General features: G+C 38.8%; 2 protein-coding genes across 9 annotated transcripts; both read left to right on the top strand.

Annotated features, from left to right (window-relative positions):
* Positions 1–38,503: 38,503 nt before the first annotated feature.
* Positions 38,504–194,628, top strand: CHD6 (chromodomain helicase DNA binding protein 6). Of its 7 annotated transcripts, none has more exons than XM_060689691.2 (40): positions 38,504–38,753; positions 84,203–84,665; positions 101,305–101,432; positions 109,129–109,184; positions 118,661–119,178; positions 128,483–128,630; positions 131,693–131,842; positions 133,360–133,425; positions 135,003–135,061; positions 135,557–135,674; positions 138,945–139,031; positions 141,157–141,291; positions 143,599–143,720; positions 144,991–145,234; positions 147,249–147,425; positions 148,028–148,171; positions 148,957–149,212; positions 149,975–150,185; positions 152,809–153,004; positions 154,326–154,490; positions 154,644–154,823; positions 155,940–156,050; positions 160,234–160,436; positions 160,830–161,029; positions 164,876–165,035; positions 167,858–167,947; positions 169,657–169,760; positions 171,364–171,493; positions 172,393–172,453; positions 172,853–172,907; positions 173,829–174,048; positions 178,031–178,239; positions 179,039–180,625; positions 182,034–182,179; positions 183,350–183,556; positions 184,135–184,578; positions 187,145–187,327; positions 187,415–187,534; positions 189,089–189,193; positions 190,677–194,628. In XM_060689691.2, exons 4-40 carry the CDS (start codon positions 109,152–109,154, stop codon positions 191,568–191,570), a joined length of 8,238 nt encoding a protein of 2,745 aa, XP_060545674.2. In that variant the 5' UTR covers positions 38,504–38,753; positions 84,203–84,665; positions 101,305–101,432; positions 109,129–109,151; the 3' UTR covers positions 191,571–194,628. The 7 variants fall into 7 exon arrangements, with proteins under 7 accessions (XP_060545674.2, XP_087745400.1, XP_034269976.2 ...); XM_087889274.1 differs by lacking the exon at positions 38,504–38,753 and adding an exon at positions 39,044–39,250 and having other exon boundaries at positions 84,203–84,522; positions 154,650–154,823; XM_034414085.3 differs by lacking the exon at positions 38,504–38,753 and adding an exon at positions 39,044–39,250 and having other exon boundaries at positions 84,203–84,522.
* A 6,139-nt stretch (positions 194,629–200,767) lies between these two features.
* RBL1 (RB transcriptional corepressor like 1) lies at positions 200,768–230,805 on the top strand. 2 transcript variants are annotated; one of them, XM_034414090.2, is made up of 22 exons: positions 200,768–201,048; positions 204,081–204,214; positions 205,787–205,987; positions 206,372–206,436; positions 206,527–206,655; positions 206,760–206,920; positions 208,213–208,262; positions 208,793–208,970; positions 209,642–209,808; positions 210,132–210,244; positions 211,558–211,661; positions 214,326–214,463; positions 214,698–214,862; positions 215,055–215,190; positions 217,209–217,445; positions 217,870–218,078; positions 220,195–220,371; positions 221,366–221,437; positions 221,563–221,638; positions 223,428–223,564; positions 225,905–226,069; positions 226,969–230,805. In XM_034414090.2, exons 1-22 carry the CDS (start codon positions 200,899–200,901, stop codon positions 227,137–227,139), a joined length of 3,135 nt encoding a protein of 1,044 aa, XP_034269981.1. In that variant the 5' UTR covers positions 200,768–200,898; the 3' UTR covers positions 227,140–230,805. The 2 variants fall into 2 exon arrangements, with proteins under 2 accessions (XP_034269981.1, XP_087745399.1); XM_087889273.1 differs by having other exon boundaries at positions 200,851–201,048; positions 205,930–205,987; positions 226,969–229,503.
* Positions 230,806–232,761: the final 1,956 nt, after the last annotated feature.

Genomic DNA, 232,761 nt, shown 5'->3' with positions numbered 1-232,761 from the left:
GGTTTGTGACAGCTGTGGTATTCTCAGTTGTGTCTGGAATAAACATCTGATCGTAGCATAAGCCACTGCCATCAGTAAAAGTCTTGCAGAATCTAATTACTGCATATTTGTAAAAATGACATGATAATTTACTAACAGTTTCAGATACTAATCAGCCAAAATATTGAAAATGAAGTATTAATTTTCCAGCTGATCAAGTTATATCCCCAAAATATGCTACAATGCCACAAATATGATTATATATTACAAAAATACTTGTAATTTGGGTATCTAAATCTGATACGACTGGTAGTAAATATAAAATCATCATCAGTAGCCATTGCTATCCCTTCTCCTTTTGCTGCATGGGGAAATGTATGGGTAACTCTGTAGAGCAGAAGGAACATTAACTCTAAACATCGCAATCTTCTTCTTGGATCCCATATCATCATGGTCCAAGTCTGCAGAAACCAGCCCAAATCAGTGGCCAGCACTTTTCCTTTCTAATTTAGAGCTAATTTGAATACGAAGATAGCCGGTTTTTAAAGAAATGATTCTGTTCCCTATTCTCCTGATTTTTTTGTTTTGTTTTGTTTTTGCATTCATTGCATGCCGCATCACTGCCTTTTTTTTTTTCTCAGAGAGCCAGCGGCAAAGTGGAATACACATGCTGAGCACATGGATATCAAGGGAGTCGTTTCCATGGCAATAGAAATCATGTGACAGGAACACATAGAGACCCGAGAAAGCTGTCGCTTAGCAACCTTAATCAGATAAAAAGATCTCTGAACTTCTCTTGCTTGTTTGTGTTTGTTGCTGCTCTGCTTTTAAAAAGAATACTGATGATACTTTAGAAGAAATCCTTTTTTTTTTTTTGCAGTGAAGTTGCTGATTTATTCTTTAAAAAAAGAGACCATCCTCAAAATTATGGTCTGTATTATTTCCTGTTGAATGGAAACAGGATTGGAATGGCAAGACTTTTGCCTTGAAGGCTTATCTAATGGAGTCAGGCGTGAAGCTTTCGTGCTGTTTGGAACCAGAGCAGCCTTCCTGTTACGATATTTCGTAGCCAGGTTGAAATATCAGGCTAAGGTTTTAAAAACATCGTTTCTATTTTGCAAGGATGTATTAATAGCTGATTAAAAAAAAAACTCAGGCAATTCTTTTGAAACAGAATTTTGGAACTAAAAGACTCCACAGCACAAGAGGAAAAAACAGGAATAATCAACAACATACAGTGCAAGGACTATAATACCCACTAGGGAGGACAGACAGATAGAGGACTAGTGGAGCCCATCCATGAACGCCAACTAGTAACCAGTAGAGAGGATGAAAACTCCTTTATCTTGCCACTGATGGACAGACTGTCCAGCCTAGCCCAAGTTAAATCCTGGAAACTTGGCATTCAGACAAATTAGCCATCAATATATACGAGATCGCCTTCTGCCACTGATAGCCTCCCACTGGCCAATACACTCCCACAGAGAAGGACTCATCAGGGTGCTGTCAGCCAAACAATGTTGACTGGCGACACCCAGGGGGAGAGCCTTCTCTGTGGGGGCACCTGCCCTCTGGAATGAGCTGCCCCTAGAGGTTCGTATGATCCCTGACCTGTGTACCTTCCGCCACGCCCTTAAGACTCTTTTGTTCCAACAAGCCGGGCTGGCTTAATATGAATTTTAAATCAGGTGTTTGTTAGCTTTTAACCTTGTGGGCCAAATTTTATATATTCGTTTTAAATTGTTTTTAAATTTTGTGAATTTATATGTGTTTTAATATGGCTGTACACCGCCCTGAGTCCTTTGGGAGAAGGGCAGTATAGAAGTTTAATAAATTCAATTCAATTCGATTCAATTCGATTCGATTCAATTCAATTCAATTCAATTCAATTCAATAGACACATAGAGATGAACCACATTTATACATCATTCAAAAGAGACAATAAAAAAGCTACGAAAGAAACAAAAAGACCAGAATACATCCTCTTCAGCAACTAACACTCAGATAAGCAGAGATTAATATGTGGTAAACAATCAAGCATAACATAATAATACCCTATGGAGGGAATTACCAAGAGGAAAGCCACATTCCCATCAATACTGACAGGGCAAGTCCTATATAAACAGGGAGGAAACCAGTGGTGGGTGCTTCCGGTTCGGTCCGGTTCTATAGAACTGGTAGTAAAACTGGTGGGAGGCTCCACAACATCATCAGCCCATCCACCACAACATCATCATGGGAGATCTGCGCATGCGCAGAAGCTTCTGTGCATGCGTGCACGCTCCCATTATGAACCGGTAGTAAAAGGTAAGCGGAACCCACCCCTGGAGGAAACCTTACACTCACTCGCACTGATAATGTCAGGTAATGAAACATCTGAAAACAACCAACTAAGCTTAGAGGATCCTAAGTTTCCACAATTTGAAATTAATGTCAGAATTAGAACTGGCTTTTTCCCCCCAGTCTGGAACCTTAACCACTAGATCAAAGTAGCTCTTTGATATTTGCATATTTGCATATCAATGTAATGCAAAAAAGAACAAACTGTTTTATGGACCAGAAATATAGTTTTTAGAAATCAAAGTCAGCATGACTAATGTAAGATGAACCCTCAGGGGGCAGGTTTATGTGCCTAAGGAAGAAGAAAGAAAAAGAAGAAAAACTTTGACCAATTCTCTAAATGACATCCTATCATGAGATAAATGTATTTATATATTTATTAGTAATGGATGCACCCTCTTTTTTTAAAAGGATGCAAGATGACCAGTATGAAACTATGAACAAATAGAACTAGTAATGTAAGAAAAAACCTACTTTTAGGATTTTATTTTTCTTTGTATTAATTTTTTATAAAGCAATAAACATAACTGCATGATAAAGCAGATAGCATCATTCTGAATGACTGCCCTCTTTTAATCTTAAGTATTTATCAATCCCACTTAATGCAGCACACATGAGAAAGGGATGATATGCAAAGCAGTCATTAAGTGAAATTGCAACTGTGCTTATGAGTTTACTTCAGCTTTGTTTTGCTTTACAAACCTCTGAAGCAGCGGTGAAATGCTCCCTGTTCGGACCGGATAGCCCAATCCAGTAGCGATGGAAGCAGGTGCTTCGGAGAACCGGTAGCAAAAATCCCTGCATTTTTTTCTACAACCTCTTTGGCTGAAAAAATGCTTTTAAAAGTAAAAAGAAAAACCTCTGATGATCATGCGGCTCAGCTGGGATCGTCAGAGGCTTTTAATAGCATTTTTTCTACAACCTCTTCAGCCAAAGAGGTTGTAGAAAAAATGCTTTTAAAAGCCTCTGACGATCCCAGCTGAGTTGTCTGATCGGCAGAGGCAGAGGCTTTTTTTCTTTTAAAAGCCTCTGCCGATCAGGCAACTCAGCTGGGATCGTCAGAGGCTTTTAAAAGAAAAAAAGCCTCTGCCGATCAGGCAATTCAGCTGGGATCGTCAGAGGCTTTTAAAAGCATTTTTTTAACAACCTCTTCAGCCGAAGAGGTTGTAGAAAAAATGGTTTTAAACGTTTTTTTTTAAAAAAGTTGGCCACGCCCACCCAGTCACATTACCCCCCCACCAAGCCATGCCCACAGAACCAGTAGTAACAAATTTTAGATTTCACTACTGCTATGAAAGTCATAAATACAAGGAGTTGTTCTAAAGTTTCTCTTTCATTACCTTTCTAACTGCAAACAGTCACTAAATGAGGTAGTTGCTAAATGAGGATTATTTGTAACAACCTTCACTACATCATATCTGAGAGTATAGGAATTCCATGTGTTTTCTACATTAATGCTGTCCCTGAACATCCATTGTGTTACATCATAATGTAATAGCTCCCATTGTGATGAGGGCCCCATAATCAAATTTAGGTTTATTAAATGTGATTTACAAAAGCTAAAATAAAATACACTCAGAATAATCATTGAATTGATTCACTATATTAAGTGAAGATTAGGATAAATTGGCATGAACTAAGGATCTTAAGAGTGACATCTGCTGTGGGGTAGTGCAAAAAAAGTCATGAGGGTAGCTACGTGAACGTGACTGAAACTTTGCTAATCAAATCAAATCAAATCAAATCAAATCAAATCATTTATTTACAGTTCCAGCCCACAAGAAATCCAGAATTCCAGAATTCAACATACAGAAAAACCAAACCTGAAATTAATAACGAGAACAAGATATTAATGGCCAGTCATGGTTATTGCGACAAAATTGGCAACTTTTATAATGGTTGTCAAAATTAGTTGTTGCAGGAAGAAGATAATACTCTCTTGATCAGGAAGACCTCACAATTCTGACAATTAGGTTTATCAGATGCCACGAATGCTACAATAGGCAGTGTAACAACATATGGATTACTGACTCATCTTTTGCATCCAAGCAAACATACCAATAGCTACTGTAAATATAGACTACTCCATTTACTGTGCAAATCCTTTAAAAATGGCTTCAGAACATCCATATGAAAGATCACTTTTCAGATCCCCAAAGCAGCTGCATCTTTTCCCAGACTCATGCGGCTCTGCTCTTGGCTGTCTCTACATTCTTCGCCACAGAGCAGCTGTGCATAGATATGTGGGGACCGCCAGGAGGAGTATCCAGAGCTGCCACATAACCTGGAAAAAAAAATCTCCCACTAGTTTATTTGAAAAGAGATGCTTTGTCTGAACTGCTCATTTCCAAACAGCTCTTCTGAAGGCTTTGCGCATCCCTGCCCACTTGGCTTCATCAAAATCTAGATGACAAAAGCCCAGTATATGAGGATCTTTTGTTACTCAAATTTATATCAAAGAAATGAAAGAACAAATTTGGCAGATGTTCAATCTTGGATTGGCAACATGTTCAGAACTTTTGCATCAATGGAATTTGATGGTATATTCTATTGATCACTGCCATTTTTTAAAAATTAGCCTTGCTTGTGAAAGTGGTGAAATATAAAAGAAAAGAACCTACATTAAATAATAGCTATACTAAAAAAACACACCTCTAAATATATTATGGTAATTACAATGAACTAAACTGCACCCTCACCCCAATTATCAGAAATCAAGATCTAGATAATAAATGTGCATAGCAATGTAAGCTTAATTTAACTGTTAGGTTAATAATTAAATCTAGACAATTCTGTGTCATCTCATTATTTTTAGAACACAGAGGCCTTTATAAATTAAACAACAAACACATATCCTGGATTCATTTTTTAAAATCTGGATAATGACTTTCTGTCCAATTACATAGAATTATCCTCTTTGCCATGCCCCAGGTTCAATAGAGCCAAAGCTTTTCATGAGATGACAAATTCCATGTTTCAGAAATATAGTTCAACATCATGTTGAGATCCATAACGATAATTTTTCTTTCCAAAAATTAAATTAATGTAAGTATTGATTTGAAACAAAAGTAACAGAACAGAATCAAATCATGTGAGTTAAAGAACTGTCAAATTTCTTACATTACCACAAGAAAATGTATGGTAATTCCTTTTTAAACATTCTTTGAAGGGTCCAATAGATCCACATAACAATTTTTGATTATTTAATTTCATTTTTAAATGATACAAAGTATATTTCACATTTTTAAACACCTGAATCTATTGGTTTTTCCATTTTTGCTTCCACATGTCAAATGTATAATTTATATTAACTTGCATTTCATATTTGAATACTTCATAAAACTCAATGGATGGTTTCTCTTCAAATGTAATATACGGTATCTTAGACAAGTTGAAATTGCAACTAACTCAAAGACAGCTAAAGCATAGGCCATGGGTTTTTCCTTAATAACTTTATTTCTTCTCTACTTTCTTTTTTCTTGCTTGTTTAATTTTTCATGTTTAATTTTTCATTTGTAAACTGCCCAGAGTCATGCAGGTGAGATGAGCAGTGTAGAAATTTGATAAATAAATAAATGTAAATAAATATAAAATAAATAAATATTTCCAAAAGTCAGTTGTACTTAGTGTTAATTTCTCAATGTGATTTGGGATTAATATGTAAACACCTATTGATAACAAAATATACCTGACAGCTTTCAAACAAGGATCCTTGTTTACGGTTTTACAACCCTAAAACTTGCCAAGATTTCTTATAAGCTACCCTTATAAGATAGATGCAATTTTTGGCAAATATATTTTAGGAGCTTATTTACTTATTTATGTGAAATATCTAATAGGAATTAACACTGGAAACTTTCTTAAAACGTGCATTAATCTCAATGCATTGTATATTTCAGTAACATTAATCTAATTCCAAAGACTTAGTGGGCGTTTTAACCATTAAGTTCTACCTACTAAAATTGCATGTATACATTTGGAAATATTGAATTCAAAATATTATAAAATGCATTAAAAAGATGTTTACCCAGAAAAGTCATTCTAGAATCTATATATATTCAATGTTGAGTATCACTATGTCTTTAATATCCTGACACTATCTAAAAGAAAAAGCCAATAGTTCAAGAAACATACTGAAAATTAGAGGGAATCAGAGACTTCCTTGCCAAGTACCATAATGTAAGTTAACAGTTTGAGAGACAAATCTACTGGTGATAATTTTAACCATGGGATGAAGATAATTGAATTGTAATCCAGTGAACAAAGGTAACAGAAACTCATATCTTTTTAAAATCCACTTCAAAATTCCGCTGCACTATAGAGAGTATTTTATGAGGGTTAACATCATTGCCCAGAGGATCATTGGTTGCCCACTCCCCTGGGTTGCCAGGTGTCCACTATTTGAGTGGACAGTCCACTTTTTTCACATTATGTTCACTATTTTTTTTCACAAAATAGTGGACATTTTTTTTATTCAAAAGCTTTATGATGAAATGGTACGTAATCTAAAGTGTACAGTCTAAGAGAATAAGGATAGGAGAATCACATTTTGTCTTTTTTTTCATAAGTTAGAATGAGACAAAGATCGAATGCTCATTGCAATAATCACATTTTACACAACAGCGCAAAAAATGCATTAAAGCAGTTATCTTTTGATATTGAAAATGTAGTGCTGAAGGTTTTTGCCGAATTTTCAAATTCTGTGAAGAAACGAGAAGAGTTGAAATCATTTTTTGAGTTTTGCGAGTCAGAATTCCATGAAGTTTTGCACCATGTTCCAACACGTTGGTTAAGTTTGTTTAAAGCGGTCGAAAGACTTCTTTTAAACTGGATACCTCTAAAATCGTATTTTATTTCTCTTGGATCTGATGAGTGCCATAAGGTTATCTGGAACCTTATTTCGGATCAGGAAAATGAACTCGCAAAGGACGATGAACCAACAATTTCAGAATTGTATTTATATTTCACATACTTCTTCATGTCAATAATGCAAGTCACCCTACTGAAGCTGGAAAGCAAGAAAATTCTTGCATGTGATCTTCACATTATCATGTGTAAGTTGCGTGATTCTTTGCAAAAAAAATACGATGAGCAGTTTTTTGGAATGAAAGCTTTATTTGCCTTACGTAAAAAACATTTGCCTTAGAATGCCGTGCAAAAGTTCAAGAAGAAGCCATCAACGTGTATCAAAGAGCCATTCCGTACCTAGAAAAGTGTTATAATTTCACCGATTCAGTATATGAGACGCTAAGTTGTTTCAATCTAATTGATCGCAATAATCCTCCAACTTTAGAAGAAATGACGAACATCTGGTTATTATCACCATGGCGGGAAGAACTTCCACCCAACACTCTCTTCGATGAAATTTCTGCCTTAGAAGAAGTTTATGTTCATCTGCAGGGCGATTCATCCCTTGATAAGTGGACGTACTTTTTCAAGAAAGAGCCAGCTCCGAGTTTACTGAAACTGTTCCAGTATTGTGCATCAATTCCGGTATCAAATGCAAATGTTGAACGAATTTTCAGCGTCATGGGAAATTTGTGGACTGACGAACGTAACCGACTGCTTGTATCAGTTCGAAGTGAACTTTGTATATTTTTTAATATTTCTCAATGTTGAACTAAAATTAAAGAATTATTCCTTAAACACAAAGAATTGATCAAAGCTGCGCAGTCAAATAAAAAATACACACGACAGCAAAGTAAAATGTAATTTAATATTTTACATATTATTATAATATATTTGATGTTTTGAATTTTAAGTAAAGTTTTGAAGTGATTATTTTAATACGTGTTAAAATATTTGTAAGAAAATATATAATTTAATTGTAATTTTTTTTTATTTTTACTACTTAAACACCCCCCCCCCCGCTTGTCCGCTATTTTTTGGAAGCAGACCTGGCAACCCTACTCCCCTCCTTGGAAGAGCTTTATAGCTCCTGCTACCTTAAGAAAGTTCAAAACATTCTTAAAAATCCATCTCATCCTAGCACCCTTTTTTTGAACTATTACTATCTGGCAGATGGTACCAGACAATAAAAACTAGGACAAATAGTCTGAAAAACAGCTTCTATCCTAGAGCAGTAACTATATTGAATTGTACTGTATAGTGTAATATTAATGCAGTTTCAGGGGTTTTCAATTCAATTGTATAGAACCGCAGTAGAAGGTCACCAGCAATTTTTCATTCAGTTGTTGTTTCCTGAGAACTCTCAGGTAGTATAATCTCTGCTGGGCCCTTTTGACCAGTGCTGCAATGTGAGGTTTCATCATAACACCCAAAAACTTAAAACTGGCCACTTGCTCCACTTAGTCTCCATTGATAACCAAGGGCTGGGGAAAATGTACTTCATGCGATATATACTATAGTAAACTCAGTGTTATACAATAACCAGGGGGAAAGGATATCAGGTTGTCTAGAAAATTGCATCCATAAATGGTAGATAAGCGAATTGACCTCCCACATGGTCAATTCTGCAAGAAAACATCCAAAGACTATTCTGTAATAATAAGGATATAACCTATTAACAAGTGGCAAATTTATCCTCTCATGGTGGTTTTTCAAACTAATCTATTAAAGTTACAAACAGAAATAACAGTTCCTTTCTTTAAAAAATTGTTTTTTTTATCAACAATCATAATGAAATAAATTAATGAAATTTGGAGGCAACATAGCTCAGACTACCTACAGTGAACAAGCAATAGAAGCATGTTAAGTGCCCTTTTTAGAAAAAAAAATTATTAAATGGATTTTGATCTGATTCATATTGGTATAATTCTATTTATAACCCTAGAGATTTCGCCTACACTCATTGTATTTGTTAAATTTGACAGGCAGCGCTTGTTTGTATCATTGCCTGTATCCATCAGTCTCAGCATCAAGGTACAGTATAAAGTGATAAATTCTTATCCTTCCATCACTGGAAGAAAAGTTTGCAATTCAGTGTCTACAGCCTGAATCATAAAAGGAATATGTCAATGAAGTTAGGAAGCATCCAATGATCTTGGGGGTGGGAATTGGGGGGCTACAGAAGGAACAAAGTGTATTTTTGAATAGCCAAATTGCCCTATGCCAGTGATGGCGAACCTTTTCGGCACTGAGTGCCCAAACGGAAACGTGTGCGCCGGAGTCCCGGAAACCAGAAGACCAGCTGGCCGGTGTGCATGTACACTGGCCAGCTGGTCTTCGGGTTTCCAGGGCTCCGGCACATGCAAAAATCAGCTGGCTGGTGCGTGCTGGAAACCAGAAGTACAGTTGGCGATGGCGTGCATGCCCACAGAGAGGGCTTGCATGCCACCTCTGGCACATGTGCCATAGGTTCGCCATCACGGCCCTATGCATTTACTATGGTATTTGAAACAGTTATAAAAGTTCAAATAAAGATTTCTCTGAGTCAAGTTCAAATCTTGATAACTTGGATTCCCTATGGAATTTTTTTTTGGAACAATATGAAATGATGCCCACTGATTTCTTCTAAGGTGTGCATTTCATACTAATTTCACATAAACTGAAGATAGGAAGGGACTTGTCTCAGGAGGTGCTGGAACTCAATGGGAATTGTGTATTGGAAACAGTACTACTTTTTCCATTATTACATTTGTCTCATATACCACCCCTAGGAATAGTTCTAAATTCCTACAGTGTTTAAGTAAAGATGGTACAATGCTTCCTACAACCATTGCCACGAGTATCACAGAAAAGAAACTTCATTTTCATGGCTGACATTTATTTGGTAATATTGCTAAATCATGCAGTTAATTTTATTTAAAGTGCTTACTATATATGTGAGCCCGATTCAATATTATTATCTAATAAAAATTATATGACTGGCTTTCATGTTTTTCCCCCAATTACATATTCAGATTGTTACCACTATGACCTCGCAGCTGTTGGATATTCTAAAATTAGCCATAATGATGCATTTCACTACAATAATTAATTATCTAAACTGTGGAAATTGAGTAGTAGAGCTGGTGCACATGCTGCTAATTATCTTTTATTATGTTATTTTTCTCTATGCAAATAAAGAAATATTATGATAGTCTTAAATATGGTTTTTATTAGTGAATGTTCTTGTTAAACATCTTTCTTTGCTTTTAAAACAAAACAAGGGCTTTTGAAAATCTTATTTATTCATTAATAAATGATGATTAATCCTAATTAACTTGCTTTACAAAACTGAAAATATATAACTCAGCTGGATACTTCTCTAACATGAAAGATAGAGTAATTAATACATTTGTCATGGCACAGAAAAATTATATTTACTCTTTCTATTACTCTGTTTGCTCTGCATTTATCTGTTTTTGTTTATTTTGACAGCACGGTTTGCTGAAGATCTGTAGAAACAAACATGGGTTTATGCCTTTTTCATAAATATTTGGAAGAAAGAAGAGTTCATTCTAACTGCATGAATCTGTTCTCAACCTGCAGGCAAAAAGCATGGATACTATCACTATTTTCATAACCATGAATTATTATCTAATATAACCTTTTTATTGATGAGACCTACAGTAAATAGTTGGCTTTTTAGAAGGGCTGTTAACATAGCCTAGATACAATTTAATTGCATTTCTTTCTATGTATATATTTCTCTTTGTACTTCTAGGAGCTCATACTGATTTAATCTAATTTTTGGTTTTGGCAAATTATATTATTAGGTTCATCATAACAATCAGCCAGATTTTTAGACTGGCTTTGGCATTTTAATCTACCAACCGAGTCCATTCCAAGGACCTTGGAATAGATAGATATTGTTGTTTCATGGTATTAAAGGTATCATCACAGGATATAAACCGTCCCAAATAGTAATTGACTGATGGTAATTTTGTTAATGCTAATGATGTTCAAATAGTGCTCCAAAGGTCCAAATGGAGCACTATCATCAATAATAATAGAGACTTAAGGTCCCTATCACTATTGGTACTATCTTTGCTTTCTTTAGCCACAGTCATTCTACTTCTATTTGTCGGTCTTTATATTTGGTAATTTTCTCTACTTCTTTCTCTCCTCTACTTCTGTCTCCAGGTACTGCAACATCCACTATCTAAATGTTTTTATTTTTCTTACCTATAAACATGAAGTCTGGAGTGCTGTGAACCTGACACTTGTCTGTTTGAATTTTGAAGTCTCAGAGCACTTTAGCTTCTTTATTTTCTATTACTTTCTTTATGTTGTGGTCCCACCAGTTCTTGCTTGCAGACAAATGGAACTTCTTGCAGGTATTCCAATGCCTGCTTTGTCATGCCATTATCTGTGGTTAGTCTGTGTGAACTTGTTGCAGTAACCAACAAGGTGATCCATTCTGCTTCTGCTTTTTTGTAGGAGCAGCTCTTTGCTCTCTGCTGCTGATTCAAATGAACTTGAACATTCTGCCTATAGTGTGCAACTTGTTCCTTGTATCTGCTAATCTTTGTTATAGCTGTTATTTACTGCTTTATTATTATTTATGTGATCTGATTCTTTTTAGTAACAGGGATTAGGAATACCATTCAAAAAAGGCCATCTTCTTGTAGACACACCAATATCTATTCTGCATCAATACCCTTCCCACTGAAGCCCTCAATGTTATCCTCACTATTTAAAATGCAGTGTTCAATTCTGCAAAAAACCTGCTTCACAATCTATAAGCTCTTCCTTGCAAGAAGCTGCTTGAATATAGGGCTGCTTTCAATCTGAAATGCTCATTCTGCCGTCCCCTACCCACTCTGCACATTGCTGGTTCTTTAGCTCAACTAAGAACAAGAATTATTCCAAGAAAGCTAGTTTCTCATGGCTACATTTCCACTGCATCTGTGGTCCTGTCTTCCAAATGAAAGATACAGTATTTCTAGACTGAAGTAGTACTTTCCAGGTTTCAGAAGATATGTGATTATTATTGGTGAATTGCAAAGAACAATTTCTTGCAAACAGATACAAAGATGTGTAGGAAGGAAGAAGTTCAAAATTTTAATTAGATATGAATCTTTCATGGCAGGGTGCTAACATTAATTGATGGACAGGTTCATACTCATATTAGCTGATGCTACATTCATGGTTCCCCTCATACTTTTGGATGTTCTGAAGTCAGATGCAGACTTTCTATCTCATTTCCTTTTTCTGCCTAAATAGTTTTGATAATCAGGGATAGTTTTATTTATTTATTTTCTTTATTTTATTAAATTTTTATATAATGTTTTATAAAAATTATTTATAATTTTTAATCAATCTCTTCTGAAGAAGATAATGTTATTTATTTATATAATAATGTATTAATTATATTATAGACTAATTTATCATGACTCTGGATGTCTTACCAAAAGAAAAATTGGGACCTCTACCTAAAGCAGGAGACCCTGGCAATGTTAAAACATATCCTCATCGCCACTAGATTGGACTACTACAATGAAGCCTTTGAAGGCCATTCACAATCCGCAAGTCATGCAAACTGCAGCAGCCAGTGAGTGGGCCAATGAGAAGAATCAATTATCTTTGCCATCTTCATTTTTTTACCCTTCCCCGTAGATATTCCTGCCTGGATAAACAAATGTTCTTTCCCAAGCACACTCACCCTACCCTGCCGCATCACGTATTAAGGAGAGCAACTGCTGTTTCACTCACCAAGAGAGGATGCCTAGTGCGAGAGGAAAGAAAACCATGCGAAATGAAGGCTTGACAGCTTCGCCAGTGAAATTTAGGTAAGCATATTTTCTGCTAATTCAACTGGATGGTTGGATGATCTGCTAAACTGACTGGATATGAGGGTGCTGATGTGGCTGGCTGGCTGTGTCCTTTAAATAACAGAAACATACTAGTTATGGCTGGAGCTGCCATTTTAATTTCCCATAAGGCCCTGAAATTCCACTCCTGGAGTTAGTCAAGGACTGAAATGGAGTCTTGCAGAGGCAGCTACCTGATATCCCTGCAAATGCCTAAGCATGCCAGATGCTAATGTCACGCCTGTCTACCTTTCTCTCAGTGGTCCTCAGATTTACAACTTTTTCATCCCAAAACTACCCTTTGCCCTAAGCATCATGAATGGAAAGGCAGAAGAAAAAGGTGATCAAAAAATGAACATGCTTTTCATAAAAGGAGGCAGTACACAGTATCAGATTTATTAGAGCATAAACTTTTGTGGATTAGAGCTCACATCTTCAGCTGAATTAAAACGATATGGTATAATATAAAAGGGGGTGATAAATTCTGTATTTGCCTAGTATCATTTGACCAGCAATGTGTGTGTTTTTTTTAAATCCATTCATATATGAAATAGTTTCTTTGTTCTCAAAGCACTCTGTTAAAACTATTTATTTATTTGAATGGGTGGTCTTTCAGCCAATCATTAATGATCTACCTAATTGTATTACAAAGCATCCTTTAACAAAGCCACTCTGTTGCTTGGTGTTAGCTATTTAGTTTGCTGTGAGAATAATTTTATCCATGTCTTCAATTCATATTTAATAGCTGGACTTGTTCCTGCTCAGTAATTTAATTCCTTATAATTAAGTAGTAGTTCAATTACACCATATAAATAATACCAGTTCAGTCATTCACAGCCTGTTTATTTTAACCCAGTTTTCGTTGACAAGGAAATTATATTTAGAAACCTCTCCTATATCATTAAGCTTTCCTTGCTGTTGTTTATTTTGCTTGAAATACCATAGCCATTCCTTTTTTTAATAATAGTTTAATTTGTCATAGCATGCATAAAGAAAAAAATAAAACCAGAAGACAAGAAAAAACAACCAAACAGGGTGAGGTATATGTATGCACACCCACACATACAAATATAAGAAAATAAGTCAAATTGTAGACACATTGTCATGTTGTCATTTTCAAATATTAGAAAAACTGCCACAAACACAGAAGAAAACATTTATTTTCTGCTGCAGAAATGACAGGTTTCAGAAACCAGAAACTGTTTAACAGTGGAAAAAACTGCTTCAAAAAATGATGGGCCTTTCATTGTGAAATGGACGTTGAATGATTACTGATTAGCCATAAAGTAGTGGCAATTTTTTTTTGTCTCAGCAGTTCAATAATGGGCCACCATTTATTTATTTTATTTTTTTTTGTAATCCTTATAATTGCACTACTGATTTTTCTTTCTTGTTTTTAAGGTAAGAAAAGCCAAAATCCCAGGAAAAACATATTTTTGTATCCCTTTACATCACTGTCTTCCCAATCTCGACTCTCATTTCCCAGAGGATTATTATATGCAGACTCCAGGTATAAAAAGCTTGCCAGGCTTGCCCTAGATGAATTTTGAAGTTAGAAATTATTAGGAATTATAAGAATATATTAAGAATAATAAGAAAAACAAGTGAATATACAATGGATCTAATCCAGATGCCTTTCTATAGATCTATAGTATGGTTACATTTGGAAAAACAAGTTCTGACTATCCTAGCTCACAAATGATATTACGGGTATTTAAAGCACTTCCTCTCCAAAACCTTGCTATGTCATAAAAATATATAAAAAGTAAAGTACTGGAAAGAGCTTGCAATATTATGTATTATATGATGTTTAGCAACATCCCCTTTCCTCCAAATACCATTGATACAGCAACTGGAATTGAATGGCAGCAAATTCAGTTCTGAAAACACCTCAGGGCTGCTGGATTTTTTTCCCTAACACCTTAATAGCAGTTTTGGCTTGGGTCACAGGACCAGGAGATGACGACGGGGACTTTAAAATGGAGCAGTCAGCAGCATCCTTAGCCACTGCCTCCTCAACCAGCAGCTGAGTTCATTTATTTTATTTATTTGTATTTCATTTTTGTAAGCTGCCTTTCTACCTCAAAGAGAGACTCTACTCATTGGTATATTTCTGTTAATTTGGGGAGACTTATTCTGCTGACAGACAATTGGAGTCCTGAGTCCTTTCTAACAATCTGTTGGTTTGTAAAGAATGGAAAGGTCTTTCTTTAAAATTGTAATTAATACTTTTAGTACCTCAAAATATGGTGAAGAAGATTGTTTTTGATGGCTTTCTTGGCTTCTTTAAAATACTTGCATACTATCTGTTGTAGTGCATCCTCAGTTGTTATACTAAGTTGTTATAGCATTTAATTCAGTCAAAATACAGTTATATAAAAACAATACAGCACAACAAATCAACACATACATGAGAATCTCAGTGAGCAAAACCGTGGGGCATTCCTTGCTGCAGTTGTTCACCCTTGAAAATAATAGCAGCTGAGACTCTGATTCATTCCTAGAGTTGTTGCCCAGTGTTAGGGGACTGGAAAGAACATTTCTGTTTTTTCCCAAACTGTCTTTTTGTCCTGACGTAAGACAAGTATTACAGTACTTCGTTCTAGTATGTAGCACCTGTCTAAGTACAAGAAAATAACCAGCATAGGCTGGAAGATGGCTACACCATGAGGGGTAGATGCTCAACAGGTTAGGTCTTGGGAAGTTCCAGAGAATATCAGGATTGGAGGTTAAACTGGTAGTTGACACAGCAATCTGAAGAAAGCAGTAGAAAGTCACTTCTACGTATATTGTTGCCAAGAAAACCACCCAGACATATCGATGAAGTTATGAAGAATCATATTACTAATCTGTAGGATTTTCAATCTAAAACTGGTTCTACACTGATGAATAAGTGTGAATTCCCAGTGACTTGATCCCTCAAACTTCATCATTGTTTGTCACCCCAGGATTTGGTGTCTCTGTTTTTCTGTGAGAAGTGTACATTTTTTGATTTGAAGTATACACTGTAGAAGAATACCTCCAGAGGTATACTGCATATGCAACTAGTTCTATGTTTTTAAAGTATGATTTTGATGACAGCGATAACATATTGGCAGAATAGGTGGATCTGTCCCAGTTTAGCATTCAATAGTTCTAATCTTTTCAAAGCAAAATGTTCTATATTTCTTTTTACTGGACTTTTAATAACCTCTTAAAATATTATTCTGGCTATCATTTTGCAAAAGAAGTTAAAATAGTACTAACCAAAAGAATGTTACAGTGCCACAACGCTATTTTTAAGAAACTAAGTTCTAGACATGAACCTTGTAGTAACATCTTTTTATCATAATTTGGACAGTTCCAGTCCAAAACAAAAAGAAGGTGCTTAAACCAAGGAAGAAGGGAATTTATATTACTTTGAATGGATCTGTCTAAAATGAATGGCTGCATTTTCTGAGCTCTGATACAATCATTTATTTATAAAAACAAAATGATGGACTTGCTGAAAGAGAAATCCAGAAGGAAAGATCTTATCTCCAGGACACCAAGTGCTGTTTCCTCTAAGCCAGTGGTTCTCAACCTGTGGGTCGGGACCCCTTTGGGGGTCGAATGACCCTTTCACAGGGGTCGCCTAAGACCATCGGAAAACACATATTTTCAATGGTCTTAGGAATAATTTTATGGTTGGGGGTCACCACAACATGAGGAACTGTATTAAAGGGTCGCAGCATTAGGAAGGTTGAGAACCACTGCTCTAAGCTATCACTAAAGCACGTAGATACTGCATTCAATTTAGAAAGTTCTGCTTTGGGGAAGTTATCAAAAATAGAAAATTGTGGACAGAATGACACTAGGATGTTACCTGCACAAGTGCATGTGTCGGATGTTTACTTTGTAAGAATTATTCTTGGTTTAATCGGGTAAGCTGCTGCAGAAACAAAATAAAAGAAATAAAAACAGCACATGCTGGAGGCAGATATGATGAAATAGCTGGAGCTCCAATGAATCAACATGGGTATACTAGTGATGACTGCTTCTATAAATAGCATGAGGAAATAGCACATCACAATGCCTAACATTTCTTATTCTCTTATATGGAGATATGCAGATATAAGACGCTGGGCATTCCTGTGAGCTTCCCAGTATATTTGAACTATATTTAAGGGGTCTTAGGCAACCTAATGTTTATGCTTCTGTATTCTGATCTGATGGTACCATTTTAGCAAATCAGGGTCCTTTCATGTGGGGAAGTTTTTTTTAAAAAAGCACTCCCCTCTCCAGGATAGATATATTTCTTAAAACAATCAGATTCAATGAATCAATGTTTTGCAATTAAATTAATACATAAAAGTATAATTACTTCAGGTTTTGGACATTCCCATTTCCTGGACTGCTGGTTCTAGACAAAAAAAAAAGAAAAGGAAGAAAAGAAAAACCTCCACAGATATGATAGAGAAGAGGGGCTAAAATAAAGGTTTGAGATGTGGATCTCTTGGACTATTAAAACTGACTTGTTTGCCCAGAAATATTCAGGAAGAAATGTGGTTCCCATCATCTCTCTCTTTTTTCAGAGGAAGTCAGTGGGTCTTTCAGTCACAACAAATGCATTGTGGTGAAACATGAAGGAAAATTTGCATCAGATAGAAATGTCTTCTGGAACACTCCATTTAGACCATTTGGTCAGTCTGAAAAATGCATCGTAATATGGCTTGGCCAATTAATATTTTTCTACTCTAGGTGGAAGTGTCCTGACGTACTGTCTATCTTTCCTAGAGAGATAATGAGAGACAATACTGGTGGCAACACCATAATCAGAGTGCAAAATCTCTATTTAATGCAGTATTGAGCATTGCCAGTAGATAGCACCACAGTTTTTGTGAATACATTTTTGAGAAAATGAAAGGGGAAAAGGAACTTGCTTTGTCTACTAGCTATACTTCAGATTCAGAAATCACATGCTGTTAAAATAAATGTTACAGTTTTAAATTTGACAAATTATAGTGATCAAACCCTGAGGGTAAGATTGCCATTTGGGGGTTATAATTATAGTGAAAATGATTCAGATGTACTGTAAATCCCCCTTTGACCTTTGATTTCTTGGAGTGATTTTGGCTCGTCACTTTCTTTTACTTCAACCCTCAGTTTTGTTATGAGGCTAAAACGAGCAGATGATATCATTATAGAAAAGATGGGGCTCACATTTAATAACTGATAAATGCATTGCTTCCCTCCACTCCAGTGGTGGGTTGCCCCCAGATCGGACCGGTTCGCAAGAACCGGTAGTACAACCAGCAGAAGGCTCCACCCACTGACCCGGACATCATGAAAGTTGATCTGCACATGTGCAGAAGCAGGCACAATATGAGCCGGTAGTAAAGGTAAGTAGAACCCACCCCTGCCCCACTCCCTTTGGTATGTGTGCATACAGTATTACTAGCAACTTCCAATCAAAGAATGGTAAAAAGTTAAACAAAAACAAAAACCCCATCCAACAATGATAGGACAATGACTGATGAGAGAAATCAGCCTGCCATTGATTTGATATCTTTCCTGATTATTCGGCAAGCCAGCTTGGGATTTGAACAACGACTGAAGGACATAATTTGTTCCAATATAAAACGCCACATGGCTGTAATACTAAGAGACAACTCTATTGTCATGGCACCATCTCTACAGAAAACTCTCCTCAGAGAAGCCTAAATAAACTTGCCATTTATTTTAATTATTTTATGACAACATGAAAAGACTTTGAGTAGATCATCTTTACATTCCAAGTAGATTTTACTTCTATTTCTCCCCTATTCCAAACAACTGTACTTTCTGGTAGGTTGTAGCTTTTTAATGAAATTTGGTTTCTTGATTTTAAAAATATGCAGTGTATTTTAAAATCAGTGAGTTGGATCCAAAAATTTCCTCCTGAATATGAAAGGTTTTCTTTTTTTTTCCTTTCAGAAAGATTATATCTATATACAGTATACATTAGGCCCTTGGACATTAAAGATAAAATTCGGTTCAAAAATGGTCTGTCATTTGGATTAGTACAAGAGTAAACAGAAGCACAAGAAGGATATATGTTCTATTTTACTTGTCCAGAACTTTACTAGTAGCTGTTTTCCTTCATTTATGGATTCTGGAATCTAACCCATTGTTTCTCTGTATTCAATTCAAATTCAAAGCCTGAAGAGTTTGTATCCATAGTGATAAAATGGACCCTTTCCCATTCCAATAGAGGTTCCTTCCAATTGTTTTCACAGCAATAGTGGCCCTACCGATTCTCTGATTAGCAGTGTTGGCTGCTATTTAAAGTTTAGAAAATGTACTTACATTATCTCACTGTATAATTAGAATACTGTGGGAAAATACTGTACAGTATTTATATACAGCGTTCAATACAGTTGAATCTTATAATTTGTTTAAAATTGGCCCAATTCATCTGTTGCTCAGAAATCTCACATTTTCATTTCAATTCACTGAGATTTGTATGTTGGTTTAATAAAAAATAGAAAAATAAATAAGTTAATGTTCAAGATTGACATAATTATAATACCAACCCTAATACACATTCATTTTTTATTAATATTTTCAAGTATCTCAGAATATCCATCAGCAAATGCTTTTCCTCTCTTTTGCCTTTCTCTAATAACAGAAACGCAACCTCAATAAATTACAACAAACAATTCTAATATAGAAATTAAATACTTCCTATAAAGCCTGTATCTTTGAAAACAGGTTTTTAAAAACCTCAACATTTTATGACACACTATGTTCAGCAAACAATTTATAATCCAGATGGCCATCAGGAAAGTTTTTGCTTCAACACCTGCTGGTTGAAACCAGTATGGTAGTTTATCCAATCAGGCTCATCACCAGGTTGATACAGCATCTAGGCAGCCAATTAAATGCAAATGACCAAACAGTAGGTCTCCTTGTTCCAGCACCTGCTTCTCGTATTCAGCTCCAAGCATCTTCAATCAGTTTCACTGCCAGGTATTTTTTTTCCATCAGCAGTGAAATCATGTCTGTATCACAACCAACACCTTGTGGCTGGTATGCGTTCCAGATATTCACAGATAATCAACTTTCAGTTTGAATCAGAATATCAATCTTATTATCAAAACTGTTATAACAGATGTTTTGGAAAACTGAGATAATACTTCTTACAAATTTAGGCCATAGATTCCCTTATAACCAAATAGGCTTACTTTTTAGGCAATTTGTCTTATTACACACTCCAGACAACTTGCTAAAATCTCTTAGACCAGTTTCTCAAGTTTAGCAACCTGGGGATGTGTAGACTTCAACATAACTTGTGGCCGAGGAATTCTGGGAGTTGAACTCTGCACATCTTAAAACTCCTGTTATTAAGAAATACTGTTTTTGACAATCTCTACTGAAGAGCCTCAAAATGTGCAGAGCCATCCTATCAGAAACATATATCTGAATGACAACAAGCCATATCCAAGTGTGTCATACCACAACAGAAATGATTTAGCACTGTTATCTAATATTTAACTGTGCTGAGATTCAGAATTGCAACTCAGATAGGATCAGTTTCAGTGGTGGGTTGCCCCCAGTTCAGACCGGTTTGCAAGAACCGGTAGTAAAACCGGCAGGAGGCTCCGTCCACTGACCCAGACGTCATGAAAGTTGATCTGCGCATGCTGATCATTGCGCGGGCACGATGCGAACCGGTAGTAAAGGTAAGTAGAACCCATCCCTGATCAGTTTCTTTTCTTTTTTTCCCCCCAATTTTTATTTATAAGTACAAACTAAACAGAACAATGAAATGTACAAAACATAAAAACATTTAAACATCCATTTCAATAAATGTCCAGTTTGTCGCAACTGTAATATACATTTCTCTTTGCATTTTGACTTTTCCTTATTTGGTCATTCCCTTTTGTCTATCTACTATTGATCTTTGTTGACCTATGTCTGTTCTTTATTTCCATCATATTATATTTGGTCATTTTGTTTACTTCCTATTGCTTCATCTCTTTCCTATCTTTCAACCAACTATACCATTTTTGCCATACTAAGTAAAAGTCATGTTCTTCCCTATTTTGTAATTCCTTTGTGAGTCTATCTAATTCCGCACATTCCATAATTTTATTGATTACTTTATCTGGTTTATCCAGTGTTGCGCGTATAGTATTCGTGCTGCTGTTATCATATGTATAATTAAATATGTTGTTTCTTTTTCGTAGTATCTATTCACTATGCCTAGTAAGAAGCTTTCTGGTCTTAGTTCTATCTTTTGGTGTGTTATTTCCTCTATTTGTATTTTGATCCTTTGCCCTGATCAGTTTCAATGATTTGTTACTAGGGAACCTGTGGTTCTTCAAAGGTTGCAGGTCTGCAACATTCATTAGACTTAAGCAAAATGGCCAATAACTAGAAGTAATTAAGAATTGCAATGCAACAACCTCTGAAGGCTTCAACTCCGTATTTACAGACTATTTAGTTAGTAGTTCCTCAATTTCTGTTCTTGCTTTTCATCAGGAGAAAGTCCAATTATTAAAATAAAAAATACACTGAACAGTTTGTTTTGTAAAAGCCAGCCATTTTTCATGGCTGGTTAGTACCCTCCAGAAGTATTGGTCTTCAACTTCCACACAATTAGCACAGTCTATTACCATCTTTCATTTTTGGCACTCACAAGTTAGGAATGGGAAAAAACACAGACTGAACTTCTTTATTTAGAAAGAAACATGGTATAAGAAAATCCAGTATTAGCATCATTTTATTATATGAAGAAGCACACTTATTGCACACCAGTCTGAAGCTGTACATTGGTTCCTTGTTAGCGTGCCTGAAATATGGAACTAATCTATGATTTATACTCATTAAAGTACAGTCTTGCTAATCCACTCTAAAGAATGGTCTCTGTTCCCCAGTCTTGGACAAGTATCCTTGGGCAACTGAATGTCTATTCCACACAATATGTTGGTGAAGTTCAGGCATGAAGAGAGCAAATTAGCTTGGAACAAAATCCACATTTTTGAAGGTTAAAATTTAAATTGATTCAAAATATGTGAGAATTATTTATGCACACTTAAGAATATAAATAAAAATATTGCAGCTAGAAGTAGATGTTGTATACAAGAAAAAAAGAGGTTTCCCTAAGTAATGCAGCCAACACAGCAAATAACTATTTTAGTTGGAAATAGTTCAGGGATAAAAGCTCCAATTTTAGTGCTTTTATGGTGCTTATAAGTATCCTGTTAATGATTAGCAAATGAGGCTATCGCAAGGAGTTTGTGCACAAAAAAGTTAAAGGAAATTTATACTGGAATTGTCAATCAAATCTGAATTGTCCATCAGGCAAATGGATAAAGATATCCAAAGCCCGGGAAAATGAACTTCAATCAAAATCAAAAGTGATCCTTTAAAGAACAGAAGACTAATTTTATTTTGCTTTTTCAGAAGCAATGAAAGCATTTTTCCCTGGGATTGGCTAAATTCCAGATATAAAAAGAAATTTGTATACTTGAACTTTGGGTTGGAAGAGTTATGAGCCAATGGAGCTAGATGGAATATACATTTTGTTTATTTCATATATCATAGATTGATCTGAGCTATTCAGATTTTGTTAGATGGGTCTCATATATGTGTAGGAGAGCAGATTATGTATTGGTAACTCTCATTCAGGAACAAATGTAAGACTCTTCCTTCTTGGTTAAGCTAAAGAAGGAAACCAGATAAAAAGGCTGTCGTATTGTCTTCTCCAGCCTCAGGGAATATTTCTCTGTATACAAATAGTGGCATCTTTACCAAATAGGTTCTCACCAGAGTGGTGGGAAGGTGCAGTAGAGATTCAGGGTGGGGGAGAATTTAGACATCCTTGGTGAGTTTCAAAGCGATTATTCTGCTACCTTCCAGATATGTGTACTCAACCCTATCCCATTACATCTTTCTTTTATGTTCCATTTTTTAACAAAAAAACTTTGGCACAAATTCTTTAATTCAACAGCAAAATACACTCAATGGGTATAAAAGTGTAAGGTTTTCTAATTCTAGGTCCTTCTAGCTGACTCTTTATTGATGCCATACATATTGTTGCCCATAGTGACTTTATCGTCTTTCCTTCCATTTCTCTAGGTAATATTGCTGGTTTGCCAAAAGATAACCTGAAAATTCTGTGCCTGTGTATGCCTTGGATTCTGGTTTTGCATCCTAATCTCTAAAAGAGGCTCCATCTAATTCAAGGTGAGAAACATAATTATAGTTCTATTTTTCAGTCTAAAAGTCCCCTTTTGAAACCTAGTCAGAAGGTGAACAAGACAAGTTTGCTTTCTCTATATTAGCCCTGTGTTCAGCAACAAGCAGGTACTAATTGATACCCTTGTGATTTTGGTTTTGTCCTTTTTAGGAGAAATTGCTTAATGAATTCTTGGGGTATAAAGGTGTCTGCCTGTTTCTAACAAAGGAACATCTGGACTCTTAAATCAGCAGAGAATAAAAATGGGAGTTAGTTTTTTTTTTTCCTTCTCTTCCCTCCTACTTTTCATCAAATTCTTCTGTCTGGCAGGGAAGATTGCGTGGCAGCTGCTGTTGTTAGCTGCTTGGGAAATGTCACAATATACATGCAGTTTTGTACTTCAAAGACAACTACAAGAGCTAGAAACCTCTGTCTAAAAAACAGCTAATTGCATAAATCAGTGTGGTTATAATAAATGTTCCAAACATTGCATTAAATGACCTCAAGCTTAATTAAACTTTTTTTTTACAAAGTAAGAACTTATACAGAATAACATACCATTTGTTTTTACGATTTTATTGTTTAAGTCTGTCAGTCTTCTCTAATACTGTGATATCCAGCTATTTTGCATCACATTTCCTATTATTTCCAATCAAAATAGAAAGAATGGCCACAAGAATGCATTTCTTCCAAGAATGCTTTTGTATTTCCTTACCTTTAAAATTAGAATTATTAATATTAATAATATCACTCACGCCCTCGTCACCTCTCGCCTTGACTATTGCAACGCTCTCTACATGGGGCTCCCCTTGAGGAGCACCCGGAGGCTCCAGCTGGTCCAGAACGCAGCAGCGCGGGTAGTGACGGGAGCAGCATGGCGCTCCCATGTAACACCGCTCCTGCGCGAGCTGCACTGGCTCCCAGTTGTCTTCCGGGTGCGCTTCAAGGTGTTGGTTATCATCTTTAAAGTGCTCCATGGCATAGGGCCTAGCTATCTTCGAGACCGCCTGCTGCTACCAACGACCTCCCATCGACCCGTGCGCTCCCACAGAGAGGGCCTCCTCGGGGTGCCATCAGCCAGACAATGTAGGCTGGTGACCCCCAGGGGGAGAGCCTTCTCTGTGGGAGCTCCCACCCTCTGGAATCAGCTCCCCCCAGAGATAAGGAGAATCCAAGACCTCAGTGCCTTCCGTCGCGCCCTTAAAACCCATTTATTTAAACAAGCCGGGCTGGCTTAAGATGAAATTTTTAACTGTTTTTAAATGTTTTAAACGTTTTTAATTGGTAAATGAGTTTTAATTGGGCCAAATTTATATATCTTTTAATTGTTTTTAATATTTGTTCTGCATGTTTTTTAATCTGGCTGTACACCGCCCTGAGTCCTCAGGGAGAAGGGCGGTATAGAAATCCAATATAAAAAATAAAAAATAAAATATTGTCATATGAATCCTGCCTATATATATACTTTATTTCTTTCTTGAATAAACTTTATAAAAATGTAAATGTAAAGGATAATGTAACAAAAGAATAACAGTAACAACTTCAAACTGTACCCAGAAAAGATAAACAATGAAATCTAATGGGAAAAGAACATTGAAATGCTTTTTGCCATGACAAATGAGGAATTAGTTGGCTTACATGTGAATGCAATTTAGCTAATGTGTTTTTCTCAAAACTAAACATAAACAAAAATTTTCCTAAATTTTGCAGTGCAGTTGTAAATTCGAGCCTTGTATCCAGTGCAAAGTAGAAACATTCCAAGCAATTAAATACTTGATTAAATAGTTAACAGTGATAAACCTATACAGATGCAACCTATACAGAAGCTCCATATTAAGAGGCAGTCATGGGACAGCCATATTACCACCAGCCCTGGCAGCTTCTGAAAATTGCTTTGTGGGTCATTAAAAAAAGAAACATCCCAGAGTAACAGATTTATACTGTGAGAAAATTTGTTTATGATTTTTTATTAAAATAAATTCAAATTCAAATTATAATTGAAAATTATATTAATTTTTAGAAAATTAGTAAGACCCTGTCTTATATTTTTTTGAACAGTGAAATATGCGCTTGGCCTTATTGCCATGCACTCAAAAGCCCGATTGGGCTTATTATCAAGGGATGTCTTATTTTGGGGGAAACAGAGTAGTTGTCTGCTCAAAAAGGTATTATATTTTGTTAAAAATGTTTTTTTTAATTTGGATTACAGTCTACTGTATGAAAGTAGATAGTCTAATGTAGGTAAAGTGGAATTCAATAGAATTTGCTTCTACGTAAATCTGCACTGGATCGAGCCATATTTATCAAAAAGGAAAGTTACTTGAATTTAAGATGATTGTCTCTGAAAAGGAGTAATAAATAAAGTACTCCATCTCTATATTTTAAATTAATCAAGCTGACACTCTTGCAAAGATAAACTGCTTGGAGTAACAAAAAACTTCATTTTATTAAGCACGGTATTAGCAAATAATTGGAACAGAGAAAACATTTGGAAGCTTTATGATTTACTTTATATAAAGTTATATCTGGATAGAACATTTTGCTCATTACAGAAATTCAACTTTTTTCATTGTACAAAAATATTTTTCCACTTATCTTTGCTTGTTATGCAGCTCTAAAAGCTTTAAAGAAAAATACACTTTTATAATTATGCAGAGGTATTTTGAAGAATTCTTTGGCCCAACATTCCAGAAGGTTCAGTTATATCAGTTCAGTGGAACGAAAGATTCCTAAACCCAAATTTTCTAATGCAAAGACAGACACGATTAGTATGAAAAGATAGTTAAGGAGAACAACAGTAAAACATGCAGTTGTTGGAAGGAATATCCATCTGGTTCAGTTCCAAGCTGGGAGAAAGGCACTGGAGATAAAATGGAGGCTGGAGGCTGATTGGAAAGCAAGGTTTATTGATGAAGCAGAACCACCAAGCACATGTGATTCTGGGCAGCTGACAAAATGGAGTTGAGAGTGTGGGGAGGTTTATATCTTCTTTGGGCTTTGTATCTGAACTTCTGTGCAAGAACATGTTCTTTAATATTTTATTGGCTGCTGTCAGATTCGTATGGGGTCATGTAGGAGTCATAGCTGGCTCTATAGGCAAAAGAGGAAATGCAAATCCTAGGTGCTTGTCTGAGCTAATTTGGTCAATCTCTGGCTTATTGTTTATTTATTTGTTCAATTTGTATGCTGCCTTTCTCCAAAGACTTTATTTGAGCTCCCAGGTGAAGTTTGGACTGCTCTGGGATAGTGCAATGAAGGGGCTTTGGTCTGCTTTGGGCTGCTTCTAATCCTACCATTCTGCCTTTGTTTCAAAATATCCTGTCTTGAATAGATTACCAAATCTTCATTTCTAAAAGGTGGCCTCTTCAGTTTCTGCTTAGGGTAGGGAGTCTGGGGCTGCTTCCTGCCCTCTAAAAAAAACATGTTTCTCTATTTCTCATTTAGGGAAATATAATATTCTGCCCTTTTTAAATATTCCTCAAAATATTTCATTCTTCTAGGAGAGGGGGACTTCCCACACAGTGAAAGAATCAAATGAAATCTATCTATAGATAAGAAGGTATACTTCTTTTTTTTGTGTCAGGCAAATTTATCTATTTCATTACTCTGCCTTCTAATTTTTATAGACACTGAACAGTATACCATCCTACCTCGGGTCTCTTGAACTTTAGCACTGATCGTAGGCAGCCTACTTTTGCACTTTCACATTGAGTACATACATTGTGTCATGCCATAATACATTGTTGGGTTTGTTTTATAAATATATAAATACCGTGTTTTCCCGAAAATAAGACAGGGTCCTATTTTCTTTGGACCCCCCCAAATGCTTTTGCTTTTTTTTTTTTTTTTGCTTTTTTAATTTATATGCCGCCCTTCTCCGGAGACTCAGGGCGGGTTACAATGCGTTAAGCAATAGCCTTCATACTTTTGTATATTTATACAAAGTCAGCTTATTGCCCCCACAATCTGGGTCCTCATTTTATCTACCTTTGAAAGGATGGAAGGCTGAGTCAACCTTGAGCCTGGTGGGATTTGAACTTGCAGTAATTGCAAGCAGCAGATGTAAGGGCTTGGCCTTATTTTCGGGAAGGTGTTATTATTTTTGAGGTGCAGGAGGCAGCAAGGCCACCGGCCCCACCCTCTCCATCCCACCATCTGCTTGCCTGCGGCCGCAATGACCTAAATTCTCCTCACGAACCAGAAATTCAGACCTTCCAACTTCCCACCCAAAAAAAAAAAAATCTCGCGAAGTTGGAAGTAGTCCCACAGACTATTTTTCTTGCCCTGCACGTGGAGTGGAGAATGGAACAGGAAAGCAGGTTTGTGGAGGGTTGTGGCTGCCTTGGGAGGGATGGGGGGCAGATCTCTCTCTCTCACACACACCGTCTTTTCCTTCAGAACAGGATGAGAGGCAGGAAAATCCCCCACTCCCCATTTTCAAGCAGTTTGCAAAAACGCCTCATTCCGAGCCTTCAATGTGAATATGCAGGTGCGAAGCGACCTCCCATAAAGGAAGGCATGGAAATCCATACACCTGGGACATTGGAAAAAGCCCTGCGAGGAGACGCCACTGCTGATGTGCAGGAAATATGCAGGAGATTTCCTGCACATCAGCAGCGGCATCTCCTCGCAGGGCTTCTTCCGATGTCCCAGGTGTATGGATTTCCATGCCTTCCTTTCCTGTTCTGTGGATGGAATTGCCTGCTGTGTCTGTCACCGTTAGTTAAGGAGGGTGAGAGGCGTGTGGCGTGCGTCACTTGGCTTCCAGCTTCTTTTGCAGACGCAATTGGCAGCAAAAGCGGACGTGCTTGCTGGAGGTGGGGGCCTGAGCAGCACTCACGAATCAGCTGTTTCTTGAATGGCGGCCAGAGTGCCTCAGCTGATCCCATTAAGAGGCCAAGAAGCCCTGAGATGATGGGGGAAGAGAAGGGCTGTCTTCTGTGCTGGCCATGCCCACCCATTCACTAGAGCTTATTTCCGGGGGAGGGTGTATATTTATGCCCAGCCCAAAAATCAGGCTTGGCCTTATTTTCGGACATGTCATATTTGGGGGGAAACATGGTAGTATAGCATGTGAATCTAATAGTTGTGATTTATCCACTAAGCCATGCTTAAACTACGGCTCAGTACAAGATGAGCCTCTTGATGCATCAGGTCTGGGTGAAAAATTTGTAAATAAGCTAAAATAATGGTTATTATAACTCAAACAATATCCTTCCTTCAAAGACTGGGGGGGAGGAACTCCCCACCAGTGTAATCTAACCCCATCCACTGTCTCCTTCAGAAATGTAGATTGCAGCTTCTAGTTATCAATTTCTGGCTTACTAGGATATATAAACCAGGATTAAGCATAGTTGATTCTTATATCATTAACACATAGGGGTTCCTTATTTGTTTGTTTTTATTTTTTTTAATCACAAAACAAGTAGTAGTTATGGAGAAGAAATTTGAATTTTTGGCCGATATATCACAATATGCCTGAACTACTTGGAGATCAGAATCTCCAATTAACCAATTTTATCTTGGTTAATTAGAACCAAAGCTGAATATATCAAGTAATTTATCAATAGAATGGATTAATTACTTGCTTTCAAATTTTATTTTTAATTGCAAGCACATATGCTCGCAATTAAAATGTATGGAGGATGTATTATCCTCCAGAACAATTGAGTATTGCATGGATTTCTGGAAGTTAAAGCAAAAGGAACCAAAGTAGTTTTCTGGATAGCCAATGCCCAATTCTTCATCAGCTAGAATGACAAAATGAACTTCATTTAGTTATCTTAAGTATGTATGTGTGGAATGCAACACAGGGTATTTAGATGAAATAATAAAATTAAGCTGAGATACATACAGTATTTGTATTAAATTTTTCAGTAATTTTTACTTATTATAGAGAAACATATACTGAATACAGTATCTCAAATTGACAGGTCTCTAAATGTAACTTACATTTGTATTTTCAGTCGCCTTTTATTAAGGGATAAATTCTGCAAATCAAATATTCTAGTAGTAGACATTCTTCAGGACAGATATATAAATTTAACTGATTAACTGAATATTTGAAGCAATATCATTCCAAATCTTAGCCCAAACTCTGGTTGTGCCCGGTGTTATGCATTTATGCATGCCTATCATATAAGATGCGATCTTGCTTTTTTTCTAAAGTAATGTTAAATCCCAAAGAGGAATAACTTCAGTGATTGTCTAAGATTTATTTTGAGGCTCCAAGCTGTCTGCCTCTATTCACATGATGCACTGAGTAGCCAACCATATTTCAGCCAAGCATCTTATGTAAACTCAAGCCATGTAGCCATTTATGTTTCAGTATTATGCAAACCCAGAAAATTGATTTATTGAGTAAACCATGATTCAGTTGACCATGGGAAAGCATTTTGTGCAAATATAGCTTTTCAGGGCAACCTTTGGCATAGTTGTTTGCCTTCTGGCCAAACCATCCTAATGCATGATGTGGGGCTGCAAATGACTTTAGGTTGTGTCATACAGTAAAATGTGTCATACAGTAAAACCAACTCTTAGAGATCCACACACACCTGTTTCACTCTATTCCCATACCCCATAGTAGGTACTACTATATTTGGTTTATTTAAAATATGATTCTAAGAACTTACATTTCTTAAGTGTTGATTACATTACTTGTTCAACCAGCAGTTAACAGTTGAATATCATCACCATATGAGTAAAACCTAATTTCATATTGATGGATGACATCATCCAGTACTTTTATGTTTAGCATGTACTTGATACAAATTTGTAGTTCTGGGTTTTCTGCGAATATAGCTAGTGACTATCATTCTTCTTCTTGTGCCATATCCGTCATCGGACGTTGGCGATCATGTTGGCAATCCTATTTTTGTCAACAGCCGCATGAAAAAGTGCTGCTGAGTTTTGTCCAAACCAGTCCCTTAGGTTTTGAAGCCATGATATTCTTCTTCTGCCTGGCACCTCGTTTGCCTTCAATCTTTCCCTGGAGGATTAAGTGAAGGATGCCGTATTTTTCTGGGTGTTGCATCACATATCCAAAATATTCTAACTTTTGCTTTTTAATGGTTTTGATGATTTCCCTTTGCTTTCCCAGGTGGCTTATCACCTCCTCATTTGTGATATTGTTAGCCCAGCTTATACGTAACAGCCATCTGTAAATTCACATTTCAAATGCTTCTAGTTTCTTCAAGTGGTTTTCTGTCAGAGACCAACTCTCTATTCCATAGAGCAGGATAAAAAAGATGTACCATCTGACAAGCCTGATTTTCAGTCTTAGGCTTATGTCATGACTGCAGAAGACCTTTTTCATTTTGAAGAATGCTGTTCGAGCTTTCTCTATCCTTGTCTTCGCTTCACTGATTATGTCCCAGCTTTCATGTAAATTAAAACCAAGGTACGGTTGACTATCATTAGGCTGGGAAATGGAGAATTAACAAAAATCATTTTGACTGTGACAGATGGTCGGTATAGTCCATCAAGTTTAGAGAGTCCCATTTGGGAAGATTGCCTTATATTCCACAACTGCCATCTTGAAGAGGAGGCTGGTAGAAAAATGGCAGGCACCTGTGCTGCCTTCCTCCCTTCGTATCTGACCTTTTCCCCAGGGTCAGTACAGCAGAGTTGCTAATAAATCTGCAATATTGAAAAAGGTGTGAGAGGATAATGGAGGAGATAGACATGTTTTGGGAGCTCTGCTGCCATCAACCAAATAAAAGAAGGGAGTTTTTTTTCCCTTTAAAGAGTGTCGGTGGTCCAAAGGGGGGTGAGGTGGGAAGCTGCAAGTACCTCATGTGCTGGTCATTAACGGAGAAGTAAAAAAAATAGAAGAAATCCCATAGAGCAGAGGTCTTCAAACTTGGCAGCTTTAAGACTTCTGGACTTCAACTCCCAGAATTCTCCAGCCAGCTATGCTGTCAGAGGAATAGCATAGAGGAATTAAAGACAGAACTGGCTACGTAAGAGGAAAACATTGCTCTATAATAGTCTAGAAATAATAGTAATAGAATATAGTATAGAGAACATTGTAAATGTATGATAGTAATAGAATTTGAGTATAGTACAAGATAGAGGCAATAGGAAGCACTCATAGATAATCCTTGACTTACGACCACAGTTGGACGGGAATGTCCATCGCTAAGCAATGCCATTAAGTGAGTCACCATGAAATCACACTTCATTTTACAATTATTTTTGCCATGATCATTAAGAGAATTGCCTGGTCATTAAGTGAATGCAACTTCCTCCATTGACTTTGCTTGTCAGAAAGTAGCTGGGAAGGTTGCAAATGGGGATCCCATGATCCTGGGACACTACAACCAACACAAATACACGCCAGGTAATAAGTGCCCAAATTGTGATAATCTGATCACAGGGATGCTACAATGGTTGTAAGTAGAAGAACTGATCATAAATCATTTTTTTCAAAGGCGTCATAACTTCAAATGGTTACTAAACTAATGGTCATAAGTTGAGCACTATCTGCATAGATTTGTAAAATATCCATCCAACCTTTATAGGAAGTATGTATATAAAAGTCAACCTATCCAGAATCCAATGCTTTCATGGCTCTTTTGGGTCTAGATCAGTGATGGCTAACCTTTTTGCCATTGCGTGCCAGGAGAGGGGGGGGCGGGGGAGGGTCACACACGCGCGTGCCCACACCGATAATTCTATGCACCCTGCCCTGCGTGCGCAACCCCCCTCCCCCCCCTTGCTCCTGGCACACGATAACCTGGTAGGCCCGTTTTTCTTTCTTACCTGGTTCCAGATCATCTATTTATCTGTGAAGGGCGAAAACAGCCTTTCTCAATCCCTTGGAGGCCCTCTGGAGGCCTGAAACGGCCCATTTCCCAACTCCCGGTGGGACAGGAAGTGACTTTTTTGCTGTCCCCAGCCTCTCTAGGAGTCTCTGGAGGCTGGGGACAGCAAAAAACATCACTTCCTGTCCCATTGGGAGTTGGGAAATGGGCTGTTTCAGGCCTCCGGAGGGCCTCCAAGGGAGTGGGAAAGGCTGTTTTCACCCTTCACAGATGCATAGAGAGAGGATCTGGAGCCAGGTAAAAAAGAAAAACCGGCCTTCCCCAGCCCCTCCGGAGGCCGGAAACAGCCTGTTTCCCTACTTCTGGTGGGCCCAGAAGGCCCAAAAATCAGCTGGCCGGTGCGTGCATGCGTGCCAGAACTCAGCTGGCGTACCCACTGATATAGCTACGCGTGCCACCTATGGCACATGTGCCATAGGTTCACCATCACAGGTCTAGATTAACCAAATCAGGTACAGTTTTAAAAAAAGCCTGACACATCAGATAAAAAGCACATCCTATACCAGTGATGGTTAACCTTTTTGGTGCCGAGTGCCCAAAGCACATGTGCACAAGCATGAATGCACATGCGCGTGCCACAATCCCCAAAATGCAATGTGAGCATCCCCGCGCATGCGCCCCGCACATGCATGCACATTCCCTGCGCTTGCGCCCCCCCATGCATGCACCCCAGGCCCGCTTTGGCTTCCAGGCTGGAGCAGGAGGCTTTTCAGACCTAAAATGGGGCGCAGGGGGGTTCACGATCTCCACAGTTTCTCACCTTATCGAGTCCTAGCTTTCTCCTGCCTTCCTGCCATGGAGAGGCACCTGCAGAGGGTGGAACCTGCAGAGATTGGGAAGGCCCCACCCCCGTGCATGCCTCGGCAGAGGCCCGAAGACCAGCTGCTTACGGGAGGTGCGCGCATGTGCAGTGAAGCTTGGCTGGGGTGACAGCTGGCGTGCCCACAGAAAGGGCTCTGCGTGCCATCTGTGGCACATGTGCCATAGGTTTGCCGTCATGGTCCTATACAAAAAAGGCCATTAATTTCTCACTTGAACAGAAAATAATTAAAATTCAGATGAATTGGAGTAACCTAAGTATACAGGCAGTAACCTATTGAATAGGAAGAAATGGAAGAATCTGTTTTAGAAGAAAGTTGCAAGGAGAAATTAATTAATTTCTATTAATTGCATAGAGAAATAGGGAGGGCAGACTGTGGAAATTTCAAGGGGCATATGACATTTATTAATTATAGCAAGTCAAAAACAAAGCAATGCAATAATGCCTAAGTGGTAAAATCTCTCAATTCTCTTTGGGTCTATCTGCTATCTGCTATATCCTAGGCCCTTCATCTTGATGGAGCCAAATTCTGGGCTGGACTAAGATATTTAGGATTATATAATGTATATAGACTGCTATGATGTATCTCATCCCAAATTGATATTCTTGAGTGTCTTCATACTCTACCTTGCAAATGTAGCCTAGCCAAAATAAAAATAAAAACATCCAAAATATTTGGAAACATCTGGTTTTGGTAAAAACATTAGAATGTTTATAAAAAAAATAAAGCAATAGAAGAAGAATTGGTGGTGTGAAATGAAAAATATGTGCTTGTCAACATTAGGATTAGTCATTATCAACCTTATGACATGTAGCCGCCCTGAGCCTTTGGAGCGGGGCGGCATATAAATTGAATTAATTAAATTAAATTAAATTAAATTAGTCCTCAACTTACAACAACTGAGCCCAAAATTTTGGTTGCAGGTCACTGCCATTTTTTCAATTAAGTTATTAAGTAAGTCACTGTGATTGTTAAGCAAATCACATGGTCATAAGTTCAAATCCAAATCTTATCAAATGGGTATTTTTTGCCATTTTGTGCTCACAAAACACAATCACATGACTACAGGATGTTGCAACCTGTCATAAATGTGAGCTGGTTGCCAAGCACCTGAAATGCAATCATGTGATTGCAGAAGTGGTACGGCAGTCATAACTTTGAGGACAGGATGTAAGTAATTTTTTTTAAGTCCATCATAATTTTGGTCATTAAGCAACTGGTCCAAGTCAAGGATTACCTATATCTGTCATTGCTAAGATCCAACTTTTATTGATTTTAAAGCAAACAAATCATGGCTATCCAACAGTAAAAACTGCTAATAAAATAACACATCTGCTTTATATAGATGATCTGAAAGCTTATGGAAAATCAGAAATTGAAATCCTATTCAGTGGCAAATACTGTACGTATTTTAGCACAGGTATAGCAATGAAATTAGTCCTACAGAAATATACTACAGTAGCAATAAATGTGAAGTGAATAGTAATGGAATTGAAATGCCTAATGGCCAAAGCACCAGGGGATATCGGCATGAAGCCTACAAGTATTTGAGCATTTTGCAGTTAGATAACATCAAGCATGGACAAGTTAAAAATATGATTAGTTAAGAATAGATCCAAATAGTAAGAAAATTGGTAAAGACAATATTGGATGGGGGAAACATCATCAAAGCCATCAATACCTGAGCCATACCTGTGACATGATACACTGATGGAATTATTAACTGGTTACAACCTGAACTGAACAGTTTACAGTGAAAAACAATAAAACCTATCAGTATTCACTATGCATTACATCCCTGTAGTGATATTGATAGATTACACCTGCACTGCAGAAATGGAGGCAGAGATTTACTTCAAGTCAAACAAACTGTCAAAGAAAAGAAGTATGCATTGACTGATTAGCCAGGAATAACCATTGATGCAAATGAAAATTGGAAACTTATGGAAGGTAGGGGAAACAAAACATAAATATTTATTTATTTATTAAATTTGTTTGCTGCCCATCTCACCATGACTTTGGATATCTTGAAATTATATTGAAATAAAGTAATAAGACCATGAACAGAATGCTGGCAAGGAAAAGCATTACATGGTCAATTTCGGCTAAAAACTCACTGCTGTGATTTCACATATTAGTGTACAGAAAAGCTTACATCCTGCAAGATATATGTAACATCATAAAACATTCACATCTGTCTGAACATCTGGCTGACTGCGAGATGGACCCAGCGGTGAAATCCAGCCGGATCTATCTGGCTCACGCGAACCAGTAGCATCGGTGGCGGGAGGCTCCGCCCACCCACCGGGACGTCATTATGTCCCATTTTTGACCCTCTGTGCATGCGCAGAACTCTCTGCGCATGCACAAAAAAGGCACACGTCCTCACAAGTGCTGGATGGACCATAATAATTGGTTAGCTAGTCATACAGTCAGCCAGATGTTTAGATTGGATGTGGCATTTTTATCATTTCACATTGTTGTTTATAATAATAGTAATATATTAAAAGTTGTATGCTGCCCAAGTCTCAATGATTCTGGGCAATCACAACGCTCAAAGAAATTGCAGTAAAATCAATAAAAAATAAAGATAAAAGATGGCAATGATGTGAGGGGTTTAATTCTCCTGGATAATGATCCAAGTTTTCATGGCTGTTCTAAATAAGAACAGAGTGGGCCCATATGGATTTCAGGGATGAACATTACCAGAAGTCAGGTGATGATATAGGAAAATGTCTTCTGGGCTTCTGAGAAATGGCCTGTAGACTTCAATACAGTGATTAGGAAGTCACACAGTAATTTGAAATAGTTATTTACTTAGAGAAAGTATAAAAATATTTGCAGGAAAAATACAGAATATCTTTCTTCATGAAAACCATCCTGCATGGACAAAAGGAACCCACAAGAAAAATTTAGGCACCATCCATATGTAATACAGGTAGTCCTTGACTTAAAATCATCCATCTCATGACCGTTTGAAGTGACAATGGCACTGAAAAAGTGACTTATAACCATTTTTCACACTTATGACCATTGGAGCATCCCGATGGTCACATGATCAAAATTTGGATGCTTGGCAACTGGCATGTATTTATGGCAGGGTTATATGTTCATCTTTTGCAAACTTTTGCCAAGCAAAATAAATGTGGGAGCCAGATTCACTTAACAACCATGTTACTAACTTAATAATTGCAATGATTCACTTAACAACTGTGGCAAGAAAAGTCACAAAATGGAGCAAAACTCACTTAACTGTCTTGTTTAGCAAATGTTGGGCTCAGTTGTGGTCATAAATCGAGGATTACCTGTAACAAAATGGACCTGAGCACTTTTATCTATTTAGGAAGCCTACACCAATTAGAACAATTGTTCAAACAAAATTTTCCAGGAAAATTCATTAAAATTAGTACAAAATCTTTTTTCATTTTTGATACTTGCTGAAATCATTTTTCATTCCCTGAATGTTTGATATTTCATGCTGCTGTATGTTATAGGTACAAAACACTGAGCAATATTTAGGTAATATAATAACTCTCCTAGAGCAATACAAAGATTAACCTATATTAAAACACGGAACGTTTACATGTTTTAATATAGGTTAATCTTTGTATTGCTCTAGGAGTGTTATTATATTAACTAAATATTGTTCAGTACTTTGTACCTATAGCATAGAAAAGTTAAAATAAGTAACAAAACCTCTTTCTATTCTTTGCAACTTTCTTGCCTTAAATTTCTACAGTGAGACTACATCAACATTAGCCATTAAGCAATAGGTAGGATTAAAAATTTCTCCCTTTTCAGCATCAAATTAGCATCTCTCTAGAGTTGAATAAAATTTATATTCACAAGAGTAGCCTGCAAGAATTGTTAAACTATTTCCAAAAATAAATTACAATCATTTAAAAAAAAAAAAGGAATTTCAAAGGAATCCAGACCATGCTAATCCTACAGGTGCAAGTGACTATTTGATAACTGTAAAAGAAGAAAAATTAATTATTGCAATAGAATATCAGCATGGCCTGATCTTATCTCATGAATAAGACAATACTGTTAAAATGAATGAAAAACTTCCATTTTTAATGTTTCAAATTTTCTGTCATCTTTTTGCCAAGCGTAGTACTGTACCTTGTTCTGAGATGTTACTGTATTTTTCATTTGTATAGTGGATTATGATAAAGAATTTTAGTTAGGAGAACACAAAGAATGCACTGCAGGATTCATGTAGAACTTTGATCCACTGATAATTATATAAATAATACATATTAGGTACAGATAATACATATTAGCATATTAAAATGATAGTTTAATAAAACTTTGCAGAAAGCTAACTTGATCATTTAATTAATCTTGTTTTACTGCTGATATTTTGCCTGCTGGTTTAGCTTACCTGCTATCATTATCCTCTATACATGAATGTTTCTGTTTGTGTGGAACGGGGATGAATACTGCTTTTCCCCAACATCTTGATTAATTGGCAAAGCTATATCCAAAATCCACTCTCCACTCTGTTAAGGCTCAAATGGTTCTCAAATGCACTTCTCTGCTCTAGAAATTAGTCATTGTACTTCTTCTACCCATCTCTTCACACCAAAACTTCAGCTTTCAAAGCTTACACTCTAACTAGCCTGGTATTAGTGATGCTATAATTCATGAAAAACAAGAGTTGGGTTACAGTTAGTTTATTATAATCTCCCTCAGTGTGATGTAATCCAGATTTTTGAAAATGTCAGTTCTTTGAATTCGCAGCCAGTATGGGTGTCATTAGACCAAGCCTTACCACCAAGTCATCAAAGTATAACCGTCTTTGTTCAGGCAGCATTTGCACAATGTGTAACTGTACTTAATATGATTTACTCACTCACTCACTCATTCAGATTTATGACTCATCAAATTATACATTAGCTACATGGCATTGATTCATATAACACACTAGGTTAACAGTATAGCTCAGTAGCTTATCATTCAGTCTGTTGTGTAAATGAATATGTATGTCAACTTTTGCTAACCTGACAAACTCCAGAGATATGTTCGATTGACACATCTCAACATTGTTTATAAAACAGACGATGGTTGGAAAGCTGAAAGTGTATCAGTTTAAAGGAGGTTGGTTTAGCAAAACAAAAACCAACAACAAAAAAACACTTTTATGGAGTCCTTTCACCCTATAAATCTGCCCAAATTTGTAATGCTACATCACTGTTCCATTGAACAGCATATAGTAAATGTGATGCAAACTGGGCTCTAGCATATAGTGGAGCATATGTATATGTATGGTTCTCTATATACAGATGTTTGAGATGAATCTATTCAACTAGTGCCACAAGCAATTTGATCTTACGTATTTCCCAAGGAGTAATACCAGAATCATAGTTGGAGTATGGAGAAAAAAAAATAATCGATAGAAGGTATATAATCTAGTTCAAATTTTCCAGAAATTAATATATTTTATAGAATGATTAAAATAGTATTTTAATTGTAGGGTTTAGTTGATCACTGAAAAAATTGATCTTAAATTACTTTAGGAAAAAAAGGATTTAGTGGTGCTTCGCGATGTATTTTATACATTTCCACTGCAGCCATAATTACTCAACATAATTTTTAGTGGAGGTGGGGAGGAGAGAGAGCAGCTCTGCGGATGAACAGCTTGTAAGGACAGTCGTGATCAGCGGCTCTTTAAACCAAGGCAACTTGACATCCTCGGAGTACCACGCCGGATTCATACTTCCCAGGCATCAAAGAAAGATCTGCAGCGTCCAGTTCGGAGGTTGCACGTCCCACCTCCAGACGGTGTTTTAAATGCAGGAAATTTCACATCCGGGAAACGAAAAGCGAGCAAAGACGTGGAATGCAAAAGGGGGAGAGGTTCCCCCCCTTCTTCTCCCTCCCTTCTTCTCTAATGCTATTTGAAGTAAGTAAACCCCCCCACCCCCATCCCTTGACTGGAGGTGAGGGAGGGGGGACTCTCTCTTGCCCTTCCGAGCTTTGAGAAAGTTGCATCCACAGTTGCCTCAGGTGCCAGAGAGGCAGAGATGGAAGGGGAGAGAAACACCGGGACTGCGGATCCGGGAAGCACCAGGAATTGTTGGGGAGGTGTTGGGGAGGGAGGGGGGGGGGAGAAAGGAAATTGCACGGCTTCTGCCACAGCCAATCCCGGCAGCGATCACATCAATGCAAATAGGAGCACAATGGAGCTGGCAATAAGCACACTGCAGCCAAGCTTGGAGCGGGTTGCGTTTGGCTGACGGGCCGCCGCTCCAATGGCAGGAGCTGGGGGTCTACGGGTAACCAGTGGCGGCGATGTGGGGGCGTGCCGGTGTCAGGCTAGGCTGTCCTTGCAGGGTGTCTGGGCTAAACTTCACCAAATAATAGCTGTTTGTATTTTGGCTGCTGCAGGAGCCATTTTAGGTAAGTTGTGCTCTGAACTTTTTATTGGCGCGCTGTGCGCTCGCCAGGAGCGCTCGGGGTGCACCAGCCCGGCCCGGGGACTGGCTATGAATGAACTCGGGTTGCTCGGCCAAAGCCGGCAAGGCGCTAAGAGACGGCGGTCGGTCGGTCAGTCGGCCAGCCGGCCGGCCAGCCAGGCGGCCCGAGCTCGGCGTGGAGGGGGCATGCCGAGCGCTTCATTCTCCTCTCGGGCACTGTCATGGCGTTGGGGAGGCTCTGCCCTTGGGAGCGGACCTTCGGGCCCTGGGCGTCAGGGAGGGGATGGCTCATGTGATGCCCTCTGCGCAGATTTGCTCAGCGGGAGAAGAGGAGGAGGAGGAGGAGGAGGAGGATGCCCGGCTGGACGCAGCGAGCGGCGATGCCCCTTGCAGCCACAGCCTCCTCTCTTAAAAGAACGGGGCTTCGGAGGTGGGGAGGGGGAGGGAAGACGACCCGCAGCTCCTCCCTTGATCGTTCTCCGGGCAGGCAGGCGGGCGGAGGGCTACGGCTGCGATGGCTCCCCATGACCCTCTCACCCCCAGAAGTTCTCTGCGCCTGCCCACTGTTTTGCATGGGTGGCGATAAGGAGGATGCGCCGTCCAAGCCCAGCTGCGCCTCCCTTGAGTCTGGTCCCACGCACTGCAGTTTGCTTTCCCTTCCCCCCCCCCACTCCTCCCCCCCCCTTTCAAGGCGCTCTTGGCACACTCGCGCTCACACAGACACACAAACACAAGAGTCCTGCCCACCTGCCTCGGTTGCAGCTCCATCCACAGTACGTCCATGAGTCATGTGCATTCCTGCAACCATGACCAAGTTTGGTGCAATTTGGGGGCTCGAGAGAGAAAGAGAAAGAGAGATTCAGCATCGATAGAGAGTTGGAAACCCCCCCCCCCGTCCGCTCCTCTCTGCATTGTTTGGTGTGCTTTCCAGCAGCATCTTGCCATCTTCTGCATTATGATAAGGAGAGCTGGTGTTATTTTGTAATACGGCTTGCAAATATTTGCACATTTTGAAAAGCAAAGTGGAGATGCTAGTACTCCTGAGACTTTCAGGGCAAAAGAGCAAATCTGGATCTTGGGTGTTCTTGTATAAACTACTGTAGTGCAGTGGTGGATTATGAGACATTCCATGATAACCTCTTGTCTGGTATCCTCCAGACATGGGAGATCCCAGAATCCCCAGCCAGTGCAGCTGTTGCCCATGCTGGTTGGAAATTTTTAGAGTTCTAGCCTCAGAATATCTATTGAGGACCATGTTCATTAAGCATCCCAGAATTTATGGACATTCCGCGCAATACACAGGAGCCTTTGTATAGCTTTGCGTAGAAAAAAACACCCATAGACTTGGAAAAGTGACCTTGGGAACTAGTAGTTTATATAGTATGGATGTAACGTGATGGAGGGTATATTGAAGTAGAGCCTTTAGTTGAGTTTAAAATATTTCCCAATCCCCTTTTTTTTGAATCCACGAAGTGAGTATTCCAAATAATGATTTGGGAAATACTGCTGATATAACACCCCCCCCCCAAATTAACAGATATTAATTGTGTATAATAAAAGCTGTGATTTTAGGATATTTTATACTTTTACAGTTTTATATTGTAACATTGCAGCCAGCAACACAATTTAAAATCTACAAAATCATCTCTCTCAGGGATTCTTTATACACAGAGCAAGCAAGGACATTTTCTAATCCTGAAATGATTAGAAAACAGAAACCAAGCTGCTAATGAAAGCAATTAATGAGTAGGGCTTTCTGTACTGCAATAGCAGCTGTGGACAAAACTATCATCATTGCCAGATCATATGTTCCTCTTCTTTTGCAAATCAGACATAGATTGTTTGTGACTCTGCAGTGATACAGAAAGCATGACAAGTCTCATTAAAGTAACTTCTCATTCATTCTATTGCTGCTGTTTCCTAGTGAACCTGTAGTTGGATTACAAAGCTTTAATCATCATGTTGATGATTTCTTTTGAAATTCTTTATTTCTTATTCTAGGTGCTTTTTCTGATAGAGTAGTATTGATCAATAAGTTGGTTGGCTTAAACAGTATAGGAAGTTAGAGGTAAACCTGCATGCTAATAATATAGTTATTTACAGTTACAGTTTGTGAAATCATTTTCATGTAAACCGAAACATTTTCTCTGCACTGATTTGACTTTCTGACAATTGTTTGATACCTTAAAATTTTATACCTTAAAAGCTAGGAAACTGATGAGGCAGTTTATATTTATGAGGTTCCTGGTTGGCTTATTGGGCAAAATAAAGCTGTTATAGTGCGTTGAATAGACTGGATATACCACAATATTTGATCTTTAACCTACTGATCTGTTGGAAGGCTAAAATGGGACTCTTATAATCATGTATGCTACTGTGAATGCTTTGGAGAACATTTACTTTACATTTTTAAATTAATATGGGATAAAATCAATCAGTATCCTGGTAGCCTATAATTTTTCTGAACAATTACTAAAAGATTGAACCAAATGATGTTCTAATCCTTAGTATCTCACTATTTATGTTGTCTCCTTTCCTATTTAGAGGCATTGTAACGTTAATCTTTAAGCAGCCCAGTTCACATATAGATTCTTCAGAATGTTTTATGACTTTCCAGGCAAAACTTTAGAAATGCAATTTCCTGGTGGTCTCCTGTCTTAAGTACAACCAGGTTTGGCCCTGCTTAGCTTTTGGGGATCACTCAGAATTTGCTAATAACTGGATAAGAATATTAACTATTGTTTTGTTGATGGTGCTCTAGTGATATTCTGGTGATAGTATTTTAATATTGCAGGCAGATATATTGAAATAATTTCTGGGGTTATATCAATTATAGATTTAATTATTTTTGTAGTACCTTGCTATTAAGATCATCCTTTCATTAATATGATTTGTCTTTATTAATCGTATTTCTATACTACCTTTAGGACTCTAGAAGGAATTCATTAATATAAGAAAGAATCATCTCACATTAGCAACTTCCTTGTCCTATCCCCACTGATACGATGTCACGTGCAACCTCAAAAATTGCCCCATAGGACTGGAGCCTTGCTAAAATAGAATTTGTATATACTTAAATGGTGGGAAATCCTCTTCCTATTGATAAATGCAAATTTTTGACAGAAACGTGCTATTGGATACCACACATAGTCTTTGGATTAATTCTCTGACATGTAAAGTAGCCATGGCATATTTGCTTGGAAACCAAAACAAAAAATAATGTTTACTGTGGTTGTGCCTTTTGTACGATCAGTGGATATAAAAATGCAAATCTAATTTTCATGGTTTTGCCAGTATTTTAAGTATTTATTATTATGTTGTCATTTTTAATAGATTAAAGCCAGAAATGAAACTATGCATTGATTGAGTTTATTTCAATATCATAGAATTTATAGGATTATAGAGTTTCAAGGGACCATGAGAATAATCTAGTCCAGCCTTCTGTAACATACAGAAAAACCACTTAATTCATAAGAGGTGGCTGGCTTCTTCCTAAACATTTCCAGAGATGAACCCTTTAATAGAGTATTCCATAGTTGTATAGATTTTAACTATCAGGAAGTTTTCCTTTATATTTAAATCAAATCTAGATAGCTCCAACTCATACCTGTTATTTCTGTTTCTGGTTTCTGTTGCCATAGAAAACAGTTCATGATACCTTTCCTGGAACTTCCTTTTATGTACTTTAACACAGCTAACATTTCTCCTTTGTCATCTTAATGAACATTCAAGGTCCTTCAGCTGGCCATCAGAGAGCAGATCCTGGAGTATTTGTGTCATCTTTTTTGTCCTCCTTTTGAATCATCTCCCACTTGTCAATATTCTGTAAGTGGGATACCTGAAGTTGTATGCCAGCTGTGGTCTCACCAATGCCAACTGGAAAGAAATGATGATTTCCAGTGGTCCTTTTGATGCTTCCCAGAGCTGCATTAGCCCTTCTAGCAGCTGTCTGATACTACTAGGTCACGTTTAGCTTGTTGTCAATAACCTCATCAAAGTCTGTTTTAGAATAGGCTTTTCAAGCCATGAATGTACATATGTCCCTCATTTTTTCACCCCCAAATGTAATACCTGACATATTTCCCTCTTAAGAAACATCTTGTTTCTCTCTGCCTAGTCTTCTAACCTGCCCAGATTAGGCTACAATGTTGTTTTGTCATCCTGAGTATTCTAGACTTTCTAATGTTATATCATTCATAAATTGGCAAACAGTCCATCAGTGCCAGCAGTCAAGTAACTAATAAAAATGTTGAATAATACTGCCCCCAAAATTTATCCCTGTGAAATCTCACTAATTCCTACTTCACTTAACTGCACTTGTTAGTGAGAATGCCTGTAGAACTTTGTCAGAAGCTTTGCTGAAATCAAGATTGATTATATCCACAGTATTCGCCTTGTCCACTAGAATAATTACTAAATCAAAGAAGGAGACAATGTTTGTATTACCTGATTTATCTTTTACAAAGCCATGTTGGTTCTTAGTAATCATGGCATGACTTTCAAAGTTCTTACAAATGGCTTGCTTTTTTACTGGCCCTAACATTTTTACACATTTTATGTTAGGGTCATTGGTCAATAATACATGAATCCTGTTTTTTTTCTGTTTCCTGCAGAAAGTCACATTTGCTCCTCTTAAATCCATCACCACTTCCCAATTCTCAGGATCAGTCAAAATAATTGACAGAAATCCTGATAAACAGTTCCTTTATATAGACTGAATGTCATTAGAACCTAGAAACGTGGGCATTTAAATTAGCTAGAAGTTATTTTCCTATATTTTTATGGACAGGCACTCTCCTTCAATATCTTTTCAAAATGCAACTACTTAGATGTCATATTACCTCATTACAGTAATATATCCATGATTTTCCAGATGAAACTCAGTATATGATAGCTTTATAGGACATTTGATGAATAAGTAAATCTCTATGTAATTACTTCATTGATAGCTTTAAAGTGGGGCTCCTGTTTGATCGGTGATAAAAGAATACAATACAAACTGGTATGGAATTTTGCTAAAAAAACTTGTTACCTCTATTTCAACATTTTTATTCAACATTTTTATTTAAAAGTCCTATAGAAGCTATCCTTGGCAAAATTATTTAACTTTATATTTTACTTTAGAGATTTTATTTAATTCCATATTTTACTTTAGAGATTAGTCTTGCTCTGTTCCAGCTTAATTAGACAGTTGCCAGTTTCATACATATATGAATCAGTACAAGTTGTCTACAGCATTTTCACAGCTTGGGTTTGGAAACCTCTATTTAAAAATGCTATAGAAAAGAGGAGAGGGAAAATTTGGACGAAGTAGAGTTTGTACAATGAGGCAGATCAGGGAATAGGTTTGAGCCTATTTGCTCCAGATTTAATTTGGCATAGAGGATGAGAGGTCTTGCCATTGCAAAGAAACCTGAAGTCCAGTAATTCAGAATCAAGAGGCATCCCCCCCCCCAATTATAAATATATAGTTTACAAATAGAGGAACTGTATTTTCTCTCACAAAAATGAACTAAAAAAATCTTAAAACATAATAAAGCACAGAGGAATGGAACTTGCTTCTGGGTAGAAATGCACATTTAAATATTGTAATGCGAGTTTTATATATCAACTAAATAGTTTTGGAAATTTAGCTGAAATTATTTCAAAGATATTGTCATGGTTTCTCAATGGCTTTCTTGTCTTTTTTTTTTGCTACTCCTAAGGTTTTACGCTCGTTTGTTTCTTAAAGTGTGTATGTAACCGCCCATCTTTCAACCAACTGGGAGGCTCCCAATCAAAGTGTATGAAATATGTATTTTAAGATGTATTTGTGCAAGATCAGTAATGAGAGTCGAACTACTAATTCAATGTGATTTGGAAATCATCAACTGCTAATTAAGCTCTCGCTTTTTACATACTACAAAGTTACTGCCAGATTATTGGCATTAAGGTAAATGGGAATTGCACATCTGTACATTTGATTGTGTGCAGTCTTTATTTGGGCACATCTCATTTGTCTCAATAAAATTTGCATTGGAAATATTCCAGATAAACTGTGATTTTATTGTATCTCTTAATTTACAATAAAAGAGAATATATGTAGTTCAGGGTTGAACTGTGGAGTCCTTGATGCTCCCTGAACAGTTGTTTCCATGCAGACATTTCATTACCTGACTAGGTGACAGCATCAATGCACTGATTAGCTATGCACTACACTATTACCGTAGTTTACATAAGAATTGCAGAGACTGTGTTTTTCTCTAGTTATGTTAGCAATGTGAGCCAGTTGTTTCTATCTTATATGAACGTCATGCTGTACCTAACATTCTTAACATTTCCTACCAATTCTGATAGTAGCTTTACAATTAGCTGTTAAGGTCAGGATCTGAAAAAAAAAATTGTTTATTTGTTAGTAATGGTTTTTTCCTTGCCTTATTAGTCAATTCTACAATTTTCTATTGGGTAGGAAGTTCACCTTTGAATAGTTCTGAATCATTTCAAAATACAAGTGGGTCATTGTTTACAATGCTCATCAATGCAAAAATACAATTCTTTACTTATAGAAAACTATCATATCAGGAGTAAACTAAATTTCATCTTTCCTTTCAATATATTGTTTATTTATTTAGTTTCATTTTCTGTGTCACATTTATATGGGCACTTACCTCACACAAAGTGATTCTGGGCAGATAAAAAAAATATCTGTAGTATTAAAAAACATACTACAAAACCAATTAAACACAAAACAGTAAACAAAAATAAAAATAAAACCCAAGTGAGAGATTATTACACATAATACAGCCAGAGTAATTTGCCAGGTAAGTAGTCAGAATAGATTGGATTGAATTTAGAATCTGTTTCATACGTTCATATTTTAGATAAAGCATTCTCAAGTGTTGCAAATCAAGAACATCTTTAAATCCAGAATAAAACCCAGCAGGCATTTTTCCTGTCTGCACTGAATTTCTTTTAGTCCAAAAGAAAACTGAAGAGGCAGGACTTTATGCTGTTTTAACAATCCTAATGGAAAGATGCTAAATAACCTTCATCTTTAGCCCCTGTTAAAATGAGAAAATTAGTTAAAAATCCGTAAGCTGCACTCAGTTACATTTTCAGACATTTATTTGGTTTAACTAGTTTTCAGAATATCAGACTTTCAAAAATTCCTTATCAGCATGAGGACTAGAAGCTTATTATTTCAGAATAGCTACTGACTTTTGCAGGTGTTCAATGGCATAAGTTGTGTATATCTATATATATAAAAGCGAAAACCACTCACGCTGTAATCATGAAATCTCCAGAACCGTAAAGCCTACAGACTTGAAATTTGCCACCTATGTTCCTCTTGGTTTCTAGGTGGTCACTAAGAAAGGATTTTTCAAAATGACCATCGGAGCATTAGTATTTCCTATATTATGATTAACATGCTCTGATGCTAAGGAGTTCTGCTTCCCCTCTCCACCTGAAAAGAAACCTGTTCCAAATGCAAAACAAGCAGAGGAGAGGAGTTTCACTTTCATTTTTACTTTCACAGCAGGAAGCAGCTTTAATACAGAACAGTTGAGCTAAGCCACGGCCAGGCTCCTTCCTGTCTCCTTGCACACACAGCAAATACTGTTTCACTTTCCAAACAGCCCTCTGATGCTAAGGAGTTCTACTCCCCTTCCCCACCTGAAAAGAATTCTGTTCCAAATGCAAAACACAAGCAGAGGAGTTTCACTTTCAGTTTTACTTTCACAGCAGCAACCAAGGGATAGGATAGGGGAGGCTTCTGTGGGGCAACGCTGAGGGAGCGAAGGGGATAGGAGAGGAGAGGCTTCTGTGGGGCAAGCCTGAGGGAGAGAAGGGGATAGGATAGGGGAGGCTTCTGTGGGGCAAGCCTGAGGGAGAGAAGGGGAGAGGATAGGGGAGGCTTCTGTGGGGCAAGCCTGAGGGAGAGAAGTGGAGAGGAGAGGCCGATCATAACTACTCATTAATTTTCAAGCTGTAAGTGTCGATTTATCAAGCCCGATCACAGTTTCATAGCGAAGCACGGGTATCCAGCTAATAAAATATATGTTTATAACAAAGTGCACTCCAAATACATTGGACCTGTTCTCACCTAGACTTCCTGATTCATTAAAACACATGAGTAGTCCCAAAAACCCCTTTTATTGCAACAGCTGTGAATCCTGTTTGTTCACAGTTGAGTCCCAATTAGTTATAAAGAATCCTTTGGGAAACGTCCTTCGGAATAATCACCCACCTTTATCTCCCTTGACACGCTGCCAAAGACCTAATTGGCAAAGCCACACGGAGTCCAGAATCAGAGTTTCAGGCTTTAAGCTGAACCAAATGAACAAACGTTGCTTCCTGCAAAGGCCCATGTACCTTTGCTCCTCTTTTAAGTCTTATGGAAGGAACCAATCATCTCCCAGCCCTACTCCCGAGTTGTCCCTTTTGTTTTAGCTGTTCCTGCCTTCTGGCAGCTCTGCGCATGCGTGCACTGGGAACAGACTCCTCCTGTTCCTCTGCCTCGCTGAGGTCTGACTCTGGAGGCTCTGGAGGCAGCATGTATCTCCCTGATGGCCCTTTCTACTAGAGCATGGGCCCAGCAGTCAGGAATGGGTTAACTGTCATCTGTCCCGGACTGAGACTGCAATTTGTGAAGCTCCTCCTCTTCCTCTTGCTTCCCAGATTTCAGACTCAGTCAATCTGTTTAGACAGACTTCGTTGAGCTCTCCATTTCTGACTGCTTTGGCAAAGTTTTTTTGCTCCAATCTATTACTAATTACTTGATTTTTCAGCTTGTCTGCTTCAGAAGGGCTCCCAGGGATCTGGTTGAGCTCCTCTTTCCAGCGCGAAGGGCTCACGCCTGATCCCGCTGAGGACCACCTGGGCGGTGTTAGCAGGTGCCTCCTGACCATCCAGTTGAGGTCCTGCGCTCCAGCGCGAATGACTTCGGCCGGAGCCCACTGAAGACCGCTCCCGTGGGGTGGTGACTCTGCCAGCCAGCAGAGTCTTGGATCGGCATCCGTGGGCCTGGCCCACATGCGTCTCACAAAGGTTCTAATTGCCAGTTTCGCTTTCGGTGCTGTGCCGTGGAGCCCAGCGATCCCGCAAACGGCCATCCAATTTCCTGGGACTCATCCTCAGCCGGTAAGACCATTCTGGTCCCGAGGCTAGTGACTGGCGGCGGACGGGTTTTCCCACCCTCCTTGGAGGCCTTATTTTGGCCGTTTTTGTCGCCCGGTGGCCATTTTGTTGGCCTTCTTTTCGGGCTTTGCCTGCCTGGCCGCCATTTTGGGTCAACCTTGTGTTGCTTTGAGGCCCACATCTTTGATTTTCAAAATGGCCTTCACCTCCAGGCATTCCAAGAGGGGTTCCTCAGGCCTTGCCTCAGGGGTTCTTGCTCCCTCTAAATGGAGAAAGGCATCTACATCTCAGCCATCCAGGTCATCAAAATCCTCCAAGGCCTGGCAAAAGGAGGAATTGAAAAGGCACAAAGCCCTGGAGAAAGTGATAGAGAAGGCAATTAAAGAGGCCTCTATGAGGGAGTTTCATCCCTCCCCTGTAATTCCTCCCTCGGACCCAAAGCCATCGGATGATCAAGGAGGCCCTGTCACCCCAGTTACTCAGGCCCCGCCTCCAGCCTGGTCCCCTGTATCTGCCGGTCCAGGGCAGGCAGAGGATAGTGCAAGGCTCTTTGGGCCCCTTCAGTCCTCACCAGTCCAATCTACCCAGGGGGCCATTGAGGCCCAGGGGGCCCAAGTCATCCAACCGGTTCAGGCGGCACAGGTTATTTCTCAAGACCCGGTTGTCTCCCAGCCGCCTTCAGTAGCCCCCATTCCACTAACAGGGCTCTCACCACAGGGGGCTGGGATCCCCCCCCACGACTCCTGACTTGGCTGCCCTTATTCAGGCAGCTGTCCAGCGTGGCATTGCAGAGGAGATCAACACAGAACTAACTCATGGGTGACTGAGCAGTCCAAGGTGCAAGGGGAACTTCTACTTTCGCAGGGTTCGGTGGACCTGGATCGCTCCCAGGATCAGGACTATGCTAGAGCTTCTTCTAGTCAGGGTTCTGCTGCTGCTGGACATGACCTCAGGGAACCAGGGTTGTCGGATGATGAGGATCTGGCCCCAGGTCAGCCATCATTTTTCGGTCTGTTTAAGTCTCAGGTCTTCAGATCTCTCCTGCACAAGGCCAAGCTCACCACCTGCCTGGGCCTTCCTCATCCTAAACAGGGTTTGCCCGAGTTAACCCTCCAAATGAAAGTAGAACAACTGTGGCAAAAGAACACAAAAGTAGTACCAATAGCAATAGGCACCTTGGATGCAATCCCAAAGTTACTAGAGCATCATCTGAACACCATTAGTATTGACAAAATCACCATCAGTCAAATGCAGCTTTACTTGGAACAGCTTATATCTTGCAATGATATCTTTAACACGATGAAACTACAAAAACTACATCTGCCTATCCCTGGGAAGGGCTCAATAGGTTGATAACAATGTGAAATCTAGTTTGAATATCTCGTGTTAAATCTCATGTATTTTGTGCCAAGACTTTTATCAATTTGTATTCAGAAATCCCACAATATTTTAAGCTGCTCATTTTCAACTACTATTTCAACTGTATGTTCCCACCAAATTTTCATTACTGGCACATGCTATTTTTTACAGATATTCCAGTAAATTATTCTGGCAACTGTGTTACGTTATAGTCAGTCTGTACGATTTTAAGCTGAATATATGATCTACTGTTTCTTCTGTTTCTTTGCACAACCTGCACATTGAATCATTTGATGATTTTTCAATTCTGACCTTGATTTCATTAATTCATATACCAGTAGCTTATTCTTGAACAACCACATTCAAACCTTTAGTTTCTTTTTTTAATGTTCCAGTTATAAACCATTGCCAGGTTTTATCTTTATCTTCTTTTTCTCAATCTTTTGTAGAAATTGACCATGTAAGATTTTTCATTTCCAGCATTCTGTTTGTGCTTTATTACATTGTTATTATTAAAGTTTCTACACTGCCCAACTCCAGAATAACTCTGGGTATTTTTACAAAATTAAAATACCTTTTAGTAAAAAGACAACATTTATCTGAGGGAACAACAATTTCCAAATATGTCATCACTTCTATTTTCCATTTGTCTGAACACTTTCCAGTTCATTATGTCCTTTTGGAAATTTGATGACTGGAACTGCAGTGTATTTGTCATCTAGTCACTTCAACAAGTTTGTGTAAGGATCTCATTCAAACTTTTCAGTGTAAGAATTTTCAGGCATAATCCTTTTTTGCTGTTTTTAGAATCCCGCTGTCCCTATAAACATAACAGTTATAAAACCAAATGAGATGTGTTATATATCTATTTGCTTCAGTGTGCATAATTTTTGTTTTTAAATGATTGTGCAAGGTTCACTGAGTGATTACTATGTAAATAAGCTTGCATAAAAATGAAATGTGTGGTCATTTTTTCTTTTCAGTTTCCCAGTAACTTCTAAGTTTTCCCTATCTCCCTCTTATTATATTTGTTTGAGAATGCTGATTTCCTGAGGGGGATTCTTGTTGGGACTATAGCAAATAAGAACTAGCTAAACTCCCATATTTTATCTGGAATTAATTATGAGTCAATGTCAAAGTTCTTTAGCTTTCTCTAGCCTAGTGTGTTGCATGGATGTTGGACTGTAACTCCTAGAAGTAGGATCCTGCTGTTATGTACAATTAAAATACAGTATTCTGTAATTAAATCGCTGGCTTTCTGATATACTTGATTGTAAGCTAAAATATGCTCCACATATTTAAATTTCCTTTCTTCCTGTTGAGCTGCAACAAATACATTTTTGAAATTTCTTTGTTGAAGATGGAAATTAAAATATATGGAGGACTGGATCACCTGAGACCAAGAGTCATTGTCTAGAGCAGGGGTGTCAAACTCGATTTTATTGAGGGCCGCATCAGGATTGTGTTTGTCCTCAGGGGGGTGAGGAGCATGGCTGGGGTGGGCATGGCCAGCTCAATGTCACTCGTGTTGGTGCCTGTGGGGGCCCAAGTGCTCTGATAGCAAAAATGGGCTCCTGAGCTCCGTTTTTGGTTGCGACACGGCCCTCCCGAGCTGTTTTTGCTGGCAGAGACACTGCAGGCCAGTCCTTCTATGTTTCTAGGGCGGCCCTGTGGGCCAGATCTAAGCACCCTGCAGGCTGGATCTGGCTCCCGGGCCTTGAGTTTGACAACCCTGGTCTCTCATGGATCTCTGCTAAATGATAAAGCAGCAGAGTTCAGTTCAGTTAATGGGAAGATTGCTGACTATATTTTTATACAGGTAGTCCTCGACTTACAACCACAAATGGGCCTGGAACTTCTGTCCCTAAACAAGTGATCATTAAGTGAAGATTTTATAGTCTTTTTTGCTTCATTCATTAATCATGCAGTTGTTAAGTGAATCTAGCTTCCCCCATTGACTTTGCTTGTCAGAAGCCATCTGAGACGGTCCCAAATGGCAATCACGTGATCTTGGCTGCTGTAACTGTCGTAAATACATGCCAGTTGCCCAGCAACTGGATTTTGATCACATGACTGCACGGATGCTGTAATGGTTGTAAATGGAAGAACCCGTCAAAACTCATTTTTCCAGCACCATTATAACTTCAAACAGTTGTTAAATGAATGGTGAGAAGTCAAAGATTACCTGTACCTGACTATATTTGACTGTTTTACTGTACAAATGGAGTTGGGAAAAGGAATGGAAGAAATGTTATTACTGGAAGAAAACCTGAAAAAAATGAAAATGTGCTAAGGAAATACCTTAGAAATACTCTCAGTTTGAGGTAGATTATCTTTTGTATAGAAAAGGTCAAAGTTATGTATGGACATGTTCATGTACTATACATATCATCATTGATATTTACAGTATGTATTTTGTGTATCATCCATTGTGGTCCTAGTTCATTGCTGGTTGTCTCGTGAGAAGTGTGTTATTATAAAAGTAATATAGTAGGAATTTTAAACTGTGTTTGCGAGATACTACTGCTTTTCCACATCTAACAACAGTTTATTATCGTGCTACATAATAGAATACAGTTAGTGCTTGATCATTTTGTGATCATTTAACAGTGATTAAAATTTACTATGGCCTTGGAAAAAGTGACTTCAAAGTTATGGCTGTTGCATCACCCACACAGTCACGCATTGCAATTTGAGTGCTTGGCAACCAGCTCACATTTACATAGTTGCAGCATCTTATCGTCACATGATCATTTGTGACTTTCCCAGCTAGCTTCTGAGAAGCGAAGTTAATGAGAGAAGCTGGATTTGCTTAATGACCATGTGATTTGCTTAACAACTGTGTTGATTTACTTAACAATCATGGTAAAAATGACTATAAAATTTGGTCTAGTCATTGAGGACTCATTTAACAACTGCATCATTTTAATGCCCAAAATTCCAGAATCCAATTGTGATCATAAATCAAGGATTACCGGCATATTGAAGGAAATGTCAGATTTTTCCACTTGAATTATTAGAATGACTAAAATTGTTGATAGCGCAAATTTATTTATGTAATTTATCCAGATTGAAATGGGCCATTAAATATGGACAAATTGCATAATGTAGCTTCTTCAGCTGGACCAGCAATATCCCTGAAATAGATTTCCTGAAATATACAAGGGAATATCTTCAAAGACATAAAGATAATTAAGTCAAAAGAAAACGTAATTTAGTATGATTAAGCTAATTAAGCAGATGGGATGTAAATGAAAACTACGGTCAGGTATGACTGTAAAAGATAGTATGAAAACAAAGACTTCTGTTAAGTAATCATGTGAGATTGAAAAATGTAGAAAAATGTGGAAGAGTCTCAGCATTTATTTTTTTTTATTTTTTTTTATTATTTTTTTTATTGAAAAGGTTTTCAAATACAAATTTTTCCCCCTTTTTCCCCCCCCTCCCCCCCCTCCCTAACCCCCCTCCCCACCCTTCCCCCCCTGTGACTTCTTCGTAACAAAAAAAAACCCTAATTCATAACAGATTACTTACTCCCTCCTCAAAATACTGACCTTTACTTACTAAAAGTATTATAAATCCCCCTTTATCCATACATTTCAGAAAAGAAGAAGAGAAAAAAAAAAACAAAAAAAAACAAACACATTATACTATAACTATTATAAAATAACTCTAATTTAGCATAATAGTGTTTTATATCTATGCATTATTGCAACAATTCAAAACCACCTTCCACTTTAAAACTATACAATAAGTCCTACTTTAATAACATTTCAAAGCGGGCTCCCCATAAAATCTAATTTAACATTTATTCCACTCTATCCATTTCCTCCACTCCCCTAAATGTATCACTTAAAAATCCCTTTTCTTAAACTAATCAGTCTGTAGCTAGCTTATTCACCCACTGTCTTACAAATTTACCATACACAACAATTCTTGATATCTTTAATTCACTGCCCACACTACTTAAAAATATATATATATATATATTCCATTATATCTAAATAAAAAAAGAAAAGACAATAACTTTAAATTTATAGTCCATATAATATCTTCTTGAAGTCTTTCCACTGGATTGTTAAAACCAACATCCATAATAGGGTGACATAGCTTGCGGATGCAACAGTTTATTCAAGATCTCCAATCATATCTGCCCCCATCAGTAGTAAACATCTTCTTATATATATAAAAGTAAAAACAACCACCCGAGTGACATTATAATTGTATTCCATATAATAATAATTGTGGGTTTCATCAGGATTATTAATTTCCATCATCGTATTGGGTAACAACCCGATCTTCTGCATGTCCCAATGTGATTCTCTTGCCTTATAATTCAAGATAATTATAATATATTTATCAACACAAAAAGAAGTTTCAAAGTAGATAATTCAAAACCATCAATTTGAGGCTCTTTCCATGTCCCAAAATTACGGCAATGCAGAGATCTGCCACTATCCTCAGGATGATATTGACCAATATGTCGCCTCCTCTATGTTTTCACATAATCATTCATATTTTAAAATCACTGGCTTCACTGTTGCTTGGGTTAGAAATTTCTATTTTTGTACAACCTATTTCTTTTTTTGTTTTCTTTTTGTGGGTTTGACCTCCATCCTAATTTTTTGTGTCTCGCATTTCTTTTTTATCCCTTGTATATCCTCTAATTGGTTTCCATGCTTGTCCTTGCCTTGATAAGTCATCACATTAAAATCAGATGGCACTTCTCTCAAATTTGTAGATAATCCAGCTGGGGTATCCGATAAATCCAAAGGCAATTTATCTGGTACAGTCTCTGTCTTTAGTTCCAGCTCCTTCTGCTTATCCTGTATTATATCTGAAGACGTTAAATTCATTTTCAACCTATTTTGATAAAATTCTTCCGCCCTTTCAACAGTATTTAACTGGTATCTTTCTCCTTGATATCTCAATATAATACCAACTGGGACGTCCCACCGGAATTGAATATTTCTCCTTTTTAACTCAGACACCAGAAAGCCAAATTTCTTCCTTTCCATTAGTATCTTAGGTGGGAGTTCCTTGTAAATCCAAATCTTTCTTCCATACAATTGCAAATTAGAATTGAAGGAATTTTGCACAATTTTATTCCTAATTTCTTTATCTGAAAAATAGATTACCACATCTCTAGGCAATTGCCTTTGCTTGGCAGTCCAGGAGTTTATTCGATAAGCTCTGTCAATCCTACAAAACACTTCCTCAGGTTGAATCTTTAAAATCCCAGCTAGAAATTCAGAAGATATTTTCCTTAAGTCATCTCTGTTATTTTCCTGCAAACCTCTAAGTCTTATTGCATATTCTGTGAAATTATATTGTATCTTTAGAACCTCTTTTTGAATCCTCTGTTCCAGATATTCTACATTACCAGACTTTTGGTCAGCATCCATTTTAAATTTTTCTTCTGAACTATAATCCTGAATATTTAACAAATCATTTTCAATTTTTTGAATTCTATTGTCCAATTTATCTTGAATTTCATCCATTTTTGACTCTAGTAAATTAGTATTTGTATCCAACCGAATCATGAATTCTGACAATTTTAAAATTTTTTGCTGCAAAAAGTCAAACTTGGATTTCACCAATTCCTTAGTTTCCTGCTTAAATTTTTCAAGTTGCTGATTCACAATCTCATCCCTTCTTTCAATCTCCTCTAAGAGAAATTCTATTATATTAAAATCAGGTTTCTGGGACTGAAGAGTTAAAACTTGTTCCTTTAAATTCTTAGTGGGGGAATCCCCCCCACCTATTTGTTTGTCTGACTTCACAAGCCTCAGTGCCATGTTTCCGCCTAAGCAGGCTTTGTTAGAAGAAGAAAAAAAAAAAAACAAGACAAAAGACTTCCAGCCAGCAACACTCAAGCCTCCAGGGAAAAAAGAGAAAAACAAAAACAGGAGCGGAGTTTTGTCTACAAATGTAGCCAGTGGTATTTATTCCGCTACATTGTAATAATAAAAAACGGAAGAACTTTCCCTCTCAAACTCTTCTCCAGCCGCGGCAGACGCCATTTTAAAAAGAAACTTTTTTCCTCTTTCTCTTCCTCTATTCTCTTAAGTAATTTTTAAAAGATAAGTAAAATACTTGCGCTTCAGTATTACAGGTCCAGCTCACATTTTCTTTGAGTAATCTGTCAAATTCGCAGGCTTGCTTTTGACGCCTGGCTCTGCATTAGCAGAGGTCTCCCAAAGCCCGGAGCAGCGGCTGGGGATATGGGGCATCTCATCCGCTCCATCCCAAAAGTAAAAGAAAAACTTTTGGGACTCTGCAGAGAGTTCTACCCACCCCTGCCGGCTCTATCTCCGTTTCCTCATGGGAACGGAGTTTTTTCGAGCCGCCGTTCCGTTGTGAAGGCGGCTCTGACAGGCAGTGGAAGCTGACGATCCCAAAGGAACGTCTGGCGGCGGCCAGCAGCAAACAGGAAGTCCCAGCATTTATTTTTTTTAATGTTTTATTTTTTTAAAAACTTACGATACCTTTGAAAAACAATTTTAAACAGAACTGATTAGTATGATTTTATCCAGTTTTCAATGTCATTAACTGAATCTTGAATGATGGGAAAGCTGTAGTCCATTCCTGCCTTGGAATCCTGAGAAAGCAAAATACTGGGCCAATTTTCTTTAGTCCTCCATGTTTTTGTACCCACATTATAAAACATGGTGGAACTTTCTTCCATTTATGCAACAAGATCTTACCAGTTTTTTAAAAAATGTCATTGAAACAGTGGTTGTTGATACATTTAAAATTTTCCTGGGCTATTAGTTTTCCACAAACTTCCTTTTTTTTTTTTTTTTTTGTCTTTATACAGCTTCTCTTTAGAACGACAACTTTTAAGAAGAAATACACTATTTTAATCCTATGAGGGAAGCATGATTATTTATTAGTTTACTGTATAATAATTTTTCAGATGAGAAATACAGTAAAGTACTGCCCTTTAGCTGAAATTTTAATGGCAAATATATGTATTAGAAATGTACAAATCTATTTCATTGATTTTGGTCCTGCATTTAAAATACTGACTGCCATGGTTCAAAATCAAATTTTGTAAGCTTTCCTTGCCTCTAGACCACGGGTGTCAAACTCGATCGCATCCAGTCCGTGGGCTGCCAGTTTGAACAGCTAAGAGATCAGTATCCTTAATTATTGAAGGAAATATGCACGACAATGTCATGCTGGTGTAAAAAACAAGTTATGCTTCTAATGAAGAAATTGAAAACTAAACATGTTTATATAAATTCAAAATTAAGAGACAATAGGATTTTATTTTCTATTTTCTAAATTATACACCTGTAACTTTCAGAATAACAATAAACTGATGTGTGATGTATATCATTAACATATAAAAAATAGGTAGTATTGTCAATATACCAGGCCACGTGTATTGGTTAGAAAGCACATGCTGCTAATGTACTTTTCCTCTTCATATTTAATTATGGTATATGACTTCTTGCAGACTAGGTGGGTTTGAAACAAGCAAGGCTTCCATTTCTAATTGTTCCTAATTGGAATTTGAAAACATAATCAGCATAATATTTCTTAGTACAGACTTAGTATATTAATACAAGTGTCTTACATTTAAAAATCTGTGGAAGACTGCAGACTCTGTTTCTGAATCTTTACTGTAGTTTTAATATGTCTGTCCTTGTTCAGAAATCTTGTCCTAATTCAATGCATATATGCAGACTTAAGAGCTTAGGAAGATAGAAAGCCATAGCTCTGCAAATAATGGTTCCCAAAATCAATCTGTTAACTAATACTGTATGCAGTTTTATTCTGTATATTTATTGTTGGTGAAGATAGCAAGAACTCTTTTTAAAAAAAAGCAGGATAGTCTAGAATAAATTGATTTATTCAAGAATTGAAATATCTTTTTATGTTGGTGCTGATAAGTAGTTTATTATAGCCAGAAATGTAAGAACCATACTGATTAGGTTACATATTTTGTACATGTTACGAAATGGCTATGTGTGATCTTACTTTAATCATCATGATTTTTTAATTAGTAAGTTATTGACTACATTTATATCAATAGTTGAATGGTTCTTCAATAGTTGTATGTACAGATAGTCCTTGAGCAATGACCATTTGGTCAGCTGAATAAATTATAGTAACAACCAGTCCTTGGAGTTCCTACCAACCCAACAGCCCCACAATCATGTGATTGTGATTGGGGTGCTTGGCAGCCTATTCACACAGATGACCGGTTGTCAAATGCTCCATAAGGTTATAATATATATAATAAATAACACTTTCAGAGCAGGTGTGGGTTCTAAATTTTTTTACTACTGGTTCTGTGGGCGTGGTTTATTTTGTGGGTGTGGCTTAGAGGTCATGTGACTGGGTGGGTGTGGCTAGCTGGTCACATGACCGGGTGGCCATGGCTATGTGTATAGGGACTACTCAGAGGGCTGAAAAAAGTCATTTCTGACAGGTCCTCGCACTTTTGACTGGTCCTCACACTTATGATCATCCTCACATTTATGCCCATGCAGGATTCTTAACAACCATGTCACTCATTTCACAACTGGTTCTCTTCACCATGGTGATAAGATAGGGCAAAAAACGTAAAATGTGAGGATAATCGTCAGTTTGAGGACTGGTCTAAAGTGCGAGGACCAGTCAAAAATAACTTTTTCAGCCCTCTGAGTAGTCCATATGCACAAAAGGACTACCCAGAGGGCTGAAAAAAATGATTTCTGACAGGTCCTCACACTTATGACCATCCTCACATTTATGCCCGTGCAGCATTTTTAACAACCATGTCACAGCTCATTTCACAGCTGCAATTCCCATTGCCCTTCCCATTGTCATCTATTTTTATATCCATCCTCACATTGGTTAATTATGTAATTATGTAATACAGGTGCTTAATACAAATTCAACATTTTAATATAAATCAATTAGTTATATAACTATCTTTTTTGTATCTTAATCAATATGAACATGAATATTCCAATTATTTCCATGCAATCCAATTTCTTACAAATCAATTAATTATATTTACCAATAATAATAAACCAAATAATTTCCCCCATATATTCCTCCAAACCACAACTTAACCATTTCTGCTTTCAACACAATATATTATTATTATTATTATTATTATTATTATTATTATTATTATTATTATTATTATTATTTGTTTATTTGTTTATTTGTTTATTTGTTTATTTGTTTATTTATTACATTTATATACCGCCCTACTCCCGAAGGACTCAGGACGGTGAACAGCCAAGATAAAATACACATAATACAAATGTTAAAAACCATTTAAAATATATTAAATACCATGGCCCGAAAACAAATTTAAAACACCCCAATATATAAGACAAATTTAAAATTTAAAACGATTTAAAAAAGGTTAGGCCAGGCCAGCCTGCTGGAAAAGGAAAGTTTTAAGGGCACGGCGGAAAGCACACAGATCCGGGTTCCGCCATATCTCCGGGGGGAGCTCGTTCCAGATGGCAGGTGCCCCCACAGAGAAGGCTCTCCCCCTGGGGGCCGCCAGTCGACACTGTTTGACTGACGGCACCCTGAGGAGCCCCTCTCTGTGGCAGTGTACTGGTCTGTGAGAGGCTACTGGTGGCAGAAGGCGGTCTCGTAGATACCCTGGTCCTAAGCCATGGAGCGCTGTAAAGGTGGTAACCGAAATCTTGAAGTGCACCCGGAAGACCACCGGGAGCCAGTGCAGCTCGCACAGGAGGGACGACACATGGGAGCACCACGTCGCTCCCATAACCACCCACGAAGCCGCATTCTGGACCAGCTGGAGCCTCCGGGTGCTCCTCAAGGGGAGCCCCATGTAGAGAGCATTGCAGTAGTCAAGGCGGGAAGTGACGAGGGCATGAGTGACTGTACTTAATGAGTCCCTATCCAGAAAGGGCCGCAACTGGCGAATCAGGCGGACCTGATAAAAAGTCCTCCCGGCCACAGCCGTCAAATGCTCTTCTAAAGACAGCTGTGAGTCCAGGAGGACACCCAAGTTGCGAGCCCTCTCTGTGGGGGCCAACGACTTGCCCCCAATAGTCAGTGATGGCACCAACTGACTATACCGGGACGTCGGAAATCACAGCCACTCGGTCTTGGATGGGTTGAGCCTGAGTCTGTTTCTCCCCATCCAGATCCGCACAGCCTCCAGGCACTGGGACATAACTTCAAGGGCATCATTGGGGTGATCCGGGGTAGAGATGTACAGCTGGGTGTCATCAGCGTACTGATGGTACTTCACCCCAAAACCACGGATGATCTCACCCAGCGGCTTTACATAAATGTTGAACAGAAGGGGCGAGAGGACCGACCCCAGTGGCACCCCACATACAAGGGGCCTCGGGTCGACCTCTGCCCCCCTGCCAACACAGACTGCAACCGGTCGGAGAGAAAGGAGGAGAACCACCACAACACGGTGCCCCCCACCCCTAACTCTTCCAGCCGGTGCAGCATGATACCATGGTCGATGGTATCAAAAGCCGCTGAGAGTCTAATAGGACCAGGACAGAGGAGCAACCCCGTCCCGAGCCCTCCAGAGATCATCGACCAATGCGACCAATGTCGTTTCCGTGCTGTACCCAGGCCTGAAGCCTGACTGGAACGGATCCAGATAAGCCGATTCATCCAGGTACTGAGGGAGCTGTCGCGCTACCACACTCTCAACAACCTTCGCAACAAAGCAAAGGTTGGAGACTGGATGATAATTAGCCAACACTGCCAGGTCCAGGGAAGGCTTCTTGAGGAGAGGTCTCACCACCGCCTCTTTCAAGGTGGCGGGGAAGACACCCTCACTCAAGGAAGCATTTATAATCCCCTGGAGCCAGCCTCGTGTAACATCCCAAGAGGCCAGCACCAACCAGGACGGACACGGGTCCAATAAACATGTGGCAGCGCTCAGTCTGCCCAGTATCCTGTCCACGTCTTCGGGAGTCACTGAATCAAACTCTTCCAGATAATGTTCTCAAGACCTGCCTCCATCCTCTCCCCTGAATCTACCCAGTCAGAGTCCAGATGTTCCCGAATCTGAGCGATTTTGTCATACAGATACTGTACAAAGTCCTTGGCTCTACCCTCCAAGGGGTCCTCCCGCGCTTCCTGGTGGAGCAGGGAGTGGGTCACCCTAAACAGGGCGGCCGGGTGGTTATCTGATGATGCAATAAGAGCGGAAAAATAATTACATTTTGCCGCTTTTATCGCCACCAGGTAGGTCTTAATATGAGACCTTACCAGTGTTCAGTCAGATTCAGAACGGCTGGCCCTCCAACCGCTCTCCAGGCGTCTTTTTCGGCACTTCATTTCCCTCAGCTCCTCGGTAAACCAAGGAGCCAAGCAAGATTGGCGCTGAGTCAGAGGCCGCAAAGGCACGACCCAATCCAAAGCTCCAGCGGCCGCCCTATCCCAGGCGGCCACCAGGTCTTCAGTCGAGCCGTGAGCCAGAGCCTCAGGAAATGACCCAAGCTCTGTCTGGAACCGATCTGGGTCCATCAGGCACCTGGGGCGGAACCACCTCATCGATTCCGCCTCCCTGCAGCAGGGTGTAGCAGTTCAGAGGTCAAAGTGAAGGAGAGAATGATCCGACCATGACAAGGGTTCAGTTACTATATCCCCTATATCAAGATCATTCAGCCACTGACCAGAGACAAAAACCAAGTCCAGAGTGTTTCCCCCCGTGTGAGTAGGGCCATGCACTAACTGGGTCAGGTCCATAGCCATCATGGAAGCCATGAAGTCCCGCGCTGTCTCAGATGCTTCACCGATGGATGGCAGGTTAAAATCCCCCATGACCATAAGCCTAGGGGTATCAACCGCCACCTCGGCTATAACGTTGAGCAGTTCGGGCAGGGCCACTGCCATGTGGCAGGGAACCAGGTACGTGATCAGCAAGCCCATCTGCACCCCATGACCCCACTTCAGCAGGAGGGACTCACAGCCAACAATCTGAGGAACAGTGGTCTCCCTCGGACCAAGACCTTCTTTTATAACAACCGCCACCCACCCCGCCCCTACCCTGTGACCTCAGCTGATGAAATGCGCGGAAACCAGGTGGGCACATTTCAACGAGGGGGACCCCCCCTCCTCTTGGCCCAACCAGGTCTCCATAATACCTGCCAGATCCGCTCCCACAACCCTCCTGAACAAGATTACAAATGAGGGGGGCTTTATTTACTACGGATCTGGTGTTACATAACATCAGCCGAAGGTCCGGGCCCTGAGAGTCTGAACTACCTGGGGGACGAGAGGAGCCTTGGGGGCCGGAGCGCGTCACTGCTTGAAGACAGTGGGCGTGCACTCCCACAACCAGGTTTGGCCCCCTGCTCCCGCCATATCTGCCCCTCCCACTCACAGTACTGATGTACTGGCTCTCATCATTACAAACTCTAACCCCCTCCTTAACCCGGAGCCCCGTGCCTCCCATGCCGTGACCCCTAACCAGGCCAGGCCCCACTCTCAGTGGGTTATCCCCCAAACCCACAACCCTAGTTCCAATCCAACCCTCCCCCCTCTAGAATCCCTTAAAAATTTAATTAAAAATTTGTAAAAAAAACTCTTCAAACTCCCTTTCACTGTATGTCACCTCTCGGGGTTCCAAACCCGTCATCAAGGTAGGCCCTTGATAGAGTGGAGGGCCAAACCCGCGAGAGGGGGGAATCTCGCAGTGCACGGAGCTCAGTCGCCGAATACATCTGGTCATTGGGGATGAAAAATAGTCTATGGTCAGGGGACCACTTTGGTGATTTAAAGTCCAGAGAAGAGAAAATGCCAGTCTTGGGTACAAATAAACCGGACTCCACTGCCCTCTCACAGCAGCGGGAGGAGATAAGTGCCTTTCGACATCCGGGAATAGTTGACCGAATCACCCTCTCACAATGACTGGTCGACAAGGGTAGTCCAAGGTCATGGTAAAGTCGGTAGCGAAAAGGCAATCATAAACCGACTCCCTCAGAATTTGTATCCCAAGCTGTGGCTCTCCATGCAGATTAAGAAGAAAGATGGAATTCACCAGATCTCAGGCTCAGCAAACAAGGGTCCGTCTACGGGAACGCGCAGCGGCACCGTCCAGAGAGGCCACGATGAAACAAAAAGGGAAGTACCATTCAGCAGGCCGGGAATAGGCAGGGGTGACAGTGACCATGATAAGGCCTGAGCTAGGCTAAAAGAGGGGGAGGGGGGGCACAGGCAACAAAGCGCCAGGGGCAAAAAGCCCCCACAGTCATCTTCCGCCCCCCCAACCCACCCTGAGGTCTTCTAACAGTCAATAATGTTCCCAACTCCGCCTCCTCCAGCTCACAATGGAGGACTCTGGGTCCATCTGCGGGGTGGCCCTCCAAGGGGGGCCAGACACCCTTCAGTCGCCCAGGCATTCCAGGTGGAAACACACCGCCAAAAATATCTCCTGCCATCTCGCTCCAAGCCCTCTGGCTGCTGCCCCAGGCTCCGACCTCCGTCCCAGCGGCTGCCATTGTGACCACTGCCGCTGCCATTGCCACCGTCGCTGCCAGCCTCCTCGTCGTTGTCCTCGTGTTCGTCCCAGCCCCAAACAATACACGGGGACTCCAGGATCACGCAGAGTCCCGATGAGGACGCTGTAGCGACGCCACTGCCAACACCGTCATCGACGCTCCGGCAGCCATTATTACAATTCCCTAGTTAAATAGAGCTTTTTTTCTTTTGTGTTTTAAAATCTTGAACTCTCCTTTTTTGCCCTAAATTTCCCATTGTTTGCAGTTTTGCACCTACCTTTTTTGATGAGGAAAAAGAAAAAGAAATCTCTCTCTGCCTCATTTTGTCACGTTGCAGCAAAGACCCTGCTTTACTTACAGTTTTGTTTTTTCAGCATAGCTAGGGGGAAAAAAATCTCCAGCACACTGCAGCTAGCAACAGAGCTGAGCAAATCAGCTGAGAGTCGGGAGGTCGATCTAATCAACTTGTGCTAATTAACCTATGCTGAAGCTGTAAGGGGCTGTTTTTTCTATTTTTGCAGGCACCGGTCTACTCATTTGTTTTCTTTTAACACTGATCAGCTGTAGGGCAGCCCTTTGAAGCCCCACGGCAAGAGTTTAAAAAGTTTTTTTTCCCTCTAGCCATCAACTGGGACTCAGGAGGCAGCAATAGATTGGGAGTGGGTGGGGTAAGCGACCGGCGACCAGGCCGGGAACCGGTTCGGGGGCGTGGCCAGCCAATCTTATTACCGGTTCTCCAAACTATTAAATTTTTTTACTACCGGTTCTTGCGATCCGGTGCGAACCGGGAGCAACCCACCACTGTTTCAGAGTGAAGTTATTAGTTTTATTATCATTTGATCTGGCTGCGCAATTCAGGTACTTGTTTTAAGTCAATTGTTAGAAAGAATATACTGTCAGTATATATAGACTATAATATACTAAATAGGAAGAACTGTTGATATATTGCACTGGGATTCAGACAAAAGGATGATATATTCATGAAATAGTACTTGTAACCAGGCTCTTAAGTATTGTCTAAATTAAATTTGTTAACTTTCAGCTTTTGAATTAGCTAAGAAGCTACACCAAGCAGTATGATTCAGTATGGTCTAGATTGAATTCATCATTTAAAAATTGAATTGCAACATTGGAAAAATTGAATAAATGTTTGATATCTTTGATAGTAAATTGGACTGCATAAATGGGTAGACACAACAGACACAAAGTATGTGTTCTAGTTCATGTTTTTTTCTGTATTTCTTGTTTTCCCCCTCTTGGTATAATTTGTATAGTTTCATATCGGTTTTTTCTGTAGGGATCATGATGCTCTTTGAGTCCTGGTTGTTTTTTTCAGATGTTTCATTACCCAACTATATAACATCATCAGTGCTAGCAATTCAACTCTGATCTACACATATTCTCCATTGTGGTGGAGTTAGCATCCAGGAATGGGTTGACCTCGTCTGCTAGCTGATTGGACTGAATCTGTCAGAGCTGGGAAACACGCCTCCTTCACCAACGGTCCCCAGCTTTTGACTCAGTCCTTCAGCTAGGACAGACGTGTCAAAAATGACTCCATTCCTTTGAGGTTAGATTCTTTGATTTCATCTTCTGCACTTTTCATCTACCTGGCTCCCGATCTCACTGGTGGAGCAATAGATGTTCCAGCATGAAGAGCTTCGGCTTGAGCCCTCTGAAGGCCGATGGATCGGCAGTGGTGAAATGTAAAATTTGTTATTACCGGTTCTGTGGGAGTGGCTTGGTGGTGGTGGGTAATGTGACTTGAGTGGGCGTGGCCAACTTTTTTTTTTACTTTTAAAACCATTTTTTCTATAACCTCTTCGGCTGAAGAGGTTGTAAAAAAATGCTTTTAAAAGCCTTTGACGATCCCAGCTGAGTTGCCTGATCGTCAGAGGCTTTTTTTCTTTTAAAAGCCTCTGACGATCCCAGCTGAGTTGCCTGATCATCAGAGGCTTGTTTTTTTTTTGAAGACAATTTTTTCTACAACCTCTTCGACCTCTGATGATCGCACGGCTCAGCTGGGACTGTCAGAGGATTTTAAAAGAATTTTTTCTACAACCTCTTCGGATCATCAGAGGATTTTAAAATAATTTTTTCTACAACCTCCTCGGCTGAAGAGGTTGTAGAAAAAATGCTTTTAAAGGCCTCTGACAATCCCAGCTGAGCTGCGTGATCATCAGAGGCTTTTTTTTAACTTTTAAAAGCATTTTTTCGGCCAAAGAGGTGGTAAAAAAAATGCTTTTAAAAATAAAAAAAAAAGCCTCTGATGATTGCGCAACTCAGCTGAGCGTGGGGGGGGGGCAGGGATTTTTGCTACTGGTTCTCTGAACCATCCGCCGCCATCACTACCGAATCAGGCGATCCGGTCCGAACCGGGAGCATTTCACCCCTGATCGGCAGGCACTTGGAGGTATCATGCCAGCGGTAGCGAGAATGAGTCTAGCTCCATGCTACTATTCGCTTCGGTCACAATGGGACTAAAGAAGCCAGATTCTCCTTTTACAAATTGCCCAGCGTGAAGGGCTTTGCCACTGGAAGGTGCAGGAGCCGGCGTGGTCAGGAAAGCTGAGCCCATTTAAAAAGGGCGTGAAAGTGGCAGTCAGACTTTCGCGTGCAGGGGCGTTTACCAGCAAGGCCCCCTGCCTCCTCCAATGAAGTAAAGCCCCTGCCCGTTTCCCAGGCATACTCTGACACTCTGAGACTGGGAAAGCAGCAGAGCTCTTTGATGAGCGAATCTGCCTGAAATATTTCTAGAAAAATGGCGGATGTGACAGCAGCTAGTGACTGCGGCGGGAAGGCCATGGAGACCAGGGACTCACCGGCCGTTGCTCGCAGCACCAGATCGACTCCAGGGACCACATTGGCGAGGCAGAGTGCATCGCGCAGTACAGCAGGGGCCAAAGGGCTCCAAAATGGCTGAGGGATGCGCGCAGGAGGGACAAGGCCCTGGAAAAACTGTGTGCCAAGGGGCAGAAGGAGGCTGCCCAAAGAAACCTGCAGACATCCTCCCAGGGTAGCAGAGTTAGTTCCCGCCACAATGGTGATCAATCATTGGAATTTCAAGGTGAGCCAAGCCAAGCTTACAGACTGCACTTAAAAGAATTACCACCAGGGGGAACTGGAGAGCAGATTTCCCCTAATGACACCCAAATGCCTGTCAGCAATGCAGGCTTCTGGAGTTCCCTTCCAAATCTGCCTGCGGCTGCAGGAGTTGGGAAACAAGCCTCTAAGAAGGCCAGACCTGTTGCTGAAGCAACATTCACACCCACAGCAGCGTGGTTACGCCCAGCGGAGGCACCAGCGCCTGAGCTTTCAGTCAGTATGCAACTGATCATTACAGATGCCATCAGGCAGGACATAGCTGCTGGAATGCAGCAAACCAGGCGGGCACCCTCCATAACATCTGGGTTCTCGTTAGACCCAGGCCTGGACCAGGTGGACTAATTGCCAAGGGAGCTCCCAGCCTTTCCAGAGCCCTACTCCCCCACTACCTCCCAGAGAAGCCAGTCATCGCTCTCCAGGGAGGAAGGACAGAGGGACATGGAGCTCTCTGAAAATGAAGCGCTGATACCAGGCCATCCAGTTTTTACAGGGCTGTTCCGCCCTGTCCTTTTCAAGTCCCTTCTCTTTAAGGTCCGGAATTCAACCCGTCTGGGGATGGGTCATTCTGGCCCTACTCACATGGGGGGACACACTCTGGACTTAGTTTTTGTCTCTGGTCAGTGGTTGAGTGGCCTTGATATAGGGGATATAGATACTGAACCCTTGTCATGGTCTGACCACTCGCTCCTTCGATTTGACTTTCTGACCGCCGCACCCCGTCGCAGGGAGGCGGAGCCGACCAGGTGGTTCCGCCCCAGGCGCCTGATGGATCCTGATAGGTTCCAGATGGAGCTTGGGCCATTTCCTGAAACTCTAGCTCACGACTCGGCTGATGACCTGGTGGCCGCCTGGGATAGTGCGGCTGCCGGGGCTTTGGACCGGGTCGTGCCTTTGCGGCCTCTGACCCGGCACCGAACTCACTTAGCTCCTTGGTTCTCCGAGGAGCTGAGAGAGATGAAGCGCCGGAAAAGACGCCTAGAGAGCGGTTGGAGGGCCAGTCGTTCCGAATCCGACTTGACACTGGTAAGGTCTCATATTAAGACCTACCTAGTGGCGATAAAAGCGGCGAAATCTAGCTATTTTGCCGCTCTTATCGCGTCATCAGATAACCGTCCAGCCGCCCTGTTCAGGGTGACCCGCTCCCTTCTCCATCTGGGAGCGCGGGAGGACCCCTTGCAGGGCCGAGCTGAGGATTTTGTACAGTATCTGGATGATAAAATAACTCAGATTCGGGAAAACTTGGCCACTGACTGGGTTAGTTCAGACGAGATGACTGAGGCAGGCCTTGAGAATGTTATCTGGGAGGAGTTCGATCCTGTGGCTCCCGAGGACGTGGACAGGATCTTGGGACGGCTGAACGCCACCACATGTTTATTGGACCCGTGTCCCTCCTGCTTGGTGCTGGCTTCCCGGGAGGTTACACGAGGCTGGCTCCAGGGAATTATCAACGCTTCTTTGAGTGAGGGTGTCCTGCCGGCCGCCTTAAAAGAGGCGGTGGTGAGGCCTCTCCTCAAGAAGCCATCCCTGGATCCGGCTGTTTTGGCTAACTATCGTCCAGTCTCCAACCTTCGCTTTATTGCGAAGGTTGTTGAGAGTGTGGTGGCGCGACAGCTTCCACAGTACCTGGATGAAGCTGTCTATTTGGATCCGCTCCAGTCCGGTTTCAGACCTGGGTACAGCACGGAAACGGCATTGGTCGCGTTGGTGGATGATCTCTGGAGGGCTCGGGATAGGGGTTACTCCTCTATCCTGGTCCTGTTAGACCTCTCAGCGGCTTTTGATACCATCGACCATGGTATCATGTTGCACCGGCTGGAGGGACTGGGAGTGGGGGGCACCGTTTTGCGGTGGTTCTCCTCCTATCTCTCCGACCGGTCGCAATCCGTGTTGACAGGGGGGCAGCGGTCGACCCCGAGGCACCTTGTTTGTGGGGTACCACAAGGGTCGGTCCTCTCGCCCCTCCTGTTTAACATTTATATGAAGCCGCTGGGTGAGATCATCCGTGGTTTTGGGGTGGAGTTCCATCAGTACGCTGATGATACTCAGCTGTACATCTCCACCCCAGACCATCCCAACGATGCCTTGGAAGTGATGTCCCAGTGCCTGGAGGCCGTGCGGGTCTGGATGGGGAGAAACAGGCTTCGACTCAACCCTTCCAAGACCGAGTGGCTGTGGCTGCCGGCGTCCCGGTATAGCCAGCTGACACCATCGCTGGTTATTGGGGGTGAATCATTGGCCCCCACGGAAAGGGCCCGCAACTTGGGCGTCCTCCTGGATGCACGGCTGTCCTTAGAAGGGCATCTGACGGCCGTGGCCAGGGGGGCTTTTTATCAGGTTCGCCTGATACGCCAGTTGCGCCCCTTTCTGGATCGGGACTCCCTACGCACAGTCACTCAAGCACTCGTCACTTCTCGTCTGGACTATTGTAACGCTCTCTACATGGGGCTCCCCTTGGGGTACACCCGGAGGCTCCAACTGGTGCAGAATGCGGCCGCGCGGGGGATTATGGGAGCGACTGGGCGCTCCCATGTGACTCCTCTCCTGCGCGAGCTGCATTGGCTTCCGGTGGACTTCCGGGTGCGCTTCAAGGTGTTGGTGACCACCTTTAAAGCGCTCCATGGCTTAGGGCCGGGGTACTTACGGGACCGCCTTCTGCCACCAATTGCCTCCCACCGGCCAGTTCGCTCCCACAGAGAGGGCCTCCTCAGGGTGCCGTCAGCTAGACAATGCCGGCTGGCGACCCCCAGGAGGAGAGCCTTCTCTGTGGTGGCACCTACCCTTTGGAACAATCTACCCCCAGAGATACGAGTGATCTCGGACCTCCGGACCTTTCGTCGGGCCCTAAAAACTCATCTCTTTCAGTTAGCCGGTCTCTCTTGATTTTATGATTTTATGGTTGGTTTTAAATTTTGATATGGATTTTAAATTGATAAATTTTAAACTATGGGCCAAAGTTAATTATTTTAAATCTATTTTTAATCGTATTTATGTATAAATGTTTTTATTTTGGCTGTTCACCGCCCTGAGTCCGAAAGGAGAAGGGCGGTATAGAAATTCGAATAATAATAATAATAATAATAATAATAATAATACAGCTGTGGCTTCAATGGACACCACTGAACCCCTCTTCTCTGAACAGACCACGAAGGCTGAGGTCATTCCCTCACCACAAATGTTTATTGATGTGGTCCAGAGACAGTGGGCTTCAGCTGGCCTAGGCCCCAATCCTTCCTCCTGTGACAGGAGATTTTACAATGTGGGCCCAGAGCTCACTAGGGCTCTCCAGATCCCAGCAGTGGATGCTCCTGTGGGTGTTCCGCAATCCTCTTCAGCCATACCTGGCGATCCCGAGGAGTCCTTGAAGGCAGAGGATAAGAGAGCAGAACAGACATGCCAAAGACCACATCAGGCTGCGGCCTGGGCAATCAAAGCATCAACGGCAGCCTCATTTTTCAAGTGGGCATCATTGATTTGGCTTTGCCAGCTGCAGGGGAGGATCCCACCTGGCAACATGAGAATGCACCACGACATTAACAAACCCGTGGCTGCCGCAGAGTTCTCTGCAGATGCCACACTCAACACGGCGAAGTTCGCCTCCAGGGCCATGGGTGGCATCGCGCAGGCTGCTCTGGCTTCGCCAATGGCAGGTAGACACCAGACATAAATGGAGGCTGGCCTCAGCCCTTTTCAGAGGGAATAAGCTCTTTGGCGATTCTCTGGATACCATCTTAGTAGAGTCAAGAGACAAAAGGAAGATCGTGCCATCCTCCTCTAGACAAAGAGAATTCCGCTCTACACCATATTTTCACCGCCCATCTTTTCGGGCGATGGATGCAGGGATGGGGATCCCATGTGCCCAGAGGCCCTACATCCCCAGACAAGAACTGCAGCAGGACTGGTTAGGTAGAAACAGGCAATTTCAGGCCAACTGGCCCTTTTGTGGGGGAGGAAGTTGTTCATTTAGATGCCTAAAGTAACTGCATCACCAACCCTCCCATGGGGGGATATCTGGCTAATTTTGCAAAGCATTGGGAGGATGTTACCACAGATTCCTGGGTCCTAGAGATGGTCCGGTTGGGCCTATCCCTGGAATTCTTTTCCAGACCCCTGAGGTTTTTCATTTGTTGTCCCATTTCAAGGGACAAGTCGAAGAGGGTCCTCATGGAAACAGCTATTTAACTTCTGTTAGATATTCACACAATCCAACCGGTTCCAGAGGACCAACAAGGGATGGGTTCTATTCCATCCTCTTTGTGATTCCAAAGGGCTCGGGGAGTGGGGGGGTAGAGGGCAATTCTGGATCTGAAACGGCTGGATCGCCTTCTAATTCACAGGCGGTTCAAGATGCAGTCACTACAGTCCATCTTGGACGGCGTCAGAGAGGGCGACTTCCTCACTTCCATTGACTTGACAGAAGCCTACCTGCATGTCCTCATTTTACTGGTGCATAGACAATATCTCTGTTTTCATTGTGCTGGTCGACACTTCCAGTATAGGGCACTGCCCTTCGGCCTATCATTGGTGCCCAGAGCATTCACGAAGCTGTTAGCTGTATTAGTGGCACATCTCCAGGCTCTTCCCATGTGTGTCCAGTGTTACCTGGACAACATCCTGATACAGTCCTCCTCTGGCCGCCAGGCGAGAGAGGACTTGAAGATCACTATCCAGGTGCTCCAGGACCACGGGTTTTCCATAAATGTAACTGAGAGCCATTTGTCACCAACAAACCGTTTGCTCCATTTAGGTGCAGTAATAGACACCATAGCATGCAAGGTCTACCTCTTCCAGGAGCGCCAGACGAGTCTAAGGGAATTAGTAAGTCATGTCAGAAGGGAACGTGCAGTACCCCTTGCCCGTCTCTCGCAGTTCCTGGGCAAGATGGTTTCATGTATTTCCATTGTGCCTTGGGCACGCCTCCAAGCCAGGTCTCTTCAGTGTTTCCTCCTGCCTTACCAAAGGAAAGGCAGGAGCAATTCCCCAGCCAAGGTCAGAGTTCTGTTGGAAGTGATCCGCTCCTGAGATTCTTCGCAAGGTTTGCGGTACTTGGGGCGGAGGAGATCAATGCTCTTCGCAGTCCTTGGCCCCAGGAGCTTCTCTACATCTTTCCCCCTCTTCCCCTCATCCCAAAGGTGATCCAGAAGGTGTTGGTGGAAAGGGTGGAGGTGCTGCTCCTTGTACCCCACTGGGCCAGGTGACCATGGTTTGCCGACCTGGTCAACCTGTCGGTGGCCAGACCTTGGAGGATACTGCCAGACAGAATCTCCCTCAGCCAGGGAGCCTTGGTCCACCCAGACCCACAGTGGCTCCAACTGACCACCTGGTGTTTGAGCGGAGATCTCTGAGCCAGGACAGTTACTCCTCCAAGGTGATTGAGATGATACAGACCTCCAGGAGGCCGTCCACTAATCTATTGGCCCAGCCTTCCCGCTTGGATGAGCTTGGCACTGATGAACCCCTGCAGTCCTGAGTGAGCTGTACACTGTACTAAGGCAGCTCAGAGCAAGTAGGAAAGAAAGGAACATCTTAAAATTCTGTCTCATCTGATAGCTTAAAAGCCTTGTCATATCAATGTGAAAAAAATAATCACCCCAAAAAACTTAGCAAAAAAGAAATGCAGAAGCAAGAATGTGTACTTCAGTGGTATCAAAGACCAAAAACAGGGCTGTGAAAGATATCACGCTGCTTTCTTAGGTTGTAGTATGTTAACTGAGGGGAAAAAAAATATTCAGCAACTGAGTAAAACAAAACATTGGAGGCCCAGTCCTTCAAGGAAATCCACATATTCTTATCGGGACAGCCCTGATTTTCAAGGCAGTACTGTAGTTTCATGAAAGGGAGAGGTTTCCTTGTACTTTATGTAATGTAGAGCAGATAAGGTATTAACATAATTTATACTGGATCAGTTTTGTAGGGATCCTGGCTTTATTTTCTGCATTTGTTTTACTTGTAACTTCTAAATTTTTGTATTCCTTCAAACAATAAAAACATTAGAAGCTCCTTTTTCCCCTCCCCTAAAATTCCAGATTAGAGGCTCTGTATTGAATTTTTATTTATTTAAAAGAGGCACGTGGAAACCTCATTTTTCATTGGGGCAAGAGTCAGTGCCTTATACAACATGTTTTGCTGTTTAGCTGGTGGTTTGTTTTCTAGTTGATAGAAATCACTGCATCCCTTTAAAAGAAGGTGACATATAGAGGAAGAGATTGTGGAGAATACAAGGCTTATCAGCTTTGTAGGGGGTATGGACCACATCTTCCTGCTGATTCTTGCTTTGTGATTCTGAGGCAGTGAAGTAAGAACATAACAAACTGAGTTTTTGCTCTGCCACACAGGCATTTCAGCTTGAATTCCTACATTACTGTCAGTGCACCTCATTTCTCCCCCCCCCACCTCCACACACACCTTCTGCTCCACGGCTGCATTGTAGACATACACAGAACTTGCTGCAGGATTTGTGGAGCAGGCTGCTTCTTTCATATTTGAAGGCAATGGATTCTCTCTCTTAACATTGTAAAATGCACCTGCCCCCTCTCCTTTCAAACATTTTGGTGAATTCCAGGGAAGGGAAGGAGACATTTCTCAACTGAATTGCTTCATATGGCTGGCTGCATCTTTCACAGCAAATCTCTCCCTCCCACTCCTCTTTAGACCACAGGAATGTTGTTGTTTGAGTTCCCTCTGGATTGCACCACAGATATTTTTGCTTTAATGTTGCAGCCCTTTTTGCTAGCCAAGATGTATCTGACTAAGCAGCCATAGCTGTGAATAAAAGCTGATAAGGTTGGCTTTTCTTTTAGGCTGCCAGTGCTTTATCTGTGCATCTTTGCTTACTTCAGGGAATTATAGAAGGGCACTTGATAAAAGGAACAAGACAGGTGGCAATGCTTCTAGGCATATATATTAATTAACAATCTGATTACATCTCCAGAACATCTTCTGTCACAGCCTGCAGGCTTCCATTAAACTACTAACCTGACCCAATTTTTGTTTCACCTGTAGCCTGAGACTGGGCGTATTGTATAATATAATGGGCTGAATAGCGGTTCCTGTACATCAGCGGCTCCCAATCTTTTATGTGCCAGGGATCGATTCCACGAAGGACGTTTTTTCCATGGAACGGGTGTGTGGTTTCGCACATTGTCAGATGCCATGCATACTCGGATGGGGCTTTGCTTGCTTGTACAGATTAGTCCTTAGCAGGCTGCAGACTGGTGCCCAGTCTGCGGCCCAGGGATTCGGGCCCTCTGCTGTACATAGTTCATAAGGAATAAAACCCAGTTATTATGAGTAAGCAAACAATTTATTGTTCTGGGAAATTATATCAATTCTTTTGCAAGCAGAACACATTAATGCATTGTAGTTTACTTAAAAAAAAATTTCTTTCTCAGAAAGTGTAATGAAGCCAATAGTAGTTTTTTTTATTTTAAATTTAAATTTTTTTAAAGTATAAACATGTTTTATGACAAGATTAAAACCTTAAAAGAGAAAGATCATCATAATTTAGTTTTAATAGTAATATCATAGATCCCACTTCTTCCCGTATGCATCTTGCTCCCTTCCTCCCCATCTTTTAATTGAAAGTTATTATTATTGCTATTTATTGTTATTGTTTTAATGTTTACTGGCTTTTAATGATTGTAAGCTGCCCAGAGTCACTTCTAGGCAAGATAGGTGGCTCACAAGTGTAATAAATAAAAAATAAATCGTAATTCCAAGGGTTATAAAAATATCTCTGCCATTACCAGAGCAATAATCGAATTTGGTTATTAATAACTCTACTAACAGAGTAAAAGAAACCTACCTTTATTATCATCTAAGGGCCATTCACTGTGGCAGTTGTTCTTAACCTTTTTTGAGGATCTTGTGAAACTGTCAGACTTGTTCTCAGTAAAACGTGTTTAAATGCATAAAACAGCATACATAAATTGCATTGCAAAGGAAATCAATTGTGTTTGAACTGCTAAATAACAAATACATAATATAGTAAGATGTGCTTCTTTATTAATCCATTAATTGAATAACAATACTCTTTTATGGTATAATAATTATATCATAAACAGTTAGTGGAGTTAACAAACTATTAACTTCACTAAACTTTAGTGAAGTTAACAAACATTTTTGGAGTCTAGAGACCATAAATTTCATTGTTGCCATATACATAATTGAAAGAAAAGCTACATTTAATTAGAGGCTACTGAAAATAAAGCTACAATTTTTCCCTGCCAAATTCATATGCCCTTCGGGTTTCTGTACCTCAGGTTAGGAATTCTGTTGTATGATATCCAATAAAATGGCAATATTTGAGAGGGAAAGCTTTTATTTCTGTTATTCTGTTATAAGATAGGTGAGTCTTTCTGTAGCTAATGGGAAAACTCTTGTGGAACAAGCTGAACGAATTTTAAAGCTTGTTGAGTCCCAGTTAACCTTGATGAATGGAAAGATTTAAATGAAATGTTTCATAGTCCCAAGTTGTAGATATTTTTTAAAAAAGCCTAATTCTTTGGCTAGTTCTTTGAATTATGCCAACAATCTTAGAAGTCAGAATAAGAAGGAATTCGTGTTCTCAATAAGCATTGTTGGTGTACAGATTACAATTCCATACTTTTCTTGAACAAAAATACCAAATAGTGGACAATATAACACAAGTGATATAGCTAACCTTATGCCTCCAGAGCTAGATGTTTAGTCCCCAGAAAAGGCAGATAGTGACTGCCATATTAAATTAAACTGATCAAAGATTCATCTGGCCTCAGTAACTCTTGAGTATGCTGGAATAAAGTTAGATTTCAGAGCTCTCTCAGACTACAAACTAGCATATTATGTCTTCCAATAGATGGATTTGTATTTTAAGTCAATACTATCTAGAAAGAACTACTTTCTGTCTTGTCTTGATTAAACTTCAGTTCATTAGTCTACCTCCTGCCCATAATCACCTCCAGACAGCCTGGTTACATGGCAACAAATTAAAGAAAATTGAAAATAAAAAACAAAGAAAAAATTAAACCAATGTAACAGAGATAGTAGCACAGGGTAACAACAACAAAGACTACAGAAGACAAATCAATAAAAAGAGTAGTAGAGAAAGCAGTAGTGCTATGAATAATAAATCAGACCTGATCAAGGTCTATCCAGAAAGCCAAGTTTCTCTTCTCACATAACAAAAGTATATCTTTGAGGGAAATGGTACTCAATAAGGGATTTCTGAGCACTTTGGTGAACAGGAATTTGGAACAAAGCCAACTTGTATTGAATGGACACTATGGAAAGGATGATACAAATAGAATACTTCATAAGTTTTCCAATTCCTGATCCATTTAGGTAAGAACCAGCACTTTGAATTAAATCTGGAATTGATCCCATAGCAAACAACAACAACAACCCAACCCTCACAACACATTTGGACTTAAGTGTTTCAGCCCTCTTGTCCTAACCAATAATGTAGTTGATACCACTTCAGTTTCAATTTTTGCATCAATGAACGTGCAATCATGTATATAGCATTTTTCTCTTCAGTTTTTTTTTCTCAGAATAATACCGTTTCCCCCAAAATAAGACATCCCCTGATAATAAACTCAATTAGGCTTTTGAGCACATGGCAATAAGGCCAAGCGCTTATTTAAGGATTCAAAAAAATATAAGACAGGGTCATGTGAATAAAACAAATTATAGTGAAGAGGTAATATTTGGTCAAGAGTCACTCCCTGACTTGAATCTGGATTTCTCTGATCATAATCCAGCACTTTAATAATTATACATTGCTGGTTGTTTTAAAATAAGAGTGTAACTACATGAATGCTGCTATCAGATTTAAGATGGCAGAATAAAAAAATGAAGCACTTGTTTTACTGTTAAAGTCTTTACATTCATTGAAATACACTTAAGTATCCAAGGACTAGTACTATGATATTGGAAGCAATTATTGGAATTTTTCCAATATATATACTGAATTGTCTTGTGTGTTACTTGTATTATTACATTCAGCTTCCTGGTGTAAGTCCTTCTGTTATTATTTTTATCAGATATGTAATTGAATGCATTTTGAAAAGTGTTGAATCTAGAATCAATTTCAGTTTTTAGCCACTATAGCTTTCTACAATAATACATAAGGTATCATACAAAGCAAGTGTCCACCCAGTGATCCATATAGGGATTATAAATGTTCCATGGTGACCTGATTAGTTTTGAAAATAGGACAATATGGCAAAAAAAGTAAGAAATATTGGCTGAGGAAGCATGTAATGAACAAATTAAAAAGTAGAAAAGAGGTAGACGTAAAACAAAGTGTCTGTTTCCAAGAGAAATAGAAATGTTGGTCTGGATATGTAAAGCATGTTAATTAAGAAACTTTTTTTGAGGGAGGGATTATCATGTGATGTGAATCTAGCCATTGTATTTGCAAAACATGGTTTATTATTTGTATTATGCAAACTACCGTATTTTCCGGCGTATAAGACGACTTTTTAACCCAGGAAAATCATCTCAAAAGTCGGGGGTCGTCTTATACGCCGGGTACCCGAATCTGAGTTGCTGGCGCTGACCGATGACACTTTGGGAGCGCCGGCAACATTGAGGGGAAGCTGTACTCTGAATTAGTTCCAACCTACAAGAGGTGCCAGGCAGTGCGCAGCCCACGAGAAAGGAACGCGTCCCCACTCTACCCCGGAATTCGGGTCACCTTCCTTCCTTTCCCAGCAGTCCACGGTGAAAGCGGCGGCGCGGTCGACCTGGGCCAGCGCCTTGCACACCTGGCTCTGCGTCTCCATTATGAGAAGCTCCATGCGACTTCGCATGTCTCCGCCCCAGTCGCGCAGCTCTCGCAATCCGCTCACCGGAGGAGCCATGAAGTGCTCGCACCGCCTTGCCAGATCTTCCTCGTCCTCCTTTCCCCACGGCTTTTCCCGTTGTAATTGCTGCTGCTGCTGCCGCCGAGGCTGCTCCTTCATCTCCGCCCACCGCACCAGACCCAGCCCGGCCAGCACCGCCGTGGCTCCCGCAGTCCAAGAAGATCGGCACCTGGGCTCGCAGGCGAAGGGTGGGAGTGCGCAGCGATCGACGCTGATCGCAGCCACCCACCATCGCCCCAACGGGAAGAACCGCCCGGCAGCGATTCCAAGGAGCCCGAAGCGAACATCCTGGAGCAGCACGGGCTGGCCCAGAGGCTTAAACCCCGGGAGCCCAGGTGCCGAACCCTGCACAGCAGAAAAGACATGACAGCCGGTGCCCAGTTCCTTCTGCAGCCATCCGGATCAGCGTCCGGGCTCGCAGGCAAAGGGTGGGAGTGCGCAGCGCATTTTCCTGGCTTGGCGCCGATCCGGACGGCTGCAGAACGAACTGGGCACCGGCTGTCATGTCTTTTCTGCTGTGCGGGGTTCGGCACCTATGCTCCCGGGGTTTAAGCCTCCGGGCCAGCCCGTGCTGCTCCAGGATGTTAGCTTCAGGCTCCTTGGAATCGCTGCCGGGTGGTTCTTCCCGTTGGGGCGATGGTGGGTGGCTGCGAGCCTGGAAGAGGTGGTGAAATGCAGAGCAATACCTCGTGGGGAAGGAGTCCGCCGTGGCTCCCGCAGTCCAAGCGACGCCGATCGCTGCCACCCACCATCGCCCCAACGGGAAGAACTGCCCGGCAGCGATTCCAAGGAGCCCGAAGTGAACATCCTGGAGCAGCACGGGCTGGCCCAGAGGCTTAAACCCCGGGAGCCCAGGTGCCGAACCCCGCACAGCAGAAAAGACATGACAGCCGGTGCCCAGTTCGTTCTGCAGCCGTCCGGATCAGCGTCCGGGCTCGCAGGCAAAGGGTGGGAGTGCGCAGCGCATTTTCCTGGCTTGCTTACCTTAGCTCAGTGGTTGGGGGGGTCAAACAACCCTTTCACAGGGGTTTTGATGGTGGTGCAATACAGAAAAACGAGCGCAGCCCTCGCCATCCGGAATGAATGGTGCTGTTGTGGCGGTGGGGGAGGGGGCGGCAGAAGCGGGAAGAAGCGGCGTTTGCGATGGCTGGAAGCTGTGGGAGTGAAGCACAACTTTCATTTGTACGGCAGCAGCATTCCGCCTTGGTATATTTGTGTCAGGAGTGGCGCAAGGCAGCCTTTGTTTCCTGCTGCCTGGGATTCAGAGTGGTAAATGGCGTCTGATCCGGAGAGCTGCTGGATTTTGCTCTCTAATCCGGATGCCAAATCGGCCCCCTGCAAACTCTCGTCTCTCGAGGAGCGCTCCCTGAAGCGGGGCTGGAAACTTTGGTTGGACTGCTTGAGAGAGGAGAGCTTGCAGGGGGGCGATCTGATGTCTGCAATGGAGAGCGGCATCCGGCTTTTTCTCTCCGCTGTAAGAGCGCTGTAAGAGTGGCAGCCCTCATCTCCTAATCCTTGGGACTACAAAATCCAGCTGCTCCCTGGACCAGTCACCATTTACCGCTCCGAGTCCCAAACATTAGGAGATGAGGGCTGCCGTTCTTACAGCGCTCTTACAGCGGAGAGAAAAAACCGGATGCCGCTCTCCATTGCAGACACCAGATCGCCCCCCTGCAAGCTCTCCTCTCAAGCAGTCCAACCAAAGTTTCCAGCCCCGCTTCAGGGAGCGCTCCTCGAGAGACGAGAGTTTGCAGGGGGCCGATTTGGCATCCGGATTAGAGAGCAAAATCCAGCAGCTCTCCGGATCAGACGCTATTTACCGCTCTGAGTCCCAAGCAGCAGGAAACAAAGGCTGCCTTGCGCCGCAAATATAGCAAGGCAGAATCCTGATGCTGCACTTTCAGCAGACAGATGAGGGCTGCCTTGGCCATCGGCTGGCGCAAATATACCAAGGCGAATGCTCATGCCGCACAAGTTCAAGTAGTGCTTCGCTCCCACACTTCTTCCGGCCCTCAGTCTCTCAGGGAGATGCTTGACTTCCTCTCAGCCCCAAGACACTGGCTGGCCCATGAGATGAGAGAGAGAGAGAATGAGAGAGAAAGAGAGAATCAGAATAAGACAGAGAGAGAAAGAGACAAAGAATGAAAGAGAGAGAAAGACAGAATGAAAGAGAATGAGAGAAAGAGACAGAGAGAATCAGAGAGAGAGAGTGAGAGAGAGAGAATGAGAGACAGAGAAAGAGACAGAATCAAAGAGAACCAAAGAATCAGAGAGAGAATGAGAGAGAGGGAGAGAAAATGAAAGAGAATCAGAGTGAGAGAATCAGAATGAGAGGGAGAGAGTGGGGAGAGAGAGAAAGAGGGGGAGAGAGAAAGAGAATGAGAGAGAAAGAGTGGGAGAGAGAGAAAGAGAAAGAGCGGGAGGGAGAAAGAGAAAGGGGGGGAGAGAAAGGGGGACAGAGAGAAAGAGAGAATGAGAGAGAGTGGGGGGGAGAGAAAGAGAGTGGGAGAAAGAGAGAGAGAAAGGGGGGAGAAAGAGAATGAGAGAGAAAGAGTGGGAGAGAGAGAGAAAGAATGAGAAAGAGGGGAGAGAAAGGGAAAGAGTGGGGGAAAGAAAGAATGAGAAAGAGAGGGGGAGAGAAAGAGAATGAGAGAGCGGGAGAGAGAAAGAATGAGAAAGAGTGGGAGAGAAAGAAAGAGAGGGAGAGAGAGAGAAAGCGAAAATGAGAGAGAGAGAAAGAGAGAATGAGAGAGAAAGAGTGGGAGACAGAGAGAGAGAGAGACAGAGAGGATGGAGAGTGCCTGAAGGACCCCATCCCGTACTGGGAGTCCAGGTGCTTCAGCAAGCGGGGCACTGGATTCGTATTAGTGGTCTGCGAAATTTAAAATTATGAAGTTGGTGGTCCCTGAGGTCCAAAAGGTTGGGGACCCCTGGCCTAAGACCATCGGAAAACACATATTTTTGATGGTTTTAGGAATAACTTTATCGTTGGGGGTCACCACAACATGAGGAACTGTATTAAAGGGTCGCGGCATTAGGAAGGTTGAGAACCACTGCCTTAGCTGCTTGCCTTGCTTCGCTTGCCTGAATCCATTCCATCAGCAAGCAACTCCCTGCCTACAACCAAGCAGGCAGGGAGTTGTGGACTTCAACTCCCAGAATTCCTCAGCCAGCAAAACAAAGCTGGCTGAGGAATTGTGGGAGTTGAAGTCTACAAGTCTTAAAGTTGCCAAGGTTGGAGACCCCTGTTCTATTGGGTACGTAAGTTTTTTTCCCCTTTGGGATCTTTAAAAAAAAATAGTTAATTGGGTTTTTTTTAAGTTCTTTTTTAGACCTAGCCATTTAAAGTTTAGGAAGTTTTAAATTTAGCTTTCATATAAAAATAAAATAAAATAAAATAAAATAATATTTGTGCAGCTTTCTGAGATTTAGTGTGTTTCTGTAGTGTTTCACTCTAACTACACAAACACACAAAATCTCACAAAGCTGTATGTGGAATTTTGTGTGTGTAAAGTGTGAAAGTTGGGTTTTGGGGCTTTTTGTGGCTGTGTGAAGTTCCTGCTTGTTGCAGGGGCCATTTTGGGTCTAGCACAGCTACTTTTACATTGTGGATGAGCCAGTTGTGTTGTGTTGTGTTGTGTTGTGTGTGTGTAAAGCGTGAAAGTTGTTTTTTGGGGCTTTTTGGGGCTGTGTGAGGTTCCTGCTTGTTTCAGGGGCCATTTTGGGTCTAGCACAGCTGCTTTTACATTGTGGGTGAGCCAGTTGATGTTTTTTTAATTTTTATTTGGTGTGCGTTGGAAGAGGGATAGTCTTATACGGCGAGTATAGCCCAAACCCTATATTTTAACAGGAAAAGTAGGGGGTCGTCTTATACGCCCAGTCGTCTTATACGCCGGAAAATACGGTAAATCAACTAAGTTGATTTAAACAAATTATCATCTTAGTATGCTGTGTGTATCCAGGAATTGGTATTGTGATACTACTTTATTCATAAGATTTTGTAAAGGTCCAGAAAAATTCTGGAGGTAATACGGTAATGAAGATAAAGAAATACTGGCTACATTATTGCATAATTCTAACCCAGAATTTTTTCAGTAATGACTTAGTTCACAATTATTGTCAGGTATAATTGGTGGCTTCATATAATGATAATGTGCCATCAAGTTGGTATTGACTCTCAACAACCATATAGATTTTATTGAGAATTATTTGTCCCCAACCTGTTCCTTCAAGTCTTCCAGTAGTGCACCCATTATGCTGTTACTTGAAGCCATCATCCTCTCCTCTCCTCTCCTCCCCTCCCCTCCCCTCCCCTCCCCTTTAAGGCCATTTCTCTGTTCCTCTATGGATACCACCTGGGAAACATTGGGCTGAAGATTAGATTGGGAAATTAACATAACATAACATCTCCTAATGGAAATGACCATAAAGTCATTAGGAAGTTATTTATTTATTAGCTTTCTTTACAATTACAACTGCAATTATAAGACCCTAGTTCAGGGGTCGGCAACCTGCGGCTCCAGAGCCACAAGCGGCTCTTTGGGCCCTCTGCCGTGGCTTCCTGTCTCATCACTGGTTTGCCCTGCCCCTCTTATTTCTTTTTTGGACTCCAGCCCGAAGCGGCAGGAAACAAAGTCTGCCTTACACACAAATGTGGTGTGACAGGTACAGGGCAGCTTCGCTCCTGCACTCTCCTCCCCCCTCCTCCTCCTCTTGTAATCCCCTGGCCGGCTGTGGCTGAGCTGGGAGTGTGCACACACGTAAAGAGACCCTCCTTAAGTGAGCTGCTGCCCGCCCCCTGTGTGCCTTTCCTGAGCTTTGGCACTTGCTTGAGGAGCGTCTCCCCACGTGTGTGCACACTCCAGGCTCAGTTAGGGCATCCTGAGAGGAGGAGGGGGAAGAGGGTCGCTGGAGGGTGCAGGAGCGAAGCTGCCTTGTACCTGCCTTGGTGCCACATTTGCACATAAGGCAGCCTTCACTTCCTGTCACTTCAGGCTGGAGTCCAAAAAAGAAATAAGAGGGGAGGGGCCAACCAGTGATGGGACAGGAATGGAAACTCTTCACTTTGAAATGGCAATACAAATCCCCAAGGTAATTACTATTTATGTTGTATAAAAGAGAGAGTAACATATTGCTTTGGCAATATGTAGTACAGTGGTACTACAGCCTGTAGTGCAGTAGACTAAAGCACTGTTATTAACTTCTGCTGCTTGCAATTACTGCAAGTTCAAATCTCACCAGGCTCAAGGTTGACTCAGCCTTCCATCCTTTCAAAGGTAGGTGAAATGAGGACCCAGATTGTGGGGGCAATAAGCTGACTTTGTATAAATATACAAAAGTATGAAGGCTATTGCTTAACGCATTGTAAGCCGCCCTGAATCTCTGGAGAAGGGTGGCATATAAATTAAAGCAAAAATAAAAAATAAAAATTCACATGACTTCCTAATATGCAACTATTACACATCCACATGAACTTTTCAATTGCCTCAACAGAGTTAAAATTACATCCTCGGGAAAGACACATGCATGTTCTCTCTCTCTCCTTCTGCGCTCGGCCGAAGAGCTTCCAGGGGTGGGCGATGACACGGCAAGGCGATGGCCGGAGCATTAGTACAGGAGAGAAGCCGCGTCCTGTTAAGACCCTCCTAAGCGAGAGGCCGCCCACCCCGCGCACGTCTTTGCTGTGCTTTGGTGGTCGCTTGAAGAGGGTCTCACTGTGCTTGCGAACACTCCCGGCTCAGCCATAGCTGGCCAGGGAGTTTTGAGAGAGGGGGAAGAAGAGTACAGTTGCCCGAAGGGAGGGGGTGAGAGAGAGAGACACACACACACACACATATACAGAGAGAGAGAGAGAGAGAGAGAGAGAGAGAGAGAGAGAGAGAGAGAGAGAGAGAGAGGGAGGGAGTGAGAGAGAGATAGAGAGGGAGAAATATAGAGGGAGAGAGGGAGAGTGGGAGAGAGACAGAATAGTTTTGTGGCTGGGTAGGCATGGCTAGGAAGTCATGTGACTGGGTGGGAGTGAGTGACATCAAATTGGCCACGCCCACCCAGGTTTTGTGGCTCCTGGTATGTTTTTTGTCTGTAGGAAACGGGTCAAAGTGGCTCTTTGAGTCTTTAAGATTGCCAACCCCTGCCCTAGTTTGTACACAAAAAGAATATAAAATATTCAAGGTACAATTACAGTACATAGGTTATCTATTGTACAAACAGAAACAATCACCATTAAATCTAAAACTGAAGCAATATCTAAAAATGTCATAGGGTGATATTAAAAGCTCTCTAGAAGAGTGCCATTTGTCTTAACTCAGGGATGTCAAACTGGCGGCCCACGGGCCAGATGTGTCACATGCAGGCCATGCCCACCCCAGCTCCATGAAGGGGAAAAACGTTGCAATATGTCATGTGATGGCAATGTAATGCCACAAGTTTGACAACTGTGTCTTAACTTGTTTCTGGATGTTAGATAAATTTGACTTCCAAAGAAAGAGTGTTCAGTAACATGAGGGTTTCTTGTCTCCTGATCTCAATCCCCCTTATTTCATGGAATCAGCGACTATTTTTCATAGAATTTTCATATCACACTTTGAGAGAAGCAATTTTGTGGGTACCACAATGTCATACAGAATAAAAATGCACTTTAAATTGCTCTCAGAAATCTCATTGCAATCAATGCAAGGGACATAATATAACAAAAATGAGCTCTTGGCCCAGTTAGTAGATGGGCCTCTATGTTTTGTACCAGCTGCAGTTTCAGGCAGTCTTTAAAGCAGTCTTACGCAGACCATATTGCAGTAATCCAGCCAAGTGTTAATTAGATGAGTTTCTCTTGCAATCTAAGTGTTGCAGCATTTGAAACTGGACAGAGGTTCTTCTGGCCACAGCCACTTGCCCATCCAACAATAGCTGTGAGTGTCCACTGGTTGGAGAGTAGTACACAGAAGTAGTGCCTTTCTTTCAAGAGACAGTACTAGAGATGACAAAGAACTTCTATGAACAACCAGCAACTCCATCTTACTCAGTTTCAACTTCAACCTGTTTCTTCCCATCTAGATCCTAACAGCTTCCAGACATCAGGACAAGACTTTGCATCACTTCTGTGATCCGGGTGGCCATGTACAACTGGGAATCATCAATAGATTGATGTTGCTACACTCTGAACTGATGGATGACTTCTCTGAATGGCTTCATGTAGATATAAAAATTAGGAAGGAGAAAACCAAGTTTTGTTGCATTGGATCAGTTTTTCCTTCTCTACAGCCATTGACTAGAACTGTTCATTGAGGAAGGAGTGGAATCATTGGACACAGTGCCTTGCATATGGTCTGAAAGGATACCATAGTTGATGGTATTGAAGACTACTGAGTGATCTGGTAGGACCAGAAGGTTTATCTTTCCCCATTGAGGTTCCAGTAAAGGTCATGGATCAACAAGCCTTAATCCTGACTGAAAGTGACCCATACACCCTCCCCTAAAAGAAAAGGGTTGGAGACAGGGTGATAGCTGTCCCATAAGAGTTAAGTTTATCTAAATTTTAATACTTTTAAAAATACTTCTGCATATGTACCCTGTTTCCCCCCAAATAAGACATCCCCTGATAATAAGCCCAATCGGGCTTTTGAGCGCATGGCAATAAGGCCAAGAGCTTATTTCAGGTTTCAAAAAAAAAAAAAAAAAAGAAAAAAGACAGGGTCTTATTTTTGGGGAAACATGGTATTAATTCACCATCAAATTTTCTTTAATGTTAGTGCCAATTTTGCAAGGCAGCTGCTGGGCATGCGAGGCCATCTTCCCATGGTTTGTGAGGAAACGCCATGTATCATTTGGGGAAGAAAGTATCGTGTGCTCAGAAGCTGCCTTGCACAGGACCAGGCCAGGCATGCTTGGTCAGCTGCGGAAGCAAGAAGATGGTGAAAGTCAACTAGTATAGTAAGGGTTACGGAGTGCAGGGAGGTAAAAGGACAGCCACAACGTAACTTAATTGGTTGTAAGTCCATTCAGTGATGCTGTAACTTTGGTCACTGAACAAATGTAAGTCAAGGACTACCTGTAGACATAACTTGTATGATTTCAAATATCAGAAGTCCATGTACATCCATAGAATGACAGCTTTTTTTAGAGGACAATATCCCTCTCCTCATAAACTAATTGTCTCTCATCATAAACTAATTATCTCTTTTAATTCTTAAGAAAGGTAGGGTCTTTCTTGCCCTACCTACTACAAAATTTTCTTAATTTTCTGCCCCTCCTTTCTTATAAGAAAGTATCCAAGTAACTACTTATTTTAGTAGAATGCAAGTAATGTACCAATTTATTCTAAAGCAAACCATGGTTTAGCACAAAATGTGCTAAGTTTGCTTTTAGCCCAGAGCACTAGCTGAGGTGCCACTAATTTACTCAACTTTGGAAGGATGAATGTATGTCTCATTCAGTTTTCTTTTATGTGCAAATGTAGCTTGCACTCTTAGCATTTTTAAATTTCTTTCTCTATTGCTATTTTAGGAGAAGTTATTTTTCAAGGTCCCTTTCACTGCTCGTCACTTCTTCTACCTGCATTTTTGCCTAATGAAATGCTAGAGAGCAGAGTATTTTCTTGGCTGGTATGAATGTTTGTGTACCCATTAGCTCTGAATCTGCTTAAATTAGCACTTCTATTTTTCAAGGACACATATGCTGGAATGTTTGATAATCTCATTATCTGCTTTTTATTTGGCCTTCTGTTTCTGAATCTTTCACTGGCTATGTTATCATAATATACAGTACTTACCTTGGTTAACTGAATCATAGTTTATTTATTTTTACTATTTTGACCCAGTGTTTTGGATTCACATAAACCAACTACACAGGCTACATCGGGTTTATGGAATATGGTATCAGGACTAATACACGTACCCAAAGGTATTTTCATGCTAGTATGCTTGGGTTATTTCAAACAGTTTGATAAACTGTTAATAAAGTTTTTATGGGAAAAAAGGGTACAATTCTAGATTTTCTTTATCCAAATTATGGCTATTTTGTGATTGTGGTTTTGATTTTTAATCTGGTATCTGTTTTGACCTCTGTTTCCAAATGATCAAGGCCTAAAATTATATGGGCATAGTTAAAAATGTATTATGTGATTCTTCTGATATCTTCAGAGAGGCAAGTTTATTTTTATTCAAAATTCAGCTATGTTTTCATAACTAAAGGCTGAAAAACATATTTGTAAACTATGGGAAGTAAAGTATAATTTTAACATTTATTCACATGATAAATTTATATAGGAATAATCTCAATTTGAAAACTGCATACATTTTTATTTTGGAATTCATCAGGGATACTCTTTTTTATAATAATTTTACTAAACATTACAATTATAAAGATAAAAACTAATACAAACTACCAAATAAAAGAAGAAAAAAATGCAGAAAAGAAGAAAAAAATTGAAAAAAGAAAGAAAAGATATATAAAGAAATGACTTCCCCCTTTACCACAAGTATAAACAATTGTAGTAAGTTATCAACTTCTCTTAAAATATAACTAATGATCTCTTCAGGGATATTCATTCTTTAGGACAACTTACTGCAGTTAACATTTTAAACCATTTAGGCTCTTGCAAAAGGAATTTGGATTGTCTAAAGCAGGGGTCCTCAAACTTTTTAAACGGGGCCAGTTCACGGTCCCTCAGACTGTTGGGGGGGCTGGATCGGCTAGGTGGCCATGGCTGTGGTCATGTGACTGCGTGGGTGTGGCCAATTTAGCAGTCCATTTTGCCAATTTAGCAGTCCATTAAACAATACACACTTTAATTAAACTTTAATTTGTTTTGCTCCTGGGGGTGTTTTATTTGTTTGCATGTTGCTTTTTTGGTTGACTTTTCTTTTTACTAGATCGTTTTTTAAGTTGTTTAGGAGTCTAGTGGTCCACTTCAGAAAACTCAGTTTTGCAGCAATTCTCAGCCACAAGATTGTTTCTGAATCAGGATAAGGGTCTGCCTCACAAATGCCTCTGATTCAATATGTTAAATTTAGAATTTTTATAGTAATATCTGATTCCCATGCTCAAAAATGTTTTTTATGGGCATCGTTGACATCTACAGTTGTCCATGGATGGAAAAATCCAGAATTGGAATTTGCTCCTACAAATTAGCATCAGGCAAGGACCAGAGTGCCATCATAGGAAAATGAAAAAGCTCCAGTATGGGACTGGGAAGACTGGAGAACCTCAGAAGATTGTGGCAGGCAGGATCGGATCGGGCAGACATCGCTCGGAGCGGATCTGACAAGGAAGTCCCAAGGCGGGGGCCCAGCGGCACTGATCTGCCAGCCACCCAGCCCTTCCCGCTCCCTCTCCAGGGGCAGAGACGGCCATCCTCCTTCAGGGGCAGGCAGCATTGCTGGCCACTGCCCCGGAACTGCCAAGTGGGAGAAGGATGAGCAGCCAAGCGGCGACAGAGGGAAGAAGCCGGTGGGGGTGGCTGTTGTTGTGGCTGCTCCCTAGCTTGCTCGTGTCTCACCAGCCCCGCTTCGCCAACAGGCACCTGCCGGCTTCCAGGAGCCTCTTTCAGGCCAGGTCAGGCCAGGAGCTCTGACAATCTGCTGCGAATACTTGCCTGCTTGGAGTGCGCTGGTTGATCCCCGCCCTGAATCCTTGGATGGACGGATGGAGGAAGCCCGAGATAAGCAGTGGAGGCGGAGGGCACTGTTTTCTCCGGAGCTACCTGGGAGGCTCCGTTAGCTGCTGGCGGACACAGAAGAGAACTTTGTGATCTCGGAGAATCCCTCAGCTCCTTCTTTTTTTCCCAAAGTTTGGGAAAAAAAGTGTGGCCAGGAAGGCTTTAGTTTACTTCTAGAGGCAGGCCCGAAAGGCAACTGAGTCTCGCTGTGTCCACCCCAACCTAGGCGGCCCTTCGGCTGAGCGCAGTGAGTCCGGGACGGATTTCCTCCCTCACCGTTGGCCTTACCTTCCAGTTCCAGCCCATGGACCTGCACTCGGCAAAGGGTGGGAGCTGGTGGGTGGGCGGGATGATGTGGGTGGGGCAGTCTCGTCCCATGCAAGTCAGATTAATGGCTTTAGTGGGCCATATCTGGCCCACGGGCTATAGTTACAAACCCCTGGCCTAAAGTCTAAACTGCAATAGGAGTATACTTAAACAAAATATCTTTTCATTTTGAATTTGGCCTGGATACTTCTACAACATTGAAATTATTAACAGCATTGAGATGTTTTGGGAACATTTATTTATTTAGTTACAATATTTATATTATATTTAAGCATGTCTATAGCACTCCTGTGTCTATAGCGTTTTCTGATGGAGAAAATCTGGGACCAATGTGGATAGTATCTATTCTAAAGTAAATTGAAATAGATTTTACAGATTCAGAATTATTTTTCTCTATACTATATGTGATGCGTCTCTGAAGATTCCCTGGAGAATGGAGACTGAAATGTTGCTAGAGAAAGAAGCAATAGTGGAGGATTATAAAAAGAAACTAAAATAATTTTTCAGAAATAATTTAAGTAAAGACACTGATTTAAGAATGGTTCCTCTAGCTGGTAAAATAATGGTTTGGGACGCAGGTAAATTTTCTATTAGAAGTTGTTTTATACAAAATAATAGTGAACTTAAAAAGAAATCAAGAGAAAAACAAGCTGCTTTAAATTAAATAGAGAGAAAAGAAGAACTAATAAATTCTCCAGAGAAAATACACATTTCTCAACAAATTAAGCTTTTACTACAGTAATTATCTATGTTAACAGCAAGAGAAATGGAAATAGAACTGAATTATGCAAATAAATTTTTTTTGAATGTGTAAATAAACTAGGAAAATGGTTAGCATACAAATTATGAAAAGAATAAGAAAAGAAAATGATACTGAAATTATAAGAAAGAGCTATTGTATTAATGGACAGTACGGGCATTAAAAAACATTTCATCAATATTATTTTGATTTGTATAAAGGAAGTAACATCTCTTTAGAGAAAATAGATGAATATCTAAAGAAACACAATTTACCAAGCATTGCAGAGGGACAGTGACATATTATGAATGGATCTATAATAAAAAGGGAAGTTTCTGAAGCTATAAAAAAAGATAAACTAGGAAACGTTCCTGGAACCGATGGATTATCAAGTTGTTATTATAAATATTTTGAGAATCATTATCATCATCATACCAATAAGACGGGTGGTAAAGAAGATGATGATGATGATGATGATGATGATGATGATATAATAATAATACTTCAAACATACAACATGGGTAAATATACTTAGACATGACAAGGTATTGTGCGAATTAGGTGTTCAATAGAATGATGATACTCGTTCTGTTCAGGAAATATTGAATGCTCATGAAATGCTGAATAGAGATTTTGAAATGAGAGTATTATAGTAATAAAGATTAAAAACTAAATTTAGAATTTAAGGCTCCTTGCAGTTGATTTGGTGTTTGTTCTGGAAGATCCTTTAAAGGGAATTGAACTATTAATGGGCTAATTACTATGTTTCGAGAGTAATAAACAAGACAAATATGAAATAGAAGACCAACAGAATTGATAAAGGTAAAATAGTTGGGTACCAAGACAAATAAGAGTCAGTTTCATCTAGTACTTCAGGCACCAGGCTAGAAACCAGGAATCTTTCAGTTCTAGTCCTGTCTCAGGCATGAAAGTTGGATACGTGACTTTGGGCCAGGCACTTTCAGTCTACCATGTCAGGCTCACGTGACAAACCAGTTAGTCAATTTCTTGGTTGATCTAAAATAAGTAGCCCAGACCCCGCATTTGCAGGAAAAGTACTAGGAAGAAAAAGAAAAAAAAATATGACAAGTGTGAATTGTATATTACTTCAAAATTATCATGTTATCATCATTTCATGGAATGAAATTTAAAAAGATACTTTACAATTGGAGAAATTACAATTGTCATTGTTGGGGAGAATTTCAGTGGTAAAAATGAAGTCTTACCAGAATGATGTTTTTGTTTCAAAAAATACCTGTTGTGACAACTGATGCACCATTTAAACAATGGCAAAAGAAAAAAAATGAGCTAAATATAAAGTGCTACAAAATGCAGAGGACTGGGTTTACTTGATTTGACATTGCATTTCAGTTTGCTGTTCGGGTTGGATGAAGGAGTGAGTGCTGCTGAGAAACAGAAGGTTTTTGGAGTTAGAAAAACATGATCTGAGACTTGGTAGCATGAATATTTGTGGTATGACAAAGTTCAAGGTCAATGTGGATTTTAAAAACCATTATGTTAGATTTGACATGTTAAGAATATATAGACGCAAACCCAAGTTGCACTCAAAAATATCTCTGTGGCTCTCACCACAAGGAGCATGTTCTGGATGAGAAATAATAAGCAAGCATAAATTGTTAACTTATTGTGAAATATTAGAATTTTGTCAAAGGGAATGTAAAATAAGGGCCTGGTGGCTCAGAAGACTGATAGCATTGTGATTAACACCAGCTGTCTGCAATTACTGTAAGTTTGAATCTCACCAGGCTCAAGGTTGACTCAGCCGTCCATCCTTTCTAAGGTAGGTAAATTGAGGACCCAGTTTGTGGGGGCAATAACCTGAATTTGTATAAATATACAAAAGTATGAAGGCTATTGCTTAACGCATTGTAAGCCGCCCTGAGTCTCTGGAGAAGGGCGGCATATAAATCAAATTTTTTAAAAAATAAATAAATAAAATTAAGAGAACAACTGATGGCAAAGAGATAATTGTCAATGGTTTTCTTACAATTCTTAGAAAAATTTAAAGTAGGCAAAAGAACTTATGTTTGAAATAGAATTGTGAACAAATAATGAACATGTTATTGTTAAAATGTATAAACTTTTATTGAAAGTTGAAACAAGAATAAGTGAAAAACTCTGAGATCCTTGATGCTCTCTAAGCTTACAGATATTTCATTACCCAACTAGATAACATACTAGTCCTAGCATAGTCCTAGCACTTTTATTGCCCATTGAATAATAAAATATCTGCAAGAAAACAGCCAAGCTCAGAGAGCACCAACGTTGAACCCCATAGTTCAATTCTGAACTACAAATATTCTCTTCTATAAATAGAAAAACTATATGATAAAGTGTGCTAAAATTTTTCATTATATAATATAAATGGAACAATGGGGAAAATATGTGGCTGAAAAGGTTGAAATTCACATTATACATCAGTGTATAAAAACTCTTTAAAATTATAATATAAGCTTTGTTCAAGAATGTGTCATGCTTAGGAAATGACAATTAATAAAGGAGACTGTATAACAGGCAAATGATTTTCAGCAATAGTAATGAAGAAGGACTACCTAGGATAGATTCAATTGATTATTACACTTGTTTGGAAACATTTTTGTTCATGTGGGAGCAGGGTGGATTTGATTTAAATCGAGTTGATTTAAATCACAATTTAAATCATGATTTAAATCACTAGTAAAAAGGCTTGATTTAAATCAACTCGATTTAAATCATAATTTTTAAAGAGCAACTGTCATCTCTGCTACTCCTTTGACCCACTGTTGACTCACCGATAGTCCCAGTGTTGCAGAATATACAGCCTCATGCTACATAACTAAGCTCCGTTTCATGCTGAATAAACTAAATTATTTATGTATCTTAAATAGAAAACTATTTTACGATAGATTTTTACCCCAAAAGTTTTTATTAAAATAAATTCAATAAAAATCAAAAAAATCCGATTTAAATCAAAAAAATCCGATTTAAATAAAAAAAATCTGATTTTTTTTATTTTTTAAAAAAAATCATTGATTTTTATCCACCCTGTGTGGGAGGTAGCTTTCTGCCTGAATTACTGCTTGCAAGAAGAGTTTGTTGTTTGTTTTATAAAATGCTTAGCCAATTTTTAAGAAATATCTATATAAAAATATCTTTGAGAGAAGGATAAAACCATTTCCAAGCAAGTAATCAATCAATCAATCAACCAACCAACCAATGAACCAGCCAGCCAGCCAGCCAGCCAGCCAATCAGTCAAAGCTTGTGTGAGAACCTTCTGATGTTCATAAGGTAACCATTTAGAAAGTTGGGCAGCCTCATTTGAGATTAAACAGAGAAATTTTATTATTTGGATACTTAAAAGTCAGAGAAAGAATTTCAGCACATCTATTTGTAAAAGCACAGAGATGATCAGATGCATGAAATTGGTATGCTGGAAAGTTCTGCAGGCAAGAATAGGGCAGGATAGTAAAGTTATAGATAATAAGAAATTCTTCACTCCTTATTGTTACTACTTTGCAGATATATTTTAGCTACTTTTATTAGTAGCTATAATCTGAAAAATGACCATTGGTCATTCAGATTAATTGACTGCCGGTTATGTAGTAGGAATTATGAATTACATGGTACAATGTATATACAGTATTTCTAGTCATGATAATCTAGATGAGTAAATTTTCAGAGGCGATGCCATTGCAGCAGACACATGATGGATTCCTTGATATTTATTTATAGTACAACATTTCTGTACTGTTTTGCAGTTCAGAGAAGGGTTTCCCAAACAATTTACGGTAAATTAAAAAAATACATAAAATAATTTAAAATGTTATAAGCATGTAATTGTAAGCTGCTCAGGGTCACTTGGTTGAGATGGACAGCTATAAAAATTGAATAAATAAATAAATATTGAGAACAAACATTCAAGGCAAAGAATATAGGGAACTATATGCCTGAAAACCACGTGAAGTAAAGTCTCTAGAAATTTGACTAATCTGAAAGGAATATCTGGATTCTTTCTTTGAGAAAGGCCTGTCTTGAGTTGGTATATTAAAAAACAGGACCTCCTTTTGCTCAATGAATTAATAAATAATTAATATTCTTTCACAAGTTAACAATTCCAAAAAATGAAGTTGGGAGAATGAGTATAAGGTGATTGGGGAGATACCAGTTATGTGGAAAAAATAGAGCAAGAAAACTGATTATAATAAGAAAGGAGTTTAAATGTTAGATTGTGCTTCCAGGTTATAGGAGGAAAAAGATGATTAGCCATTTAATGAAAGGTAATTCTATTTAGTCGCATTGGCTGATAATACAGTATATCTAGTATGTCTCTGATTACAGTTTTTAGGAATATTCACGGTAGAATGCTCCTGTTTGTGGGCCTGTTATAGGCATCTCATTGGCCATCGGGGGACAGACTGTTGAACAAAAGCATTATTCAAGTGGTGTACATTGATCTTTGCAAATGAATATATTTTTTTATAAACCTAGAATTGAGTTCAGGGAAAACCAGTTTTGTGAGTTTGTAGCAGAAACCGGCTATACACAGTGCTGATTAGTTAGGACTCTGAACAAATAGCTCCTTCTTGTTGCAATTTTGCAGCTTTTAAAAATCTGTGTCTGTTCTTTCTTTCTTTTTCTTTTTTAAATAAGTTGATGCATTAGAATTTAACTGCATAAGTGTTCACTAATACTTTTTTTTTTTAAAAAAATCACTGAATAGTAGGAGCAATACTTAAAGCTGAAGCCAAGTTTTACGTTTCTCTTAAAGTTTTCTGCCAATTGTTTGGAAGAGTTTTGAGATAGTTAAGTTCGCCTCGTGGTGGGGTTGCCACTTTTTATTATCGATTAGCATACAGCTTGAATACCTTTGTTTTCATATTAAAGCTACCTATCCTTTATAGTCATTCATTTGAAGCTTCATGTTATAATTTTGAATGGATTCAAATAGGTTACTTGCAGCTTAATAGAAGACCACATGCTTTGTATGCAGAAAGTCCTGAATTCAAATCCAGAAATTGCTAGTTGAAAAAGCTGTGGAACAGAAGGGCACCAGCCTAAGTCATTTTGATGTCTGTGGTAGAACAGTAAATTCCACTCATTTATCTAACTCTGTAAATCAAATTGCGTAGTACCTAAAATCAGCCTTGCTCTTTGGGTACATTTATTAAAAATCCCTATTTCAGCTTTCCATGTTCAGTGTAAGAATAAAAGCAGCTTTCTACCTCCAGCTATTCAGTGTGTTCTTCATGAGCCACAATTTTGCACTTGCCCTTTTTGAACAAATAAAATGCCAATTAAATTTTCTATTTTGGGCATTATTGAACTTTTAAATTATCTGCATAAACATGATAGTTCCGCATTTCCAACAGATACTGCTTTAAAAGAAAGAAGCCCAGAATAGTAATCATGCAGATTTTTTTAGAGTAAAATATAATTTATGTAGTCAAAAGAGATTTTAATTATTTTGCTCAGTGAATTTGCAAACTGTTCTCTTATTCATTGCACATGTTTCAGAAATAGCTGATAATCAACTGATTGTTATGCTATTTTTGTTTTCTACATTGTAGGACTTCTATGTATATTTTGCTTTGCTTTTGTAACAATTGTAAACATTTGTATACATGGGTATATTTTTTACATGGACTTTAAAAAAAAGATGTACCCTGGATCTCATTTACGATCAAATTATTTTATCCAATTGACTCCATTAGGTCTTTGGTAGTAGTGAAAAAAAAAACACATCTGCTTGAGCCAATAAAAGGTAAATGAGTGGCAGAATTTTCTTATATCTTGAGATTAGTAAGGGGTACTTGAATGGTTTACAATGGCTCTTGGTCCAAGTTTGCTTTTTACCTAATGGAGCCATTACATTGGCGTCTCTAAAATAAGATGCCAGACCTCTGTATAATGCTAAATTACCTTTCTTGATCTTCAAGTGTTTCTGAGTTCATGCTGTTCTGTGAATATTGTAACCTTGCTTCAGCTTGATTTTCAAGAGAGAATAGTTTTAAGAGAGATTTTTATTCCAGGAAACTGAGAAAATAACGTTCCTGTTCTACAAAGGTTCTTCCTAAATTTGGTGTCTCCACCTTTCTTTAGTTTTTTTGAGATATTAGTTCCATTGTTAGTTGCCCATTCTCAAATTAAAATGGCAGTAACAAAGCCCAAATTATGTATGCATGGTGGAATTTGACCTGTGCAAAAGCACCATTAATTAGTTGTCATACTATCCTTGTGAAGTTGTTTGTTGTATGGCTTTTGCCACAATAGTAAATCACTATGAATCAAGAAAGCACAAGACACAAAACATGTTTTCAGTGCTCATGGAAAAAACCCAACCCAACCCAACCAATCTGGAGGACAAAACACTGGGAAGGCAAGCACTGCATCTCTGTCTAGGCAATGGCCTGATTTTAGAGGATTTGTGATGTTTTTTCAGAAGCAGTAATCACTTGCAAATAATAATAGTTTACTATTTATTACTAATTAATTACTACTAATACTAATAATTTTTACTAATAAATTGGCACAATGGGTAGAGTTCAGTACTGCAGGCTACTTCTGCTACTGCCAGCTGCCTGCAATTTAGCAATTCAAATCTCACCAGGCTCAAGGTTGACTCAGTCTTCCATCCTTCCGAGGTGGGTAAAATGAGGACCCAGATTGTTGGGGGCAATATACTGACTCTGTAAACCACTTAGAGAGGGCTGTAAAAGCACTGTGAAGCGGTATATAAGTCTAAGTGCTATTGCTATTGCTACTTAGGGATTATCTACGCAGATTTTCAAGCTGGTTAAAAAAAAAATTAACAGGCTAAAAATATAGGGCATAATATAGATTTAGATGATTGGGAAACCATTTGGAACAAAAATTACACATTAACAAAATTGGTTGCCTATAAGGAAAATCAGTATAAAATGCTCTACCGTTGGCACTTAGCCCCAGCAAGGCTGGCTAAAATGTACCCAAACCTAAGCCAAAAGTGCTGGAAATGTAATCAGCACCAAGGTACCTTCTTTCATGCCTGGTGGCTATGTCCTGAAGTGAAAAAGTACTGGACCAAGATACAAGGTTGGCTACAAGACCTAATAAATTGTCAAATTGAGCTAAATCTGGAAACATTTTTCCTGGGAATATTAAAAACTAAATTTGATAAAAAAATACAATATCTAATCCTACATACATTAACAGCGGGAAGAATTGCGTTCACACTGGAAGGATTGGAAGGAACACAATTTACCACCAGAGGGACTGATCATCCAGAAAATATATGAATGTGCCGAAATGAAGATGGAGGCTCGTAGGTGAAGCTCCGATGCCTCGGGGGAGAAGTAGGGCCTGTTGAGGACTCTCGGGGGGCCGAATATCAGCTGTTGGCCCCGGCCCAGCAAGAGGAATGTGTGGGCGGCCTGTTGTGAGCTTTTGAGCTCCCCTGGACGATCGGCGTGGGCGGCTGGAGCCGAAAAACGCCGCGAGGCTATGGCAGCGGCGAACGGGAGGCTGGAGCAAGGTCGGGGCGCCGCCAGTTTGCCTTGGCGCCCCCCCAGCGGCGGCTGGAGCAGGGAGGGGTGTGGAGAGACAGCGGCTCGTTGGAGCGTTGCTGGACACACACCCCCGGAAAAGCACCCGAAATGGTTCCCGGCTGTCAGCGGCTGCGACGGTTGGAGCGGCGGCTGCGGCGGCTGGGGATGAAACGACGGCCGCTGGGGCGGTGCTGGGTGGAACGGCGCTACCCTGGCTGTTTTCAGACCGACTTTAGACCTTTCTACCAGGGTCGGTTATTTACTGCGGAGGGGAGGAAGGGAAGAACGCAGTCTGACCGGTTGCTGACTCCTGAAGACCCCTGAAGACTGGGGACTTAAAGGGGATTAGAAGACCTAATGGAGACTGGGGGTTTGGCAAAGTTGGGTGACTGGCCTGCCTCCCCCTGGCCTGTATCCATTTTCCCTTTCCCGCCTCGGCCTGGTTATGGGCGTGGTTGGGGCTGTGGCCATTTGATCTGGATCTTATCTGCACCGGCACTGGACTGCATTGGACTTATTGGACCCCTGACCTGACCTGACTATAATTGACCCCCGGTTTCCGGCTATATCATCAGTCCCAGTCACATTTATAATGCCTTGCTGTGAGGAGAGGTTTAAGCCTGGATGTGGTCACCGAGGGAGTCACCTTGCTGTTACTGCCACCGAATCAGACCTGTCGATACCAGCCGCCGTAAGAGGGTGGCTTGGTCATTGCTTTTCGGGGCATCAGCTTGAGACTCCTCTCCACTGCCGTGAGAGGACAGTGGAGCCCCGGTTTTGATCCGCGCCAAAATGGTGAACTGTCTCTCCTGGACCTTTAAATGCACCATCATTGAATCCTTAGCCTTATTCCATTTCCCCAGGCGGACTTGCAGGAATGTATTCACCGGCTGAGCTCTTTGCCTTGCGAGACTCCCCCCTCTCGCAAGCCTGGCCTTCCACGTTATCGAAGGCCTACCTCGATGAAGGGCTTTGGAACCCAGAGAGGTGGCATGTCGCGAAGAGGGGGTTGAGGGGTTTTTTATATAAAGTTTTAGTGAATGTCTTAAGGGGTTCCAGGGGGGGAAGTGTTGGATCAGAAGTAAGGCCGTGGGTATGGGGGATAACCCACTAAGGGGAGGGCCAGGTATGGCTGTGGAGCACCGCACGGGGGGTGGGGGGCCTGGGGTCGAGGGGGGGGCTAAAGTTCATCCAGATAAAGTTTTTACCATCAGTACTGTGGGTGGGAGGGGTAGATATGGCGGGAGCAGGGGGCCATATCGTGTTAGGGGAGCGCGCGCCCGCTGTCTTCGAGCGGTGGCGCGCTCCAGCCCCAAAGCTCCACTCGTTCTCCAGGTGGTGCAGATCCTCAGGGCCCTGGCCTCCGTCTGATGTTATGCAATGCCAGGTCTGTAGTAAATAAAGCCCCCCTCATTTGTGATCTTGTTCAGGAGGGGGGAGCGAACCTGGCAGGTATTACGGAAACCTGGTTGGGCCAAGAGGGGGGGTCCCTCTCGTTGAAATGTGCCCACCAGGTTTCCGCGCATTCCATCGGCCGAGGTTGCAGGGTAGGGGCGGAGGGGGGGTAGCGGTTATTATTAACAAATGTCTGAGACTGAGGGAGGCCCTGTTCCTCAGACGGCTGGCTGTGAATCCCTCCTTGTGAAATGGGGTCACGGGGTTCAGATGGGTTTGCTGATCACGTACCTGGCTCCCTGCCATGTGGCAGCAGCCCTGCCCGAGCTACTCAGCGTCATTGCCGCAGTGGCGGTTGAGACCCTTAGGCTTATGGTCATGGGGGATTTCAACTTGCCATCCGTGGGTGAGGCATCTGAGGTGGCTCGGAAGTTCATGGCTTCCATGACAGCCATGGACCTGACCCAGTTAATTCATGGCCCTACCCACATGGGGGGAAACACGCTGGATCTGGTTTTTGTCTCTGGACAGTGGTTGAGTGATCTTGATATAGGGGATATAGTTACCGAGCCCTTGTCATGGTCAGATCACTCTCTCCTTCGTCTTGACCTCCGAACCGCTGCACCCCACCGCAGGGAGGCGGAGCCAGTAAGATGGTTCCGCCCCAGGTGCCTGATGGAACTTGATAGGTTCCAGATGGAGCTTGGGCCATTTCCTGAGGCTCTGGCACACGCCTCGGCTGGAGACCTAGTGGCTGCCTGGGATAGGGCGGCCGCTGGAGCTCTGGACCGGGTCGTGCCTTTGTGGCCTCTGACCCGGCGCCGATCTCATTTGGCTCCTTGGTTTACTGAGGAGCTAAGGGAGTTGAAGCGCTGGAAAAGACGCCTGGAGAGTAGTTGGAAGGCCAGTCTTTCAGAATCGGACCGGACACTGGTAAGATTTCATATTAGGAATTACCTAGTGGCGATAAAAGCAGCAAAATGTAGCTATTTTGCTGCTCTTATTGCGTCATCAGATAACCGCCCAGCCGCCCTATTTAGGGTGACCCGCTCCCTGCTCCACCAGGAAGCGCGGGAGGACCTCTTGGAAGGTAGAGCCGAGGATTTTGTTCAGTATCTGCATGACAAAATCACTCAGATCCGAGAAGATTTGGACTCCGACTGGGTAGTCTCAGGGGGAGGGACTGGGGCAGGTCTTGAGAATGTTATCTGGGATGAGTTTGATCCTGTGACCCCTGAGGACGTGGACAGGATTCTGGGTAGACTGAACGCAACCACTTGTTTATTGGACCCGTGCCCCTCCTGGTTAGTGCTGGCTTCCCGGGAGGTGATGTGAGGCTGGCTCCAGGGGATTATAAATGCTTCGTTGGGTGAGGGTGACTTCCCTGCCGCCTTGAAAGAGGCGGTGGTGAGGTCTCTCCTCAAGAAGCCTTCCCTGGACCCAGCAGTGTTGGCTAATTATCATCCGGTCTCCAACCTTCGTTTTGTGGCGAAGGTTGTTGAGAGTGTGGTTGCGCGACAGCTCCCCCAGTACCTGGATGAAACGACGTATCTGGATCCGTTCCAGTCAGGCTTCAGGCCTGGGTACAGCACGGAAACGGCATTGGTCGCGTTGATTGGAGGGCTCGGGACAGGGGCTGCTCCTCTGTCCTGGTCCTATTAGATCTCTCAGCGGCTTTTGATACCATCGACCATGGTATCATGGTGCACCGGCTGGAAGAGTTAGGGGTGGGGGGCACTGTTCTACGGTGGTTCTCCTCCTTTCTCTCTGACCGATTGCAGTCTGTGTTGGCAGGGGGGCAGAGGTCGTCCCCGAGGCCCCTCGTATGTGGGGTGCCACAAGAGTCGGTCCTCTCGCCCCTTCTGTTCAACATTTATGTAAAGCCGCTGGGCGAGATCATCCGTGGTTTCGGGGTGAAGTTCCATCAGTACGCTGATGATACTCAGTGGTACATCTACACCCCAGACCACCCCAACGATGCCCTTGAAGTGATGTCCCGGTGTCTGGAGGCCGTGCGGATCTGGATGGGGAGGAACAGGCTCAGGCTCAACCCATCCAAGACCGAGTGGCTGTGGTTTCCGCCGTCCCGATATAGTCAGTTGACGCCATCGCTGACTATTGGGGGCGAATCACTGGCCCCCATGGAGAGGGCTCGCAACTTGGGTGTCCTCCTGGATTCACGGCTGTCTTTAGAAGAGCACTTGACGGCCGTGACCGGGAGGATTTTTCATCAGGTTCGCCTGATCCGCCAGTTGCGTCCCTTTCTGGATCGGGACTCCCTACACACAGTCACTCATGCCCTCATCACCTCCCGCCTGGACTATTGTAATGCTCTCTACATGGGGCTCCCCTTGAGGAGCACGCGGAGGCTCCAACTGGCGCAGAGTGCGGCCGCGCGGGTGGTTATGGGAGCAACATGGCGCTCCCGTGTAACACCTCTCCTGCGCGAGCTGCACTGGCTCCCGGTGGTCTTCCGTGTGCGCTTCAAGGTTTTGGTTACCACCTTTAAAGCACTCCATGGCTTAGGACCTGGTTGATTACGGGATCGCCTACTACCACAAATAGCCTCCCACCGGCCGGTACGCTCCCATAGAGAGGGTCTCCTCCGGGTGCCGTCAGCCAAGCAGTGTCGACTGGTGGCCCCCAGGGGGAGGGCCTTCTCTGGGGGTCACCCACTATCTGGAACGAGCTCCCCCCGGAGATACGGAGGATCCCGGATCTGCGCACCTTCCGCCGTGCTCTTAAGACCCTCTTATTCCAGCAAGCCGGCCTGGCCTAATTTTTCTCCCCTTTCTTTTAAATTTTAAATTGAAATTTTAATTTGTTTTAAATTTATTGGGATTTTAATTGTCGTGGACCAATATTATTTAATTTGGTTTTAAATTGTTTTTAACTTTTGTATTTCTGTATTTTATCTTGTGCCTGTTCACCGCCCTGAGTCCTTCGGGAGTAGAGCGGTATACAAATTTAATAAAACTAAACAAACTAAACTGAATAAACTTACCCTAGAATTAAAAGAAAAAGATGATTCGAAATACTATGAGGTTTGGGAAAAATGGTATAGGTGGATAGACAATAGAAATAAAAATAGGTAATATACACAAGTTGAGGATTTTACATTAAATGTATAAATATGTATATAATGTATATATTACATGAAGTGTTAATCCAAAGTATACAAAAACGACACTGTGTTTGACTATACTAGAGTTATGGAAAAGAAAAACTACAATAAAAATTATTTAAAAAGAAATAAATAAAAAGAAATAAAATTAGAATAAAACTAAGAAATCATTTGCAGTGTCTAGGCTCTTTTTTTTGTCAGCTGTGATGAAACATTCTGTCTTTGGAATAAGACAGATTTGATTTGTCACTGATTTGAACATCATTTCACATGTAAATGTCCTGTTTTGTTTTTATATTTAGAGATGCTGCTGTGATAACACTCCTTCTCTCTCTTGTATTGTCTTTCTTGTAATAGGAAAGAAATAATAATATTTTTTATGTCTCTTATAGGTTACTGAAAGAAAAATGGAGGAGATTTTACTTTGAAGTGTTCATATTCTTTGGTTTCCAATTTTTGAACTGAACAAGTTCCTTCATTCCTCTCCTCAAAAAAAGGCAATGTATTGCTCCTGGAAAAGGCAAGTGCATTTTCTTTTTGTGCTGCTAGGGTGGATGGAAAATAGTCTCTTGCTGTGCTTTGATTGGGTTTTGTCTTCATATTTTCTAATTCTTTTTCCAAATTAAAAGCTATCCACTTGACTAATTTCGCTGTTTGGGAGTAGCAGTCAGCATGGATTATTATCAAACCACTGTCTTGTTTGTTGATTTATGGACTCAGCAGCTCAAGGCTGTCAGAGTTTCTTGCAAAAACCAAATCCAGAAGCACACACAGATAACTGATTCAGCTGGATTCATTAACTTCTTTATATGCATAATAATACATGAAGGAAATTTACAATACCAATAGCAGATTCACAGTTTCATTTCAGCTCAAATCAGCACACACACTGATTTCAGTTTCGCTTCTCTGCACAGACTCAGAAGCTGCAGACTAAGACATGCCCTGGCTCCAGTCTGTCTCAGCTCCCAATTGGCTGACTTAGTTTCTATGTCAATTCATTGGCTGACCTTGTTACCATGTCTTCCCAGTCATGAATATTCTAACAAAGGCAGAGTACAAGTGTTCCCTTTTCCCCACAATAGTACTATCAAGTAGATTGGGAAAAAACAATCGTGCTATGGATGAGCATATATTTAAATATGTTTCTCCCAAGTGCTGGTCCAATACTTAACCATTATACCACACTGAAGCAACAGTTTCAGCAACTTGATTTTTGGGAGTCCACTTGTCTGATCTGTGCAAACATAGGAAAAAGCCATGCATTCTTATTTTCTCTGCTGGACCTGAGTGCCTGTATTGTGCCTGTAATACTTGTATTAGGGGTGTTTCCTGCTGCTTAATCTTTATATGAATAATCTTAATGTTACAACCATAAAAATAAAAATACTACACTGCAAATATGAGGCTCTACAAACTAGAAAATTCTGCACTTAAAAGTATTCTGAAAACTCAAATTCTCCTGTGTGCTGCTTGGAGAGTTCAAGCATGGGATTCAATTCATCTCATTGGCTAGAGACTGAGTTGTAAAATCTTTGGCCACGCCTCTTCTGCCCGGCTGAGCCTCAGTTTTTTCAACTTAGTCGGCCTAGAGAGACACCAAAAGAGTTGATCCTTGCAAAGAAGAGTTATTTGGAGATCGAAGTTTATTTGTATTAGTAGAATTGCCGGAGCGCTGCGGAAGCGCGGCTCCTGTTTTAGCGCCGAGATAGGCACAGCAATAGCCGCCATTACTGTGCAGTTGGTAACCACCATTGCCCCGTGGCGAGAAGATCGGAAAGCCACAGCTGATTGTTCCATGCAGGCTGGAGGGCCAAGAGGGGAGCACCAGCGGTTTAAAAAGGCCTCAGAAGACCGGGGATTCAGTCGAATGTGAGAACAGGCAGCCAAACTAAGCGCAAGTAAACCATGTTGCCAGTTTTCGCTCTATTTTACTTTGGGCAGCACTTGTGACCGTTTTGCCAGTTTCGTACCTTTATTGCCTCTGCCACTTCTGCTGCTGCTGATTAGTGTTCTTACATGCTGTGTTGCCGGTTTGGCGCCAAATTATTGCGGCCTGCACTTCTCAGTGAGTACTATAGCTCTATAGGTCAGCTTCAAGACCTTAATTTCAAGGGGAAATTACTTCAGGGCTAGTATTGCCTCGCAGTACAAATAACAGCAGAGGTTGCAGCTTTAAAATGACTGACCGTATGGATTCCAACAGCAGCAATTCAGCTGACTCTTCTCCCAGACAACAGAGGGCAGAGGCTTCTGAGCCTAAAAGGGCGAGATCAGTGTCCAAAGGGCCTTCTACTAGATCTAAAGCCATACACTCGAGACCCACCTTTTCAGCATCTGAGAAAGATGCCAAGAGAAGACAGAAGGCCTTGGAAAAGCACTTTGCAAAGGCCCAAAAACAGCCAGAAGCAGCTAGAGCTCCAGGGATCCCTTTGACTGCAATGCAAGCTGACAGTTCTTTGGGAAAGGAGTTACCTTCTCAAACTCTGCAGGAAGACCAGTTAAACTGGTCTCCTAATGTGATAATGGGGCTGCAGGAATCTCAGACAGTATCTTATGAGGAGGATTGTGATCCTACCTCCTGCCTGTCTTTTGCTGGATTGGCACGTGTTTCTCGCAACAGGTCTTCTGTCTCTTCCGCCACATTTAAGCCTAACTGAGGAGAATCAAGATCAGGGTTTGTCTGTTGAACTGCGTAGCATCGTAGCTCAAACCATCTCACGGTATTGATGCAGCCCTACAACAAAGGGGATTGATGGGCCCATTGTCATCGGGCCCTTCCAGGCCAGGGGCTCTGCATTCTAATTTGCAAACCAATTTTGGCTAAATTAGGGAAGCTCATTCCCCACTCCCTTCAATGCAGCGAGGCTTTGCTGGTGGGGGAGGAAGAAATGGGAGATTACAACTTATCAGAGAACGAAGGTATCTTCCCAGACAAGCCCACGTATACCGGGCTGTTCCAGCCTAATTTATTTAACACCTTATTGTTTAAGACCAAAATGGGGATGACTGGGGGCACGGGGCTGTTAACTGATACTCCCACTGAACCCCAGGATCCCTGCGCCAGCCTTTTTATGGAATAGGTTATGGCATAGGAAGTGATTCCTTTGCCCAAGTTCTTTATGGATGTCATACAATGACAGTGGGATCAGCTGGGATCCATCCCTGCCCCTAGTGGGATGGATAAGAGAATGTACACGGCAGAGCAAGAGCTAGATGAGCTCCTATAGATTCCAATGGTGGATGCCCTGCTGGCCACCCTGGCTTCAGCGGCCATTCTCCCTTCTGACACCACAGAAGGATTAACAATAAAGGACAGGAAAGTAGAGCTGTCTGCCTGTAAAACCCACCAGGCAGCCGCTTGGGCAATTTGATCGGCCACAGCTGCTTCCTTCTTCTCTAGCACATCACTATTATGGCTGCATCAAATGCAGGCCAGAATATCCCCAGAGGATATCAGTAAATTAATAGCAGCAGCTGAGTATTCGGCGGATGCAACTCTCAATGCAGCTAAGTTTGCCTCGAGGGCCCTGGCGTCTAATGTCACCTCCAGACGTCTCTTATGGCTTTGCCAGTGGCAAGCCGACATGAAATCAGAATGGAGATTAGCATCCACTCCATTCAAGGGATACCAGCTCTTTGGGGACGTGTTAGATCCCATCCTAGTTGAAGAGAAAGATAAGAGGAAGGCCCTCCCTCATCTTTATTGGCGAGCGAAGGACTACCTCCTTTTACAGAAGGCAGTCCTTTCTTGGCCCTGAGGTGGGATTTTCTGCCCCAAGCTACCAGAGAGCATACCCCCAAGGTATGGAGTGGTCAAGGACAGATCATCATTCCGAGACAGGGCTATACAATCACAATTCAGGTGGCCCTTTCGGGGAGTCAGTAACGACCCTTACCGCCGCACAAAGTGACTCTCAGTCACAAATCCCCATTGGTAGCCGGTTAAAGATGTTTGCAAGCCAGTGGCATGCCAGTGGATATCACTACTGATGCTTGGGCATTGCAAACAGTGAGGCTCGGGCTCACTCTAGAATTTTGCTCCAATCCACCAAGAAGGTTTATTCAGTGTCCCGTTCCCAGGGATGCCATCAAGAGGGCTCTAGTAGAGTCCGAAATCCAGCACCTGCAGGACATCAAGGCCATCGAGCTGTGCCAGTGGGACAGAGGGGTCTCGGGTTTTATTCGATCCTCTTTCTGGTTCCCAAGAATCCGGGGGGGAGGAGGGACAGAGAGTCATTTTGAATCTGAAGGAACTCAGTGTACACATAAAGTACAAAAGGTTCAAAATGCAATCCCTACATACCATTCTGGGTTGCATCAGATCTTTTGACATCAATAGATCTCAAGGAGGCATATCTCCATGTACCCATCAGACTGTCACACAGTATGTTCCTCAGATTCTCATATGCAGGTCACCATTGGCCATACAAGTGTCAGCTCCAGTGTGCTGTCAGCATGGTGCTGCCATTTGTGGGGGGAGGAATGCACAAATCTCGTTTCAGCCCAGCATCTGCTTCGTTGAGCCTCCCAGAAACTGATAGGATTGACGGGAGGGAATAGCTGGGGGATGACATCATCATGGCAAACCGGAAATAACAAGGGGATTAACTGTTTAGACACTGGTTGCAAATACTCAAGTGGATTAACTGTTTAGATGCTGGTTGTAAATACTCAAGTGAATTAACTGTTTAAATGCTGGTTGTAAATACTCAAGAATTAAACATAAACCAACTTCTGGGTCACATGGGAGGGAGCAGCGCACGTGATTGGTTGAGTGGTGATAACTAATGGATAAATGGTGGTGGGAAGCAGAGGGCAGTAGCCCTAACAAGATTTTCATCTGTGATTGTCAGTGAGTGCCAAGAAGTGATTAAATTAAGATAGCAGCCATCCAGGTTTGTCTCCTTTTATTTCCTTCTGTTTGGAACCTGACAACAAGGCCCTTCCTTTTGGCCTTTCATCGGCCCCACAAACTTTCACTAAATTACTAGATGTTGTAGCACTCATCTGCGGGCAAGGCCCATAAGACTGCAATTTTATCTGGACAACATATTAATCCAGTCGTCGTCCACATTGTAGGTGGAACAGGACCTTCAGATCATGGTCCAAACTCTTCAGGACCACGGGTTAGGGTTAGCGCATATGGCGCTACACCATTTTCAAACTGCATTGTCAGGTCAGCACGTACTTCTGCTGACAGACAATGTAACAAAAGCGCATGTGAACCAACAGGACGGCACCCGTTCCAACGCTCTGATGAGTGAGGAGACAGACTAATGTCTTTGGGCGGAGAAGCACCTGCTTTCATTGCAAGTGGAACACATCTCCGGAGTTTCCAACACTCAAGCGGACTGGTTGAGCAGGACAACCATTGATCAGTCCGAATGGCAACTCCACCCAGACCTATTTCACCAAATAACAGAGAAGTTCGCACTCCCAGCGGTAGATTTATTTGCCAGTCCAATGAACACTCAACTTCCGAGATTTTTCTCCAGGTTGGGACACAAGCAGCCAAGGGCACCAATGCCTTCTGCTGCCCATGGCCTCCTGACCTGTTATATGCCTTCCCTCCAACCCCTCCTCATACCAAGGGTCATCAGAAAGATCTTGGAGGAAGAGGCGGAAGTACTACTGGTCACGGCACGTGTGGTTTGCAGACCTAATGATGCTTTTCATCTCTCGTCCATGGAAGATATCACTTCACAGGATCTCCCTCAGCCAGGGGGCAGTGCAATACCCAGACAGGATAAATGAGGCCACATGGACGTCCTTTTGTTGCTGGTGTGCTTAGGAGAACTTGACTTCCACAGCTGTGACAGTTCCAAGGGTGTTAGACTTATTGCAAGTGGGACTTGATAAGGGTTTATCCACAAACACTCCGCAGGCAGGTGGCAGCCTTGGCCACAATCCTACCAGGCGAGGGAACAGCCCCTCTTTCATGGCAGCCTAGGGTGCATAGTTTTTTGAAAGGGGTTTCCAACCTGTTACCCCCAATCGTCCCTCGATACCCAACTTGGGACCTGCCCATCGTTTTGCAGGTGCTCACATCTCTTCTGTTTGAGCCCTTGGGGTCCGTCAGCATTGACCGACTGTTTACCTTCAAAGTTGCCTTTCTGGTAGTGATCACATCAGCATGCAGAATCTCGGAACTGGCGGCCCTGTCTGTACAACAAGACTTGTGCGTTTTTCATCCAAATAGGGTTGTAGTTTGATTGGATCTGACATTTCTACCTAAAATTAACACCTGGTTTCACAGGGCGCAAGAGATGCTGGCATACCTTAGACATCCACAGAGCTCTTAGCAAGTACTTAAAACATACGGCCACTTTCCGGCGGACGGAGTCTCTGTTCATTTCATTTCAATCCAGGTCTATGGCCAAAAAGGTATCACCATCTACAATTGGACGCTGGCTGAAGGCCTGTATTGCGTTGGCCTATGAACATCAGGCCAGACTCCACCAGGCCGCATCACGGCCACTCGACCAGAAGTGTAGCCACTACAGCAACCTGGGCTACACCGGCCTCGATCCTGGAGATTTGCAGGGCGGCCATCTGGGCTTCCCCTTCACCATTTGTCAGGAATTACAAATTGGACATGTTTGCCTCGGCTGAGGCGGCGTTCAGAAGACTGGTGTTACAGAAGGTTCTGCTGACCAAGGGGACCCTGGACCAATCTGTTTCCTGCCTTACGACGATTTAGCTTGGGTATATCCCATGCTTAGACTCTCCAAGCAGCGCATAGGAGAAGGAACGTTGGACTTAACTGAACGTTTTTTCTATGTGCGCTGCAGGAGAGTCCAATCCCACCCTGGTTCTGGAACGGTCCGGGGTCCAAGAATGGTCGATTTCATCAGTTTGGCTACGTCCTCTCCAGATCCATGTCTTCATTGAAAAAACTGAGGCTCGGCTGGGTGGAAGAAGTGTGGCCAAAGATTTTACAACTCAGTTTCTGGCCAATCAGATGAATTGAATCCCATGCTTGGACTCTCCTGCAGCGCACATAGAAAGAATGTTCAGGTAAGTCCAATGTTCCATCTAGAAGACGTGAGTATACACATCAAAGCTGAGCAAATGAATCAGAGCAACAGGAAAGTTTCTGAATTTTAAAATGCAAGCCAAAATTTATCATAATCGCCAGCAGTGCATAATAACTAAAGCTAAACAAAATAATCAAAACCAACATTGGTTGATGTGTATATGAGCTCTGTGTATGATCTTGTATTTTGTTGATATTTAGCTTCCGTATACATTCAAAAATGTAAACAATTTAACCATCATGAAATTTCTTAATTACTTGGGGGATAGGAGCTCTGTACATTTCCTCCCAGTACATAACAGATTCTGATTGGGGAAAGGGCTCCTCGGGGAAAGCAGAAGCTAACCTTTGTATGACTTTTATATTTAGCCCTTTCTTTTAAGATAATCATCTTTCATCTGAGTTTCCTCCAATGTAGTGAATTTTAACATCCAGATCTGCATTCCAGCTCATCAGTCATAATAGAGGAATTAGGAATTCTGTACATGCTTATTTATTTTTCTGTCTCATTTCCATAGAAGAGCACTAGAGGTGACATATCCTTATGGGTAACAGTGTTTTCATCAGGAATAATAAATTATGGTAATTTGAATACCTTAGCAACTGAAAAGGTATTGAATTTATTTATAAACTGGAGCTGTTTGTCAATATCTTTGACACTGTACAGTAGTGTTATCTTGTATTCAGCAACTTATTTATAATGCATTCCCAATTATATCTGTTCAGCAGTAAGCATTTCTACATTTAATAGGGCTTGTTGCCCAACAAATGTCGTTAGGACATAGTTGTATTTATGTTTGTTTGTTTGTTTTTAAAAAACCACAATTCTGCTTTTACTCTTCTTTAGTGCATAAAGTATTCCTTCTCTTTCTCCAGATGAACCTGTCCCATCAGTGAAAGGAATAAATTGGATTTCTATCACCACAAAAAAACAATATTGTCCTTTGATATTTTAAAAGCTAATAAATACTTTGAAAGGTTATGTCATATTAAACCAGCAAATCTTTTAAGGTGTCACAGGAACTTTGTTATTTATGTTCTAGAAGCTCATCTTTCACGGATAACATTTTTATTAAGTGAACAGTAGAACTTTTGAAAGAGCATTATATTAAAGGACTTCCCAGACTGATCTTCTGTGTTTGAATTTGTGGAATGAATTTTGTTTTATGTTTTGCAGAAGTAATATATACCCCAAAATTGATGATAATGAAAATACAGAAGAAAGAAAAACAGGTTGGTAAATTTCACTTTTTGCAAAAATTGATATGTGTAACATTCCTTGGTATATTATGGTTCAGCAATTAGTTCCATAATTTCTACTTGTATAGGAGAGAAAAAGAAATACAGGTAGTCCTTGAATTATGACTATTCACTTAATGGTGTTTCTAATTACGACGACATATGCTCATACATATAGCCATCACACACCATCCCCAGGGTCACTTGATTGCAGTTTGGGTGCTTAGCATCCAGCTTACATTTTTAGTTGGTTGCATCATCCTGCAGTCCCATGATGACAATTTGAAACATTTTTTTGCTAATTTCTGGCCAAAAAATGTCCATTAGGGAAGTTGCATTCACTTAATGAACATGTGATTTACTTAACGACCACCGTCAAAGTTGTCGTAAAATTAGGTGTGACTTATGATAACAATGACTTCATGATGGAACTTCCAGTCCCATAAGTAAGTTGTACCTGTACCTCTTTATTTGTTTGAATAAAAAAAATCAAAAGTGTGGCTTGATTATGTGATTCTTGCTCTTGGAAACTGTAAGATGTCTAACTGAACCTGAGCTTCTTGTGAATAGAAGTTATATGATTATTTTTCCTAAAATAGAATTTGAGGAGTTTGGAATGTGCCTTTGAGCTTCAGAGGAGCATCAAGTCAACCCATGATTTGCTGCTACTAATCTTCAAAGCTCAATGTAGGACACAGGATGACTGCATTCCTTGTTAAGTAGGATGGAAAGATGTGTACCTTCTTCCCAAATGCATGATGTGGGGATGTTTATTTGTCGATTAGCAGGATACTAGTGAATGCTATGGGAAAATTTTTTCCTTAAATCTCCTTTCTCAGTGATGTTGCTTTTATTCTTTGGCAGCCAACCATTGAGTTGGTTTCCAAGATAAAGGCAGCAGTGGCTGTAAGAAATAGAAGGGAAAGAGGAAGCGAAATGTTCCATAAAGGCCACAGATTAACTCCCTATGTTCTTTCTCTACTTTGTTTAATAAATTGCCAAGCAATCCGAATAATAGCAGAGAAACTGCTTTATGTCATGTAGCAGATTGTAGCAAATGTATTTTGAAGGAGAATCTGTATTGCTGTCCTTTGTGAGTGTTTCCTTTTATGAATTAGAGCAGTTGTACTAAGATTTATGCTTTACCTTGGAAGTCTATTTTTCCTGTAAAATATTGAAACCTTGGATAGAACTGTATTTATATCACCTCCTTTTCTTTGGTAATAATTTCTAGTGAAGTGACTTGGAGCATACATTGATGAGCTGTGAAATACATCTTCTCCAAACTGCATTATTATGGAAGGAGAGAGGAAGCATGTTAAAAATGCTACCACAGATGGGAAATTTACCATGTACAATAGTCAAAATTACTTTCCAACCCTTTGACTTTTCTTGTCCCTTTTTAACTTTGTAAATGTCCTTTGGGTACCTTTTTCATCAGAGGTTTAGGTGAATGGGCCTAGAGATAGAGTTCACCTTGTCATACAAATTTGTAGATTATGAATTTTAATAATTTTTAATTTAGTGCTTTTATTTAATCTGTTTTTACGTATTGAGAGTTAACTTGATAGAACTCGTGGTGGTGGCATATTGGATTATAAAACAACATTGGGCTCTCTGGTTTGATTCTGAAAAATCAAAATAGCTTTGATGCCTTGTTAACTCTTCCTTATATAGATTGGTACTTACAGTGTTTAATACACTTGAGAAGGATATCAAAAAGTGGCAAGTAAATATATTTACTTGTCTGCTATCAATGTCTGTCCTAGCAAGGGCTAGTTTTAAACATTTGTTGTTTTCTTTCATTTCTTTCTCCTTTTTCTAGTAGTGGATGAAAGAAGGGATGGGTTAAAGAAACTTAGGGTAAGAAGTTCCATATTAATAACATATTAACTTAAAAATATTGAATTAGCTCTCTTGGACTACATTATAAATCTCTAAATAAATAAATAAACAAATTCCTTATATGGTTAAGATCTCAAACTTGTTTCCCCAGAAATATAGAAATCGAAGCTGGTGACTATAGACATCTTGACAAATCTACATCTATTTTGGATATTTTATTCTAATTTGCAAACATGACAACCGCATTCAGATTCATGTTGTGTTACTACACTGCCCAATATTTAGATAAGGCAGGAGACATTTCCTGAAAGAGCAGTGGAAGCAAATATAAGACAATAAGGTTGATTTGAATAGCTTATATTAGCATTTGAAGATGCAAACTGCTTTTTAAATCAAGAACAGTTTCTTACTTTAAAACTTAAGTAAATAAAATAAAAAGCAAAGCTCTACCTGCTTTTGGGTTGGTTGTCTTTTTCATATGCATTTTCTTCTTTTTCCAAGTTAGCTATACAAATTGCTGTTGGTGAAAGACATGTAGAAAAAAAGCTGAATGATAGACTCAGCATCCTTTCTCCCTTGATATGTGCAGTGTTAAACCTACAAGTTAAATATCTGTTGGGATTGCATGGTGCTCTGTGGCCTGTGGTAAGCCAGTCATATTTCTTTTATGGATGGTGATTAATTACATTTTAGTGACCTCTTTTGAAGTGCTTTTCAAAACTGCCTAAGGAGCTCTATCTACTTTGCAAATACACAGGCAAATGGTTAAAGAAGTAGGTCACATTTTTGAAGTCTACTTATCTTGACAGTTTGTCTTTAAAGTGCAGTACTCGCATAGTGTTTACACAGTTTCTGGTGGGAAGCACAGGTCTTCAGTCCTATACGGATGCTCTTGAATTCCTGATAACATTCTCTACAAACTATTGTATATATTTTGCATCAGTAATGGCACATAGGTTCTTTGCTTAAACAGAACATTGTTTCAGAATATTCTAAACTGACAATCCCCTTATTAACATGTTAATTTGAAATAATAGCTTGTTCGACAAATATAGTATTATATGAAGACCTGTTCTTATAGCTAAGTTGGAATATTTATAATAGTGCCCATAAGAAAGAGAAAGGAAAAAGGAGAAGGAAAAAAGAAGAAAAAATATGCTAGTTAATCATTAATAACATTAGCTTATCATATTCTGACTGAGTGCTTTGGGCTAGTTAGTCTCTCTCAGCCCCATCCATCTTACAGGGGTGCTGTTGTGGGGGAAGTAGTAGGAGGAAGGAGTATTATGTATGTTCACCACCTTGAATTACCTATAAAGAAATAAAGGCAGAATACAAAAAATCCAATCAATCAATAAATATCCCATAGATAAATTGCATACTGCATTTGAAGAGACATTTAGATGTTATTGGAATCGGAAAGCACTAATAATTTTAGTGGCTTCTAACTACATTAGGTAGTATTAACTACATGGTAAGAAGAATAGTAGTTCGGCATTTATAGTTCTATTCCTGGCATCTTTAATTTTTCTTTCCTGAAGGAAGTCTGAAATACTTTGGAATGTGAGTCAATTTTATAGAATCTGATTGTTAAATCTCTGTAGTGATATAATATAAATGTGAGCAGATCTGCCACAATTTTTTTGTTTGTACAAACAAATTTACAAAAAAATTCACATGCTGCTTGTGTAGAAAAGTATTTTATATAACACAAGAGCCATAGTAGCACAGTGGTTAGAATGCAGTATTGCAGGCTACTTCTGCTGCCTACCAGCTGCCTGCAATTTGACAGTTCAAATCTCACCAGACTCAAGGTTGACTCAGCCTTCCATCCTTCTGAGGTCAGTTAAACGAGGACCCAGATTGTTAGGGGCAATATGCTGACTCTGTAAACAGAGAGGGCTGTAAAAGCACTGTGACATAGTATATAAGTCTAAGTGGTATTGCTATTGCTATATCTAGAACAGAAAATGAACAAGCATAAAAACAGTAAAACAGAGAAAGAACTGCAGTAGTATATAAAACAGAACTTTTAATTTCACGTTTTATTAACTTTTAATCATTTTTATATTCATAAGATCTTAAGGAAAATATTTAAAGGGCTATAATTTTTAGATATGGGCATAACCTTATTATTAAACTTTGATGATGTTCTACTCTGTCATGACTCTAAACAGCAAACAGTATGAGACTGAGCCATACAAAAGCAATTTATGCATGCAATCATGGATTGATTGATTATATGCCATCAAGTTGTTTTCGACTCTTAGTGTCCACATAGATTTTTCTCCATGGTGAATAATTATGTATACTGCTATAGAAATAAGTTTAACTAAATAAAATTTATTTCTCAATAGCATTGTGCTGTTTCAAATTAATTCAGCCATTAATTTGTCTTTTAGATTACTGATGACCATATACAATCATGTAAAATTAACCAAAAATAGCTTTTCCTAAATCAAGGAGAATTAATAATGCAACAGGAACAGAGTAATTGTGACTTGGTAAGAATTATACAAATACATATTCATAGGGTAACCTATAAGCACAGAAGTAACTTTTATTATGAACATGTGCAGTAATACTCTTACTCTGACTTCTAATAGAAATAAGGTGAACAGTCTTGCAATATGTTAGATTGTTGGCTCATTTGCTCCAATAATGCAGCAACTGAATGGAAGTAGCTTTCAAAGTTACAAATAAGAATTCTGATAATGTTGTTTTGTAGGTACACAGGAATATACAGGATACAACAGTATCCTGCTGCATTGGACTCCTAGTCCATTAAATTCAACATTATGTTCTGACAGAGGCCAACCAACAATACAAGGAAGCCCACTAGTCTCCAACAAGTGGCCTTCAGTCACACTGCTATCAAGGCCTATAGCTGTTATTTTCGTAAGAGCACACAAACTCTACAACAATGTCAAGATAGTTCCTCACTGGGGATTATTATTATTATTATGGTTTGTGGCAAAATAAGCAAAATGTTCAGACTAGATTTGGAATTTTTATTCACTTATCGAGATCGAGTCCTTCCCAGGGATAGGCAGATGTTGATATTTGATAGTGTTATAGGTATTATTGCAGGATGTAAGCTGCCTTTTGCAATTGACTGATGGTGAATTTGTCAATGCCAACGGTGTTCATTGGCTCCAGTTGTTTTGGGATTGCACCCAGGATCCTCTTACTATTGGTACTACCTTTGCTTTCTTTTGCCACAGTTGTTCTATTTCTATTTACAGGTCTTTGTTGTTTTGTTTATCTTCTCCATTCTTTCTCTTCAATTCTGCTGTCTCCAGGTACGGCCACATCCTCTATCCAGACTTTTTTTGCCTTTCTTATCAACAGTAATTAAGTCTGGGGTGTTATGTGGCAGGTGTCTTGTCAGTTTGAATTTTGAATTTTTGAAAAGTCCCAGAGCATTTAAGCTTCTTCATTGTTTATAACTTTCTGTATTATATGGTCATACCAGTTCTTGCTTGCAGGCAAATGATACTTCTTGCAGATCTTCCAGTTTTGCTACTTTGTCGTTCTGTTGTTTGTAGTCATTCTGTGCGATCTTGTAGCACAGTGGTTCTCAACCTTCCTAATGCCGCGACCCTTTAATACAGTTCCTCATGTTGTGGTGACCCCCAGCCATAAAATTATTCCTAAGACCATTGAAAATATGTGTTTTCCGATGGTCTTAGGCGACCCCTGTGAAAGGGTCATTCGACCCCCAAAGGGGTCCTGACCCACAGGTTGAGAACCACTGTTGTAGCAGCTAACCAGGTCCACTGTTTCTTCAGCTTCCTCGCAGAGGCGGCACATGCTGTGGTTGCTATCTTCTTAATTCTGGCTTTGTATGCATTTGTTTCTAAGGCTTGGTTTTCTGCAGCCAGAATTAGCCCTTCTGCTTTTCCCCCCCCCAACATTTCCGCTGTTAGACATTGCCAAGCCTTGTTATTATTTGTTTTGCCTGCTATGTTTTTTAATGTACTGGTCATGTAATGCTTTGTCTTCCTATGTCTCTTTTCTCCATTTGGTTTTTCTTGTAGACCAGTTTGGCCTTTCCAGTACTCAATAAGCTTTCCTGGTATACTAGCTTCAGGGCATCTTCTTAACTATTCTTCAGATATTCTTCTAATGCCCTTTTTTCATAAAAAAAGGAAAGTGTGTGTGTGTGTAAGTAAGTGTATATATATGTGTGTAATATGTATGTATATATGTGTGTATATTATCACAATTATATATATATACACACACATATTACACACACACACACACACACACACACACACAGAGTATATGCTTGTCACACACTGCATTCCTTTTAGTATTGTCATGAAAGGGAATAAAATGTGATCTTCCTGTTTGCTGTGTCATTTAATATTGTTAAACTTCTTATTCACAGTGACTGTCATCCTTCTGGATGCCAAGATCTCACCTGGGCCGTAACTTTGACCCAGCAGAAGTTATAGGCAGCATGTACAGAAATGATTTTTTCCATCGTAGTATTCTATAGCAGACTGTTATAGCTATTTTAATGTTTATTGAATTTATCCTTTGTCAAGGATAATTTATCCTTTACCCAGTAACTGGGTGAAAGTTGAGGGGTATACTATAAAAGCAGTTATCATATCTGACCACCCAAAATATTGCTAAACAGGAGGCATGTTGGCTTAGCAGTTAAAGACACTGAGTTTATCAGCTGGAAAGCTGACAGTTCAGATTTTAGATCCGAGTACCTGCCTTGCGGGGGGGGGGGGGGCTCCCTTTACTTACCCCAGCTCCTGCCTATCTAGCAGTCGAAAGCAAACAATTGCAGGTAGATAAATAGAGGGGGAGGTAACAGCATTCTGTGCACCTTGATATATAGTCATGCTGGCCATACGATCATGAAAATGTCTTTGGATAATTCTGGCTCCCTTGGCTATGAAACAGAGATGAGCTCTGCCCTCTATACAGGTAATCCTTGATTTACAACAGTTCTGAAAAAAGTTACAACAGCACTGAAAAAAGTGACATGAGTGTTTTTCACATTTATGACTGTTGCAGCATCCTCATGGTCACATGATTTACATTTGGATACTTGAAAACTGACTTACATTTATGACGATTGCAGTGTCCCGGAGTTATGTAATTCTATTTTGCAACCTTAAAAGTCAATAGGGAAACTAGTTTCACTTAATTTCTAATTTAAGAACTGCAGTGATTCACTTAACCAGGGTGGTGGGAAAAGTAGTAAAATGGGGCAAAACTCACTTAACAAATTGGAAATGACTTGAGAGGTGATATAGGACTTTAATATGACTAAATACATTCAAGAACAGCATTACTTATTTTTGACTTAGCCCTGATTTTGAAATTCATTTTCGTGATTTTCTGGGATATTATTTGCATAACTATTTTTTAAAATTAAATTGCAATTAAAGGGTTTACATACCACACTAAGCCATAAACCATGACTTACAAATCATTGTGGGTGGGCTCACCTGAACCTTAAAGTCAGAAGCAAACCAGTCTTCTCACAGTTTAGCACAGCAAAAAAGTGTGAAAAGTGTGTGTTTTTCTATGGATAGTCCTCACTTGGTGAGCAGAATTGGGACCAGCAACTGCATTGTTAAGCATCACGGTTGCCACATAGAAAATCATCTGACTGTAACAAGCTTACAACATCACTTTCTGTCTGGCTGTTAAATGAATCACTTAACATGTATAATTTTACTTCTGCATTCTCCATTAACTGCTTTTTGGGAGCTGATTGTAAAGCACACAGTGATCTCATGCAGCAGGATGCTATGCTGCTCATAAATGCAAGGATTGGTCACAAAGTTGATTTTTTTTTACAACATTGTAACTGAATGATTGCTAAATGAATGGTTGCTAAATAGGGGAGTAAGTGAGGATATGGAATATCAGAGTTGGAAGGGACCTTGGAGGTCTTCTAGACCAATTCCCTGCTCAAGCAGGAGACTATGAAATTCTGGAAAAATGGCTGTTCAATCTCTTCTTAAAAACGTTCAGCGATGGAGAACCCACAACTTCTAGAGGCAAGCCATTCTACTGGTTAATTGTCCTCACTGTCAGGAAACTTCTCCTTAGTTCTAGGTTGGATCTCTCCTTGCTAAGTTTCCACCCGTTATTTTTTGTCCTGCCCACAGGTACTTGTCCTAAACCCATCTTGAGGGAACTTCTCTCTAACCCAGATTATCAGAATAATCTTGATTTCAATGAAATTTTTCTTCACATTTTGTTTAAAATTAAATTCTTTAGTTGAAAGCCAACATTTTCCAGCACTTATATAAACAAAGGAGTAGATTACATTCTCCGCAGAATGTGTGTCAAAACTGATACATTCAGTTTCCAAATAAAAGCAAAGGTGCTAACTACAAAACTGATAACCACATATGCTGAAAGAGACACAGAAATCTGCTAAATACAATATGATGTCTTCACAAAACAAATATATTGCTTTAAAGTGGCTCTTAATTTAACTACACTGAGATAATACTTTATCTTCTTTTTCTTATGCAAGATTACAACCACCAAGACTGACCACTTTGACTAGATTGTTAAAGGTTTTATGGATTCAGGTCATACAGTTCCTTAACACAGCTTACGAAAGCAATACAGCAATTGGGAAAAGATTTCAATGATCACAAGTATGAATAAATGATGAAATTTTCCTGAAATGTAGTATTAAAGGTTAAAATGTAAGGTACTGCATTTTAAGGTATTGATAGCGGTTGAGCCATGTCTTTTACCAAATACACCAAAATTATGTTTTAGGATTTTTCTTAATACTTCTTACACTTCTTACACTTATTACTAATGGATTTTTGAAGTTCTTGCTAATATCAAAGCAGGGGGAAGGATGGAAATAGGTTAACAACAGATTTGCACAAATAGTCCTTGTTTAGCATTGTCTATTTAGTGACTGTTTGCAGTCACGACAATGATGAAAAAGTAATTATATGAGAAATCATCGCATTTACGACCTTTGCAAGTCTATAAAGCAAAGGAAAGTTGAAGTAAAATTATAAGCCCAGTTGCAATTTCACCTGGTGACTACTTCGCTTAACTGCCAGTTCCAATTGTGGTTGCTAAACAAGGACTTTGTTTATGGGCATAACTTGTAGTCGTTCATTAAATTCTAGATGTTATTTCTCTATCATTGTAAATGGACAAGAAGCTACATCATATATAATATGATATTATGTGATCCAGTGTTTAATTAGAATCCTGAATTGGGCAGTTCATAAACTTTTTAATATGCAAGTAACCCCGATTCTTTTTCAGGAGAATCTGGCAAACATGTTTGTTAGTTACTGCTGTGAAGCAGTTAAAGCTGATGAGAAATGGATCTTATTCTCATACATCCTCATTTCACACAAATTTTAGGATTAGAAAAAGTAGTGAGCTAAGTAGTCTGACATTGGGACGTATATTCCGGAGTTAAGATAGAGTACTGACTGAAGCGTTCCATTGCCATATTTCAAAATCATATTTGTGAAACAGAAAAATAATATATTTCCTTTACTTCATTATATGCTCCCTTAAAGAATGTCTCTTCGTAAACTGCTAAATAATTCTATTTAAAATGATATTTCTTTCTCTCCTTTTTTAAAATATACATATAGCTGCCAAATTTTAAAGTATTGACTCATTCCCCAATGTCTGATGCCTCCATCACCTTTGAATGCAAGCCACAGTCTCCTTTTGATGGAAGTCCAGATCAGGAAGATTTGAGTGACTTGGTGACAATCTCTGACTTGGCCAGTGTGAGCCTGGCCCATAAGGACCATCAAAATGTGCTGTCTGTGGAGGTACCCAGTGAGATTGTGCAGAATATGATAACCTGCCATAACGGGATGCAGGACGATGGGGTTGGGGGTACTGGGGTAAAAAAGAAACGAAAGAAAAAAGAGCTGGGGCAGCAAGAGCTGGGCAATGAGAGAGAAGTAAAACCAAAGAGGAAAAGAGAACCTAAGGAACCAAAAGATCCCCAAAAGCCCAAGGAGCCCAAAAAGCCCAAGGAGCCCAAGCAGGAAGGGGCCAAGAAACCCAGGAAGCCTCGGGAGCCTAAAGCCCCAAAGGAGTCCAAAGAGAAGAAGAACATCTTAGAGACTTCTTCCAAAGCCAAGCCCAAGAAATCCAGGTTGGTATGGTTCTGCATGCTTTTATGTGTCAAATTGCTCATTTGATCTGCTTATCTGGCAGTAGTTTTCTATTAGTGGACTTTGAACGTGGTGAGTCTTTACTGCTACAGCTGAGTTTATCCTAGAAGAACATTAATGCAACATCCTTGAATTAAGCTTGTTGAAATTATATTGGTGCATTTTTCTTTTCCTTTGGGAGAGTTTCCAGAATTCCAGTGCTTGGGGAAATTCTTCCAGAGGATAATTGAATAGAGAAACTCTTCCATTGTACATACATATGCACATATAAATGGGAACCTTTTGAAATACAGTAGATATGAGTTATAATGCAAAGTTACAAAGTTATTTCATGCATTTTCATATTATATTGCTATACTGCTAGAATATATATTAGCAGTGCATGTTGCAGGATCTGAATATTAGAAACATTTGAGAACTGTTCACAAAATTCATAGATGCTACTACAATTACATTAATTGTTGTTAATTTTGAATCAAATTACTGCCCTTTTGATATAGCTGTTAAAGCTCCTTTTATGTTTTTCTCCCTGTGAGGGGGATTAAATGGAATTTTAATAGAATTATGGTACTTGTTTTCAACTTCATTTCCTCTAAGTTGCTCATTTAGTTAGTCACGGTGCTATGGAAATTGCTTGTGATGATGGCTTGTTGATTGTCAGTTGGGAAAAAAATCTGATTGGTTCTGCCCATAGATGTCCATGGGAGGCAAGGGGTATAATCATGTGTGTGGTGATGTTAGCATGCAAATGCCATGATTTAATTGTACAAGATTGCAACACTCCCAGTACATAAAAATACACATGCATGATGATATCATTGCATGTGTGTGATCATTTTTGCATCATCATGGATATCTGTGGTTGTGCCTTAAATTGTAAGATTGTCCATGCATAGTATCTTCTACTAGAGAATAGATCCTAAACTCTGTACATATGAAAGTGATCTAATTCTATTTTGGTTGACTTGGCAATAATATCTTGTGTTGAATGCTATGTACAAGGGTTTGAACAGAATAAATAAATACAATTGTATTTGTGATCAGTAACTTGCTAAAGCTTGCTTTTCTGTGAGATTCTTTTGCATAATGACCTGAAAGTCTAAGTGGGACACAAAAGGTAGTCTATTTGTCCAACATTATCAAATTTGGTAAAAATTGAATAAGATAGATTGTTGTCCTATAGTTACTTGATGACAGAATCAGAGATAAAACCCAGTTTCCCAATGTAGATGTGATGCAGTTTCTTTTAGAATGAGTGCCTCACAAACTTCCAAAATGATATGCACCTCCTTTATCTTTTTAGTGGTATTAAGCCATGATAGAGAAAAGTTTATGCTTTTATATTACATTTCTGGATATGTAAACTAATTATTTATTTATGAAAGACTTGCTGATTTTGAGAGAAATTCATATAACTCATAGTTGTCTCTAACCTTTGCTGCTTGGCTTCCCTTTTACTGACTGTAGGTATTCAGAGAGCTGTTAACTTGTTGCATTTATGTTATTTGTATGATTAAAATTAAAATATAATGCTGGATTTGACAAGGTTTACTAATTTGTGCTGTGTAAAATTTTAAGCCTCATAAGCATGTATACAGGGATTTCTTGTAACAATATTAGGGTGTATCACTTAAGTGAAAAAATGTTATCTATTGTTCTGCAGTAGCCAGAAGCTGATAATAGTTACTTCTATAGCAGTGCCCCCCCCCCAACCTTTTGGGCACCAGGGACCGGTTCCATGAAGAAAGGTTTTTTTGTGGACCAGAGGGGACGTGGTTTCATGTGCTGCCTGCCTCCTGCAGGTGGCTTCGCTTGTTTGCATGTTCCAGTTGCTGGCATGCCGTGGCCCGTTGCTGGTCCATGAACGGGGGGTGGGGGACCCCTGTTCTATGGAAATTCAGCATGTATTATATAAAAGAAAAATCATGCTATTGTGGGAGTGAAATTGAAAGAGATATGAAAGCACACAGTGTAGGTTTAAGTATGAAACTAAACCATAGCAACTATGTAATATTCCTGAAATCAAAGAGTTGTCACGAGTCTCATCTTGAACGACGTTCAGCCCAACTCAGTTGGAGAAGCCAGCTAGATCAGTTGGGCCAGGAAATATTAAGCTGTCCTTAGCAGGCTCTACATACATCCCTGTGCTGAACCAATTGATACTGGCATCAATTTGGAGAAATTTAACTGAGCACCAATTCAGACCAACCTTCAGAAAACCTGACAAGGACAGTATTTTCAAATCTTGGGGAAGGGGCAGAACTGAGAAAAAGTAAATGGTTCTGGAAGAGGCAAAATATTGGAAATTGTTTGTATCTTTATTACAGCATTTTCTTCACAGAACTCTCCAGGTTGCTGCATCAGTGGCCTTTTCTTGCTGTGAGGCCCTCTGGCCTTCTTACTAAGATCAGACCTGCACATTATAAATATCATCTGAAGTCTATGGAAAACAAAGTGAATTTAGTTAATCTTGAAGAAGCTCTGTGGAAGAAATATGCTCAGCCACATATATTTTTAATGGTTTCTCTTCTAACCATATGAAAAGATACTAAGAATGTTTTAAAAAATCTTATTGTATTACCCAATTAAATGCTTGTCAATGAGCCTTAAGAATGCTGCAAACCGTGTTCCTGATGTCTGTGGGCAACTTGTTGGTGACAAACTGATCACTGTTGCTGTTTCAGGATTGGGGAACCTGGATTCATGTCCACTGATTCCTTCACAAAAAAGTTCAAAAGTACATAGTTGAGGAATGTTGCTTCCAAAATGTCAGAATAAAGTATATGCAAATAGAGCCATAGCTGCAAACTCTATAAGCATCTGGTAATTGTGGCATAATCTCCTCTAAATCATTTCTAATCATAGTGAGCTTCAACATCTATCAATGGAATGGTTGCTAATTGTAACTACAGAACCAATGTCTGGGGACTTATTACAAAATTGAAAGCACCAGCAGCACGGCACTTCCACAGCTTCTAATGCAATTAGAAGCATGACATCTGCTCACACCTGCCCTAGAAAGTTACATTATGAGAGTTATTCTTTACATATTTGCAGCAAATAGCAATGTTCTATAAAACTGCAGTATAAAGATCTGATGTAAAAATAATATCAAAACAGATAAATTGCTTTTTATGAAACAAGATGCAAAAGTATACCTCAGGTTAAAAATGCAGGATACGAAAGTTCAATTTTCTGCAGTACTTGTGAGTATTTTATTGTTGATTTCTTCATCAGTCGGTGCTGACTCTTCTGTTTCTTGTTTGATATAAATGCTGGTATTGGATACCTGAAACCAAACAAATGTAAATATGCCTACTACGTAGCTGTGATTTGCAGATATTGATGCACTAGCACAATCATCATTATTAAGCAAAGGATATTAGACTTTTATTTTCTTCTATTTAATATGAAAGTGAACTATATTTTAGGTGATGTTGAAGATGACACACATTCAAAACTAGACATTCATCTGAGAAGCACTGTAGAAAACTGAATTGACATGATTATGTACTCAAGTTGTATGTACAGAAGATCCCTAAAGATATTTCTTTAATTAAAGTTTTATGAATGAAATACTGTCAATGAACTGTCATCCAGAAGTTTATGTACTTGCAGTTGATCTCTGATCAGGAGGAGATGAAAGTTTCGCCAGTTGAAGATAATATTAAGCTTGCAAGAGAAATTGATTTGACTAACATAAAGACTGAGTATCAAGAAGGGAATATTGTCACATACAAGACGGTTACTGGAAAACTGATTGTTCAAGCCATAGAGGATGAAAGGATGAAATGCCTAATGGTTGAGGCACTTGGTATAAATTCACATTGAACACTGTGAATGTTCTCTGGAATGGAACATAGTCTTGGATGGTGAGATAAAATATTGAACCAAAGATGCTTTTTCAAAAGGCAACTGGACTTTGTTTTTTTGCTTGAAGAACTGAAGAAGGTTCTTGGATGAGAATTGAAACGTCTTCAAGCAAAAAACAAACAAACCAAAATCTAATTGCCTTTCGAAAAATCACCTTTGGGACAACCATAGTTGAGAATCTCCATAGACATAAAATATTGAACCTTTTTTACAATTAGGAAGGATTCTTGCATTTCTGTTTTCTGAAGATTTAAATTACACATTATGCTTCCAATCTGTAATTTTTTTTGCATATATGCAGAGCTTATTTGTAAATGTGTAAGTATATACCCCAGAGAATCAGTATGGACTCGGGCTTCTCACAGCAGTTAATATGTGGCTGCTGTAGTATATGAAGCCCCTACAAGGTTTTCATTTTTAACTTGCTAAATCTACATCCATGTAAATTATAACTAAATCAGTCAGTTTTCATACCACTGATGAGTTTTTAGCTTCCACAACTCTGGGCCTGACTTTCTGAGAAAAACAACAAGGGGCTCATTCAGTATGGCTACAAAATAGCAGACTGTTGGCAGCAGTTTACAAGTAACCTCTTCCCAGACCATCATCCATTGTATTCAGAATGTGCGAAAACTAATACTTTTCCCATTTTTTTCCCCAAGGAACATCAAATATAACAACAAATAGATATAGAGCAACCATGATTCTTTTGTAGAAATGGTGCACGTCAGTGATAAAAAAACAAATTGCAATTTACAGGTGATATGCACAATATCAGTGATAAATATTGGGTATGGAATATTTAGATTATTTCAATTAGATTTATTCTAGCTACCTTTTTTACAATATGCACAACTGCTAGACATTTTTTTCAGAAACAAAATAGAAAAGAACTCCATAGTTAAACGTCCTTGTTCCCTCCCCACTGGATTTTTTTTTTTTTTTTGCATCTTGAACGAAATATTGTAACTAACTTTTAATTCCATTTATGAAGATGGATAATGGAATTTCACTGTTAACATCAGATACTTTGTAATCCAATTAGCATAGCTCTTGCTCAATCCTAATTCTCTTTGAAAAACAGCCAAGTGAGTTAAATCACTTGTCTATTATATTCATAATTTCCCAGTCACCTTTCCCCAAACCCTCTTTGTTTCTTTAAACTATCCCATTTTTTATTACACAGTTAACTTTACAGCATGTCATCTTTTCTGAGTAATTTACTTCTACATGGAATTTAAGAAGATTCATGAATTTGGCCGCTGCTACTGTAGCTTCTGTACCCTCATTTTGTTTTTAAATAGTTGGGTAAAAACAAAAATATCTTCCCTAATATTAGTTTAGAAGAAAATGTTTATTTTCACGTGTAGTTATTTGTTGAATTTACTTATTTTCTATTCATACTTATTTGTTACATTTATATTCTGCCTTTCTTTTTTTCTTTTTTTTTAAATTTTAAAGTTTTTTTATTTTAAACACATTAAAAACACATTAAAAATCAAACATATACATATAACAAAAAGTAACACAAAAAAGAAAAACATCACTTTTCTTTCAGCTATACACATTTCAACTTATTAAATAGATTAACTACAAAATTTATTTGGCAAGGAAAGAAGCCTAGAATTAGGTTAAAAGTATTACAAGATACCAGAGAGAGAGGAGGAGCCGCCCTCCCAGACTGGGAGACCTACTATCAAGCAGCAGGATTAGTTTGGATAAAGGAGTGGATGGAATTGGAAAATAGAAGGCTGCTAACATTAGAAGGACATGAACTAACTGTAGGGTGGCAATCGTATTTGTGGGGAGGAAAACAAAATATATATTCTGCCTTTCATTCGGAAACTCAGGGATGAGCAAGTATGGGGTATGTGTCATAATTAAATAATATGAGGATGTAGGCAAAGCTTCCTCTAGAAATGGTCACACAAGAAAGCAAAATGGTATGATACTATATATGTGAAATATCGATGAGTTTGGTTTATGCATTAGATAGGATTTTTTAAATGGCTTGTTTAATAAGCCATAGTGTTTTAGTTACACATATTGCTAAATCGTAATAGAAAGGCTTTTACTTGATGCTAAGCCAAAAAACAAACAGCTATATTATGGCATAATATAGTCCTTGGTATTCTCTGAGCTTGGTTGTTTATTTGATGATATTTCATTACCCAGCTAGGTAACATCATCAGTACTAGAATGAAATGAGGTTTGCTTTTTATTAGGATTATAGGAAGCTAAATAAAACATTGACTTGATTTCACTTTGGCTAAAAGATGAATTCAGCTATGGCATTGCCATAGTAGCTGCCAATCTAGAACTTCACACTGGTGTGTTCACAGCTATACTTGTCTGCATGTGATACTGAAATCTGCATTAGATTTCATAACTTAAATGGCTAGAATTACTTAACCATATAAACATCCATTTATATAATCACTTCCAATATTTTCTTATATGACTTTCTCATTTTTATGTTGTAGATGAAAGTTACTTTCTTTGTATTTTGACTTTTTTGTTCTTTTTTATTTTATATAAAAAGGGGGTTATATGCTCTTGTAAGAGAACATTCCTATTTTATTATTGTAACATTCTTTTGTTATTTATGATAAGATTATAACTAAATTATGTTTTGGTAAAGAGATGGAGAACTAGACATATCTGAAAGAGTAGATCGTATAATGGTGAAGATTGGCAGCCAGACGCTGGATCTTGGACTTTGTAGATTAGAACAAGAAAAAACTAAAAATTACAATTAATGGGAAAGAACACTTAATTTCAGCTTGCTAATACAGAATGTAGCAAAATATTTTAACATATGGACATTTTGAAAGATATTTGGGAACAGTGGATCAAAAGTTAATTTTAAGAATGTTTGCTATAATAGATAGTGTGTAAATGATATTATGGAAGAGGAACAAGTTTTACTATACAAGACATAAATTATTATAAAGACTGAATATAATATAATATAAAATGTAAAAATATATTTCATAAAAATGACAGGTTGCAAGAATGATCTTTACAAAAGATGATATACTGGATTTACAAATGAAACCAGTTGGTGTTGTAATACAGGTAGTCTTTGACTTACCATCACTTTTTAAGCAACTGTTTAAAGTTATGGTGGTGCTGAAAAAAGTGATTTTCAATCGGTTCTTGCACTTAAATTGTTGCAGTGTCCTCATCGTCACGTGATCAAAATTTGGGTGCTGGACAACTGGTATGTATTTTCAACTGTTGCAGTGTCCCAGGCTCATATAATCACAGTTTGTGATTTTGCCAGGCAGCTTCCGACAAAGTCAATGGAAAGAGTTGGCTAGGATTCACTTAAAGACCACACGATTCATTTAATAACTGTGGTAATTCACTTAAGGATAGTGGCAAAAAGGTTGTAAAATCAGGTATGATTCAATTAACAGCTGCATCATTTAGCAGTGGAATTTCTGGTCCAATTGTCAGTAAAAGTCAAGAACTACCTATAATTAAAAGGGATATATTAAACAACAGATCAGTAGAGTGACTTTCCTACAGTATATTAGATTTACAAAGGTGACCTATTAAAATTTGGTAGGCTTGCGTGAGAAGAAACAAAAAAAGGGAAAAGGAGCCCTGGTAGTGCAGCAGACTAAAGCACTGTTATTAACATCAGCTGCCTGCAATTACTGCAAGTTCAAATCTCACCAGGCTCAAGGTTGACTCAGCCTTCCATCCTTTCTAAGGTAGGTAAAATGAGGACCCAGATTGTGGGGGCAGTAAACTGACTTTGTATAAATATACAAAAGTATGAAGGCTATTGCTTAACGCATTGTAAGCCGCCCTGAGTCTTCAGAGAAGGGCGGCATATAAATCAAATAAAAAAAAATCAAGTTCTAGGACATTCAGGACAATAAATTTGAAGATTTTTAAAAGGGTAGAAATATAAAGTTGATTTACTTGGTCAAGGTTAAAGTATATGTGTTGCTATCTCCAATATCCTTTAATGGATTTTGCTGACCAAGACTGAATAAAGAGATTTTAAAGTTTTGTTTATAGGTAAGAGATTATATATGAAAAGAAGAGAACATTTTTTGTATTTTAGGAGAAGGTGATTAGTTACTTAAATTGTTTATACTTGTTCTGATGGAAGGAGAATTTAGTTCTTTATTTCTTTTCTTTTTCTTTATTATACAGTATTCTTATTTTTTCTTCTATTTTTTTTCCCATTCTTTCCCCCCCCCCACTTTCTATTTTTTTCTTTCGCTGTTTCATTTGGTTTGTGTTACCTTTTAGCTTTTTAATTGCAACATTTAATAAAAATATTGGAAAAATATGACTAAATACTTATTTGAAAGATAAAGCTGCAATTCTTTAGTATTTCACATCTTAAATATACTACTATAGTTGCTGTTATCTATTAGTCTTATTATTATATACAGATAATATTACTATACAGAAAGGGATGATTTGCATCAGAAATATATAAAAAAGAGGTCCCAGGGCTGTATGCTTCTTCTGGAAACCTTGGGTGGCTACTCCAAAATCCTTCAAAACCATTAGTTAACTATTAGTTAATTTTAATATAAAGTAAGTGTAATTGAAACAAAATCAAATTTAATTTTGCCTTGGCCCTACATATTACTTTTTGGAATGTAGCCCATGGTACACTATTCAAAGACCAAATGTGGCCTTCAGCCAAGAAAAAGTTACCCATCTCTACTTTATATCATTTAAGAAGACATCTGCCTTCCCTGATGAGCTGTAGAATTGGACTCATTACAGGTGAGAATCAGAAAAAGAAAAAGATTCTCAATTATAGTTCACATGATTTCATTAATAATGTGGTACTCATAACAATTATTTTTAGTTTGCCTGGTTACTTATAAGTGGAAATTTTTTCAATTAAATGGAAGAAGGGGACAGTGTAAATAAAGAAGCTTGCATACAAATGCAATACTTTAACAGGACCTGAATTTTGCTGAATGTCTTAGGTTAAAAACCAATTTCTGTAGTCAGAATAGTTTTAGTTGTGAACTTGTCATATCTTTATATGTGTTTTGTTCGCAGAGGCTCAGAAATAATAGTTATGTGAAATAATTTCCTCAAAAGAAAGTTAGCTGGAAATTGAATTTTCAGACTAAAATTGTATATATTTGAATATGTATTGCTCAGTGTTGGAGAGAGTAATCCCTTTGCCTTTAAAATGGTGTTTGGGTACTGCAGAAAAGAGTGCAGTAGAAAAAGAACCCTCACAAAGATATTGCTTCTCTGTGGTATTTTGAATTTGGCTATTGACTGCAAAAGGTATGACACTTTCTGAAAAACCAGAAAAAAAGATGGTCATGGGTAGTTTTTGGGTAAAACATGAATGACGGATACTGAGTTCAATGATACTTACTGTAATACTATAATGCTATTCATTTGTACCTGCAGTATGGAGCAAGGACCAACTCCTGTTGAAAAGAAGAAGAAAGGAAAAAGGAAAAATGACATGTCACTTGATAGTTTAGAATTGGATCAAGGCCTCCTTTCATTATCTGGACAAAACCTTGAGGAATCTGTTGAATCAATTGACAGTCAGGTATACTTGAATCTTGAATCTTGAATCTTTATGGATGTGAAACAATCCAGTATTGCTACAATTTTCTCATGATACAACCAGTTTATGTTTCGTTAATTCCTATTATTCTTTGGTTATGATTGTTAGGATCCTACCATGATGTACCTGTATATTAGCTTGTGCACAGAACTGAAAGTGTGGAAAGTTGTCAAATTGTAGTCATTCTTACAAAATGTAAGATCGTTTCTAGACACAGTTTAGCGCTTCTACCACATCCATACACTAATTTACACATTAGCAATAGCAACAGCACTTAGACTTAGATGCTTCACAATGCTTTAGAGCCCTCTCTAAACATTTTACAGAATCAGAATATTACCCTCAACAATATGGATTCTCATTTTACCAGCCTCGGAAGGATGGAAGGCTGAGTCAACCTTGAGCCGGTCAGGATCGAACTGCTGGCAGTCGGCAGAGTCAGTCTGCAATACTGCATTCTAACCATTGCGTTACCATGGCTCTAATTGCCTTTAGTTGCTTAAACTTTTTACCACAGGTTGGCGAGAGTTATTCAACCATAACTTTCTTGACGTGTTTTCTTTCTTTCCTCTCTCACTGTTAAATCTTCCATCCTATATTTGTTTTGCAATTCTGTCTTCATTTCTTCTCTTCAATTTTGATTTGAACTGCAAGATGAGCAGCATATAATAAATAATAATAATTAACTTAGTCCTTGATACAATAATTTTCATATGCTTGTTGCATTATTGAGCTTTGCAGCACATCATTCGGTTTAATGTGTGCACATTTTCATGTTCCCAATGAACATACCTCTGTTGGCCACAAGCATTCCATAAATTCACAAAACAATCAAAGGAACATCACACATCTTTTGTAGGAGTTATGGTCACCATATGCTCACTGTATTATCCAGACTTGCAATCATGTGAATGGGCCTTCATAGATATAGTATAACAAAGACATCCCTTCACATTGCTTTAGTTCACCTATCACTTTAAGGTACATTGTTGCTTTAGCATCATATATAGCTTAGCATCATATATGAACCTAGCCCAAAGTGATTAATAACTTTAGCATTTTATTTGACTTAGGCCCGTGATGGCAAACCTATGCGTGCCACAGGTGGCACATGTAGCCATATCAATGGGCATGCAAGTTCAGCTCCGGCATGCATGTGCACAGCAGCCAGCTGATTTTTGGGCCTTCTGGGCCCACCAGAAGTACGGAAATAGGTTGTTTCCTGCCTCCAGAGGGCCTTGGGGGGGGTGTTTGTGGGAAAGGTCTGTTTTTCTCTCTCACCTGGCTCCAGAGCCTTTCTAGGAGTCTGGGGAGGGTGAAAACGGCCTTCCCCACCTTCCTGGAGGCCCTCCAGAGGCCAGAAAGGGCCCATTTGCCAACTTCTGGTGGGACGGAAGGCCTGTTTTTTGCTGTCCCCAGCCTCCAGAGCCTCTCTAGGAGTCTGGGGAGGGTGAAAACGGCCTTCCCCACCCCCTGGAGGTTCTCTGGAGGCCGAAAAGCCCGTTTGCCAACTTCTGGTCCCACCGTAAGTTGGTAAATGGGCTGTTTCTGGCCTCGGGGGGGTGGGGGGGTGGCGGAGGCTGTTTTCGCCCTCCCCAGACTCCTAGAAAGGCTTTGGAGCCAGGTGAGAGAGAAAAATGGGCCTACCGGGCCATCGCGTGCTAGGAGCAGGGGTAGCGGGTGGGGGTGTCATATGCACGTGCATGGGGGCGGGGCGCATAGAATTATGGGTGTGGGCACCCGTGCGATACCCCCCCGCTACACCCCCCCCCCCCCCCCCCGGCTACATGATGGCAAAAAGGTTAGCTATCACTGACTTAGGCCATTGACTCAGATGCAGAGCATTTCAGTTCACATATTCAGTGGTGATTTCTCAAGGGCTGAATCATGAAGTAATCAACAGACAAGGGAGAACTATCAGATTCACTGGTATTGATCAGAAAGAGCTGAAGTTAAGCAGGAGAAGCACTCCAGAGGGAATTTTCTGAAAGTGTTATATTAAAAAGATCAGTTGATGTAAAGAGAACCGTCTGAAAATGATTTCTGAATTGAGCAATGTATTTATTTAAAGAATATATGCAATGTGTAGGAGCAGCGAGTGGTTCAAATATGACTCCAGGAAAGACAGAAAGTAGGCAAAAACAAATTTCTTCTCTTTCAGAATTTAGATAAATTGGCAGGCAATTTTTAGGATTGGCAGTTTTCTCCCTTGCTTTCTTTGCTATCCAGAACTGCCTAGGGGGTTGGTGAAGTATTCTAGGACCAGGTGGTGATGGAATAGAAATGTAATTTATTATGAAAAAGAAAGGATCAAACAAAGTAGGAACACACACACACACACACAGAGAGAAAGAGAGGGAGGGAGAGAGAGAGAGAAAAAGAGAACTGAGATTTGTATTCATTTCCTGCTTTATGTCTTAACTTGTCTATGCTTTGGCTTACATTGGTATATTGTTTGGGGCTTTTCAGCAGGCATGAAACCAGTACATAGCAGGTTGCTCTCTCCATTGTTTGAAAGACTGACTTCATTGATTTGGCATCATATTTATTTTTGGGATGGGATGTTCAAACTTTTGAAGTGAGAACCTAAATCATATGTCTATGTCTTACAACATTTTGTTTAGTACAAGCCTCTGATGCCCTAATTTTTCATTAGCTGGCAACATATTGGCCAAATCTAAGCATTGTGTATTTATTTGTATAACCTGGACAAGGGCTGGATTTCAGTTAAGCAGTAGCAATAGCAATAGCACTTAGACTTATATACCGCTTCACAGTGCTTTATAGCCCTCTGTAAGAGGTTTACATATTGCAAGTCAGCATATTGCCTCCAACAATCTGGGTCCTCATTTTACCGACCTCGGAAGGACGGAAGGCTGAGTCAACCTTGAACTTGGTGAGATTTGATCTGCCATACTGCTGGCAGCCGGTGATCAATAGAAGTAGCCTGCAGTACTGCACTCTAACCACTGCGCCACCGCGGCTCTTTATCTAGTATTGTATATATCTCTTCTACCATATTTGAGTCTGTGTTTGCTGTGCAGAAGCGCCGTTCTGGACGCCAGGTGAAGCGTAGGAAGTACAATGAAGACTTGGATTTCAAGGTGGTTGATGATGATGGTGAAACAATAGCTGTATTGGGTGCTGGCCGAGCTTCTGCACTTTCTGCATCTACCTTGGCTTGGCAAGCAGAGGTATGGCTGGGACAATTGGGAAACAAAACTTAGTTCCATTTAGAAAATCCATTTGTCCGTGAACTCATGGCACAGTAGACATGTGAGATCATGTTTGCAGCAATTTGAAACGAATTACATATCTTGAGTAAAATCCATGGGTTTTTTTCCTAAACTGAATTCTTATAGAGTGCGTTCATTTGTAACAAATTCCCAATCGAGGATATCATGTGGGGTGATAAACCAGAAAAATGCATCATTAACCTTTTTCTGTAATTTTAAATTATCCTAAATAAGTGAATCATTTAACTGATTATTTTCTGTCACTTGAAATGTAATAATATGTACATACCCAGAAGCAATTCTTATTTAATTTACCACCAAGTAAGTATTTCCCAAATTAAATTCTAATCTGATTTTGATTTCTCCGTATTTGTTCCTTTTTAAAACATTTCTTAAAGTCATTCTTTATATTTAATTATAAGCAAAGATTGATAATTATGATAAGCTTCTATTATAATTAAAACAACATAAAAATGACTTAAGAATCAGTTCGATGTAGTGGTTAAGGCATCCCCCTGGGAACTCGGATACTCTTAAGTAGTGGTCTCACCTTAGGCACAAAGTTAACTGGGTAACTTTAGACCAATCTTTCTCTTAGGAAGCAGGCAATGGCAAACCATTCCAAAATTTTGCCAAGAAAACTGTAGGAACTTGTCCAAGTACTCGCCAGGACTCAACACTGACACAATGGCACCCCTCCTCCTAATACCTTATTTATTTATTTATTTATTTATTAGATTTTATCCTGTCTTTATTACTGGATAGGTAACTCAAGGAGGTGAACATATATACTGTAAAACTCTGTCCTCCTCCTAATTCTCCCCACAAGAATAATCCTGTCAGGTCTGGGAGAGATGCAGAGAAAGTGTGCAAGTAACAGAAATACATATGTAAACTAAATTCAGTTCTTAAATTGATAGTTTGTTTTCAATGATTGCCTTTAATAATCTTCGGGCACTCTCACCCACTTTATCTGCCACTTTCTTTTTATATGAGAATAAATATATGATCATTAGAATAGACAAGACCAGAATAGAATTGCACATCATATATAAGAAATCAGCATGATCTACCATTAATGACCGTTAGTTCAGTGTCTGTTTAAAGTTATGACGGTACCGAACAAGGAGATTTACAGCCGATCCTCAATGTTGTGGCCGTCACAATATCCTGGTGGTGATGTGATTGTGATTTGGGTACTTCACAACCAGCTCACAATTACGATGATCACAACATCCTGCAGTTACATGACTGAACCTAACAACCTTCCATCAAAGTCAGTGGGGAAACTATCAAGAGGTTACAAATTGCAACCATGTGATTTTACATGACAAGAAGTACCCTGTCTATATTAATTCCAAGAGATGTCTTGAAATATGGAAAGTCAAACTTTTAATGTACATTGCTTTAAAACACTAAATGCCACGATCACATCTGGGCAGCTAAACTTCCTTCTTCCTGTCTCTGCTCCATAGGAACCTCCTGAGGACGATGCCAACATCATTGAGAAAATTCTTGCTTCCAGGATGGTGCAGAAAGAGGTGAGAGCCTCCCTTGTCCTTGGAGCCCTTTCAGTTCCTTTATGAGTTATTTATTCTATTGAAAGGAAAGAATATGATCGATTGTGTTAAATTATAGTAATTGGTATTATAAGAAGATGCGGTAAATTATTTACTTTATCATAATTTGTTTCCTACGGTAATATGATAATGAATAGTAGGACTATTATGTTTGGAGCTTAGCTTCTTCATGCAGTGAATGAATAGTCTGGAGTTTGGAAGTCTTGTTGGAAGCAGGGGCAAGTATTCAGTTTGAAGCTCAAGGCAGAGGGATATTGTTCTCTATGTGTCTAGAGTGGGTATTTACATTCAGAATGCAACTGATGGCAAAATTGTGCCTCAAAAGTTGCCTTCCCCACTCACCAATTTCAGTATGTAAGTGAATGTTCAGATCTGAAACATATTCTCTGCTGCCATGGTTTATTCCCTAACACCACTTGCTCATGAAGCAATTATTTATATTTAGGACTGCAAGCTCTGGGATAAAAGAGCTTTTTTGAGAGAAAAATTCTGTATCAATTGGCTGTATTATATTAATAAATAGAGTGAAAATTGGATAAAAATAAGTTTGATATAATAAAGTTTGTGCGTGGGTGTGAGTGTATCACCAATTTTGATTGAAGCCTGGGTAGAATCAAACCGCACCTAATAAAAGCCAATTGATAGATCTGCTGTCTTTTCCCATATGCCACTTAAGTTTGTAACTAATGCAGCCACAATGAAGTAGCTTTCACACTTTTCTGTATTTTATTTTAATCTGTTTTGCTTTATGAAAGGGTCTAGAAGGTCAGATGTTTGCCCATTATTTTGTAATCTTGAATGAGCCAATAATATTATTTCAAAATGGATTTGGAGCTTTTTCTCATGGTCAGTTCAGCTTTTCTTGTAATTAAGGTACGCAGTCATATAACTGCAGAAGAAGCATATGGAAAAAAATTATTATAGGAACATCTCAGGTATTGCTTTGCTATTTCTTATTCCTGAGAGATTTGAATGACTTGGCTTAATATCAGTAAGGAATGGGATTGTCCTTTATTTTTCCTATTCACTTCTGCTTTTCTTGCCAACTGGATTTTAATATTATTCCAGTCATATTTGAACATTGTACCTGTGGAATCTTATATTTGGTTACATTACAAAGTAGTTTATTCAAGTAAGCTACCATTGGCTGTGGTCCTTGCCTAGTCTCAGTTTTGTCCAAATGATGCTGACTAAGCATTAATGGCTATAATGGATACTAATGAATGGATATATTCATATTGCATGGATGGTTTTTTGTTTTTGTTATTTTAAAATGTTTTCAGTATTTTTAATTGTAAAGTATTTTTTTTATTTCTAATCTGCCAAGAATTATTGAGTGAGATGGGCAGCTATTGAAATTGATTGATTGATTGAATGGATGGATGGATAAATAAATAAATAAATAGAGAAACTGAGAAATATATAAATAAAAATAGATAAATAAATAATTAATATATAATGGATGCTAAGCATTAATGGGTATAATATATCTATATAATTAAACAAACAAACAAACAAACAAATAATTGTTGTTCCAGATTTATCCTGGAGGAGCAACTTATGAACAGGAAGAGTTCTATGTAAAGTACCGCAATTTGTACGTATAGCATGTGTTTGTCTTATCAATGTGCTACGTACTGTTCAGTTTTGGATGTCCAAAACATATAAAGTAGCATCTATTTCTTCATATTAGAATTGACTGATTTGTCAAATTTGATTTTGCTCAATTTCATATTTTTCCAACTTTAAATTCCTTATAGCTGATTTCTGCAACACTTTTCCTAATATTTGAATTTTTGTATTTTTTTCTCCTCAATTTATATCTTTAGAGAAACACTAGTAATCTAATACATTGCATTTTTATGCATACATCCGCCAAAATATGCTTATTTGATTGCATTTTTCTTAACATTTTAAACATGATATTAGCTGTAAATTACAATTCAGCTTTTGGAAAGATATAGATATTGTGATGCAATTACATACTTGAAGGAAGTGAGATTTGGACAAGTTTGTGTTAAAATGCCAATCATGTGCACGTCTTCCTGGTTCCTTCTTAATAATCTGAATGATACTCTTCATTAATTCATAGTTCTTATTTGCACTGTAAATGGGCCACCATGGAGGAGTTAGAAAAAGATCCACGGATCTCCCAGAAGATTAAACGCTTTCGCAATAAACAGGCCCAAATGAAGCACATTTTCACTGAGGTCAGTAATGAATTTTCCTGGTTGATTTTGTTACTTTCTCAGAATATTTTTAAAGGTCTGTTAACTGGGGCTATTTTTTGTGGTATTGTCAATGTACGCAGTTAGCAATGTGTACACATATAAGCAGCACCATTGCTGTAAACTAAAGCAAAAATATGATTAAAGAGCGTTTCTTTTACCCTCCTTTACTAGCCTCCCTGCACTTACGCATAGGGACTTGCACCCTCTTTTCCCAAATTGCCCAAATTCAATCTGCATTGCAGCAACACCCAAGCAATCTGTGCCAGATTTCCCAGAGCCTCTCCCCCATGGCATCCCTATTGTTCTTAACTGGGACTCCCTCTACTTTCCGCTTAATGACCCACATGTCTTGAGGTTAGGACTACAACCAGGAATTCCTGGATGGCTATTGCTAAGCATGCAGTCATATAATGTTGCACTTTATAACCAAATTGCTTAGCTATGGCAATCGTGTTCCCAATTGCCATTGTAACTCATTCAACTTTTTAAAAATTGATTTTAACTCCCTTTGGGTTTTATAAACTGTTCTGAGTCTATAGGAATTGGTGGGGATAGTAAATTTAAATTAATAGATTATGATGATGGCCTAGATCAGGGGTATCAAACTTGATTTCATTGAGGGCCGCATCAGGTTGTGTTTGACCTCGGGGTCAGGGTATGTGGCTGGGGCGTGGCCAGGGTAGGCGTGGCCAGTTCAATGTCACTCATCAAGGCTCCGCTTTTTGCCACGACGGCCTCCTGCAGTTCCCTGCCAGGGGAAAACGGAGCTTGGGGAGGCCGCACGTGGCCCACACGAGCTCTATTTTCGTTGGCAGAGTGCTTCAGGAGACCCTCGGAGCCTGGGTGGGCTGCCCATGGCCCTCCTGACCTCCTTTTTCGCTAGCAGAGGCACCGCGGGCTGGTCCTTCGCTGTTTCCAGAACGGGCCTCTGGGCCAGATCTAAGCACCCTGCGGGCCGGATCTGGCCCCCGGGCCTTGAGTTTGATACCCTTGGCCTAGCTGGATAAAAGTACAAAATTATTGTACCTCTGCCAGGTACAGAAATAGAAAGTTTTCTATGATGGCATGTTACCAGTCAATAGATACCTGAGAATCTTGTTTTTAGAGTGCTCTCTTTCTAACTATCATGTCGTTACATGTGATGCTATTGTGGATGTATTGTGGAATTGGAATGGAAGAGGTTGAGTAGAGATAAATAATTGATGTCCTGTTCATTCAGTATGGTAATTTCAAGCTTATCATTATAGATATTTATATTTCTGACAGCTCAGGATTAATACTCAGTTAGAATATTGGTTGATTTACTGTTGCTGTTTTTGTTTGGTAATTGCTTCCAACCAGCATCTTGAAAAAGAAATAACTGTTGGCATAGAACTCACGCTTTCCATACAGGTAGTCCTTGGCTCATGTCCATTTATTCAGCAACCATTCAGAATTATGGTGGCACTGAAAGAATGGATATACGACTGGTTCCCAAAGTTGTAGCAATTGTAGCACCCCATCACGTGATCACATTCCAGGAGCTTGGTTGCTCAGCTTGCGATTATGATGATGCAGGTAGCTGTGGCCACTATTTGTGACTTTCCTTCCCAGCTGCCCACATGTTCAATGTTCTGACCTAGGCTCCCTTAAAAAGCAGGAAGCAGGAATTGGTCCCGGCAAAACCTCTTTTATTTTCACAACTGTGAATTACTTTCATTCACAGTCAGCAAGGTTTGTCCAAATAGTTTTTCAAAGGAATATGTTCCTCCCCAATCTCCTCACTGTCTGACTCTACTGCCAGCTCTGCTCTGTGGGCCACAACACACAAACAAAGTCAATGTGGAAGCTGGCAGCAAAGGTCTCAAGTTGTTCCCGTAAGTTGTTCTAGCCTGTTCTAGCCTCCCTACCTGCTTGCAGCCTCCACCAGCCCTCCCAGGCCCTCCTTGGCTTCCCCCAAATCACATGCAACCTGTACTGGACCTCCCCAACCTTCCCTGGCCTCCCCCATTTCTCTGTGACACCCCCGTATTTCTTACCTGGGATTCCAGGACTGCCAGGATTTCCATAGCTCTGCTATCCAGTTACATGATGTAGTGCTTTACAACCGTATCACTTAGTGACAGCAATCCTGGTCCCAATTGCCATCATAACTCAAGAACTAACTGTAGGAAATTGTAATTTCATTCTCCAAAATTAAGCATTTTTCTAGTTGCAGGGGAACTAGTTAGGAAAAGGTTAGAAGTGGAAATAAGTTGCAAACTCTGCTTGAAGAAAAGAGATAAAGTCTTCTCAGCTGCACTCTTTGAATGCTATCCATTCTTATATTCTTCAGGGATCCCAACACAGCTCCAGATTCCAAAGAATGTTCTTTTGTGTTATGTAACTATCATCCCACTATCTTTTTTCTTATATTTAGTTTTACTTATTTTTGGTGGGAAGCAGTGGAGCATTTGGGAGAGTTGAGTTTCTGCTCTGAACCTTTACACTGTTATTCTAGATGAGCAGAGTTCACAGTTTTACAAGTGAAAATAAGGAGGTTTGGGTGGAATTGTTTTTCTAATATTTCTTGGTGTTCACACATCTATTTGGGGCTTATATTTCAAAGATTGCAACTGAGGTATGTAAGGAAAAAAGCTGCCAAAGCTTTTATTTCTACAAGAAAGTCCAAGGAAGAACCTGCTAAAGAGCTGTTTTGCCTGCAACTCTATTAAAAATAAAATAAAATTATTTGACAGTAGAAATTGCTTCCTTCCTGCTAGTTCAGGAGGTCCAAACTCTTGCTTACCGTATTTTTTGGAGTATAAGATGCACCGGAGTATAAGACACAGCTTAGTTTTTGGGGAGGAAAATAGGAAAAAAAAAATCTGCCTACCAGGTATTCATCTGGCTAGCATCCTTAGTCTGGTCAACTTCAGCACGTTAGTTTGCTGGTTTTGAGCGTGCACACACTTTTTATCCCCTGCTTGGGGATAAAAAACAGCTTCTAAAGCACAGCTGAGAGGGAGCAGCAATGAGAAAAGCAGGCAAAGCAGGGAGATTGCTTCACTTGCTAGCGCCTTGTTAGGGCTGAAAAAAAGCTTCAAAAAAGCTACATTCAGATACATTCAGACTATAAGACGCACCCAAATTTTCAGCCTCTTTTAGGGGGGGAAAAGTGCATCTTATACTCTGAAAAATACGGTAATAACTTGAGAAACTGATTTTTTTTTCCTGGCTAGGCCTAACATGACTTAACGCATATCTGCTGTTTGTTTCTTATTTTGCCAGCCTGATGAAGATCTATTCAATCCAGACTATGTGGAAGTTGATAGAATTCTAGAAGTGGCTCACACAAAGGACTCTGAAACTGGGGAGGTAGATGTTGTTCTCACCATGATTGTTATTTGCAATTCACATTCTCCACTCTCTTGATTTTCATGGCTGACCTCAGTCTGGGAAGCAGAGGGGGCTTTTTAGTAAAATATAGTGATACAATCCCCCTCCAGCCCCATCGGTCTCTTAATTGCCAAGAGTTTTTCAGCTAATTGTGAACGTCCATGCAGTTTGTCCTGCTGACTCAGCAAGCTTAGTGCTGGAAATAAGAGATTACTGAAATGTAGTCATTATGTGACTCTAGGATAGAGTTTCTGTAGACAATTTTTCTGAGATCTGTAGTCATGTGTGCATTTAAATTGCAACTATAAAAAGCAGTCTTTTTTTTTTTTCTTAATAACCCATACTCAAATATAGTCTAGAAAGAGGCTTTTCCTTTGAACTTCACAGCTCTCTTGGAAGAGATGTAGTGCCTTGTAACTTTGGTTTAGATCTGGTAAGATCAGCACAATTATGGTATAGGTGTTCTGCTTCATGGAAAAGTGACAGAGTTCAGGCAGAGCCCACTCCAAGCTTGAGAGGTAAATTCCTTACCTGGCTTTAAAATACTCAGATTCTTTTCATTTCTCATGTCTCAGAGCTGTGCTCCACAACGTAGCACCTTGGGTATAGTCCTTGGCATCTTCCAGGCTCCAAACTCCATCTGACTGAGAATGGAGCATAGTAGTACCAACTTTGTAAATAGGAAGTTACAACTCCCCTCAAGGCAGTGATGATGTCTATAAAATGCTCACCACATTTTAAATGGGCCTTAAATCCCTGCAGTTGTCAAATTTATTAGGTGTTGACACTAATTACGTTTTGCATGCAGTAAACCCCAAGTTCAGTTATGTTGGGTAGGCATTACCACATGCGCATAAGCGTTTTCATGGCATCAGGGTCAGTGGGCGGAGCCTCCCGCTGGTTTTACTACCGGTTCTATAGAACCGGTGCGAACTGGGGGCAACCCACCACTGATCTGGACTGCAAAAATCCAGATGACTATTAGATGGTTGCTTATAAATTTGTGTATCTTTTTGTTGCCACTTAGTGACCAGTTGCATTTTTGCAGCCCAGTTGTCGTTACTTTAGCATTAGAGAAGCCTCCTGGTGTGAAAAGTCTGCCAATCAATATAGGCAATATTCCTGTACTTAAAAAAAAAAAAAAAAAAAGAATGGGATCAACATAAAGTCTACATAATTCCATGTTTTAGTGAAAATCAGATGGTAGAAGGAAACTATAGAGAAGCCCTCTACTTTTTAACAAATGCCCTAAACCTTTCTGGATTAATTAAAATAAGGATATATTGGTTTAATTCTTACAGTTTACCTAGGTATAAATGATAAAGCATTGTTCAGTTTTCACTTCACATGTTGAATTATGTGATCATGAACCCTTTGTATAGTTATAAGAAAATATTCTACTAGTAACACAAAAGTTAGAAATTTGGTATGGAGATAATTTTTACATGGTGACAAAATTTTTGATGTATTTCTCCTCCTCCCATGTGCTTGTGTAATTGTACAGTGTACGTGGTCTTAAAAATTAGAGATAAGTGAGAGTATTGATACTAAATCATCTCTCTCTTCCAAGGCCTATGGAAATGCCATGGATCATCCATATATTTGAAAATTTGTATTTCTGTTCCCTGCCTTTCATGCTAAATCAATTATTTCTATTAAGAAAAAAGAACTGAAGATAAAACATGTTATTGATTAACAAATGATGACTAAATGTTTTATGGGTTTACCTTTTTTAAACATTCACATTAAAAAGTACACTTGGAAGTTGACATCCACTTTTTGTGAAGAAAGATTTATTTATTAATTAAATTTATATGCTGCCCATCTTTCAGTCGAAAGTGACTCTGGAATGATAAAGGTTTGCTTTATAAAAGCTTTTCCTTTTCTTTGGAAGCATGTGATAGCTGGCTCTAAAGTTGCATCCATTATCATATCAATCATGGTTACACCCCTATATACATGATACATTTCAGCTTATCAAATTGATAATGATCTTGATTTTTCCCCCAGATTATGTTTCCTCAAAGAGTTCCATTATTTGTCCTTTGTCACTTTTTGTTTTGAGCCCTCACTGCTTCTCCTTTTGTTGGTTCCTGGATTGTAGGAGGTGACTCACTACCTGGTGAAGTGGTGCTCCTTACCCTATGAAGAAAGTACTTGGGAGCTTGAGGAGGATGTTGATCCTGGGAAGATTAAAGAGTTTGAATTTATCCAAATTCCACCAGAACTTAAATCCTTGGTAAAAATAAATTAAGCTTTGATTTTGATGGGGGAAAGAACTGATAGTTATGAGCGAAATAAACATTAATTAAAGAATATTGTGGTTCAGCATAATTTCCTTTTTCAGAGCCGTTTATTTGGCAGTGGTTTTTTTTAATCTTGCAATTTTTTCCTATGTTTTTTCTTGGTACTTAAACTGAGCAGCTCTGAGCATTCCTCTCTTGTCTTCATTCAGATGCCTTTGCCATTTGTACTGTGCCAGTCAGAGTATAAAATAAAGGAAGAAAGTTGAAGATAGTGTCCCATGTTGTCCATGGAAATTCCAATCTATTTTTCAGTGCCATAGGTAGTGGAACTTACACACTGCTGCAGTCCTATGGATCTACTGAACTACCTTCCAATAAATAAACATACAATTTTATTGTTTGTCCTTTCCAAAAATATATTTGCTTTCAAAATACTTGACGCAAAAACATATTTCCTTATATTTTACAGAGTATATTTTTCTCCCTGAGATAATGATTGGCAATTGGATATATTTTATGTATATTTGTATATATATATTTGCCAGAAGCTTTAAGTAAGGGTACTTTAATTATATAATTATATAATTCTGCTATCTTATATAGATTTATTGATTTAGTAGATCTACTGATTCCCATATTTTGGTTAAAAAGCTTCCCAGCTCCTCGGTTTCTGCGTTTTAAAATACTTTTATTCATAAGTTAACATTTGTATACATTTTCTTATACGTTCTTTTGATGCTGTTTCATTATGTGGTTTGCAAAAGATAGTACTACAGTATTTCTTTGTTTTTCTGCCACATTATGAACTGATCTGTAGGAGTGCTTCTGATATAGATTAGATTTTTTAAATCTATAATGGGGAAATTTATAGAGCAGATATCACAGGGTGGGTTTTGGACAAAACAAGGGAAGAAAACCAAGGTCCCTAGGTCTTTAAGTATCCTTGTCTTGGGGAATTAATGGATTTTATTTCTATTTCCTATATTGCTTTTGTCTCTATTAATTTCTCTAATCTATCAGAATTTCATTTCTATCTCTATCCATTAGGAGATGGAAAGAATGCTTATCAAAATTGCCAAGTAATTTGCAAATCTGAGAAGTATAGACTGAGCCTTGAACCTTGTGAGATCCTAGCCAGTACAATCCCTCCAGTTGGATGGGGAACTATCTGTTAGCATTCTTTGAATATGATTTTCAAGCCACTGATATATTCACTTAATTGTCATGTTTTCAACCCATAGCTTATTGATCAGAATGTCAGCACTGGGTCATACGTTTTGCTGAAATGTAACATTTTCTTTATTTGTTTGTTTGTTTGTTTGCTTATTTATACCCCACTGCACTCCCATAGGGCTCACTTTGGTTTTCTAATAATATATAATTAACACAGTGATAATCCAGTAAAGACAAACCAAAAATCAGTCCATCTAAATAATCCAAAAGACAATTATTTCTGAAAGGTAACTAAAATTGGGACTTGTGTAATTTATAGTGGGAGGCCATTCCAGATGCCTGACACTGCTACAATAACAGTGCTTCCACGCCTCAGCCTCCTCCACTTCCCGAAAGCAGGGAATCACCTGCTACTTTTCCTGGCAAGATAGAAAAGCTCTGGCTGATTCAAGAACTGAATGCTTGAAGATAGCTTTGTGTTAAGCCATAAATGGTTTTAGTACCAATATTTTAAAAGCCAGTACAGACACTGCAGCAAATACATAATGAACATGAGCAGTGAATACTGGAAATATACTGATCTGTTGAAGTTTGGACCGTATGATGATTCAAGAGCTCTTTAAAGGCAGTTCCATATAGAGCTGATTGCAGTAGTCTAAATGATCAGAAATGAATCAGAGTAGCAAAGTCCTTGGGATTCAACTATATTCTGGAAGGCAATCCAGTCTATTACATTCTTCCCTAAGGTCTACTTGATGGATCTTTGAGGTTTACTTGTCATCATTGCCCCCTCTCTACCACAGTACATAGACCATATCATTATTTTTAGACAATATATATATATATGATGAGTAGATGCTATCTTATGTTTTGTTGGTAAATATTCAGGTATTATATAGAGAGCAAGAGAATGTAGCTGAGATCAAATTCCATATTCTGGTAAATTGGTGGTGAGGGAGGTTGTAGTACATCTACAACGATACTCTACATACTCCTCACCATTTTTCAAATATGTCTATTGACCCAAACTGGTCAGCGACTCTCCTGATCAATACAATTTCTTCCTTGCTTGCTTCCTTGCTTCCTTCCTCGCTTCCTCCGTCCCTAATTAATTTTTTATGTCTTAGGAGCGTCCTGCCTCAGAGTCTTGGCAAAAGCTAGAGAAGTCTCGAGACTATAAGAACAACAATGAATTGCGGGAATACCAGCTGGAGGGAATGAATTGGCTGCTTTTTAACTGGTATAATAGGTGGGTTGCAAATAGGCATTCCCAGTGGGGATAAATAATATGACAAATTATTCCTGAAGTCCTGGGAATTGTTTCTGGTTTGCCTTATTAATTTCTTTCTGGATCACACCCTGCCTGTGAGTGTAAGTGAGGGTGCACACCTTTACATACCTTTTTAAACTATTTTAACCATTTTGGACAATATGTTGAAAGTTAAATCATGAAACTTGGAAAGTTAACTCAGCATTTCATACATATGGTGTTGCTATACTTTAGGCCAGGGGTCTCCAAACTTGGCAACTTTAAGACTTGTGGACTCAGCAAAGCTGGCTGAGGAATTCTGGGAGTTGAAGTCCACAAGTCTTAAAGTTGCCAAGTTTGGAGACCCCTGCTTTAGGCCTACCATATTTACCTGAAAAGTTATTTACATTGAGTTTAATGCTCCTCTGCCCAAAGGAAGAGTAGATAGAAAAAAATATAAACATCGATAAAATTCCTCTGGATTGCGCAGAATCTGGTCAGCCAAGAGTCCCATCTCCAGCTAGAACTAGACATGGAGCTTTTCCTGTCTCCTGTGGACGTGTGTGCATGTCACACTTGTGTGTGATTTATGGGTGTGTGTTTATATACTTGCCAAATCCATATTCCCAAAAAAGACAAGGGAAGGGAAAAAAGGATACTAGCTGAATGAACAATGTCTAATTAAAATTAATTTATTGTAAAATAAGATGTCCCACTTATAAAATTAATTGTTCTCTCAATACACAAACAACTCTCACGTGCAAAAACACATTATACACACATTACCTTCCCTCCTTTCAGCAGAAACGCCAAAAAAAAAAAAAGGACAAAAAAGCAGGCTGGAGATGAGTTAAGGAGAAGGGATAGCTGCACTGGAAAGGGAAAGAAAGAGGAACGGGAGAACAAAACTGGATGTGAAGGAGGTGAAGGAAAGAGGTAACTGGATAGGGAAGGGAAAAATTGAGAAAGACGCTACGCTTAGGAACTGCAAAAGGGTTAAATTCTCAAGATGAATAGGCTCTTCAAGAAAAAGCTAATTTTCTATATGCGCTGATATGCATTGTTCATTACCACAGAGTCTGGAAATAAATCCCAAGAACAAAGAAGGTTGTTTTAAATTAGGCAGAGTGAATAAAAAGTTGGTTGAAAGGACTCCCATAGGCAATATTTTGTGTCAGTGTTAGTCTGCAGGGGACTTCACCCATTGGTAAAGGAATCATTTTCAGAAGGGCTTCTGAAGTTTTGTAATGGCTCTGTGGCATTTCCACAGGAAAAACTGCATTCTGGCTGATGAAATGGGTTTGGGGAAGACGATACAGTCCATTACATTCCTCTCCGAGATCTATCTGATGGGTCTTCGAGGTCCTTTTCTCATCATTGCTCCACTTTCCACCATCACAAACTGGGAGCGAGAATTCCGCACTTGGACCGAGATGAACGCCATTGTGTACCATGGCAGCCAGATAAGCCGCCAGATGATCCAGCAATATGAGATGGTTTATCGGGACACTCAGGTTTGTGCCACTGTATATATCTTAAGGAACTTTTTCCTGCTTGTTTTCAGCCTTGGGAATATAATCTGCAGAGTGGAGTGGGGAGAATTGATTAAAAATAAAGTTTTATTTTTAATAAAGAAGGGACAGTGGAAACACCAAATGTAGAGGTAACAAGAAAGGCCAACTTGTATTTAGGCATTTCTTAGCTAAGTAGCATCCAATGTTTGACGACTTGAAAATAAAGTTCTCCCAATGGACTGCGGAATGGTCCAGAAGTGGGTTGATACAGTGCAATCTGCCCAGAGACTGGGTCGTAATTTTTTGGGCCACGTCCCCTATCATGTCCATTGGGGCCCAGTTTCTTCGCCATTTTTAAAGTCAAACACACTACAGATAATCCTCAGGTTAAAATGGCAGTTGGCAGTTGCTGTCACTAAGCAGTGTGGTTGTAAATGTGATGTCATGTGACTGAATCGTAACCCCAAGACATGTGGGTTGTTAAACAGGAAGCAAAGGGAGTCCCATGTAAGAACAATGGGGGTTTCATCCATAGTGGCTTGTTGCATAGTGGGTAGGAAGGATCTGGGAGGCTTGACACAGGATGCACACAAGTCGGAGGAGGAAGAGTTGTGCAAGCTCAGCAAGGCAAGAGAAGGAGGGCCAAGGAGTGCATATGAGTGCAGGGAAGCCTGGGAAGGAGGCTGTAGGGTGTATGGGAGCTCAGGGAGGCCGGAGAAAGAGCATCCTGGGTGCATGTGATTGCAACGAGGTCTAGGGAGGAGAACACGGTGCATGTGAGTGCAGGGAGGCCAGGAAAGTAGAGTGGTGATGGGTACATACGAGTGAGCAAAGTGGGAAAGGAGGATACCATGTGCATGAATGTAAATGAAGTTTGGAATAAGGGTTTGGTAAATACATGTGTATGAGCAAAGCGGGGGAATGCATGTGTGTGAGCGGAGAAAGGCTAGGGGAGATTTCCAAATTTACTTTGCTTGTGGGAAGTTGGCAGGGAAGATCACAAATGGCAATCATGACTGTGGGACTATGCAACCAATCATAAGTGCAAGCTTTTTACCAATGGCTAAATTTTGCTTATGTGAGCATGGGGGTGCTGCAATGGTCAGAACTGGTTGTAAGTCCCTTTGTTCAGTGCTTTCATAATTTTGAACAGTTGCTGAACAAATGGTCGTAACTCGAGGACTACCTGTACAGAAAACCAGAGTGGCACACTACAACATGGAAAAATATATTTGTGTGGATTGGTTGCCTTTTAGTTATAAGTCTGGATTCACATTGCATTTCTTTGGATTTTCTGCACGTGGACACATATGCTTAGAGGATCCCAGATAGATAGTGGAATTATACCACTATAATTTAAATGTTGAATATTTATATGAATAAGAAAATGGTCATGGCTAATTAATAGCACAGGTAGTCCTCATTTAACAACCCTAATTTTCATCAGCAAGTCTGCAGCCAAGCAAGGTAGTCGTTAAGCAAAACATCATGTGACTGCCCTACTAAGTGATTACAGTTCTGGCAGTTCTGGTTGCAATTGTTCAGGTGAATCACCCATGATCATGAGGCATCACATGACCACAACTTCCTCCATTGGCAGTGGCTTCTTCATTGACTTTTCTTATTGGAAGTCAACTGGGAACGTTGCAAATGGTAATTATGTGTTTGGGTGACATTGCAACTGTTGTAAATGTGTAATGGTTGCCAAGTGCCCGAACTGCAATCGTGAGCATGGCAAGGACTGGTTATAAGCCATTTTTTCCAGCACTAGCATTACTTCAAACAATCACTAAATGAATGATCAGGAAGTGAGGACTACCTGTATTGTGAAGTACCCCCCATATCGTAAGTTTAAGTAGAACATGTAAATCTCCTTTTGATGCATTTGTTTCAGGCGCTATGTAGTTCGTTGCAATATTCAGTGAACATTTACCAGGAATGCAATCATAACTGATCAGTGCTAATTGCTATCTAGGAATTAAATTCCAACTTATTTTTTATAATATCATTTTAGGGTATTCCTCTTCCTGGGCTCTTCAAATTCCATGTAGTTATTACCACGTTTGAGATGATCCTGGCAGATTGTCCAGAGCTGAAGAAGATTCACTGGCGTTGTGTGGTTATTGATGAGGCCCATCGGCTCAAGAACAGGAACTGCAAATTACTGGAAGGATTAAAGCTCATGTGTCTGGTGAGAATTTTCCAAATGTTATTGCTCTTCTGAAACATGGAAATTTGACTCTGCAGATTACAGAAGCATATGAAAGATACTGCAGGCATATGTGCATATATGAAAATGTATTCATTTCTTTAATATTTCTTAGGACTGTATCAAGTGCTATTATACTTTATAGTATCTCATTGTTCTGTGGCTTCAAAAATATAACAGAAAAGATTCATTATAGTTTTCTGCTAGCTAAATATTTCTTCTACTGTGTGCATACTAGAGCCATAGAAACTGAAGATTTTTGTATGGTTTTCAATTTTAATAGTAGCTAAATTTGATAGCCTGTGAATGTTGCTTACGGTTAAGTGGCTTGAAATATAGAAAGGTTTCTAGCTTGGCAAAATGAAGTCTGCATGTTCCTTAGAGGATAATTAGTTGAGCAGAATATCTGCTGGCTTTAAAGGTGTAAAAACAGTCCCAGGCTTCTAGAACTGGAAACAATATTTTTGACTTGCAGTGAGACCTACAGTCAACAAAAATATTGCGGCAGCATTGTTTGGAAATAAAGTCTAATATTATCCTGTTCTTTCTGTAACTTGACTATTATGTTCTTGAATGGTAAACAGGAACACAAAGTGCTGCTGACTGGGACACCCCTGCAGAATTCAGTGGAGGAACTCTTCAGCCTACTGAACTTCTTGGAACCACAGCAGTTCCCATCTGAGACAGCCTTTCTTGAGGAGTTTGGGGATCTCAAAACAGAGGAACAGGTAAACAAGAAGAAAGAAATTTTCTTATTAAAGAAAATACTTTAATAAATTCTCCAGTGATAGGGGTTTCCTGTGATTTTTCCCCAAGGAAGTTTGGGGGTGGGTTTTGGCAGTTTTTTGCAGATGAAGTTAAGTTGTCTACTGAGTAAGCATTTGAGTACAGTGGCAAAAGGGTAATAAAATAAAATAAACAGAAAATAGAAATAAACAGTGTAAAACGGTTGCCCAAACTATGGTGTGACTGTACTTTTTTTTTTTTTTGATAAAATAGATCTCTATTATTGTTTTTGTATTCTGATGTGCGCTTTAAAAAAAGAGAGAGAGAGAACACAATGCAGCAAACTGAAACATTCGTTATATATAAACATATCCTCAATTTCTTCATATACAAATATTATCTTTCTTACCAAAATATTTCTGGTCACGTGCAACTGTATTGAAAACCATATGTAACTTACTTGCCAACAAACTAATTCACCAAGATTTTCATTTTTCACATATCACCGAATCTTTAGATATATACGCATTTATACTTATGTTCTCCAAAGGTGCCTTTACTATCTGTTGCATGTATATATTTTCTTGCTGAAACTAGGAGCAGGAAAACGAATAGAACAGTTACATGGTTTTGCCCTAATATTATAATCTTAGAATTTGAGCAATTACATATTCCCTCAATGTACTAGCCCTGGCATCACTGAGAATTATTTTCTGTATTACTTTCATTAATTATTGAGAAAGTGTTATATATGGTATTGGTAGATTATATTTTTTAATCCCGGCAGGTGAAGAAACTGCAGTCTCTCCTAAAACCCATGATGCTGCGACGGCTGAAGGATGATGTGGAGAAGAATCTAGCACCTAAACAGGAGACCATCATTGAAGTAGAGCTGACCAACATCCAGAAGAAATACTATCGAGCCATCCTGGAGAAAAATTTTAGCTTTCTATCCAAGGGTGCTAACCAGCATAACATGCCCAACCTCATCAATACCATGATGGAGTTGCGCAAGTGCTGCAATCATCCCTACCTCATTAATGGTAAGAGGTAGGGCTGGAAGTTGGGCACTCCAGCCCACTTAACGTATGATGCAGTGGTGAAATGTAAAATTCGTTACTATCGGTTCTGTGGGCGTGGCTTGGTGAGGGGGTAATGTGACTGGGTGGGTGTGGCCAACTTTTTTTTTTTAACTTTTAAAAGCATTTTTTCGGCTGAAGAGGTTGTAGAAAAAATTCTTTTAAAAATTAAAAAGCCTCTGATGATTGCGCGGCTCAGCTGGGCATGGGGGACGGGCAGGGATGTTTGCTACTGGTTCTCCTAACCACCCACCACCATCGCTTCCGGTCCAAACTGGGAGCATTTCACCCTTGGTATGATGGGGGAATAATGGTGCTTCAATTTTCCATTTGCCGGTCAATAGTCAGGAATGTTTTGCTTAGTTTTCTTTGCTACCTTCCTAGTTGGTTGATGATGGTAGCATTATGATTGCTTTCATTTATTTTTCATTGGGAGAGCCTCATAACAGTAACAAATATCACCCTGTGTACTTAGCTGAAAGATTGTTTGTGGATGAATCAAAGATGGAGAACGCTTATATGTGTGTATAGAAAGTACATTTTATAAGAGTGTATGTATTATAAAGGGATAAAAACTGGCACTTGCATTTGTTTTGTATTTTTTACAAAGCCTTGGTAAAAAAAGAGGTTTTCTGCTGTTTGTATATTGTATGATGGGATTGCTTTTCGTATTGGTTATGTAACTTAATTCCTTCTGATTTTTCTCCCTCTCTATTTCTGGATTAGGAGCAGAGGAAAAGATCCTAGAAGATTTCCGTAAAACCCACAACTCAGAAGCTCATGATTTCCAGTTGCAGGCAATGATCCAGGCAGCAGGCAAGCTGGTGCTGATTGATAAGTTGCTGCCAAAGCTGATTGCAGGCGGGCACAAGGTGTTGATCTTCTCCCAGATGGTGCGCTGCCTAGATATCCTGGAGGATTATCTCATCCAGCGGCGGTCAGTACAGCCCAGTAGCTTAACACAAAAGAGCATCATTTGGATCAATCCTAAGCAGTTATTTGGCTATAAGTTCATTAGGCTATATGTATCTTCTAGTGCATCTGTATATACCAGTGATGGTGAACCTTTTTGGCACCAACTGCTGAAAAGGTCATGCGGAAACGTGCGCACACATGCCCACGCTCATTAGAGTGCGCGCACACGCGCACGCTCGTCAGAGTGTGCTCCAGGAAAACAAAACGTCCAGGTTCTAGCATGCATGCTTGCTCGATGATCAGCTGGCCGGCGTGCATGCTCAGGCCGGTTTTCGGCACTGCCACGCGTGAAAGGATCGCGCTCCAGAAAAGCCAAACTTCCAGGTTCTGGTGCGCATGTGCACCCAACAATCAGCTGGCCAGCGTCATGCGCACACTGGTTTTCAGCACTACTGCATGCACGAAGGACAGCTGATAGTCGCACACACATGCACGCCAGAAACCCAGAAGACAAACAGGCAAGGCCATGCATGCCGGGTGACATGACTTCACGTGCCACTTTGGGCACACATGCCATAGGTTCGCCATCATGGGTATATACTATTTTCTTCTCATTGTCTTAGGTTCTTTCACCTCCTTGTTGTTTTTTCCTCTTTTCTCTCTGATTTTGTTTCTCTCTGCATGCTGTTTTGCACTTTGTCTTTTTTATCCTTTGCAGGAGAAATATATTTTTCAAACATATATAAGGCTTATATTGAAAAAAATATTGAACTGAAATATTTCTCCAGCTCTTCGTAAGCATAATTAGTTGCAAGTCTACTTTTGGAATATTGATGTCATCCAGCATCTGTCTTTATAGAAGGAGCATGCTGCAGCTCAGAGATCAATCAAATTGTCAATGTAGTCATTAGAACTGCAGGATTTCCTCCTCCCCACCCCCCTAGCCAATTACATGGTGGCAACATTGTCCTTTTCATGTTAGTCATTTTGAAAATCACTAAAATAAAATTCTGCCATTATAGCAACAGACAAAGTCCTCAAGAAAAATAGGGGTTGTAGTGCTATGCAGAAGCTGTAGGAGATTAACTTGAATGACACTCATAGAGAACTGCAGAGAAGAAAATAGCCTTATGGACTAGACCAGTGATGGCTAACCTTTTTGCCATCGCGTGCCAGGAGAGGGGGGGCAGGGGAGGGTCACACGCACGTGCCCATGCGCATGCGTGCACAACCCCCTCCCCCCCCGCTCCTGGCACATGATGGCCCGGTAGGCCCGTTTTTCTTTCTTACTTGGTTCCAGATCCTCTCTGTGTATCTGGGAAGGGCGAAAACAGCCTTTCCCACTCCCTTGGAGGCCCTATGGAGGCTGAAAGGGCCCATTTCCCAACTCTCGGTGGGACAGGAAGTGACATTTTTTGCTCTCCCCAGCCTCCAGACCCTCTCTAGGAGTCTGTAGGAGCCTCTCTAGGAGTCTGTAGGAGCCTCTCTAGGAGTCTCTGGAGGCTGGGGACAGGAAAAAACGTCATTTCCTGTCCCACCGGGAGTCGGGAAATGGGCCCTTTCAGCCTCCGTAGGGCCTCCAAGGGGGTGGGAAAGACTGTTTTCGCCCTTCCCAGATACACAGAGATGATCTGGAGCCAGGTAAGAAAGAAAAACGGGCCTTCCCCACCCCGCCCCCAGGCCCTCCAGAGGCAGGAAACAGCCTGTTTCCCTACTTCTGGTGGGCCCAGAAGGCCCGAAAATCAGCTGGCCGGCGCGCGCATGTGCCCCAGAGCTGAGCTGGCGTGCCCACTAATATGTGCCATAGGTTCGCCAACACGGGACTAAACACATTTGCTGGTCTCACAGCATCTACTTCTCTTATGAATGACTCTGAAGTATGTCCAGTCTTCCTTTCAGTTTGGAAAGGAAGTGGAAAAACATAAGAGAAGAAGTTGAAGGAAAGGAACCAAGTTTTAGAAAAATCTATCATATTGCTGAATGCCTTTGACTTTCAGATGCTGTATGTCAGTTTCTCGGAGAGAGCATTGATCTATGCTTGAATATTTATACTCACAGATCAAAAATAGATTTCCAGCAGGCTCCATTTATACAGCTAGTCAGGTAGTAAACTAGTAACATTATTCTTGTAGACTTAGATATCAATCAAGACTGAGCAGAAATCAGTTGTTTGTTTTATGGTGTCTGACAAGCTGAGAACTACTTTTCCAAATGCATAGTATAATCTTTGGACTTAAACCATGCATCATCTCACAATTTCTTTGGCATTTCTGCGAAAGGGAGAGGCTGATTAGTGATACCTTTATCATCTAGATTAACCTTCTTCCACATCTATCAGATATATTTGGATGGCAACTTTTGCTTTCTTAATGACCATCAGCTTCGGAAAAGTTATGCTAGACCAGGGCTGTCAAACTCCTGGCCCATGGGCCGGATGCATCCCGCTCTGGCCAAGTCCCAATACGTCATGTGGCGACGATGTGAGTTTGACACCCCTGTGCTAGACTAAGGTAATTGAATCAATTCATTACTATCCCAAAGCTGTATTGCTAATATGGGTAGATGGAAGCAGGGTTTCCTAGTCTTATAGTAAACTTCTTTTTAGTGTTATTTCTAAAATAATGCATGGACTTCCATTTATACAGATATACTTATGAACGCATTGATGGCCGGGTTCGTGGGAATTTACGTCAGGCTGCAATCGATCGCTTCTGCAAGCCAGATTCAGACCGTTTTGTTTTCTTGCTCTGCACAAGGGCAGGAGGGCTAGGCATCAATCTTACTGCTGCTGATACCTGTATCATCTTTGACTCAGATTGGAATCCACAGAATGATCTGCAGGTATTTGAGAGATGAGAACAGATGGCCCAAGGGGTGATTGAGGAGAAATTTAGTGCTATCTCTGGGAATATAAATTATGTAGAAGACCTATGAAAACATGAATTCAGCTGCTCTGAAGACAAAAGTGCTTGAAAGGACGTGGACCACAATAAACAAGAGTAAACAGAGTACCTGTTCCAGTTTTATATGTACATGCATTTGATTTGTTTTATGTTGTTACTTCGATTGATAGGCCACTTCTGTCAGGAGATTCTGAACAGTTTATAACATCCTTAGAGTAATAAGATTAAAAAGCATAGAAATACAAAACAGCAAAAAACAACAAAGACCCAAGGCATATTGTTTCAAAGGTATATACACCATCTGGAGGGAAAAAAATATCTGTTAAATCTAAATGTTTGATTAATCCAAAAGTAGAATTATGCATGCATAAAAATATACATTAAGTGTCCTGATCCTTTCAAACTGTCAGGAACTTGAGTGAAAACCAACCTAAAGTGCCCTGTTGCATTGCAGATGACAGTTAAGGAGAGAAACCATGAAGAAAGAATTTAGAAGTGTCCTGTCCTGTTAATTATACATGCATACTCTTGCTGCTATGGGATTACTATGTTTCTGGAGTGGCACATTTTTTGCATCCACAATAGAGGACACAGATCCTCCTTCTTGGACACTTTCCAGCTTTATGAAAGAAACTATATTTTGTATGGAGGGAGGGGTGAGAGGACATGTCCAGCCTCAATTTTGTCTTTCAGATTGAGATTTTACTGTATTGATAAAAGTTACTTGAACATTCAGATGGTTCATATTTTGATTATTTAATGAAATACAATGGATTAATTTAACTACAGTTGTTTTTGTTTCATAGTTCATATTAGGGCCTTTAGCCTGATAGCTAATCTTCATTGGCTCAGTTCAGATGTTGGGAATCCATATTGGGAAATAGCTTAAATATTTTAAGTGAGAAGTAAACATTGTCAGACCCTTAGCCATATCTACCCTTCAGAAGCCTTGACTCTTCCAGAACTCCAGAAGTTATTATAATTTTAAATATGCCAGATGTGGAAATTATTGCCCTACTATACTTAATTTTAAATTTTAATTATATTGATCTTTTGTTTTGTCCTGACCCCACCTATTTTTTGGAATATGGCTCCCAATGTGCTACTGAAAAGTGGAATGATACTGGTGAAGGCATGAATGAGAGATGATGATTTAGGTGATGGCATGAGTGGGATATATTCTTCTTGAGGAAACTTAATCTTCCCCTCACCCCAGTTCTGCCAACTCTACTTTGAGTGATGTCTTTCTCCTCCTGTAGGCTCAGGCTCGCTGCCACCGAATAGGGCAAAGCAAGGCAGTTAAAGTCTATCGCCTCATCACCAGAAATTCCTATGAACGAGAGATGTTTGACAAGGCCAGCTTGAAACTAGGATTAGACAAGGCAGTGTTGCAGGATATCAACCGCAAGGGAAGCAACAATGGGGTAAGGGTATCCTATACAGGCAAGACCTAGAGGTCTTCTAATCTTTATTCCCCTTCCTCCTTAGATTTTCATGTCAACTTATATCTGGAAGTTGTCATGAGTTCCTGTCTTTTTTCCCATTCTGGAATCAATCAGTCTGTCTGTTTCTGGAAGGTGCAGCAGCTCTCCAAGATGGAGGTTGAAGATTTATTGCGAAAAGGTGCTTATGGGGCTTTAATGGATGAGGAAGATGAAGGCTCCAAATTCTGTGAAGAAGACATCGATCAAATCCTGCAACGTAGGACCCAAACCATTACTATTCAGACTGAAGGGAAAGGCTCCACATTTTCCAAGGTTGGTTCTGTGCTATGGGGACAAAACCATCTAAGTTTATTGTAGGAAATTGTTTTGTTTTTTGTTTTTATTAGCCACATACAAAAAAGAGCATGATAGGAGTCTACAGCTTCTTGTTGCTTTGTACAAGTCCTATTGGTATTAGATAGCCATTTCCCCCCAAACCAGAGATATAATTCTCCTCAGGTTGAATTCCATCTTCCATCAGTTGGAACCAGTTGATCATGAGGAATGATGGGAGTTATAGTCCTACAACATCTATACATCTTATTCATTCCTTATGTAAAGATTACATTTTTCCTGCTTTCATATCCCACTATATGTATCAATAAAAAGAGAGTAATTTAGAAAGCAAATTTTAGTCAGAATTATCAACTAAATGATTGATTCATATTCTGTTAAGACTTGGCTTGGCTGAGTTGTTATATGGTTGTCAAAAAAATCAAACCAAATTATAGTTTGCCATGATCACTCAACCTAACTTGTTGCAAAGAATGGAGAAGAATATTTTAACAGAGATGAAAAGCAATAGTTTCAAGCTATTGTTAGTCATATTATCCATACTTATAAGATACAAAGGTAACTATAGGATCAAGGCTTTCATAAAAATAACAAAAGCATGCCATTCCAATGTGGCTTCAATTCATGTTATGGTTGTGTGCAGGTTGAGTTGTGTAGGCACATAGTTGCTTTAATCATTTCTCCTTGCTCCTCCCCTATGGATGTCTCTGGTGAGGAATTCTTAATTTTCAAAGAGATGTTATGAGTTACAAACCATCTAAGCGAGGGCACCTTTCCCAGCTAATGGGAGTTGCTAGCACATCTGGAGGCCCATACAGGTTGGAGAATACTCTCTTAGGGTCTGAATGCTTTTTTTTCCCCTCAGGATAAATCCAATTATTGAATTTCAGTTTCTGAAATAGGCCTAAACCTATTGTGGGAATGATCAGAGAGGTAATGGGAATTGCAGTCTAATAATATCTGGAGAGCAACAGGTTCTAATAAATTCTTTTGGACGGTCTTTTTAAACATGATATTTGGCTTGGCATATAGGGTTTATGGGGATTTTCTATTATTTTGTCAGTTACAATCTATTAATTTGCATTTTACTCCCAGGCCAGCTTTGTTGCTTCAGGAAACAGAACTGACATTTCATTAGATGATCCCAACTTCTGGCAGAAATGGGCAAAAATAGCTGAACTGGATACCGATGCAAAGGATGAAAAGGTAATTATGATGTATTTATTCTGGAAATTTGTATCCCCAAATTTACATATTCTCAGAGGTGATTGCAAAAGGTTCCCCTAATTACATACTGGTTAGGGTTAAAGGTTTTACTGAGGTTTTGGGGCACTAATAATATATGGGATGAATGCAAAGTATGTGTAGATAACTTCTACAGGAATTCTTGATCTTTCCATCTGTATCCAAATCTGCTTTGTAAATACTGATACTGAGTTTTTGTTGACATGAACAGCGTGTTAGGATATTAATAGCTAGACAATTGGAAAACATGCAACATTATTTTTGCTATAAGGAGCCATGGTATTTAGGAGGCGTGGTGGTGCAGTAGTTAGAATTCAGTATTGCAGGATAATTCAGATCATTGCCAGGAGTTTGATCCTGACCGGCTCAAGATTGACTCAGTCTTTCATCCTTCCGAGGTTGGTAAAATGAGGACCCAAATACGTTGACTCTGGGGGGAAATATGTTGACTTTGTAAACTGCTTAAAGAGAGCTGTTAAAGCAATATTAAACCATATATAAGTCTAAGTGCTATTGCTATTGCTGTAAGACAACCGATGCAAAACTATTAAAAGCACAAACATGGGAAGATTCTGAAATACCCGTAATGGTTGGTGAAGATGACAGAATTAGTAGAGATGGCTGAATTGACTTGTCTAATTAAAAAAATGACAATGACTACTTTTATTAGTGACTAGAAATCCCTTATGGACTTTTTGCTGGAGAAAGGAAAATAATAAAATTCTGATTTATGGGGTTGACGATCAGAAAGGGTAAACATTGAAAAGAAAGAAATTATGATGTAATCTTGGAGAGGGCAAAGCTAAGGAAACCAGAAGCCACTTCTTTATAATCTTTATAATCTTTTATTTTTCCTAGTATCTTTCTTTCTTTATTCACTGTTTTTCTTTATTTTATTTCTAAAATTTGTATTATTTTCATCTTGTTAAAAATTCTTTAATAAGAATTATAAAATCATATTCATGCTATGTCAAAGCCATTCTGTTTAGGATTATAGCTACACAGCCTACCATATTGAATCTAAAATGTCTGCCTAACACTATACGCCCTCCATATACTTGCATAAAATCATTCAGAATAAGTTAAGAGTGTTTACTTAAAATCAGCATGAATTTTTTTTAAAAAAATGAAAGAAAACGTAACTACCTCAAGATAGATAGCAAAAGAAAAGACAGTGATTGAATTTGGTATTAACATTTTGAATTATGCTGGGTTGTATTTTAGAGCTGATCATTCAGTACTATTTAAAATTGTAACTCTGTTTCTAAATTGAACCTAAAAAGCAATTTATCCTTATCTTTACATGTAGCAATTTAGATACTCAATGCTATGACAGCAAATCAAGGGATATTGTGAAAATGTAAAATTTTGGAATATGTAATTAAGGTTATTTTTTTTTCTTTTTGCAACATCTACTTAAAGAAACAAACCATCATAATCCCATGCTTACAAGGACCAGACAGAAATTTTATTGATATATTAGGTTTCTCTAATATTTTCTGAAACATATTTAAAAACATGCTTTAGTTGGGTTTTAAAAAGACATTCTTTTAATATCTTTTTAAAAATTTTATTTGAAAATAGAAAGATCACTTTGAATTAGGATTTTATATATCTAAAACAAACATGTTGGTAATGTTGGAGAGGGATGGGCCAAGCTAGGGGAAAGCAGGGAATTAATCTGGAATCCCTACATGGGCAGAAGTGGGTGAAATCTGACCCTTCTTTGAATGCTGTTGAACCTCATCTAGTCTAATCCAGATGCAAACTATCAGTCTGAAAAGATTTCTGTGTGTAGGCTTGAGCAATAAAACAGCTAATTGAACTCTGGATCTCGTTCACTTGTGACAGGCAGTGAATGAATGGATCACTACTGGTTTCTCCATTTGCAATCAGCTTGGAAAAAATGAGTATTTTAATCTTTGGATCACAGTGGTCCAGTAGATTTGCATTATCTTTCTCTGACAGCAGTATGCAGATAATCCTCGAGTTATGACTACAACTGAGCACAAAATTTATGTTGCTAAGCAAGACAGTTGTTAAGTGAATTTTGTCCCATTTTACAACCGTTCTTAACATAGTTGTTAAGTGAATCACTGCAGTTGTTAAGTTAATAATACGGTTAAGTAAATCTGGTTTCCTCATTGACTGCTTGTCAGAAGGTCACAAAAGGTAATTGATTACATGACCCTAGGACTTTGCAGCCATCATAAATATGAGCCAGCTGCCAAATGTCTGAATTTTGATCATGTGACCATGGGAATGCTACAGGGGTTGTATGTGTGAAAAACAGTCATAAGTCACTTTTTTTCAGTGCTGTTTTAACTTTGAATGGTCACTAAACAAATGGTTGTAAGTCAAGGGCTATCTGTAATTTGTTTCAACTTAATACCTCAGCATCACTTTTTTACTCTACACAGTGCCAGAAGTAGGGCTGATTTATTCCCAAGATGTCGACTTTTATTTTATTTCTTTTGAGGCTTGTTTATAAACAAAAAGCTACTGTATTAAAGGGGAAAATCTACCACCTACTTCCTTTCCAGAGCTAAAATATGAGATTTCCTTTGAATGGCAGTGGGTATCTGGTATATCAGACTATTCCAACCATCAGAACCAACCTTTTTTTAAAGTAGAAGCATAGAATATAAAAAATATGAACGCAATGTATTTTGTGGAGAGGATCAAATTTATTTATTTATTTATTTATTTATTTATTTATTTATTTATTTATTTATTTATTTATTTATTTATTTATTTATTTATTTATTTATTTATTTTTGAATTTCTATACCGCCCTTCTCCCTGAGGACTCAGGGCGGTGTACAGCCAGAATTAAAAAACATGCAGGACAAATATTAAAAAACAATTAAAAGATATATAAATTTGGCCCAATTAAAACTCACTACCAATTAAAACATTTAAAACATTTAAAAATTTCTTCTTAAGCCAGCCCGGCTTGCTTGAAAAAATGGGTTTTAAGGGCACGACGGAAGGCACTGAGGTCCTGGATTCTCCTTATCTCTGGGGGGAGCTGATTCCAGAGGGTAGGTGCCCCCACAGAGAAGGCCCTCCCCCTGAGGGTCACCAGCCTACACTGTTTGGCTGATGGCACCCCGAGGAGGCCCTCTCCCTATAAATCTTTTTATATACCTACAAAAATAAAATATTATAAATGCTTTCTCTTTGTACCCAATCATTTTGTTTACGTCTTCAGTTAAACAGCTGGTTTTCTCAGTGCTAACTTCCTCTGGCAGAAGTGATGCCAGTAAACCCTTGGGGTCCTACCTTGTAAAGCTGCAGTTTGGCAAATGGCAGCAGGAAAGGCAAAAGGGAGCTTAGACAGCAGCACAAGGATGATTGCTAAGCAACAGATCACAAAGGCTCCCCCTCCCCATATGTTGCTGTTAAAAACATTAAGATTCACATGGCTGTGGATAGAAATAATTGAAAATCAGTGTGATTGTTTAACAGGGAGGTCAAAAACATAGTCTCTGTTTTGTGTGTGTATGTCTGGCAAAGTGTAACTGTACCTGGTAACTGTATTTGCAATTCATTTTTATTCCAGCTGTTAAATTTTAAATGTTTATAATAAAAGATATATTATTGTTTGTTTCTTTAAAAAAAGTAATCAAATTGATGCTTCAGAATCTAATTTCCAGCTTGTTGGCATTGTTTTCAGCCTTTTCTCCTGATGATCTTTATGTGGATGCAAATCTTAGGTTGATTAGTATCTGTATAAGCAATTTTAAACTGATTGCCATCGTGCCTCTTTTTAATAGCTTTAAAAAAAAAAGAATAAACCACACATTTCAAAGTCAGGTCAGGTTTTAGTGACAATAAACAAATCATTTATTTTTCAAACTCAGCAAAGCTATTTAATTTATATCACAAACAGTTTAAAAACTATTTTTATAACATAAGCATATTAAAACAACACATCCCTTGAGAGAAAGAAAAAAGTATGTGAAATCAAGAATTTTGAAAACTTACAAACATTATTAAGTAAAATTTGAATGTTCAGTCCTTAGATCGATGTATTAACCACTAGCATAAAAAACAAAATGTGTAGCTAAGCATGCTGAACAGTTTGGGGTAAGATTCAAGAATTATATGTAATTTTTTTTTTAACCCCCTCCCTCCTTAGGAGAGCCTAGTGATTGACAGGCCCCGTGTCCGGAAGCAAACAAAACACTACAACTCCTTTGAGGAAGATGAGCTGATGGAGTTCTCCGAGCTGGACAGTGACTCAGATGAGCGACCCACACGTTCACGACGTCTCAATGAGAAAACACGTCGGTACTTAAGGGCAGAATGTTTTCGCGTGGAGAAAAATCTGCTTATATTTGGGTGTGTTTTTTTTTTTGTTAAACCTCTCTTGAATGTTCAATCCTGTATTATATGCAAGAATTGTTGCACTTCTTTTAAAAATTTAGTAATATTTGGAATGTTGAAATCAGGGTAACATTTCAGTTCCTATAATTCTGTTACCTTTGGCATTTTCTTCCATTGCTACACATTAAAATTCATGGAGAAATAGTTATTTATTTATGGTAAATAGAGTTCCCTTTCACTCCATTGCTGCCTCTTTCGCCACTTTTTTGCTAATTTTTGTTTCTTAATATCTATATATTTCTTCTATTTTTTCAATCTTGTAGAGATAAACTAATGAGAAAGTAATTGTATGAACATTTTACAGAAATTCTGATAGTCTTTGTATGCTGTGCATCTGTTTTTCTCAAGCTGGGGACGTTGGAAGGACATTCTGACTCATGGCCGATTTAAATGGCATCTCAATGAAAAAGATATGGAGATGATCTGCCGAGCACTACTGGTCTACTGTGTTAAACATTATAAGGGAGATGAGAAGATTAAGAGTTTTATTTGGGATTTGATCACTCCAACAAAGGATGGACAAAACCAAGCCCTACAGAACCATTCAGGTAACCAGAAATGAATTTTGTTGTGTTCTAAGCTTATTTCTTTAAGCTACTTAAGAAATAATAAAATTGATTAATCTGATTAGTGACTCATACTTTTCTGAAAGATGAAACTTCTTCAATTGGAGAATATTTTTTAATCAGAGGTTTTCAGATTTTGTTTATCCTGAAGATGTCCATCTAATTTTTTTTTCAAGCTGAACTATTAAAATGCTTCTTAATAAAGTCCAATATGTACATTCTATATTTTCTTCTTTCACATTTATTATCACTTGTTTGACATTCATTTACAACAAAAGATATGTCCAGATAAAATGGCTTCTTATACCATCAAAGTGAATTTGATGGCCTTTCTATACTAAACACTTGAAATAATTTTCTGTAATAAGGTAAGAAATGGAAGAAAGATGAAAATAGGTGAAAGCAGGAAGGTTACAAATGAATGATTATAAAACCTGAACTCCCCATAAAATTCAGACAATGAAATAGAATGATTACACAATAAACTTATCATCCTGAAGCATTTAAAGATACCTTTTCAATTTTTTATTTTATTCGCAGCTTGTTAGATTTATATCAATTTTTTTTCTCTAGAAACACAAACCTGCTTTCATGATAATTTTCCAATAATGATAATGTTCCCATAACAGTTCTATTAGGTGGGCTGGGGTGAGAAATACTATCTCACATGGATACCCAGTGAGTATCCATGCCTGAAGATAAGATTGGGTCACCCAATTCTGTTCCAGCAATCTGATTGTTATATAACACTCTTCTGTGGGTTGATAAGAGTTTTATTAGTAACATACAGATGTGCGTTCCAGATGAAGTTTTAAGAATGATTTTAGTTCAGTTATTGTAATTCCTTTCCACTTTTTGTTATGGTACCTTGACCGCTATTCAGAGTGTATGTTAGTGTGGAATCCCCAAATCAATATTGTTGATTTACTGATTACTGCTATTTCTTCCCATTCCTGAACTAGTAGAAGTGGTTTAGGAAATAGCATTGCTTTCTTCAGCTGATATCAAGATGGATGTGGAATTCTGGAGTCAGTATCAGACCCTGTGATGGACTGAATGTAGGCTAACAATTGATTTTTGTTTGTTCCCTATGCTCATTTCTGATTGATGGTGACTTCATTACATATGCATAATTCTCTTCTGACATTTATATTTCCAGGCAATTTGGGGAATTTGGCTTCATATTCTGTAATCTGGGGGTTAATTATTTTTTGGGAGAAGAATTCCTTGTTTTTTCCCCTCTGGCTTAATATGTTGATAGTTATTTTTGTTTTGTTTACAATGTTTATTTCCTCCTATATTAATTACAACTGTATATATTTGTAGTAGGAGCAATATAGAATAATGTGGGGAGTGTTTCAGGAGAAGATATGGCTATATAATTATATTTTTCCTTGTACATTGACATGAAAAGTAGACTATTTAACCAATTGAAAACCATTGATGTATTTTAGCATGGTGCTGAGGGGAGAGAGGTTTTAATTTGGGTGATCAAATCCCTATCAGTGGCTCACAGCCAAGAAAGCCTGATTCTCGCAGAGTCTAATTAATTAGGTTGATGACAAGAAGAAAGCACTTACATTACAGATTTTAGAAACTGAATGTAGGTAATTTAGGTATCATTTATCAATGACTACAATAAGGTGGGGCCTTCTAGATCCCTTTGGTTCCCTTTGCAACTATTTCTTGACTCAAGAGGGAGGTTGCTATTCATTTAGAAGGTTTGAAAGGAAAATCCATATGTTTTTGTTCTTCAGTATTTTGTCTCAGGGGATCCAAAGGAGCCTATAAAAGTGCTTGGGCCAGGATAGTGGCAATATAACTCTCCTAGTGCTCCTGAAAGTCATTTGTTTCAAAACCATTGATTGTGCTATATGTATCTGACCTTGAGGCTATTCAGGTAGTTGTGGCACACCTCAATGTACACATGTAACACCTCTAGTTGGCTCTGGTTAATGGTGGGTTTGGATTCTAATTCAAGCTGCTGATGGTCATCTATATAGCCTTACATGGTTCAGGGCCTAGGCATCTGTGGGACTGCCTTCTCCAGTTGTTTTTGCCTTTTCTGTATGTTTAGGCAGGATTAGCATGCTTTTTCTTTGATCAATACAACTATAGTATGGTTTCTCTAGTCTCCTCCATAGTGCAATCATTTTTTATTACTGTTTGTAATACTTAATATGCTCTTCAGTTTTAAATGATCAGTACCAGTTGGTTGGGGAGGAGAGATCAAGCCATTGGAGCTGCATTAGAGGGACTTGGTTATTTCTCCCCCCCCCCCCATGTTTAACATTCACATAAAGCCATTGAGGGAAGTTATCTGTCAACATGATATCTGATGATATTCAGTTATACACCTCCATCCTTGGCTGTGCAGGAGATGGCAATGGAGACTTTGTTCTAGTAGCTAAGGCTGTCACAATTTGGCCAGAGAGAAAACAGGCTTAGGCTGAACCATAATATAACTATAGTATAAATTCATACATCAGTCTGGAGAAAATTCATCTCTTGCTATGGTCAGGGGTGCATTTCTCTTGGCAGAATTGGTTTGCAGTCTGTGGTCCGCTTTGACTCACATCTCCTGCTTAGAGTAACAAGTAGAGACTTTGGCCAGGAGGGCCTTTAAACAATTGTATCTTGTGCACCAGTTTTGACTACTCCTAGAATGGGAGGCTTTATTGATAATCAATCATGCCCTTGTCATTTCACGTGTGAACTATTGCCACTAACTGGATATGAGTCTTCCCAATTAGAATTGGAAACTAATTAAAAGTATAGTTTGGGGAATCCTAGGTTTCCTTTTGTGACACCTCTACTATAGGAGTTGCATTGGCTGCCAGTTTAGTGTCCAGTACAATTCAAGTTGGTAGTTGTTGCCTTTAATGTTCTATATGGCTTGAGGCCTAGGTATTTCTGAGCCTGCCTGCTCCAGGTGGAATCTGCCCATCCAGTGAGATTGGGAAGAAAAAGTAAATTGCTCCTGCCTCTGAAGGAATATGGCCATGATGGACTCTGTGGTCAAGATTTCCCATCCTCTGAAACAGCCTTTTCCCAACATAAGGTCAGATCCTTCTCGCTTAAGTTTCCATAAAGCAATTAAGACCTGGCTCTCCAAGAAGTCATTTGGGGGCAGGATGAAAGAATGATTCTGCCTCTGAGGATCTTGATTGGCACTGTTGATTGATTTGAGAGTGGGGTGATGATTGGTTTTGATTACTTTTGGCTTTCCTTGTATTGTTTTTAATTTTCTGATTGGAGCAGCATAGAGGCCTGAGTAAATATTGTTGCTAAAGTAAAAGGATTCTGTCAATGAAATCCTTGGAGAATCTGTGTCTGAATTGGGGGTGGGGGTGGGGGGCAGGGAGGTATATGTGTATTTACATACATATAATTACTGATAAATAAAGCAGTACAGTTTAATGCAGTTTTTCTGAAGTCATTTATTTGATATTCCTTGACTTTCTGAAGAGCTAGGTGTTCATAATTTGAAGTTAGCAAAGAGGAATTCTGCATCTATCTTTATGATATTAAATAAACTTTTTGAAAACTAACTGTATAATGTGTGGTCTACAAGTAACCCAGGAACTTTGTTATGGTTATATACCACTCCAACTACCAGATGTGGGCAAGAATTGTACATTTTCCGAATCCCAGGTTCTGTTTGAATAATTAGATGTCTGGGATGGACTACAAAGAGAAGAATGTATTTTCTTTGTGTTCTGCCAGTTCCATTTACATCTGAACTATTTTTTCTGTTTTGATTTGCAATTATATAGACACATCCTGATTCAGCAGTGCTGCTCATATGCTTTCCCTTGTCTGTTGCAGGATTATCAGCTCCAGTGCCAAGAGGAAGGAAGGGGAAGAAAACTAAGAGTCAAATGCTGCTACCCGAGATTAAGAATGCAGACTGGCTTACTACTTGCAACCCTGAAATTGTCCTACATGATGATAGCTACAAAAAGCATCTGAAACAACATTGCAATAAGTAAGCAAATGAAAACTTTAAGGCACTGCTTTCATATTTCTGGAACACTTATCTGATTTTCCCTGTTCTAAATTCTAAGCCAGTCTTGAAACTTAGAAGTGGCTCATGAATTTGTGCTTGTATTTAAAAATGTATTCCATGAGATAGATCCATGGAAATTGGCTAATAAGCACTAGAGAGTAGGTGACAAAGGATTTAATTGATATTGTTGTTTTTCTTTTTAACACACATTCTTTTCCAGAACATATGGGACTAGAAAAACATTCCAACCAAAACAAATTGGCCCAGGTTTGTGGCAGGGCTTTCCAATTTATAAATTACTCTTTTCTCTGTTTCTGTAAAAATTGAAAGGCATGTTTACATGGAACAAATATTGTGAAAGCCTTGTGGATATTTCTAAGGTTTTTATGATACTCTGTGAGCCATTTTGCAATTTGAAAATTTTAGTAACTTCTCTTGTGTGCAGAAGACATGATAGGAGTCTGAAATCTTCTATGTCCCAAATATAATTAAGATGCAGTGACATCTGCAGCAAACCACAGTGATGCCAAATTAATGACATAGATACAGTGATGTCACACAAATGTTGCCATTAAATACTTGCATCTCAACAACTGATGTAAGTACTATAAATTTCCCCTCATGGAGCAAGCATATGGAGTGTGGGGGGAGGACATATATCAGTAAGTATAGTCAGGTCCAGAAATATTGGGACATCGACACAATTCTAACATCTTTGGCTCTATACACCACCACAATGGAGTTGGAATGAAACAAACACCATGTGCGTTAACTGCAGACTGTCAGCTTTAATTTGAGGGTATATACATCCAACTCAGGTGAACGGTGTAGGACTTACAGCAGTTTGCATATGTGCCTCCCACTTGTTAAGGGACCAAAAATAATGGGACAGAATAATAATCATAAATCAAACTTTCCCTTCTTAATACTTGGTTGAAAATCCTTTGCAGTCAATCACAGCCTGAAGTCTGGAACGCATAGACATCACCAGACGCTGGGTTTCATCCCTGGTGATTCTCTGCCAGGCCTCTACTGCAACTATCTTCAGTTCCTGCTTGTTCTTGGGGCATTTTCTCTTCAGTTTTGTCTTCAGCAAGTGAAATGCATGCTCAATGGGATTCAGGTCAGGTGATTGACTTGGCCATTGCATAACATTCCACTTCTGTCCGTTCAAAAACTCTTTGGTTGCTTTTGCAGTATGCTTTGGGTCATTGTCCATCTGCACTGTGAAGTGCCGTCCAATGAGTTCTGCAGCATTTGGCTGAATGTGAGCAGATAATATTGCCCAAAACACTTCAGAATTCATCCTGCTGCTTTTGTCAGCAGTCACATCATCAATAAATACAAGAGAACCAGTTCCATTGGCAGCCATACATGCCCACGCCATGACACTACCACCACCATGCTTCACTGATGAGGTGGTATGCTTAGGATCATGAGCAATTCCTTTCCTTCTCCATACTCTTCTCTTCCCATCACTCTGGTACAAGTTGATCTTGGTCTCATCTGTCCATAGGATCTTGTTCCAGAACTGTGAAGGCTTTGTTAGATGTTGTTTGGCAAACTCTAATCTGGCCTTCCTGTTTTTGAAGCTCACCAATGGTTTACATCTTGTGGTGAACCCTCTGTATTCACTCTGGTGAAGTCTTCTCTTGATTGTTGACTTTGACACACATACACCTACCTCCTGGAGAGTGTTCTTGATCTGGCCAACTGTTGTGAAGGGTGTTTTCTTCACCAGGGAAAGAATTCTTCGGTCATCCACCACACTTGTTTTCCATGGTCTCCCAGGTCTTTTGGTGTTGCTGAGCTCACCTTCTTTTTGAGAATGTTTCAAACAGTTGTTTTGGCCATGCCTAATGTTCTTGCTATCTCTCTGATGGGTTTGTTTTGTTTCTTCAGCCTAATGGTGGCTTGCTTCACTGATAGTGACAGCTCTTTGGATCTCATCTTGAGAGTTGACAGCAACAGATTCTAAATGTAAATAGCACACTTGAAATGAACTCTGGGCCTTTTATCTGCACATTGTAATTGGGGTAATGAGGGAATATCACACACCTGGCCATGGAACAGCTGAGAAGCCAATTGTCCCATTACTTTTGGTCCCTTAACAAGTGGGAGGCACATATACAAACTGCTGTAAGTCCTATATCGTTCACCTGAGTTGGATGTACATACCCTCAAATTAAAGCTGACAGTCTGCAGTTAACGCACATTGTGTTTGTTTCATTCCAACTCCATTGTGGTGGTATATAGAGCCAAAGATGTTAGAATTGTGTCGATGTCCCAATATTTCTGGACCTGACTATAGATATTAAGAGATGTTAATAAGCACCATGCTTTTTATAGGCTTTCTGGATCACATTATTCTTAATTTCATTGCTTATAACATCTGGTTCCTTATCATTTCCTTTTTTCATGTATAATTTTAAAATATTTTTATTCACACTTATTGGGTGGAATAGCCTCATTTAGATTGTCTACTGCTATCGGCTGGTTTACTTACTTGGCTATTATTTAACACCACCCAGTAATCTTACAGCCAGTTGGATTTTTATGGTAATGAATTTCATCTACAAGAGAGCTATCTTTTACTTCTTATTCACCAATATCAGCTTTTTGAAGCTTCTTTTCTAGAAGAGTGGCATTTGGTCCCCAAAGTGCTAACTTTGAATGGCATAATAGCGGTTCCCATTACCAACAAACAAGGCAACACATCCTGTAAACTTAAAGTGGGTCTGGAAAGCATGTTGAAACTCAGATTTACTGTCTGAGTTACCTTCTGCTTTTCCTTTTGGCAGAGTGCTGTTGAGAGTACGGATGCTCTATTACTTGAAAGCTGAAGTGCTGGGGGAGGCAGCTGATAAAGCCTTTGAAGGAACCCCTGCCAAGTATGTTACATTAGCCTTCTGGAGTTTTGCTTTATAATCTGTTGTGTTATAGTCACAATATTGGAAGTATAGACAGCATGTGCTTGGATTGCAGTTCTTGCATGTGCATACGTTTTACACTTAGCAGGGAACTGTAGGACTCTGAATGCATATATATATATTCAGATTGTAAACATCCTCTTAGTTAAAAGAGAATGAATGAATGAATACACAAACAAAGAGTTAAGAGCAAACTACATGCATGCAGTCTATAGTGTTTGTCTGAGTTCATATATTGTATAAGTTGTAATTGTTTAATTATGATATGTTAGATTCAGATATTACTAAGTGTTAAATAATGATTTACAACCACAGTAATGGATTCAGATAATAAGCCAAACCAAACAAAATATAGCATAACATATGAATCCAGTCTTTTTTAGCAGAGTAAACAATATTGAACAAAAATAGTACTGCTTTGAGTACTATAATGAACAGTATTAATTTAACTTTACCTATTACCAAAGTATTCCAAAATTATAATAGAAAAGTTAACTGAACCAAATATAAACAAATTTGATTTACACCTATTGGTTTTCTTTTGAGTGAGAGTTGCCCCTTTCATAATGTAGCTTTAAGGATATATGATTGGTATATGAAAAATTGCTGAAATTCCATTGATTCAGTGATTCCCCTAGTAAAATGCTACAAGGGGAAATAATGTTAGCATAAATATACACTTATTAGTTAATTATTAACCCCATCAGTTTTGATTAAAAAAACCACCACCATCAACTGAAGCAACCTCTTTGAATTAAGTGGGTTCACAGATATTTATTTTACTTATTTATTATTTTATTTATTAAATTTGTTTGCCTCCCATTTTGTTGCAAAGTGATTCTGGGTAGCTGACAACATCAAAATAAAGCCATAGATATAGATCTGCAAATGTGTAAAATCACAATAAAATTATAATAAAATACAAATTATAATTAGAACTAAAAAATGGGGAAGAAAGGAATAGAATGTATGGGGGAGTCAGGGGGGAGTTGCTATTAGTTGATCGACCACCTCCAATGTGATACTCCTCTATTGGGGTTTCAAACCAACTGGCAAAGCCAGGTCTTCAAGTTTTTGTCAAAGGTCAAAAGTGGGAGTCACTCACTTTGGGGGCAAGATGTTCCAAAGGGTTGGTAGCGTGACAGAGAAGGTTCTTTTCCTGATCCCCATCAGACGGAATTCCTTGACTGATGGGATCTGCAGCATGCCTTCTCTGCCAGCATGGGTGGGGCAGCCTGTCCCATAGGGGTGAGACGGTTCCTCAAGTATGATCTGTGCAGTTCTTTAAAACATCTGTGACTTTTCCCCAAATTTTGCAGTTTACATCCATGAGAAGAGTTGCAGCTATTTTAAAGAGTTGTAGGTAGATGTGCTCTGAAGCACCTTTTAGAATCTTAATTTGAAATGATGCCATATAGTTCAGTTTGAGTATGCTTATAAAAATACCCAGACTTTAAAGTAGACTTTAGAAGCCAAGTGCTAGATTAATGAATAATTATTAGAGCTGATAATACAGTAGAGTTTTTTACAGTGGTTTCATATCATTCTTTTACACAGAATTTCATCAAATCCTTTTTCTTAACATTGTTTAAGGTAAACCTTTTACAAAAGTAATTTAAACATGTGTCCAGACCTGTATATGACTGTTGAATATGCTTTGTTCTTTGCAGAGATTTAGATGTCTTGCTGCCAGACATTGACTATGTGGAGATTCCTGTGGACTGGTGGAATGCTGATGCAGATAAATCCCTCCTCATTGGAGTTTTTAAACATGGTATTTCCTTTTACGTGGGATGGACCTTTTGTAGACATTCCTCTTGTATAAAATGCTTTGGAGGAAATATTTCATTAGTGGTGCAAGTGCAGCATTCCCTCCTGCCACCTCTCTTTTCAGGCTTCCATGAAAGCCTAAAAAAAGACATGCCAGTTTTAAGAGTTGTGCTCCTCATGCACAACAGTATATCGGAGATATACGAAATAAGGATCAAATTCTTTTCTGAGGAAACTCCAATCTTATGAACACCTACCAGTGAATTGGCTTCATTAAATTTGTTGGACCTCTGAGGAAACATGGACAGTAGGCTGCTGCAGCTCCTGTACAATTTGACCAGAGGGAAGTAATAATATGTGATTATATGTATTATATATTCAGATTGTGAAAAAGAATGTGTGAGTGATGCATTACATGGATTGTGATTTAATTTAAATAGAGAGTCCTCACTTAATGTCCATATGTTCAGCAACCAGCAATTATGATGGTGCTGAACTAAAGGACTTATGATTGGCTGTTTTGACTGCTGATGCTCCTTTGTGGTCAGGTGAACAAAATTTGGCCAAATTCCCCCTCCCATTTACGAGTGCCTTTTTCGCCCCCTTGCCTACCCGCTGCTGCCAGTTGTCCTGCCACCTGGCTCTGCCTACTACCTCTATGCCCACTGGCAAAGCAGTACTATACTGGCCAGGGCCTCCTTTCACATTGCCTTCTTTCATGCTACTTTTTTCCTTCTACTTGGGTCTGCTTTTTATGCTGCACAGTCAAGGCCTTCATTCAACGCTGGTGCAAAACAAGGAATCTTGTAGCTGGGGCCTTCTTTCACATACCAGGCTTCTTTTGTTAATAAAGGTCCCAGGTGGGGTATGAATGTAAGCCCTGGCTGGTGTGCAAATGGATTTCCTGGGTATGGCATGAATGGAGATCCTGGATGGGGTGCAAGAGGAGCCCCGGCTGCACCAGGATGACAGAAGGTCCTAGCTGGTGCAACAGTGATGTGTGGCACATGTGACAGGTATGGTGGTGGGCAGGTCTGGGTATTGGGAACAGGTGTGGTTAGGAAAAAGGGCATAGGTGGAGGGGGGAGTTCAAGAGGAAGCAGTCTGCTATCTCACTGAAACTTAGGACTGGGAGGAACCAACCCTGGAATGGATTGGATTGGGATGGATCCTTTTCTAATGAACAGTGAGATTCAGTATATAATGACAACCAAAATGGCTGGGATAGCCATTGCTAAGAGATGTAGTCACTTGACATTCACTTGAATTTGTGCTTTATGACCACATCAATTAAGGGATGGAAATTCCAGTCCTAATTACTGTCATTAACGAAGGACTAGCCTTATATGTCTCTGCATCTCAAAAATATTTTTAAATACAATATTTCATACATTTTCTTGTCTCACATGGTTGACCTATGCTGGACCCTAAATATTTGAAATCCTGTTTGGTTTCTTTAGGTTTTGGAGATTCACATATAGAATCAGAAATGGCACTGAATCCTATAAAGAAATTAGTCATTCTGCTCTTACTTGCTTATTTATGTGGTTGCTAAGAGCTTTAAGTTGTTCTTTGTATAATACTGAACTGTTTAATTATTTTATTAGGTTATGAACGGTATAATGCAATGCGAGCTGACCCAGCTCTGTGCTTTCTTGAGAAAGTGGGCATGCCAGATGAGAAACTGCTGTGTGCAGAGCAGAATGTCACTGATGGAGTACAGGATGCTCCAGAACGGTAAATCAGACTGGGCAAGGAGAACTGCCACAGGAATAGAGTTGCCTGAGAGTTTGTACTTCTAAAATAGTTAGAGCATAAAGATAAGTACAAAACAGAAAACGTTTTGTCTTGAATCCAAAACACCTACATTGTGTTTCAAAAGTTCTGCCAAACCTTTTTGGATGGTCTGTAGTTCAACAGCACAAGACCCTGAAACATGTCAGTTGTTTTGTGTTTGAGTTGAAACTAAATCTAGAGGAATCTTATGGCACAAGTCAGGCAATATCAGTATGCTTCCCCCCGTCTCTGCCCCACGCCCCCCGTAACCACCCCACCCCCGTGGCTTGTGCCTTGAGTGCTTACCTATCAATTTTCCCAGTGATTTACTTTTCCTATCTCCCTGTAGTTTCCACCATCACCAATGATCTTTTCATAGATAATTATTACCGATTCAAATTTTGTAATATGTATTGCATCTGTGTTCTAGTTACACTTGTAATATGTTTAAAATGTTTTAAGTGTAGTATTTCATTTTTTCAATCCTCTGACAAACAAGCATCTCTTGAAATACTGTTAGGACTCATAGTAAAATCTCCTTTACATAATTTCTCCTCTTTTCCATCTATTTACTTAGAGCTTTGAATACACATATAAAGCTGTAATCTTTGAAAATTAAATAGGAACAATTGTTAGTATTTCTGTCACATTAAGACTGCAAAAACATGGGGATGGAATAGTGCTGCACTGCATACAAGTTACATAAATTTCTCTGTAAAGCAGATGTATATATATAGCAGAAGTAAAAGAGCCAATACAGTTATTACCTCAGTGATATTTGCATTTGGAGAGCTTTATTAGAATGACTTGGACTTGCAAAGTTTCTACAGATTAATTTCATGTTGGATTTTTTTCCTCAGAGGAAATACAGACAAAGAAGAGAGCAGTGCAGATAGACTTGCTGGAGTAGAGAAACAGGAGGTAAGTCCAAGGCAGAAATTGGATTGCTTATTCAACCTGTTTTCTGTTTTAAAGTTGTTCTGCAACTTGAAAAAACAAGTATCACCTTTAACAATTCTATTCTGGATCATATTGACCTTAAAATGGTTTTCAAGCAGATTCATAATAATATCTTTACCACATATACAGTAATGAAAGTGATATAGATTGGATTTTAAGAGATGTAGCCAGTTTTCTCAGCCCTGCATTCCCTAAAGGAATCAAGATTACAGTTCCCAGACTTCCTACTCAGCATTTCTAATCTATAGAAATGAAATAACATATAAGTCCCTAATTAATTACTTGTTTTGTGTGTTCAAATTTGTCCTAGGAGCCAGTATTTAAATTGCATTTAATTGATAATAGTTTGTCTTTCCATAGGAAATTTCTGATACTTGTGGTCCAGTTCCTGAGAAGAAGGATGATAATGTGGCAGGTGAGGCTGTGCATCTGAATATTCCTTGAAATAAAATTATTGGCTCAAATAGCAGTTTGTTAGCTTTTCTAGTGTAACTATTATCTATAAAAAGTCTGCCATAGAAAACATAATACAAATATCATTAGGGAAAAACTCAGTAATATTGGAGGTATATTTCTCTAAATATTAGCTGCTTCTTCAAATGCTTTCATTTCTCTTTCCTTTGAATACTTAAAATGGCTTAGAACAGATGGTGGGGGAAAATCTTTGAAAATGGTGTACAGCTGACTGCAGCAGGCCATGTTAATAAATTGTTTGCAAAGTAGTTTGCAATTTAAAATAATGTTTGCTTTATTCCACTTATGCATACCTATCTGTGTGCATTTTTCATCATTCACCTTCAGTTTTAGTTACTATTGTTATGAAAAAGACTGAGTAGAGCAAAACAAACAAAATAATGCACTCAAAGAGTTGGATGGAGGCATTTGTTTTAGGCCATCAAGTCTAACTCCCAAGAGATATCATCTCATCATCAGATATCATAGAGATGGCTGCCTATCCCTAGTTGACCATCTCTACCAAAGGATAATGGACTCTATTGTGGAACTCCTATTGTTAAGGAATGTTTGAACATTGAAGGACTCAAAAATAAATGCCACAGAACTAACGATTAGTGCAAAGAGTGATTATTGCCTTCAAGACATACTTAGTCATAAATAAATGAAGCGTATTTTAGCTTGTGAAAACTTAGCCATTTAGTTATAGTTCTGCGTGTCAAGGGAATTCAGGAAATAGGCTTAATTGGATTAAGTAAATCAGAGTTCATATGAATATGCTGCACCAGGCTATATATTCCAATATATGTAAGTGAATAGAGGATGTCAGTGAAAGGATTCTTCAGGTTGTGTTAAATACTAATAACCTTGCTGATGTTTGAAGCCCAGGATGGCTCCGACCCAGACAAATCCAGCTGGCCTGTGTCATCTGCTCTCACAGCCAGACTTCGGCGGCTAGTCACTATTTATCAGCGTTGCAACCGCAAAGAACTGCCATCTAGACCTGATGTTATTGGAACTTGTAAGCATGGCTATTGGCTGCAAGAGGAAATGATTAGGAGAGCCAATGAAATGGACCCTATGAACAATGAAATACAAAAGAGGTAACAGAGTAAACTGTAAAAATCAGCCTTAAATTTATTTGGAGATTGCTAATTCTGAACAACTGTTCCCTATTCTCTGGCTTGTCATTTTGATTGTAATCATGCAGGTACTACTGTACAATTAGACTTCTGAATTCATATTTTGACTTTAGATTATAATGCAAATCCGCAATATAGACTGCACATGTTTTAATACATATATTCTAAATATGCTTATTGTGATCGTGTGATGTCGCTTTCTGGCAGGTATTGGAAACCATTCTCCCAGTTTTGAACTTGCAAGCATAAGATAGTCACTTGAACAGTTGCATGGCATTCTTCCCCATTTTCTTAGCTTCAAATTTAATGAAAGTCCAAGGATTGCAATTATGCTTAAAATTTATGAACTCGTTTGAATTTTCAATGTTTCTGCATAAATAGGACTTAAAACATGATCTGTTCTCCAGACTAATCTTAGAATTAGGTAGCGAAAACCCAATTAAACAAATGAGTCAAAAACATATTTGTTCTTTTATTTATCTAGGAAAATCTAAAGGTATATTTCTGCATGTGACAAAAGTATGTGAAAGTTTGCTTTCAGTAACTGTATTGCCCTTTGGACAATGACAACTGCAACTACACATTTCCGATAATTCTTGACCAGTTCTACATGCCAGTTTGGAGAAATTTTAGCCCATTCCTCTTTACAAAACAGCAACTCAGGGATTTTGCTGGATTTTCTTGCAGAACTGCCTGCATCAGGTCCTTCCACAACCTTTTGCTAAGATTAAGGTCATGACTTTGATTCAGCCATTCTAAAATGTTCTTCTGCTTTAACCATTCTTTGGTCATACAACTTACGTGTTTGGGGTTATTGTCTTGCTGCATGACATTTTCCTGTAGAATTTGCTAATACAATTCAGAATTCATAGTTCCACCAATGGTAGCAAGCTCTCCAGGTCCAGAGGCAGCAAAGCAGGCCCGAACCACGATACTGCCACTGCCATGTTTCACAGATGGGATAAGGATACTAGATATAGTGTTTGCCTTTTGTCAAACATAATACTTTTAATTCAAACCCAAATGTTCCAATTTGTTCTCATCTGTACAAAGACATTCTTCCAATAACCTTCTGGCTTATTCATTTAGTTTTTCACAAACTGTAGTTGAACAGCAATGTTTTTTTTGGAGAATACTGCCTTTTTCCTTGCAATTCTGCTTTGCACACTATTGCTATTCAGTGTTCTCCTGATAATAGTAGATATTATCCTAGGGTTCTTTGAGGTCTTCCAGAATATTACTTAGGAATATTACATTAAAGTAATGGGGTGATCTTGGTTAGTTGGCCACTTGGGGTGATCTTGGTTAGTTGGCCACTCCTAGGGAGGATAATCATGATATTGAAATGTCTCCCATTTGTACCTGTCTGACAGTGAACTGGTGGACTCAAAAGTCTTTGGAAGCAGTTTGTAACTTTTTCCAGTCTGGGAGCATCAACAAATGTTTTTTCGGAGATCCTCAGAAATCTTTGTTCAATCATGACATATTTCCATATACCTGTGTTGTAAAGATCAGACTTTACAATTTTATTCTTTAAAAGAACATTCACATTCACAGCTGATTATCATCTCATTGATTGAAACACCTGACTCTTAATTTCACCTTCTAATGAACTGATAATTCTACAGGTTCTCATCTTTCTGCTACACACAAATATATAGCTTTGGATCATTTGTCTTGATATAATGAACATAAAATGTTTTAATTATTTCTTTAATTGGCTTCTCTTTATCTAGTTCCAGGACTTAGGTGGAAAAAAAATTGCATTTTATTATGTAGAAATATTGAAAATTCAAAAGGGTTCACAAACTTTTAAGCACCACTATATTTGGCAAGGAAGGACCTAAATCATATAGCCCAAAATCAACTCCTCCTTGATAGGCAGGATTAGCAGATTCTGTTGCACCATGCTGCAGTTGTACACAATAGTATATATTATGAACTTTTCTAGGTTTCTCTTCAGGAAGGAATATTATAAGAGTATTGGATGCTGTTTCCTGAAAGTATTCTGAGGATGTTCAGTCAGCAGCGCCAAATGATAGGTTCTCCAATAGCATTGTCTTTTAATAAATACAATGAATCTTTTCAGAAGATGAATTTGAAAAGAAACTATAGGTATGTCAGAACCAAATGATATTATTAATTTATTTTACACTAGTTACCATAGTGACTACTGGTTGTTAAACAAAAAAGAAACCTTAAGTTTTGTCCTTCTTCAGTAATGTATTGCCTCCTTTGCCCATGGAAAGGGGGATGAGAAACAGCGAGATATTTATGCATACAAATGGTTTTATAGAATAGGTACAAGATGCCTTTCTGATTAATATTTAAGGAAGAAACCTGGTATTTATGTTTTAATAAATTGGGATTATACTGAGAAACTGCCCTATGGGTTGTGACAGGGCTGTGTTCTTCATAATTGCTAGTACTAAGCTGTTTTCAACACATAGACTTCTTTCATAATCAAAATTAAATTCAAATCTTTATTGTCAGTGCACAACATATGTACAATGAGATTGGTTGAGCTCCCTCAGTGCACCCCCCCAAAACAATACAACTCACAGTGAAGACAGAAAATCCCTAACCCAATAAATCATATTAACAAAACACCCAGGCCTATTGCACCAGTGTGAACATGTTACACATTGCCCCGGCCCTGCAGTCCATCATACTATGTAGTTATGATGTTATTTTTCATTCAGGAGTCTGACAGCCTACGGATAAAAACTGTTCTTCAGCCTATTTGTGCGGCTGGCTATAATTTTATATCTTCTTCCCAATGGTAGGAGGGTAAAGAAGTGGTGACCAGGGTTAGAGTCGTCTCTGAGAATATTCTTCACTCTTCTAAGGCAGCGAACCCTAGCGATCTCATCTAGTGGTATCAGAGGACAGCCCATGATGTTTTGTGCTGTGCTTACCACACTCTGTAATGTTTTTCCATCCGTGGCTGTCAGACCAGCATGCCATACCGTGATGCAATAAGTGAGGATGCTTTCTATTGTGGACTGGTAAAAGGAGATCATCAGTTGTTGTTCCCTAAGGAAATGGAGTCTCTATTGGGCCTTCCTGGCCACCTGGATCATGTTGTTTTTCCAGGTGAGATCTTCACTGAGATGGACTTCCAGGAATTAAAAGGAGGAAATTCTCTCTACACAGCACCCCTCGATGTAAAGTGGGGCAGGTTCCTCTCTCTTCCTCCGGAAGTCCAACACCATCTCCTTGGTCTTGCTGATGTTCAGGTGCAGGTTGTTTTTTAAGCACCATGTGGATAATTTTTGAACCTCCCTCCAGTACACTATTTCATCTCCACCTGTAATAAGACCCAGTATAGTGGTATCATCTGTGAACTTAATGATCACAGTGGATGGGTCTGACGATACACAATCATGTGTGTACAGTGAATACAGGTAGGGACTGAGCACACAGCCCTGTGTGGAGCTAGTGCTAAGCTTCATGGGGGTGGATATGACAGACCCAACCCTCACTGTTTGTGGCCAGTCCCTCAGAAAGTCTTTGATCCAGTCACAGATGGAAGAGGGAAAATCCAAGTCAGTCAGCTTTTCGATAAGGATGCTCGGCAGAATGGTGTTGAAGGCCGAGCTATAGTCTATGAAAAGCATCCTGACATAGTTCCCGGATTTCTCCAGATGGCTCGCTACAGAATGTAACCTATTCCCCCGTAGGCAAATTGATATTTGTCAAAGTCCAGTGGGAGATATGTCCTAAGGTGTTGAAGAATCAATCTCTCGAAGCATTTCATCACCACAGATGTTAATCCGATAGGTCTGTAGTCATTTAGGCAGTTAATTAATTCCAAACTGCAAACATGGAAGAATTTCTGGGAGTGGAATGATATATAAATATAATAAATAATATTAATTAAATCATTGGGATGAAAATGCAATTTTGATATATTTATTTGTATTCCTCATGCATTCTTCAGGTGGACCAGAAGAGAGCAAGCAGATTTCTATCGCACTGTCTCCTCATTTGGGGTCATTTATGAGCCAGAAAAGAAAGTCTTTGATTGGACTCAATTCCGATCCATTTCACGTTTGGAGAAGAAAACTGATGAAAGTTTAGAAAAATATTTCTATAACTTTGTTGCTATGTGTAAAAATGTTTGTCGGTTGCCCCACTGGAAAGATGATGGTGAGTAAGAAACACTCAGAGGTTGCTGTTGAGTGTTTCCTGCTTAAGATTTCTTCCATGTCATTCTTTATATCTTTATAATTATCATGACTTCTGAGTATCTTTAGTCTCTCTTTTGCTGTAAATACGCTTCCCATCCATTTCAAGGATTCCAATGTAGTTTCATCTTCAGACTGAAAGCTCTGAAATCTAGGGAGACCATTTATTACTAAGAGAGGCCTTGAAATGACGAAGGAGGCTAAGATTGAAGAGACTAGGACTCGGGCCCACTCTCAGTCAAGGAAACTCACTTCTGGAATGGTCACTTTTTCTCAGTATGACCTGCTTCACAGAGTTGTTGTCGTGGAAATAAAATAAGAGGAGATCTCCAGATATAGTGCTCTTAGAAGAGTGAATATCTGTCAATTATGAAAGCTTTTCTTTATATATAGGGGCTTGAGTGATTTCGCATGGCAGAACTATTCCAAAACAACTCATAACAGATGTTAGTCCTCTCTTTGTCTAAGCTGGTGTGAACTGTAATGGCCCCAATATATGTAGCTGGGCATCCCAGGCTATAAGCCATCTTCCTTTTTCTTAACTTTTTTTCCCTCACTTTCATCTTAAATTATAGCTTTGAACACTAGAGTCATTATCAATTATTAGATATCCTGACACAGAAAATTTATTTCATTTTGATTTAATTTAAAACTATTCTTCTATAGCATCTCTCTCCCTCCCTCCTTCCCTCCCTCCCTCCCTCTTACTCTCTCATAGGTTCTGGTTTTATCTATTGTTCCTTTATATTCTATTTGTGTAGGCCCAACAGATCCCAATATTTATGTGGAACCCATCACAGAGGAACGTGCTGCAAGGACGCTGTATCGAATTGAACTCTTGCGGAAGATCCGTGAGCAAGTTTTGCGGTGTCCACAGTTACATGAAAGGCTCAAATTTTGTCGCCCAAGCCTATACCTCCCTGTGTGGTGGGAATGTGGCAAACATGATCGGGACCTGCTAATTGGTACAGCAAAGCACGGACTGAATCGCACAGACTATTACATAATGAATGATCCACAGTTGTCGTTTCTGGATGCCTACAGAAATTATGCTCAGAATAAAAGGACAGGGGTCCTTGGAGAAGAACACTTATGCTGTCATCACCAAGCAAATTCTAAACTATATTACTCGCCTTTGTATAGTCAAGCAGATAGAAAGCAGGCATCAGCAGAGGCAGAAACAGAAAACTGTGCTAAGCTAATGAACTCAGGGAATGATCTTTTGCAGGCAGAAAACACCTCTCAGGATGGCAGCTGTGAAAATTTCATGTCTAAGGTCCGAAGTATGATTTCCGCTAACTATGATGAGAGTTCTTTGCCTGACTCTCTGTCATGCATGATGTATGATGAAAAGGCCTGCAACAGTGAACATAGTTCTTTTGCTCGTGACAGTCCTAGCTGCACAGACATCAGCAGCAATGCTACCAAAGCCGCAGAGGGCAAAACAGATGGGGATGAAGACCTCTCTAGTTGTGATGCTGAGACCATACGAGAGTCCACCTACTTGGATCATTTGCAGTTTGGCAGTGATCAGTTGGAAGGTCAAAATATAGGACAGGACCTTTCAGAGAAGGAGGCAAAGCCTCTTGAGAGTTTTGCTCAGGAAACTTGTAATGCCCTTCAGCATATGGAAAATCAGTATATTAGCCCAAAAGCAGTTCCATTTGAAAGAGATGGTGTGGAGAGTGTTCTGAGCATAGGGGTCTATGGTCCAAGTCTTCGTAATTTTGATATCAAAGTACAACCTGAGAAGAGATTGATGGGCTTATTGCATGAAAAGAGTTTGGAGGAGAAATTAATGCAGAGTCAAAGCCATAGTGAAGAGGAGGAGGAGGAGGAGGAGGAAGAGGAAGAGGAAGATCATCTGGAAACAGTAACTGACATTGGGAAAGATAGAGGAGAAGCCAAATGTAGCACACAGGAGGAACAGAAACACAGTTCATGTATTCTCACCACTCTGGATGCATTAATGGAAGAAAGGAATAAGGTCCTAGTTGAATCAGTCTCAAGTGAGCTGGCAGCATCCAAATGTGATAGTGAGCCAGGAATGGGTGAGGATGATCAAGCTGAGTATGAAAGCCTTGAGGAGCACACCCCAGTCTTGCAGGAGATTCAGACCTGTCACCACCACTACCATCACTCTGCAGGAAGCCAGGCTTCAGCAATTCAAGTGGAACTCCTTAAGTCACACCCGGTTTGCATGGAAGGAGACCTCTGGGGAGATGATTCTGAGGAGAAGAGAGATAGTCCTGTTACTCAATCTCTTTATGAGAGTGAAATAAAGAGAGAAGAAGAAGAGTGTGAGCACCAAGATCTAGACAAGAGGGATGGAATAAGTCAAAATCAAGGTAGTTTATTATGAAGAAATATTTCAATTCTTTACATTTTTCAATTTGGGCATATGTTGGGCTAGAAATGTTCATATCAGTAAGGATGATGCTATAGCTTGACACTTTGAGGCATCACAGCTTCCCATTTATTGTTAATTAAAATGATATAAAACAGAAAAATAGAGATTAGTAAAAGGAGTTTTCTACTCCATTTTAAAAAATGTGATTGCTAATTAATTGTAACTCTCTAGGATACTACTTAAAGCAATCGTGAAAAAGTCAGTGCAACCTATGTAAGGTTTTTCCTTTTTTAACATTTGTAGCCATATCAATATTTTAATCATCATTCAAACAAAATATAAAGATGTAATTGGGAAAAATATGAAAAAATGACTGTAATTATATATTCAACAAAAAATTAACAGATAAGCCAGTTCCTTATGTATTAAAAGTAAATAAGGACAAAGCCTTACATGGTATGGAGCCTGGCTCCTTTAGGGACTTCTCCCATATCTTCTGCCCGACTGGTTTAATTCTGCAAAGTTGGCACACTTTGGGTACCTTCAATTAAACAGTTATCTATTGGGACCACAAGAAATACACCTTTTCTATAGTAGCACTTGTCCTCTGGAACAAGTTCTTGAAGCCCTGGGTCTTCACCCAAGCTATTGGTGAAAAAAAGTGGGACACCTCACTTTATTCTATCTGGTCTTTTGTACTTGCCATTTTTTAAATCTTTTTCTTTAAATTTTATTGTACTTTCTTTGATTGCTATGAGCCACCCAGAGATGATTAAAATTGGGTGGCATACAAGTTTAATAATGTTATTGTTTAATAATAATAGTTATGCCTTCAGCTCTACATCTTATTGCCCCTTTGGCAGAAACAGGCTCAAGTAGGTGATTCTTATAATTGTCTACCACTCTCTGACATCAACTGGGAGGAATTATTTTTCCCATTCCTCCAAAGAAGGTTTTCTGCTGTGTGACGTTTGAGTGTTTAGTTTTTCAGTTAGCTATTAATTGCAGTGTCTGAAATCTGTTGTCATGTTCGAAGAGCACAGTAAATTATTTAATGAATATTTTAGTTTCTTCAGGAATATTTCAGAATTATAGTTTATTATAGTCTTTACTGTTTGTTTTATATTTCAAGTTCTAATCCATGTTAGCCATTTTTCTGCATAACAGCACTACCATTTGACTCAGACTTCCATCGTCCTGAGGTTAGTAAAATGAGGACCCAGATAAACTGCTTAGAGAGAGCTGTAAAACACTATGAAACGGTATATGTCTAAGTGCTATTTTAGGAGTGAAGAAAGCTCCAAAACAGTGAATACTGCAACTGACATCTAAGTATCTTTTATTTCAGTCATTTGTTGAGAGTCATCAATGTAGTAGTTTCAAGTCTACTTTTTTTTAAATTCTAGATGGCTTTGAGAAGTTTTCTGAAGATGAAAGTAAGAGCTCCGCATTTGCTGTTCCTGAGAGTGATGAACTTCATGATGTTCGTGCGCCTACCATAGCTCAACTTTTACAGGAGAAGACACTCTACTCTTTCTCAGAGTGGCCTAAGGTAACTTTGTAGTTTCAGTATGCATAAATAAAGGATTTAGAGCAATGTTCAGTGAGAACTGAGAGTGAGAACTTCCCATATCTTCTCAAGATTTTCACATCAATATCTGGAATTATATGGTTTGCTGGGTGTATCTTTAGAGCATACTCTAAAGAAGATAAATCAAGGAAAAAAATTGTGTCCTTCTCATTAGAAAAGAGGACTTATTTTAATGAGCCTTCAGCCATCTGAGGATTGTCTTGTTGACTGGATTCACAGATCATTCTAAGCTGCAGAAATCATAATAAAGTTTTCTTTATTTCTATACTTCATACAGGAAGGTGCCAATTAATAAGAAATTAACAATGTTTTCGATGTAGCTCTGATTAATTTCTGTAAATTGAACATTCTTCTGCCATGCTACTTATGTTATGCTGTGTTTTGATATACATGAACTTTACTTTCTATAAGTATTTGTGTTTTTTAATATGCAGAGTAGAAAATGTTTTGTATGTGTGATTCTAATGGCATAATCATCCTTTGGAGGGGGTCAAACAGTCAAGATCACAGCTCCTTTTCTTTGTGAACGTATGTAGTACTAGTTTCCTGCTTTACATATTTATAAAGGTTGGGCCATTTTTCCTTTGAAAAAAATATATATTAAAGCAGATATTATTTTTAGAAAAACAGAAATGTTGATCTCATTTCATCATTGGCCATTCAATCAGTGATATTCTGTGGCAACCTTCCTTCATAGTATCTACCATCTTTTCTTTTATTTGCCTCCCCATCTTGATTCCCTCCTCCTAAAATGCAATTCCAGAGAGTATCACGTTGGAGAAATAGGTGTTGTTGACATACTTTATAGACAGAAACTAATAATCTCATGCTTTTTTTTAATGTGCAAACTCTTAGAGATTCAATGCATAAATTCTTGATATGGTATGTACTGTATTCATAAGAGTAACTTAAAAAAACAAAACAAAAAAACTATGTGTCTGCATTCCCAGGCCTGGAGCATGATAATATTCTTGAAAAACAGAATAGTAAATACACAGCCTAATCAATCTCTCAACCTCCTATTCGAAAAAGAGTCCTAGGTTTAGTTTGTTCACTAATTTTAGTTTCCCCAAGCATTATGAGAGTATGGGAACATATACAACTAAACAAAGAATATCTATTCTTTGGCAGGATCGAGTGATCATTAACCGTATTGACAACATCTGTCACGCAATCTTAAAGGGAAAGTGGCCTTCTTCCAGTCAATCTTTTGACATACCATATATGATGCCCACTCCTGCCTTAGTCAGCAGTACTTGCAATAGGAGTGGCTATACTGAACCAGAAGTCTCTGAATCCAGTTTCAGCAATGGAGTGTTAGCGACACAACTTCCAAAGGTATCCATTCTATTAAAAGTTATTTGTATCATATTTCAGACTTCTGTTCCTATATAGAAATCTATTGCATATTTCCTGTTTCGTTGTACTTACTATGTGCTGATATATTTGGTGTATCAAGGTTATGTGGCAGACGATGAAGACCATTAATGTGGGCTCCCAGAGAGATCTCATTTACATTATTTATTTATTATTATTAGTGGTCCAAATATCCAGTTAGTAATATAACTCCTTAGTGGGAGGTTGCATCTCTTTGATGTTTATAGAAAAAAAATTGTATGGGAGTTCCCTGAATATGTTGGGAAAATATAAGATGAAGATTTATTAATTCTGTTTTTAATTTAAATTACATTTGAATGTGACACTACCACTCTAAGAGAGATTGTATCTTTCTTCAAGATAATTTTCTTAATATTTTCAGTAAAGGAGGGAATGATGGAGGAGCAGAAGTCAACTTTTCTAACTGTTACGGGCATGGAGGCATCCCTTTTGTAAAGGAGTGCTATAGATTCTGCAGCTGTACATTCTGTACCACTGATCATAAAAAGTTACCTTTTTGGCTCTGGTTTTAATCACAGGAAACTTTTCTGGCTCCCACCTTTGTCAAAGATGAATCCAAGCACCGGCAATCATATGAATTTGAAATGGAGAGAGATGCCAAGCACCGGAGTCTTGATCAGCTTGTAGCATCCCACTCTCATCCTTCAGCTGTATTAAATGGCTGGCGGGATGCAGTAGATCTCTCAAGAGTGCCAGATGGAACTTCAGCAAGCAGCACTCCATTTTCAATGAGCACAAATATACCTAAATTAGGAACAGTGAATGCTCTGCAGGGCTCCCTTGGCATGGACTTGTCTGGAATCCTTCAAGCCGGGCTTATTCATCCTGTCACGGGGCAGATTGTCAATGGAAGCTTACGAAGAGATGATGCTGCTATCAGAAGACGACGGGGTAGGAGAAAAAATGTGGAAGGGATTGACCTGATACTTTTGAAGGAGAGAAGCCTCCAGACAGGGCTGCCCGTGAGTACAAATCCCCATACTCATTTGTTTTCACTTTTCTTTGGACAATGGACCAAACTCCCAGTGGGCACTTGTTACAGCCTTCGGAGATCTTCTAACTACAATTGTTGAAAGCTGCTTTGGAGACCTAGACTCAGCAGAAAGGGAAGCTCACTAGCAATAGTTCTAAAAAATCCATCACGGTAAACAACTAAACCCTTCTGGCTTCCTGAATCAAGGATCTCAAGCCCCTGTCCCGTAATCCCTACTGTTGCGCTCTTTCACAATCCCGGATGTGGGCACAGCACTTTTGGCCACTGTCACCTCTCTCTCTTTACAGAGAAAACTACTCTATAAAATTTGAGAGAAATAAAATTAGAAACATTTGTTCTGCTTCCAGCTTTCTTTCTTTTTTGTGGCTAGTAGAGTGGCTGAAATGTAAGCAAAATTCGCCATAAGGATGAGACTAGTGTTTTCAGAAGATGCGGTTGTCTAGATCAAGGTTAAGCACCTAAATGAGAATTTAGGACAATGGAGAAACGTAAAATCTCATCCTGCTCAGAATCCTGCTTTAATTCACAGCTAATCTCCAGATGTAAATCCCTATATCTAGACACATTCTCAGTCCAAAATAAGATTAAGATACAGGGAAACAGCTCACATTAATCCAGGGGTGAAATGCTCCCGGTTCAGATTGCTTGATCCAGTAGTGATGGAGGCGGGTGGTTCAGAGAACCGGTAGCAAAAATCCGTGCTCCCCCCCATACCCAGCTGAGCCGCACAATCATAAGAGGCTTTTTTTTTTTACTTTTAAAAGCATTTTTTCTACAACCTCTTTGGCTGAAAAAATGCTTTTAAAAGTAAAAAAAAAAAAGCCTCTGATGATCGCACGGCTCAGCTGGGATCCTCAAAGGCTTTTAAAAGTATTTTTTCTACAACCTCCTCAGAGGTTATAGAAAAAATGCTTTTAAAAGGCTCTGAGGATCCCAGCTGAGTTGCCTGATCGGCAGAGGCTTTTTTTCTTTTAAATGCCTCTGATGATCCAAGCTGAGTTGCCAAGCCTCTGCCGATCAGGCAACTCTGATTGGATCATCAGAGGCATTTAAAAGAAAAAAAGCCTCTGCCGATCAGGAAACTCAGCTAGGATCCTCAGAGCCTTTTGAAAGCATTTTTTTACAACCTGTTCACCCAGTCACATTACCCGCCCCCCGCTCCCGCCACCAAGCCATGCCCACAGAACCGGTAGTAACAAATTTTAGATTTCATACTGCATTAATCCATGATACAATATTTTGAGCTGAGCCTAATTTGCATCTAGCTCCATTTTTTTCTAAATGGCGATTTCCTTCCAATTCTCCAATCCTGCAGGTTGGATGATATTTCTTACTTAACTGAGGCATCTCTTCCTGGAATGAAGGCGAAAGAACAAAACTTAATAGAGTGGGACTCCTTTCTTTTAGGAACTCACCTGAGGAAGTGGAAGTTGCCTGCTTTTGATTAGTTACTTGAAGTTTGAATTTCCCAGGCTTTTCTGTAGGAAGACAGCTGTGTTAAGTGTATGTTGTCAAAAAAATCAGAAAAAGTCTGGTGGCATTTTCTCTAACGTATTTTATTAAAAGCCATACGTTGTTATTAGCTGCTGCTAATCAGAAGTGAACTTCTGATTTTTTTGCCAAGCTTACCTGGATCTTTGATGGATTTAGTCTTGTATCTGAACCGTGTGGATTATTTTCTCCTCTTTCAATATACTTTCTGATCATCACAATAGCCACATATCCAAAATAGAAGGCTATGTCAGATATAATTAGTAGTTAACACAAAGAAAACAATCATATATGCATTATTGTAATGAGATATGATATTAAATCTTTTAAAAGACTGGAAAGTTTTATTATAAGCAAAACAACTCAGACAAATTAATCGAAGAGTTCAAAAGTACTATTCCTTGTTGCTTTGATGAAAAAGTCTAACCCAATTATTGACAAGCAACACATAGCATTAGTAACGTGTAGTAAATCTTTTGGCCATCCCTTACATATGAAAGGTCCTTCATTCTCAGTATCTTGATAGATTCCAGTGTAGCCAAGAATAACATATGCTTCCAGATACGAGGAAAGGTGTGTATCTATCTTCTTCCCATCTTCCCCAGACAATTTTTTTTCAGCTGCTACTGCTATCTTAATGCAGCATATCCCTAGTCTGTAGATTTCTTCCTTTAGGTATTAAATCCAACAAAAGCATTAAAGCAATTCAATATTTTTAAAATGTGTCTTATCGCATTAAGAGCAAGTAATAGAATAAATCTAAGAACAGTTGGGGATCCTAATACTTGCTGGGGCTTCAGTGGGATCAAATAATAATACTTAAATTGAAGCCAGAGAAGAGCTAATTTCTGAAAGTTTCTGTGTCAGTCATTAACCCAGATTAAATAATGATAAACATGAAATTTGAAAGATTAAATGTCTCTTTCCTTACAAGCAATTGTAATTTATGCAGTAAAAATCTACATATATACATATGTAAAATATTAGAATTTATATCTGAAGCCTGCCTTTTTTTCTCTGTTTCTCCTCCTTACGCTATTCAGGAAGATGAAGGTCAGAACATAACAAGTAATTCTAATTCAGATGGGCCAGTTATAACTACCTCAAGTCAACAGACAGCTCCAGCTACTAATGTCCAGACAGATAAGATTGTTCCAAACAAGAGTCTTCTGGATTGGTTGAGACAGCAGTCTGATTACACTCTCGAAATCCCTGGCTTTGGCACAGTAAGTGCAAGCTTTGTATTCCAGTGCTGTTTGGGATTGCAGTATTGTTTGGGATTCACTCATATTTACTCTTTCTTTTCCTTTCAGAATTTTATAGAAAAGCCTAAACAGAGAAGGCAGCGTTGTAAAGATCCTAGCAAGCTAGACATAAATTCTCTTACTGGAGAGGAACGGGTGCCTGTGGTGCACAAGGGCACAGGGCGGAGGGTAAGTGGAAATATTCTTACAAATAATGTAGTCTTTGGCTTGAGCCAGTAGAGCTTTTTCTGCCTTTATTTCACATCATACTATTCCAATCATGTCAGGGTAATGATGATTTAATAGCTGACCAGCTACTGTAATGTTGTAATGCTGTAATACTGAAATGGTGATGCAATGAGAATGAGTCAGCAGGGTTATTTAACTTATCACTTTAAGAGGTTGTATATATAAGAGAGGCCCTGTCAAGGCATTCTCTCTCCCCGTGTGTGCTTTCGTGCTATAGTTGATGATTGATTGCCTCACTTTGCCTAGTACATGTATGTATATATTCCTTGTAGATAAACCACTATTTGAAAGACAAACCTTTGTATTTTGCTCCTGGATTGTCTCAAAATGACATACTGTACGCACTCTGACAAATCAATCAATCAATCAATCAGTCAGTCAGTCAGTCCATAATCTGGAAATTTGATCTGGGTCTTTATCCGTCTATTTCCTTTTAGGGAAGGAAGTGAAAATTCTAAGATTTATCCTTTATTTCTTCATTACAATCCTGTCCTATGCTTTATGCATTTGAACTGCATATGCGAAAGGAGTAGCACTGGAATAATTTAAGTATAAGTGTCTCCAAGTAGATATGCTTCTCATAAAAACCTTGGCCTGGTGTTTAAAACTGTAGACCCCTTTATTTCTGAAGTTGGGAACTGCTAAGGAAGGATAATCTGATATTTTTAAAAAAACATTTTGGAACTGTATCAATTCAGAAAATTGATTATTAAAATCTGGAAAGTTTAGTTAGCTGTATTATATGGCAAGCTACAATTATTTGCTGATTAAATTTGTTGACTGAGAAAATAGGCAGTATTAAAGTGTTTTCTCCAGAATCCATTGTAGGAATTAAAGAGACACAAGCATTAGGTGGAGATTTATACTACTATTCTCATGCTGTAGCCTTAGGAAAGCACATATAAGCTAGATTCTATCATCTTGAATTTTGTCTCTATCACCTGGCAATCTTCTCATCACATTGTTGAGTTCATATTGGTTAGTAAATACATAATATTTACTGTATTTGATTTATATCACTAGGTTCCTTCCCAGTAAAATAAAGGTAGAAAATTCTTTGTAGAGCAATTGGGTTAAGAATAACGAGCTCTAGAATTTTTTTGTAAAAGTTTACTTTTAGTTTTAAGCTGTCTCCTGGACATGATTAGGATTTTTATATTTCTGCCTCTCTAAAGTTTCCTGAGGAAGAACAAATATTTGTTGCTCCTCCTCTGTAAGAATATTTGTTTAAAATACTGTATCAACTATGTTTCTTCTTTCTGTCTGAAGGGTCTTCCCACATTGTGGCATTCATTAGTACAGAGTAAGCTAGGAAAGTAGATACTTACTTTCTTGTATAAGGTATTAACAGCATAAAATAAACGAATATTTCATTTTTAAAAAGACAAGAAATGATCAGTTGTAAAATAAGTGGAGAGCTAAATAGTTAAATGCTTAATTGTGTGGCTTAGAAGTTGTATGCAAAAGAGGTCACTCTTTCCCTGTGTTTTGCAGTTAGGGGGAGCCATGGCACCAGCTTTGAAGGAGTTACCAAGGTGGCTTGATGCAAATATGGAGTATGCCGTTGCAGCAGACTGGTCTGACATAGTTAAGCTTTCAGTAAGTAAAAACATTTGAGAAAATCTGTGCCATTACAGATATTCCTCAATTTATGACCACAATTGGGATAGGAACTTTCCACCGCTAAGCAGTGCAGTCATTAAATGACTCATCACATGACTTCAGCCTATTTTTTGCTGCAATCATTAAGTGAAACACTGTGGTCATTAAGCGAATTCACTGACTGAATTGTCGGAAGCCAACTTGGAAGCTTGCAAATAGTGAATATATGATCCCAGGATACTGCAACCACTATAAATAACATGCCGGTTGCCAAGGGCCTGAATTGTGATCATGGGGCCACAGGGACACTGATGGTATTAAGTGCAAAGACCAGTTGTGAGTCACTTTTTTCAGCACAGTGGTAACTTTGAACAGTTAATAAACATTTTTTGTTTTATCTTCTTTCCCCTACCCTTCTATTTTCATAGACAAGTAGAAGAGTTTCTAATATATGCAACTGTAATACTATTTTAATGATATCCCTGAGGTATAGTTAAATATGAGATATACTGTATGGCAAAGTTGACAGATTGACTTAAGTCACATTTATTTTAACCACCGATCATTTGAATAAGGCACCGCTGAGTTTACACATTATGTTAAGCCACAAATCATAATACTTGGTTTCATACAGCATGTTAAGCCAAAATGCAAATATATTGTGGATGGCCTTATGTATAAATCAATCATTTTTATGTAGACACATAGCTCAATAACCCCTGTCGAATTGCCTTTTTGCACTGATGTTTCATTTGTATGAACAGTCAGCCAAAATATCAAGTAATCACTTAATTATTTTTTTTCCTACTAAATTCTACTAAATTCTCCTACTAAATTCATTGAGAAGGTATTCTATGATTCATATGATTCCTTCTATTCAGGGTTTCATCCTTAATGCATCTCCAAAGTAATCTCAGAGTTTTATGTTGACTGCAATAATATTTTTTGCTAATTTTTCAATAAGAATACAACATTTTTAAAAGATTTAGATTCTTCTTGAAATGAGTGGGTAAGAGACAGAATGAATAACATTCCAGTATTATTGAGTATAATCTACAATAAAATAGTTGAGTCTGAAGTTCCAAATCCACTTACTTAGAAATAAATTCTGTTTAACTCAGTGGGGCAGCTCTGAGTAGGTATGCATGCCATTGACCATTGTGTGAAAGAATCCTGGATTAGAAGGATTGCTTTCCTAATCCAATACCACTTCGCATGTGTTAAAAATTGCACTATTTTAGGGGAAATTGACAACTTTTAAATGAATACATAGCTTAACCTACAAAATCAAGGATCAGATTTCTATGCAAATAGTTTTGTCTTTATGAAAGTCTCTGCATGGTCCATAATTTTGAATAACACAGAATGATATTTGAGAATATATTTCTTTAGGAAATACAGCTAAGATCCTTGTTAACCTCAGAGTTTCATTATCCTTAGCAATAACTTGTGGAAATTGTGTTTTCTTTTCCATTCTCAGGGTTTTTTACCTGAAACCAAGTTTCATCGTATTCTCACTGAGCCTGTACTCCGAGATGTTGGACCTCGACGAAGAGGAAGAAGGCCAAGAAGTGAACTCTTTAAAGCTCCGGGAATAGGAGCAGATGCTTCGTCTGGAATGGGACCATTATTCATGAATGGACTTATAGCTGGAATGGATTTAGTAGGACTTCAGAGTATGAGAAACATGCAAGGTATTCCTTTGGCTGGACTGGTTGGCTTTCCTGCTGGATTTGCAGCAGTACCTGCTGGTGAGGATGTCAAAAGTACTCTGAGTATGTTGCCAATGATGTTACCAGGCATGGCTGCTGTGCCACAGATGTTTGGTGTTGGAGGACTTCTTAATCCATCAATAGCTACTACTTGTACTTCAACTGCTCCAACTTCATTAGCAAGCACAACTAAAAGTGGTACAACACATTCAGAAAATGAAACTGAAGACAAACAGAATACCCAAGGTTCAAAAATAGAAACTGTTTCTGAAGACAAATTGAGTCCTAATTCATTTTCTGATCAGTCAGAATCTGCAATAACAACCAGTAGTCCTGTAGCCTTTAACCCATTTCTTATTCCTGGAATGTCATCTGGACTGATATATCCCTCAATGTTTCTTTCTCCTGGTATTGGTATGGCCTTGCCAGGTCTTCAACAAACCAGACACTCGGAGGCAACAAGCCTAGAAAGTCAGAAAAGAAAAAAAAAGAAAACTAAAGGGGAATTAGCAAATGTGGAACCAGAAATGCTCTCACTATCTGACAAGGAACATGCTAACATGCAAAATTGTACAGAACAAATACCATATGTGTCAATGGAGCATGAACATGATGTACCAGCAGAAGAGGAGGAGTTAAAAGAAATTAAAGATATCAATTAGATTTTTTTGTTTTTTTTTTTCCTGAAAAAAATATTGTGGCTTGTTTCTCATCCCATAAATATTTGTTATTGCTCTTTGTCCCCACCTCACCTTCATAAAAACTGTGTTTCTGTAAGTAATATTATCTACCTAATTCCTGGTAAGAAAACTATGGTGACATTTTAATAGTTGCAAGGTCTTGCCATAGAAATAAGCAGTGTTCTAACAGTGTGGGAGGAACGGAATTTTGGTTGATTTGTCCACTATTCACCCTTCCGTTCTTTCAAACAATAGTAAAGTATCCGATCATCTCTAAAACTGGTCATCCCTCCCTTCTTCCAAATAATAGTAAGTATGTGGTCATTCCCAAAACTGCTTGCTTGTGTAAAAGAAAAAAAATCTGGTAAAAGAAAGTGCTTCTTTTAGAGAAAACACAGAAGAACACAGGAAAAGGTTGATGTTTTTACAATGACACTGAATTAAAAAAAAACAAATCTTGTATTTTGGAGTAAAAAGCACAGCTATAGTAAGTGCTAATGTGTATTTTTTGATTTAAAGTATTTCCCTATTTTATCATGTTTACTAGAATAGTAGTATAGACAGAAGTATATAACTAATGATTGAAATGCATATATTCATTTCTTTTTTTAAGGCATTAATAGTAGATATATAATTTCTTCCTATTCACACTACAAAGTTTTGGAAACAAACTGCTGTAAGGGGAAAGATTACTTAACTTTTATATTTCTAAAAGAAAATCTTGTTTTATGTTTAAGATGCATTTCAGTTTTTTTTCTTTAGATACCAAGCCCATTTCAGCTCCTGCTGAGAAATTTATGCACAACTTACCTTTATTAAAAAAAAATACAGTGGCATGAAGAGGGTTATAATAACTACCAATTATTTTTTCAACTTTGTACTACTCATTTCTCACAAAGGCACTTGGCATTTTTCCCCCAGGGAAGAAGAAAGCAATGAAATTTTCTTAAGTGGGGACTGGACCCAAGTTTTATCATTTTTTTTCTTTCTTCGTGAAAACTTTGAAAACTGATTTTTTAAAAGCTGTGGAATGGATTTTTCCATTATAGTTGGCCTTTAGCAGGGATTGTCAAAGTTTCATAACTTGGCTTTATCCTTCATTTCTTTATCAGACTGTGAAACATTTTTGCTATTTCTTTCCATTCCTCTTGAGCCCTTGCACTCTTAAATGATATTACCCAGCATCTCCACATATACGTTTTGTATTTTAAATGAAACTGTTTAAACACATATGCCAATTTTTAATGTTGAATTGCATCCAAAAGCAGTTCTTACATAGTTATCTTTACTCCTACTCCTGTGTCACTTTTCTTTCACTTGGGCTTGTTCTAATTTATAGCTCGTGATTTGAGACTTGAAAAACAATGTGGTGCGATGTTTAAATGGCAGACCATTTAAAGGGGCTTGGGAGTGTATGCTAGTATTCAGTTTCACACTTGGTTTGTCACAATTTACTGTATTTTTATTTTTTTTTCCTTTTACCGTTTGCTAATTTATCAGGTGGTCCAAATGTTTTTGACATAACTATTTCAGTTTGCATTATTTATTTATGATGCTTTTTTCATTGTCTTTTATACATTTGGGATTTTAAAGTATGTACATGTTAAATTTAGCATCTCAAAGAAGTCTGTTATCCATAAATTAAAATAAGACTGCATGTTGCAGTGAATTTATACTATTGGGTTGGAATCAATATCAACAAATTACATAATTTGGTTACACTGTTGCAGAACAATTGGATAATATTATAGACCCTACTTAATACAGCTGTATAGGACAGATACTGTATGGCTATTGACAGATTTCTTAGAAGTGCTGCTATCTCTGTTTGACTAACATTTTGTTCAGCTTTGCCTCCAATGGAAGCAAAGAGGATTTTTTCAGCTGTTAAATCCAAAATCAATATAATTTATTTATGTAAAAAAAATCACTTGATATATTTTTGAACCTTTTAAGTACTAATAACTTTTTATTTAGTAGAAAAACCATGTATTTGCCCTAAATCCTTAAAATACAAATGCTATAAAACTTCATATATCTTGAAAGCCTTACTGTCAATGGATGCAAATCTCTATCTGGAGTCTACTTGTAATATATACGAATGTTTGGCAGGGTGACATTTATAAGGAACAGGGTTGAAACTGAATTTTAGTTTGTCAGCATGTTCTATATACCTTGTCCTTTCTTTTTTAATGTATGTTTGTAGGCTTCGTTTGACTTTCAATATGTGACCCTTTTGCAGTGTGAAGCTGTTCTGGCTTATTTACAGTGAAAGGCATAAATGGCTTTTTTTCATATCCATTTTAAAAACATGCGAATTTCTCATTTACTTCATAAACACTCACACCAACATAAATCACCAAAAGATGTGCTGTTAAAATAAAGTGTCTGTGCTTGTACAATGCATAGATTTAAAGGTCAAAATTTTAATTTTTGAATTCAGTGCCTATATTATGTGTTTCTTTTTTTAAAAAAAAAACTTGGCTGAGCCTTGCAAAAAAAAAAAAATGTACATACCTTTTTCTAGGAAATCTATTTCTGATTGTTTTGCTTGATTTGGAACTAAACATGAATTGCCTTTTTCTTAGCATGAGCACCATTTTGGCCTGCAGCTTTTCTTTCTTTCGTATTTTCTGATTGACCCAAGAATACCCTGCTGTGATAACTCTGTAACGGTTAAAAATAGCTTAGGGTATTTCTCTGATTATAGAATATTTACACATAATTCAAGAAATTAAGTACTATTTTTAAGCCATCCCTTACATCTGATAGTACTTTTCCGTGGTGAGAAGCCCAAGCTATATAATTAGAATATTTCCAGTTCGTGTACCTATGGATTTTCAAATAAGTTCATTATTAGGATAATCTTCTAGTAATTCATGCATATCATCCACTGAATTTGCACAGCATGTTTAACTAGCAAGAACAAAATGTGGTAGTTTCACCAGCTGAGATCCTGAGAATCTCTTTGAAGAATGTGCTACAATGAAGATACCAATAAATGATTTCAATATTAAATTTCCAAAAGAAAAATCGCAAATGAACATGCTTGCTCTGATTTCTTAAATCTGTTATTTTTTTAAGAAGAGGAATAGTATACTTTGTGTAAGATAAACAGGTTGTCATTCAAAATCTCTGTATACAACAAGTTAACCAGAATATGAAGATTTTTTAAAAACCCGAATCTTGGTTGACAGGATTTAATATAAAAATAAAATTTTATTTAGAATATTCTACTTAAGCAGATAACTTTCAAGAGAATCAATTTCATTATAGGCATGCATTGTAAAATTTGTAATATATAGTAATCACTGCAATAATACATCTACACTCAATGTTTTAAATGAAAAAAATATACAAGAAATTTGAAGCTGGGTAGAGACTTGACTTGAATCTCATCGATGCACTTTCTCTTAAAGAAAAAGAACCTACGAGATTGTATAAATTCCGTTATTTCTATCTTAATTTGGTCCAGTATTAGCTGATAAGCTACTCAGTTGTTGTCATGTTTGATCTGAATAGAAAACTTCTGAGCATGATAAACCTTGTCCCTACCATCAGAGAATGAGTGCAGAAATCTTGCCAAGCATTAATATTGTTTGCATAGTTTTAACATAGTTAAAATTAACAATTATAGTTTATAAACCATATTTCAGAGTTTATCATATGTGAATTCTCACTTGCGCCTTGTTCGATGACCCACAATTGAGCTGCTATCTTCCTGCTATTTCAACAAAATAAGTGTTTATCAGAATAAGTATTTACTTCCCATCTCAGAACATCAGCCTTTGGGAAGGGAATATATCTAAAAAATACCATTATTGCTGAGAAAAGATTTCAGATTTTGAACCCAAACCTGGCAATTACCTAATCCATGTAGGTCTGTTTAGATTTCTATAAATCCAGTAAATATTTCAAGATAATTATTACTTCTATCATAAATAATTTTTAAGAACTCATTTTCAACTACCAAGGGTATAAAAAGGGGGTCGGCTATATGTAGATGACAATTTCCAATTTTTAACAATATAAATCATTTATTCATAGATACCTTGATAGATTCTTGGACCATTACCACAGAATGTAATTGTTGCTAAGGAAATAGCTGATTTTCCACTTGTAATCTCAATTGCCATGTGTTTTTTTACAATGGAAAGCTGATTTCATTACTCTTGATTGGGGAGCTAACTTTCTTTATTCTTTATCCTTTTTTAAAAAACTAATTTTTGTTAAAAAGTTTTTTTACAGAACAGTACCAAGTTAAAGAAAAGAGGAAAGAAAAGTAAAGTAGATGGGTGGGTTACAGTGATGGTAAATTCATCCTTGTTGGAGGATGCTGGTTTGCTCCCTACTCCCTACTATTGCTGGACCCATGCTGGACAATTTTTGTCAAGTCTCCCACCTCTTTCTAGGAAAGGTGGTTGAAAAAGTTGCAATTCCAGAGGACTCTGGAGAAAACAGAATATCTGGACCCTTTTCAGTCCGGTTTCAGGCCTATAGATAAGGGCCTGAAACTTCATTGGTCACACTCCTGGATGATCTGCAGCATGAATGGAATGAATGGGGTATCCATCCTTGCTCTTCTTTGACCTCTCAGCGGCTTTTGATACCATCAGCCATGATATCCTTTTGGGAGTTGGGCGTGGGCAGCACAATTTTGTGCTGGTTCAACTTCTGAGGCTGGTCCCAATCAGTTTTAATGGGGAGTGAGAGGTCCAGCTCATGACCTCTCTTGGGTCCCACAGGGCTCAATGCTCTCTCCGCTCCTGTTTTAACTTCTACATGAAATCACTGGGTGAGTGGTTTCACACCAATACACTGATGGGACCCAGGTATTCAGTCACAGATGAAGTGAATGATGCAGTGGATGTCCTATCACAGTGCCTGGAGGCTGCTGGGGTCTGAATCAGAAACAACAGACTTCAACAGGGCCCCTCTGTATCCAGTAGTTTATCATCTTAGGTCCTGGATGGGGTTGCAGTAAACCGAGACAGACCCAGTGTTAACTTGGGGATTCTCTTGGATTCATGGCTCCTGCTCAAAACAGCAAGTGGCAGCTATGGCTAGGAGAGCCTTTGCCTAATTGTACGTTGTGTACCAGTCATCCCCTTCCTTGATAAAGACTCTCCGTTATCACTCACGCTATGGTTATCTGCTGATTAGACTTATTGCAATGTGCTCTACATGGAGCTACTCTTGAAAATTATCTGGAAGCTTCAGCTGATACAGAATGGGGTTGCATGAGCCATTCTGGGTGCCCAAAGGAGGGCATATATAATACCTTTGCTCTGAGAACTGCACTAAGTGCCAGTTTGCTTCTCAAGTCCAATTCAAGGTATTGGTCATCACCTATATAGCCCTGCACAGCATAGGACCAGACAACCTATGGAATCAGCTTCATCCCATCACATCAGCCCTCCCACTCATTCTAGCAGGGAAGATATACTGCAGACCCGGTAATCAAAAGAACTTTGGCTGACAGGGTCTAGGAAGAAGGGCTTCTTTGCTGCTGCTCCTGCAATGTGGAACACTGCATTCAGCCTCCAATCTCTTGGCCTTCTACAAAGTGGTCAAAACTTGACTATGCAGCCTTGCGTGGGGGACACAGAGTCCCTCACGAATGTGGGGCTGGCTGGCTCTGTGAACAACCCCTCCCCCCCGCTTATATTAACATCGGTAACTCTCCCATCTTGGAATTTTTCACCTTTTGAATTTTTATTATATTTTTATAATTTTTAAACATTTAAATCTTAAATTAATTCTGATTTTAATATTAATTTTATACATTGTTATATATTGATTACATTGTACACTGCTCAGAGTTCCTCCGAGGAAGATGGGAGGTTAAGAAATAGGAAATATAAATAAATAAAAGTAATAAGTAAATAAAAGAAAAAGAGAGAAAAGGAAGGGAGGGAGGAAAGGAAGGCTTTTGATCTTTTTTACAGCAGTTATAAAGGTATTTAACATATATTTTATCCTATCTAAGATTATATTATGCCTCAGTTTTTTCCATTTTTAGTAAAAAGGTGAAAGGTTTCCAGTCCTTAACAAATGTAGTTATTGACTTTTCCTAATCAAACAAGTCAATTTTGTCATCTTTTTTTTTTGTTCTGTTTGTGGTTGGATGTATTTGTGTAGCCATCCATTACTTACTTACATCTTTAGCACAAGAGAAGCAAGAACTCCACAAAGCCAGAGCTGCAAATCCTGCAACAATGGTGCCCACACGTCTGCCCGATATGTGGCAGAACATTCTGTGCCTGTATAGGCCTTACCAGCCACCTGCGGACACACCGTGGACAGCCCACAACCCGTTAGATGTCAAGGTCCTCTTCGAAAATGATGTATGAACATCATCAGTTACATCTTAATATACTGTGACCATTTTAACACATGAATTTAGGTTTTGTCATAGAATATGTTGGTCTTCAAACTGCCATCAGCTTCTTTATTCAAGCTGGTCTTCCAGAATGTGTTGAAATGAGAAGATTCTAAATAGAAATTACCTCACCACATACCCTCAGGCATTATATACCAATTGTACTTATTAAAAATCCAGCAGTAGCCATGCAAGCCACAAGAAGTAAATCTTAAATTTTACAAAATAATACAACTTTCAACTTCAAAAGTTTTTCAGCCAAGTTAGCTGGAGAAATAAAAGGAATGTGGCTACAATTACACAGTGCCAGATGTGGTCTTGGGGCGAGTGGTGAGTGACTCCAAACATGGAAACTTGTCAGCCCTTCAAGGTAGATCAGATTAGAAAAGCAGTGCATGCCAATATTACTTTTATTAAAAAGCTTAAGAGTAACATTGCACATGTGAATATGCTTCTCCCTTCTCTCCGTGTTCCATGAAAATTAAGCAAGGTTTTGTCTGGATGTTTACTTGGATTGCAGTTCTGCCTGACTTCTGGCTTCTTTTACAGGTAATTCTCTGGTAACCATGGTAATTGGGACCAAGATTGCTGTGGCTAAGCAATGTTGTGAAGTATGAAATCACATGAATGATTTGTTTAGTGATAGCAAATCTGGCTGTCCCAGTTGCTGTTGCAACTCCAAGACGTGGGTGGGTCATTTAGCAGGAAGCTGCAGGATTCCCACTGCAGGAATGCTGTGGGATGGACATGTGGAAGAGGGAGAGTTTGGGAGGCTGAGTGCAGACCGTGCATGGATCAGAGGGCTGGCATAGGTCACACGAGTTGGAAGAGGCCTGCCTCCAGACAAGAGACCACATGCTTGAAGGCAGGAGCAACTTACTGGAGTGACTTGCAACCTTCTGTGCTGGTTTTTCCATTGACTTTGCTTGTGGGAAGCTGGAAGGGAAGGTCACCAGTGGCAATTATAACTGTAGCACCTGCACATAGTAATTGTAAACCGGGCACCCGGGTCGCAGGGGGATGCTGTAATGGTTTGAACTTCCAGGAGTAGTCATATGTCCATGTTTTCAGAATTACCATAACTTTCAGTTGTTACCATGGACTTAAACCAAGAACTACCTGTATCTGACTGTGGTCTCAGTAGTCTCTCTTCCTTCTGTTCCAAAAAGGTTCTTCATTCTGCCCATTACATAACTAGGTCTTACCAAATTTAGAATATCAGACTGACTGAAACTGCCAGGAAGAAAATGTTTTTTTTCCTTTTTATAGGTAGTTCTCAACATGCAACCACTCTTAGTGAGCATTCAAAGTTACAATATTGAAAAAGTGACTTATGACTATTGCGGCATCCCCAGTCACATGATCAAAATTTGGACATTGGCAACCAGCATGTATTTACAATGTTTGCAGTCATGCGATCCCCATTTGTGATCTTCAAAGACAACTCTGGAGAAGCAAAATTAAGGGGGGTGGGGGGATGGGAAGCAGTGGTGGGTTCCTCCCGGTTCTGCCCGGTTCCACCGAGCCGGTAGCGGTGACGATATGACATCACCAAACCGGTTCTGCCCCCTCCGTGTTATTCTTACCTTTTATTTGGCCCCACCCCCAATCTATTGCTGCCTCCTGAGTCCCAGCTGATGGGCTATAAGGAAAAAAACTGTTTACACTCTTGCCACAGGGCTTCAAGGGGCCGCCCTACAGCTGATCAGTGGTAAAAGGCAGTTTGGTGGTAGACCGGTGCCTTCAAAAACAAATGAGTAGACCGGTGCCTGCAAAAACAAATGGGTAGACCACTGCCTGCAAAAATACATGGGTAGACCCGTACAGCTCCGCAAGCAGTTAAAAGCCAGGTAGACCAGTACCTCTGGTAAATCCTAAAGAATTGTCACATGACCATCAAGCCACGCCCACAAAATAAACCACACCCACAGAACCAGTAGTAAAAGCTTAATGCATTGTAAGCCGCCCTGAGTCTCCGGAGAAGGGTGGCATATAAATCGAATCAATCAATCAAATTTTTTAGAACCCACTCCTGGTGGGAAGGTAGAGTTACTTAACAACTGTATGAATCACTTAACAATTGCAGTGATTTGCATAAAAGCATGGCAAGAAACGTCCTAAAATTGGATGTGCCTTACATAACAGCCAACTTGCTTAACAATGGAAATGTTGGTCTCAATTGTGGTTGTAAGACGAGACTACCTGTACTCATATTGGCAGTAGATGAATTCAGTCCGTTAATGATGAATATGCCCTCCTGGATGTTACTGTCCTAAACAAACGCCATAACGTATTATAATATAACCAATATGCAAAGTGCCATTAATAATCTCAGTATTTATTACCATCTGAGATTATTGCATATTATATATAGTATTTTTCCTCTATAAAAAAAACATAGCATCTCCAAAAAATTAGGAAGTAGCTGCGTTACTTAGACGCAATAGTTGTTCCTAAGCCTCTGTCTGCACCTGATCACATAGCACTTCATTTCAAAAGGAAGGGCTCTTCCCCGCAAATTGTGAAAAAAGCGGCTTTCAAGCATTCTCTAAGCCAGGCGTTTAAAACCAAGAATCCGCCTCTCTCGGCGTTGTTCCTCGCTAACTGTGCTCAAGAAGAGGAATGACAAACCTTGTGTAGTTGGCACCATACAGGAGCTACACAAACTAACAAAAGCATATTGCGCGAACCTCCCTCGCAGTTCACGACGACGCTTGAGGATATGCAAAACACAGTGACGTCAGCGCGTACAGGCGGGACGCCGGCTGAAGACTCCGACCGAGCCAGCCGCCGGCCTGGCGTAGCCGAGGAAGGGGGCGGGGCGGAAGGGGCGTCTCCTTGGCCATTACAGGTTGAGGGGTTTTGGCGCGCTCGGCGGAAAGCATTGTGGGTAGGGCAGCGCCGGTGGCTGCGAGGACGGTTGCTCTCATGTCGCAGGAAGGAGAGGAGGCTGCCGCTGTGCAGTGCCCTGTCCGGGCCGCCCTCGACCATTTGTGTCAGGAACTCAATCTGGACGTTGACAGCGCTTCGGAAGCCCTTCGGGATTTCACAGCCTTGAGGGGCACCTACAGCCTTGAGGTGGGAGGCGGCTTGTCTGTCAAGGAAGGGATGGGTGGCTGGCTGGCTGACTGAATCCCTGCAGCTGGTTAAATGCTCAAGTGGCAATGCAGAGCCCGGGGGGGGGGCTTCCTTGTTCTTGGTGTGTGTGTGTGTGTGTGTGTGTGTGTGTGTGTGTGTGTACACACAATCCTAGATTGGGGAATCCTGGGCCTCGGCAATACTCGACTAGGGCATGTCCCGAACGGGGCTCCCAAGTGGCCCGTTCCCTAGGAGGCTTTTATTGCTGCCTTTTTAAGCACTGACCCAAGGACCTTCTTATGGGTGGACGTCGGAAAAGATGAATGCTCGCCCAAAGGTCCCTCGAACTAAGAACGATCATTGACGAGTCTTAAATCTTCTGAGATCCATAGAAGAACCATTTAACTCATTGCAATAAGTCACAGATAATAAGCCCGGAAAGGATTTTGATAGAAAGCGGAATACCAAGAAAAAAAAGACATGCAGATGGCCTGAACTTCTTGTACTGTGTTATTTTAACTTGTTTATTTGAACAGTTCCTTGAAGATGTTATTAAAATATTGCCTCGGGAGGTGGAAATAGCCTTGCTTTTTCTGTGCTACAGTTTTAGAAGTCTTAACGTACAAATACTGAATACTAACCACATTGAAAAAAAGTTATTCTTAAATAATAATAATTACTGTCCAGAAATAGAACGATTATCCCTTGATATAATCAAGCATAAAAATAGTGAATTATAACTTAGGCTAATACGTTATGTGACCCTCAAACTGTAAGGTTTATGATTCAGTATTGTATGAACCTAGAAAACTAAGTTATTGAGCAAAAATAATATTTACACTATTCTAGATTATGGCATTCCAAACAAGGTATTTCCACAACAAAGCAAATGCATATTATTTCCATACATATTATACATATTTCATTTTCTCCAGTTTTATTTCATATTATGTTTTAATGAGATGTATGAGCTGGCAGAGTATAAAACATTTCTTTTACATATCATGTGAGATGTTAAAAAGCTGGCATAACTTTTAGTTTGTTTTGGTATTTTGGGGGTTTGCATTAAATACTGAAAATACACTTTAATAAAGTTTATTGGAATAAAAGATACTGTAATCTTCAATATGATCCTCTGAGCTTTCATTCTGCAGTCTTTTAATATTTTTATTTTCCTACTGTTTCAGTGAGCTATCTTAAAATACCTGCTAAATTTCTATTCACATACATGATAGTTGGCTAGCTGGTGAAATAAATGAATTCAAAATCCACAAAAGGATTTCAGAGAAGCCTTGGGACAAAACAGAAAATATAGTCAAGATATATAAAGATCACTGGTGTTCAATGGGAGCATAATTTAAGATACAGTATAATGAATTATAGATAAGCCTTCATAACCATAGAAATGAAAACAAGTACAGGTAGTTCTCAATTTACAGCAGTTCATTTAGTGACTGTTCAAAATTACAATAGCACTGAAAACTAACTAATTACCGTTTTTAATACTTATGACTTGTAGCATTCCCATAGTCACATAATCAAAATTCAGACATCAATCGCACTTAGACTTTTATACCCTTTCATAGAGCTTTATGGCCTCTAAGTGGTCTGCAGAGTCAGCATATTGCCCTCAACAATCTGGGTCCTCATTTTACCAACCTTGAAAGGATGGAAGGGTGAGTTAACTTTGAGTTAGTCGGGATTGAACAGGGGGCAGTCGGCAGAATTAGACTGCAATATTGCATTCTAACCATTGTGCCACCATGGCTCTTCTTAACTGACTCATATTTATGATGGTTGCAGTGTCTTGGGGTCACATGACCACCTTTTGCAACTTGACAAGCAAAATCAATGTTGAAGCCAGATTCACTTAACAATTGTGTTACTAATTTAACCACTGCAGTGATTCACTTAACTATGGCAAGAAAGATTGTAAAATGGGGCAAAACCTACTTAACAAATAAGTTAAGTTCTGTTGCTTACTTAGCAACAGAAATTTTGGGCACAACTATGGTCATAAATCAAGGATTATCTGTATAAGACAAATGTCCGCTAATAGAATAGATAGATAGCATGAGCTGCTGGAATGTTGGCCTCTGGACAGAATTTCAGTTGTTTAACTGGATAAATGGCCTTTGGGAATAGGATAGGGTTAAATATTGAATGATTGATTTTTTTTTTATTAAAATTAAGTCTTTGGAAACCTCCCTCCTCCCATTTCCAGCTAAAGCTGCAGGTCATAAATGCATGTAGGCTGCTATGTGGTTGAATTTTGATCATATGAAGCTGAGGGCGTTGCAGCAGCTGTAACTTCAGGTACATATTGCAAGTCCATTTTTCCAGCACCATCATAAATTTGAAGGGCCGCTGTACAAATGGTTGTAAATTGAGGACTACTAGTAATTATTAGATTCTTTGGTTTAAAAGAACTCTTTCATGTGACTGTCATATCTATGCAAGGCAGAGAATTGTGACACATTCAGAATTCAATTGGGAAAAAAATGAAATAATTGTTTTTTTTGTGTGAAGTGCTGTATACCATTCTTTGTAAACTAGCAATCTTGTATCAGAATGTAGTTAGTATATTTTAATCCTTTCAAAGAACACGTCTCCTAGTGGTTTTGTCCAAAGAGAGTTTAAAGATAAAAAATTAAATTAAAATTTACTTTATTTCATCTAATAATCAGAATAGAAAGCTGCTTAAACAGTAAAATGAATAAACATAAAAAGCATAAAACTATGAATGAAAATAAAATTATATTTAGCCACAATCTCTTATAACAGTCAGGAGTCATTTAAAATCTCAACAATAAAAATATTCTAGTAAAGTGAAATAGCTTGGGTTAAAGAAGTATTTATTAAACTTTATATTTAATGTTGTAAATTAAATACATTATAAAACTTTCCTTTTTATCTACCAAATCAGAATTGTTCTTATTAATTTATAAAGCTTCTTGCTTTATAAAAGTGAGTATTTATTTACACTATAATCAGCATTATTAATCCTAAAAACTGTAAATTTATTTTTGCAGGGAGACATTATACATTGGCTGGCTTGTGCTCTGTATGTTGCGTGCCGTAGAAGTGTAGTGCCTACTGTAGGAAGTAGTTTGATGAAAGGAAATTGTGTCTCATTGACCAGAATTCTGCGTTCAGCGAAGTTAAGGTATTTTTGTTTTAAATAATATTCCCTGTGCCATTCTGGTTTAAAATTGCAATATAAATATTAATTTTAGTTCAAAGCTTGCCTAAATGAATGCCTACTTTTATTGTCTACTGATACAGCTGAGATGACTAACATTCCATGTGGGAATTGCAATGAACTTGGTATTTGCACTTTGGTTAATGTTATCATAACAATGATTATGTTACTATTATTACCTAAACCAAGCATTATTATCACAATTTTTGTTGTGATATTAATATGGTTATGTAAACAGTGTTAATGTATTTACTGTTTCTTTTTAAGGATCATAGACAGCAATATAGTAATTATATTAACTGACTGAACAGATCAGTCTAAGACAGTGTTTCCCAAACTTTTGACATATGTGTACCCCTTCTATAATTTTCGTAACGCTGAGTACCCCTCATAAAAATAATAATAATAATTATAATAAATAATCAAAATCAGTGGAACTTACTAAAGCACGATAACAGGCGCCCGGAACTAACTATTAAAGAAGTAAGTTGTCTCTGTAACGAAGTGCAGTATATTCATGCCGTGTCACGCCTCACAAGACTGTCTAACCGTTAGATAACACTGCAATTCTCCAGCGTTTAAACAGCTCCGCGGCTCAACGTCAACTGTTAATGTTCCCGCAGTTTAAAAATGGCCGAACCCGAGCTGCGCGAAGGATGCGCAGAAGTTCCCGCCATAATGAGTTGTGATACGATGTACGATGGCCCCAGTTCCCGTGTAAAAACTGCGATACACGCCTATTTCTTTCCTTGTTCTGTGGGTGCAGCTAAGCACGGTGCAGTGGATATTCCCACGTGATCCCCACCAAACTCCGGTGCAACGCGTACCCCCACCAAACTCTTCCCGTACCCCTGGGGGTACGCGTACCACACTTTGGGAAACACTGGTCTAAGACATGGTGTGTTCTAAAGAATAAGGAACAATGACTGTCTTTACAGAAAAATGTCTTTATGGTAATTTATAAGTCACAATAATTAAGCTAATACAATATACTAAGCCAAAAGCAAATAAAATTATGACTTAAGGTCATCGTTAAGAGTAGCACAGAGACTTGACCTTGTTTTTTTTATTAAGCATTCCAAAGAAAGAATAACATTAATATATTGGAAGCAAGACTTTATGATAGTAGATGGTTTGGTCAGGTAATTAAATATTAAGCTATAATGTGATTTTTGTTTGATTTAGTGTATAGTCTGAATCCAGCCATTGTTAGTGTATTCAATAAACCATTGTTCAACAAATCAGTGTAATCAAGTATACTGAGTAATGCTAATCACCATTTTTCACACTAGCCTATTTTACAGGATTATAATTAGCTGTTTCAGTCATGTTTACCTAATGGCTATGATATTAATATAGTGCCTTCATATTATTTCACATAGCAGTTTTAGTGAAGTCTCTTTGCATTTTCAGCTGTGTTCCTTAACATATTAAGTGATACACATGTATTAATGAATTCTGAATGAAATTGTTATAAAATAGACTGAGAATGTCTACAGAAGTTAAATGTATAATTTGATTTTGTTTTCTTTTAAGCTTAATTCAGTTTTTTAGTAAAATGAAAAAATGGATGGACATGTCAAACCTGTGTCAAGAATTTCGAGAGAGAGTAGAGAAATTGGAGAGAAATTTTGAAGTGTCCACAGTAATATTCAAAAAATATACCCCAATCTTTTTAGATATATTTAAAAATCCTTATGAAGAACAACCCAAATTTCAAAGAAGCAGGAAACAAAGGTAAGATGTTCAAAGGTTTTGTGGTATTTTGGATTTCATGTTGCTAAAAAAAGTAAAGTGAGCAATAGAAATATATAATATTATAAAATTCCTTGGTATATTTCTTGGCAGACTCCAGGCACATTTTTCTCAATAATGTAGTTGAGAAAGTAAAAGGCTTGTGTAATATAGTGTGAACCTTTTAATGGAATATTGTGTATATAAAAACATGGATACAATAGGATTGGTATGGTAGCAGATGTGTGAACATTCCGAAATGGTGTGTTAAATTGCTATAATCATTTATGACCCTTTTTAAATTTAACAGAATCTAAGTCTTCTGTGTGATTTTCAGTAATTCTAAAGTAATAATTTAGAACTAAAATGAGACTTCTCTTCCAATAGACGGGTACCCTGTAGTGCTAAAGATCTATTCAACTTCGGCTGGACTCTTTTTGTCTACACAAAGGGTAATTTATAATGGCTTAACTTTATTGCCTGTTTTTTATTAAATATTTTAGCTATATTGTTAAAACGACTTGATGTATTCTGTTTTAAAGGTAATTTCAGTATGATTGGAGATGATCTAGTGAACTCATATCATTTACTTTTATGCTGCTTGGATATGATTTTTGCAAATGCACTTTTGTGTCCATATAAAAAAGATTTAATAAATCCATCGTTCAAAGGTACGTTCCTTATTATCTTCTCCCAACTGCAATGCAGTTTTAATTTGTTTTTAAAAATGAATACATACTAAATTTATGGAACTTTTCTTTTCTACTTTTTAAAGGTTTGCCAGAAGACTTTCATACAACTGACTCCAGAACTTCTGAAAGGCCACCATGCATTATTTCTACACTGTGTGAATTACATGATGGACTTTTGGTAGATGCCAAAGGCATAAAAGAACATTATTTTAAGCCATACATTTCAAAGCTCTATGATAGGAAGGTATACAATCAAAAATAATTAATCATGTAATTGTGTTTAAAATTTTCATTGCTAGGAGAAACATTTTTTTTCTGAAATGTTCATTTTAAATGAATATTTGAAATGTACTGTCAAAGATTTAGCTATGAAACCACAATCTTTTAACTCTTGTATGCTTTAGCACTGTATTTACCTTCTCCCCCCCGCAAATTTTTTTTGCTGCCTTTGATCAGAAGTTAGAAACACTCTGCCTATTGTACTTAGTGCTGTCAAGCAGTTCAATTCTTACAAACAACCTTTCTACCACCATTGTTACACAATCTTAAGTGTATTACAATATGGCATCTTCACCAATATATGTTCCAGAAGTATGGACTCCTGGAACTCCCAGCATTCTCCATGAGCATTGCCGTGGTTGAGAATTCTGGGAGTTCAAGGACAATAAAGGTGAACAGTGCTTAGGTTGGAGCCTGCAATATAAATAGTTAAAATTAAAGAAATGTTAGTTCTGGTAGTTGATTATGATTTCTCTATTGAAGGCATCTACAAAGAAAGCATCTGTTTCTAAAGTTATCAGTGGTGGTTCTGTTTAGTAACAGTACAGGTACAGGTAGTCATTGACATACGACAGTTCATTTAGTGAGGTTGCAACTGCACTGAAAAAAGTGACTTATGACCATTTTTCACACTTATGACCATTGCAGCATCCCCATAGTGACATGATCAAAATTCAGATGGTTGGTAATTGACTCACATTTATGACAGTTGCAGTGGCCTGGAGTCATGTGATCAACTTTTGCAAGCTTCTGACAAGCAAAGTCAATGGGAAGCTAGATTCACTTAACAACCATGTTACTAACTTAACAACTGTGGTGATTCACTTAACAACTATGGCAAGAAAAAGTCATAAAATGGGGTAAACTCACTTAACAAATGCTTTGCTTAGCAACAGAAATTTTAGGATCAATTATGGTCATAAATCAAGGATTACCTGTATTGCAATCCAACGCTGACATCCAGAGAGGTGGGCTTCTTTTTATTTTACTATCTTAGTCAGTTTTTGAATAGTAGCAGGTCTCTAGGAGCACACTTACCTTCACAATAAAGTATTAATTCCGAGATAATAAACCAGAAGCTTATGAGCTTTGCATGAGTGGATAAAGAAATTAGGAAACTAGAATTGAATATTGCTTTCTTTTATTAAACTTTTTTAAAATTACCGAAACTAAAACAAACTACTTAGGCTATCAGAAAATAGTCTGATACCTTGTTTTTATCTGTTTTATCTGTTTCTGCTTTTCTAATGATTTTAGATTTTAAAAGGAGATTGTCTTTTGGATCCAAGCAACTTTGTAAATAACAAGTAAGTGTTTTGTTTAATCACACTGTTTAAAGTATATATTAAAGTATTATAAAAGTGAAGAGCCACTTCTGTGGCTTTCTGTGTGATTTTAGCATGCAAATTAGATTGATTTTGAATGACAAGTATGGTAGCTGTTGGAATAATTGCTCACTGGATTTTTAAAACTAATGTTTTTACTGTTCTCTCTGGGATAAATGGTGAATTGCTGTTGGGGAGTATTTATGAATGTTAGGTGAAATCATAATTTCCCTAACAGGCTTCGGATAGGATTTAGGGAATTTATTTATGTTAAATTTCTACTCCTAGAAATAAAAAACTTTGAAACGATCTCATTTAATCAGAGCATTTCCAGCATCATGAAAGAAGATTGGAATTTTAAAGGTCTTTATATAATACAATTGCGGGTGCTTCATTTCCCCTGGTATCACATCAGTGTATTCTTTTTTTAAATCAGGAAGATAGGGAAAATATAATTGAGTATATATTAATGAGGAATAATAAATCAACTTTCATATTGCTTGTGTTTTCAGCAAAGCCCTGAATAAAGAGTATGAAGAATATGTTCTCACAAAAGGTGATTTTGATGAAAGGGTTTTCTTGGGAGCAGATGCAGAAGAAGAAATTGGAACACCTCAAAAATGTTGTGCAGCTACACCATGCGGGAATATAAGAGCTCATGTTGAATGTCATCTTCAACAACATTTTGAGGTAATTTAAGTTTTGTGTTAAACAAATGCATTTGTTATAATATTAAAGAATAACCAGATGGAATATTTTTAGCCTTGTCATTAATCAACTCTGACATCTAAGCAGTTATAAAAATTTTGAAAAAAGGAATTATTTCTGTGGTACTCTCAGATCAACCGCTGGAATGGTTCATCTGTTTTTAGTGCAATGAATATTGCCAAATATGTGGAAAGTATGTTGAACTTACTGCAAAAATATTATGTAACTGATTTTTAGAAGTCAGGAATTGTATTGGAAGAGGATATGTAGGAGGTATATAGACTAAAAATGATTAAGGTTTATTTCCACCATGATGGATAGAGGCTTGCCATATTAGCTGAAACTAATAATTTTACAGGTCATATGTAATTCATTGTGCCTATTATTTAGAGATTTGGAGATGGGAGAGGTTGTGTGAGGAACACAATATTATTCTCTACCCATTTCAGAATATCTGAAAGTCAATAATTTTTGGCACAAAAGACCCGCCATGGGAAAGTCTGAGAATGAATCTGTTGTAATGCTGTAATATTGTGTCTCTGCACAATATCAATTATTTCTGAATTTCTGTTTGTAATTGTTGAAATTTATATAGTGGTGTTGGTCTACCCAGCTGGCCAATACAATTTAAACCAATTTAATTTGACTTTCAGAAAAGATCCTTTGCACCATCAACCCCTTTAACTGGCAGGAGTTACTTGAAAGAGAAGGAATCAGTAATTACACCAGTTGCTTCTGCAACACAGAGTGTGAGTCGGTTACAAAGTATTGTAGCAGGGTTGAAAAATGCACCAAGTGAACAGCTTGTAGCTATTTTTGAGTAAGTTGTATTGCATTTGCTTTATGTTGCTTATATCTCTAACTTCTGTCTTTCATTTTTCTGATGATATCTTAGCACATTTGATATTTTATTTGATAACAAATAACAATACTATGTTTCCTAAATTGTAACCTCAAATGTTACAGGGCAAATTAAGCATCTACTTGTTAAAATGATCATGGGAGACTTGTTTGTAAAGTTTATTATTTTAAAAAATATTAAGTCACCTGTAATTAGTTTGAAATACATATTAATGTTTTGTTTTAAACAAGATGCTATTTGCTAATCACATTTAAAGTATGTATTTTTATATTCCCCTATAGATCATGTATACGGAATCCTATGGAGAATATCCTGAAAGGAGTGAAAAGGATAGGTGATATTTTCCGTCAGAATTATACTCTGTCGGTCAATGATCAACTGGTGTGCCATTTAGGTAATACAAAAAAAATTATATATTGCAAAGCCAAATCTATTAAAAGAATATTTCTCTCTTTGGTCTCAGAGATACACATTGTGTTAATTAACAGATAATTAACTACATAGAACGTAAGAAATTACGTATTGTTGGTCCCTTTTTTGATGAAAGGAACACATACTACCATAAAAATATAAACTTTATTTCACAGATGACTCTGATTGTTCTCTATATGATAACTTTGAAGGCATAAAGTATTTCAAAAGAAGACTTAAATCATTCTGCTCAAGAACTTTTATATTTCTCTGAAGAGTCTGGAAATGAAATGGTTCCACTAAAATTTCTTATTCTCATGGAAATCCTTGTCTAGAATTTTATCTAGAAAATTTGTTACTTTTTGCTAATTTTATAGAAATAAACTACAAAATAATGATTAATTTTCTAGAATACAAACAGGATTAAAGGCAGTTCTAGAATTTGGTGACCTCTAAATCTAATAAATAACATTAATTATTTAATATTAAAGCATCCTGTCATGATGATTGAAAGCATCCTGTCGCATTGTATTGTGCGGTTTGGAAGTATTACTATTTCGGACAGGAAAGTGATGCAGAGTGGTGAGGATGGCAGAAAAAAATATTGGAAGTTCATTTCTTTCTATCTATCCAGGATATAACATATAAGTGATGCTTGATCAGGGTCTGCAGTATTGTCAGGGACGCTACATACATTCTCCATGACCAGTTTTCTTTGTTACCTTCTGGTAGGAGGCTTCACAGTTTTTGAAGCAGAACAATTAGATTCTGTAATAGCTTTGTACCATATAGTATCAACCTTGTTAACTCTCAAGACTCCTTTCCACCATGTATATAATATGGATTGTGATTAATATTGTATGTATATGTGTCTGTCTGTCTGCCTATCTATCTATCATGTATATGTATATATGTATATGTATGTGCATGTATGAGTATTATATAAGTAATAACAAATTAGTTACATAATAAGTAATAACAAATCTGGCATATATTTATCCATGACTTTGATACTGGGTTTTCCTAACTATTATTAAATACCTTCTGCATTTAAAGGACTATATTCATTTACTCATATATAAATGCTATTAGTAGTGGAATTTGTTGTTTGATAATTCTGCATACAATTTACTCTTTAAGATCTGACGCCTTTAATACTTTCTTGATCAATATAGTCACATACTGTTTTATAGAAAAATTGCAGATAAACTGGACAAGCTTTTAAGTATTAACATTTTTATTTATTTATGTATTTATTATTAATAATTAAACATCAGTATTTGACTTAATTTTCAGATTTTGCACTTCACCGATTAAAATTGGCAGAAATTTTGTATTATAAAAGTTTGGAAACTATAATGATACAAGAAAAGCGAAGGCTGCCTGGTAAAGACATGTCTGTAAGTTCAGAACTATGAAGAAAAATACAATAGAATACTTTTTTTAAAAAAAAATGGTTTCATAATTCACTTGTTATTTGCTGTAATTGTTTTCTCATTCTGAAAACAGAATTTGGCTTAAATTTATACATGATTCTTTGATGGAGCACATATTGAGAAAAGCTCATAAATAAGTTTTAGCATTTCTGGTTAAAAGGTTTTGGAAGAACTGGAAAGAACTGGGCCTGGTGGCTCAGCAGACTAAAAGCATTGTGATTAACACCAGCTGTCTGCAATTACTGTAAGTTCGAATCTCACCAGGCTCAAGGTTGACTCAGCCTTCCATCCTTTCTAAGGTAGGTAAATTGAGGACCCAGTTTGTGGGGGCAATAAGCTGACTTTGTATAAATATACAAAAGTATGAAGGCTATTGCTTAACGCATTGTAAGCCGCCCTGAGTCTCTGGAGAAGGGCGGCATATAAATCAATTTTTTTTTTAAAAAATGCTAACCTTGTCAATTTTTTGAGACACAACAATTCTGTAGTTGAACCAAAGATCAATATAAATTAGCTTGAGCACATCAGTCTTTGTTTATATTACTTTTCCTCCAGTTAATTTTTCCCTTTAGATCAGCGGTCCCCAATCTTTCCAGCTTGTAGGCACGGCACGGGGGGGATGGAGTTATTGTGAGTGGGTGAGCACATGCACACAGCTCCATTGTTGCAAGTGGTGAGCATGGATCCTCTACTTTTACAACTGGAGTTTCGCTTACAAGCGGTGGGTCCTTCCGTTGTGCACAAAGCTTCACTTGCATGAGCAGAGGGCACGTGCACTCACATGCCAAGCTCCACTCACGCAAACAGAGTGGAGGGCATTTGTGCTTGTGTGCAAAATGGAGCTTTGCACATGCATGCTTGCCTGCCACTCACACAAGTGGAGCTTCGTGCACGCACGCTTCCCTATCACTTGTGCGACATGGTTTTGAACAGGCTGGGGACTGGTAGTGGGATGTGGCCTGGGGGATTGGGGACTCCTGCTTTGGATGATAGTATGTTTTAGGATGAAATATTAATTTAAATAGGTTCCACTTCTAAAAAAATTCTAGGAAGGAAGTACTCTGGACAAAGTTAATCTGTAGTAAGGAGGCTTCATTTTGTATATGTACAAGAAGCCCACAATGCATGATATAGATAGTCCTTGGCTTATGACCATTCATTTAGTGACCATTTGATGTTACTACAGCAGTGAAAAAAAATATTGTTGACCGTTTTTCACACGACTGTTGCAGCATCGCCATATATCATGCGATCAAAATTCGAGTGTTTGATAACTTGACATATATTTATGACAGTTGCACTGCCCATGTGTCATGTGATCACCATTTGTAACCAAATTACAAATTTGTAATTTGTAACTGGCAAGCAGAGTCAACGGGGGAAGCCAGATTCACTCAACAACTGCATGATCTATTTAACAAATCCAGTGATTCACTTAACTATGGCAAAAAAGATCATAAAATGGGGCACAACTCATTTAACAATGGAAATTTTGGGCTTAATTGTCATAAGTTGAGGACTACTTGTACCTCATTGTATATGAAGGCTCCATGGTCTATCAAAAATGTTTAGTCTCATTTTGGCACTTTTCTCACATCTTCTGGTATTTTTCACAGATTATTATTGTTGCTTCATTCAATTCACATGTGAATTATCTTATTTTGTAAACTATATTTTATTGTGAAAAATGTTCTTCAAAGCTATGATTCTCCAGATGCTACTTGAACTCAAATATTCCTGAACAAATCTTTTTGGATGGGTTTCTCAAAGAAATTTCACAAAGAAATGTGCAATTCAAAGTTCATAATAATTGAGTACTATCATACCACTGAGTTTAAAAATATATCTATATTAAAGGGATTTTTTAATTCAGTGACCCACCTGTGTTCTTATACAAGGATAATGAACTAATGGGTGCAAAAGATGAATTATGTTCTGTACGAATGATTTGGTTGTTTTGCAACAGAAGAAAATAAAGCAAACCCGATTTCTCAAATTAGCAATATTGTATCCTGTTTCTAAAAAATCGATGTCTTGATATTCTATTAATCATTATTCAACAAATGAGTAAATGGCACCTATTGTGCCCTCCTCATGCTCAGAAACTTGAGTATCATGGTTACTGTATGATGTTAGTGATTCCCAAAAAAAACTAACCTCAGATAATTCCAAAGAATCCATTTGGTATCCCAAGAATTTTTAAGAATTTAAAAAGAAATAAGGAAAATTCTCAGGGACCACTCACACCCTGGTCAGCACTTCTTTACCCTCCTACCATCCGGAAGGAGATATAGAACATAGCCAGCCGCACAAACAGGCTGAAGAACAGATTTTATCCATGGGCTGTCAGATTCCTGAATGCGAAATAACATAACTACGTAGTACAATGGACTTGCAGGGCCGGCGCAATGTGTAACATGTTCACACTGGTGCAATAGGACCTGTTTGTTAATATGATTTATTGGGTTAGGGATTTTCTGTTTCCACTGAGTTGTATTGTGTTGGGAGGGTGCACTGAGGGAGCTCTGCCAATCTCATTGTACACATGTTGTGCAGTGACAATAAAGGTTATTATTATTATAATTTTTGTATGATTATAGGTTTCAAATATTTTCTTCTTCTTTCTAGACCATTTTAGAACAAGATATTTTCCATTGCTCTTTGCTTGCATGTTGCTTTGAAATAGTGCTGTTTGCATATCGTTCACCAAGAACTTTTCCCTGGATCATTGATACTCTTAATGTCAAGCCATTCTATTTCTACAAGGTAAGCACAGGAAAAGCTTAAGGTATGCAAGAAAGTGGTTTTATTCAAGGTATTTTAAAAACTATTCTGAGGAAAGTAAATATTTTAAACAATTGTTTGCAGTGAAAAATCACAGAAATGTTTAAATTTGTAAAATGAAATGCACATGAATTATTTTGTGCTCCTACATTGGGGTAGATAAAATTTGTATTCGTATTATATATGTATTTGACTAAATTACTTTTTGCACTCAAGGTGATTGAAGTATTGATACGTTCGGAAGAAGGACTCTCAAGAGATATGGTAAAACACCTCAACAGCATTGAGGAACAGATACTTGAAAATCTAGCCTGGAGAGAAAACTCTGTACTTTGGGATGCCCTTCAAGCCTCAGAAGATGAGGTTCCTCGCTGTGAAGAAGTATGCTGTCCGGCAAACAATTCATATTTAACACAGAAAAATTATTCTGATACATATATCATTGAAATGCTGGAAATGCTCTCTGACTAAAACATGTTAAAGCTAAATTCCTTGCATTAAAAACATGAGTTATAACAATTGTAAAACAATATGATTTTTTACCTTTTGAAATTGTTACCTTTCCTTCTCCAGGTAATATTTCCAAATAATTTTGAAACAGGAAATGGAGGGAAAGGATTAGGATATCTTCCCATGATGCCAGCATCTCCTATCATACACCCCAGAGTAAAAGAGGTTCGGACAAATCATGAGGGCAGTCATAGACGAGGTAAGTTGAATTATTTCATATCTAAAAGAACATCTACTTAGATACAGTGATAGAATTAAATCTAATTAAAATCCAGACAAAACACATTTTAGTGTTTTTCTTTCTGAAAAACATACAACTAAAGTTTTTTTTAGCTCAATTTCATTAGTGCTGGAATATTTCTACACTTAAATATTGGTTGTGGAAAACATCAGGAAAGCATATGAGCTTGGAAATAAAAAAACTAGACTGAAAAGAGAACTGGTTATTTTGTAACTAAGCTTGTTTGAATTGTCATTTCCATCCAGTTCTCCACTGTGACATAGGCTGTGACAAGGCTGTCCACCTGTGCACAAGCAAATACTTCAAATACTGTTGAAGATATTGAGGAAGTTAGCTGCAAGTATGGATGTGGGCCAATGCTGCTGATGCATCAATCATCTATTTCAGTGCAACAGTGACAGGGAAAACATTATACCTTTAGAAGTGACTTACTAGTTCTTTCTTCCTAGGGCTGAGAGAAGTGACTGACCTAAGGTTGTCCAGCTGGCTTGCGCCCAAAACAAGGCTGGAACCCACTTTCCTAGTTTCTAGTCTGATATTTTAACCACTATACCAAACTGTCTCTTAGTGACATCCCAAATATGCTAGGTATGCTTCTGCACATGAATCAATCCAGTATGGGCCTCCCTTACTCAGTCTTTGGAAGAAACTCAGATTTTTTTAAAAAGCATCAAATCTATACCAATTATACTTTCACAGGCCCCAAGTACACACTCAAGATTAAAGGTGCCTTCACATGCTGTTCTTCTAATATGATTATAGGCCATGATTTGTTAGCAGTGCCCCTCTAGATGGGACAAACTTGTCTTAAAAGAATTAATGGCCACAATGTGACATCAGGACTTGAGCCAGGCTAAGATTCGATATTGGGATAAAACTCAAATATTAGAAATCAAATCTTTGGTCAAGACAGAAGTGCCTCTTCCGTGCCAAGGTGCTGAGATGACAAATGGTATTTGACGTGGGTACAGAATTGTAAAAGGGCAAACTGACCCTAAACAGATACGTTCTGTTGTTTAATGTTTATTGCATCCCAAATGTCATGCATATCCCTGGATAAGGGGTGCTGCTTCCTTATTGCCCTTGAGGCGTCTCCTAGCCTCTTATCTCCTTTTGTTATGTCTTGAGCGCCGGAGCAGAGAACCTGAGTATGTGAATAAGGATGAAGTAATACTGGAACATTTCAACTACTCAAGACATTCTATGGCAGACCTTAAAGATACTGTTTTGGAAAAAACGAGACTTTAATAAACACAATTGAAGAGATTGCTGGACTCCCATTATCAGAAATCAGAAAGTTTCAAGCAATCTCAGAAAGTCTCCACACACAATGGTTTTTAACATGTTACAACCGTTAATTGATAAGATACTTGTAATCTTCTCATCAATATAACCCCTGCAGCTCCCTCCCCCCATCCCATATTTAAATCCTAAATCAGTCTAATTACTCCATGATCTGATGAAATAAGCTGCATCTCATGAAAGCTTATCCTTTTCAATAAAATGTGTTTGAGAAAGTGCAACCAAATTGAAATGACAATAACTGGTACCAGGAAATGGATTCTAAAGCAATATGAAAGGAGGCTGAGTGATAGCCATGATTTTCACTGTCCTTTGGGGAGGGGAATTCTAAATGAGTGAATTGTCAAAGAACAGATCCTTCAGATAATGTTGTCTCTTCCCTCTTATTTTACACAAACTGAGTATACTACATTTTCTAGTAAATGCCTTGATTTGTAGAGAACTGAAAAATTCAGTTAGATATAAATGTGACTACTTATATAAACTCAAAAAATATTCCAGTGAAATATAGTGTAATTTATTGTAAAATGAAAACTAATTATTATAAGACTATAGAAGTATTATTTGGCCTTCAGTGTTCCACTTTTGAACATACTCTAGTTTGTTCCAAATGCAAAATATTTTTGTCCCTCTGATTTACTGCATTTTGAAGTAATGCTTTTCTCTTATTTTAGATTTGCAGCTATTGTCTCCAATCTCCATTCATGACCGTTACAATTCTCCTATGGCAGGGAGTGCTAAAAGAAGGCTTTTTGGAGATGAAAGCCCTCCCACAAAATCTGTAGAAAAAAAATATGCTGAAGCAATGAAGCTGACAACAGACAAGCATATGTCTGTTTCACCTGATGAAATTGCTCTAACTATGGCACAAACTGCAGTAACAAGACAAAAAGTAACAATCCCATTACAGGGTAGGTACAGTTTTTATTAGAATTTTTAATGGCAAAGGGTAATGGTAGTGAACATTTTTGGAGTGAAATAATTATCTTAAACACGGGTATGAAAAAAGAGCAAATTGTTGTTCAATTTAGTGTTACATTTTTTTACCAGCGGGGGGGGGGGGGGAAGCTACTTAATAGCATTTTGTGTGTTAATGTGTTAATTAAAGTATTAATTAATGTAAATACAAAATGCAGTGTTTATTGAGGCAACAATGAGGAACTTCAGTAGGCCCATGAATCACCTATTCCTAAATTACATTAGTCTGTTGAAAAAAATAAGGTTGTATTAAGACGTAGAGTCTTCTGTATTGACTTAATATGCATTTTCAGAATGTTTATTCTAGCCTAAGAAAGGATATTATAAACAGATCAATAACTTTTGCATGTATCTTAGGTAATACAAATGAGACAGGAAGGATCACATTGATACCTATTGCAGTCAATCTATCTGAAGACTCTAAAGTGGACAGCTATGGACAAGTCCCACTCAGTGCTGATGCTTTAATGACTGTTTGTTCAAGTCAGCCTCCTCCAAATGAACCCTTTCATTCAGCAGGAAACAAGCCAAAGAAAACTGGATCTCTAGCACTTTTTTTCAGAAAGGTAGAATGTATTTGTAAATATGTTTTGTATTAAAATGATATTCCACCATGACCACTAGCAGAAATCTTTCGTAAAAATAATCTAAACATTAAAATCAGTAAAAGTTGTATACAAAGTAGAGTTACTAAAAACCACAACACATTTGAAAGCTAACATGAGATGAGGACTATTCTGCTTATAATAGATAATCTCTAGAAAATAAAAATGTTTGTGATAATCCATTTTTTTTATAATCACAATGAGATAAACTCAAATATGAATCCACAGTAGAACATATCTTGTCAAAAAGAACAAAGAATTGTAAAATAAAAAGACATTTGGAAAGGTACTTTTGTGCAGATCTTACATGTTGATGTTAGAAGCTTATAAACCAAAACAGAATTTAAGTGCCTGTCTGGATTCAAACTCTTTAAGAAAAAGAAAATACACGCAGCACCAATGTAGTATAACAATTTAAAGGTCAGAAATATGTGAGGCAGACCTTTCTGCAGAATTGTTATGGATGGAAACCTAAAATATTTTTGTATTTCGAGTATTATTTCCCTAGTTAAAATTCTCAAAGTGATGTTGAAAGTAGAATAAGAGAGATATCCAACTAGAATCCAAGATAATTCAAAAACTTTCATTTAGTTTTCATATAAATGATAGAGGTTAACTTTCTAATAACTCTGTAAAAACTGCTCATAGAATTGCTTGTGGAATCAATTTAGGATTATTTCTAAGTGGCACTCATCACTCGATCTGGAATAGATTACATTGACTACAGTGTGTTCAGATATAATATATACATAACTGAAAATTGCTGAGGCAGTCAAACATATATTAGGTCCATTGAACTTTAGAATAAGAAACTTCAAACAGAAAGGCATGAAGGAGAAACAGGATCAATATTTCAGAATATTTGAGACTTGTTTAAAGCAATAATCATAGCTCTTCATCTGCAAATGAATTGCAAGTCAGGAAACCTATAACAAAGTAACAGTTGGAAGGGCCATTGGAAATCTTGTAGTTCAAACCCCTTTTTAAGCAAAATCCTAGACCATTTTCAGACACATGGTTGTCCAATCTCTTCTTAAAAACCTCCAGTTTTGGCGTACCCACAACTTTGGAGGCAAGTCTTTCCATTGATTAATTGTTCTAAATGAACAATATCACTGTTCAGTGATATTTAATATCACTGATAATGACATGATTAACAAACAAAAGCAAGAAAGCTATTAAAAATGACCTCAGAAAATAGAAGGCAAAAAAAGAATACAGGCTTGCATCCTCAAAGAGCAGAAACAATGAAAATGGTAAGGGAACAAAAAGCAAACACCTGCATCCACAGAGATCTCCTTGGCTAATACCTGTTTTGGCTTAATTGGTAAGAAATATGAAAGAAAAAAATTGATGATAAAACACATCATTTGATAAAGATAAGACCTAATAGTCATGCCATATTTCTCTGATATCTTTAGGAGTAGTCTGATAGTTGCTATTTATATAGAGTTTCTAAAAGCTTGACAGAATTCCTATTTAAAAGTTCCTGAGTTTTAGTTTTCAAGATAAAAAAAATGATTACTATTTCCACATTTGTGTGCCTTTATCTTATTCAATAAAAAGACATAGATAAAGGAGGCCCTTGTCCAGGTGCTTTGCCATGTTATGCATAGTCAACCAGCCATTTGAGTGTACCTAGCCAACATTACAAGAAAAGTACAAATATTTGCATAGTGATTAGTGGTTAGGGACAGTGGCTAAAGAAGAGGGGAAATGAGCTATTGAAAATTTTTCCTTATGATTTTTTTATGTTTTATTTTTTCAGTTTTGTTTCAGTATTTCATTCTACATTTTATATTCTATACTATCAATTTGAATAATGTCAAGCAACTATAATGTATATAATAAAATCTCAATGTTAAAAAGAGTCTTTGGATCCAGTCATTATTCAAAGCATGCCTGAAAATAATTAAATTACAAAGTAATTTTCAGCATTATGGTCATAAACTTGCAAAAAATTTAAATTAGCAGCATTATACCACTACCCATTTTCCAGAACGGATTCAAATTCCTGAAAACAAGCACCAAAAAAAAAAAAAAACACACTAAACTTTAGTGTGGCTTTTCCTCTTAGGTCTACAATTTGGCAAGTGTTCGATTACGTGATCTATGCTCAAAGCTGGATGTTTCCAATGATTTACGAGGGAAGATATGGACTTGTTTTGAATTCACTTTAGTCCATTGTACAGATCTAATGAAAGATAGACACTTGGATCAGCTTCTTCTCTGTGCTTTTTATATCATGGCAAAGGTAAGAGATCCTTCAAAATGTAATTTTTTAATGTTCTGGAATGAACTTCGTAATACCTTATTTTAATAAATTGCTTAAAGAACAAATATTCTTAAAATGTTTTTCATATTCCTAGGTTCATTGTTTCCAGGTACTCTAAATAAATGTTTTCTTTTGGCCAGCTAAGCAGGATATTGCTGCAAGAGGTAATAGGTTATTTTCCATTATTACCACAGCACAAATGATTATATGCAAAAAAGAGATATTATGCTTTGAAAATAAATTGGAAAAGATACTTCAAAGTAGGAGCACAAATGTAGCTCCTGTGTGCAACTCTTTAAAGCAATAATATCTTTTCTGATATCTAGCAACTGTAGTATGTAGTATGATCCCTAAAGAAGACACTGCTGCTTTAGAGCTATATTTGGGTTCTTCCAAGCTCTGAAATATTTTTCATTTTTTCTGAAGTACTGCATAGCATCATTATAGACAAGTTTGATTAGATGCCCTTGCATTTTATACATAGTCCCTTTCTAGAACATACTTTTCTTTGCAAGTACATGTTAAATAAAATTACTACTACTGCTACTAGTAGCTTATCAGATTTTTGTTATACAGCAGTTCCTAACAATTATTTCAGTATTTGTGATTGCTTATTTGAGCTTTTTAAATTCGAAATTATGTGATTGGTGGAAAATGAATATGAAGATCAGGTAGTAGATTACGGGAAGAAAAATCATTTTCTCTAATTTGTTAGCACTGAGAAACTAAGCTAGCAGCTGCTAAGCAAACATGAAGTGGAATTAGTTTAAATGCTTCAATTTCATTAGGTGTGGATCTCTATGATATTTGAGATCAAAATTTTTAGCAAGATTCAGAAAAAATAGAGAATGAGTTTTTTTCCTAGTTGTGATTATATCCAATGACTCTTCTTTGAAAATGCTGTAGAAAGCTATTTTAGGTTTATGTATAGAAGCCTTTTCTTTTTAATCAGTTACAACTGCTTCTTGCTCAGGTGTCTAAGGAAGAAAGAACTTTTCAGGACATAATGAAAAGTTATAGAAATCAGCCACAAGCTAACAGTTATGTAAGTATATTTCAGCACATTTATAAATATTTTGCTTTTGCTATTTAAATTCTGTTTGCAGTTTTAAGAATAGTTCCAATCATGCTCCCTCAAATTACAAAATCTTGCTGTTTTTTGTTCTCTAGGTATATAGAAGTGTCTTACTGAAAAAAGTACAAGCTGATGTAATAGATGTAAAACATGAAAGCATGTCAAATGAAGGTAACAGGGTCATAATTATACTATACTATTTTAAGCTAACATGTATACTTGACAATAGGATTCTCTTGAATAGGTAACATTTAGAATACATTGCCTTATTATTCAAAATTAGATGGAAACCATTTTATTTTTAAATATGTCTATAGGTTTGAAAATACTGTTTCACTTAAATTCTTTCCCTATAATCGTAAAGTAAAACATTCTAGCATATTTAAAGGCCGACTTATATAAAGATGAGAATAGGAACAACTGTAGTGATGTTGATGTTATAATACAAATAAGAAAATGTAGTTAACAATTTAACCTGTGGGCTTAACAAATATTATCAATATATTTGCATTGTGACCTCCATTTTCTGATCAAGTAAAGCATTTTAGTTCATGATAAACACAGCAACTTGGATTTTATAGAAAACAGTCCCAGAAATAGAATCTATTCTAAGAAACATGTGGTTTCAAAATATGTTACTACCGTGTTTCCCTGAAAATAAGACAGGGTCTTATTTTCTTTTGACTCCTGAAATATGGCCTTGGCCTTATTATCAGGGGTCTTATTATTTTTGAGGTGCAGGACCTCAAACCCTCGGCTCCCGGCAGGGGGACTGGTGCCGGAGCACCGACCAGCTGCTCTGCCTCGATCACCTTCTTCTTGAAGAGCCTGCAGGGCAAACAGGAGATCTGGGGTTTGGGCAAGCGGCAGAATTCTCGCTTCTCCGCCGTCCCACCTCTCCCCACCTGCCATTCCCCTTGCCAGTGTTAGTGACCACCTTTAAAGCGCTCCATGGCTTAGGGCCGGGGTATTTACGAGACCGCCTTCTGCCAATAGCCTCCCGCCGACCAGTACGCTCCCACAGAGAGGGACTCCTCAGGGTGCCGTCGGCCAGACAATGTCGGCTGGCGACCCCCAGAGGGAGAGCCTTCTCTGTGGCGGCAACTGCCCTCTGGAACGACCTACCCCCGGAGATACGCACGATACCAGACATCCGGACTTTTCGTCGGGCCCTGAAAACACATCTTTTTCACCTAGCCGAGCTGGCTTGATCCCATCCCTTCGATTTTAATTTGTAATTGGTTTTAACCCGGGTTGTTTTAAATGGATAGCCAAAATTATTTAATGTTTTTTAAATTGTTTTTAAATTTTATATGTTATGTTTTACCTTGGCTGTTCACCGCCCTGAGTCCTGTTGGAGAAGGGCGGTATACAAATTAAATAAAATAAAATAAATATTATCTGGACATGTCCTATTTTTGGGGAAACACAGTATTTCTTCAATATTTTTCCCAACATAAGTGTACTTACTCAGAAGGATGTCCATGTTCAATAGGGCTTACTCTCAGTATAAATTAATTCCAGACATGACATTTAGCCATGATTTCTTGCTGAGTTTTTTTTTTCATATAGCGTATATACAGAAATGTGTTGTGCTAGTTTTGTTGCTAACAAAACTTAATGATACTGACAGTGGTAGGTAGGGGACCTGGTCCGATATAACCTGGCGATCTGGTTATATCATGTATATGCACTGGGTCAACTCATTTATTGCAATACCATTTAGACTACAAGCCTATGTATATGTATATAGGACTAGCTTACATTCCTCTCATGACTTGATTCCAAATAAAGCATCTACTGGTGTTGTTTGCTTTTATTAATTCTGCGGATTGGGAAGGTGGTGGAAAAAAGGAGGGAGGAAAAATAGCCTTTGTGGTAAAGACAACATATTTTCTGCTTTCCTTTTTAAATTTAGAAACTTATTATATTTATCTTGCCTTCTGCCTTCCTTTCAAAGGTGTCTGCGGGAAGATGAACAATTATAGAGATTTGGAAAAAGAAGAGAGAGGCGATCTTATAATGTTTTACAACACTATTTATGTAAAAAAAGTGATAAATTTTGTATTGAAATATGTTTCCAACCATGATTATATGGTATGTGAATCTCAAATTCTCCCCATCCTTTTCATTTCTTTCATTTTTGCATGTTTGAATAGTGTGACAAATTTATTTAATAGAAATGATAAATTAATACCAGGTTGCATTTGATGTGAGCCAAAATTCAGTTAGTGCAAAGTTAATGCACACACAGTTGAGGCTAGCACCGTGATGGCGAACCTATGGCACGTGTGCCACAGGTGGCACGCGGAGCCATATTGATGGGCACGCGAGTGTTGCCCTAGCTCAGCTCCAGCACGCATGTGCACACTGGCCAGCTGATTTTCGGGCCTTCTGGGCCCACCGGAAGTTGGCAAATGGGCTGTTTCTGGCCTCTGGAGGGCCTCTGGGGATGTGTGGGGAAGGCTGTTTTCATCCTCCCCCGGCTCCTAGAAAGCCTCTGGCGCCTGGGAGGGCGAAAAACGGGCCTACCGGGCCCATTGTGCCATCACATGCCAAAAATGGGGGGACCATGGGGAGAATCACACGTGCTTGTGCAGGGGGGGCCCAGGGTGCATAGAATTATGCGTGCGGGCACGCACATGCGCTACCACCCCGCACTCCCCCCGCTTTTGACACGCGATGGCAAAAAGGTTAGCCATCACTGGGCTAGCACATGTGAAGTTAAAGCTAGTGCATGCACGGTTACTGTTGAGGTTTTAGACTTTAATGACTAAAAGAAAAGTTCTGTTCAAGAGAAGCTTTAAAAAGAAGCTCATTTTGAACACCTACACCAAAATACAAGAGATAGGTATGCTGTGGGTGTGGATTTATCTTTTAATCATGTATAGTAATCATTGAAAAGCATATTACATTTATATTTTAAAATGTTAATTGCCTAATTCCATTAAGCTGGAACCAATTATCCTATTTCCCATAGAAATATCACTTCAACAAATGTTAATTTGAATAATACAATTTTGTAGGATTCATTAACTGCACATTGACCTATTTATATTTCTGAGTTGTTAAACTTATTATTTATCACATAGTTTGTATGAATTTAGAACTTAAAGCAAATTAAAAATGTTCAAAGATAATATATAACGATGGGTTAACTAAAATTTTCTAAAAATTAATCACATTTAATTAATTAAATTTCTATACATTTTTCATTCAGGAGCAGATGGCAGTATATATAGTGCTCCCTTCTAACCCTTGTTAGTATGGTTAGGCTGAAGAAAAGTGATTGACCCAGTGAGCTTCAGAGACAAATGATGCCCAGAGTTTAGGTCCCCCTATTCCTAGCTTAACAATTTAGTTACTACATTATCTTTCTAATCCTTTAAAAATCTTTTTTGTAACCAAGGGAGATCTGTCTTGTAAGGTACTTCAAAACATAAAGTTTCTATCTACTATTATTTGAATAATTGCAAATTGTCTTCATTTATTATAGAGGCTAATCTCCAATAATTTTTGAAGTATTTTTTGAAAAATCATTCAGTCATCTTTATCTTTTCCTAATGTTCAAAGATCCATGATTTTTTTATTTTAATTACTGTAGCATAACGTATTTTTAATCATTGTGGAAGAGTAACCGGGAATGGAGAAAATAGGATTGAAATTCTTCTTCAGCTATGGAGCCCAGAGTGACTTTGGACCAGTCACTGCTACCAATCTATTTCCTGGGGTTGTTACAAGTATTAAATTCAGAGGGGGAATAGGACATGCTTTGATCTCTTGAAAGAAAGGCAAGATATAAATGCAACTCATAAGTTAAAAATAACTTACCTGTATTTCATAAATAATTTTCTTTTCACATACCATATTCTAAATGTTTATATTTTAATGGGAAGTTAAAATAGTTGAAAAACATACTGTGAGTTAAAATTTCAGTAACAAAAATGAGTTCAGTTGATGATGATGATTTTGGTTTAGTTTTTGCTAACTAATGGCTACAGCTTCTAGAAATCTTAAGTGAAGAAAAAAGAGTTATCAGCTAATTGGGGTATAAAATAACTTGAGCAGAGAAATGACTGTCATTTTTAAAGCTTCAGTTAGATGAGAGGTTAACTGAGAAAACACATGTATCCAAAATACAAAAAATATCACCATAACTGTATTTCAGAAGCAAACAAAAAACCCCATTGTGTAAGCCTTTGTATTCATTTTACATATCTAAACCAGTTTGTTAAAGACAACTTTATTATACACAGCTAGTACTATGGGAAAATAAATCCTGAAATATCAATGTCTTGCCTGGATGCCAGAAGGAATAAAAACAATAATTTTAAAAGAGCAGCCCTCAGATGCAAAAGAGTGCCAACTTCTGAGTAAATGCATATTAATTCAAGTTATAATAAAAAAGTATCTAAATGTAATCTTTTTTCTCCTCAGGTGGAAGCACCTCCGCTTTCCCCCTTCCCCAGCATTAAACAACTACCAGTATCTCCTCGGCGAATTTCTCAGCAACATTCTCTTTATGTTTCACCACACAAGAATGGTTCTTGCCTAACACCTAAGAGTGCACTATTATATAAATTTAATGGGAGCCCCTCTAAGGTAAGATATATTTTTCTAACAATTAAGAGTTAAAAACATCATTTTTAAATGTTGACTTCAGTATAGTCTTTCTGACCTTTTTTAAAGGATCCAGATAGAAATATGATAATTAAATATTAGACAGAAAAATTGAAAGTGACTTAACTGCCACCTCACTCTCAGCTTGTACTTCAATACCATGAGATACCATGAGGTGACAGTCTGCTAAGAACTATGGGGAAGGTGGATGGGAGGGGAGTCTTGCTTGGGGGGAAAGCAAAAGTGACTGCTGCTTGGGAAAGCAAGAGGAACTGCTGTATCCCCCCACCTCCTGTATCTCTCTGGAAGCAGTAGTGGGTTACTCCCAGTTCTTGTGAACTGGTAGTAAAAGCAGCGGGAGGCTCTGCCTACCCACCCAAACATCATAATGGACGATCTGCGCAGAAGCGCGAGCGATGCAAGCATGCACGCTCCCGTTGTGAACCAGTAGTAAAGTAGAACCCACCCCTGCCTGGAAGGCTGTTTCAAGGTCACCCAGCTGGGAGAAGAAAGCAGCTGCATACCAACCTATGTTTGAAGTGACCATTCTCAAAACATCTTGCTTGAACTATTTGGGATGTGTGTGTGGCGTTGGGGAGGCAGCAAAGAGAGGGAAAAGTTGAATTTATGAATTTTTGCATGCAATTGCAATGCACTGGCTTTTAATAAAACTATACCTTTCTCAACAAATGGAGCCAAGGATCATTTCTATTTAGAGATTTAAGTTGCAGCAGATCTGACAGTGATAAAAATTAGACTATTATATGAAAATATTAATTGCAGTATACAAATTTACTTTGAAAAATCAAAACCTAATAAAACATATTAAGCTCTCTTAACTGTGAAATTTAGTATTATTTTTATTGTTTTCAATTTGACAGAGTTTGAAGGAAATTAACAATATGATTAAACAAGAAGGACAGAGGCCAAAGAAGAGAGCAATATCAATTGATAGTGACACAGAATCACCAGCTAAGAGACTTTGTCAGGAGAATGATGATGTTTTACTTAAACGTCTTCAAGATGTTGTCAGTGAAAGAGCAAACCATTAAATCAGCAAAGATGCTGTGAGCACCAAAGCTTTCTTGTGACTCAATTATCTGTCCTTCCTAAAGTTTTTATGTTTTGTAGGTAGACGGTTATCAATCATTGTATTAGAATTTTAAGATGCTCCATTATCAAAAGAAAATTTATGGCAGTTATGAATTTTGATTTTTATACTCTTGAATTTATATCATTATTTTGAAGGTTTTATCAGCTATATTAAATAATACATTTTAAGGTTATTAAAAGGTTATTGGAATAATATGTGAAAGTAGGAGCTTGTGAGAAAATCTTGATTTAAGATGGCTTTCTCAACATTTACAATGTCTATTATTTACTGTCATAGTAATTTGGGTTTATCGTTGACTTGAAAACATTTTTGGTATTATTGTTTAAAAGAATATTAGGATCTGTGCATTATTTTAATATAAGATAAGATAAGATACAGTTAATCATTGATACAGTAAGATAAGGTGTTGTCGTTTAGAACGGAGATATTTCCCGTTTGAAAGGTTGGAAAAATGCTTTGAATAAGCTATTCTGTAAAGCAGGGGTCCCCACCCCTGGGCCGTGGCCTGTTCGGAACTGGGCCGTGCAAGCAGCGGGGAGCGTGTGAGCACATGCAGCTCCATTTGTGCGAGTGACAGGTTTATGTGCCACCGCTTGTGCAAATGGAGCTGCACACACACACACTGCTTGTGTGAAAGCATCCCCTTTCCCCTCCTGTTATTGCCGGCGGTCTGCAGAGCCAGAAAGATTGGGGATCGCTGCTGTAAAGCACTGAACTCTTAGCTCAACCTGAAAAGCTTATTTTCCTTTGTGTAGTATCTACACAAAATATAAGCCTTATCAAATTAAGTGTATACATAAAATAAGTATGAAATATTATAAGGTTTTAACTGTAGTATTCTATTTGGCTACTTTTTAAAAAAAATGCTGATTTTTTTTATAGAGGGAAATTCATTAGAAATATTTTATGAAAATATAGAAAGAGAAGTTCCATCATAGAGGATCATTCTAACTATTTAAGAACCATAAAATATTTTGTATTTCTGATTCATATATAGAAAGGTTTAACTTTTGTTAAGATTGCTTTTATAACAGTTTAATCAATTCTAAAAAGGATTTTTATATTTAGTTAGTATTCCATAGTATAATGGATTGAGAGCTATCATTTAATAAACCACCATAGAGCCAAATAATACGCTGAAAAATGTTTTACAATAGACTTAAATATATTTATAAAAGGTGTTTTTTTTTTTCTTTGGGGAGAAAAGTGTTTTACCTTTTGAAATATTGGCTTGTTATCACAGAGTGTGACATAAAATTATAGTCAGAGTATAGTTTCAATTATATGCAATTGGTTTTTACCTTTCTTTTCTAGTCAATCCGTCTTAATGTTTACTTTTCTCTCAATGATATAAATACATTCAAGGCAGGGAAGGGGACTACCTTAGGATCTTCAAAGAAAAAAGTGTCCTCCCAGGCCTTCAGTTTTTTAAAAAAACAAACAAACAAGAAAACTGAACAATGATTGCTGCTGAGATTTGATGCATGCAATAGACCAAACATAGCAGCTGCCTCCACTAACTCTTGAGACTCCTAAGTGGCAGCACAGAGATAACAGAAATCCCTAACTTATGAGTACCATTTAGTGGCTGTCTGATTTTTATAGTTTCTGCTCCTAATAAGAGTAGTCCAGTCTACCACTGATACAAAACTCCAGACATCAGAATAGGTCTACCCCAGGGGTGAAATCTACTTACCTTCCTTACAGGTTTGGAAGTGCGTGTGTGTGCGTCATTTGCAATTTTGGATCCTCTGCGCATGTGCACACCTGCACATGCGCAGAGGGTCAAAAACAGGTTACTTCCTGGTTAAAAACAGGAAGTAATGACATCCAAGTGGGTGGGCGGAGCTTTGTGCTGCCACTGCTACCAGTTCACCGAATCACATGCCGCCACTGCTACTGGTTTATCTGCACCGGTGCGAACTGGTAGCATTTCACCCCTGGTCTACTCATTTCAAATGTAGCAGTGTTGATGACTAATGTTTGGATGGAGGCCCCAACCTCCCAAAGGTTTGCCTTACTACCCATGAACTCTAGTTATATCCTTGTTTTCTTTATTTATCTTTCCAATAGACATATTCTCAGGTCTGACATTAAAAGTTTGATGCTGAAATTTGGCTTAATTATGCATTGATAATTTATATTGAGGTTTATATTAATTATAATTTTTGTATTCATTACAAGTTGACTATGATATATGACTGATGTTCCAGATTAAAAAGTGGTTTTATTTTCTAGAACTTAACTCTTTGGATCTATCCTTGTAAATAGAACTTCTTAATTAAAAAAAACTTCATTCTGATCTGATTTGAACTGTTTTGTTATTTTGAACCATATGGAAATTATGTACTTGAATTACAGTGCCTCAATGAATGTTTACTAAAAATGAGGAAAATAGCGCTCAAGGCAAGTATTTATGATAGTCCCTAACCTCTGTAACAGTACTGATCTCTTTTATCAAAAATCCAAGTTACACTAGAAATGAATGCTCATCCAGACCATTTCAACTACCAAGAAAATCACTAAAAGAGGAAATAACTGGGGGAGTGTGGATAATGACCCTTTCTTTCCTGCACGTTGTTGTATTTTATTTTATTTTTTAACTTTTGGGCATTATTTGGATTCCTCCCCCAATCCCCCCTCACCTGGCTATGTTTGCTATAAATAAGCCTTACAGTTTCTTATGATTTTGAATACAAATATAAATCCTAAAATAGGCTTACCACAAACAAGGTCTGCCTCTGTCTTCTCTCACATGTAGCCATATGCCCACATCTTTGTCCCATGTGCTTGATACAGCATCACCTGATATGACGGAATGTAGTCTGGATTGTCAGTTGGGAATCCAAGCTGCATTCCCTTGCACCTATTTATGCATCGTTACACCGACTTCCAAATGGGGTTCACAGCACACCCTTTCTGTCAGGGCAACCATCCCAGAAGAAGAGGGATGCTGTAGACCCCATTGGCCAAGGAATTTCAGCTGATGGGGGTCCAGGAGAAGAGCCTTTTCTGCTGCAGCACCCCCCCTCCCCCCCGGAACATCATATCCCTCATGTGAATCAGACACACACTCACACACACATCCGTAAGGGCCTCAAAACCGTATTCTGCTGATTGTCCTGGGACCCAAATGGGGGTGTCCCTTTCTAGAGTTGATTACTGGATTAGAATATCCCACCTCCACTCTACTCCTTGCTATCTTAGCTATTTCTTTATTTTTTAATGTATTTATTGTCTTACTGTTTTAACCTTTTTATAATATTGTTTTATCATTTTGTAAGTCACTCAAAAGTCGTGTGACAGTGAGATGGCTGGTAAATAATGTAATAAATTGTACAGAAAGGTATTGCTTGCAGTCAACCTCTATAGCTATGCTTCTATGGATAGAGGTGTACATTTCCACTTCTTTAGTTCATGTTTATCAGATAATCTTAAAACTTATTAAACATCTGTGTGTAGATTGTCACTAGATACTATTATATTCTATGTAGTATTATAATGCTTTAGTTGCCCTTTAATACTCGAAAGCCAGAACATAGTCCTTTGTTTTCTTTGTAGACCTTCAATATTTGAATAAAATCTCTATTTCAGTTAACTAAAAGATATGTTTGAAATGTTTTATGATCTCTTTTGGATTGGATTGGATTCCCTTTCCTCCAGTTTTTGCCTTATCTCCAGAATTTTCATTACCATTCAAACAACTAAAACAAGGCCTCCAGAGTGTAAGTTCTCCATACGAGTGTTCCCATATGATATGTATAATGTATGTATGTATGTGTACACACACAGGAAAATTTGCAGTACATATAAGAACCTTCACTGCATCATGATTGTCATCTATCAAGTTATTTGTGCTTTTGAGTTTATTGTTATTAACTTTTAAACAGCTCAGTTCTGTTCTTGATGCACATGAACATATCAGAATTCAAGGAATATCAAGATTGACAAGTAGTCCTATATAACTGGTAATGAATATACTTAATTTAAAATTTCCAAGTATAATTAAATATTAATATAGATCTTTAAAACAAATCATATTCTACATCCAAATTCATTTTTATCTATACAAAATTTGGTTCTCAAAAAGATTAATAGTTGCTGGTCCACACTACAGAACAGTAATTTCTTATTTTATTCAGTGCTTGTATGTATCAGGCTATATACCGTATTCAGTTATTTTTTTACTTCATGCCTCTTATTAGTTGCTCTGCTTTCCATCTTCTCTTACACTCTTCCATTTACAATGGTTAGGAATATATGTAGTTCAGAGTTGTTGAATTGGATTCTTAATACTCTGAGTCTTATTTTCTTTTTCACTATCTTCCATTTCCATTTGTTTCACATTAGCCAGAGTTTTTCTCCATTCCAAACAGCTCAATTTCCCACCCTAAATTTCAAAATACAGACAGTGGACATGAATAATAGATGACAACAATGGTGATAGAGACTTTGGTAAAACCAGAAAACTGGTTTGCCCAATTTGCAATGCCAATGAAAACAAGCTCTGAGGTGGAGATTACAAAATATTTTATTCTGCGGAGAAAAATGACATAGGGATCACTCCAGTTTGTCCATGTTACCTGAGTTCAGCCAATATTGCTTAGTAATATCAGCACTGTGTAGCAGCAATCAGCACATTTGTCCCTAATTTCCAGTAAGAATTAGTACATTATACTTTAATTAGTACATTGTCCCTAAATTCCTCCTTTCCCAAGCTGTTGCCTTGCCCAATGATATGTCTGGAGTTTCACTTGAGCAAGCATTCTTGACCCTTTCACACTAGCAAGTTACTAAGTATCAAGATAAAGGTTCCCCTCGCACATATGTGCTAGTTGTTCCTGACTCTAGGGGGCGGTACTCATTCCTGACTAGGGGCGGTGCTCTGTTTCAAAGCCGAAGAGCCAGCACTGTCTGAAGACATCTCCGTGGTCATGTGGCCAGCATGACTAAATGCCAAAGGCGTACAGAACACTGTTACCTTCCCACCAAAGAGGGTCCCTATTTTTTTTATTTGCATTTTTTACGTGCTTTCAAACTGCTAGGTTGGGCAGAAGCTCGGACAAGTAATGGGAGCTCACCCCGTTACGTGGCACTAGGGATTCGAACTGCTGAACTGCCGACCTTTCGATCGACAAGCTCAGCGTCTTAGCCACTCAGTCACCACATCCTCCCCCCTTTTTTTACAAGGCTTACACACTTCTAAATTTTAGCTTTCTAATATAAAGATGTGAGGGGAGGAAGATTTTAGCCTTTCCATCACTTTGAGAAACAAGTACAGACATAATAAAACCAAGAATTTCAAGCAACAATTGATCATGGAGTAGTTTGGCCACAAAATGTTTGTCCTTTAAAACACAGCAAATTCCATGTGATCTAAAACTACAGTACCAATCTGTCTTTAATTTGTTTTTGTTTTCTTCCTGTCTCTTGCTTTACTTATCTTTTTCCTTAGGAAGGATTTTTAAGAACTCAGTATTTGCACATGTATTTTGCAGTTTATTTTGTAATATTCCAGATATTACTCAAGGAAGGAAGGATTTTTTTTGAAAATGCTGTA

The sequence above is a fragment of the Pantherophis guttatus genome, chromosome 3 (assembly GCF_059756535.1).
Source record: "Pantherophis guttatus breed Tessera chromosome 3, ASM5975653v1, whole genome shotgun sequence".
In the NCBI taxonomy this organism is placed as follows: Eukaryota; Metazoa; Chordata; class Lepidosauria; order Squamata; family Colubridae; genus Pantherophis; species Pantherophis guttatus.
The sequence above is the reverse complement of the archived record's forward strand: the minus strand, read 5'-3'. Positions and strand labels throughout refer to the sequence as shown.

Bases quoted from the DNA above. Each gene is read 5' to 3' on its own strand.
- CHD6 (XM_060689691.2), top strand. From the start codon at position 109,152: ATGATAATGAAAATACAGAAGAAAGAAAAACAG. The intron at 109,185-118,660 runs GTTGGTAAATTT...ATATACATATAG, and splicing joins TACAGAAGAAAGAAAAACAG to CTGCCAAATTTTAAAGTATT. The intron at 131,843-133,359 runs GTATGGCTGGGA...TCTGCTCCATAG, and splicing joins CCTTGGCTTGGCAAGCAGAG to GAACCTCCTGAGGACGATGC.
- RBL1 (XM_034414090.2), top strand. From the start codon at position 200,899: ATGTCGCAGGAAGGAGAGGAGGCTGCCGCTGTGCAGTGCCCTGTCCGG. The intron at 206,437-206,526 runs GTAATTTATAAT...TCTGTTTTAAAG, and splicing joins TCTTTTTGTCTACACAAAGG to GTAATTTCAGTATGATTGGA. The intron at 215,191-217,208 runs GTAAGTTGAATT...CTCTTATTTTAG, and splicing joins TGAGGGCAGTCATAGACGAG to ATTTGCAGCTATTGTCTCCA.